General features: G+C 38.4%; 11 protein-coding genes and 1 long non-coding RNA gene across 26 annotated transcripts; 9 read left to right on the forward strand and 3 right to left on the reverse strand.

The window, feature by feature from the left end:
• Positions 1 to 11,003: 11,003 nt before the first annotated feature.
• On the forward strand, positions 11,004 to 94,187 carry nexmifb (neurite extension and migration factor b). Of its 3 annotated transcripts, XM_044127713.1 has the most exons (4): positions 22,131 to 22,198; positions 65,039 to 65,193; positions 71,171 to 71,301; positions 85,277 to 94,187. In XM_044127713.1, exons 3-4 carry the CDS (start codon positions 71,220 to 71,222, stop codon positions 89,461 to 89,463), a joined length of 4,269 nt encoding a protein of 1,422 aa, XP_043983648.1. In that variant the 5' UTR covers positions 22,131 to 22,198; positions 65,039 to 65,193; positions 71,171 to 71,219; the 3' UTR covers positions 89,464 to 94,187. The 3 variants fall into 3 exon arrangements, with proteins under 3 accessions (XP_043983647.1, XP_043983648.1, XP_043983649.1); XM_044127712.1 differs by lacking the exons at positions 22,131 to 22,198; positions 65,039 to 65,193 and adding an exon at positions 11,004 to 11,575; XM_044127714.1 differs by lacking the exons at positions 22,131 to 22,198; positions 65,039 to 65,193 and adding an exon at positions 25,401 to 26,501.
• Positions 94,188 to 100,414: 6,227 nt separating this feature from the next.
• rlim (ring finger protein, LIM domain interacting) lies at positions 100,415 to 108,993 on the forward strand. The gene is made up of 4 exons (XM_044127715.1): positions 100,415 to 100,609; positions 102,645 to 102,873; positions 104,489 to 104,596; positions 104,685 to 108,993. Exons 2-4 carry the CDS (start codon positions 102,705 to 102,707, stop codon positions 106,388 to 106,390), a joined length of 1,983 nt encoding a protein of 660 aa, XP_043983650.1. The 5' UTR covers positions 100,415 to 100,609; positions 102,645 to 102,704; the 3' UTR covers positions 106,391 to 108,993.
• A 584-nt stretch (positions 108,994 to 109,577) lies between these two features.
• Positions 109,578 to 111,762, forward strand: glod5 (glyoxalase domain containing 5). The gene is made up of 4 exons (XM_044127716.1): positions 109,578 to 109,731; positions 110,139 to 110,294; positions 111,189 to 111,344; positions 111,444 to 111,762. The coding sequence occupies exons 1-4, from the start codon at positions 109,675 to 109,677 to the stop codon at positions 111,585 to 111,587; spliced, it is 513 nt and encodes a 170-aa protein (XP_043983651.1). The 5' UTR covers positions 109,578 to 109,674; the 3' UTR covers positions 111,588 to 111,762.
• An 844-nt stretch (positions 111,763 to 112,606) lies between these two features.
• On the forward strand, positions 112,607 to 117,945 carry slu7 (SLU7 homolog, splicing factor). The gene is made up of 15 exons (XM_044127717.1): positions 112,607 to 112,815; positions 113,015 to 113,177; positions 113,834 to 113,987; positions 114,080 to 114,160; positions 114,284 to 114,448; positions 115,018 to 115,083; positions 115,191 to 115,322; positions 115,454 to 115,551; positions 115,629 to 115,696; positions 116,004 to 116,143; positions 116,478 to 116,639; positions 116,728 to 116,829; positions 116,946 to 117,026; positions 117,161 to 117,274; positions 117,361 to 117,945. Exons 1-15 carry the CDS (start codon positions 112,611 to 112,613, stop codon positions 117,538 to 117,540), a joined length of 1,911 nt encoding a protein of 636 aa, XP_043983652.1. The 5' UTR covers positions 112,607 to 112,610; the 3' UTR covers positions 117,541 to 117,945.
• A 148-nt stretch (positions 117,946 to 118,093) lies between these two features.
• c1qtnf2 (C1q and TNF related 2) lies at positions 118,094 to 122,870 on the forward strand. 3 transcript variants are annotated; one of them, XM_044127720.1, is made up of 3 exons: positions 118,094 to 118,470; positions 120,640 to 120,784; positions 121,924 to 122,870. In XM_044127720.1, the coding sequence occupies exons 1-3, from the start codon at positions 118,402 to 118,404 to the stop codon at positions 122,562 to 122,564; spliced, it is 855 nt and encodes a 284-aa protein (XP_043983655.1). In that variant the 5' UTR covers positions 118,094 to 118,401; the 3' UTR covers positions 122,565 to 122,870. The 3 variants fall into 3 exon arrangements, with proteins under 3 accessions (XP_043983655.1, XP_043983653.1, XP_043983654.1); XM_044127718.1 differs by having other exon boundaries at positions 118,443 to 118,520; positions 120,527 to 120,784; XM_044127719.1 differs by lacking the exon at positions 118,094 to 118,470 and adding an exon at positions 120,053 to 120,205 and having other exon boundaries at positions 120,527 to 120,784.
• Positions 122,871 to 123,508: 638 nt separating this feature from the next.
• ccnjl (cyclin J-like) lies at positions 123,509 to 144,180 on the forward strand. Of its 2 annotated transcripts, none has more exons than XM_044127723.1 (6): positions 123,509 to 123,863; positions 124,485 to 124,595; positions 129,195 to 129,405; positions 137,832 to 138,131; positions 138,233 to 138,392; positions 140,108 to 144,180. In XM_044127723.1, the coding sequence occupies exons 2-6, from the start codon at positions 124,518 to 124,520 to the stop codon at positions 140,625 to 140,627; spliced, it is 1,269 nt and encodes a 422-aa protein (XP_043983658.1). In that variant the 5' UTR covers positions 123,509 to 123,863; positions 124,485 to 124,517; the 3' UTR covers positions 140,628 to 144,180. The 2 variants fall into 2 exon arrangements, with proteins under 2 accessions (XP_043983658.1, XP_043983656.1); XM_044127721.1 differs by having other exon boundaries at positions 123,510 to 123,863; positions 124,488 to 124,595.
• A 4,086-nt stretch (positions 144,181 to 148,266) lies between these two features.
• Positions 148,267 to 149,409, reverse strand: LOC122837397 (gastrotropin-like). Its single transcript, XM_044127734.1, has 4 exons — positions 149,268 to 149,409; positions 149,010 to 149,170; positions 148,845 to 148,934; positions 148,267 to 148,710 (listed from the first exon to the last, which is right to left on the reverse strand). The coding sequence occupies exons 1-4, from the start codon at positions 149,332 to 149,334 to the stop codon at positions 148,651 to 148,653; spliced, it is 378 nt and encodes a 125-aa protein (XP_043983669.1). The 5' UTR covers positions 149,335 to 149,409; the 3' UTR covers positions 148,267 to 148,650.
• Positions 149,410 to 149,537: 128 nt separating this feature from the next.
• LOC122837395 (hepatitis A virus cellular receptor 1 homolog) lies at positions 149,538 to 221,674 on the forward strand. 10 transcript variants are annotated; one of them, XM_044127726.1, is made up of 9 exons: positions 149,538 to 149,624; positions 150,143 to 150,260; positions 194,635 to 194,706; positions 215,428 to 215,536; positions 218,245 to 218,583; positions 219,149 to 219,211; positions 220,164 to 220,201; positions 220,480 to 220,591; positions 220,710 to 221,674. In XM_044127726.1, the coding sequence occupies exons 3-9, from the start codon at positions 194,644 to 194,646 to the stop codon at positions 220,799 to 220,801; spliced, it is 816 nt and encodes a 271-aa protein (XP_043983661.1). In that variant the 5' UTR covers positions 149,538 to 149,624; positions 150,143 to 150,260; positions 194,635 to 194,643; the 3' UTR covers positions 220,802 to 221,674. The 10 variants fall into 10 exon arrangements, 9 of the variants coding, with proteins under 9 accessions (XP_043983661.1, XP_043983665.1, XP_043983668.1 ...); XM_044127730.1 differs by lacking the exon at positions 149,538 to 149,624 and having other exon boundaries at positions 149,716 to 150,260; positions 218,245 to 218,431; positions 218,522 to 218,583; XM_044127725.1 differs by lacking the exon at positions 149,538 to 149,624 and adding an exon at positions 149,727 to 150,026.
• LOC122837394 (alpha-1A adrenergic receptor-like) lies at positions 152,126 to 169,095 on the reverse strand. The gene is made up of 2 exons (XM_044127724.1): positions 167,420 to 169,095; positions 152,126 to 152,905 (listed from the first exon to the last, which is right to left on the reverse strand). The coding sequence occupies exons 1-2, from the start codon at positions 168,381 to 168,383 to the stop codon at positions 152,340 to 152,342; spliced, it is 1,530 nt and encodes a 509-aa protein (XP_043983659.1). The 5' UTR covers positions 168,384 to 169,095; the 3' UTR covers positions 152,126 to 152,339.
• A 3,150-nt stretch (positions 221,675 to 224,824) lies between the features above and the next one.
• On the forward strand, positions 224,825 to 233,119 carry LOC122837398 (protein sidekick-1-like). The gene is made up of 14 exons (XM_044127736.1): positions 224,825 to 225,006; positions 225,084 to 225,422; positions 225,584 to 225,712; positions 225,952 to 226,119; positions 226,221 to 226,291; positions 227,980 to 228,226; positions 228,307 to 228,390; positions 228,497 to 228,577; positions 228,803 to 228,931; positions 229,020 to 229,184; positions 229,506 to 229,558; positions 231,019 to 231,118; positions 231,205 to 231,235; positions 232,600 to 233,119. Exons 1-14 carry the CDS (start codon positions 224,904 to 224,906, stop codon positions 232,655 to 232,657), a joined length of 1,758 nt encoding a protein of 585 aa, XP_043983671.1. The 5' UTR covers positions 224,825 to 224,903; the 3' UTR covers positions 232,658 to 233,119.
• Positions 233,120 to 237,272: 4,153 nt separating this feature from the next.
• LOC122837399 lies at positions 237,273 to 243,580 on the forward strand. The gene is made up of 3 exons (XR_006371771.1): positions 237,273 to 237,385; positions 238,722 to 238,938; positions 243,281 to 243,580. It is a non-coding gene; the product is annotated as an uncharacterized LOC122837399 (long non-coding RNA).
• A 33,934-nt stretch (positions 243,581 to 277,514) lies between these two features.
• Positions 277,515 to 280,957, reverse strand: egr1 (early growth response 1). Its single transcript, XM_044127737.1, has 2 exons — positions 280,276 to 280,957; positions 277,515 to 279,608 (listed from the first exon to the last, which is right to left on the reverse strand). The coding sequence occupies exons 1-2, from the start codon at positions 280,481 to 280,483 to the stop codon at positions 278,284 to 278,286; spliced, it is 1,533 nt and encodes a 510-aa protein (XP_043983672.1). The 5' UTR covers positions 280,484 to 280,957; the 3' UTR covers positions 277,515 to 278,283.
• Positions 280,958 to 288,358: the final 7,401 nt, after the last annotated feature.

Raw genomic sequence — 288,358 nt, forward strand, 5'->3', positions numbered from 1 at the left:
GAAGTGTCCACAATTAATTAAATCACATTTTATTTGCAACTTTTTTTATATACACTTTAGAAGTTTGTGTCTGATAATATGCCCAATGCAGTGACAGTCAGTAACATTTTGATATATTTAATAAATCTTAAACGTACCACACACACTGGTATCAACACTAAACTTAAATATTATGACCAGATACTTTTTATGCATCCTGAAGCTTGGTTTTTTGGGGTTTTCTTTACACAGAAATATACAATGGTGACATCTGTATATAAGAATCTTGAAATTTTTCATTATTGTAATCAATTTTATTGCATCATGTATTTATAGACAAAATCTATTCCGGCTTATTACCTTCTGAAGTCTCCTAATTAGTAAATGTAATCCACCTGTATTTAATCTCTGCATGTTACATCAAATGCCTTCATGAAATCATATGACGGGTCAGAGATGCAATTATTGAGGCAGGATTAACTCATATGACAATATGGTTTGAGAATTTACTAAAACACTGCTCAACATATCTGAAAATGAGAGAATAAGGCAAATATCTGCAAATCTACCAAGGCGTTCTGCCTAACATGTGACAAGGTGGACAGGGAGCTTCCTGCTGTGAGGATGCTTTTCTTCAGCAGAGACAGAAAATCTGACCAAAGGTAAGACAGAGCGATATTGCAGGACAATACAGATAAAATGGTTTCCATCAAAACATAATGGTTTTAGAGTGACCTAGTCAAACTCCAGACTCGAAAGTGGATATTTCCCTCCGATCTGACTGTTCAACCATTTTGTTTTTTCTTTTAGAAGAATGAACTATTGAAATGGGAAGCAAGCAGCTAAATCTGTTCGGTGGCAAACGCTACTTAACAACACACTGCACTCTTAATGGGAATGGCCCACTAAACTGGACAAGTACTGCTCTATTTTACAAAACCCTGCCGAAATGGCGTCGCGTGAAAATGATATCTTTTGATTACTAATCAAAGGAAGTAGAAAATGAATCTGTGTCATCAATGAAAGTTGCTACGGAAACATTTTTCCCCACTTTCTGTCTAACAACCCATTGATCTTTCTCCTACTGAGAATCCGTGGACAAGATCTGTCACGGAAGCCGAAATGATCAAGTGACACTAACACGCTCTGGTCGCGTTTGTTTTCTGACGGACTGAGCGACATTAGATGCTCCTCTAGGAGCCCCCCTGCGACTCTTTGGCCCCTCCTCCGGGTCCAGAGACGCCACACTTTCTGCGGTGCCTTTCGACCGGATTATAATTGAAGCCGACAAATAACAAAAACATCTACCCAATGTGACAGACCGAGGCCCGCTGCGCCGCATTGTGCAGCCTCCGCCACCTCCTGAGAAAGTCGCGCATTATAGATGAAAGTAGACTTTGATAAAGGCCCGCTTAAAAAGAAACTAACTGGATGATTACGGCTGGATGGGCCTCCTTTCATGCGTCAGATGTCCAGGCAGATGAGTTGATGTTAATGGCGTCCTTCTAATCTAACCTAGGAAGCGATTATGAGACTATTCATTAGTGACTCCCAGCAACGCTCAGCTGCTGCCACTAACAGGTTATCCACTAATTATTCGGAGAACATAGCTCACTATGATGTGCCATGGTTGTGTGAAAGAGCCTCAGATATTATTACTCAGGGCGATTTATTTATTTATTTTTCATGTTGCCTTTTTTCTCTTTCTGTGTTGTGTCAAGGACAAAACACGCAAGCACTGAAGTTACTAAGCAATCTGAGGTGGACCTACACAGGCAGGGTGTCTGCTTTCTCGCTATTTATGTTGGAAAAAAACTGAGTCACAAAATCTGTTGTTCGACGGTTTGTATCTGCTCTGCGATTGGTGCTGTTTGTCTGCATGTTTCCAGGAGGTAATGAGGAAGCCATTCTGCTGTTTACCATTCAGCAGTCGGCAAGCGCCAAGTAAGACAGACACACAAAGGCCTTCAATAATGTCCTTAATATGGATTGCAGCAAGCACTGCAACCTTCTGCTGAAGGAGAAAGTTTCAAAGAACATGCTTCAGATTCGCTGATGGGGTAATATCAGCCTGTTGCACCTACTCTCTCTTTCTCTCTTTCTCTCTTTCTCTGTGTGTCTGCATCATAATATCCAGCCTGGTGATTCAGAGCTGGTTTTAATACGTAGGTCCTCCAAACACGCCCAGAGAGCTGCATCTCCGCTCCCAAGACGCCTGTTAAGAGTGCACAGGTGATGGGAAGGATTCAGCCACACACGACAAATCCCAGCTGGCCCCTCCTCGGCCTGTTGCTGAAGTCCTCGCGCTTTTCTTCATCGCGATAGCAGAGGGAGGGCAGGTTGAGATTCAGGGCGATCCCTCTGCACCAGACAGCCGGCTCACTCCCCATCCCACCACAATCCAGCGAGCATGTGGCCAAGGGCGTCTACGCCTTGATAAATATGCATCGCAGCCTCGGAGAAGATGTAGTTATTTCCACCGTTTTGTGTGGGAGTGTAAATTTATGTGCGTAATCCCTGTGTACTATATCAGTGCTCCTGGTCAAATCCAGAATGAATATTCACACAGGCGTGCACTCGCACACGGATACAGCCAGTCCTCCCCCTTTGTTAAAAGTCAATAAACACAGAGAGGGTGGTATTAACATCTCTGCACTCACTTTGCTGCTGCAGATGATGCAACCCTCGAGCAGAGTCTGCATGATCCGGGTCAAGCATTGGCAAACAGCAAACTCGCTGCAGATTTCGTGAATTTGTTTTATCCTCACAAGCAGAAAGTGTGTTGTTGTTTTTTTTTATTATTATTTTTTCTAGAGCAATTAAATTAACCATGCAGTCGTCTCTTTGTTAGAAAACAAAATAGTTGCATAGCTCACAGTTCAGGTCAGAGGCTTACCCAAATTTAGTGATAATAGCAGCAGTTTTGTTGTTCTTTTTTTGTACAGTGATAAACTAGTCCACTGTTTTCTATGCATTTCCCATAAGACTGGGCTGTGCCATTTCTTAAAGTAACTACGATGTTAAATAAAACTGTGACAAATGTATTAATTAGGATTAACCCTCTTTTCCAGGACACTTTATTTAGTCCATCTCTCTCCATGAGCTTTAGCATCTCGCTAAGGAAATAGACTTGTTGTGAGTCTTAAAGGAAGTTTGTTCACTCAGCTGGACAATTATGTTTATAAATGTGGAGAGCCTTATTCCTACCAATTTTACTTAATCTTATATATTACTAAATATTGCATCCAAGCATGTCTTTCGCACTTGTTAAATTGAACACACTGATAAGTTTTATATTCTCCAACTCTAGACAATACAAAGTTTTCACTAATGCCTCCAAATCACTGAATTAAGGAGCTTCGAAGTCACTCGACTACATTTGCAAGTGCACATTTTGTTGCAGTGATCATCACACGGTAGTGTGTGGATCTGCAATGGCTCAGCATGCAAAGATATTTTGGATGAATTTATGCTTCAAAAATGCCTGGATGAGCATGTTTAGTGTATGAGAACTTGATTTGTCTTGATTTGGGACGGCAGCAGGGCCTCAAGTATCAGAGATTTGTCCGGTAACCGGCAGGTTGCCAGTTTGAACCCCCACTGTGTCTGTCTCAGTCACTTTGACGTTGCAACCTCAGCCAAAACTCTTTGACTGCTGGTGGTGGTCTGTGGGCTCGATGTTGCTGCATTTTCTGCATGTTCTGTAAAATCTTCAGTGGTTTGGCTGCTTTATTGTCTCCTTCATAGTGGCCAGGATGACAGAGAAACTGGGTCTGGTTAAATCAATATGAAAATCCAATTTAGCTCTTTAACTAAAAGACATTTTTTACTTATTTTTGGTGCTTTTTGCTGACAATATGTTTGTCAGGAACAATCCCATCACCTTAGAGCTGGACAACGTTTAAGCTAATGGAAATCTAAACAAACTAGTTTCATTTACACAGTTAAACAACCCCTATGACAGGGGTGGGCACTCCTGGTCCTCGAGGGCCGGTGTCCTGCAACTCCCAGATGTCTCCTTTGTCCAACACACCTGAATCCAACAGCTGAATCACCTCCTAAGTGCAGTCAGGTTCTCCAGAGTCCTGCTAATGACCTCATTATTTGACTCAGGTGTGTTGAAGTAGAGACACATCTAAAAGTTGCAGGAGACCGGCCCTCAAGGCCTGGAGTTGCCCACCCCCTGCCCTATGACTACAGATTATGTGATGGAAGATGTAGGAAGGTATTTCAACAGGAAATTAGTCTGTCAGAACCAGACTCAAGGAACTCCCTTAGCTGATTGTCATTGAATTAGAGGCTGGATTTGTGGAAACCTTCTAATGTGATTCTCCTGGGTGTAAATCAGAGAAAATCATCTCTGTGAAAAAGTCTGCAGCTGCTGTCAGAGATTCCTCCAGGAGTTGTTTCAATATTCACCGTATCTGAAGCATCTCTGGGGTCTGTGCTTAGATGAGATCATCATCACTTTCTTCACAAGGACAATAACACCTTCATATATATAAATATATATATATATATTTGTTAAATGTTTTTCATAAATAAATGATCTTTACTGGTCAGAAAGTTGATCTCTAATTCAGGAAAACAATGTAATCTATACCAGAAAAACAACCAAATTAATATGAAAATAAATAGAATCTAACTAATTTATAGAAATCCAACTCCTTCCAGTTAGATTGAACCATGTTATGAGATACAGGATTCAATCCTAATGATACAGACATATTCAGCGGATTATATGTTAATTTTGTGAAAGAATGCCAGTCATCACCTTGTCCTGAAAAGAACACGGTGACAGTAGGAAGGAACAACTCTCTTTCAACAGGAGGAATTCTCCAGCTGATCCTGACTCTGCATGAGCAGCGTCTACACCAGCTATTGAGGCATTTCTCCAGGGCAGCTTGAGAAAATGGTGCAAAGGACCAGGTAAAAACCAAAAATGTTTAAATTGTGCCCCAAACACAGGAAACACAAAATTAGTGGAAACGGTAACAGAAAATAATTTTTGTGCTTATAAGAGTTTTCACACTTACACTAAAGTTTTCTGGATGGCAGCATCTTTCACCAATATCTACTATGTAGTTTAACATCAACAGTGTCTGCCCATGTAACTCATATTGTGTGGAATAATGAAGTTTTGTACAATTGCAGATGCTGAAAGATAATCTGGAAGATTCAGCATATTACATTTCTGGAATACTTTTGGTCTGTACTGTACATACAGGATGTGAAATTAAAATTTAAAATTCAGTCCTCATCCAAGTAGACAACTGATGGGTAGTTTTTTCATAAGATTTCTTGAGCGTGGCAGAGGTTTGCCTCTTATTTATTGATGCAGCGACAAACTGTTGTCTTTTTTTTTTTTTTTTTTTTTGCAGATGTCCCTGAGCACATGCATGCATTACCACTCAATAAGACTGCAGCCATTCAGAAATATGTTTACAGAGTGATTCATTGTGTGCAGAGTTTGTTCGATTATCTATGCCGGGGCTGAGAGAAAACTTCTCCTGTTTGTTCTGTGAGTTTAATATCAAGCAGAAACCTCATGAGGTGAGACATTCACCACCAGACTCCAGCGATAGAAAACGTCTCAAAGAGCTTCACATGAACTCAACATGTGCAGGTGTCTCATATTAACATTCCTTGTTTTATGAGCATTTCAATTGCGTGGAATGATGATGCATGCAACAAGACGTACAACTAAAGTTTTTTGGAGGGACAAAAGTGTGAATGCTCGTATTTTTGTGTTTTGATGCGTTTTTTGGAGGGTTGGCTCCATCTTTATTTGATCAACTTGGTAAAATGAACCAGCACTGCTGGCACCAAAACAAACCCCAGCATGATGCTACCACCACTTTCCTTTTACACAGCGTGCTTAGGTTTTGGACCCTAAACCGACAGACTGTCTATAAACATGTAAATAACTGTGCAATATTAAAAATGTATTCATATCCCTGACAGATTTAGATTCAAGAAGTTTGTTTCTGTAAAAGGAGAGTTTATTCTTGGGGGTGGGGCTTGAGGGATACATTTTCATTTACACCAAACAAAAACTGCTGGCTGAAAATGAGACATTTTCAATAATCAATTAACCTTTATTGAATATATTTAATCAATCTTGACTGGCATTACAGCAGCTTTCAGCATGTTTATCTCTGCTAACTTTATCTCTTATCTTCATCTATGATGAGGAATCATTCTAATAAGGTTATTTTCACCCCTCTATGCTAGAGCAGAGCAACTGTTTTAATTATTCCTGAATATTCACAAACCATTTTTTTTCTCACTGTCTGAAATTAAATCAGACCAAACTTCTATTATTTTAGATCATTTAAAATTATTTCTGTTTGCTAAATGCCACAGTAACCTAAGAATAATTGCAGATATATATATATATATTTTTTTATTAATGTCTTGTTTTTAAAAGACTGAATTAAAATTCATTTTCGGAGTGAATCAGTAAGGCTACATGTGCTCCCTTTTGTTATGCCCAGTCATTCAAGTCCTTCAAGACTTTTCAGTCGATTCTCATGAATCATTATGATTCATGGGACTCCAGACTCGGCCACTCTGGGAACATGTAGGCTTCAGGTGGACTATTTGAAATAAGCTCAGACTATTCCATTCACTGCTGGCAAATTTGACCAAATAGCCCCTTTTAGGCTTCTTTGCTCAGGCAGAGAGCTGTTAATAAAAGGATGGATTCGTGCAGGTTAAAAGTGTCATAATCTTATTGGAGATTTCACACCACCTGTCAGACCTGGTGAGCGTCAAAGGCTGAAATTTCAGCGTTTAACATTCTGCTCTCACCGTGTTACAGCGGCGGGTGTCTCTGTTGGAGTTACTTTCTTTGGATGCACTAAGACTAAGAATGTACTGCTTCTCCAGATCTGATATAGAGAAATTAAAAAGAAACTTTTACTAAATTATGCATGGCGAGATTGTTAAAATACCAACGTTGTCTGGCTTTATTTTCTACAAAAACAAGAAACAAAGTGAGACGGCTTGAAGATGTTTTTTTTTTTTGTTGGTTTTTTTACATTTTTTATGTTGCTTCGAAATCCAAAAACATACATGAATAGCACATGGATTTTGTTGAAAACTAACTTTTTATTTATAGAAACTTACTTTACTCTGGCTCATCACCAAAACAGAAAAAAAAAAAAGATTGAGATATTTGAGAAGAAAGACAAAGATACATGAACAGTGTGGTGAAATATCTCCATGTGTGAGAGAAAGAGTTTAAACCTGAAGAGTTTCCAGCTGTTTCACACAGCTGTGCTTTGCAAATGAAGCCCCATCCCCCCCGTACCCCCATTTCACGGTTTTCCTATCAAACATTATTATTGTATCAATTAATTTTAGATTTCTTAATAGCTAAACTACAAACTGTACTTTACATTAAAAATAATAATAATAAAAAAACAGTCTTGTCAATCCTAGTTTCAGATATTGACCCTTAAGGGTTAATAGAAGACATTTTGGATTAAAGAGAGAAGGACAATTGTTTTTCTGAAAAGCATTTATTTATTTGCCTTTAGTCTATTTTTATAATGTGCAAAAATAAACAATACAGCAAAGGCAAGTAATAACTTGATTAGTAAATGAGATCAAAATTAGCTGATTATCAGTAAACCAACTAGTCATCAGATTCAGTTCTTGCTTATGAACAGCTGATTGCTAAGGTTTATGTTTTATAAATACAACAGGAGAAAATGTTCTCAAACAGCAACGCTTTTCATATATGTAGAAGAAACACTAAAGACTTCTCTCCAATATCTAAGTTTAACAAAAATAATTCAAGTACTTAAAGTGAAGTAAGTAAAGTATCGTAAAGTACTTAAATCAGTAAACTCACTAAGTTAGTAACACTCAACTATACTACTAAAACAATGAAAGAAAAATAAAAACTAAACTAGCATACAAATAGTAAAAATAAAATACAATAGCCAATAAAAATTAAACAACAATTAAATTTTTAAACCTAGCTTCTATTTCAAGAAGCTTGGTTTATTTTGAGGAATTTGCAAATTAGGCCAAGTTGGCTTTAAAACAATTAAGATTAATTTGCACCAAAAATGTTTAAGACTTCACTCTGACTAGTACAGCACTTGCCTCTTTTTCAGTTTATTTTACTATTTTGTTTGTGGCTGTCAAGTATTTTAGATCATAAAACGGATTAAAAGAGACTTTAAAAAGATATTATTAAATAAACGCATAGTTGGCCTTAAATAAACTAATCATTTAGCTCAGGAAGCCTCTGTTATTCTTTTTTCCATTGTTGAATTTAAGGTTTTAAATTGGCTTTTCTTTTAACCATTACAGCTGAATTAATACATTATTACAATCAATTTGCACATAAGTAAAAAAAAAAGAAAAAAAAGTGACTTGTATCCATAAACCACTTCAGATTTTTAGCATTTTAAGTGAGCTGCAGATAACACTTGATGCAAAGATAAAAAAAAAAAAAAGTTTGAAAATGACATCAACCATTTAAAGAAATTTTATGATTCAAAATCCTTCAGATGTGTAATTAGGGCTTTTACTTTTTACACACTGATTATTTGGAGATTCTATCAAATTTATGACAGACTTAAAGGAACTACCTGTTCCATCATTACACTAAGTAAAAAAGCTCCAATCTAATTTGATTTTTTCTTGAAACATCTGTATTGATGACAGAGACTGAAGTGGTATTTTAAGAAATATGGATTTGATCTCAGTTTCCATGGTGTCTCTATGGAAATCAGTAGCATATGTCCTGTAGCTAACAAAGAACGCGTAAGACTTGTATAATGTTTGTTCTTTTTCCAGTGAGCAACTTAATTGTTTGTAGGTAATACAGGGAGTTATAGATAGACATGGCAGGTAAATATATGGCTATAAATATGTTTATATCTAGTTTGATATTAAAATCAAATATTGCCCATGCCATCGGGCCTATTGTGTGACCGAGCTGCAGCAAAATGACTTATTTTGTCTTGGTTTCATTGGAAGCCATTACATCTCAATCATACAGTGAGATCACAGGAAATGGTTTCCATTCTGCATCAATTCTTTAACGTCTTTTTTTATAAGGAAGCATCATTATGCAACATATTATTGTTAATGAATGGAGACAGAGTGCCAGGTTGGCCCAGCATTATATGATGGTGCAAGCTACAAAATTAGCATGCAGAACATTAAGAATTGTTCATAAACTACCAGAAAGTCTGGCTTTGTTTCAGTTTACCTTCAGCATGTTCAGCAGTCCGCACCGCTACACCTCAACGTCTCAGTGGATCGCTGTACCTGCTCTCTTTTTAGCTGTCCAAAAAGCTTTAAATATACAAGTAAATATAGTGTGGTTGCCATGTCTATTTTATTTTTATATGGTTGGTATTCTTCTTTTACTTTTCACTCTGAGTGAAAAGTAACTCTTTTCTCCAATAAGAGAGTCAACTCAACAGTCCATATATGTTTTTGATGAGAAAACAACATATCAGTCAATCAATAAAGCTTATCTTTATAGCACATTTCAGACACAAGGCAGTTCAAAGTGCTTTATGTCACAAAAACGCAAAAATACAGTCATAAAAAAACAACATACAGTCAACAGTTGAGAAAACCAGTTGCAAACATTACATTTTGATGTGTGCCATCATCAAAATAGTCAATACACATCAAATATGTTGGTCAATGTTTCATTTATTATTAATCAAAGGCAACTCTAAACAGCTGGGTTTTTAGCCATGTCTTAAAGGAGCTCAGTGTTTCAGCTGTTTTGCCATATTCCGGATCTTTGTTCCAGATTTGAGGGGCATAGAAGCTGAATGGTGCTTCTCCAGGTTTGATTCTGGTTCTGGGGATGCAGAGCAGAACCAGAAGACATGAGAGGTCTGGAAGGTTGATACAGCAATAGCAGATCTTTAATGTCCAGTGCGAAGTCATTCAGTGAGTTGTAAACTAAGAGCAGCATTTTAAACTCTCTGAGCTACCGGGAGTTAGTGTAAGGGTTTTAGTTTTAGTAAGAATGCCAGCAGCAGCATTCTGATGATGTAAAACTTGGGGGGGAAAAAAACAAAAACAAAAAAACCTGTAAATAAATTAGAGACTAAGTTATTTTTTTCAGTTGTTTGGCTTTATGTCTGATGTAAAACAGAGTGATTAAAGTTGTTGCCAACTTTCATCTTATTCATTTAATAGCTTGAAGTTAAATTACCACAAGCAGCAAACATGAGTAAATTTTTGACATTAAATTGCAGCTGTTCATAGCAACAAATTATAATTTATCTTAATTTTTAGTTGTAAATAAATTATGTTTTAGGTGACAACCTATGAAGAATATGTCAGAGTCTTGTTGGTCTGTAGGTCATAAACAGTAGATTAGCTTTATGCCTTTAAGACTCTGATTATGCCTGTGGCATGTGCACCTTTTTCTACCACACGTTTTCCTTCCACTCAATCTTCCATAAATGTGGATTGATGCAGCACAGCCAGCTTCTTTAGCAATGACCTTTTGAGATTTACGACTGTCTGTTGGACAAATGTCAAGCCAGCAGGCTTTCCCATAATTGTTTAGGCCATACCAAAACATTGCTTTGTCAAAAATATATATTTTTTATTTGTTATTGGTCCTAAATTCTGGGTTTTTATTACCTTTCACAGTTGAGATTACCAGAAATAAAAGGGTAAAATGTCATCCTGTGTGTAATAAATCTACGCAGCAAGTGACGTTCACCTTTACAATAAAATTACCAAGATAAACCAACTTTTCGATTATTTCCTAATTCATCGACATGCTCCTATACTGCGTCCAATTCGGTTCGCAATGTAAGTGAGCGGCTCCATCACCCAGCACTGGCAAACACGAGTATCCAATTCATTATTCATGTCATTGCAGTTGCCCTGTTATGATACAGTCCTGTTTGGAGTGGGCTACCTGATTTGTTCAGCTCGTCCGTCAAAGCAGTGCGTGGCCCTGCGTCGGCTGGCTGTGCGCGCTCATAGGTCGGGCAAAGAAGAATCACAGGAGGAGGGGGGGGAGTCAGCACAGTGCGCGCCTACGAGACTGCGCGTCGCAAAGGAGGGGGAGAGGTCCAGCTGCAAAAGAAAAAAAAACATAAAAAAGAAAAAGCAGGGAAAAAATGAAAAAGGAAGGTTAAACACGGCGTGACAATGGTAACAGCAAGCTTTCAGTGAAAAGAAGAACAGACGCGAGGGGAGGGGGCGCCGCGAAGCAGGAGTTTCAGAGCCGACGGCCGCTTTGCTTGTCCCGAGAAAAGAGGCGACGTCGGGACATGCTTGCGGCTCTGTAGCGCGTTTCCTGGAATACGAATCCTTCAGTGGCTGAGTATAATGGAGCGGCGGCGGAGAGGAGAGTCGCACTGTCTCCATCACTGAGGCGCGTCCACCTGCTATTACTGGAGGCCCGGGCTGCTGCTGCTGCTGCTGCTGGTGGAGGTGGTGGAGGGTGGGATATGCAGGGGAAGTGTTTGCATTTCGGGGAAAGACGCATCTTCTGATACTGTCCAGAGCGCCCGAAAAGGATCCCATTGCGACAGGGGAGAAAAGCCGCGGAAACGGGGAGGAAAAACGCACAGCCACTCCGGAGGTAAGCACGCAAACGGGTTTTATGCTGCTATTCAACATGCAGTGTGTGGCTGAGCAGAGAGCGAGCTCTATTAGGTATGCACATGACAAACTCGGTTCACACAAAACCGATTTATATCCCCGAGATTTTGCTTTGATGGGGCATATTTGCTGGTGTGAAGGGAGAGAACGCCATGCATGGGGTGTAGAGTAGCAGCCCTACCTCTTTGGGACAGCTGCCGTGAGCCTACATTCATCCCTCTCTGCTCCATCGATTACCCATTCCCTGCGAAAAATACCCCCGCTTACCTAAAGCTCAAGCCCCCACCTATTCTCGGTGGTTTCGGAAATACAGCATAAATACGGATGCCACGTGTGGCTGATTAAATGTGAGGCAGGTATGATGCTCCGTGTGCATGTTTTGGAGACAAACAGTGGCCTGTGGACGTCATTTTGAATCAGCGTTATGCATCCCGAGCATTGCTGCCCCAGTATGAATACGGAATGGATAATTCCGGATTCCACACTAATAAATGATTTATAAATGGGGTACTGGGACTTAATCGGATGACACATCTTACAGACAGGCTCCTCCAATTGATCAATTAATAAACGGTGTATGCCTTTAAAAAAAAAAAAAAAAAAAAAAAAAAAAAAAGGAGTGCTGGCCTTAATGTAAGCATGGCAGAGCGCACACAGGTGCAGCAGGGCACGTGTGAATGCCTGCACTGTGGGGTCACTGGATCAGTAGCTTAGTGTGTCTCTGCTCCCCTTTAAGGAGGCTTCATGACAGATGTTTACTGGAAGTCCCAGTCAGGCACACAGCCAGCAGCATTCTAAAAAATAATGAGCCGCAGACCTCAGTAACAGCCTGTCTGCATGGCTCTGTGGAGGTGTAACTTTGCACTAAAGACGATTTTAGTTGCATCACATCTCGCAAGTACAGAAATAAATGTCTGGGTGATTTTATTCGGCAAATACAAATTTTAAATCAGAACTTTAACTGTGGGTTACTGGCTAGGATTGATGTAACTTTGTTATTTATATATATATATCCTTTTCATAACTTTCAAGTTATGGTGTAGCTTTTTGTTCCACTAGGACTACATGATTAAAAGGATAGCTCAGGATTTTTTTGTAAGCTTTTGTTGAAAGGTAACAAGCAATTAAAAACTGTATCTGCAGTAGAGTAGATGATGCTCAAGGCACCTTTTAGTCAGAATACATCCAGATTAATTTGTCCTCGAGGGTTAAGCTAATGGCTAATGAGAAGCAGACTTCTATCACCTTAAAACAATTTAGTTTCTGCAGCAAATCTGTATTGGCTATTATTAGTAGCTTACAAAGGAACTGATGACAGGATTTTGAGATTGGAGGAAGTGCACCACCAATGATCTTCCTGTGTGAAACGCATACACAGAACAAAGAGTAGAAGGGTTTCTGTCAGAGTCAAATAAAAAAAAAATTATGCAATGTAAAAGTTTCTAGAATTTTGTCAAAAAGTGCTATATTTTTGTTTTCTACAATGATTTACTTTTATAACAGTGTTACTCTGACTATAACGATGTACATGTATCTTTTTGGTGCATGTTTTCACACAGGAAGATAACTGGGGGTGCAGCTCCTCCTACCTTAATTTTTTCTTTTTGTAATTAGTAAGAGCTTTCTTTGCAAAAATAATTTAAAAAAACTGCATATTCCAAAGGTGCTGACTGTTCAGTGGTGCATAAATAGTGTTTTTTTTATGAACTGCAATGAGGTGTTTGAGATATTTTGGCATGCTTTAGGATGGTAGAAGTTGGCTGGGTGTTGATTGCTTTCCAATTAGCCATTAGCGTTCAGCTTTAGCTTGCAGTCTGATCTACTGCAAGTAAGATGTTGACTTTTTATAATGGGAGCTGCTTTCATTAGAATTTTGAGTCAATATAAAATTTTTGGTCTTTGAGAACTTTGTGATGATAACAATTTTGGTGGATTCTGGTTTCACTTCAAAAACTGTAACATAATATATAACACAACAATTTAAGAATTGCATAATTATTTTTTTCTTTTTGATATGAATGGGCAGTATTTTAAGACTGTGTAGATGTAACGATTTGAAGGCTTTATTTTTACCAGTCTTTAGCATCTTCTATTAGCAGTTAGCACAGCTAGGAGAGTTTGTACTGCAAGTGTTAATAAAATTATAATTTATATATGTATTCCCCAGAAAATGTAGATCCTTACTTTAACTCTCAGTCCAGCTTGTCATGACTGCCAGATGTTGAAAACTCAAAAAGTACGTCAGGTACTCCGGTCAGCCTTCCTGTTATTTGCTGAAAGCCATGAACCACATACATGTCTTTACATGTCTTAGAAAATACATTTTAAATAACTTGCTACATCTCTGTTCTTCCTCTGACTTCATTTCAAACACCTCACCGATGCTGGAAAAGCCAAACTTTGAGTCTTCCTCACTCAATAAAACCATCTGAACTGTGTTGTTATCAGAGCAGCCCAGCAGGGCTTATGGCGCGTTCACTGACTGAAATGAGATCAGATATTTGAGCTTCTGACCTGCCAGTCACCGGTCAGGGCAGATCAAGCTGAAAATTGTCCAATTCCACTGCATCTCTACATAATAATTTTAAACTGCAGGGGGTTCAGGAGGGGATACTGCCACTGCCCTTTCCTTCCCTAATGTGAAGACAGCAGTGGAAACCAGACGGAAGGCCATGCATTGATTGAGTCAAAGAAAGCCTATAAGGGGGACAAATTGAGTTGACACGTTCATGTGTGGTGTTGTTATCATGTGTGACGGCACAGTGGACCACAGTGCCTGAGGCGGTGTGATGAGTGGAGGGAAGAGCAGCTCCTTGCTCCAGCTTTGTTTGGAGATCATGGATTTAGAAACGATGATCTACATCGAAACATATGCATCTCAGTACGTTATGTACCTCTGAGATACCCAAGAAGATAATTCACTCTTCATGCCTTATTCCTTTCACTAAAGTACTATTTTCTGTTTTGCGCTATTGGGTGAGAAATTAAGCCCAATGACACATTAAGCCATTCTGGTTTTGTTCCCCTGTAGCAAGGACAGCAACCATAGACTTTTTTTTCTCTCTTTTTTTTTTTTTTTTTTGGTGTGGGGAATGTGCTTAAAATGCTGTTGGAGTTGTTGTGTTGCAGCAATAAAAACCAGCAGCCTGTGTGCACAGACCCTTATCTCCCCCCTACCCTTGTGTGCTCTGTGGCTACCTCTAACAGCACATCTCTGATCTCGAAGAGAGCTTCAATCATTCTGAGCTGATCCTCATCAGCCGTGCTTTCACTCACAAGCGAGCTTAATATTCATAAGGCAGGATCTTGCTTTTGATTAATATTTTACACACTGTACTTCCGCTTCCCTCTGTGGGAAAAGATCCCCTGCAGTATCTTATGGAAGCTCCAGGTTCAGACTTTTTTACCAGGTGACAACATCTCATTAAGCATACAGAAAGGGCTTCCCTCAGCCACGTGGAGCCCTGCTGTGCTTTATGACTGGTCTGCCACACTTTGCTCTGCTCGCTATATCACTTCAAGCACCTTAGCTCCGTCTCGGTCTTGGCAGAGGCATGCTGGGCCCATCAGGACCGGCTGAATCGTATCGGTGCACAGTTTATGTCAGTTTATGCTGCATGCAGAAGACTGCTGTGTGGATGCTGGCCTCTTGTTTAGGCTGCGAGATGCTAGCTGCAGCCTAGCGGCGGTTGCCTTTCCCTGTGCTGCTGCTGAGTTCTGTAATTAAAGGCAGAGGTAAGTCCAGGGGAGAAGGCTGGGCTCTGATTGCTTTTTGTGACGGGGAGGAGGGAGCTGCATGTCCTGAGGTACGGAGGTGCTGCTGAGCTCTCTGCTGTCTGCTCAGCTGGGGAAGGGTTCCAGGAAGACGCTTGCACATACAATGCCAAGCATCAACATTCATACCCGTTGAACTTTGTTGCGTTTTATCTCAGAGCACCCGCAAACGTCAATGTATTTCATTGGATTTTATGCGACAGACCAACCCAAATTAGTGCATAATTATGGCAGGAAAAGGATTGCATTTCTAAAAAAATAGTTTCTACAAGTACAAAGCTGAAAATGTGTGGCATGCGTATATATTCACCCCCCCTTTACTTTGATACCGCAAAATAAAGCATAGAGCAACCAACTCCCTTTAGGAGAAACTAATTAGTAAATCTAGTCCACCTGTGCGTAATTTAATCCCAGTATAAATAAATACAATTACGACATTGCAACATTATTGAATACTCTGATGGCAGCATAGATTACAATCAACCTCAATTTTCTTCAGCTCTGTGGTTTTAATATGACAAACTGTGCAGAGGTTCAAGGAGCATGGAGGTGATGTAAACAAAAGCATCCGATGGTTGGAGAGAGGCAGAGACATGCATCTGTAGCTGAAAGGCAAACTATGTTAATCTATTTTAAAAAAATGCCCCCTTTTAGTAAATATGTGTCAGTGCGGACATGAAACCCTTAAGAGTGATGTAGTAAATTAGAGATCCATCAGTGCAATAATAGTTGTACTGATTGATCAGGACAGACAGAGCAGCTCAGAAAGGGTTTTTTTTCCACTTCTGTAGTTGGATTTGAACCCATCATCTCTGAAGCCAAAGCAAACATGGATATACTCGCATTAGGATCTACCTTCTATAAAAATAAAGAGGTGACTTTCTTTCTTGTTTTAGCTATTTTATTTACCGTAGCAGCTAGATGAGAGGGTTTCCGCCGTAACACGCCTCGCAAGTCGAATCAGAGAGATTCCCGTGGAAGGCAGAAGCAAAAGCGCTTTGAGGATCGGAGGTTCTCCAAAAAGAGACGGGGAGGATTTGGATGCTATTTCAACCCAAAGTCCAGCCTCGTTCCTGCTCCGTGTTCATAAATTAGTTCTGCTGGGATAATTAAAGCAATGCATCAGGATCCCAGCCATTAACAAATAAAAGTCCAATTAAAGTGGGGTCTTTTTAACCACTTTCCGCAGTGTCTACTCCATCTCAATATGCAGGCTGGTGGCCGCTGGGAGCATGAGGAGGCAGCCTCAACATTCATAGCTCATTTCCTGGTTCCACATTAGGCCCCTTATATTGCAGATGGACAGATGATGTGAGATTTCCCCACTCCTGCTCGCTCTCTCTTGGGCCCTCCTTTAAATGCGGGATTACTGAAACATATAGGCTGGGAAAGGCGGAAGAGCCCAAAGAGGTACAGACCTAATGCGATGGTCGCAGATGCTCTGATGCGAATGGTGCGAGAGCGGCATAGTCGCAACATGACTCAGAAAGCGAGGACGCTATATGACAGGGCTGTATTTTAATTGGTTTCACACAGTGCATTCATACGTATTGTTCCCTCTTTAATGGCACACATAGTGGCAATAACAGCTCGGGTTTTCATTATATAATAGCACTAATAGATTCCCCTTGTCTGCAATGCCCCACGTTTAATTCGAACATGTTTTGTTTTTTTTTCTTTACGTCGGAGCTGCTTCGTAGTCATCTTTCGCCGGACACGGATGTAAACGCTGGAAAATAAGCTGGCTTGTTTTTGATTTTGAGGTCGGAAAGTCGGGGGTGGGCTGAAATGAAGGTGAAGAGGGAGCAAAACAGAGGACGGGGAGGAGACACAGGGCAGTGGGAAGATCAGAGGAAGGGATGGGTGGACAGAGAGACACACTGTAGTTACTGATGGTGGTGTGTCCTTCCAGCTGGAAGAAATAAACAGACAGAGTTGCATCTAACAGAGAGAGAATCTCACTGCGCTCTGGATGTTTCCCTGCACCTTTCATTTTCTAAATGCTGTTTTGTCTTTTTACCACTTAACAAGCCACCAGTGCCTCAGAAAAAACCCCGGCTTTATTCATGTTGTACATAATTACCAGCTATTCGAGACAGGCTTGTTTTCTGCTCCAAACAATGCAGGAAATTTATGTACAAATAACAGACAGGCTATAGTTTTGTTATAAATCCTCACAGTTGTGTTTGTAAAAAAATCCATCTCTTTGTTGGCGGCAGGCTAAGATCTGTTGTTGTGGTTCTGCTTATTTTTTAAACAGTGCTGATCAGTTGACAGAGGGTTTTGATCGACATAGATAGCAGAATGAGGTAGAGATCCTTTCTGAAATATTCGTCAAGCTTGACATTTTACTCAACTTGAATGGGATTTTATGTGATGGATAAAAATATTAATTCTGAAGTGGAAAGAAAATGATGCATTGTTTTATTATAAATGAATATCAAAACATTATTTCCATGCTTTTAGTAAACACCTCTGGGTAACTCATTAGTGAAACCACCTTTTGTTGAAAATGGAGCAGGCGGCCTATTCAGGTATCTGTGACATCTTTGCACATTTAGAGAATGAAACCCTTGCTTATCATTGTCTACAAAATAACTCGAGCTCAATGAGATGTGGTTGAAACATCAGGTTTCTGGCTGTCACAATACATGAATAATGCTTTGATTTGAACACTTCTACTGCAGCTACGACTTTGTTTACAGTCGTTGTGTTGTAAGGTGAACCACCACCCAGTGTCAAGAATTTTAAAGCCTCTTGTGAGTTTTGTTTTCTGTCCGTGTTGAAGAAAAGCAGTCCCACAGCATGTTGCTGCCACCATCATGTTTTACCGTGAGGATGGTGTGTTCATGTTAGTTCGCCACCACATAGTGTTTTAAATGCTTTTTCTTTTTCAGCCACAGCTTTTTTCCTGTCAGATTTCTTGAGTTGTGGGTCTTTGCAGCTACTATGGGAGTCTTAGCTGCTTGACTGATTAATGCCTAGCTAGATGCACTTATATTCAACGGCCTTTCAAAACAGCCATGTACATACTTCTCTCGCTGACATTAGATTCAGTTGGGCGCACTGGATTTTATTTTGAGTCGTTAAGGTGCCTAAGTACAAATGCAGCTTTTCAGATTTTTATTTGTAAAATTTCTTGGACACCAGCTATATTTTTGTCCATTATTAGATATTCACAACTTTGTGTATTGGCTAAAATCACAATAAAACACAGTGAAGTGTGTGGCTTTTGTGTGCTGTGTGTACAGGGTCCAGGCTCTGTTAGCGTGTTGAGCAGATGCAGTATTGTTCCTGTCATGCTTCAGTTTCATTTACCACAGCATGCCAGAGGCAAGAGCAGAACCACACACAGCACATCCGAGAAGGAGTTAAACGTTTTTAAATATTGCAGAACAGAGAACGTGAACTGGATTGCATACATGAATCTCTAGTCGGATCTGACCCCGATGTGCTGGATGATTCTGCTGATGATACAACAGCATGACTGCTATTCCACTACGAGTAATAATTATAATCATTCACAGCTAGTGGTCCTTGTCACAGGAGTGGGGCACAATGGAAATAATAATTAGGACTTCTCATTTCAGATGCATCACAGGAGAGTGTATGAAGTGCGCACTGTGGCTGCTTGACTTCTACAACGCACAGCTGTGTGTCTGGTCGTCGGCATCCCGGCGTGTGTCAGCCTCCGCTCCGGCACGCCTCACTGGGAATTTTATGCAAGCTGTTGGTTTTACTCGGGCATTACGTCTGACAACACACACTGCATATCTTACATTATGACACTGACCCAGTCATAGCTGTCATAAACAAGTAGCTAATTGTAGCATAAAGAGCCATAAAGTGCGTGAAAGGGGGCCAGGATCTGGAAGTGACATTTATTCCAGGCTCAAGCCCTGACAGCAGCGTTCAGTGACGTGCAGAGCCTCTTGTCATGCGCAAATAGACATATTTCAACACACTTTCTCTCTTTCTACGCTCCTCTAACCCATTTCCCCCAGTCATCATTCAACAACACTGTCAGAGTACAGCCTGCATATATCAGAGCTGAGCCGGTAAAATGCCCGACACAACGAGTCAAATGCGCACCTCTGGGTAGCCGCTGCTGATAAAAGAGCTAATTTATCATTTAGTCACACAAAGCCCTCCCATTCTGAGTATTGCTGTGTACATTTTTTTTTTAGCTGGGTTTCTGATCTTGCTGAATAATTCCAGTCTTTCTGTTTGTTGTAAAAGTTATAAAGTATATGTCATTTCTAAAAATAGGAAATAAAGAAAAAGAAAAAAAAAATAACAGTAGATGAAACATAACAGGCATCTCACCTTTTTTTTTTTTTTAATTGGGGCTCTTCAGACCTTTACGGCTTTTGGTCTTAACTTAATTTCAGTCACTGTTATTAGTGTTTTATTTTAGCTAGTGAGCTTTAATTAAAGGGAAAATGTGCTGTTTGGTTGCTTCGTGCCAAAAAAGGTTGAGGTCAGTTTATCGTTTACTTGTTAAACTGAGAGATAACCTGTAGCTTTTGTTTTAGAGGCGAACATTAAAAAAGTAGCAAATATAAAAACATTTATGCTAAATTAAGAGCTGTGCCTTAAATTAATTTTTTTAAAGTATTGGATCCTTTGTTGGAGAGAACTTAACAGATAATTGCAAACTCTACAGATTAGAGTCCAATTAATTTTGACAAAAACATGCTGCAAGCAATGCTTCTACATTAGGCGTTTACTGAGGTTATATATTGGTCTCACGTCTTTTGAGACATTAGTGCATGCGAGTAGAATTTTTAAAAGCTGTATGTTGTAGGTTAAATTGGCACTACCCTGCACACTTCTGGTCAGCTGTCTGAAACAAATACAGTTTGACTGTCAAGGAGACTCTTAATTTAAAGTAATACTTTTTCGACAACCTTTAACCTTGTTTCAGAGCTCCAGAGTAACTTCTCACACTGGCTGTGATGCTGTGCCAACATTTTCCGGTAATCTGCACCAGGACTAAATTGAAAGATACCTAAAATTTTATATTTGTTCCAAATTAATTTAATGAAGTATTTTACAACTTCCATTCACATGTTTGAGCCTTGATGCAAATAAAGCATAATGTAGTAAAAGTAGGAATGTAATATTCATGACCTGATGTTATTACTTTTTTATATTACTATGGGATTTATTTGTTTTTACTGTGCAGAGTTAATGTATGCTATTTTTTGCATCAGCATTTTTTGGTACCAAACTTAAGTAACTTGATGTTTGCTTTCTTCTCCTTGTATGGAATGTAATTATTAATAGCTAAGGCCACACCAGATCATTTTGTGTCAATGCAATATGTGACGCTGGTTCTCCCAGGACACAAACTTTGATGTCGCTTGCAAAAATGAAATATGTTTTTTTCGGTTGTTGTTTGTTTTATTAATATTTTAGTTTAGTTGTAATATGTGATGCTGGTTCTTCCAGGACATTTTACAAACTTTGATGTCGTTTGTAAAATGAAATAGGTTTTATTTTTCTCGTCTGGACATATTAAGTGTAGTTGGGTTTCCGAATTGTATAAAGCTTTAATAATTTTGTCTCACAATGTTGCAAATTTACCAAAATAAATGAATGTAATCTGAAGTTGATGGAAGACGGACAATTGTGAAATACTTTAAAGGTAGCTTTCATTAAAACTTTGAAATTTGAATAATTAAATTAAAAAATTTTTAAGACCAGATATTTGCTGATACATTTATTGATATGGATTTATAATTTAAACCAACTAAAACTATTCTAGGCATTAAGGTAGCAAAGTTTGAGAATGTGTATGTGGATCTAGCAAAGATTAAATATCTCATTCTGTGTCTTACATTTTATTTGGCCAAGTCTTAGCTTTGGTAATTCATTAAGTTTATCTTTTTTTGTTTTGTTTTGTTTATTGAGTAAAGTACTTGTGACTTTTATTTCCTTTTAATTGTAGTTCTGCCATGAAAAGCCCATGATTCAGAGTAGCAAACATCCTTATGGAAGGGATTTGTTGCCTGGCTTTCAGACTTCACTGTGAATTATTGAAATAATTATATTCTTAACAGGTTTAATTAAGCTTTTCTAAGGAATTAAAACCAAAGGGTTCTTGGTATTTAGTATGTTTGAATACTAACTACTTTATCATTGAAGAGTAAACATTGAAGCTTGTTTCATAGTTTCTTTGAAGTTGGGTTACACAGGTCAGTAATTAAGCCATGCAAGTTTTTCAGTAATTGATTTGGGTCTTAAATATAAATCATTGATCTAACAGCCTGAAATTGGCAGAAAACTTGTTGAAATGCTGCAAAACGGTGATGTTGTTCTGTATTACTTTTAGAGTCTTGGTATTAATATTGCGGTTGACTGCTGTTAGATTCACTTTCCCTCATCAACATTCAGCTTATCATGGAGAAAACCCACATATGTTGTGATGCCCTGTCCTATGTTACATCTTATGCTGCTTAAATCCCCAATATTGCATCTCATCAAATCAGATCATGAAAGTAATCTGTCTTTTAGATTTTTATGTTTGCGTTTATTGAGCAAAATGAAGTTCAATCAATAAATGTAATTTCTTTCATTCATATATATATATATATATATATATATATATGTGTGTGTGTGTGTGTGTGTGTGTTGATGAGTGTATGACCTCATTCTGGATATTAATGCAGTTATACTGAGCAGCAAAATAAATATGATTTTCTATTTTTTTAAGAACTATTCATCACAACTTCTTACTCTTCTTGACCAAAGTTGCATAGCTGATACTGGGTCAAATGGATCGATCAAACTCGGGTTGTGCTATGGGTTTGACCCAGCAAAGTAGGTGAGGATTTAACCACACACTCACAAAAAATAGATTAAAGTGACTAATGTGTTATCAAGGCTACCACACGGTGGGTTGAAAAAGAAAATCTATCAGTGATGCAGAAGTGTTAACAACTGTTCCACTGTGAAACTGCTGGGAGACCAATTTATAAGAGCTCTACCATTTCACTCTCAAGAAGGCAATCAGATATTCAGCCACAGATTTAATAGAAGATCTTTTATTTTTAGTTTATCCCTTTATCAAATGGCACCTAGTCAAATCCTCCCTTTGGTAATTCATTCCCCCATTTTGTACCGCTGCGTTGCTCTTTCACTCCTTCCACTTTGTATCTTTAAGCAAATTAATTTAACTTTATATACATTACCTACACCATATCAGTTGATTTTAGTTAAGAGAAATTTAGACCAGTATTTTCTTGAATGTGGAATATAAATGATCAAATTTGGTGTGTAATTTAATTAAATTGTGTGGTATTTAAATATCTGACACTCCAACATACCTACCAGTTGTAATATTCTGCTACTAAATTACTTTTATTCCAGGAGTAAAATATGGTTGTGGTCAACACAAACTACCTTGCAGCTGAAGGTGCCATTTTTTTTATCTGATAGTAATGGAAACACCAAAGGAATAAAATGTGAACGGGGTAAAGTAAAAAGCTTATGGAAGATTTAACATTTTATCTTAAAATGTTCATTTTTAATCAAAATGGCTACCAGAATGATGAGCCTCATTTTTTTGTTATGAAACAGACCTTTTAACATGTTTTTGACCAACATTTGGTTCAAACTAAACAACCTATGTGACAACAGTTATGTCCTAGTTATGAAAATGGGTTTACAGAATAACAACAATCAGTTTTGAGAAAATAGTAACAATGCTTAGACGCTAATATAGCTAACCCTCCTTACATTTTTTTTGTAGTTAATTATCACAGCCATAAATTATTTTGGCACCTCCTTCATGAGCAGTTTTTGATATTTTAATTGCTTATTTGTTTTATTCTGTAATGGGCTGGTGTCCTGTCCAGGGTGCAGCCCTGCTCTCAGCCATTGACAGCTGGAGACCGACAGCAACTCCCCCACTCCCCTTCAAGGACAGACGGTATAGATAATGGATAGATAAATGGATTTTTGTTAACTGTCCTTAAATAAATAGTGTCAACATGGTCAAAGAATGCAGCAAACTTATATTTAAAGCTCAGAAAATATAGCCCCAGTGAAAGCAGATCTCCCCTAACCCATATTAAATGTATCTCTGTAGCTGCTCCCTCTCTGTGTCAGGACTCTGGCTGATACTTACTGAGAGCAGTCTGTCTCGCTCATTCAACACCGTTAGTCTTTGACTGACTGCAGCGGCTCACACAATTACAGACCTGCAGTTCACTTAAAACAGGCAGGAGAAAAGAAAATGTACAGTCTATTAGCTGAGAATTGTGGCCCTGTCCATACGAACAAGGGTACTTTACAAAATGAAAATGTTCTGCTCCCCTTACACCGGGGATGCATTGGTGAGACTTTTTCTCATCATTGCTGATTTCCTGTTTTTTCTCTGAGGTCTTGCCTGTTTATTTTTTTGTTTGTTTTTTTTTCTGAATTTGGCCAATTGTGTTTTTTTCTTAAGCACAATAGCACATAAAAGAGGATGAGTCTGAGTCTCTTTGATTAAAAAAAGAAGACGGTGCAAAATGTTTACATTTATGCATCAAAGAATGTGAGTTTGGAATTTTTTTTAATCTTCACCGATCTTATATTCACACAGCTGAAACATAATCTTGTTTTGGAGTATTCTGTGTTTTTAACAGTGAGCTGAAATACGGGGACCTTCATGCAGTCCTGTGATGCCACAATGTTGCATCTGAAAGAAACTCTGGGAGTCTCTCCCATAGCTGCACCAGCTGAAAATAAACATTTTTAGAAAGGCATTATTATCTCTCATTAATCACTGACAAACTATGGAAATCATTGAATCCAAAGCTGTACCAGAAGTGTTTTATTGATAAAAAAAATAGGAGAATAAATCTGTATTTTTCAATATTTTACTTGTCAGTCACATTTAACAGCAAGTAGAGGTTGTTGCATATTTAATTTGCACGTACTGCACAAATAAAATCAAGTTTTTAATTTAGCTTTTGGAAACACTTTACAAAGGGGAAATATTTTAGAACTCTGTTTGTGATTCACACTTTTGGATTGTATATTTTAAGATTATTGGAATTAATTTTATAGAGTAATTTTGCATGTAGGCTACCCCCTCTGAGTTTCTGTGATGAAAACAAGAAAAAGTAAGTATTCTGGATAATTTCACGTCTCTCACTTTTTCACGACTATTTCCATTAATCTTGGAATGTAGCTGAAAAACATCACCGTAAGGAGAGGAGTAAAAATTGTCAAAGAAAAGCTACATTTGATTTGATAGAATTTTATTTTAAACCCACCCTTCCTTTAGTCATTCTTAGTGTCTTCTTCTGTTAAATTTTGACTGTCTATTTTCAAATTATCGCCCCCTGCTGGCAGATCAAAGAAAGTACTTTTGTATAGAATCAAATGTGTAGATGCTGAAACATCATGTTGGGGCTTAAAAGAACTATATTTTAATGGTAAAATTTATATCTTTCTAATGTTCCTTGTTATAGATCATTCATATTTACCTTAAAGCAATTTGTTTATGTTTGTCTATTTAGGATGAAGTTTGTATTTCACAACTTGTATTTTTAAAAATACATAAAAAAAAGCCTGAATTTGCTTAACAAGGACTCTTTTTATAAAGAATAGTTTCTGTAATCGTCTTCTCCGGTGTGAGCATTTTTTCCCTCTTTTTGTTGCTCGTGTCACTGCTCTGTTTCCGTCTACTGGGCTAAATACTTTGGGAGCCTCACAACAACAGGTATTTTCCTTTTGTATTCAAATAGTGTTATGTAGAACTTACAGTCCTTTGATATCTGTCTCAGAGGTGTGCGAGCAAAGATGCTGGTGCATGAGCACAATGCGCATTTCTGTCTTTTGTGTGCACTATTTTGGATTTGCTGATGGTTTATTTATGCTGGCGATTCCGTTGAGACAAACTCTTTGTAAGGGTAGAAGCAGCCATAGGAGGATCTAATAGGTTTAAAAACTGCTATCAAAGATGTATGCCGCTGCAGTGTTTTGGCTCAAGTGATGAGGCCTCTGGAGAGAGTGGGGAATCTGTGTCTTTTTTGTAGGACGTGTTTGTGTGCGTACACGCAAGTGCAAGCTCAGTTTTAGGGAGGAGAAAAAGAACCTCTCGGTTCTGAATGTTAATCTTTTGCTCCCTTCTTCCTGGACCTAGTGACCTGACGGAAAATTAGCAGTAACAGTCCCTGTGTCTTTGTTATGCTCTTACAAATCTACCCACAACCACTGAGGCTCCACAATGAATGCAGTGACAGCGTGCCAAGCATTCACAAACCCCAGTGTGTAGTCTACGTACACGTTTTCGCCCCCTGAGCTACTTACGTGGGCTCAGAAGTTTGTTTTTCTGTACTAGAGCAAGTCAATCCGGGTTTATCTTATAATAAAACTTCTTTATGTGGTTTTCAATATGCACTGTACAAAATGCTAACGAGCAAACGCAGTTATTTGGATAACACGGTGCCCACAAGGAACACATGTTGAGAGGACAAAAGGCTTCATTGTTCGGAGGGAAGCAAAGGAAGCTAAAGAGAAACACACACACACAAAAAATTGTAATAATTTACACTTTGACTTCATCTCTGGGGGCTTTACGAAATGTTAATTTAGGCCTCCCATTATAAAATGTATTTAAGTGAGACTAAGAATTAATTCCATTAATCTTCCAGGCAGCTGGGGCTTCTGTATCCGTCGAGACAGTTTTCTTCTCCCTCCTGAGACCTGTGGGTTTTCCCTTCACTTTTAAAATCAATTACCTCTCTGCCTCCCTCGCCACTCCAACTCTCTAAGCGCTCTTGTCATATTCTTCATTAGAAAACCTGAGCACTTCACCTATAGCTTACAATGAACACCTCATCCAGAACTCGATGTGTTTTTAAGTGTTCTTCGAGTGCCTCGCTCTGATTTATTAACATGTCTTACACAGGTGCCGGTCCCGGCCTGTGCAGCCTCTGATATAAATAAGAGGACGGTCTGCTCCCGGTTTACCTGTTAGTCCATGACGAAGGCTTCGAGAAGTGGCCGCCGCCCCTGGGAGGGGATCATGTTATTCTCCCTCGCGCGCCATCTCACAAACATCTCAGGGCGCTAACTGAGGGGAATAAGCACGGACGGGCTTGACGGCTGCTTCCTATTTTAGTCGTCGGCAGGTAGGCGGATGAGTTGAACTGTGGAGGATCTCTGTGCAGCGAAGTCTTCGTCTAATTAGTTTGTCTAATTATGTCTTTGTGCTGGAAATTTCTCAAATTAGTGGTATCGTGCAGAATGTGAGTGTGCTCATTATGGTTGTCATGAGAATTGTTGCGGCACTTTGAGTAGAGAAGAAAGAGCGGAGGGGGGGAAAGGGAGCTGGAGCGAAGGGGTGTCACTGGACCCGAATGATCCCCACCGTTGTAGAGATGCCTTTATCAAAAACAAATATCTTGATTCCGGGAGACGCAGCGCCCAGATTCTTCCCAAAAATCCACCGAGAAGATGTTACTTTAGACAGCAAAACACCCTGTTCCCGTCCCTGCGCATGGGCTGCAGCTATTTCTGGCAGACCATGAAAAAGGTCTCCTTTGATTTGCCGTTGTGTGTCAGCTGTGAGATCGTCACAGCATCTGGGATTTAGGTGTCTCACAAGCAGGCACTTTTTGGCTCCTTGCAAGGTGCTGCAGCGTCACTCTCATTTCTTGAGCCTCGAATATCGCTTCTGCATAGAGATGAGAGAATTCTGTGACTTGCACAGAACGTATACGGTGCTGGTTCTGCAAAATCTGGCGATTACCTGAGGAGACGAAGAGCTATAGATTCTTTATGAACAAGAAAAACAAAGTCAACGAGATGAAAAATGTCTTTGGAAAACCAAAACCTCATTTTTGTCTTGTTACAAACACCAGTTTTACACCTGGACAAAGATGCTCTGCTCCGATTACACTAAAATATAACTTTTTATCAGACACATCGCTATTTGTAACAGAAAACTAACTCCAAATTAACCTAAAACAACATTGATTTTCTTCATTTGGGACTTCCTGGAAGAGGGCTGGAGCTAAATACGGGATTGAAACCCGTATAATACAGCTAGCCAGCTACTATGGAGTGGTGATGATCATAGCATTTGTGTCTTAGAATGGGCTAGTCAAAGTTCAGACCTAAATCCAATTGAGAGTTTGTAGTGAGACTTGTGCCTGTCTACCTCATAAAATCCCAATAAAATACATGGAAATCTGTGATTTTTGTGAAAAAAGTTGGGAAATCAAAGCTGTTATTTTACAGCAGAGAGATCATGAGGTATTGTGAGCTCAGCTAAAGCAACATTTTACTGCTAACTATTCTGATATGGAAGCTTATCAGTTCACCGTTGAAAAAGGCGACATAAAAAGCCTTTTTATTACATGTGAATAACCCTTAAAAATGTCAAGCAATAATTTAAAAGTCATGTTTTTTCTTGTTTGCAGAAATAGAATCTCAGGCTAATGGAGTTGTCCTGGATTGTGAAAAATGTTTCTGAGAAATAAACAAGCAAAGACAATGTGTATATTTCCTCTGTTTTGTTTTTTTCAATTTTATTTATAGACTTTCTTAAGAGAACATGAAATACACACTTAGTGTTTTTCTTGAGCACAGTGGGATGGAGGATAAAACTTTCCCCTGAGCTTCTTCAGGTTGAAGTCTGATGTCGTCAAACACACATCCAGGTTGAGGTGAACAAATTGGCTCCATCATCACCTTTAGCTCTATTTTTTTTGTAACTAAAGTACGAACAAACATCCAGGATCACCTGTTTGGCTTCACCCCTCTTCCTCCTTTCTTCTTTCCAACATCCCTCGTTCCCTTCCCCGTTCTCTCCCTTTACCCCCCTCCTCTCCTTCTCCTCACCCCTCTGCTGGTCCTACAGTAATTGGTATTCCGAGTGGCAGCTGGGATCCATACAAACATAGCAGACAGAGAGAGGCAGTGAGAGAGAGGCAGTGTATGCATGCATGCGTGTGTGTGTTTGAGTGAGTGAGAGAAAGACATGGAGGCAGAGAGAAAGAGAAAGCCAGCAAGTCAATACGCTGGTTCATTAGAGCACTGAGTCACAGTGGCCGCTGCCTCGTTTGTTTGTGTTTGTCCAATACTGTTTCTTAAGGAGAGCCCACCGACGCTGTCCGCTCACACTGGCACCTGACAGCAACACACCCCAGGCTGCCTGCTTCTCTCTGATACGCCCTGTTTGGACATCCCTGCCTATTAAATAATTACAAAATCAATAGGTGCAAATTAGGCACAGGCTTTTTCTCAGGATTCTTGCCAGGTCCTTGTGGTCTTAGAGGTTTTGTCACCATGGAAATTTGAATAATGTTTGATGACTGAGCCTTTATGTAAAATTGGCTGTTTGTAAACAGGGATCAGCTGAGAGTTTTATGAAACATACTGGAAAACAATTTCATCACTGTGTCATATTAGATTATATTCATAGTCATAAATCAGTCAGTATCGTAACCTATCAAAATCAGTCTGAAGTGTGAAGACTTTACAGAGAACCCTGGTTTTTTTTCCTGGTTAAATCTGTGGGAACAAAGGGTAAAAATCTGGTTCCTGAAATGTTCCTGCTGTGAAAATGCACCTTTGGTGTGATAAATATGGTTTTCACTTATACCACTTAGTCTTTTCTTTGAAGTTTTAGTTAGAGATTTGTAGAATTGCTAAACATTCTCCATTTTAATTAATTGAAATTAGCCTAAACCAGAATATAGCTAATATTGTTTGTTAATGTCATTAATAGTATTTACAGTCTTTTACAGTGACAGAGGGAGTAAATCCTTTAGTCCTAGTAATATTTCATTAAGAAGTGAAGAGCTGCAGTATGTGTGGTTAATGCTCACACATCCTTGTGGAACTTGTGTCCCAGACTTCAAATATTAAGTAGCTTTGAATGTTAGAAACACCCTCTGATTTGAAGTGATTATAAAACAGTTTCCCAGTTTAAATGCAGTGAAAAGACTTCATGTTTTGTCTAAGTTTGAATCCTGAAGGAAACCGTCTCTCCCCAGTTCTCCTCTCCTTTGGTTCAAAAAGGATAACATGAAAATCTGCGTCAGATTGAACATTTGTTAATTGTGCATTTGAGTATTTTCAAGTCTCAGCTTTTCTTTAGTTGAAAATGCTGTCAGGGATGAAAGAACAAGAACTGATTAACAAAAGAATGAACTCCATGTACTTGGAAATACATGGACCTAAGAAGTGGTTAAGTTTGAGACTTCCTCATAGTTGTTTACTGTGTTTATATGTCAGATACCACAGAGATGTAGCATAGTTATTTATCCTAAAAGGACATAACTGCATTATATCCTAAGTCACCAAACTCTGTGACTTGGATCTGTAACTAGGGATATCAATCAAATTTTTAGTGACGAACTCTCAGACCTTTGATTTTGGAAAACTTCTTGCCATCACCCTAATTCTTAACTCTTCCAACATATTCTTGATGAGACTCCAGTATTCATCTGAGCCTCTCCAAAACAATGTTAAATGTTAATGTTGGGAAAAATGGACAGATTATTTTAAATCTATATTCACCAGGAGTATATGTAGTTTTGGGCTTCTTGATAATTAAGTTAGATGGAAACTGAACTATAAAGCACAGGGTTACTCCTGTTTCACTTTGGGTGCATGTTGAACACCCATCTTGCAAAGTTACATTTTGTCTGATTATTAGTGTGAGGAACGCAACAAATACTGGAGCTGTGCAGAGACTTGAACAGGATCAAAAGCAGGAAATGGAGCTAACTAAACCTCTCACTTCAAAAATACCACTCACTACATATAGTTAGCCACCAAAACAAACCTCTTTACTGAAATTGCACAGACAGTCAATCATATAGCAACACTGTCAATAATAAGGTGGATAAAGAGAATCAGGCCAATTCAATGAGACGAAGTCTAAAGAAAATGGGAGGTTCTCCTTTAGGAGACAAAAATGAATCTGACCTTGTTGAAAATTTGAAAGTGGATTTTCTGGGGAAAACAAGAGGGCTGTTCCCTGGTCACGGTGTGATGAAAGCAAACCACTTGTCAGGATATTGAAAGAGAGCCAGAGAGGTAGGTTTAGAGCAAGGGCTGTGATGACCTGCTCCTCTCTGGAAGGCCTGTTTATTTTGGAGGAAAGAGTAATATGTTGGTGGATGTGTGGTGGTCAGCCCACGGCTGCGTGGTTCTGCGGCCCTCTTGGTGGACGGTGACCTCTCATTACCGCTGCTTGAGGGAGCGTGAAATGGTGGAGATCACTGCAAAGGGCAGCTGTATAGATGCGCCTAACCTTTTAAACCATCGGAATACGTCAACCATACAAATAACTCATTAACCTTATCCATTTAAATGGAAAGCTCCTACTTTTCTCCCTGAACCTCCTTCTTCTCTCCAGTATTTGATTTGTTTAATTGGTCAGTGTGCACAATGCAAATGGCAAATCTCTGTGCAGTGCATTGTGGTCAAGGAAGCCAAACAGCCAGGCGAGGTGGATTTGGCCTCCTTTGTCCCCACACTTAATGAAGGTGGGTTAGGTTTTGGGGGAAGGGGCAAGTTAAATGAAGGAGGTGAAACCATGTTGGCGTGTGAGTGTGTGTTGTCGAGGAAGTGGCCTCCTGCTCTGTCCAGTAGCACAGGAGGGCATTGATTGGAGGAGCTCAATAGCTTGGGCCTTTTAATCACCTCACTCAGAGACGGCATTGTCCCACAGGCAAAGAGAATAAATGCTGGTAATACCCCCGTGCATATGCACACAGCCACTGGCTCCCGGCCTCTTACAGACCCACACAGGCTCAAATCAATAGAGCTGATTACCAACTGGGCGGCCTTAGCTATCAATTGTCTGCAGGCCCAGCTTCCTTTTCCCCGACATTTTGCCAACTTTTTGCCTCAATTTGGACACAGGATGGTAGTCAAACACCTGAGGCGACACCACAGGTGTTTGACTCCTGTTTTAATACTGACAATTTAAGCCCTCATTTCATATCTTTCCAACACAAGGACATATTCTTGCAGATCAACACGAGCATATTTCAATCTTTATGAATTAGCTTCATATTTTTCAGTGATTTCATTTCTGAAATTAGGTTGGTATTTTATGTCTTTGTGCATTCCTGACGCATTGAAATTGGTCAGTTTTCACTGATCCAGATCTGACTGGTCAACAAGAGTTTTTCGTCTGCCCTGTTTTGCATCCGAACTGAAAACTAAAGCTACCTAATATTTAGTAAAGAAGAGAGATGTGACAATTAATCAGCCAAATATTAAACTGGGTCAATTTTCCCTGGATTGGTATTTAAATGCAACAACAGACATGTTATTCATTCACTTTGTTTTAAGCTTAAAACAAAGAGTAAGCTTTAAAAGAGTAATCAGACTCTTTTTAAGCTTAAAAAGAGTCTGATTACGTTTAAGATAATATGTTTTGATAAATAAGTAGGAATCATGTCATTTTAAATTTTATGTTAGATTGAAAATTATTACCCATATTGAAGAAGCCGCATTATTTCACCATCAATAACTTTGATAATTAATAATTTAATTATGATAAAAGTTCATTCAAACAACATTTTATGTATTATATGTAGGAATGCATGATGCTAGGAAAAAAAATCTGATATTTAGTGATGTCTGGAAATGTGACGCTGATACAGCCTGCAATGAAAACACACTTGGCTAAACCGTGTTCATGGCTTTCAGCTTTCGGTTCATTGCAGACATACAAGTTAAAGCATTTTCAGCTGCATTAAGCAACAAGCATCACCTAATGTGCCACTTGCATTGAGAGTCTGAATGAATAGTACCAATATAATTAGCTGACATCCATTGCAGCACTTTACAGCAGTGATATTGTTTATGATGATATTGTGGTGAAAATCAATTTGGGGTATATTGTACAGCCCTCATTATAATCCTTACAAAGCAATTGTACCAATCGGAATTGACTACTACTGGACTCTACAGGTGAGACCAGAAAGAAAACAGGAAATTGGCATCTACCATTTAACACCTATAGATTTTATCATTTGGTCTTTCCAGATTCATTTCTCAGGGCATTTCAGAGAAACTTAACCGAATTCTCATGCACCTGCTAATCTAATTTATTGATTATGAGCCAATCCTATGATATGAAAAAAATTATGGTTACAATTCTGGACAAAAAATGCTTTAATAAAATTGTATCCACTAGCAACAAAGAGACACAAAAACTGTTTGGGAAAAAGAGTTTTTGGGATTTTTTTTAAATCTAAGTTGAACTGAACAAATAGGAGCAATTAATCAGGTATTAAATTCAAAAGTCTCACTGTAAGAAAAATGTAAGATTCTGAGTCCAAAGCTTCATTTAATCTCAGGATAATTATTACATCATCAATTGCTATCAGGTGAAGTTTGATTTGTTGCATTAAGCTGATTATTCTGCACTTCTAATATTGTGATGATATTGTGCAGCTCTACTGAATACCATAGTTTGACCTTAAGGTTATCTCATCAGTTTATAAAAAGCGCAAATAAAAAATTGTTGAGTTGGTTACATTTACATAAAAATACTAGCAGTCTTAGTGACTAATTTGCAGGTGAAAATGTTTTGCATGATTGGCTTAAAGATCATCCAAGTTCCCTCTAGCAACTTTTCTGACTTGTGTTGCAGTTTTTTATTGTCAGCATGCTAATGTTCACTTTGGCTTAATCTAGTGTTTTAAGCTTGTCACTATTAAAAAACAATGCATTATACATGTAATGTGTTGTTCTCCTCTAGGTAAATGCTTACACATGATGCTGACTTTGTTCTGGTACTTGAACTTCATATTACCTGATTGGGATGTTTCATATTAATAACGCATCAGTCTGCACCTGCTGCAACGACTGGTGATCTAAAGTGATTTCTGCTCATAGTTTGATGTATTTTAATACAAGTATCTGATTTCAGATTTCAGTATTTTCTTTCTGCAGCAGCTGATGTTCAGTTATTTACTTTTTTTTATTTTTTAAATCACATTCTATCATGGTTCATAGGAAAAGCATTTAACATACAATCTTCTTAACGTAATTAAAACTAAAGTAGAAATGAGATTTGAGCATTTTGAACAGTTTTAGTTCAGGTACGTTTCATGAAAAAAAACACACATTATATGATATCTTGTTTTAAATAGATATGAAAACTATTGTTTTAGTAAAGATCTAAGTATAAAATGGAGTGTCCTAACTTTTTCGCCTGATGCTACCCTACAAGTTCACTCAGAGCCATGTCAACCCAGTATTTTGTTTCATCAATATGGATTCTTTTAAGAGCTCATTTAATGTGATGTCCTATTTTGTGCAGGTGAATATAAAACACCAACTCCCCTGGTTTCAGTTTAAAAGCCAAAAGGTGAGGCAGAGGAGGAGTACGGTTGGGGCAGGGACATACTAGAAAATGGGACTTGACTGTAACCTGCTTCACCAAGAGTTAAATCTGTGGGTGTCAAAGGACAAATGCTTACTCCCTGAGTTGAGAATTAAGTGCTGTTCTGACCCAGTTGTGAAGAAAGCGTTTAGACTTACGTTTTAGACTTTCTAAAAATGGCCTTTCCCTCATTGTCACTCTCTGTTTTGCACTCTATCTCCATCTCTTCTCCCTCTGCCTCCCTCCCTCAATCTGTCTCTCTGCCTTCTTGGCTGTCATATCTCCTTATACTGTTTAGAAATGCTGTACATTGTGTTACAGGGTTGCGACTGATAGCTTGCCAATTTCAGCTGTGGCACATCAGAGAGAGTCTAACCCCCCCCACCCCCACTCCCACCCTCCACCGCGCCACCGCCTCCCTCTGACACTCCACTAAAACGCAGAGAGACACACATTAGAGCCGTGACAGTGTGCTCCTTTTGCTGTTTTCACTGATTCCACACTGCCTGATTAAGTGTTTCATAAGAAAGCTTGGGGTTTTCATTTATTATTGAGCAAGGCTACTGAGCACACAGTGGCCGAAAGAAAACTGCAGCATGGAGCGCTTCAATGCAGGAAAACACAAAAACTCCCTCCTGCTGCGGTTCGTTTTGCAGACATGCTGCAGTTTCGGCAGCAATACGTAAGAATTAGTGTTCCTTCCCATCAGAGAGTCTGAGATCATTTAGTTTTTGCTCTGTGCTCCCTATCAATAAGCCTGTAAGCTGGGTTTCAAAAACTAATAACGTCGGCGACTTTAAAAGGAAAAACAAATATCAAAGAAAGGCGGCGTATTAGCAGGCAGAGATGGGGGGTGAATATCGAGATTTGCTGATGGACTTAAGGGCAGAGTGGCATTGTTGTTCTGTCCTGTGCCTTCCTCATTATTCCCCTCAAACACATTTTGCACACATTCTTTCTCTGGCTAACACCATTCTCTGGATTTTCCTTCCTCGTCTCGTTGTTTTCTCCTACCCTCCCTCTGCCCTCCCTTTCCCATTCCCTCACTCTCCTTTTCTTTCCCTGTGTGTATCTCCTTTCTTCTCCTTCTGTCCTCTGCCATCCTCCTCCTCCCACCCCGCCTGCCCCTGTCCTTTGGTTTTGAAGCCAAGTAAAGGAGTCGCCTTCTGAAGCTACGGGAAATAATTTGTGCCTCCGAGAACAAAGGGAAATCTTTGCTGTGAGAGTAATGGAATGGATTTTGTGATGTGGATGAAAACTGTCTTCATTTTACAGCCTCGTTTTGGAAGACAAAACACTGATAAAACGCTGAAGAGAGAAAAACAAAACCAGTGACACATCTGAAGCATTAACTGTATCCTCTCCTAAGACGTGTGATTATAATATTCTAAAGGATGATAAGGTTATACCAATAAAGTTACACAAATTGTGTAAAATGCCCTCAGATGATTGTGTGAGAAATCCTTAAAGTGAATAAGACAATTTCATGTTCTTTTATTCAGTTGCTATCAGTCTTTTTCATGGATTCATAGATTGTGGACAAATTAGCAGGACATTTATGGAGTTTGAAATGAGAAGTTGGGAAGCAAACTTCTGTGATACTGAATTTCGAATGGTCTGAATATATATATATATATATATATATATATATATATATATATATATATATATACATATATATATATATATATTACAGAAAATCTGAATTAGTCATACCTCACCAGTTCTGCAAACTCTGCATGTTGCTCCTTTCTTGGAATTAATCCATCTAACATTTACAGAAATAACTTTGGTAAGTTAACAAGAAGAGAACATTTGACAATAAAAAAAATAAAACCTCCATAACCCTACTTCAAAAGCAATCAGATGTATGAGATTTTCAAAAAGAAAACAAGAGAAAAATCTGAAAAGCTTTCTGTTGATCAGTAAGAAGCTGTATGAATGAACGAGCTCCTTCTGCAGCTCCCTTCCCCCAGATCCCAGACACACACAGACTCACTTTTATTTTGATCCAGTCATCCACAAAAAAGGTCCCAGTTTGTGAAGATGGAATTTCTCCAGACTTCCCAGTTGAGCTCAGCCTAAAGTTTCTCCCACCCAGTCCATAAAAACTTAAGCCTCACCCCACTTGGGCATCGTCTGACACCAAAACTGGGAAACCAAATACCCTCTGGCCGCACATACATAAATGTTATTTAAAACTTCTTCAAGGCACAGCTGGCAAATAAACATGTACATTTTTTGATATGGCGCTTTTTTGGTCTCCCACTTATATTTTTTTATGCTGTCCTGGGCAACTGCCCTTACGGGGCCCTAATATCAGGCGTATAAATCGAGGGCAATCAAACTCTGTCCAGCTGACCGAATAGACTGTTGGCAAGCAGAGCATAAATAAATGCATTTCGTTTTAAATATAACATCCTATTGCATCCCGGCAGTCCTGCAATGACGATATTGCACAGACTGACATCAAAGTAACGATTGCAACTCCATAAATGTTGCAGGTCAAGACTCGGCTTAAGTAGTTTTTTGTTTGTTTTTTTGTGGGCGTTCAATAGAAAATCTAAATTACTCATACCTTTCTAGGACACACTGTATGGTTCCTGGAAATAATCGATTCAACACTTTCAAATATAACTCCAGTTCTCATTAAGAAGAGGACGTTTTAAAATGAAAACTTTTCCTTACCCCACATGAAAACTTGAGCATGTTTTATTTTGGATTTTCAAACAATGTAATATTAAATCCTGAGAATTATATAAAGGTCAGCGTCTGCAATTATCTCTCATAGAGTTGAACCATTTTAGTAAGAGTGACTGTGATATAGGTGTAGATATACTGCATGGCGTTTGTTATTTACTACTCTGTTTGTGAGGCTGCACATTGGTGTAGTTTATCGCACTGTATCCTTACAGCAAGAAGGTTATGGGTTCAAGTCCCAACTGGGTTCTTCCTCTCAAGGCGCCAGTCACTTCTATCCTCTCCAATGCCCTTGGAACTACAGACATTGAATGGATGGGTGTTTTTATAATCTTTGAACTGTTTTGTTGCTGCCTTGACCGCTGCTTCCTTGCAAAAGAGAGATCATTTGACAAAGCTTGTTAAATAAAGGAAGTGAATAAAAGGATTCACATTCGCCGATCTGTCCTCTTTTATAATCATCCTCATGATGTCCTCAGCACTCTGTGAGCTTTTGCATCAGTGGTAGGTAGAGTCCATCCAGCTGGCAAGCAGAACATGGATGCACTTGAAATTTAACATCCTTCCAAATATTGGGTCCAAGAACGGTCATATTTCACTGACTGATGATGCTTATGATTTTGTATTTCATATACTGTGGAGCTCTAGTTTTAGTTGAAATATCTTCTGATTTTGCTCTTTGTAGAAAATCTAAAATGCTTCTTTCTTTCTCTTATGCTTTGGAGCACCGGTTCATGCCTTGCAAAAAAAAAAAGAAAAAAAAAAAGAAGTAAAAAACCATTAACAAGAAGACATTTTAAAATAAATTTCAATGGTGAAATTAAAAATAAAAATCACAACAATAATGTTAAATCCTGAGGAGTTAATAAACAAAAATGTGCAGTTATTTGCAATTTTGTTTACTTACTCATTATGAAGATAATATACATAAAATATTCATGGCCCATATTTCTTTTCTGTTTTGTTGCATTTAATTGAAATTATTTTTTTTATAAATGTTTGTGTGTGATGAGGTTGTGATGATATACTCCTTTCAGAAGAGGCTGAAATGCTCTATCCCCAATTTTCATATCAATGCACACTGCCTGTCAGCTGGCTAACATATGGGCATGAGAGATACTGTATATTTGTCTGATAGGTAGTATTTATAGGTGTGAAAAAGCGTGTGGCATAGATGTGATTTGAAAATCAAAGGAGCTGTTTTAATGGTACAAGTGGCTTGTTTATGATAGCTGTAATTAATCAACCACATTTACTAAGTGTTACTTGATATTTTTCCTTATGTCTGTGTATCAAAAAAAGATAAATACATAAATCGATGAAAAACATTGCAACTTTCATGTTGTAAGTAAAATCACATGCAAATTTTGTTTATATTTGTTGTAAAGTGGTGAGATTTTGACTCAGTTTTGCCGACTATAGTTGTACATTGAATAGGAAGACGTTCCTGAGTTTAAAGAAAAACCTTTTTTAACTGTAAATTCCCACTAACAATTAAAACAATGTATTCCAGTAGGAATAAAAAAAGAATAATTTTTGTTTATGCTTATATCATGGTTATATTTCTCAGGTCTTTCCCAACGTCTTGTGCTGCTTTAGAGTTTAATGCTTAACATTAAGCTCAAGTGTCTGTGGGAAGAAATATTTTATAGAATATGATCTGAGCATTTTAATCATATGTTCAATTTTCAACCACTTCCTGCTGCTTAAACTTCCAGATGCGTTAGTTTCAAAGTTTCCGTCTCACTAACAGGTGGCTTCCAAAAGGCTGCTGAGAGTAGAAGTGGTTCGTTCCTACCTGACTCCGTTTTCTGTGTGCTGTCAATCAATAACTCCTGTTGTCTGGTGAGGAGCCAACATGTTGCACATTTCCTCTGGCATCAAGTGTTGCACACACCTTGCACTGTAGTTTTATTCTCTGTGGAGTGTTTGCTTGATTGTGGACCTTTTAAATAATAAAATCATGTAAGTTTGCATCTACTTTTAGCGTCTGTCACGTACAATACCTCATGCATCCGGTTTCCATGACAACCTTTTATGGACCCTGAGTACAGAGTGCTGAGCTGAATGCCATGCCTGGTATCTAAAAGTGAAACATGACTCGGTGGCACATTTTACCTTCTGGACTTCTCAGCTGATAGCAAAAAATTAAGTGCTCATATGTTTTAATTTTCTCACTGGGGAACATTAAATAATATTCCTCTCCTCTTTCTACTGCAATTAGCAGAAGCTGCATTGGCTGCTGAAACACACTGATTAAGGACTCAAGGTTAAAAATTTACAAGATCTTTCCTATTTGTAGAGGAGCAACAACTGCAGAAGCAATTTGCTGCTTGAAAATATACTGGAGTGTTTGAGTGGTGACGAGATCAAGTCGATTTTGTCTCTGTGTATTTAATCTGAAGTGCTGCATAAATGTTATTCTTTTAAATACATTGTGGAGTGAGAGAACTTCTGTATTTTTCCGACTTTCTTTCTGCTGAATCCTCTAACAAACATAGCGATAAGGTCAACTTTCACCAGGTTTACTGAGATGAAGAGCAGTCTGAACTACTCAAAAGTAGAAAAACAGTTTTAGTTTTGTTTTCTATTGGTTTGAGATTCTTAAACTCAACTTAAAACTCGACTGTCACACTGTCTTGAAATACTGAACCTTTTGAAAAAGAAATTGCTTTTGCATCCTGAAGATTTTAGTGATAGTGGTCTTCTTTTAGGCTTGATTTCTTTTAGCTGCAATAGGTTGCTTTTTTAACCATCTGGGCTTGCAGCATGGTGAATTTTTCAGCGCTAATCTCTTCTGGTATCTGATGAAGTGCAGGTAAGCGGAGCTACTGTGGTCTGAGAGGAGCTTTATATCTAAGTCAGAAAAGCAGTGACGCTGACATCCATAAGGTGTCAAAAGGATGGAATCAAAGGATGCTAATTGTTGTCATTTAAGTGCAAATTTTCAGAAAAACAATTCAGGTATGTGTTGCTGGGGGTGTTTGAAGGTGTGTGGAAAAAGGCACTGTGTAGAAAAAGACGTTCTGCAATTCATCACATCCCGAACTCACTTAGATTTTTTTTTTGGTAGAGCTAGCACCACGTCATGCTACTTTTTAGTTTTCTTTCGTATATCATAATTATCACCAGCTTTCAGCAGAGGGTATTTCTTTTCTTTGCAACCCGCATGGGATCTCGACTTTAAGAATCCAAGAGTCATTTGCATATTTTACACAAATGTACATAAATATGAATGAGCATTACCTTAAATGCATTTTCTTGGTAGAGTTTTTCTGGGAAGATGATTAATTTTGTCTCAGAATTAGAAGGAAGAACAAACTAAGGATTTTGCACATTTAGCAGCTTTTAAATCTTTGTGAATTCGTCCCAAAATCCCAGCAAATCTAGATGAGATTTCATGAGGTTTATGCTCTCCTTTTACTCTTGTGGTGCAATAAATGCATTGTAATTCCGAAAGCAGAGCATAATTTTACATCCTAAATACGCTTGAAAGTAACTTTATTTAAGTTTGGCTTAGTTTTAGGACAGATACATTCTGTAAGGCACAACTTGCAGTTCCTGAGACGACACAGGCAGAGACACTTTGTGCAGCTCACTTCAGACTAGAGAGAGATGAAGAGACAGCGGTTGTTGTGCAGTCCAGCCTCAGTGCTGAAGCCTCCTATGCTGTCAACACTGCGGTAGATGGGGGGGATGACCTCATCGTTGGTGGCTTTTATAGTCAGTGTTAGTCATCTTTAATTTTCCACCGTCTGCACAATAAAAACATTTTCAAGCTTCGGGGCAAACTTTCACTCACTGTGTTTGCGCTGAAGTCACTTTATAGCTTTATTGTAAATGTGAGGAATACATTTTGAAGAATTGGCACATCACCTTAAGCTTACAATGCAGGTGCACATAAGGAAATTCAAATACCCTTGAAAGTAATTCAATTCAAAAAGTGGAAATTTTAGTTTCTAAGAAAATTTTAGTGTTACCTACTTAATGTTTTGGAGTGAAAAGGTATATCAACCTATTGTGGAGTATGTGCTCAATGCTAGGTCAGGGCTCTCCGAATGAATTACTGCTACTGATTATTGTTAGTGGTGTAGGCAGGTGTTAAACATCTGCTGGAAAATAAAATAAAATAAATAAAACACAACTTTTAACCACTAATCAAGACTCAGGTCCTTTTTCTCTTTAGCAAAATAAAATGTGGATGCAGATCAAATTAATACGCCCTTAAAAAAATTTGGTTCAGATGAGCTTCACTTTGCTCTAAACTGTGAGACGGAGGATTGTAGTTGGTGGATGTTTGTAGTTCTCTCAGCTCGATTTTGTTTCTGTTTCTTTCTCTACGTGCTTCAGTCTTATCTAACAGCCTTCAGTGATTTGGCAGTTAGTCAAAGAGATCCGACAATCAGATTTTCTGAAACACAATAAAAACAGAGTCAGAGTAAGAAAGTTTCAGTAAGTGTCCTGAAATAGCATATGCCTCTACTGACAGTGTCCTCCCTGCGTTGACCATGATTGTTCCCTGACTTGGGCAGCATGGTGTTGTGATGGTTACCACTGTTGACTCACAGCAAGAATCTTGGCTTCCTCTGTGGATTTTGTTTTCTGCTTAAGGCATGCGTGGGCCTCCTGCTTCCTCCCACAGCCAAAAAGCAGGCATATTAGGTTAATTGGGCTTTCTAAATTGACCGAGGTGTGAGTGTGAATCGTTGTTTGTCTCTTGTGTTGGCCCCGCGCTGAACTGGCAGTCTGTCCAGGGAGCAACCCCGCATTTCGCCGTGTGAAATCTGGGATTGGCTCCAACCTCCTCACAACTTTTAACACAATGAAGATGAACGGTCTCTAAATCAACTCCAAGTGCAGACGCTCATGCAGGAAAGTTTAAAGTAATCAAATTAAGATTTTTACCTCAGCAAGTCTGTATGTGGCTTTTTATATGGCAGAAGTCCCATCATAAACAAAATTAGCAGCCAATGCAATGACTAACCCGTTGCACACTGAGACTCTGATGCTCCAACTGCACTCTCGTTATCTCAGGTTCAGGCAGCAAGAGTTTGATTTAATGCAACAAACGAACGGTTTGACTTGCAGAGTTTTCACAACCTAACAGTAAACATGGTTTATTGGCTGTACATTGGATATAATCAAGCAAACATGAGATTATGATAATACGATAAGGCGACTCGGGGTGTAACGGTGTCACAGCAAAAATATACAACAAAGTATAAAAAAGATGCAAATTTAATCATTTTTATTTCAAAAGAAATCACATCACCATAGCCATGACTGTAGTCATTATAGATGATATGTACAATGATTACAGTCATGGCTATGGTGATTCTATTTATGCTATCAATGTTTAAGTATTTTAATTTTGATACAGAGATGCACTAAAGTAGGTAAAAATAACACAGGCGAGTGCATTGGCCGTAATTTTGTGATATTTCAGCTATAGATATTGTTGTGATCAAGACTGAAGTCTAATGTTAAATAGAGGAGAGAGGCAGTATAGAATCAGAGCCAATTTTATAGAAGTACAACACATGTTTAAAACCTAAAAATGCATTGGTAATGGAGGAAAAATAACAAAATAAATTCCAATATATCCATCGTCTGAAAGTTGAATGAGATGACGATCAGCGTGAACGGTGAGAACATCGTTTTGATGAAAAAGGAAGGGATTAATGTGGAAAACCTTAATCAATTGAAATTATTATTAAACATTATCATGTTTTCCTAAAATCATGCAACCTTGCTCATACGCTTCGACATCTGTCTTGCAGTGACCTGTTTTTTTCTACAACTGTTATTAATGTTTTTTTATTTCCCATTTTGCATGTTTCATTCAGCATTTCATACCAGAAATGCTTCATATCTTACCAGCCTTTTTTCATACCTGCTTTGAACTTAAACTAATTTTCTATGTTGCAGTGGCTAAACTGCAAAGAAATATTACACTTGAAATAAAATCTGCCAGCAGGAGGTTTAATTGTAACCTATCATGCAGTTTAAATTATTCAAATCCTGGGCAAATTACTCTTTTTCATCCAAGAAGTTTGTCTCTGATGGGAAATGAGACCAACATCTCACAGAAAATAACCAAACAATGTAAAAAGAGTTAGAAGTGATTTATCTATTATTATTTAAATACAAAGGCAAGATAGCAATCAAGCCTTTCTCTTAATTACTCACCAGCTTTTTACATTTCCACTGATTTGTTGAAGCTTTAACTTTGGTGATGAGCTCCACACATTTGAGATTGAAATGCCTCTCTGCCATCACCTTAATCTGTAGTCCCCTCTGTAGCTTTTCAAGCAGATTCAAGTCAGAATGAATCCGTTCTGAAGTCTTTTCCATCTTGGTGGTCTGCTTACTTATTCCTTGACTGGTCCAAATCAGAATAATAGTGGAAGTTTTTTAATTTTTTTTATTTTTTTTTTTACAAGGTTTTCAAAAAATCTCTAATTCACATTTTATTTAATGTGAGATTTGAGTATTTTTTACAACTGGATATCTCCACAGGTCTTGAAAAATATTTAAGTAGAAAGGAAAATAAACAGATTTGCTAGATGTAAGTACAAGTGTATCAAATGTTTTATTTACTGGCACCAGCAGGAAATGAGGAAACAGCAAGACGTGGATGTAAAATTTACAGCTAAGTCTTATAGTTTGGAGTTAATTTGTTTAGTTTTTCCACATAGTAAGTGAGATGTGACACCACTCATCATTCTACACAGCTGACTGATGCTTCACAGCAACATACTCTGATGAATGGAGAAAAATCCTGCGCCAGATTGTTAGCAAAATGAGTTTAACCCACGTGAAGTGTTTTTTTTTTTAGTGGAACTGTGGCTTCAGTCAGAAGCACTAGTGACTTTAGGAAGAGTAAGGTCTAATTTATTAATCTAAATTTTCAGACTAATAATTGCTTCGAGATCAAGGAAGGACACTGTTATATTTTATAATTAAGAAACAAATACTTTGTCTAACAAGTATGAATGTGATGGGTGATATATGTCAGCAAACCGACAAGCCATTGTATTTTCCTTCTCCCTTTCTCTGTTCTCAGATCATTGGTGAAACATAAAAATCACAGATTAATATCTTTAAAAGACTAATGGTTGAAATTTTAATAATGTTGATTGTGTGCTTTTTTTTGTTCCATTTATTCTGCTGCCTCCTCACTTCAGTATAAGCCTTTGAAAACCCAATGGCATTCACAGAAAAATATAATTTCTGGCCTTCTTATGTCACACAAAGAAAAAATGTTTTCTACAATGTTCAATTGTCTTGAAGCACAATCTGATCCAAACATGTTGGCAGCTATTTATATGATATATTCTCAGAGAAATCAAATCAATTTAGACCATTTTCTCATAATAATGCAAAGCGGGAAAAAAAGCAACAAACTAGCTACAGTACATGTTGGTTTTGCTCATGTTGTTCAAGTTATAGGGCTTTCTCTTTGTCATTCACAAGGCATTTAATTGTTTGATCTTTGACTATGATATTTCATGGGACAGGGCAAGAAATCAAAGCCATTTTTATTTGAAAACACGTTAAGGAAACAAATCTTTCATGCGAACCGTCATTACATTCCTGTGATCATCTCTGAGCCCATAAAGAGCAGACGTGTTATAGGTGGTGGCCCGCACGTATACGGCCATTAATCACAAGCCCATAGGTAGTAAACACTGTTTGATGGTCATTGAAAAACAATTCTATTACAGAGGTTAGCCTGTCTAGCGGTTAACCTTCTCCTCTTTGATGTATAGCGGTGTGGCTCTTTAGCTCAGAAGGAGGAGGAGAGCATCCTCACCTCAGCTGGAATTTCCCCCTTCAGCAGCTTTTGAGTCGTTGTGCAATCATCATGCAACCTTTTGTTTCCCTCCCCCCGCCGGTACCCCTTCTGCCACCTCCCCGTCGTACCCTTCCTCCCATTTTTTTCTGCCTCCCTCCCTCCAGTCATCTGAAATGTGCCCTGCATAAGTGGAGGCAGCTGCTTAAGTGCTGAGAGAGGGAGGAGAAGGGGAGAGCGAGAGTGGAAGGAGGGAGGTGAGGGAGGTGAGGGCCGAAGAGGAGCGACAGAAAGAGTCTGACTCACAGTTAGCTTTGCTTCCCCTCCCTGAATGCTGCAGCATCTACTCCTCCCATCGCACTCAAGGTCTCTCCCTCTTGCTTTGGCACACATACACACTCATGTATGCACACATGCTTTTGCAATAAGAAGGCTTCTTTTTTTTTTTTTTTTTACTCGAGGTTTTCGGGACGTTTGAAATGGATTTGTTTTGCCTTGAAACGGGTATACTGTCAGCATTCCTTTGATTATTATTTTTGTATTTATTTATCTTTTGCTTTTGTTTTTGAAGTCTTAAAGCTAATTAATCTGACTGTGGTTGATGCAGCTCCCAGCTTTAGGTTAGAGGTTGCAGGGGCAACAGATTGAATACAGTAAATAACACACAGGTGGAATGGTGACAATTGTCTCTGTCAATAAAACGTCACATGAACTATCTGTGGAGCTTAAGGGCAATTTGGCGAGGGTTTGTGCCTGTGTCTTTAGTGCTTTTGTGACAGTGGGCTTGATAGCTAAAAGCACACTTCCCTGCAGTGGAATTACATGGAGGCGGTGACGGCAGCAAAAGCCCAGGGCTTTTATCGGCTGTCATTCAAGCAGGAGATGCTGGATGGAGGCAGCAAGGCCACCATGGCATGGAGCAGGACAAAAGCTCAATACTAGGCTGTAATTGTAAAGAAAAAACAGACTCTAACAAGGTCAGAGAGGTGCTGAGTGGAACCTGATGCACGGTTTTAGTGTCATAACTGAGCATTAGCCTTGATTTGGACCAAGAGTTATGCTGAGATGCAAATGGTTTTCTCACATTTCCAACAAGATAGATTTAATATTTTGCCTCTAAAGCAAGGTGGAGTGTGTGTTAGTTTGAAAATGAAACAGAGATTAAATGGGGACATAGAATAAAGTATTTTTATAGTACATTTAACGTCAAGACTGGCAGATATGTGCAGATAAGTCTGCAGGGATGTTTAACTTATTAGTTAAATTGGACTATATTGATTAGTTGCTGTTAGAAATTTGCCAAGAAGACCAAAATTCTTCATACCATCAGGAGATGTAGGTTTAACTTTTACTTCTGATTGAAAGCATCTCTAGTGCTTTCTTTGGAGTGATCCAGTCAGAGCTCTGACTTGACCAGGTGAAGCTGAAGATTAGAGCGATGGCAAGCCGGCCTTGCAATCTCAAGGACTTGTAGCTGAAGAGCTTCAAATTACCAGTGATCTGCTGCCTGGTTGATGCAGAGCTGAAACGCTCATTGATGGGGAAGCGCAGAGTGAGAGTCCTGGTGCGCACTGTACACTGGGAAAAAAGTCCCAGTACACTGAGAGATACTATTTACTGCGTACCAGTGCATATCGGCCCACTTAAAGCACTGGTAGTAGCATCTTTCATCACTCGACTTGAGAATCTCTGAAAAATAAAAATATGATGTTTAGAGATTTTTCTTAGGTGTCCTTAAATATATGTGTTAAAAAATTTGAGTCTGGTTTAAATATCAACAAAGCGTTTAATATTTTTCCCTTATTTTACAGTCAAATGTAATAGTATGTAAAATGGTATTTAATGTAGAATAATCCAGTCCAGGTTCTATAAGTTTAAGCATTAATAATCATGCAATATAGACCGTGTTTGCCCAAATGCTAAAAAAGCTGTAAAAAACATTCCTTTCATTATTTTTGAAGCATGCAGGTGATATAATTCAACCACACACACGTTTTGTGCTCAGATGTCTAGAGATTTATCCAAACTGCTAGAAAAGTCTAAACAAATTGTAAAATCTAGAAAATGATATATATTTATCTCGCAATAATTATATTTACCCTGCACAAGGTTTTGTTTTGAGAAGAAAACTTTATCTTAATAAATGTGTGTCTCTGTAAATGACACACTTACAAATATTTAAAAAAATAATTTCATTTTAGGTTGGCATCAGATTTTGTTGGACTAACTCAATTAAAATGTAGATGAAAGCAGCCCAAGACAACTTTGAGCAAAGTGTACATTTTCAATGCTATAAAGATTTAGAAATCCAGTCACTGTTGTATGTTTACGCAACTGTATTCAATTCTTACTTGTATTATTTCTAGAAATGGAGACTAGCAAAAGCAACACATTTAAAAACGTCCCTTTATTAAATGATGTCACAGACAGATTACAGTCTGCAGCCTGGAGGCGAAAGACGACCTGTGCTGTTTTTATGAGTGGAGAAGATACTGTAAGCCTGAGGTCGGCAATTATTTTTCCCAAAGGGTCACAGAAGCAGCTGTTAGGGCTAAAACACTGGATCAACACAATTTTCCAAGTATGTATTTGATAATAAACTGTCAATACAATTTTTTATCTTCCTCTGGGAACTGTAAGCGTTGTAACCAAACAGTAACATGTGATTCAATATACTGGTAGCTGAATCATTACATTTGTCATAAATTAATGTATTTTACAAAGACAATTCTTTAAACGTAACTGAGCAAAGCTCATGTCTACAAAAAAAAAAAAAAAAAAGGAATAGACATATAAGTAAAATCTGTATATCAGCAGCAGTAATGGATTACTGCAGGCAGTAATCCATTACTGTACTATATTTTGTAATTCTCAGAGTGTTATGTTTTCCTTAAGACTTTACTGTGACATTAGCAAGAAGTTATGAATTCTGAAGACTGCTATCATTACAATAAAAATTAATATGGGTTGCATTTGTTATTAGGTGGCTGGAGGCTGCTGAAGGAGAGGACCAGAAAATATAGCCAAAAAATGATATTGCAATATATTTTTTAAATACCTCAATGACAAAATCACAGACGATGTTCCATATTTTGTGCATTATTTATTTTATATTGGATTTGGCCAAACAAATATGTCACCACACAAAAAAGGGGTTTTGTTTTATTTGACTTTCCATTATTAACAGTCACCAGCGCTAAAAAATATATTTTCCTAATTGAATTCCTTAAACTCCTCTCCGCTTCCCCTCTCCTCTCCCTTTTCATAGCTTTACCAACGATGAGCGAAATTTGTTTCATTTTTTTCCTTATGGAATATCTGATTCCTGACACAGAGCAAAAAGCACCTACAACTCTCGTTTCTTCTAATTTATTTAAATGTTAGTTAGCAGACGTGACTAGCTGCAGCTAGCTAGCCTCTTGTCTGTGTTTCTGAGGTTTTATTTGTGTGTCCTTGGGCCTACAATCAACCAGGTGCTGACAAACCGGACAGAAAATGTTTCTCCTGTTTCTTGTAATTTGGTGGCCCTGAACTTTTAGCTAAACTTCAAGATATTTATTTACTTTTTGGAAAAATGTTGGTGTTTTTTTTTTTTCTTTCCCGCCTTGGCTGTCTGGTCTATTTTGTCTGTGTTGAGAGGAGAGGAAAGTCATAAAGGGAAGCTCATGAATTACATTTCAACTATGCTAGAATATGCGGAAAACAATAGATGGATATAAATTATATCATAATATTCAACAAAACCAGTAATCATTTCAATCCAACCAACTAATGGCGAATAATTAATTTGTCACAGATAAGTTATTTCTCTTCTTAAACTGGTATTACTTTGGCAAGTACTGTTTGTGACAGTATGCATATTTTGTAGCTTAATTTCTATTTATCACCTTGTGAAAAAGGAATAAGAAGACAAGAAGTCTTTTCAGTTGCCGGCTCCAAATAAAAGCTTAAATTCAATGTGGCGGCAGCAGTTTTGGCCTTGAGGTCTAAGAACCAAGCTGCTGGTGAAAGCTGCGACTTCAAATGGGTAACAGAGAGGGAAGGGAATTTGTGCCGGTCACTCCTCAGTTTTCACACACAGACCAGGGTGTGTTGCTCAAGACGGTGAACGCAGGATCCACCTGAGTTTGACCTCTTTAAACCGCCGGTGTCCCTCACCGGCGCTCTTCAATTGCTGCTCTAGTTGCACAGGTTGATATTTGGACGTGGCTGTGAGAAATTTAATTATTACAGTGAGGGCAAAACGGATAACGTACCAAAGAAGTTTGACATGTGAAGGGTTTGTTGGAGGCTGGTGAAATAATCCTCTTTCTACCAACTTTATTACGCTCACATTCTTTAGGTCAGATTTTATTATAAATTGATTTTCTGTTAACGTTTGAATGTTGTATAAAAATAATTATGGGTTAGGGTTTGCAAAGCCTCAGAAGTGGCGTGAGAATCACTAAGTGTGATATTGTTATTAGGACAGGGTTTAATATTCATGATAAGGGGCAGGAAGTGAGGTCAGTCTGGGTCGCGAATCCATTTTGTGAACTTAAATAGAAGCACGTTTCTCATATATCATCGACCCAACATTTTCACTCTTTCACAGCTGCAACTACCTGAGACCTATCCATGTCCACAACCAGATATGTGAACAGAAAACACATTACTGTATCAACTGGCATAAAATGTGAAATGATTTTTTTCAAAACTGATAAACTCCAAAAACAGTAACCCTTTCATCTAAGACAGGCTCACATCATGTCTTTTAATGAAAAGGTGTCGCTTCTTGAGATACCTCCAAAACTGCTTGCTATTTGCCAAACGTGTTGCGCAAGTTCTTCAACCAGGTCTTCAGAAAAGTGGACAGATTTGTTTTTGGTTTTTCACTCCTGATGCCACCTGATCGCCGCAGACTGTGCCTCAGCCTGCCATCAGCTAATTAAAATTTGATATTTCTCTTAGCATAAATCTGATGAGTGATTCCCTAGAAGAGATTAACGTGCCTAAAAATTCAAATGATTCGCACCAAACACCTTCTCAAGCATTTTGCCGTTTGTGTTTAGATGAAAGAGCAGGCGGAAATGTTACGCCAGCGGGGGAAGCAACTTTATGTGTTACTTTATACTTCAACATAAGCAGTCTGACATGTAGTTTTCTACATTGATTTGCAACGCTGCCATTCCAGATGCGACTGCTACATTCTTCTGTTGCTTTTAGGCTAACTGTAATTAGGCTTTTCTTTATATCACATTTTGTGTTGGATGGATTTTTTTTTTTCCTCCACACAGAAAGCATGGACAAGAATCTGTGTTTCCTGGGCTTCTTCTTCTTTAATTGCGCTGACATGCTGTAAAGCTCAGAAGTATCGCGATTCAAATTTACAGCTACAGTCTCTACACTCAAGCAATTATTTGTTATTTTACAGAGAAAAGGCTAAAAGATCACTTTTACTCAACAGTAAAACAAATGGCTCCAAGTGGGAAAATGCTTAATTTAGAAAAAGTCAAACATTTAGATCAGGAAAAAGATAAACTGATGTAATTTTAAACCTTTCTTTCTTCCCTTTCCTCTTCTTTTGTTATTTCTTGTCTTGTTGCTGATTTTTCTCTATATGTAGAACTTTTTCTCAGGATTTTCCTGCTCTGTCCTTCAGTTGATTGCCTTGATTGGGAACACCTGCCCTCCTCTGTTTGATGACTTCGTGATTACTTTAAGCTAAACTAATTGATTACATCAGAGTTTTGTTTTCTGGCTCTGAGCATCAACCTTTCATGAGGAGACGTCTTTAACTCGTCATTTTATGTCAGAATTTTCTACTCAGAAAACTAATCTTAACAGATATTTTCCTCTAATTTTTATCTCCATAAGAAAAGCAATAAAGTTTTTCTTATTTTGCTATTATTCCTGAATATCATGTTGTAAAAATGCACTTTTGACTTTTAATGTCTCTAGATTTTTTTTTTTAAGTCTACAGATGTTTCAGATCATTAAAGAAATGATGATATCTAACAATAAAACCAGAGTAAATATAAAATGCAATTTTCAAAAATGCTTCAAACCAATCTTGGATCTCTTGATAAATCATGAACTAACCACATCGTTTGGTTCAGTTTCACCACATCTATCCTTATTACTCCCACAAGTATTCACTTAAATCAAACCTGACTACTTGAAGTGGGCTAAAGAAAACTCAAAAGGCAAAACATTATAGCCTGATATGGTTTTATTTTTTGTTCTTGTGTCTCCTTTTCTTCTTTTAACTTTGAGTTTTCTTGGAAAACATCCGATTTTTTTTTTGCTTTTTAACTGGCTGGTGGCTGATCAGCGTCTGATTTTGACCACAAGCACACCGTTATCAGAGTCTCCTGCTTTAAAATGAGAGCATCAACTTGTTGGATGGGTGTTCAGTGACTACCTTTCAAAAGTAATATAAATAAGCATGATGTTTATATATATATATATATATATATATAAATATCAAGGGAAAAGGTGAAATTGCTCTTAAAGGGGTTGTCTGGGAGTAAACAGGAGTAATGTCCCAATGATAAAAAAAAAAAGTGTGCCCTCTGGAGGTCCTCTTCTCCGGCTGTTTTTCTAAGGGCTTCATCAACAACAGTGCCTCTCTGTTAGGCGAACTCTGTTGTTTGGGATATAAGAGTCTGCACGGGGTGCGTCTCTGAATGGCTGCCCTGGGCATTGAGCAGAACGAGGCACAGAGTGAGCTGCAGCGGGCAGCTCTGCAGAAGCAGCAGCCCTCTGTTATTCAGCCGCTGGCCTGTGCGCCACAACATTGTGTATACATCTGTAGTCTTACTTACCCCCTGGGCTCACAAAGACCACCACTGCTGCCATCTTCCACTATGTTTCTTTTTTATATACATCCATCTCAGCCTTTCTCTCTCATCATACTCTCTCTTGATCACATCACTTGCTCCCTCCCCCCTTCCTTTTTTTTTTCTTTCTTTTACACAGAGATATAGTCAGGCAAACACACCCACACACTTTCTCACGTTGGCTCCCATACACAAACACATGAAGGGGCCTTGAAGACAAACCATGTGTGAGATCATTCTGCCTTAATGTGTCAGGAACATTACAGCCTGCTCACTTTCTCTGCTTATTTAAATCATTAAAAGAAAATGCGTAAAGGGAATCTTTCCCATTTTAGGGGTCAGTTTGCGATTCTTTCATGGATATTTGCTTGCACGAGGGTTGGAGAAGTTAAAACCTCTCTCCGGCTGAAACTGAACTGGAGCTGTGAGTGTTTAAATATACATGAAGCAGAGGGCTACATGAACGCGATCCTGTCCTGGACGGCGAGCGGTTATGAGCTGTGTCATGTGTCGGCGCTTTCAAGCTGACTCCAGCTTTCATCAGCCTTTGCCTCTGTGACGCCGTGACTAGTCAACAAAGACGCCGCTCCCAGCTCTCCCAGCGCCGCTCCACACATGCTGTAAAGGGGCGTTCATTTGTACATTCTCCCTGCTGCCGCCACGTCTCGGAGCGGCTGCTGTGTCAGGGACTGCGAGAGGTTCTTTCATGTGAATTGATGGTTTTATGTTAAATAAATAGAAAGATGCTTTTAAAGTGCATTTCATTCTTTATTTTTACTTCTCCCAGCTTTTATCTTGTCCCTGACAGGCTGATCTGCTCGAGGCTCCAAGACGATATTGTGCATTGACAGTCCAAGTGATGTATTGTCATCATCTCCTGGTTGATATGTACCGCTGCTCCCTTAAGGATAATATGCGGCTGTCATGCTCCGGCTTGAGGATTTCATAAGATCCCGCTGCTGCCCTGCACTTCAATAAATCCTTATTGCTGTCAATACATTTTCAATCAGTTGCCATTTGCTGCAATCACTGTTGCATGTGTTACTGTAAACTCTGCTTCCAGCTTCAAGGTTTGTGCGTATATTTCTAATGGGAGGCATTACAAAACACATCTTTTAAGCCCCCACTGGGTTCAAAACAACAGGAATGTATTTTTCCCCCTCTTTCTTTCTTCAGACGGCAGCGGCTTTCACAATTGAATCTGAATGCCATGCTTTTAGCGCTAGAGTTGTTTGATTATCCTCAGACAGGGAGCTGTGCTGGATTCCATTCCTTTCATCATGCTTTAACCAGTGTGAGCCGGCTCCCCTGTCGTATTTTATGAGGGGTGATTTTTTTTTTTTTTTTAGGGCCTCTCTTTTATGCAGATGATTTTGGCTGCCTCTCCCCGGTCTGGTCTTCAAGAGCTGGATATTGGTTTTGACAAGAGAGCTCACCCTGCTACATCCGCTCTCACTGAGCTGTCTACCTGACTGGATATTCTTGGCCATATGCTAATGTGAATTACACTTAGCAACGGGGAGGGGAGGGGCGGATGCGTCTACAGGTGTTTTCAGAATGAGGCTCGGTGACAGGAATATTACACCGCACTGGAATCCTCATTGACCCTTCACACTCCCGCAGAGAGTGGCGCTCTGTGCTGTTACCCAGTCGCGTATATTCTTTTAATACTCACTGCTGACGTCCACATCAGTTGACAGGTGTCTTCATGTGCAACGTGTTCATTCAAGGAGAATTTGTTCGCCTATAGTACCAGGAGCTGTCGTCTATGGAAATTGTTTTCTTTTTCCACTAGGAAGTGTTGATGTGCGTACGTGCCTGCAGGCGTTTCTTCTGCTAGATAATGAGAAAAGCATTAAACAAAATGACTGTGCAACTTGCAAAGAGAATTAGTCTTTATTTCACATTTTTTCAAATCGTTCAAACTACTAATTAGCGTAGTTCAATTTCTGGCAAAATTATCTACAAACTGTTTCTGCGGTCTGTAAAATCTGAGTGTTTAATGCAAACTTCTACATGGTTTTATCATGTTCTTCTCAACAAAGACTAATTGAAGCCTAAAATATTCAAGACAGTTGTCCTGTCAAGTTTCTGGTTGAGTATATAATATTAGGAAATTGTTCCTTATGACACTGTAAAGTGTTGATAATGGATCAGTTATCAAACTGTGGAAAAGTATTTGTTCTCTTAATTTTCTCACATTTTTTAAAGTTTTGAGTTTCATCAAATTTTAACATCAAACAAAACCTCAGCCAGTACAAATAGGAGTTTACATGTTATAATTTCATTTATTTTTAAAAGGCAATCCAAATTAAACTTCGTCTTTGATTACAAAATTTTGTGTTTTTGTTTTATGTCACTGTGTAGGAATTTTGGATTGCTGATGCACTTCTGATCCGTGTCCTGCTACGTAACACTTGCAGCTTGAGGGAATGAACTGATGACCAGACATTCTCCTTCAGGATTTTCTGCTCAATTTATAGTTTCATCAGTTACTGCAAGTCACCGAGTTCCTAAAGCAGCAAAGCAGCTCCAGACTAGACTCCAGATAAACTACAACCAACATGTTTGACTGTCTTTTTTTTTCTCCCTGAATTGCTCTCCTGAGCGTCATCCAGATGTTTTTCTGAAAGATTTGCATTCTTTTATGTCAGCAGTGATTTTCCCCTGTGATCTCTCCCCTGGAAGCCGTTGCAGCCCAGTTTCTTATTGCTGAATAATAAATACTGACTTTAGCTGAGGCAGCCGAGGCCCTTGCTGGTGCTGCGGATGCTGTTCTTGGTTGTCTTTTTGACCCTGTGGATGAGTCACAATCTGCTTTTGGAGTAATTTTTGGTAGGCCAGTCACTCTTGGGATGGTTCACTGTTCTGATTTCTCCATTTTTGGATAATGGCTCTCAGTGTGTTTCACTGAAGTACCAAAACCTTAGAAATAGTTTTGTAAGCCATTCCTGACTGGTAGTTGTCAGTGATTTTGTTTCTCATCTATTCTTGAATTTCTTTAGGTCAGGACACAATGTTTTGCTTTTTGAGATGCTCTCATACTGCCAGACTGACTCTATTTTCCAGATGTATTGGTCCTACAGGCTTCCCAGGAACAATGTATGGCTCTGGCAAGGAAAAATATATAGTTAATAACAGTAATTTGTGATTTTAACAAAGGTGGGCCTTTTTTTTTTTTTTTTACATTGGACCAGGTTGGGTTAGGCTCAGTTTTTTCCTATTAAACGAAATAAATCATTTGAAAAGTTCTCATTATATTTTTAAAATATTTAAACTGTTGATTATCTTCTAGTCTAGTTGAAATAATTTTCTTTGTTAAATAAAGCAGCAAAATCATGTCATATGTTTGTTGTTTTACATTTTGTGGTAACACAAGGAAACGATGGTGGTTTTACTCAGGGTTATAGTTAAAGTCTGATCCTCACTGTCCTTGTTAGACGATACCTGCTGGTATTTTCAGATCTCCATCATTTTGTTAAGCATTATTTACCAACTGTAGGTAAATAATGCCTAGACAAGGATGTAGGATGTAGCCCACATCCACATTAACCCAAACAAAAGCACAAGAACTGAGTGTAATTAAATTATATATATATATATATATATATATATATATATATATATATATATATATATATATATAGTGTAAGTCCAGACTAAAACGATTTTTAGAATGCATAAATGTTCTTGATCTCTTCTCGTGAAAGAATTTTCTGTTACTACCTCTTGACAATGGCCATCAGCTCTTACCAACCTCCCTGACCTTAGATGAAAAGCATCCCCACAGCATGATGCTTCCCCCACCATGTTTGCGTGTTCACGGTACTTTTTGTAAGACTGTTTTCTGTTAAACTACATATGAAATAGACATGTTGGCATATTACTCACACGTTTGGACATCTGCTGGGAACATTTTCTAAATGTTTAAATTTCTTGTTTTAAAGTGGATTTTTTTTGTGGAAATTTGACTGAATTTCTTTCTCGACATATTAAAGCTGCCTTACAGTACAAGTGATGTACTGTAAGGCAGGTTCTCCGGTTGATGCGTGTGGAAGGATGAGAAGTGAACAGTGATGTTATTCAGGACATCCCTGGTCCAGGTTGAGTTTTCCTCCAGATGTACAGCTTTAATATGTCGATCTTCCTTCAAGTTGCTTTTCCATTCATGCTCGTCTAATTGAGAGGGCATCAGTGAGCAACAAGCAGCTGAAGCTTAAAACATGAAGTCAGTCATACAGCGTGTGATAATCGTGTCTCCTACCCTCTCTCTGCTCTTCCTGCCTACGTAGAGGGCTTTGCATGAATCCCTGGTGAGTGTTTCTCCTCAATGCCACATTGCTATTGTCCACTTGTCCCTCCTTCTGTGCAATCACATGCATGAAGTTGTGACTGTAAATCCCAGATGTTGGCAGGTCTTCCTCCTCTGCAGCATTCTGGTAAACTGTTGGCTGACAGCTCTTGGTTTTCTCAAGCTGGCAGCCATAATGAAAGATAACACAAAGAGGAGCTAGGTAGGTCGTCTGTTTGTTTTTTTTTCCTCCTCCTATCCCTCTCCAGTTGAATGGATTGTAAAACAGAAAAAAAAGAAAGAAAATGTCCTCTCTCTTTGAGGGTGGAAAGAGATAGAGTAGCTGTGTGGAATAAAGGAGATGCCTCTTTCTCTATCGCACTCCATCAGCATTATTTACCAGACCTGCCAGTTGCTTTGTACAGCACCTCTCCCTGCCAAGTAGGCGACTGGCGTCCGACCAGGGGCTAGTGACAACAGGCTACAGTGGAAAGCAGGGAGAGCTGTGTGGATGAGCCAAGTCTGTTCATTCCAATAGGCTCCGGCGTGAAGCACAGACGTCTATCTGCGCTCAGAAAGCAGAATGTGCCACTATAAGGGTTTCTCGCCGATTAGAAACCTAACCCGCTTTTTGAATTGGATGTAAAACAGCAAGAGTGGTGTGGTTGTGTACACAGGTCATTTGTTAGACCTCAGCTGCTGAGAAGCTGTAATGAATGTACTCCTGTCAGCCATCCTTACAGAACCTATGGAAAACATCAGCATTTGGTCATTGGGTACTGAAAAGTGAGGGGGTTTTTTTCTTATCCACATCGTGTCACAGATGGTGGGAAAGCCTTTGTAATGCTAATATAATATCACACTGTGTCGGCCCAGCTTCGTGGTTCTCTCTGTGTACCAAGCAGCCTGGCTGTGGAGTGATTTACCAGTACGGAGAAAAAAAAGACCTCCCTTGGTTTGCACTGAAAAGGCTACGTGGTTGGCGGGTCCTGCCGTTCGGCCTGCTGCGACTTTGCCCGCCTTGACTTTATTGATTCGCTGGTCTATCCAGTGCTGTGTGCCATTAATTAACTCTGTCTCCGAATGTTTGTCACATTGTGCATGCTTATTAGGAAGGCTATTACCAAGGGGTGCAAGGCGTTAAAAGCAGCTGGAAGGATGAAGCAGAGGAAAAGGACTTGCTTGCTACTGGCCATGCTGCAGATTAAAATAAAACAGAAATGCACGTTTCAGTCTAAAAAAATTATTTTTTTTCCATAAAAAGCAGAAGATTGCACCTCCTGCTACTAATGGCCACCTCCCTGGATGCGATCCAATGGCGGGCCACTTCCTCCTGTTTTAGCCAATGGCTTTGTCCCTTCTTCCACGGCAGCGACTCAGCCATTCGAGAGGAGGAGATAGGAACATTGATGTCTTTCTCTAGACGCGCCACGTCACGGTGTTGTGTATTCCTTTCCCAGCCCTCATCCCTGATATTTGAATCGCAAGGGGGGAGCGTTTCATATCCGTGCTGAGAGAAGAAGGGGGATCTTGTCTGTCTGAAAGAGCATGCTGGATTAGGGGGGTTATTTCCCCAGAGGGGGGGATATGAGAGTGAGTGTCACTCAAGACGGCTCTCACGCTGCCGCTGCATGTTGCCAGGGAGCCCCCCGTCTTTGACTTCTACCACTCTCCTCTCCCTCTGCCACATCCTCATCATGGCTACCATCTCTCCTCCCTTTTTTTCCCCCCTGCTAGTCCTTTGGTGCCCTACAGGGAGAGGAGAATTGTGTGGTTCTGTGGGGTGGTTGTTATTCCAATCACACCTCCGATGCAGCGAGGGTCCAGTAAAGTACAGAATAATTGGCAGGTTCCAGACAGCCATTCTGTTCTCATATGTGTGTGTGTGTGTGTGTGTGGCTGTGATGAGAAGGGGGGCTGCTGTAGGTGCAGCATTCAGGGGTCATTTCATTAATTACTTGCTATTGTGTTTTACGCATGTTCTCACATTCTGTTTGTCAGCTCAGGTTGATTAGATGCACATGCCGACAAAAGATCCTGCTTCTGAATGTGGAGGGAAACATCAAATAGGGAGGAAATCACCCCACATTAAAAACAGAGCTCTTAATAAGCCAAACTGTGAGATGCAGCAATCCGAATTTTGTGAACGACCTCCTATCTTTGTAAAGCTAATACATGAATATCGCTTTTAGCCAACAACCATTATTTTCAGAAGCTAATATGAGGGAAGTGAATTTAAATAAATGTTGTTTTTTTCTTTCCTCCCTTTCACAACCGCTTATCAATTATTTAAATTAAGAAAAGTGTAAATGTTACAATGTGTGTGAGAGAGCAGTACCTGTGAAACTGGGTTTCATAAATATTTTAAAACAATAACAAAAGTATTACAGAGCTGACATTTTAAACTGTGCGTAGCATCTTATATTAGCATAATTGTGGTTAGCATTACCAAAACAGCAATCTCTATTTTGAATGTTGACTTCTGAATTAACTTTGCAATATTCTAAGGTTCATCAGCATTTCTAAATGTAGCATGTTTAAAATAAAAAAAAGAACAACTTTACTAGTTAGCTTAGCCTTCCTGTTATCCACTGAAAGCCCCACTTTCTTACAGTCTTAACGAGCCACAATAATAGCATGCTAATAGCATGCTATTATTGTGGCTCGCATAATAGCATGCTAATAATAGCATGTCAGCTAAACTCAGTGGTACTTAGTTTTTTGCATTCACTATTAGAAAAAAAAACAACTTTTCGATTGAGTTTTTGAGTTTGAGTAGGGTGAGGAGTACAAAGATAGTAGATTGTGTAGAATGTTTTAAAGACAGACAGCAAAACTTGGAGATCTTTGGATTGGCACATGCTTTGTGGTAGAATAGTACAACCTTGCTGAGATATACGAATTTATTTCCATTTTTCATTTCAGAAGCTGGTTTAGTAGAGCTAAAACAGTCACTGCTTAATATTTAATGACAAGTTAGTTTTACAGTTGTAAAATGAACATTTATAAATGTAACATTTATCATACATCATAGCATTGGTTATAAATTGGGCAGAACGCAGTCAAAGTAAAACTTGGTCATTCTTGACACAAATTGACAAAATTGCACAATCTGATTCTTCTGAAAATTTTCTTTCCTCTAACAAATTGTGAGATATTTTAATTGTAAGTGATTTTGTATTTGTCTAGTCTAGTGCCTTATGTTGCTGATTAGCATGGTTAGCACCATTTGCCTTATAAGTAAACACTAGTCTGAGTGAGGTTGCAAATTGGCTATTAAAACATAAAATCGTCCCATGTTTGGCACGTCTGTTTGAATCCATATAGAAAACCCTATATATTTGTATTTTTAACAATCGGGGGGGAAAATCTGGTTTTAGGTGAAGCTGCTTCCTGAAGGAGCTTCTGGTTCTCCCTCAAACTGCATGTTACATTTCTCATTAATCTCCTTGCATTGGATGCTTGTCTTCTAAAAGTCATTAGGATTTTTGCATTTTCTTTTATGATGTTATGATGTTGTTCAGACAGAGGCTGGATGTTTGAAATGATAAAACAGAGCAACTTTACTGTTCTCCATCAAACCTTTCTGCCATCTGCTAAACTCTTTACTTCCTGCAGCATGGATGTCTTTCATCATGTCATAGAAAATTCAGCTTCTTTTTAAATAGCTTCTTGCATGTCTTTAAGATTAAACACCTCTCTAATTCTGAACCTTACGATTATCATGGAAATTTCTACACTCAGCAACAAGTTCCACACTGAAGAGTGTTGTTGTCAGGAGGATCTGGTTGCATTTTAAGTAGAGTTGGAACTTTGCACGCTACTGTTTTACTGTAACAAAAAGGGCCCTCTATCGTAGGCCCTCTGTCGTATTATGTTTAAAGGGGTCATGCAAAATCCGTTTGTTTTTTTTGTTTTTTCATCCTTTAAATACATTTTAAGTTTTTAAGTCATTTTCCAAGTCTTTGTCTCTTTTTTTTCAATGCTTTGCTTCCCTTGATAAGATCATTCTGGAGTGCAGAAAAGTTGAATTTAGTGTCTCATGGTGCAGCGTAGATTTCTTTATGTTCTGTTTGCTTGGGTCATATTTCTCAATACATTCAGTTTTCTCTGTTCCCTACTCCTTTTTTTTTTTAAACTATTATGTCAGTATTTGCTGCAGAACTGCTAAATAAGGTCATTGACCTTTGGCTAACAAGTTTCACAAATCCTTTTCATTTTTATTTTCCTCACAGTGGTTTTCTTTTTGAAGTTCAACGATGCTGAAGTTACAATTGGATAACTTGAATGTTTTGTTGTTGGGTGTTTTAACTCACACAATTCAGTCCAGGCTCTGGGTCAATCCTCTTCTTTCTCAATTAATAGCTCCATGTTACATACACAAAAGGCATGTTTTGCCTTTTTTTTCTCCCTCCCTCCTTACATTTAACATTTGCCAACCATTTCATATCCATGTATCCAAAGTATAGCGTATTATTTTACTTTTCTTTGACACTTAAGTTTTACCATTGATTTTAGAGGTAAAACTATAAACTGCTTAACTATCTTCTACAAGTTGAGGACATATTACTGTCTAAAAAACTTCTTTCTAATCATTTTTGAACAGATTCTCTTTGGGTCATTTGGAAGTCTTATGACATATTACATATTACCGCTCATTAAAATAAAACAACTATGACCTCCTGATGGTAGGAGTTATTAAGGGACATCATTTTCTTACAGTAGATAATGAAGTAAGTTACTTTATATGGTCAGTGCTTGGTTACCAAATTTCAGACACATCTGTCTCACAGAATTTGGTCTGAAATAACCAACGCTGCAAATGTTGAAAATATCAAATGGGAGAGATGTCTTGTATCTGGTCACATCCTCCTTTGTAAGTATTTCTTAGCAGTTTCATAAATGTATATTTTACATAATAATGAAGCATTATTAACCTTTTTCTGTTTATCTCTTTGTTCATTGGCAAAAAAGCACTTCAGATATTAGGTATGAATCGTAATACTTTGTTGTGACCGTGATTTCAGTAAAGTTAAACCAACAGGTTTAAGATAATTGCCCAATAGGAACCCAGCCATTGTATATGAAGAGATTTGACTGCATCCATCTGTGTCTCAGCTATATGGCCCGTAGTTAACCTCACTGCATCATGGCCCACTCAGAGTATGCATCAGTGATCATAAATTCCACTCAGGTGAACAATAGGTCGATTAAAGCAAATACTTGGGAAACTTACACCTTATTTTTTTTTTTTTTTTTTTTTTTTTTTTTCACTATGTATCATTTATTTGCGCATCAGGAGATCATACATATATTGATGTTACATACATTGTACAAAGCTTACATGACTTCTCCTATTTTTTGTTTTCTTTTTTACACAGTTTTTTTCCCCTTCCCTCTTTCTTCTCCCCTTTCCCCCTTCTTTCCCTCTTCCCTTCCCTTTCCCCGTAAACTTACACCTTATTAACTGAGGCTCATCCTGAGTCAGAGGGCAGGGGTCACAGGTTGAATGCGTTCCCTCTTCTGACTGATAGGACTCCGGGGTGATCACTGATGCACATCAATGGAGCCGGGCCGTGCAGCCAATCAAGCTGGGGGCTGGTAATACGGATTGGTACAAACACCAGGGAAAATAACCCAGTTCTATCTGCTGGAAAACACATTGACCCACAGACCTAATGGAACATGCATCCCATAGGTGCTCGGCTGTATTGATTAGCCATTCTCTGCAGTTGTAGCCAACACTGATATTGAGTGTGATTTTGCTATTTTTTTTTTTTTTTTTTTCCATCTGTGCTGTAGGCATGCCTGTTCTTGCAGAGGCTAAATTAAAATGGTTACAGTGTACCTCTGTGCTGCTACATGTGCAGCATGTAGCAGCACAGAGACTTTTTTTCCCCAAGTCTCTCTGCTGTGATTTCCTCTCATTGAGCTCAGCACCATAGCGACCATCATCACTTCTTCTGATGCCCTTTCCTTCTGATCCAGCTTCACCTTAAAGGGCTTCTCATTATGAAGGACACTTGGTTCTTACATGAACACGTCCACGCACACACACACGCCAGACTCAACACAAGCACGCCCCTATCTAAGTTAAAAAAAATACCTAGAATACCTGGAATCAAAGCTTTTTACCTGTTTACTTATAATAAAAAACACACTCATGCTGTCTGTTGTGAAAAGAAGAAACAGTTTGAGCCTTGAAAACTGCGCAAATGTCCATTATTCAAGAGCTTTTATGTGATTGAGGTAGAACAAAGTGGCAGTAATAAAAAATATTGATCACTGCAACCCATAAAGTGTTTGACAGGAATTGCTGAGGCAGAATCAGGCATTGACTGAGTGCCTTTGCAGGCGTGTAAACCTGCAGGACATTATGTCACCGTATTAGCACCGATCACTGCGGTATAATGGTCCCCAGTCCTCCCAGCCTGATTTAGATTCAGCCCAGCAAATGAAGCGTAGCTCTAATAAATGCACCTGTTGGAAATATGATAATTGCCTCTCTGATGGCTGACCTTTTTTGCCGTAGCAGTAAAGATTATTTGAAGCATGCCTGCATGCAAGTGCACGCCTTTGTGTGCCTCAGTCAGGAGTTCAAAAGGCCATTGCTGCTGCTTTTTGACTCTGCGTTTCTGGGGGGGCGGATGCAACTTTTGTATTTATCAGCAGTTAGTCATGCATCGGCTTTTTTTTAACTGTATCGAGTGGGAGCAGCGCGGACTCAGCGTGAGCGTGCACGGCCATGGGCACGTGCGTGCATGCACAGCCTCATTAAACACTCGTTTCATAAGACTGACCCTTCAGGAGCAGTGGGCGGACCGAACACGATCCGCTCAAATGAGCAAATTCATGTGCAACGTGAAAGTTTTGGGTGTGCTGGAAGCATGTTCAGATTCAGACTCCATTTGCGATATCTGTGATCAAATAATTCCACAGTGCAGGGCCCCACGCAGCTCCCTCTGTACTGTCTGCCGCACTTGTTTCAACCTCCTTTGTACCGCATGCCGAGCTCGTTATAACAACCTTGGGCGAGTCGAGCTGCTTTTTGTTAATGTCATCACATTAACCGTGTGTGCTAGTGTGTGTTCTTGTGTGCCATAAAGAGATGGCTTTATATGGACGCAGGATATATCCATATGTGTGTGAGGATGCCATTGCTTCTGTCTCATTAGCGCCTGAGCTGAGGCCCTGAGCCGCCTCTTGCGCTCCATTGGGACAGCTGATGAGGCCTGACTATGTGACCTTTAACAACCTAATCAACTTTTAACACCTCGCCTACCGCCTGCCTTATTGCCATTCTTCCCTCTGCCATTCACTGTCATACCCCCCTTTTTTCTGTTCTGTTCTGTTTTAAGCTGCAGACTTGTTTTGCCCATCATATGTGCATGTATGGACAGAGCAGCATTGTACACACTTACAGCAGCTGTCTCTGGAGGAAGGTGGGGATGTATTGTAATAGTCTGTCTATCTGCTCACTCTTGACCTTCTCTTTGCTTATTTTTCTCCTTTCCTTATCTATTGCTGTCCTTTTCTCCCATATTGAAGAGCTCAGACTATGGTAAAGATAAACAGAGGAAGGAGAGCAAGTTTTAAACACAGACATCATGCAGTATTTGTTGTTCTGTCCCAGTTAACTGTTTTTATTTAAAAGTCAAAATGTCACAGAAAATGTTAATAAAACAGAATGTTTACATGTATGAAATATATTTTAATATACAATCAGACTGACTGAAATTACCAGGGTTTTTTTGTATCTCACATGTGATTCAAATTTCTTATTTGTACTCATTTTTCTGTCCAAAGACAATTCAAGGGCTTCTTTTTTAACTAAATCATTATATCATTTTGTTTAGCAAACAATCTTCATGGATTTAACACAAAAACCTAAAAACAAAATATATTCCTTGATCTAATTTAGGAGCCCTGTCTGTCCTGCAACTTCAAGGTTAATTTATCATGTATATCAAATGTTTCAATTACTTTTTCTGTTCATCAACAATTTCTACAGAGGTGTGCTAATTAGTAAATTCTTTGATTCAGGTGTGCTGGAACAGGGACACATTTAAAAAGACAAGAGATTTGCAACTGGAAACTCAAAATCTAATTGCTTTTTTTTAAAAAACATAACGAAAACAATCCACCATATTGCTGCTTAGAAAATAGACTTACTTTTAGTCACTTTAAAGACATTCCACATCCAGCGTGGTCGATGGCAGCCGACTCTTACATTTTCACAACTTGAATGAAAATAGAAGTAAAAAATAGTTTCCTTTTGAGCTTGGTCTTACTGTTACAGCTAACTTTGAGTTTTTTTCCTCTCAGTAATTAACTTTCACACCAAATAGTATTAATGTCTGTGCTTCTTAGGTAATGTGCTGTATAGTCACTGTTATTTTGGCTTTGATACATAGATTGCTGTTACTGAATGTGATTTTTATGGCGCACCCTAGATAGGCTGAATCATTGGGTAGTAGTTAAGAACTGAGAATGTGTCAGCAAATTACATTAATCAATACAAAATAAAAACAAATATCTGAAGAACAAATAAATCACTTTTATGCTGCAACAGTGCTGAAAGGCAAATACCTACAAGAAATGCTGTCGCCTTTAGGCAGAAAGACTGAAATAAAGACGCAAACATAGACTGGAAATCCCTGCAGGGACACATCCAGAAATCATTTTCTGTGAGAAGTGTACAATAAATAAAAACACATAAAACAAGAAGCAAGAATAACCTGCTAAAAATTCTGTGTCCAAGATGCTCTGACGATCCATCAATACTGTGCAGCGGTATGAAGAATGACAATTTTAAATTGATTTGGACTTGACTCCCCTCACCCAAAGAGGAAAGAGACAATCTGGCTTGTCGCCAGAATACAGATGATAAGCCAGCATTTGTGGTGGCTTGAGGGTTGCATGAGTGCATACAGCATGGGTACCTAAATGCACTATGAATGCAAATCATTTTTTATTTATTTATTGTGCTTTGTTTTGTTTTCGGGCAACAAATGTCTGGCATATGTCAGAAAATCACTGCCAAACTACATTCTGCATGCAGTAAAGCAGCGTGGCTCCACAGTAAGATGATACAGGTGCTAAACTGAGCTGCCTGCAGTTCATACCTCACACCCACTGCTGTTAACACATTAGAAGATTAAAAATATAACAGAAAGGGTCCTAGGCTACTTAGCAGCTCAATGTCTACAGTGAGAAGTAATAGAAAGTCTGTCAGTCAACTTTCGAAACTGCAATTTTTCTTTGTTTGATACGGCACAGTGATAAATATTCCCCACTTATCAAAGTCAAATTTTAGATATATTTAGGCTTTTTTATTATCACACGTATTGATACCCCAAGGTAAACATGTGTAGGAAGCTTTAAGATGGCTTTTTCTTTATTGCAGCATCGCAATCTCGTACTGAACTATTCGTTCCAGTTTTCTAACAGTGAGCTTCCTAAAATGCTTAATTTGTGCTATATATATATATATAGAGAGAGAGAGAGACATCCACAATGAATGCAGTCAGTGGTTTATCAAAATATTTGCCTGACTTCCAAAATTTAATTAAGATTAAAGTAATAACGATCTCCTCAGAAAAAGTCATGACTTCCATTGGGAGTCCTGCTCTTTCTTTCCTCCTGCAGGCTGTAATCTGCGAGGTTGCAGTTGCTACAATTGTCCAGATCTGTTTCTGCAGATTCTGTGGTGCCGATAAACGTCCTAATCCCGATTCCAAGTCAATCTTTACTCATCGGATGCCTCCCTGGCTCTTCAGCAGGCTGTGATTGACGATGATTATCTCAAGCGGATGCCGTATCTGTTCCATCGCTGTGGCTGCGTGAGGGATCGGAGGTGAGGAAACCGGATCAAATAGAGCCTCCAAGCTCCTGACAGAGACGGTGCACAGGAGCAAGGGCCCGTGTAGGAGACACCAATGAATTAAGATGTATAGATAAGAGAGATTCTTTTTCCTCTCATGTTTCAGAGACATATCTATGAGTTTTGTCATCAGCTGCTGCACCGAATTTACCTGACATGCAATCTTTGTGGGTTAGTAAGTTTGAGCTTTCTATTAAGAGGCAGCAGAAGCACAAGCTGTTGCTGTTTTAGTTATTTTCTTATTGGCTGTTTAGTTATACTTTGTTGCATATATCATTTTTTTTTTTTACTTTTGCATCCACTCAGAATGAAACACCTCCCAGGAGCAGTAGAGAGTTACTCCTCATCCTTCAGCTTGATGAAGACAGACATGACATATTCACAGAGGATCATTTAGCACCTAAACAGCCAGATGTTTCCCCCAGGAGCAGCTTGACAGAAAATCTGAACAAAGGAAAACTGAATATTAATGTTGATCTTGTTCCATCAAATTCATAAAACATCATTTGTACTCAGCGCTGCCTTTTGTGAGGCACACAGATCTGTAGCTTGTTATACAGCAGCAAAGAGGACAAATGCTAGTAGTAATAAAATTAATGTTTTCTTTCCTCCACTTTAGAGAATAAATTGCATAGAAAATGACTAGGTGCTATTAGAAGTACACAATCTTAACACAAAGAGAGAAAAAAAAGAATCTTATTTAATGGATAATTAACAACCAGCAAAACAAAAGAGCTGAGAAAGAATAATACAAATGTTATTTTAATGAATTTATAGTCACTTTCAACTTTTAAATGCGTCCATTAGAACCTGCTATATTTATCGATGCACTTTCATAGGAAACCCTGACAACCTCCTACATCACAGAATTATTAGTTTACCTCTCTGTTTTGAATATATGTGGTTTTTGACCGAGCTCCAGCTGAGGCAGTCTTCATTTATGAACACTCACATCTGCTCAGGACTCGGCTGACTTGATTGGTGATCAATCAATCAATCAATCAATCAAACTTTATTTGTATAGCACATTTCAGCAGCAAGGCATTTCAAAGTGCTTTACATCAAATCAAACACAAAAATACAATGCAACATAGAATCAACAATAAAAACACAACATAGTCAGATTCCGTCAATAAATTTGCAATTGATTACGTTTTGAATACAACTCTAAACAAGTGGGTTTTTAGTTTAGATTTAAAGGAAGTCAGTGTTTCAGCTGTTTTACAGTTTTCTGGAAGTTTGTTCCAGATTTTTGGTGCATAGATGCTAAATGCCGCTTCTCCTCGTTTGGTTCTGGTTCTGGGGATGCAGAGCAGGGGGATCAGTTTCTTTATGCAAAGTCAGTGTTTATGATTAAACAATAAGACAAATAGTGGGCATAAATGACACCTATGGCAGAGTTCCAAGGTGAAAACCACAAAGACTTGTCTCATTTTCTAAAGAACAACATGACACAGATATAAACGTATTGGTGGTAAAGTGATGATCTCCAGATGCTTTTCTGCTCCAGATATCTTGCCATCATTGATTGTGATGTCTGACCATCAGTTTGCACTGGATGACAAAGCAGGATAAGGGCTGAAAGCAGACCAGAGAGTGTTCTTAATAGCTCAATGAAGCAAAAATGAATGGTATTGAGTGGCCTAATCAAAGTCCAGACTTACAACTGATTCAGATGATGTTGCTTTTCCCGTACCTTATCCTTCTTCTTATATCCTTCTTCCCTTAACAAATAAAATCATCATTTGAAAACTGCAATTTGTATTTAGCCACATTATATGTGTCCCAAAATAAATTGTGGTTGATTATCTGAAACATTTAGGTATGACGGAAAGCAAAACAGAAGAAATCTGTAGGAGGCAAAATCATTTTTATGGCACTGTGCCGTGGAAATGGCACAGCTTGTCTTCTGGGACCATTGAAAGAAAAATTTAGTAATTTCTCTTTTGGAAATAAAAAATTAAGTCTGTTTTTTGAACTTCTTAAAGGTTCCTATTCCCGAATTTGAACTTTCCAAGTCAGTCATCTTATTTTTGTCCGGCTCAAACGTCCATCTGGAAACGTGTAAATTCCTGTTTTGCAGTTCAAACAGAATGCACAAATGTTCACTGACTGGATTCAAAATTCTTTCTGCTCCTGTTAGATTCAGTCCATGATCAGCAGAAATGAGCAACGTGAAGTTTCTGTTTGTCCATGTTCAGCCAAATAACCCAGGCAGAGTCTCAGTGAGACGAAGAACATGGAAGACGTTCCGTTTTTCTGGCTCAGTGGTTATATCTTCAGTTAATGCCTAAAATGAGCAAAACTTTAACAAAAAGTCAATTTAATAATGTGATCATTCCAGATTTACTTCCAGATTGAAACTGTAGATGCAAGGTGTGTATGTCCTGTATCTAAACTGTATGCTTGCATTGCATTGGGGCTTTCCTGCAACCTAAACACTTATGTTCATCTCTGGATCATTGCTGTCTTGCATGTGAAATGGGTAACTCGGCAGTGAACCTGCTCTGAAACTATACACCTGCGCTGAAAAGAGGAGTCGCCATTTCAGCGCTGTCTGTTTGGATCAGCGTTCCCCCATGGCGCTGTGCCCTCTTTCAGAGCTCCTCTCTCGGTCACCTGTTCCTTGGCCCCTGACTCTCCCCCTGTTTTGACACAATGGGCCCTTTGTACCTGTATGTACCACTGCTGTGAGACATTCCTTGCTTCTTCTTTTTTTTTTGGACAGCAATACACAACCCAACTCTGACTATCCCTGTCGATGCGGCCTCATTCAGGAGAAATTCAATCGTAAGGAGGAGAAGTGCAGCAAATTGTGGGACTGGGAAGAGGCTTGCAGGAATTAGATTGTGGCGCTGATAAGTTCTATATAGAGCGGGTAAACACGTTCTTATCTTGTTATCCAGCTTGCACATTAACACATGATCTGTGGAGGAGGGTTTAAAAGGATAAATCAAATTCTAATCATTGTGTTTGGCTTGCACCCACTCTCTGCTCTTTGTCTCTATTTCTGTTCCTCCCGATGCAAAAGGACCCCCGGGCCCACGAGTGAAGAACAATGGAGGGGTCAGAAGTACCAGCAATTTTCCCTGCACCTGCTGAACGCTTCAGAAATGAGTGCTCCGGTGATTACGTGGCCTAATGTGCGATGTTTAAAGAGCAGTTTCCTGCAGCAGAGTTAAATGCTAGTGCCCTCTGTGAAGTATTAATGATGTGGATGGATGAATCAGGTCGGAGCAAACCTGTTGACGGCGGCCACGGCGCTCTCCAAAGCTGTGCCCAGACATCAGGCTTAACCGCTTGGCAAATTGGACATGCTTGTTGGCTGTATCTCCAATTTATGTGCACTCTCTATTGCAGTTAGTCCATCTTCATTATTGAAATAGCCTCTGTCAGGTCTTGACAGAGTGCTGGATATGTTAAAGGAGGGAGGGAGAGAGGAGAGAGCTTGCAGGGGTGAAGAAAAATCATGAATAATGTGGAAAATAAACATTTGAGGCAGTGGAGCTGGAGCCGGCTGGCAAGAGGGGTGTTGGGAGTGTTGGCAAATGCCCAGCTTTGATTTTTCCATCTACCTCCCTCCTTGTGATTGTATGCGCAGGCTTGTGCCGGGGGATGTTGACACTGTGGATCCTCAGCCATGGGGCTTTATCTCTCACACATGCAGTCAAACATACAAACCTTTGAGCAGCTCTCAGCACTGAACTCCTAACAGCACCTCTGTGGCTTGAACAGCATCCCAGCTGCGAGCTGTGTCACACTTCTCACTGGATCCAGCCTTTTCTTTCTTTTTTTTTTTTTTGCAAACTGCTGCCGTGCTTGCTTCATTTTTTATTTTGATCAGACTGATAAGGCCAAACTCAGCTCATCTCAGCCAGCCAGTTCCAGTTCATGTCATTTTGAAGGAGATGTGTTTATCGCCAGAGGTAGAAGTTAAATACTTCAATGATTAATACAACTTGACCTCAAAACCATTTTGTAGCTCTGTAGCTGAGCGCTTAATCTCAGGCTGGAGGTGCAGTAATGTGTCTCTTTGAAGAGAAGACCAACTACTGGACGGATCTACACGGCTTTGGACTATAAATACATTATACATCTTTACCACTTATGTTGATTGGAAATTTATTCTGAAACTTATGCCTTGGTTTATAATGATGTGTTGAATTATTTCCTCTTCAGAAACTCAACTGATTGCATGTGGATTTCATTTAGGATCAGAGCTTTAAAAGGTTTAGCGTTTATAAACACATGTTTAAATTCGAAAGCACGCACAGACATGATTGTGTTAGCAAAAAGAGGAGAATGTCATCACATTTAGCATGGGTGCCTTCATAAATATGAAAAAAAAAACATGCCGATCATCGGAGAAATACTGGGAGGAGGATATGCAAAGATAATGACTTAAAACAATGATTGTGTTTTTTTTTTAAAACAGAAACAATTTATGGTGCTGTTTCTGCATTTATATTTAGAACACCTGAAAAACAGGAGCAAATTACCAAAAGAAAATGTCTTTATCAAACTGCTTAACTAATCTGGAAAATTACTTACAAGAAATTATAATAAATTAACTGCTTACAACCAATCCAGTGAGCTTGCAACAGACAACTGAAAAATCCTGAACTAGCAAATTAATTTGATCGTAATGTGTGCCATATGAATGCTGTGGTTTAACACTATTGCAATTTTTTAATCTGTTAATCTGCAATTGCTATTTGTTGTCCAGTTTATCTAAGTAAAGTTCTATAAAATAATTCTGAAAAACTACTTACGGTGTACGTTTGTGTGTGTGTGTAGCACTGTTTGGCTTTATTTACTGCAGTTTATATTAAAGTGCCCCACCTTTAGGATTCTGTACTTGCTACAAAAGCAGATGTAATGCCTCATAAGGTAATTACCCCCCTGAGCTGGTGTGTTTGCAGCTGCAGGCTGCAGCAGGGCTTCCCTTCAGGTAGCTCTCCCACTCAGGTCAGTAAACACCTAATGACATTTAGAGGAAAGAGAATGAAAGAGGTGGCACTTGGTTGTAGTCAGCTGTGCACTACCTTTGTCTTATTGTGTACCGTCTGTCTTAATCTCCCAGCCACCCCTTTCACACCACAAGGAGATCATGTTATTAGATCCCCTCCCTCTGCTCATTTGTCATCCGGCAGCACCGCTCCTCCAGAAAGTTGACGGCAAGGAAAAGGAAAAAAAAAAAAAAGAAAACGGTACAAAAAGGGGAAGAAAGCACAACATCAAATGTTCATCATTTGCTGGCTTGCTATCTTCTTCTTTTTCTTCCACATTCACAAATTTAAGCTTCTCTACTGATTTTTTTCTTTTCGTTTTGTGTCACGCCAACTATATCCTGCATGCACGCCCAACACACATGTACCTGCACACAAGGGCTCCCACCTACTCTTTCACTATCAGGATCTGCTACAAATAAAAAGTATTGCCGTTGCTGAGAGTGTACCGTCACCTTCTCAGCCACATTGCTTTAATCTTTCCGTGAGCCAACTCGTTCCCTTGCTGCTCAGGGAGGCAGTCAGCTAATTATAATAAACAAATATGCTCAGAGATGCCTATGTGAGATTCACATAGGTTAACAACTCAGCTATAAATGTTAAATGAAGCCTAAAATAGGATAGTATGGCTTACAGTTACCATAGCGATCCCAGCAGTGACTCTTTGTGTACTTTGTAGGTTGGAAAAGTTTGAATTAATCTTAGATCCTGTCATACACAGAAGAAATGAGTGACTGCTTTGTGTCTCAGAGGTCTTTTTGACGACTCGGTCTGGGAATTTTTTTTCCTACTTCCAAGAGATCTGTGTTTGTCTGTGTTTACGGTCACCCTGCATGTTGAACTCTGCACTTCTGCATTAGTCACATGGGAGTTTTTTTCTGCCAAAAACACTCATCACACCCATGTTTCTTGCCGTCTTTGTGTCTCTGTTTTTCCAACAGGTGGGACCGTCAGAATGATGTGTAGGTGGAGCCGCGTTGAGCCGTATTGATGGATGTGCTAGCAGACAGCGGTCTCACATTGATTGTGAAGACTTCAGAACCGGAAAATGCAAATATTGTGGAAAATACAGGTACCGGCATCTCTGTCTAAAGTTTAATGTTTTACTCAATGTAAAATATGAATTTATGTGACGGTGAATGTTTTCTTTTCTTAAGTGGAATTAAATATTTTTTTTTAATTTTCAATCTGAAAAAAACTTTCCCAAAAAAATCTGAAAAACGTAGGATCCAGTTTTTTATTCAGCATAAAGTACAAACCAATACCTACTGTAGTCATGTGTCCATGTGAGATTTAATAAATCCAGCTGTTACATGAAGGTTTCAGACATGAGAAAATCATTGGACAAATGGCATCACAAGGACCAAGAAACATGGCAGACAGGTAGAGGGAGAAAGCAAAGTTAGTTTATAAATGATCCCATGTTTTAAATATCTCACAGAGCTCTGTTCATCCATCATCTGAAAATGGAAGGAGTTTAAGACTGCAAACCTTGCAAGAAAGACATGGCTGTCCAGGCAAACTGACAGGCCGGGCGAGGAGAGTATTGTTAGAGAAGTAGCCAGAAACCCTATGGGAACTCAGCAGGATCTGCAGACATCCACAGTTCAGGTGGAAGAATCTGTTCACAGGAGAATGACTATTCATCTATTTCACATGTCTGGTTTTTATTTTTTTTTAAGTAATTGTGGCAAGAAAGCCATAAGAAGTCACATTTGCAGTTTGCTACATAGAAGAAAGTGCTCTGGCTTGATGAGACCAAAATGTTACGTTTTAATTTATGTGGAAAACGATATGAGCAGCACTCAACACAGCACCGCACACACTGTCTTCACCAATAAGAATGGTTTTTTGTTGTTTATGGCAGAACCTAGGAAGATGATTAGATTTGATTGTATTAAAAACTGAGGTCAGGAGAACTTTGAATCCCAAAGGAAAATCAAATAGTAAAAGGATCAAGTTAATGGTAGAACAATGTTGGAAGATAACTTGTTGGAAGCTGTGAAAGACTTGGGGAAACTGACAATCATTTCCCCATCATTTTTTCATCACTTATTGTTACAATCTCAACAATAAGTGATTTTGTGGTGGTAATTTTGCAAAATATTAAAAGTGAATGATGCATTAATTTTTCTGCCAGAACACACTCGCATGCATGTTTTGGGAATATGTTTTAGGTGAACGTGGATTTGAACCCGATGCCATCTTCCTTTGAGGCAACTGTGCTAACAACCAATCCAGTAAATGTCTTATTTGTTTCCTTTGTTTCAGTTGTTGATCTTAAAATGGGAAATTGTCCTTTTCCTAAGAATAAGTGAGCTTGAATTAATGAAAGCTTTAAAGGGGCAGTTAGTCTTTCCATATCCAAGAAGAAGCTTTTTCTTAAATTAGTTTTTCTTACCCTCAGTTTTAAGCTCTTTGACAAGAAATGGGGACGGTGCAACACCTGCTTTTTTCAGAGAAAAGGAGAAGAAACATTAAATGAATGTTTTTAAGCTATTGTTAATCCTCTCTCCTCATGCACCTTTGACTCAAAAATATCATATTGGCATATGTTTAATAAATTGTGCAAATGTGAAAGAAGGGATGACAACTTAAGCTCAAATAAGTGGTTAATTTTGTTGTCATGGAAAAAATATAGAACATCTAGATTATATCGATTATTTTGTTAATTATTCCAAAACCTCTTAGGTTAAGACTTTTTTATTCTGTCATTCTCATTGTGTTTCATGATTTCACAATAGTGGTTTCTAGTAAAAAAAAAAAAAAACACCCAAAAAACTAAATATTTGATTCTTTTTAATCAGTTCTTAAGGGTGCTCTGAGAAATATTCTGTAATGTTTTTTTATATCCAAGATCATATATGTTCCAGGTAATCCAACAGATTTTACTACAAAGAGGACCTGGTTAAATGCAAAAAGCTGTTTTGAAATTAGGACTTAATTTAAAAGCTTTCCAAACCAACCATGAGAAAATTTAATAACTGGTTGTGTCACCCTTAGTGACGACGACTGCCATCAAGAGTTTGGCAAGAAATCACATACATCAGTGTGGAGAAGTTTTAACCAATTATTTGCAAAATTGTTTTAACTCAAACACACTCTGGATCATTTTAGCACGGTCTGTTTAAGGTTATAAAACTAGATAGGATATCCGTTAAATCTATCTCTAAACTTTCAATAGGCTACTTAATGGCCTTGATTTAGCTTTTTTTAGCCATTCAGAGTTAGTCTTGAACTAGATTATTGTCCTGCTTCATAACCCAAGTACACCTGAGTTTAAGCTCAGACTGATGGCTTAATTCTTCTTCAGGTTTTGAGCAAAAGCCTCATAATTACATAATTACAAGTTTTTCAGGGTCAGAAACAGTGCAACAGTTAGTAAAGACGCTGCAATGAAGTCCTGGGAAGGTTCACTCCTCATTTCTATTTATTGATAATGGAAAACAACATAAACCTTTTCAGGCTGCAACATATAACTTTTGAATTGTTTAAATAAGGACATCATGTGTGGCTTTTTAAGATGTTTTAGCCTACTTCATCTTGTCAGGTAGGTTGTATTTAAGTGATTTCTTGATTCTACAGGTGAAGCAGTAATTAGACTTTGTGGTTGATTGTGATAAATTAGTATTAATTAATGATTTTAATAAAAAGGTCAGTAATTGTCATGACATGGCCAGGTTGGTGTGGATAGCTTCTCCCCCTTAATGTAAGAAAATTATTAGAAAATTGCATTATGTATTTACACAACTTATCTTAATTAGATTTAAAAATTAATTTGATAATATAATAAAATCTGCAAGTGAACAAATATTTTTTCACAGCACCTTCCAATATAAATATTAAATATCAGCATTAATTTCTAGCAATTGATCCTATTAAACTTCCAGAAAGAACCAACAGATAGATGCTTTGGAAACTTGCTTATTAAATTAAAATTTAAAGGCAGCAAGAACTTTGTCCATACAGAGATGAATTCCCCTTATGTAATAATGCTATATTGGATTGTTTTTCTTCAGTCTTGGTAATGTATATAATAAAAACTAAACAAAACAAGCAGAAACTGTATAATGGAATCTGTCCTACAGTGTTTATTCACCTCACTTATGATGAAGGACATTACAGAGAGAGTCATTTATTTATAGCTTAAATACTTTGAAGTAATATCTGTGTTCGTGGTACATGCAGAAAAGATTCAGACAAGCTGAATATGTAAATGCAGCTTGAAAAAATTAGTTCTGCCTCTCCATCCAGAGTAACTTGGTCACAGATGTCTGCATTTAGCACTTCCATAAGGGACACACTTTGGAGATCTTTTGCAGGATTAGAGGCTTGTCAGAGAATAATTGTGCATTCACTAATAGAAAATCTTTGTCCGTGCAATAAAGGACATAATCTGTTTGTGTATTCAGATTTATTTTATTGTATTTAAAGGCACTGGACTTTCACGGCATTTTAATGGTAAAAAATAGAATAAAAACAATAGCGGGGAAATGAATATCTTAATGCTTCAACAAACTTTATTAAAATAAATTTTTATCCTGATTGCTATTTTTGCTGTAATGTAAGCTCTTAATTTTAAAACTGTTTTGAAAATGAATTCATGTTTGCCTGCAGCTCAGACGGTTCATCTTACTGAACATTTGACCCACTAGAGTGGATAATTATTCTAAAATTTATTTATCAACTTTTCTGAGACAGTTTAAGAAAACCAGGTCAAACTTCATTGCACTTTGTCAGCAGTGGGTTAATTCTTCATTATATCAAACAGCATTTTTATTCCTATCGTCCGTGTTTCTGTAGAACTGTTAAAATCATCTTAATTGGCTCAGACTAGATTGAACCTGAAGGTTTTGGTCATACAAGGTGAGAGGTATCCTAAAGGTCTATCTCCAAATTCCTCAGTCACTTTAAATGGATGATCCAGTAAGACAGAGACCACAAACACACATCTAAACTGGGTTTGGACTGAACAAGGATGGTCCTGATCTCAACAAAATATATATGCTTGGAAGAATGTATAGCAAAAAAATAAGATGTTCAAATATGATATAAAGAGACCATTTTTTTCTCACTTTGTTGGCTGTATATTAGAATAAGATAGATTTTCCACATGCATTTTGAGTAATAATTTCTTTAATTCAGAGTTTGATTTAAACTAAAATCACTATACCCATGAACAGTTTAAGTAAATCAAGATGATGGCTTCGTAAGCTTCTGACAGACTGTTTGACAACAATGTCGTTAATTGGAACCTTTTAATTCATTTTAAGGCAATTTGCCTAAAAAATATTAAGCCTTCTTGTGTGACATCATGGAACTTCACAGGAAATAAGCCAAAACTTCAGGAGGAGGATTGAGGGCCTCCACAAGTCTGGTTCATTCTTAGTACAATTTACTTATTCTTGGAGATTCCATAAAAAATTATAAGCAAGTAAAAACAAAACGAGAATGTTCAGCTATTATACCGGTGAGCAATGAGAAGAATTTTCCCTCACATAGAGAAACATTTTCTGGTACAAATAACGCAGCTTAAACCCAGAAAAGAGCAAAAGGCTTCAGAGAAAGAGAGAGTGTGTGTCTTTAACCAAAGTGGAACAAGTCCTTTACTGACATGGACTGAAAGGCTTCTTATAGGGGAAGAAGCCATTACTCTGAAAGCAACATACAAAGTGAGACTTTAGTAGTGGGAGATGTTTTATGTGATTTGGATAAAGTTAAATTGAAGTGTTTGGGAATAATAACTCTAGTTAGATTTGGAGGGAAAAGGAGAAAACTTGAAAGCTGAAGAGTACCATTCAAACTGTGACGTGGGTAAAGGGATGGCAACGTTACGTGTTTATCAAGAGGCTTTAGAAAATAATTACTATTTAGCAATACTGAAACAACATCTCAAGACATCAGGCCTGGGAATTAAAGCTTGGGCTCAAATATGTTTTCCAAATGGTCGTCTATTCTTTGGGTGACCATCCAAAATATTGATCTCAGTCCTGTAGAAAATGTATGTGTGAACAAGAATGCCAGGTTTTTGTGTGTGTTCAAGCTTTGGCAATTCACCGGCTTGGTCAGGAGGAATATGAAAAAAATCCCACAAACTATAATGTAAGGCTTGTGAAGGAATACCCAAACTGTTTGAAATAAGTCATACAATTTAAAATTCTACCAAATATCAAGGATGTGTCTGTAAAATGCTGAATTTGAAGAAGATAATACAGAAATTCTTTCTAACTTATTCTGGAAAATAGAGATCATTTTGAAAATCTTCGCTAACGTAAATCATGAAAACATTAGTCTCTTATCAAAGGAACATTACTTTCTTTAATATATAAAAATGATGCCTTTTTGTGCAGTTCTGTGTACAGTTTATACAATGACCTCTAAGACCTTTAGAAAGTATACATTAAACGTAAATTTGTGCACCCTGTTCTAGTTAGGTTGCAAAATCATCCAACTCTGAAAGAATAACAGCTGAAATTCATTTCAGTGGCCCCCAATTAATATTTTATTATTCATATTGAGATTATCTAAGCTTCTTATCAGCAGAGCATTTAAGACTGGTGAACTCCCCAAATGTTAAAGTATTTTTTGTATTTTTTTATACCCAACGCCTCTCAATGCTCCACTCTCCCAAACCTACCAACTCAAAAAGAACCAAGCAGTTCTTCATTAAAACCTGCAACTTTTAGTTTGCAGCAGTCTATCCTAGATAGATTGATTGTTGTTTCCTGTGTAATTTAGAAGCTGTAACTTTTTTCTGCTTAAACAGCCAAGCACCTCTAGTTCTTAAATGAGATTTATCTTAGTGTTTCACCTCTGGTCAGGCTCAGTGGGTAAAGTCCTATAAATGATCCTGAGCAACTCGCCTGCTCCTCGAAAAGCACCCAGAGGAAGAGAAAAGCAGTGACGAAAGAGGGAGAAAAATTTGTAGTATGAGCCCAACAAAGGAGGAGAGAAAAAGGTTGAAAACAGGAATTGAGCAGGAATAGGCTACCTCTTTGGAAAAGGACAGCTATGAATCATGCTGCAGTTACTCACCACTTATTATGGACATTGTGTACTATCTGGGTTCATTCTCTCCACCACCATTCACAAAATGTCATATGTAGTGGAAACAGCAAAAAAAAAGAAGGTTTTTCTCAGCTGACCAACAAAGCTGCACAAGTGATCCCCCTCTCATAGGCTGCAGAGCTGGAGAGCAACTAACTGGGCATTTTGTTATTGTAAAGCTTCAGTATGCGAGTGATAAGGAGACGGAGGCTTGATAGGAAACAGATAGAGATCTGGAAACAGTGAAATTATTGATACGCATAGAACTGCAGTAATGGAAAAAGCATTTTCCACTTGTTATTACTTTAAATGTTAGATTTAACTCACCTGCCAACATTTAAACATGTAACTTTGTTTTAATGGCTTTTACAAAAAGACTTAATTAAAAGGCATAGTTTTTTTTTTTTTTTTTACTTTTTCATTTCATCAGATATATTTATCTCCATGATCCAAAAGGAGAAACGTGTAAAAGGAAGATGAACATTTTTTAATTGTGATTCTGTTTGACTTGCTGAACTTAGGCATAATGTCCCATCAGTCTCCATCTCAAATTTGAGTCCATCTGGTGATTAAGTCAATGAGGAGGAGGAAATTGGAAAAAATCTTGTTTCCCATAAACCTAAAACACCAGCACCCAACCCATAGATTTAAAAGTGCTCTGTGTGGAGTCTGAAGACATTTCTTGTCACAACTCTGAAAGGATGTCTTAAGTTTTTCATGCACCTTTTTTTATTCTTTGACTCTACAAAGTCACTTCCAAGTTGATCGAAGTGGAAGTTAAATTACTGATATAAAAACACAGCCACAGTTAAATGATTTCTTATCCATTTGGTTCAGAATTAGATAGTAAAACATTTGCACCTGAAGCTATGTAATTATTTTTGGCTGAAGATGCAGAACGATTATTTAATGGGACTGGTTTTTGATTTACCCTGATTTGTGGTCATTAGCAGATGCTTTGTATTGACAGAGGACACCTAAGTACTAAAGACCACTGAATATAATACAATATAATACTAAAAACTATAAACTTTAGGCTCACAAACATTTGTGGTCATTTCAGTGCTCTGGCTCCTGACTTGCTGCGTTTTGTATTTGTCCCTTTCCTTAGTTTTAAGACTGTAATTATTTCATAATCCCAGGGTAGGTGGGAGGGTTACAAAGGGTTCCAAGTTTCTTGCACATATGATCTTTGATGAAAAAGTGCTCACTTCATCTGCTTTTTCTGTCACAACAATGTAGCAATGTAGAAATTCAGCTCTAACATATTCCCAGTAGAAAGGTAAAGAAAATTTATTCTTTAATTGTTTTAAAATATTTCTAGAAGCGTTATCATCATCCACACATGCCAGTTCCTTCTAATTGATGAGGATGTGGCAAAAATGATCTGTTTGTTCTTGGAAAGTATGTTTTAAAATTAGTCATTCACCTTGAAAATGACAGGAATAGGGATCCTGTTTATGTTTCATACTTTCATAATGTTTAACGTACGCGTGGCTCTAAGATAATAATAAACGAATTAAATATAAAAGCGAAAAACAACCATGGAAACGTCTGTAAATGTGTGGCTTCTGCTGCAGTAATAGATGAGGCAGGAGTTGCCAACCAGTACCTTCTCTTGTGTCCATCACCGTGTCCCGCAGCATGGCCTTGTTTGCTCATAGAGCTGGTTGGCACTGGGCAGCTCGGGCTTTACCTCAGGTGGGAGAAGTCCCGAGTGTTATATGCAGAGTGAGATAGATGTGATCCTAGGAGCCGAGGCTATGCTAACTGGTCTGGTCTGGTCTAGCCCGAGTTTGGCTGCAGTCAAACTGTCTAGCATGGCTGGGCTTGGCAGCAATAGGGATCAGAAGATCAGCACCACCTGCCAGCAGTCAGGGTCCTTCCATATGCTCAGTGGTGTATGCCTTTCCCAGATTGCATGAACTGTGTCAAATCCAGCGTTGCTTTCTATTCAAGGAGCTTCCCTCCTGATAAAACCATTACAAAACTGCAACTGTGTCAGGATGATCTCAGAGTCTGTTAAAGCATGTTTTATTGTCAGTGTATGCGTAGTTCACCCTGGTAGCTGGGTATTGAGTCCTGGCAGTGTTGAGCATTTTGGATGCTTATCTAGTATGCATTTGCCAGCTCAGATTTAGTAGTAACATTATGCTGTATCGTATCAGCAAATACGAAGCTGCTGATCCCCTTTTGACCTCTAATGTCAAACTTGAATTTTCAGCCGCAATCATCACTGAAAGACCGTCTGTGTGTGAATATATATGTGTGTGAATGTGTGTGTGTGTTTGTGTACCTGTCTGACTGACTGATCTGTGGCACATTCTGAACAGCTGAAGAGCTAATGGTCCAGCTGGAGACAGATGGCCTCTCGATAACACTATACCCCCAAGCCAATACTCACACTCTATCACTCTCCCGCTCCGACACACGCACACACACACACGCCAACACACACTCGCTCTTGCATGAATCTATGCATGCACACACACATTGGATAGGGTACATTGTTAATCCATTACAAGCCCAGAGGAAACACATTTCTCAATATGAGTTTAATGTTTCCAAGCAATTTTCAACAATTTTTTGCAACATTAGATGGCAGCTTAGGTTTTGTGTACACAAGGTGACAAAGGAGGCTAATAATCTCTTTCCCTTTTTTATTTTAATGTAATTTCCTCTATTTTTGTGGCTGATTGAAGAGATTGTTAATAAACTTTCTGTTACTGTTTTTGTAAAATTTCTTCCTATGTAATTTATTGTGAGAATATTTTATAGCATTTTCTTTAATTCTGTAGCTATTAAATTACTGCTACACAAAATACAAAGTGGTTACCGGATAACATTAAGTAGTCTCATGCTGTGCTGTGGAGGTTGATTGTCTGTTTATCTTTTTTTCTAACCTGTGAATGAAGAAAAGAAGAACCAATTCTCAGTGTTTTGTCCCAAAATTTGAAACAAAGAAAACAAAAATCTCAAAGTAGCAACATCTTGAAAGTTGGACCTGATGAGATATTCAAAAACAATGAAACAGCAAACCCTATACAGGGCCATACCAAGCCTCTGCTAAACGGACTACAAAAAAGAAACTACTGAAAAGGAAAATTCAAAACAGGACAATCGGCAAGTGTCAAAATCACAACCAAAGCCCAAAGGGCTTAAATCTTATTTAACTACCGTGAGGCAGGCTAAGCATGTTGAAAACCGCATGCATCCTAGGTGGTGGTTGAAGAAAAGGACCTCCACGGTGTTTCCACAAACCCAGCCTATTTATAGGCGGTCCAACAGCTCACAAATTAACAAACCAAATTAGAATAAATGATTATCTAAACTCCAAAGTACATTAAACAACAAAACGCCATACAACTAAGTAAATACTTATCACTTCCAAGAAAATATTTATACAATGTGCTACGCTGCCCTTGATATGAAATATTTTGATAGATTTCTTTAATTCTGTAAAGCAAAATTACTGCTACACAAAATACAAAGTACTCTGTCTAGTTTGTCAACTTGATAACATTAAGTAGTCTCATGCTGTGCTGTGGAGGTTGATTGTCTGCACTGTTTAAAATCTTCTAACCTTAAATGTTAAGAAAAGAAGAAATCACTTTTAAAAATTTGATAACATGAAGTAGGTTAAAAGATCTCAAAAAGCAGCACATCTTGTCCTGATCTGGAGATATTCAAAAAAATGATGAAAAACAAAGTTATTAACACATACCAAACCAGAACTGGCAACAGACAATAATACATAGCACTCTAGCAGGTCGAAAAACAAAAACAAACGGCAAGTGTTTGAAGGGCCTAGTCAAAGCCCAGACTTAAATCTTATTTAAATGCTGTGACATGATCTTAAGCATGTTGAAAACCATGTACTGCAAAAATGTCAGTGAAGAAAAGGACCTCCACGGTGTTTCCACAAACACCTGGTGTCTGTTGATGCCGCCAACCTGCTTCTACGTTAAAGGGGCTGGTGGGCTTGGATAGCTTTTTCTCTTAGTAGAATAAGTAATCTTATCACTTCAATTTGTATTTATTTACTTGTGCTACGCTGCCCTTGATATAAAATTTGTTTGATGATTTAAACATTTAACTAAAGCAAAAAAGCAAAAAGAGAAGACATAAACTTAAAGTACTCTGTCTAGTTTGTCAACTTGAATGTTTAAGTTGTTCATGTGTTTTCTTTTGGTTTTGTTTGGTGTTTTGTGCGTTTGTGAGTTACTTGTCTGTGTGTCTCTCCTGAAATATAAAAGACAATAAACAGATTTAAAAAAAAAAGAGAGAAAGAAGACAAACGGGCTGATATGAAGGTTCTTGGTCTGTTGACTTTATTACCAATTGTTTGGTCAAAGTATGAATGTTGAATACATGTAGCACCAGCTGGTTAATAGCTGTACCTGCTCTCTGTTTTTAGTAGTCTGAGCTAAAGTGATCACAATCTACTGTTTCATCTCTTCCTTAAGTCACATTATATGTCAAAATGGTAGCCAGAGTATCATGTTAATCCAGCATTTGGGTTAGAGAAACAGCCTCTGCTGCTGTCATCTAATTATGCAGAGCAAACAAAGCTATCTGCCTTCTGCTGCAAGCCTGCTTCTCTGAGTTTTGATTGTTACATGCCGATGGACGTCACCAAATGATTTGCTTTTGTCATGAAATGCTTGTTGCAAATTCCCAAAACCAGTTTTTTAGATGTAGTTCTAACTTGCATTTGTGTTATTTTTAGCTGTCAATTTGTTTGTTTTGTTTGTTTTTTTATTCACTACGCTGCTGCAAAAAAGCTAAGTTGCCTTTGTGCCTGAATTGGAGCTAGATACTTGCATGTAGTGAATGTGGAACATGACATGAAACTGCATAATTTGTTGTTGAACTGAACTTGAATAAATTTGGTTTCAGTGTTTTCAGTTTGTGCCTCGTGGTAAAGAGACAACATGGAGTGTTGTTGATGTTTGGTTGTTTCTTAAGAACTACCACTCATTTTCTGTTGCTCTGCATTAAAACATGAACTATGGCACAGTATTAGTTCATCGTTTGGATTTCCGCTGCTATGCATTGATTTAAATAGGTCAATATTCACTTCAGTGTCTTCCCAAGTAAACATACAATAAATTGATATTTAAATAAATAACAAAAGTATTGACAGACAGAAAGAATTGACTGCAGCTATAATTGAAACAGAGTTTAAATTTGTCTGTTTCATGACAGATTTAATTAGCAAAATGACTGATACCTTGAATGTGAAATAAAAAGCAATAGCAGTGTAACAATACATTAAGCTAACAATATTTTTGAAATATAAAATCCATTTTACTCATTGTTTTACACTAAAATAAAAATGTTTCAACTAATTCATTGACTATCATTTAATTAAACAACTAATCAAAAATGCCAATTTTCTTCCAAAAAGCAATTTCAAAAGCAATTATTTTAGTTATTATTATTATTATTTTTTTTTATTGTTGTTGTTATTATTATTTTTTTTAATATACAATAAACTTTGACTTTTTATTGTCCAACTAATTACCACAGAATAATGTGAAGAAAATTTTACAGAATAAAGCACAAAATTTAAATGTCCACCACCAGCAGGACAAAATAAATCAAATAAGACGGAGCGTTTTTATTTACTTCTTTATTTAAAAATAATAAAAACCTAAATATGCAGCATGTATTAAATATTGAATAAGCTCCAACAGAAATGAAGTGAAAAGGAAAATGCCTCGGGTCAGTCATGACTGCAACTCCTAATGAAAAACATGTTTCCATTATTTCTTTTATCTATATTTGAGTCAATATTACCATGTAAAGTGAATTTAAATTATAGTTATGAGATGTGTGTTTTATTTATGTGTGTTTTGTTTGATTTGTTCATTAACATTATTTACAAAATATATTTCCTCAACAAGTGGAAAATGTACACTCTATGTAAGACTGCGATTAAGTTAAAAAAAAATCAAAAAGTTTTCTCAAATAGTTGACTACAAAATGTTTTTGTCAGACATCTTAGATTTCACATTTAACATCCTAAAAAGTCAGTAATTATTGTCTTTTGCTAGCACACAACATGTATTTTTTTTCCCTTTTGAAATGCTAAATGCTAATCTATGTCAATGCCTACGCACTAGCAGTAGTTTGGAGAAATTAGTTTTTACTTCTGTTGAATAGTTTAAGAAATATGAAATGACAAATCATGAAAAAGTACGAGTCAACTAAAACTACTGATGCAGCTGAATCATAGTAGATCACTTATGGTATCACTATTTTGAGAACTCAAACTGTGTTTTAAAGAATCTATGGTAAGTGTAGAATTATTCAGTCATGGTTTTGCAAGTCGGTTTGCTGCAGTTATTCCTCTCAGTCTAAAGCAGTTCCAATCCCAAAAACTATTGAAATCTTCTCTTAATATGTGTTTTCACATAAAGAAAGTAACACTTCTTCTTATTCAGAAGAAGTGTTAATAATAATTACGTCTTTTTAGCTTGGAACAACATTTTCATTCAATTCAGTTCAGATCAATACAAGATTAAATGCTGTGCAGATATTAACTTTTGTAGCATTATAAGTCCGTGGTGTATGAATCTTTTTTTAAATCATTAATGTTTACAAAATGCATACAGTGGTGCGAAAAAACAGGTTGTTACAACCCCTGACAGGTTTCTTTTATTCTTTTTAGTCGCAGTTAAATACATCAGATCATTAAACAATTGTAATGATAGATATACAAAGAACAACTACTTGACGTTATGTGGGAAAGTACATGTCCTCATATAAAGAGTTACATACAAAGATATACAAATTTATTTAAAAAATTTAGTTAAAATTTTAATTCACACACAAACACACACACAGGTCGGATTACCTTCAAAATTGTAGAAATCTTATAAAAAACTCTATCCCAACATTAAGTAGAGAGATCTTAAAAAGCAAGACATCATATCCTTCTTTAAAGAAATTTAAGGGTGAATAATAAATTACATTAGCCTGTAGCTCTGAGCTATGTAGAACCTTCCATGAACTAGCTGTCCTTCCAAAATTAATATAAGTGCTTTGATATTTCATCCAGGAGGTCATTAAAAAACCCAGAACAACATACAAAAGACTGCAGGCCTCAAAAGGATCAATAATTAAGGTTTTGAGTAGGTGTAGTAAAAGTCTGGACTAGATTCTTATTGATTTTTTTTTTTCATTTTCTAAGGTTATCTTTTTCTCATTTTTAACATTTATTTATTCATGTGAAAATTTTGAGTTTGACACTGCATGTCTTGTCCGCCACTGTTTATTAGTTTTGCCACCAGGTACTCAAAATTCTGCTGAGTGGCTTTCTTTCTTATTTCACCAAAGTCATGCAGACTGCAGCTGAATAACATTTCTCAAGAAAATGTCAATTTTATAACTTTTAATATTCCAGTGTTACGCTGCTAGAAATAAGGTGACTTAAGTCTTCTGTACAGTTTCATCAGTTTATCATAGTGAAAAAAGTCACAATGACATACGTGTTTCTGTGATTCAGTTCTATAAGAAAAGTTTTACAAAATCCAAACAGTTGATGATTACTGCAAATGAAAACATCTTGTTTAAATCAGGTAGAGATAAATTGTACTGCCTCTTGTTATCACATGTTGGTGCTTAATTTATTATTTCACTTCTACTTAAACCACTTGCTTTTCTTTGCCAGTTTCAGTTTTGCATTGTTGCTAATGTTTTCTGTAACAGGTAACTCTTTTTCATTTCTTTCCTATAGTTTTTTTTTCCATTTTTTTACATCAACATGCAAAGATGTCCAACTTGACATTGTTAATACCCCTTATTGAATGTGGTGCAAAAAAGTTAATTAGGAATGTTTAAGAATGGCATCAAAAACTGACATTTAGAGCTCCAGGGGGTTAATTGACACTAATTACATTTGAGCAGCTGAGAAGAATTTGACTACCACACAAAGACACTGTTCAGAATAACAGTTCAAGGCGCTGATATCCTATTTTACTTTCTCCCTACAGGGGTATGTGAGCAGAGTGGTGAACTGAGTCTGTGCAGACTCGTCGATGCTGCGCTCCCTCCTGCCTCTTCACCTCCTGCTGCAGAGACACCACAGCAGGTCTTCTCAACCCACCAGAGGACTGCTCCTGCATCACCACCACTCCCTCTGACCCTTGGTGGTGACCTCTCTCTGACTCAAGCAGTGGCACATTGCCCTTCATCCAGTGATGCTCAGACTATAGGCCGCCACCTTCAACGTGCTCCCACATCACTTCCTCACCAAACTGCAGGCTCCTGGGCCCTAACGGGAGAACCACAGAAAACATCCTCTCCACTGAACATCACCCTCCCACTGCCTAATGCAATGATGGAGCCCAGCGCTGTGTCTGCACTGACAGAGGAATGTCTTCTCCAGCCAGCCCGAACTTGTCTTGGCTGCCTAATTGAAACCCGTGACGCTACAGATCGCAGTTCCATCCAGAACCCCCCTACAAACCTCAACACCAACCCTGATGTGGATCCGGGGCTCAGCGTACGGATAGGGGATGTGAGCCGAGAGGACTTCTCTGACATTAACAACATCAGCATTCAGTGTTTGAGCCACGCAGGAGAGCCAGCGAGTCACTTTGGGGAGCAGCTCCTCTCTGACCAGCTGCTAAACTTTCCTCTTCCCAAGGCCCCTAGTGAAGTCAAGAGAGCGGAGGAAAATAAATCCACTGTGGACTGCGACGACCCTGAAGACGATACTACAGCTAAGAACTTGTATGAGGGCCTGCTACTAGATAAAGTTAGTGGAGAAGAAGTTCTTCTGGCTAATGCTGGTCAGGACTGGGGCTACTTTGAGTCCTTCATCAGCGAGAGCAAGATGGAACTGCTAGATCTTTGCTCTAAGAACGAACTGTCTGTCAACCTGTTCTCTGAGGAGGATGTCGACAATTTATTTGACGATGAAGACGACGATTCAACACTAAGCAGTGACGTCTGCTCACTTAAGATTCGCTATGAGTCTTTCCAGGACAACATGAGAGAAAAAACAAATGTGCTCCAGGAGGAGACTCAGTTCAACTTCTTCCCCAGTGTGCTGGCCAACTGTGCCAAGAAAGAGGAAGGTGCGCCAATATTGAAGAGGAGCGCTGAGGAGATCCAGTCCAAAACTGATGAGCTCATACTGGAGGCGGCACAGGAAGGGAGAGGTGGGGACAGCAGTGGTCGGAGCCCACTCGATGGCTCTCAAGGCTCCCCCATGTCCACCTCCAAAGTGAGCTACCTAATAGACTTCAATTCCACAGAGGAGTCCGGAGAGTTCAGCGATGACAGCTCCTGTACTGGCTCCTCCTCAGACACCTTGCAGGAGGGCAAGTTTAAAAAGGGTCACTCAAAGAGATTTCTCAGTCCCTCCAACCCTCTCAACTACGGCCTGCGCTCCAAAAGAAAGGTGCGATACAGTGAAGATTACTTGTACGACGTTGACTCGCTTGAGAGTGAAAAGAACGCAGAGAAAAAGGAGAAAGGGCCCACAGGTCAGAAAGAAGAGGAGGATGTGGATTGGTGCCCTAAGAAACGCCGAAAATCCTGTCGGAAAGAGCCGCCTGTGGTCATCAAGTACATCATCATCAACAGGTTCAAAGGAGAGAGACTCATGTCGGTGAAACTGGGCAAGCTGGACCCTGTGGATGGAACAGTAAGTCTAAATGCCGACACAGTAAGCAAATATGAAATACTGGCTCCTCTCAAAGATTTCTGGCAGGAGAAGCAAAGACAGAGACAGGAACAGCTTAAGCTGGCTGCCAGAGATAAACAGCAACGTGGTTTTCATCTAAACGGACGCCACCATCGGCCTTTCAGTTCCAGTCACCCCAAAAGGAAATACAAGATTGCCAACAGACTTAAGGTTCACAGAATTCAAACTGTGGAGCAATCAGCAACAACACAGGGTTCTCCTCTCTCTGATCAGAGCCATGCAGGTGTCACTAAAGAGGACCCCACCCCCACTGCAGGAGGAATAATAACAGCCACAGGCCTCCCTGTCACATTAGACTCAAGCTCCATAACACACACAATCACAACCAAGAGCCGCTCTCAGGAGAGGGAGGAGAGGGAAGCGAGGAGACTGGGAGGAAAAGTCAGGATAAGGAAATTCAAAAGTGAAGCCAGGCTAAGGAGCACGAAAATGAAAAAGGCAGAGGGGGAGGAGGGAAGGAGTGTGACAAATGAAACGGATGCCTGTGTCAGTGCTGCACAGATTGAGGAGCCTGCTGCTGGGTTAGAACAGGCAGCCGTTAGTTCAACTACAATCAAACCCCATTTCTCTGACAATGCCACCAATGCTCATGCATCCGAGGAGAAGTTTCCCTTTGTCTCCTCCACCTGCTCTCCCGACAAAGCACCTTCCTCAGAAGAGGTGGAGACAAGTGTCCCTGTCATCCCTGGGGGCTACCTGCAGACCCTGTTAGATGCTACAGATTCTTCTGGTGGAGCAGCTATCTCTTATTTCCCCCAGCAGACCTCCAGGCAGCAGTATCCTCTGGGGCTGTCCCTGGAGGAGAAGCAGTTTTCCTCTCTGCAACTTGCCCAGAGCTGTGTGCTCTCGCCCCCCTCTGAGTCGGAGCTCCAGCAGTCTCCTCAGAACTGCCCCAGCTTTCCCCAGATGTGGCACCCACAGCTCTGTACAAATCACAGCCAGAGCTTTGGGCCTGAGACCCCCGAGACTCCGATCTTACCCAACAACTTCCCAGCTGCTGCTGTGCCCCTGAATGACAGCTTGCGAGTGTCTGACTACAGCCAGCTGAGCCCCGAGGCTGACAGGCTGCTTTATGAGAAGAGCTACCTGACTGAGGCGGGGCTTCAGCCTGGGGCAAATCTGCAAGCATGTCAGTCTGCCTGTGTGGAGGGCCAGGTGCAATACCAAAGAGGGTCCCTGTGCACAGACAATGGTAGGCTCATCAGCTATGACTCAGTGGGCTCCCTGTCAGCCTCCTCCAGCAATTACAGCTCTCTCAGCCTCAAGTCTTGTGAACGAGAGGGTGAGGAGGAGGGCCGAGACAGTTTCTTAGCTCATTGCAGCCCTAAAGTGGTGATTCAGCAAAGTGTGGATGCCCTTACCCCTCTCAGGGAGTCCTCAGACCTGCTGGATATCTCCAACTTCACTCCTGACAAGTTCAGACACTCATCACTGTCAGAGCTTTCTCCTCCCGAGACCCCCAACTTGTCCCCCCAGGTGGTGGGGCGTGAAATGAAAATGGCAGGAAATGTTGGAGAGTATCAGGATGTTACCGATATGACTATAGACTGCAATAGGGAGGTGAAGTGGAACTGTGAACCTTTACAGCAACAGGAGCACACAACAAATGCATACACAGTGGAGGATGGCCAGTTTCCCCTGCACAACTTCAACAGTCAGGATGTCGGAAGCTTGGATAAAAAGGAGCCGGGAGAGTTTGAGCAACAGACAGGTGCAAAAAGCATAAAGTCCAAGAGGAAAGGCAGCTGCAAGCAGACAGCCACAGGGCAAAGCCCAAAGAAAAGCCGGGCTCCTAGAGCTCCCAAGTCCGAAAAGGTCAAGACTCCCAAACAGAATTCTCGGTCGACCAAAAAGATAAAGGCCATGCTAGAGGGCAAGGCAGCAAAGAATCAGGCAGGTGGCACAGGCCTAAGCGACAGTAACAGCACTGGGGACTGGCCTGGCACTGGCTGGTCAGAGAGTAACAGCCTACTAGGGGATGACCAGAGAGAATTTGAGGAACCCTCCAATATTCTGTCCAACATTGTTTCTGGCATGGCCGAAGTCCAACGGTTCATGATGGCTTCCATCGAGCCTTTGTGGAATCCCATGTCTGAGGCCTGCATGCCCTCTGAGGCCAACAGCCTCAACCTAAAGACTCTCAAAATTTTGGCAGGAACGGAGGCTGACCTGAAAAAGAAAGGAGCCGTACTAACAGGGGCCGGCAGAGGTAGGAAGGCGGGTGGGAAGGGAGGAAAGAATCAGGCCAAATTCAACCCAGCCCACCCTCTGTTCCCTCAGCTCGCGCTGGGCTGCAACATGTTTGACAAACCCAGCTTTATTAACCCCGGGCCAGCACATAAAAAGCTCTACCGCCACAAGACCAGTGCAAAGTTCCCTCGGATTGAGACACTGAAAGGAAAGCGAGCTGAGAGAGACCCAAATAAGGACATAACACTGATGACTTCTTTTGAAAAACTGAGGTAATATTTTGTTATCAGCTGCTGTTGTTTCCCTCCTTCTCACTCCTCCCCCCACTACCTGCTCAACCCTCCCTCCCAAACATACCTACACTGATGCTATGCCAGAGCTGCATGAGTACTTCGTTTCCCCTGACTACTCCCACTTCCTTTAACACCCCTGAAGAGGAAATGATTATCTGCATGAAAAAACTTCTTGTACTTTGCAAACTACCTATTGAGTGATTGTGTCAAGCTTGATTGAGATTTGAAACGACCATGGCTGCATTTTTTTCTTGCTTTTGTTGTTTCTTGCTTTGTTTGTTCTTCTTATAGTTGTTTTTGTTTTACTTTTGTCTGAAAAAAAAGAAAATAAGCCTTGAAAACAGTTCTGTCGCCTTTTTGAGGAACTTCGTTTTTGTATTTTCTAAGCAGAACTATCTCCCTTGAATTATAGATTTATTTTGCTTTTCCCCTAAAGATGTAGCTATATACACAAATGCATTGAGTGACATCTACGCACCCCAACCCCCTCCTCATCTGTTTTTGTATGCAGAATATGGATGTCCTGTTGTTGCTGTCCTTCATACACTGCCTGGCTCATTTCAAGAGGGGAACCTACTGTGTATGAGCCCTAATTAAGAGCGAGACATCTTGAACACAAAAGATGGGACCATTTTGTATTGATGACATATCAGACGTCTTTTTTTTCTTTCTCTCCTCAAATGGAATGACTCCCCATTTCCTGTTATCGAGTGTTTCGTTTACTTCTGGAGTTGAGAAGAACTGGTTATCTAAATTTACATTTTTACGCCTTGCAAATTCATTAAAGCTCCACCCTCAGAGTATTTTTGTCAATGTTGTTGTACAGGAACATGCAATATTTGCAAAAAAAAGATGATTATAATCTTAAAATCGATGTGCCAAAAGTAACAATGCTGTGTAAATGACCTCTTATATATGTGTGAATATTGGCTGTTCCTCTTTTCTATCCATTGGAATATTGGCTGCTTAGGTTGGAGACTCCTTACAGAGACTTGCAACTACAGGAATTCTTTATTTGAGACTTTTTCTCTCTTCTCTGATGAAAGGCACCAACAGCTGGCAGTGGTACACCGCCACTCACGAAACCAAATCAGAAAGACTGAATTCTCCTTGTTCCCCCCCCCAACTTTGTTTGCCAAATTCAATTTACCTCAACATCGCCTGGCATGGAGAAGCAACAAAAGAGAGGCAAAGGGGAGATCCGCTCTGAAGGCTACAGTAGAGGACAGACTGGGTGAAAAGAGGTTCAAATGACCTCTCTCTGGACCAAGAGGCATGTAGTGGAAATGTTTGAGGGTAAGCAGGTAAATGACTTGTCGTTTGGGGTTGCGCCTTGCTGAGTAGCTGTTTGTACTGGAAATTCAAGTCAGATTATCATTCGTACAGATTCTGATTCATCAGCCGTAAATGGACATTTTTGCAGTTCGGTTTATTGTGAATGTGAAAGCAGTTTTCAGTACAAATGGTATCAGTAGTCTTGTAAATGAAGGAAAGCATGTCTTTGCATTCACTCCTCATAGAAACTTTTGTTTCTTTCTTGCTTGGGAAGGTAATTTAAACAGAAACTTTTCTTAACATTCCCATATAGTTTATTTCTTAACATTGCATTTTTTTATAAGTTGCACTTCTGGTGTTGCATATCATCTGGTTTATTTTATCTTGTCAAAACTTTTACTTCTTTCTTTGATTACAATGACAGATTTTGTTTTTCATAAAGCTTACCTGTAACTGCAGTCCATGAAAAAATATTGTGACCAGTAGACATGGGCCGGTATGAGATTCTCAGAGAATGATAATCCTATTTAAAAATACAACAGTTATACTGTATCACGGGGTATACACAAAAACGGAAAAAGAAATCATATAACATAATTTAATTTCATTTATTCAAAACAAAAGAAAAACAGTCATCATTGCTGCTAAATTCCAGTAATGTAATATAATATAAAAAGTTATTTTAATTTCGGTTTTGATACTCAGAGGAAATATAAATACCCAATAAATGTATTTGTAGTTTCTACGTGGTTATTAGAACAATATTAAACTCTTTTGTCGTTTTACTCCTTTTAGAGTAACACAATTATAACAAGCTGGCAATAGTTGGTAAAATAAACATACTATCCACTCATGTAACTAGCTACAGAGACACTGATTGGAGCTTGCCAAATCAAGTTTTTAAGCAGGGTTACCATATATGTATAATTAGATTTTTATAAGCTTATAATTCTGTGAAGTTGTTATTAGCAATAATTATCTGTATCAGACAGATGCCACATCACAGAGTTTGTAACAAATTGAAGAAATCTACAGAGTGATGAAGGGCTAACAGCTGTAGGAAGAACTCCCAGTTTTAGTCGACTTTAGATTAAGAATTTTAATATCTTTGGGATAAACCACTGTATTATTAAATATTGCATATTAAGTTTGTCTTTGTTTCCCGCTTGAGCATCTTCTTTTCAAAAATAACAATCATTTAGTCTAATTACTTTGTTGATTAGCATTGATCGGCTGCAACTATGCTTTAAGTTCCCAGAGAGTGGACTAAACTTCTGGATTTTGTCAACAGGGTCGTAGATGATACCATATTGTGCTTTTACAGGTGTTCAGAAAATACTGCTATGATATCAGAAGATCAGGCATACCCAGCAGACTCCACAAAATAACTTGGTTGTGTTGTTGCCTCATATGCCATTGTGTCCCAGAAATTTCAAACATTTTCAGATTCAGTTGTTTGAAATTGCTAATGACATGGTCAGGGTCTCCCCTGAGTAGCTCTTATCCAACCTCTGGTCCGAGAATTTCTTCACATTTTCCTTCTAACTCTAATACAAACACTATCTAACACTGGTAAGGGCACTATTACTGATAATAACTTTGCAGACCCTCACTTTAAAAAATAATGAATTATTCAGTTCATAACAGTGACAGGTGGCACTCTTTTAGTTTCACACTGTGTTTTGCACAAGACTATTTACTAAACTGCCAAATCTGTCTTTCTTGTAAGCTGAGAAAAGATGTTGTAGCCTTTCAGCTAGCTAACGCCAATGTGCAGCAATGGATGGGGAAGGGGCAGCAGCTCTATATTACTATATTTGAATAAGACTCCTGTTTCTCTGGCACTTTCTGTATCACCTCATTAATAAGACTTTTTGTTGTAGTATTAGTATGACAGAAAATGTTTCCGCAGTTTCTAATATCGAAACATTTAAATACCTTACTATACCATACCATATCAGCAACCGGCCCATGACTACTTTACTAACCAGTAACGCATGACCATCCAAGGCAAGAAATAATTTAATTAACTTACTTCACAGCAGAGATTTTGAACTAAATGTGCCGAAAAAATAAAAGTCTGTTAAGAAAGCTGCATTCTATTTAGATGAAGCTCTGGTTTTGCACACATTCTGCCTAAACATCACGCACAGATGCAGAAGAGGAATGCTGCTCTCCGTAACACATCTCTGTGTTCACTACATACTTAAGTCATCATTTCTGCTGTGTACACACACCTCATTGCTGTCATCTACTTTGGGCTCATACACTACCTCGGAGCACCAAAAAAAGTATAGAAATCAACCTTAAAATAGACCTAACAATCATATTTAATAAGTAATAAAATTTTGGGATTTTATTCAATAAATCAGCTTCAGGATGAGTTCAGAGCCAATCAAACTGTAGTAGACTATCTTTTACACAGATCTACTGAAGCCTATACATTTTCTCTGTTTTGAATAATATTATTTTGAACACAGAAGTAATTACATGAGACTGCATGGAAATGTACGGGCAAGCTGATTGATTGACTTAAAAACAGGCTTTGTCACATTGAATATGGTAATTCTGACACAGGTTATAGAAATTGATTGCTTGCATATGGCAAGGATCATAATCAATCTTTTTGTGTCTCTTTTTCTCTGTCATGATCCTTTGTTTATTTTCTATAGTGTATCAGGGTTAGGACCAAGACAAGCTGCTGATGGGAAGCTCCACATGGGTCAAAGGCCCATTTAGTCTGCCTTCTCTAATTTCTGCCTATTGTCAAATTGAATGTATTTCTCTGAGTTCATCTAAATTTTTATTTTGAAAAAAATTACTTCTTTTTTTATTATTATTATTTCTAAAATGTGCCACTGTTGAGCTGCCTCATGTTAATGGTGCTAAGAAAGCAGAAAATTAATTTCTTTAATGTTTGGGTTTGACTTTTTTTTTTCCCAGTTATCAAAAAAAGAAAAAAAAAAAGAAATGCAAAACAGATTAGGTACCTAACCCTGTTTATGAATGTATATTACAATGTTATGTTATGTTTGATGTATTCACTTCATGATTCTTTGACACTGATTGGAATTACTTTTGCTCTTTTCATTAAAAGATTACCGAGCTTTATATATACTGTCTAGAGTTGTTACCAGAAGGAATCTTAATGAACTCTTGACATTACAAAATCTTGTATATTTTTTGTGTGCCAATTTGTAACATATTTTGTAAGTTTTCTGGTTTTGAAAACCAAAATATGAAAGTATCAACAGAAAAACTAGAAATATCTACATTTTGTTGGGAGTTTTGTAATAAGACCATGATCTTGTTGTGAGAGTGTTGTGTTACTGTGCAAAACACAAATAAGCAAAGAAAAAAAAAACATGAAAACTTGGGGAAAAAAATATAATTTGTGAACAATTTGCTGTTTTATAGATTTTCATGTAAATTATTTGACACTTTGACTGCATCTTATGGTTCTACAATTGAGGCAAATACTTAATGTTTGATAAGTATCAAAAGGTTTATGAAAAGCCTTTCATAAACTGTGATATATATGTATATTTTTAAAATTCTAACTAGATATATTGACTAAAAATGGAAGAAATAAAGCATTTCCTTCTGCTATGTCCCATGTAATCAAAATGCAAGAAGTCATCTGAGATTCTGGGGCATGATTAAAATGCAGTGCCATTCTGCACAAAGCAAGTAACCTAGCATTATACAATGGGCTCCAACTCATTGACAGGACTTACATAAAACAATAGAACATTGGAAGAAATCTTCTATGTCCCATGTAATCAAAATGCAAGAAGTCATCTGAGATTCTGGGGCATGATTAAAATGCAGTGCCATTCTGCACAAAGCAAGTAACCTAGCATTATACAATGGGCTCCAACTCATTGACAGGACTTACATAAAACAATAGAACATCTGTTCAGGACACAACTAATATTATATATTTATATATGTGATTTTTTTTTTTTATCTGATTCTTATGTTCTCTCTTCTCCTTCCTAATGGCACTGAGGCAATTGCCTGTTTGACCCATATCAAAAACAGATCACTAAGTGATTTTCAATATGCATTTATTCCGGTATTAGCATTGTTTCTGTTACTCACCGTAGCAGATGCGGCAGGGTAAATTGTAATCTCTGCTGAATGTCTAATGTAATGCAAAGGTGCACCTGTAGTTATTAAATGAGATCCTGTTTGTTGTCAGTGCTTTGATGCTTTACAAACTGTTTGTCACAACTGTTTGTCCCTTGTTTTTTTTTATTATTATTACCTTTTCTCAGACAAAAGCCATTTTAATTTCTTTACAAGTCTTTCGTTCGCTCCCGCTATTTTATGTCGCATCTAATTAGCACTCCGGGTCAGGCATTGCTTGAGTGACTGCTCATCCATAACTTTGCTGTGGTCCGTGCTGCAACTCATTTTGGCATGCTTAATTGGAGCCTGAGATACAGCCTCACACCATAAACAGATCCTGTGATATATGCCTCCAAAATTGTCAGCCGGTATTAGCATTGTTTTTGTTCTTTACTCACCCGTAGCAGATAAGGGGCGAGCAAATTGTAAGATGGAATGTCTAATGCAATACATCAGGTGCACCTGTAGTTATTAAATGAGATCCTGCTTGTTTTGTCAGTGCGTGCTTACACTGCTTGGACAGAAATAGGCAGTGCTGTCACTAAGACAACTGTTTGTCCCTTGTTTTGTTTTTTATTATTATTACCTTGAGGACATCAGTGTGTCATTTTCAACAAATTAGCCTGTTTAATTCTGTGTATTGGAAGGAGTGAGGTGAAATCAAGAAGCTAAAAACAACACAGTTTTGAAAATCTGGTCTTGCATAAGAGATTTACATTAAAGAAATTATTTTATGATTACAAACCTTTAATTAAATATTTTTTATGCCATTTTATCACAAATGTCTGCATATTTGTTAGCATAGGGAACAAAGAGAGAGAAATAAATGAAATAAACCTGTAAGGAGTTGATTTCCCATAATTTATCCTCTTGAAAGGTGAACAAAATTCTATTCCCAGTTTTTCATCTTTTAAGATATAATAGATGTAGCTTTTACCATTTCCCAGATCATCATTACTGAGTTTATTTTCTGTCCTACTCAGACATCTTTGATAAATAAAATACATTTTTTAACCATGTCTAGGAAAACCACAGAGCAGTTCACAACTTGTTCACGAAGCATTCTTAGAGTAATCCTTACTAAAACTGTTATTAAGAAATACATAAACACTGTTTAGACATTACAAGTCATGTTAAATTATAGAAAATAAAAACTAACTAAGCAATAACTAACAAATGAAGTGAATTACAACTGGAAACAAAGGTAAGTTTGGAAAGTACTGGACTGGGAAAAACAATCAACTTGGATTTCCTGATTGACAGTGCTGTCAGCATAGCTCCACTAACAAACCTCTTCAGCCCATAAATATGTTTTTCTTCTGCCTGTTGAAATTGAAAAGTCATTCCTTTTGTGACAGCTTCAAGATATGCCATGGGAATGATTCCCTATGCAGTTATTATTTACAGATAGATAGATAGATAGATAGATAGATAGATAGATAGATAGATAGATAGATAGATAGATAGATAGATAGATAGATAGATAGATAGATAGATAGATAGATAGATAGATAGATAGATAGATAGATAGATAGATAGATAGATAGATAGATGAATATATAGATAGATAGATAGATAGATAGATAGATAGATAGATAGATAGATAGATAGATAGATAGATAGATAGATAGATAGATAGATAGATAGATAGATAGATAGATAGATAGATAGATAGATAGATAGATAGTGTTGAGACGCTTATCCAGGGTTGCACGTGTACTCATGCACATACAGCTGTATTTCACACATAGTATGTTTCATTTATGCACAGAGAGTTTTTGGAGGAATGGAACTTGACCTTGCATGTTTCACTTTCAAACAAAAGGCTTTCAGTAGAAGTGAAACTTAAGCTGACACCATGATATCATAACATTCCTTAGCTGACGTAGTTCATCAGACGACCAGTGAGGCGTGTCTTAGATATAAAGAATGGATCGTCCGTTTTTGATCAGATGCTGTTTAATCCCGGTGTATTCACGTCACAACAAATTAGCCTGTGAGGGTAAGCGTCTCTTTCTTTTTAGCGCTAAAAAGAATAAAATAAGTAAAGTCTGATTATTTGTGTTTGACTGATTTTCTGCACGTGTGATCACATGCTTCCGATTCATCGATAGTATATTTGGTTCAACAATAGATAGATAGATAGATAGATAGATAGATAGATAGATAGATAGATAGATAGATAGATAGATAGATAGATAGATAGATAGATAGATAGATAGATAGATAGATAGATAGATAGATAGATAGATAGATAGATAGATAGATAGATAGATAGATAGATAGATAGATAGATAGATAGATAGATAGATAGATAGATAGATAGATAGATAGATAGATAGATAGATAGATAGATAGATAGATAGATAGATAGATAGATAGATAGATAGATAGATAGATAGATAGATAGATAGATAGATAGCAGCACTTAGGCACATGTAGACTGCAAACACGTGAAAGAATGGGTTGCTCTAAGGAGTTCCATGAATAACAGATACTGTAATTCTTATGTGCAATAAATCCAGTTATGGCATTTTCTTACCGCTAAGTATTCCATAGTGAACTGTTAGGCTGTTATGACAAAGTTGATAGTGACTGGTAATGACTAGGTTTTGCATACATCAGGAAAATGGAACCAGTTCACTTCACTGGGTCAAGAATAAAGATTGATGCAGTGGGCATTATGATGTGGGACTGCATTTTATGTGCTGGACTCTGCACCGTAGTTTTTAGTCAAAGGAACTCTCAATACTTCATCACACAAAGACATTTTGGGGCAAACCGTTCCAGTTCCAGAACAACTGTACTTGTGGACAAAACAAGGTTCAAAAATACATGAACGAAGGAGTTTGATGTGGAAAATTATGACTAGCCTGTACAGAGTTATGATGTCAAATTGATAGGACACATTTAGGAAAGTAGAGACTGGGACATTGGGCCTTCTCGTCCAACATCAGTGCTTGACCTCACAAATGAGCATCTGTGAGGATGGTCAAACATTCCCATGAACACACTCATAGACTATTATGAATGAAGAATGGGATGTAATTTATAACATTGCAAAACTATGTAGTAGCCCATGTAGTGTAGGTAAAACAATATTTTGTTGGGAAAATGTTCTAATAGGAAATATAGATCTTGTGTAATCAGACTAAGAGGGTTACTGTCTAAAATGTGTCTTTTGAGTGTGTTTAAGACCCTTAAAAGGATGCTGATAACTCTAAATGTGGTAAAGTTTCTCTTTTTCTGAATGGAGCAGGTTGAAAAGGGAGTCATGAGAGGCTATCTTGAAGGTACTCTCTGACTCATCCTGAAGGGGAACCCCGAGTCCTTCCCAGGCTAGGAGGAATATGCAATTCCTACAGCAAGTTCTTGGTCTGGCACTCTGTTCCAAAAATCTCCAAAGGGTGGTGCCCATAAGGCATCCTCATCAGATGCCTGTGCTCCCTCAACTGGCTGTAAAAGTCCTAATAAAGGATACATATTTCTTTTATTCATCATAAAGTTTGAAGCTCCTCCAAAGCAGGCTACCTAATAAAACCCAAAAATTTCTGTTCTGGGTTTTGATTTGGCTGTGGAACGCCAATATTATTAGAGTATCCCATTAGAACAGCGACCTCCTCACGAACTAATAAAAAATTGCTTTTGATGTTTTAAATCAAAACTTTGTGTTTTATTATTATTATTATTATTATTATTATTATTATTATTATTATTATTATTATTATTATTATTATTATTTCTATTTTTTTATTTTAAAAGTTCGTTTTGCTCGCCAGACGCATATATGCATTGTAGGAGGTAAATGTTTTTTAAATTTTTTCATTTGTACGTAACAAAGGCCACATTTTACGGAGCCCTCTAGGTGAGATGGGGATTTTTTTTCCCTTTTGCTTTCCCTGTACTGACCAGTTCATGCGGCATAATTGAATACTGTAAGCCTTTCTTATGGTGGCCACCGTACTTTCTCCTTTAATATAAGGTTAGGTAAGGTTTTTCCATGAATATTAATATATCTTTGTAAAATATCTGAGGTTGTATCTTTTTGTTTAGGATAGAAAGGCACCACAAACGTGATATAAACAGAAGCGTTCCGTAAGTAGAAAAGAAACAAAAACACATCCTAATTTGGACTATTTCTGAGTTATTATCGCGGGTAATAAGTCATATGACAGTTTTGATTGTGTCTCTTTTGTGCTGGTTGTCTGAATGGTTTAAAGGACTGCTTTCAGTGCCGTTCCATCTTAGCCTTAACAGACATAAACATGCAGTGAATAAATCGACTTTCAATCAGTTTTTTGCACCAAAGATTTAATAATAATAATAAACACGTTTTATTATTATTATAAAACACAGCAAACTAATGGTGGTAGAGTGCCGCAGTGGGTTAACTCTGGGAATCTCATCTGTCCGTGTATCAATCAACTCCAAGCCACTTCTTTGTTCTATCACAATTATCGATTTATTCCACTTTGATTATCATGCTCCAAACTTTGCAAAGACTGACCACCCCGCTCACCCGCTTCCTCATACACACAAAGCCAGCACGCCAGTAACCTTCCCATTCATTCTTGAGGACAGTCACGCCCACATCGACACACCCACCACCGAAGTGTCAAAGAGAGTGCTCCTGCCATATCAATAATTACTTATTTCATTCATATGGCTCTTACAGAGCCTCATTGAAAACGTGTTTATTATTATTAACTTTTATAAACTCTTTGGTGCAAAACACTGCTTGAAAATCGATTTATTTACTGCACGATTAAGTAGCCCTTTAAATCATTCAGACTACGAACACAACAGAGAAAATCAAAACTGTCAGATGACTTATTACCCGCGATAATAATTCAGAACTAGTTCAAATAGTTTGGATGTATTTTTATTTCTTTCCTACTTACGGAAAGTTTCTGTTTATATCATATGTTTGTGGTGCCTTTCTATACAAAAGAAAAATCTATAAAATGTCAGATATTTCACAAGGAGATATTAACATATATTGAAAAACCGTACGCAACCTTGTATTAAGGAAGAAAGTGCGGCGGCCACCGTAAGAAGGGCTTACAATATTCAATTATGTCAGTAGATTATTGCGAGGGAACGCAAAACCTTTTGCGAGGGGACACAAAAGTTTTGCGAGGGAACGCAAAAGGGGGGAAAAAATCCCATGTCCCCTGGAGGGCTCCGTAATATTTTGACTGAGGTATGTGAAACCTCTAAGATCTTTTGTATGTTGTTCTTTCAATCTCGCGTTGTCTTCCACTCTTACCACACAGTGACATTACAGCTTCTAGAGCAGCACCCATGTTCTAAATAAACATGTTTTCACTCTTTCTAACCTATAGGCGGGTATGGGAAAAATTTACCCCTATTTTAATCTGACAGGTAGCGTTTGTCGAAATATTACCATTAACAAAGCAGTATAAAGAGGTTTAACTGACTATATATGTAATATAAATAATACAACACACCTATGTTCTTGGGTATAACAGCAAATGTGAGACCTTTCGGGAACAATTTACTCTTGTACTGTTTGCCTTCAGGCCGAACTCCGGGAAAATCTTCCTTTAAATCTATTTCCGGAAAATCATTATAGCCTTCCTACAAGAAAGAAAATGGAATCCTGAGCTCGTACTCTGCTAAACCAGTCTTTTTCTCAATATATTCTTTAAATAGGAATCTTGTCGTCCATCTATATTGATAACAACATCACTAATAAGGTAGTGTGGCATTAATTTGTTACTAAAGCAACGCTTTCTGCCTGGTTAACTTGGTTCTTTCTTACTTAGCATTTTTTTAGCTTGTTTGCTTGATGTATGAACGTCACTGGTTGACGTCTTTTGCTAAGTTAGCTCGCGTTGATGCTACAACGGGCTTAATATATTTTTAATGACAACGTAAGGAGTCTCCAGCAAAAGAAAATAGAAATTATATATGTAAATATTCCTCCGTCTTCTATAATGTAACTATTACTAAATAAGTTGCCAAAATGGAAAAGTTAACTACCGTTAACTATACCGTTTGTAGCATTTGGAGTTAGCCACTCGGCTACCCCGAGCGCTAACTAGCTTAAATGCTATATAACCGGGTCGTTTGATCGTTTTATTATCATATTATAAACCTATATTACTTATAGTATATGGTTCAGACTTTGAATATTTTATTATTTGGACAGCTTTGAAAACCGTCGTCTCTGCATTTTGTTACGAAAGTACTGCATTAGCTATCTCACACAAAGCTAATCGGTAGCTAGGAAACGCAAGTCATAAGATGCCATTTTGTTTTCATCTCGACTTTGACCAACATACTGGATGTCGACTATGATTTTAAGAGGCATAGTCTAAAAATGATTTAATGTATTTGTAACTACTAAGTAGATTTACGTTGCCGTAATTTCTAGATTAAAGAGTACATTGTTTGCGATTAAAAACCAAAAGGCTTCTTAGCCTTATGACTGGTGTGTTGTTAGACTGGCTTGTCAGTATGCTTTGTGAACTATGCTAACACAAGTTGTGACTACGTATTCAGAAGATATGTTTTGTAATTTCACAATTTGAGTTTTGCAGAGGTTTGTCCGTTCTCCTGTGAGACTGAATGTATAAAATAAGGTGTTTTCGTTTAGGTCTGGCTTGCAGAGGTAAAATCTCCCGAAGCCTCTCATGTCAAAAACATTTTTCGAAAAGTATCAAAAGACTTTTCAAATATTTGCAAGACAATATTGTAAGACTTTCAGGACAGTGGAAAAAAAGTAAAACGCATTCTTTTTCAAGGTGTACCTTGTAGTTAGATTCTGGCATTCCAAGTGTTTCATTTTGTTAAACCGAATCATTTGTTTTGAGAACAACTCAACTCACACTACCATTCATAGCTGGACACTGCTCATATTTTATTTAGTTATTTTTGTATAGAAAAGCATGTGTTCATGTAATAATTTATTTCATTTATTTTTCTTGTTTTGTATTTTCTGTTAAGGCCAGAATTATCCTTTGCTGATTTGGATTTTAAGTAATCTTTTAATTTCACTAGCATGTTTCTTCTGACTAGACATAATATTGATATGCTGGAAGGCTTTTTAGTCACTCTAACAACACACCAGAGTCTTGACTTGACTCTGTGGAGGGAGCTAAAGATTTGCGTTATGGCAAAGAGCTCGTCAGCAACCATTAGAGAGGATTTGGTTGCAATTCTGTTAATAAATAATGGTAATAAAAATATTTTTGTAAATGAATCAGTAGTATGTAAATCATTTTCACCATGCTGCTTTTATTCAAGCTTAAACAAATTATGTTCTTTTTGTTTTGTTTTTGTTCAGCCCGTCTCATGCATTGCCTTAACGTTTTGGAGATGCCTGTGTAGTTACTAAGGAGAAACAAACTTTGTGGTTGAATAAAAATTACTTTAAATCTCAAATCTGCCAAGGGTATGATTAATTGTGGCCTTTGTTGTGGCTACTCAGAAACATTAACAAATCTTTTTTTTTATTCCGGTCATCTTTATCATAGAGTTTTGTTATACCTACTGTTGGACATGGTGTCCAGGCTATTTGATCAATAAAGGTAAATAATTGAGATGGCAAATTGAATTCTAGATTTGTTTACTCTGCTAGCGGTTACCTAAAACTTTATCATAAAATAATAACGTTTTTTGAGGAGACAAGACAGACAATTCTTTGAATGAAATACAAATGCCTGCTTCATACTAACTGACATTAATTACTTCAAATTTCTAAGAATATATTGTTTTCATTTCTTGCAGTTACTGGATCTTGCTCAAAGTTGTAGAGTATCCCGTTCATTTTTCTACCCTTCAGAGTCAATGGAAGGGTCTGACAGCGTAGAGCAAGGTGGCGGTGACCAGCCAGAGTCGCAGCGCCGGAGACAGTTGGATCGTCTTGACCGGGAAGAGGCCTTTTATCAATTTGTCAACAATCTCAGTGATGAGGACTATCGTCTTATGAGAGACAACAACCTCTTGGGCAATCCAGGTGATGAAATATAAATTAGAATAATTTTCTCCTGCATAAGGATGGTAAAAGAAATTTCAGCTGGATCCACTTAAAAAGAGAAAGCCGAAACCACAAACAACTAATTCAAAAAATCCTGTTCCGCCAAGGATTATGTCTTTGCCTCTTAATCAGCTTATGTCTGAACGTTAAACTTGTGGTTATCAAACCATCTAAACTGGTATTTTTTTTAACACAATCAAAACAGTGACACTCTCATCTTTGTGATTTTTAGAAAACTTTAGAATGAAGACCACAGAACTCAAACTGTACTACAGTTTGAGTACAGGAAAATCCAGTCCAGGTTTGAGAAGTCTTAAGAATGCTAGATTTTTTTAAATGGAGCTGAAATAATCTGATCCAGAAGCCAAAAATGGGTGAAATAGACTTTTACTGCACTGCTGAATAAGAATCCAACTTCAACAATGTGCTCATTTATGATTTGTGGACATAAATGTGGTAAAATCACAATCTGCATTCAAAAATCCAGAATGTTATAAAAACAGCTAAAAAAGAAATTGGCTTCTGGAAAAGTTTGAAATTAGAGACACTTGATGTCATGTGTCTTTCTCCAATTTTTTATGTAGATATTGAAATATTTAGAAGAGATATTTATCCATGTTGACAATCTACACATAAGGGATTTGTTTGTATATTCAGGATCTTTTGCAATAATATTAACATAAATCAGTATTTACTTAGGATAGCAGCAAATAGTAGGATCAGTATCTGCCTGCAAACCACTATACTTTTTAACTATACTTAAACCACCTGGTTTAAGTATAGTTATATTGAGCCTTTTCTTTATTTTTTTACTTTTTTTATTTTTTTACTTAACTGTAATACATATTGTTAAAAGCTGGCGTTCAGTTTGAACTCACTATACCAACTGTGTCCCTGTGGATTGTTGTCACATCAACATTTTTAAACAAACTTTGGTATCTGGAACTCGAGCATCACCAAATCCTAAATATCATGAAGACACAGTTTACAAAACCAAAGCATTGTTATTGAGACATTCTTAAGGGCAAATAGTGGACAATGTAGTATCACGTCAATATAATTTATTTTTTTTTTGTATAGTTTGTCAACCTGTTTTTCATATCATGTTTTAAATTTTTTCCAACTTTGGCTAGTTTCCGCTTTTTTCACTATACTTGTGTTTGCTCAAAATGCGACGGCCTGTGGACAGTCGAGGATGTGCAGTCCATTTCTGTCCCTGGACAGTGGGTGGGGAAATATAAGTTTGCAGCGTCCTTTAGTGGAGGATCAAGGAGGGGGAATTAAATGGACAGTGGCATACCTGGTAAGTCTGGAGGTTTTGTAGTATTGTCCTGTTGCTGCGTCCAACCAAATTGCATTCAACTTGAGTTTGAAGTAACAGGTTTTTAGATTGTTTATGCTTTGACTTACTAAGAACATTTTCACTATGTAGCTCTATTTTAGCGTATCTCAGTCTTAGTCTTTCTTTGTTGAAATTCCACGTTTTGTTTTTAAGTTTTTTTTCCCCCAGCAGTTTTCTAGAGAAGAGAAAGTGGATAATGCCTTCAAAGTAGTACTTACCCGGTAATAAAATACTTGCTGATATTTTTTCCAGGGGAGGTAACTGAGGATGAGTTGTTCAATAGACTTCAACAAATCAAAGATGGTCCAGAGCAGCCGCAGAATAACAACACAAGCACAGAAAATACAGAGGAACCCGTTGGTATGTTTACAAGATCTTTCAAATTTTGAGTGCATGATTTACATCTGAATTTAGATGTAATTTGTCTTTGTCTTTTGTCCACAAATAGAAACTCCAGAGAGCTCTGAGGACTCCCAAGGTGGGGATAGCTTGCTAGACTGGCTCAACACAGTGAGACGAACCGGCAACACAACTAGAACTGGACACCGCGGAAACCAGTCTTGGCGAGCTGTGAGCCAGACCAACCCTAACAGTGGTGACTTTCGCTTTAGCTTGGAGATCAGTGTGAACCGCAACCTGGCCGAACAGCAGGCTGCTGCTGAAGGAGAACAGGGGTCTTCAGAGCAGCCCCCAGCGGGCCAAGAGGAGGAAGAGGTTGCAGATCCTGAACCACAGGTTCCTATGGAAACAGAGGTTGTAGAAGAACCAGTCGTTGAAGAGTTAGCTGTCATTGTTGAGCCAGAACCTGAAGAAACACCTGAAGAAGAGGTTGCCTCACAAGAAGCTATCGAGGAACCTCCCAGTCCACCCCCAGCTCCACCTCCAGCTCCAGTTGTAGCAGAAGTTTCACCAGAGCAGCCCCCACCTTGTTCTTCTCCACGAAGGGGACAAAGGAGACCCCGCAGCCGCAGCCCAGAACCACGCAGGACCAGAGCCCGCTTAGCCAGAAGCCGCTCACCTCTCCGTTTGGATCAGCTGGATGGCCTACCCGGTCCGCGACACACCTATGGCTCTCAGAGCCCCAGTTCTTCCACTGACACACCTCCAGTGCCTCAAGTGGAGGGCAGTTCTCGGACTCGACAACATATTCTCTCCAGGCAAAGCCCAGCAGACGACAATGTTCATCCACCCAGTGTCGAAGCAGAATCAATCCCGGAGGCCCAGAATGTCAGACCTCAGGAAGGAGAACCCAACGGGAATGAAGGAGGCTCGGCGGAGCGCCGTCCTCCGACTATAATGCTCGACCTTCAGGTGCGACGTGTACGTCCAGGCGAATATCGGCAAAGAGACAGCATCGCCAGCCGTACGCGGTCACGCTCGCAGAACTCCAACAACACTTTTCTCTATGAGAGTGAGCGAGGGGGTTTTCGCAGGACCTTCTCGCGCTCCGAGCGTGCTGGAGTGAGGACCTACGTCAGCACCATTCGAATTCCCATTCGCAGGATCTCCGATGCAGGGTTAGGAGAGGCGACGTCGATGGCTCTCCAATCTATGATTAGGCAGATTATGACGGGCTTCGGCGAGTTAGGCTACCTCATGGACTCCGACTCAGATTCTTCAGATTCAAACCGCGGTACCGGGACACCCGCAGATACGGAATCCCTCACCAATCCAGATGCTAGTAATGCTGACGCATCTGCTGCTGATGAGCAACCATCGGTTGCTGCTGCTGCTGCTGGAGTCAGAGAGAGGACAGTTGAGACAGATGTGGATGAGGGTCTTACTACTGGCCCACAGGCTTCTGGTGGAAGGGCTCGACCTAGACCCCCCATCAGCCTAGAGGAGCCCAGCTCGCTGCCCTTCCTACGACTTGCTCACTTCTTCCTCCTGAATGACGACGACGATGACCAGCCCCAGGGGCTGACCAAAGAACAGATTGATAACCTCTCCATGCGCAACTTTGGTGAGAGCGACGCCTTGAAAACCTGTAGCGTCTGTATAACGGAGTACGCCGAGGGGAACAAGTTACGCAAGCTTCCCTGCTCTCATGAGTACCACGTGCACTGCATAGACCGCTGGCTGTCTGAGAACTCCACCTGCCCCATCTGTCGCAGGGCTGTCCTGGTTTCAGCCAACCGAGAGAGCGTGATCTAACTCTTAACAGACTCCAACCTTTTCAATATTTCAAACTAATTACACATCCAAGTCATGTAAGATGCTTTGAAGAAATGTCTCCACTATTGAAAATTATTTTTTTCTCATAATTTGTGAGTTTGATCATTATGTTACAGGCTTCATTTGAGGTGCTCAGTCTTTTGACATGCATTCAGACTCTTAAGTTGACATTTGCTATTGTTGTCCAGAGCTGAGCGAAAGCAGTGCATGCTGTTGATCAACCTGTTGTGTCCATGCAGTGATGCACCAAGTTATGTACACAAGCAGACCTATAATCTTATATTAAACCCTTTGATTATAAATGCTGCTGCACACCTCCAGGTAGTTCAGACACTTCAGATATCTTCTTTTGGTATGAATCTTAATTAGCACCTCAAGCACAATTCTTAGTTGCAGCAGTTTGAAAGTATTAGCTGTAAATAGGCTTGTAAAAAAATAATTTTGACTCTTTGTATCAGTGAAATGGTTTAGGACTGTAAATTATAGGATACGAGTCATTTCAGTTACACTTAAAGCAGTTTCAGGATGGGGAGAGAATGAGCTTGCATAGCAGACGTATGTTCACATGAGTTGGTCTGCAGGTAACGGTGTAACTTGTGCTCCTTTTTGTTCACATGACCAAATCAAGACCCTTCTCTGGAGTTCCATTTGCCAATACTCTGCTAGGTTGTTTAAAACAAAAATTAAAAAAGAATTGTTGCTCTGGCATAAAGAAAAACATTTGGCATCCTGCAGTGTTTTGTTTTTTTTAAACAGAGAAGATATCAGAAATAGGGATCTGCCTGCATTGGCTTCAGGTAAATTTTGCCCCTTTTGAAAATTTGTACCCACATTTTTCACCTACATGTTGCCATTTTGTCCTTTACCATTTACATTTCATACCTGTAAACAATTCATTTCCCACACTTGTCCTTACATTGCATATCATTTTTTGTTAGATCAAATAAATTGTGCAAATTATGGAAATTTCATATTTTTCCATATTTTATGAAAACTTTATTATACCCAGTTTACAATGTTATAGGTTATCAGCCCAGTTTTAGCCAGTTAAACCTCAGGAAATATGATGAATTATGAAACTTGATCAGAGTAAAGCAACTCTTAACCAACAACCTGCTGGTAGATATCATTTATTGGAGTCATAAAACTTTATTTCCTTCCAGCAGAGGAAGTAGATTATGAAAAATTACTTTTAATTGGAAGCTGGGGACAGAATTCTTAAAAAAGAATTGTCGACAAGGCTGTTGAAACATCTGGATGCAAATGGGCAAAATGATCAGGAAATGTCATTATGGTCAGGAAACTTTATTTTGTAGGTGAGTTTTTATTTCATAATAGGCTTAAAATTGAAGTTTAAAGTTGTCCCTCTTTTGCTACTTATTTCTCATGTACAGTGATTCATTCCCCTTCTTTCACCAGCAGCTAAAGTCTGATAACGAGCTCATCATATTTCTCTCGTACCGGGCCAGTCATATAATCAGAATCTGGCTGTAAACGGAAATGATTTTAACCTTATCTCAAGCCAGAGTTTGTCTCTAAAAGGTAGGTCCATCGTATTCTACAAGTTGCTCAATATTTATTAAACAATGGCTTAGACTTTCAAACACTGACAGAAAAATTCTAATTTCAATAGAAAATCAAGAAGTTACCCAACTGCTTTATGAGCAAACCTTCCCAAGTGGTGTGCAATATTTGCAAAAATGTACAAGTATAGTAAAACAAACCATGATTTAAATGTGTACTTTTGTTAAAAACTGTTTAAATCCTAAATGAAGACTTATAACCCTTTACAGTATGTGTTGAAGTTGATTTTATTTAGAAGCTATGTAGGTTTTAATAATTAATAAACAGGAACATTGACCAGTAAAGGAGCTGAAGGGCATCACTTATTGCCATCTTGTTTCTTGTTTCACTGTTTGATGTCTTAGCCACAATTATTACCTCCCCTCTGTGGGACACAAATATTTGAATGCAAGATGTTGAATAGCATTAACGTGTAAAAAAAAAAAAAAGAAAATTAACTGTGTGTTTCCTTTAAAGGGGCCGAGCTTCGGTTTGGCCTTGTTCTGTGACCTACCCAGTGCAGGATGTTAACTGGGTGTTTTAATGAAACTAACCGCTGAATTAAATGAGTTGATATGCTATAAAACAATACATCAGAGGTATGAGTTCTGTGCTCTGCTTGTGGTGACGTTTTTTTTTTATGATGGTGCATGTATGTGCTTAAGTTATTCATTTGTAATGCTTTAGTAAGACATTGCTGCAATGTTTCCATTTTATCTTTAGGATGTTTTCTTTGGTGCAAAAGATGTACCAGTAATACACCAAAGGGATGCAGCTGTGTTTTATAAAACATATCATTTCTGTCCCACTTTTTAAGGCCTTTACAATTTAGATTTCTCACCCAAGTTAAAGTACATTTAATTTACTTGACAGAGTTCTTACTTCTCTGACGTATTGCGTTGTCTTTTAGCATCTTTCAGGCATGGGTAAGTATAAAAAATTGTTTCTACTTACTTATTCTGTTATATAAACAATGAATCTAAATTTCGAAGCAATAAAATGAACACTACAATGATTTACATTTAATTTATAGCCTTAATCTTTGACTTGCCACACCTCAAATATATTTTTTTGGAGAAACCTACTAAATTTACAAAGGATAAGTGCTGACTACTCACTTTTTAAAATTCCATTTCTCTTTGGCATCTAGACCAGATCACTCTGTGGTTTAAAACTTTCTCTGGTTTACGTGTCAAAAGACTGAAAGTCTTAGTTTTTTGGTTTTAGAAACCAAATACAGAATTAAAATATAAAACACGTACTAACAGTATTGTAATTAACCTGTTCAGTGTATAATAAATCAAGATTTTACTTGCCTATTGTTTGCCCCACATATTCCCCTTTAGCAGATTTAGATTTAAAATCTTGATTCAAACAAAATGTGTTTCTCATAGGAAATAAGAGAGCTATGTCGCAAAAGATTAGTTTAAGGTTTAATTTAGTTGTAAGCATTCAAATGAATATTGAACACTGAAATCGATACTGCTTTGAAGTGAGATATACTAATAACGCGAAAAAATAATGTGGACTACAATTTAATGGTTACACAGTTTACAGAATACTTCATTGTTCTTGTGAAGCGGTCTGGTGTGGCCAGTTCAGTGGGATTGGTCCACATGACTGTTGGAAAAGGAAGTGTTTCGGTCGTCAAGTGAACGTTTCTCGGCACACCAGTCGGACTTGTGAACACGCCAGTAAGCATGGCACTCCGGGCAGCTAGTAACCGCTTACTGTATTTCCAGAGGACATGTTTTAAGGTAAACTATTATTATTGCTTTGTTTACAAGCATTCGGTGTTACTCATACCTAGCTTTGCTGTAAAATGGACCAAGCATTTGATCTCTTTACACTTCCGTGTAGAGCTGTCCTTTCCACGAAGTTCTTTCGGGAAATGTACTCATGATAGAAATAAAGGACTTGTGTTAATAATCTTGGAGCAGGAATAGCCGCAAAATCGCTGCTAAAGTACACCAAGATGGTTTCTCATTTACCCCCCCAAAATACACTCACTTGAAGTCAAATGTGTGTAAGCAAAGAGTCACCACTGGGTGGTGCTGTTGAGTCAAATGTAAGCCGTAAGGCCTTTTGTTTGACATTCAAGATCCAACCCACCAGCATGTGCTGCTGTTAATTCCAGAAAAATTATTTCTCTCACCCCTTGTAGGTCAATGCCCTTGAAACTCTCCAGGCTGTCAGATTCAAGGCAACCTGTCCTGTTGAAGTGAGCCATCTAGATCATTTGGTGTTGACGGTAAAAAGTGTGCCAGATACAATCAACTTTTATACATCAGTTCTTGGTATGGAGGTTGTCACTTTTAAGGTATGCGCTAAAACATATTACATAATTATCAAAAATAATAATTCTTGCAAAACTATTAATGTCTCTTGAAGCGTTTGGTATTTTTTCTGCAACCACAAACTTTGATTTTATTCAGAAAAAATCTGAAAAGTTAGGAAAGTAGTATTGATCTATATGTATTATCGATGAATCGGAACCATGTGATCACACGTGCAGAAAATCAGCCGACACAAATAATCAGACTTTACTTATTTTATTCTTTTTAGCGCTAAAAAGAAAGAGACGCTTACCCTCACAGGCTAATTTGTTGTGACGTGAATTCACCGGGATTAAACAGCATCTGATCAAAAACGGACGATCCATTCTTTGTATCTAAGACACGCCTTATTGGTCGTCTGATGAACTATGTCAGCTAAGGAATGTCATGATATCATGGTGTCAGCTTAAGTTTCACTTCTACTGAAAGCCTTTTGTTTGAAAGTGAAACATGCAAGGTCAAGTTCCATTCCTCCAAAAGCTCTCTGTGCATAAATGAAACATACTATGTGTGAAATACAGCTGTATGTGCATGAGTACACGTGCGACCCTGGATAAGCGTCTCAACAGTAGGAAAGCGGCAGCCTTGTGGGAGACACTCTGGAATATTAATATATTTGGCATATGTAAAAAAATAAATAAATAAACATTGCAAAACATTGACACTGTACTTGTGCCATTCTCATCAAAAAGAAGTTTACCTCAAGTACATGCCATTGTCTATGTAACAAAAATTTTCACTGTAGGATAAATAGTTAAAAAGTTTTTTATATATATATATAAAAGCCACTATTTGAAAGTATTTGCTTCTGGATCAGCTGATACCGTCTTTTTCTCCCTAGTTGTGTTTTTTTGTACCTCCTATTTACATTTTTCCAGGGGAATCGTAAAGCTCTGGGTTTTGGGAAACAAAAGTTTAACCTTCACCAGTTGGGCAAAGAGTTTGAACCAAAAGCTAAACATCCAACTTCAGGCTCTGCAGACCTGTGTCTCATCACCAAAACCCCTCTGACTGCAGTAGCTGCTCATCTGAAGGTACTCTCAACACAGAGATAACTTTTAATATTGGCTTTTGCTACTGATGAGAGAATAAATCAGGTTTTAATGCTCAGTGCCATTTTCTGTCTTTGGCAGGTTTGTGGTGTTGAAATTGAAGAGGGACCAGTGCAGAGGAGTGGAGCTGTGGGGCCCATCACCTCCCTTTACTTCAGAGATCCAGACCACAATCTCATTGAAGTGTCAAACTACAGCCAGTCAGCACCAGACGGCTCCTCTTGAACCTTCTATTGACCCACCTCTTTAGAGTTGCTTTTGATACATTATAAATGAAGCAATTAACATGTTGATGTGTAACAACGGCACTTGACAAAATGTAATGCTTCAATTGTTGACTGTGTGTTCTATGACTTTGTATTTTTGTGTTTCTATGATGTAAAGCACTTTGAACTGCCTTGTTGCTGAAATGTGCTATACAAATAAACTTTATTGATTCATTATAGTTCTTCTTACATTTCTAATTTTATTGTTAGTTTCAGTGAACAGTGTTTACAGGAAAATTATATATATAAAAAAAAATCACATTTACCAATTTGTGTTCCTTTTAATAAAATGTTTAATAAAATTTATAAGTAGGAATATAAAATTAAAGATAAGGTGGGTGGAAAAATATAGAGTGTAATTTAAATATTTCAAGCTCTTTAGATTTAGATTTTCTAGCAAGTTGTTGAATAGGTTTTAGATTTATTTTTCAGCTGGAGAATAATCTAAAACAGGCAACAAAAAAGTCAATCAAAGCGTTCCTCAGAGAGGTAAGGATAAAAAGTGTTTTGAATCAAGAGACGATGCAACTCTTTAATGTTTTAGTTCTATGTATCCAATGCAGCAAGAGACTCCAGAAGCCTCAGTGCTTACAACTTAAAAATATTACCTTTTTTATAAGGGAAGTCATGCTGTTTGACCTGAATGAACCTTATGTTCATCCAAATTATAACTGGAAATATGAACCAGAAATGTTTGATTACAAAAGGGGCTGAGTTTCGATTAGATGAGAAGAACAACATATTAGATAACTTGGAGGAAAAGTTAACATAGGAGAAACGGTATAGAAAATATGCGAAAAATAACCCAAGAAAAATAAAAAATGAGATGATGCTTTTAATTAGAATAATATAATTAATACAAGACACAAATATCAATTTATGCTACATTGCATCCTGTCATATTTTGCCGACACTCTCCTCAGTCACATCAGTTAATATCAGAGCAACAATTACTCATCAAATTCAGAAGAAACTTTTCGACATGCATGTTTTCCATTTTCTGGAAGCAAGTTTCCGAAGTAGCGAGTCCACACCAGATGGTGGCGATAATGAGCCAGTTATTGCCACAAGAAGAAAAGAACAACATGGCGGCGATGGCGTTTTGACCAAAACATACCAACGAGCTTTAAAAAGAGGTGAAATACGAGATAAACATCACCTGTTACAATATTTTTATTCTGACCAAGGTAAGTAACCACTTCGTCTCATCATAAGGCTTTCAGTGAATATTTATCTCACATTAAGTCGTAAGCATGTTCTCGAGCTACGTGCTCTGCTTTTGGCTACTCCACTTTAAACAAGTGAAATTTAACAGTCTGCGCCAGCAAGAGTTGTGGATCAAACGGGACACATTCTGGAGGACTAGTTTGTCTGTTTGGTGTGTAGGAAGAGATCCAATCATGACCGAGCAAACCAGTGCCAGTTCGGAAGGGATCGTGGGTCTGGATGAGCCCAAGAAGATGACAAGAGAGGACTGGAGGAAAAAGAAGGAGTTGGAGGAGCAGAGGAAGCTGGGAAATGCACCAGCTGAGGTGGACGAAGAGGGAAAGTAAGTACACCTGGATGTACACTGATGGTACAAAACCTAATGACCACTGATGGCTGACGTGATTAATATGGATTGTTTTCTTATTATGGCAGTTATTACTGACTGGGACATGTTAAGTAGCAAGTAAACTCAAGTGTTAAGAGAAGGAAAATGAGCAAGTTTAAGCATTTGAGTGATTTTAAAGAACCAAATTGAGAAGGCAGAACAAATGGGGCAGAACTAGTCCTTTGTTTAACAATAATTACTAAGTATTTCAGTCTTGTTTCCAATTACAGCAATAGTTAAACTTTAAACGGATTTCCTTACAGCTACTGATTCTGGACCTGTTAGTCCTCCTAGAATTAACAGTTATAAAACTGAGATTTTTCTCAATGATACAACATCTGTTTGCTTCAAAGTACTGAGCTTTCTTGTATCAGTAACTCATCTATTCCCCCCCACAAATTAAAAGCTTCTATCTTATACAGCTCACACAAATGATGTCACAAATCTGCTTCAAAACCCTATTCCTAACCTTTCAGGGCGCCATAAACCTTCATAGTAGATAAAATTTAGGTCAATGTATTGCATTGTGGTCTTAACTCTCTCATGGAGTCTTAACAGGCTTTGGATGAGCTCTGTTGTTATTAACTGTGGGTACTTTTTCTCTCCACCAGGGACATAAACCCTCACATCCCTCAGTACATTTCATCAGTGCCATGGTACATCGACCCTTCCAAGAGACCCACACTAAAGCATCAGCGACCACAGGATGAAAACCAGAAGCAGTTCTCAGCCATTGGAGAGTGGTATAAAAGAGGAGTGCAGGAGGTGAGCATAATCAGATACTGTTGTTAACTTGATTTGAACAAATCTAAACAAGTTAGATTTAATGTATTCATACATCTTTTGACTTCACACAGAATGCTATAACCACTAAATACCGCAAAGGCGCTTGCGAAAACTGTGGGGCTATGACACACAAGAAGAAAGACTGTATGGAGGTAAAAAAAAAAAAAAAATCAATAAATAAGGGCTTCTTTTGAATTGTTTCTCCCTAAGGTAAAAAACAATATGTCCCCCTCTTTTTTTAAACCAAGGTCTAAATTTCATTTGTGTTTCCTCAGCGGCCCAGAAAGGTTGGAGCCAAGTACACAGGAACCGAGATAGCTCCAGATGAACACTCTCAGGTCCAGCTCGACATGGACTACGATGGAAAGCGGGATCGCTGGAATGGGTATGACCCAGAGGAGCATCAGCGCATTGTGGAGGAGTATGCTAAAGTAGATTTGGTAAGAAGTGCATGAGTAAAATAAGTGGGTGTTTTTTTTATGTGAGCTTACTTCTGCTTTTGAGAGAAAGGAAATACTTCGTTTGCCTTTTAAAGATTGCCTTGGAGGCAATATTATTTTAAAATATTTATATACCTTCATACACCTTAGTAATAATCAACAATGTGATTCACGTTTTTTTGTTACCATCACATTTCACTGCAGAGATTTTGTGCTGAGTATGATGTGCTGTGTTAGTTTATATATAGACCAAAATGTAAGATTTTGGTCCCGTTTGACCACAGGTCCTTCTTTCACATGTCTGTTGTGGTAAACTTTGTTTCCTCCAACAGCAACAAGGCACCAGATTCTGTCAAATATGACAGATGTGGTCAGATTGGACCACATCTGTCAGTTCTAGTTTATGCTAGTTTGTTTGAAGACATCTGTTTTCTTTTAACAGAAAATATATTGTCATTTGTGACATTATAAGTTTGCTGTTTTATCCAACAGCAAATCAGTGTTTTTCCCCCTCTGTGGTATTCACAATTGTTTTTGGTTTTTCCTGTTTGTCTTTTTTGGTTTGTTAGGCAAAGCGGACGTTGAAAGCTCAGAAACTTCAGGATGAGTTGGCTTCTGGAAAATTAGACCAAACCGTAAGTGATCTGTGGGTTCACAGACAATTTTTTTTTTCTTTTCTTTTCTTCCTTTTGTTTTTGTTAATCATGAAGCTTTTCAAATGGGCATCATGTTCCCTGCATAGGAGCGGGAATATGACAGCGAAGACGAGGATGAGGACAAATATGCAGACGACATCGACATGCCGGGTCAGAACTTTGACTCGAAGAGACGCATCACAGTGAGGAACCTGCGTATCCGAGAGGACACGGCTAAAGTAAGAGCCAGAGGAGCTAATAGTGATAGCCAATTTACTGATGAGATGAAATGGGTTAATAAAGCTACAGGTTCAGGTCTGTGACAAACTCAGAGTTTTGATCAGCTGAATTTTGCTTTTCTGTCTCGCAGTACTTGAGAAATCTGGATCCAAATTCATCATATTACGATCCGAAGACTCGAGCTATGAGAGAGAATCCGTACTCCAACACTGGCATGAATCCTGATGAGTAAGTGTTAGTTTCTATTTTCTGAATACCTGTCACAAGCTTATGCTAAAACAATTTCAAACTGCTCTGTCCTTCAGGGTGGGCTATGCTGGAGACAACTTTGCTCGCTACTCTGGAGACACAATCTCCATGGCTCAAACACAGCGTAAGTTTTCACTCTGAACCACTTTTTAACTGGATGGCTGTAAAACGGCGCCTGGTACTTTAAATATTACTAATCACCTCAGTGGAAATCGGGTGAAGTAGTTAAGTTAATCACTTAGAAAGAAGAGAGCCAGCTCACATTTAGTACTCCTTTAACAGCTAGTGATGACCAAACTATTCCTCAATTTACGAGGCCGGCTTCAGATGAAGGCTGCGTGTGATTCACAGCTGGAGAGTTTCCAGTCACTTTGAGGAAACACGCTTCAGGTTTTCTGATTCCTGTAAGGATTGCTGCTCTGTTGTGACAGTGTTTGCTTGGGAGGCGTACGAGAGAGGCTCCGAGGTCCATCTTCAGGCTGACCCCACCAAGCTCGAGCTGCTCCATCGCTCCTTCAAGGTCAAAAAGGAGGACTTTAAAGAGAAACAGAGAGAAGGCATCCTGGAGAAGGTACGCTTAGTTGTCAGAATGTTTTTAAATTTCAGTTTTTATGTACAAATAGAACAGCAGCTGAATTTCACTTTAAAGGCCAGTGTGGTTTAGAAGGCACACCATATACGAATGAGGCTACAGTCCTCGCCGTCCCATGTAGTGCATGTCTTCTGTTCTTCTTCTTCTTGCGAAGCTGCTCACTAAAAAAATACCACCGGTGCCACAGATTTTCAAAGCAAATAAAATAAAAATAATATCTTGAAATGGTATTTCAGTTATTCATGGATTCATTTTAAAATGTATAAACTGAAATAAAATTTTTGTCACTCCTGCTTTTTCGTTGCCTCATCAGTATGGAGGTCAGGAGCACTTGGACGCACCGCCGCGGGAGCTTCTCTTGGCGCAGACCGAGGACTACGTGGAGTACTCTCGCCACGGGGCCGTGCTGAAGGGACAGGAGAAGGCCGTCGCCCGCTCCAAATACGAGGAAGACGTCCTCATCAACAACCACACCGTGAGGACGATGGAGAAATTACAGCTTTTTTTTGTTTGTTTTTATTACATTGTTTTTCAACATTTGTTTGCATTATTTTTTTGTATAGTGTATATGGGGCTCCTACTGGAAGGATGGCTGCTGGGGATACAAGTGTTGCCACTCACTGGTCAAACAGAGTTACTGCACGGGACAAGCAGGAATTCAAACGGTAACTAATGGTGCAAAAAACTTGTTTCATTTCAGTAATTGTCCTTTGTGTAAATCTATATTGTGTGTAAAGCCTGTTAAGTCTTATACAATGTTTTTTTTCCTGTTTTTAAACAGCAAGGTACTTCTGACTGCGTTCCATTTGAAGATGGACTGCAGGAGCCCCAAGAAGAAGAAGAGCCAAAGTCTTTACTGGAAGTAAGGGCCTAAACAGATTTAAGATTTAGCATTGGTGATGGCATACATATAGTCACTTATCTGATCTCGAGTAGATCATTCTGTGTTGTGCTGGACTTTTCCTTCTAACGCCAAAGCTATTTATTTATTGCCAGATTCATCAGGAGAAGTTGAAGAAGAAGAAAAAGAAGAATAAAAAGAACAAGAAGCACAGCTCAGACAGCAGCGACTCAGAGGATGAAGAAAAGAAGAAGGAGAAGCTGAAGAAGGTAAATGTTGTTGGTGAAAGGTTTTTGGTGTTTGTGGTTTGGCCTTTTTATCTGTGACTAAGCTCAGCTCCTCAAATGTCCCCCAGGCCCTGGAAGCAGAGGACAAGCGAGTGAAGCACGTTGACGCGTTGATGCAGTTGGATGAGAGGAAGAGGCCCTACTACAGCCTGCAGGAAGTAAAGGCGCCGACTGAGGAGGAGATGGAGGCATTCCGCATGAAACGCAGCCGGCCAGATGACCCCATGGCTTCCTTCCTTGGACAGTGACGTTATCCTAATCCCTGTTGATTATTCCAACCGTCCTGGAAGGACTTCAGCACAGTTGAATCCTAATTGCTTAAGAAGCCCTGTACAGTATTTGACAGCTTTTATCCCTATGCTTTTCTTACAAACATCAATGTTATTTTTTGCCCAATAGTTGATATTTGTTTTCAAGCCCTCTTGTTTATTTTCTCTCACTTCCCAATTGATTCACTTTTCTGGACTTTACAACAAATTGGCTAATTTCTTTCACAACAGTAACCTCCGCATTTCACTATAAAGAGGTTGTTTTTTTTCTGAATCTGTGTTGTCTGGAAACATTGCATTCTGCTTATGTTCAACTTCTAAAACAAATAATCTAAAAGGTCAAATCTTGATTGTAAAAAGAAATTAAACAAAGTGGATTATGTGGATTTGTCTATTGCACTTGAAGTGCTTTCATTTTGATTTTGATGGTTTTAGAAAAAGCAGTTTGTCTAAGTTATCTAGAGGTTCATCGCAACATGCACAGTATAACAATATCAGTGTACCGAAATGTCCAATCTTCTCTTATGTGTAAGTAAAATAACTAACGTTTAACAGTTCAAGATGTAATAAAATATTACCTTTTTAAGCTTCTGAAATAATCATAATCTATCTTCAAATGTTTAAAAATGTTTAACAGCTTCCACGTTGTCTTTGTTAAACTAAAATTAAGCCCAAATAAAAATAAAGTGCACTCCATGGTTCAGCAGGCTCTAAAGCAGGTGTGGACGGTTCCAGCCCATCTGCGCTGGTGTCAGATGTTTCCCTGCTTGGAATCACCTGAATCCAATAAATTGTTCATTAACAGAAAAAGGTGATGGGTGAAGGAGATCACTGATGTAGATGGGATTATTCTCCTGTTTCATAATCCAGTTTTATCAAATCTCTTTTCTGCTGGCAGATGAGTTCAAGGTAATCTTGATTAATGAAGTTACCCTGGGGAGGGTACTTCAAGTTTCACTGTAAGCTCTCCTGGTTTTGTTCATTTGTTGAATGAATGACATTTGTTGACTGTTTATTCTTAAGGTTTTAGTATCTCCAGAAGCTTAACGTCAGAACATTTTTTAATTATAACCCAATCTATAAAACACAGAAATAAAAACAGTGTATCATTTGCTTCTGAACGTTAAACACAAAGAAAAAACTAGAGTTGAATAATTTTCTAAAATTATTCGGCTCCCACTGTAAATGTGATTTGGTAAAATATTCAATTTCAGCTATTTGCAATAAACAAATAGCAACCTGTGTTGCAACTGCTTTTCACAATTAGTCAAAATAATCTGATATGCGTCTTTACTAATTATCTCACAACTCTTTGGATTTATAAAGTCCTGCAGACATGATATTTAGCCAGGCACTGGCTGGCAGTTGATTGATGAACTTTATTGATGAATAAAGTTCATCAATCAACTGATTTCCACTTTACTAGATTGTGTTTAAAATCAGTTCTTGGTAGACTTTCGGGTAGACCCAGGATTCGATGATGTCGGATTGATTTCCCTACAGACTGTGTTCCCGTTTTTCCCAGGATTTCCATGAATTCATCTTTCCAACTACACACAACAAACTTTGTCGTCCCTAAGACCAGGTGTTCTTTTCAGTGTATTATTCTTCTTGCCGACTTGCTGCTTATTTAAAAGTCTGACACATTTCAGTTTTGACTGTGTCAAAATCCACAAGCTTCTTTGTGTTATTTATACTGTTTTAAGCGTAGAGGGCCTGATGGCTCCTGGACTTTGGGGGTCAGTAGTGATGTACGTCTTTGAGTTCAGTCTTACAGCCCTTCAGCATTTAGTACATACCTTGCTGTACAAACTGAAGGTCTTTTCCAGTCAATTGAGGGTTTCTGGTAACTTCAGGAATCAAGCAGCATGCATCTTTATCTTGTTTGTTTTCATCTGTTAAAGCCATTGGTTGATTGGATCAGCAGTGCCTGCAGCCACACCTGATTTGCAAATGTTTGTTTTTATAATGGCTGAATAATTTTGAGGCTGCAGTTGTCATTGAAAATGGTAACTGCACATAATTTCCATGTGACATTAGTTTTAGTCAATGAAACAGTTTTGTGTGTTTATAAAGCAAACAAGTTTTACTTTTGCAAGTAAACTTTATCTTCAGTGGAGGTTGAACCATTTTAGGATCACCACGATGAAGGACCACTGTCTTCAAGACAAAACTCAATGGAAGACATCTAAATGTAAATGTAATATTATTAAATTATGAAGCTCACAGCCCTGCAGAACTCCAGACTCATTCTTCCCCAAACTCATAAAAGTTTGATTTATTTCATGTTCCTTCATGAGAGAAACCCCTGTTCTGCTGACCCTTTTGTTCAGTTACCATTGCATAGATAATTTTCTCATTGTGAGTGTTCGTGAGCCAGAGTTGTCCTTGTTGTTGCTGTCTAATCCTTGTGAACTGTCTTGAATTGAATGACATCATGCCGGAAGTATTTTCTGGGCCCAGCTGTTGCATAAACAGGGTGGATGTTTTGGACTCTGGTTTTCTGGGTTGAGCTGCTTTCTTCAGAGCTTCTCTTGAAGAATATTAGATCTCGAGTTCACTGAACATTTATGAAGGATCGCTCGTGAACCTTAAAAGGAGAGGCAGAGCTGAATAATGACCCGAGGACATAATTTCTCAAGCAGTAAGTTGCTTCTTTGTCTTTGTAGAACTTCTTTCATGCTCCATTTGTTAAACAAGTTGGAAACAAATGCTGACTTCTTCTTAGCCTTTAAATAATAGACTCATAGTTTCCACAAAAGGACTGAGTAAAACCTTAAAAGCAACCACACCTTTTAAGTGAATGCTTTAATTGTTTTGAATAAGTGTGCATGCATAGGTTCTGTTATTACTTTCCTCTCCAGGAACATCTTGTGATTTCCACGTTTTTTCCTCGCCCTCAAAACCCAAATCAAATTTAATGGCTTTAATAGTTTGTGTCCCTCATCTTGTTGTGCCTCTGCAGTGCCCATTACGCTCCAGATGTGTGTGATCATCTTTTTGCTCTCAGCCGTCATCTCTCAGTCAACAAATTCCTCATCAAAGAGAGGTCGTAATTTCCCCATCCATTCCTCTCAGCTGGTTTGCAGTCTGCCTGGCCCAGCAGGACCCCCAGGATTCCCGGGAGCTCCTGGACCCTCAGGGTCCATGGGCCCTATGGGTTCGCCAGGGTTGGATGGTCCAGATGGAAAAGATGGAGAAAAGGGAGAAAAAGGAAACGGGGGTACGTTTTGTATAACTGTGCTAATCTTTTACAATTAATCAGCTGATAAATATAAAGATAATTCAGTGAAGTATTTACTAAATCTTTATTCAGCAAGTCTCAGAGATTTGAAATGTATATGCATTCTAACTAATATTTGGTTTAATATCTCCTAGCGAGTCTCACTTCAACTACACTTTTTGTGGTCGTCAACAAGCTTGTCTGGTTTTTAGGCAAAGAAAACACATTTTCAACAAAGTCTTGGTCACAGTAATTTCAAAAGGTTAATGTCATATTGCTTTATCCATTCCAGAACTAGTTCTGAGGTTTATTTAGGGCAAAGGCATTCAAATTCAGTCCTGAAGGACTGGCATTCTGCATTTCTTAGTTCCTTCCTAGGTTTAACACATCTGAAACAAATGATGCTTTGTTAGCAAGCTTCTGAACTTTAACATTCTGAGGAGTTATTTGGACCAATTGAATCATCTGTATTAGAGTAGAAACTTATCTAATACTGGCAGGACACTGGGCCTTGAGGACTGGAACTGGACACTTAAGATTTAAGGTCACAACCTAAAGACCATTTTCAGAAAGATAGAAACAACCCAAAATATGTTGTTACTCCAGTGGTAGGGTTAAGTTTACAACATGTTCATAAATGGCTCAGTTCAAGTTCAGAGCTAAATGAGCGAGTTTGGGCTAAGGTGAGGAAAAGTGGGCAACATATCAGCTTCCAAACGTGCATAGCTGACATAGACATACTCAAAGACCCAAGGCTCCTCAAAGGTTTGACTTTGGCACTGAATACAAATAGAAAAATGCCCATGTATTGTTTTTCTTCCTCTTCTACAGTAGGTACTAATTAGTGATGGTGTATCTCAAAAAATCCCAAGAAATCATGTTGAAGTGTTTGGAGTGTGTGGTTGTACTGTGACAGTGTGAAAAGGTCATAGGGGATTGGAGCATTTCTATAAGGTCCTATAATTAAGAATAAATGTTAGTTGAGAATTGAAAGGGAAAACCCAAACTTTGAGCATTTTGGAAATCCAACCAGATTAGAAACAAAACTCAGATGGCCTTTTGCATAAATGTATCCCTTTGTATCCTTTCCAGTGGATGTTGCATATTTATGTCACTGTTTTTTCTGTGTTTGTCGTCAGGTGATCCAGGTAGACCTGGGAACCCTGGGAAGCCAGGGGTGAAAGGCCGTGAAGGTCTTATTGGTAAAGCTGGACCTCGGGGACCAAAGGGGCTGCGTGGATCACCAGGTGTGGCCGGAAAACAAGGGAAGAAAGGGGAGCTGGGTGACAGGGGCCAGCAAGGACCTCCTGGTGGTTGTAACTGTGGCACTGCGGCTCGATCAGCCTTTTCTGTGGCCGTAACAAAGAGTTATCCAAAAGAACGACTGCCAATCAATTTCAGCCGGATCTTGCTTAATGAAGGGAATCACTACAATGCCAGCAGCGGGAAGTTTGTCTGTCAGATCCCTGGAGTCTATTATTTCACCTATGATATAACACTGGCCAATAAGCACTTGGCTATAGGACTGGTGCATAATGGTCAGTACAAGATCAAGACCTTTGATGCCAACACGGGGAACCATGATGTGGCATCTGGCTCTACTGTTCTCCACCTGAAGCAGTCAGATCAGGTGTGGCTGCAGATCTTCTACTCAGAGCAGAATGGACTCTTCTTTGACCCCTTCTGGACAGACAGCACCTTCACTGGGTTTCTCATTTATGCTGATCAGGAGTTTCTCAATGAGGCAGATAAAAAGGCAAATAGTGAGGATGACAGTTGACATTGTAATCCTGAATGTATCTGTTTTATTGCAGGTCAAATCCAAACAATGCAATCTGGACTTGTTGAAAACGTCTTGACACAAGGGGGCGCAAAAGTAAAGAAAATAAATAAGGAAAAAGATTCGAACTAAAGAGGTTTTGTGACTGCAGTAATAATGGGTCCAACTTGCTTTAAATATTTACCACTTTTGTTTTGCTCTTATGGAAGAATCTGCTGTAAAGAGTAATTTTCCATTTTTACAGAACTGTGCATTCTTGATGGTTAGTGTAAGTAATTTTTATTTCAATAAAAAAATTTAAAATGATCAACGCTCAATATATAAGGAAGCTGAAGTTTAGTTTATGAATAAAATCCTAAATATTTAGGATAAAGTTTCATGTAGTATAGTAAGTTTAACACTCAATACTTTCTGAAATATGTAATTAATTAAGTTTCCACTGACACTTTTAGTATGTACTGAAAAATATACAATTATTTAATCATCTTTTTTGTGGGATCTGTAGATCAAAAGCATAAAATAAATATATAAGAAGGGATTATAATTTTCTATAATGTATAGATAGTCATTTAATTATTAATTTAATGTTATACACATTTTATACTTATTACATATTAATATTTTTATTTATTTGCTATTTATTTCTTGAGCTGGTGCACTTTAGGACCTCTTTCTTGTAGCGCAGTGAGCATGAGATTATTAAATAATCTACGATTTTACCTTACAATTAATTTAAACTAAATTGATTATTTCGAGATTTCATTATGTATTTAATATGTTTACATATTTGCATAATTGTGGATAATTTTGTGTTTTTGGATACTTGTTACAGTTGTACTGAAATCGTCACCCTTATTTTATATTTGTATACAAGTAGCCATCATTTTCATTGGATTGTAGCAAATTTTGCTAATTGTAGTTTTTATAGTGACCTGGTAACAACTACAACTCCCATGCTTATGCGTAGGAGGGACCAAGCGTGCGGCGCACGAGCCCAGCAGCAGCAGCTGGCGCAGCCGAAGAGGCTACTTTGTTAGAGCCGAGGCACCGGAGAGAAAACGGCTGAGCTGATTGTGGCTGGAAAAAGTGTGAACTGTTGGGGGGAAAGTGGTTAAACCGAAGGGCCTTCGGTGGGATTTTTCTCGGTGGGGGCTGTTTGATGAGCTCTCCAGCGGATTTGAAGTTTTTGTTTTCGGCGTCAGAGAGAGGTCTTTTTAAAAGTTGAGCCGCGGAGGAGTTCTCTCATTCAGGATGTCGGACTGAGACAAAGAGGGTCTGGGGGGCATTCCCAACGGAGCGGTGAGTGGCACATGTAATAACCACTGCTACGAAAAGTTAGCTATCTTATTGTTTTATAGGAAAAGCGACGTTAGTTTGAGATGAAGCGTCAGTTTTTAGTGTTCATGTTCCGTTTTTGTTTCAAACGAGTGAAGAATATCAGAGCTCGCTGGGCATCTTAGTCCCCCGTCGTGGTAATGTTTTAGTGACTAATTTGTTGAATTTCTTGCTTATTTTCTGACTTGTATAAGAACTTGCCAAAAGGCAGATATCCGAAAGATTTTATGAAAAATGTGACCTGCAGCGTGGCCGAGCGGGCATTTAAATGAGCCATTTAAATTCCCGAGCAGAGAAGATGGCCTGTGTTAGCACACGGATTACTGCTTTAATTAGCTACAACGTTGTCCAAGCTGAGGTGTTTTTCCAAACACATACAATTAACATATTTAATCACAAGTCTGGGCAAATTAACCATTAATTGTTCTGTAATTAAAACATTTACAAAGGAACTTCAACTTGTCCTTCTGTCAAGTATAATTAATATAAATCTCAATTAAAGCTGTAAATGTTGAAGACACAATCACATTTATGTGCTCTTTGAGGTATCTTAACTATGTCCCGTTTGGGAAACACCCGTCTCAGCAGGTAAAACTTGATTGTGGACGCCTCCTCTGAATGGGAAGGATGGAGAGGGAGCTGCAGTGGTGGAAAGGACAGCTAGCTTCAGACATCCATCAGTCCTTACGCATTAAGGTGAGTTAGCCTCTAAAATCAATTTGTGGGTCAAATTTTCAAAAAGCTTTATCAGGAAGAGCATGCAGCGACATTTCAAATGATTTAAAATCATGTATGTAGGTTAAAATTCAAGAAGGTTAAGCATTTTACCATCTAAAATTCTATTGTAATTCAAGTCTCTCAAATAAAATTGATATCTATGAAAAGTTGTGAATGGAATGAACATATTTATCAAGAAAATAGCTTAATCTTTACGGTATTTAAGGTATTGCCATGAAACATTCAGAGAATATTTGAGTCATTGGCTGTTGTATATCTTTAATATTAAAAACAGCAGTGGAGAACATTGTGGATTGAGAGACCTTGTGGTTAAACTTTGTAATAAAGTTAAAAGCTCTGTAAAAAATTAGTAAATTAAGGATCTTTACATTTTTTTATGTGTTTGGAAAAAGTGTAAAAAAACTCACTTGTAGTCCTCTCTTGTATACCGGCCTGTTGATTTTTGGAGTAAAAGTAGCTGAAAAGATTTATTTCTAGATTATTCAGACTAACCATATCCTGTAAGTAAAGGGAAGGAACTGAAAAATCTGTTTTTATAGAATATTTTTGAAAAGTTCTTGTGCAAATATTTTAAAATAGCCTTCTCTCATCTGCACAAAGATGAAGGGAAGCTGTGCTGTGTTATGAATGTTAGAAACATTTTCAAAAAAGAGTTGTATGGAGAAAAATTTGTCTGAAAAACCAAAGAAAATTGCTTTTTAACTAACACCAGTCAGTGTTTAGTTTTTTTTTTTTTTTTTTATGTCCAAAGACATTTCCAAAATTACTACATGTGATATTGGAAATGTCATATAAATGATTTCCCGCTTTCTAGGTATTAGAATAAATGAAGTAATAACCTCATAAAAATTAATATTTTCTCACTTAAATAATAACACAGAAAGCTTTATGGACTCTGGACCTTATACAGTCTAATTAAACATGTGTCCACATGTCAAATCTGACTGTTTTTATCCTACAACTGCTTCAACAGATCTTTTTATTTATCTTTGACTAATAAAAACAGTCTCCTGGTCTTCAGGTAAATAAGCCTTCTGTTTGTCAGAGCAGAAGTCCTTGCTGTGTTGCTAACTGAAATCCCACAGAAATAAATAATGAGATATTCTAAGTATATTTACATTACCATCACCAATTCTTGAAATGTTGCTAACAATGACAAATAAGAAGGTGGTTTTGATAGAATGGTGCAGTTGTTAGTGGAATCACCAAACAGAGCAAAAAACTGTTAGCAACATATCTGATGTTGGTAAAGCTTTTAGTTTGGTGTTGCCACTTGAGCAACTCTAAACTGTCTGAAAAATAATTGTTGCTGTTGCTTGACATATTATTATATTAGCAGCTTTTTAAAACTAAATATTACATGTTTTATCAGAGAGTCTCATAAGGACTGAAGGAGTTGTTGATATTCTTCAAAGTATACATAGAGTACAAAAACTATTTATATCTCTTACTGCTTTTTTAATCTTGAATTAAATTTAACACACAAATTAAGGTTCACTAATTAAGGATGTGTTAATTATCCTCGAGGCCTGATCATGCCTCTCCTTGTGTGTGTCACTTTAATTGAGACCTTTGTGACTTGACTGGCATTTTTCAGCTCAGGACCCCTGTGGTGGTGAAGATACAATGGGATCAGGTGTCTTCATCTGCCTTTAACCGTATTCTTGAGTCGTGAACTCTGTGGCATTTTGGATTTCGAACCAGATATTTTTGAGTCACTTTTAGGTAATGTTTGACTTACCGTTCGCAAGCTGGACATTATCTGACTCAGAAAAACCCTGCATGAGAGCGAGAATCTGCACCGATGTGGAAACAGGTTGAACACCCACATTTTTTCCATTTACTATAAAGAGGGAGCCTTACTGTCAGTCTTGAGCTCGGTTTTGGTTGCCCTATGTCTACATTTCCGATTGCGTCTTATACAATCATCTCAGAACGTTATGGTGTACCTTGTAGTACTATACTTTTGTTGTAAATTGAGGATTACGCGAAGCATGACGCATAACTTGTGATCACTTCATTACAGAGCAGTTTGGTGCCTTGCTGCTTGTAAATCTGCATGTGTTTTACTCAGCAGTGAGGATTCTCCGTACAGGGAATTTCCCAAGGTACAAATACCTTTTGATTTTGCAGCGTATGATGCCTTGAAGCACTGAACAAGTTGGAGTATTTTCTAAAAGGTTTATCTGTTGATCTCTTTTAGTTTTGGCTATTGACTCAACATGTTTTGCTGGTCCACCACATGAGAAAGATCTGATAAAGTAGCATTCATAACCTGTTGGACGTTCTTAAGCAGTGACAAAGCACAAATAGGGTGACATTGAAGAATTTTCAGCCAAATATAGCATGTGTAAAATGTCTTAAGATTTTAGAGAATTTACTGCAAAACAAGTTTGCTTAAATTACTGAAATGATACTCAAGCTACAGTCAATAGAAAACGTTAATGTTATTAATTTTAAACATTTCCACATATCAGTTGTGTTAAAGGATTTCTTTTGCATTTTATTTAAGCAACAAATGCATTTTTTTAGAATGAATTGTATTTTTAACCTTAATAAATGTTAAGGCTTTTTTTTTTTTTTTTTTTAAAAACACCTTGCGATGAGTAGAGATTATTGCATATTTTCCTTTCAGAAAATATCTAATGTGTAGTGGGAGAGAATGGTGGGATCATTATCAGAGCTTCATACGGCGCTCAGATCTCCTGCACAGTGCTCGCACCCCCACCGTCTCATCCAGCCTTAACGACGTTTGCTGCAGTGATAATGCCCTGATGTGGGAGATAGCAGTGCTGTGTAGCATGTGGCAAATTATCAGACATGCAAATCAGCAGGCAGCTGTGGAATCCTTAATTACGGTGCGATTCCCCCACAAAGGCACTTCTCTGCTCCATGCAGACCCCACCACCACCTCCCCAGCCCTCCAGACTGCAGCAGCCTCCTCCCTCCAACCACTCCATCCCCCTCTGCCCCCCTCCCTCCCTTCCTCCTGCTGCCCTTGCACCCCTAGACAGACAGATGGACCAGAGGCAGTGGGAGGAGAATTTTGGGAGGATCGGTTGATATGGGAGTTTGAGGCTCTGGTGGGGTGGTGGGGGGGGGGGATTGGTTGCTGCTGCTATACATTGATGTGGGGAGGGAGGGGGGCACTGTTTATTTTTGGATTCCATTGAAGTGTCAGTCTGAGCATCACAGGTTTTTTTTTAGTTGTGCCCAAAATAAGTATTTGACAGTTTGTGTAACTCTGACCGTGTTGGCAGTTTTGCCCTTGCAGCAAATTCTATTGACTGTAAACATGTTTTTCTGAGAGCTTATCCGAAAACTTGGATCGGCTCCAACAAGCAGATATTTTCTATATAGACAAATCTACCAGCTGTTTCCTGAGCTTTTGTATTTCTAACCCGCAGCATTCATTGGAGCAATTATAGGAAGAAAAGCCACCTTTTGGAATCTAATGGCCCCGTATTTTACAGGCCTCTGCCTTCAATGACCCAGACACAGATGAACCGACCAGGTTGGTCCATGCGGATTTTGCTTGAGGTCTGATAATTACTGTTTTAAAACTGAACAAAAGGTTGATGGATTCGTACACCAAAATCTTGTGTTTGTAGTTTTGACGTATTTAATAATAAAAAAACATCGATATGCAAATTGCTAGTTAAGGGAAAAACTGTCTGGATGTTAGATGAATCATTAAGATTAGTCATTGCTGATGATCTGCAGACAGATTTTGAATGTTTTACATCACTGACTTGCTGAGAGATTGCAAATCAAAAGCGATAAAAGGAATATCTTTGTCTTTCACTTTTAGCTTTGGTGCTTTTTACAGACTGTGTAGACTGTAATCTACCTGTTGGTAATTTCTAATCCAACCCATTATATCTTGTGCTGGCTTCTATTTCTAGAGCGCGCAACACTTGTAGAAATATTCCAATATGTTAGTTTTAAAACCAGAAAATCGCTGCTGTGTAAATGCGTACATGCTGTTCTAAATGTTTTTGACTTCTGAAGCAAAAACCAGAGCCTTTTTTTTGTTCCAGTTTTTTTTTTTAAGATGATTCAGAAAGATACCCTCGGCCGATTCCATGCTAATGCCCCAGAGTGTCTTCTTTCCACTTTGAAACACATGCAGCTAATTGAACATGAATAGGAGATGTGTTAGGGGTGAAACCTAATCCTATCTGCTGCTGAACTCTGCTGGAGGAAGACCCTCCCCTCCCCAAACTGCACACTTACAAACCCTCGGCTCATTGTTCATAGCCCCCTGCAATGATCCAAATTGGCTTCAGTTTTCTGCAACAACGGTGAATCCAGTAAAACTGAGCTAGGGCTGAATCATGGTGAAGAATTTGCTTTCTTAAGTGGAAACTCTCTATATATGAGTTTCTTCAGATCGCTTGTGAGCAGTTAAACCCATCCACTGGAGATGTGAAGGATCACTATTATCATGCATACTATCATCATCCCCCACATTTCTCCAACGCTGCGTCCTGCCCACTCTGCTCCTATCTCCCCCTGTCGTGTTCAACTCTGCTCATCTTTCATTTCCCTCCCCAGGAGCTGAAGCTGCCCGTCTACCGGGCCCACTCTCCGCAGATCGGCATGCGACGCTACTTTGCAGACTTATTGGCCATCCTGAGCAATCGGTACCAGCTGTGTCCTACGGCACGGCACCTGGCCGTCTACCTGCTCGACTTGTTCATGGACCACTACGATGTCGCTGTGAAACAGCTCTACATCATCGCCCTCTCTTGTCTGCTGCTAGCTAGTAAGTTCAAAAAGGAGAATTAGTCTTTAACGTTTAAAAAAATGTTTGGTTTATTTTATTTTGCATTTTTCTTTTCTTTCCGAAATAATCTTGTTTGTTAGTGGCTTTTGAAAAGCATTTTATCTTGAAAAAAATGCTTTCTTTAAATAAACAACAGCTTCAGGTAGATCTCTTTGCCCTAAAGCTTCTGTGGTTTCTGCAGCATGGCACAAGATAAAGCACTTCCTGAAAGATGGCTAATTTAAGCAACACACTACATATTGTATTCTTTCACCCCAGCTTCACTTTGTAGTCTGAAGAGTGAGTTAAAGAGAAGAGTATCCATTTTGATTGAAGTTTGCGTGACAACTTTTTCTTTTTTTATCATTTAACTGTTTATTAGTATTTTTCACATTTGTTTACATACACAATGTACATGAACACTTCACATTCAACATAACATAGCATAAAACTTTTGCTTCGGAGCTATTCCTCTATTTAACCTTTGTCCCATCTAGCTTGTCTAGTTCTTTATTTTTATGTCTTTTGTCTTGAATGTTATCCATTTCATCCACTTTTCCAATTGTGTTTGCTGAAGTCTCAAGCGATGTGTGCGTGACAACCTTTAAATCTAAATGTTCATTTGGGTTGGTAGCTGTTTCCAGGGTGGTTCTAGAGGTGAACCTATGAGAAGTTTTTGTGGCCCATTATGATTTATTACTGTATAAAAAAAACTACCGAATGAGCTAAAAATCAAACTCTTCTTAAAGGAGCATTGTTTCAGATGAATATAAATTTTTTTTAGCTGAAAGTTTGAGTTATCTCTCGTTGCTGAATATTTACACGCAGTATTTACTCCATACTACTACTTACACTAAGGACCTCCTGTCTTCTGTTAACACCTCTGTTGTGATGATCTGCTAATATTAATGTATATTTAATAGCAAATACAGGGAATGTTTAGCTCGTAATGGTTTTGCTTGTAAACAACTGGCCTGTTGTGTATTTGTATAGAAAATAGAGGTGACCTTATTTACTATGTGGGTCAGATGAGTCTGTTACAGAGCTCTGCAGCAAAACAGGGTTTCACTATTGAAACAGATATAATTACAGAGTTGATAGTACTTTAGTTTTTTTGTTTTAGTTTACTTCTCACAGAGTTAGTCAACTCCAACATTCATTGAGGGATTTCCATTATTTTCTAATCCAATATGTTCTACACCATATTTCATTCTACTAGTCAAAATAGTAAAACAGAGAAGATGAAGGTTTTTCTGTAACACCTTTATCATCCTGTTATGTGTTAATATCCCCCTTGTGACACCTTATAGAAAAGGTATCACCTGTCTACTGAAAGGATGAAAGAATAAAATGCTTTTAAATGAAACTTTTGTCTCAAAACTCGATATAAAAACAGAAAAATCCTTAGTTTGAGAGATCAAACTTGTAACATCAGTTTTCACCAAGTTAGATCTTTTTTTACAATTGTTTTTTGGGCCAAATTTCTTTTCAAGCTAAAATTATTTCTGAACACAAATAGTTGCCAGTTTGCCTCTTCTGCTGTGAAATCTTGGTGTTTCTTTTTGTTTTGTGCTCAAGCAGGTGTGTTAATCATTCTTCCTCCACTGCTGCGCGGTGCAGGTTGCTTGGTGGTTATTACTGTCTCAATGTCTGTCTGGTGATTAGCAGACTGTGAGCTTTTTCATGCATTAATGCAGCCCTTGGCATCATGGATAATTAGACTAATGATGCTGTCAGAATGGGAGTCTGGAAAGGAGCTCGTTCACTTGGGAGGGCTTGGTGTGTGTGGGTGTTTATATGTGTGTCTATGAGAGTGTGTGTGAGTGGATTTGAAACAGACCATCTTCAATCAGGCTCAAGTCTCTGTGGTGAGATGTGAGACTTACAGAAACTTATGAGTGTTTTTTTATCTTAAAACAATCATGTGAGAGGCTAATAATAGATTTTAGAGTTTGTCTACTTAGTTAGGTGAAGGAAGTGACATCCAGACCTGAGTGGAGTTTTGTTTTATGAATCTCTAATAGATTAATCTGATTTTGTATTGAGTCTTCTGATCATATCTTTAATTTGCTGCAGCTCTCTGTTCTCCTGTGCTCCACCAACACTCGGGGGAGTCTCTGTCATGATTGATTTTGGCTTGAAAGGCTGTTTGATTCACAGTTGACTTAGGTTTTTATCTGTCTTGAGGTGCTTTGGAATCTGGCCTAGTTATTGAACAACCTGCCAGGGTCTCACTGCTTCCCTTTGCATGCACAATTGTCTTTCTTTTAACTTTCCTGCCTTCCGCACTTGGTTAATTAATCTATACCTCTTTTGTGCCTCTCAGCAGTCACTACCTAATCCCGTTACTCTATTGTATGAGTGTTTTATTTGTAGGCCCTTGTGTGTGTGTGTTTGCCCAAAGATGAGCTTCTCTTCCTTTTGCAGGAGGTAGATTATGGTCCATTTTTAAAAACCCTTTTAGGACTGAGTGTTATTGACTGTCAGCCACTTATTTAGAGATGCCGCTTAGCTTTGAGAGCCCAATTAATCAGCAAAACCGCAGTCCTGGGCTGATCCTGTCATCCCAGAACCACAAAGTTTCCTTTGTGCTACATTCCGTGAAGTCCTGCAGGGATCACATCAGTCTTGCTGGCAGGTTTGACTCCACAGAGTAAGAGCTTTGCATACTGCAGCTGTTTGTTTCACATAGATGACATCATTAATGTGTGTTTGTCAGCCAGAACAAGAATGTTGCATTTTCTGTTTTGAGCTTACATGTCATTTTTTGTCTGGATTTATTGTATTTTTAATGCGTTTCATTGAATAAACCCGATTAAGTCACTTGTTTCGGGGGGGTTAAAACAACAAGAACAATAAAGAACATTCTGCTGAAATGACTGAGCACATGCGGCTCACTCATGTTGACCACAGAGAGCACAAGCACGGGCCTCGGAGCCCGGGGGTGGGGACGAGCTGTGTGCTGAGGGGCACCTGCCATATGCTCTCCGAGTCAGGCCTCAAACAAAAGCCAGTCAATGCGAGCCGGCCGGCCCGCCAGAGCCTTCCCACAGAGGGGGGAAGGGGAGCACACTCTGAGGCGTGGAGGCTGTTGTGTATATGTGCATGGAGCAGGGTTCACCATGAAGGAGCTATAAGAGGATGTGGGTCGTCATGACGACTACATGATAAACCTATAGAGAATATTTGAGTTTCCCCAACACAAAGAGACAAATGGCTATTTGAAAGCGGTGTTGTTTTACCTTTCTGCTCCTGGCTCCTCTTCCTCCTTGATCTTCTCACCTTGTCAGGGTCCGGCATTGAGAGTCAGTCCCGGGACAGGGTGCCGTGTAAAAGTAACCCCACACCTCCCGGGGTGTGGGAGGTTAACGGAGTAGCACTTCAAAGGTAGGATGACTGCTGATGTGAAGCAGGATATATGGAGGCAGAGCGGGTGGGAGAGGAGGTGGAACATGTTGGAACTGAACCACCCAACAGAGCGCCCTGAAATGTAGAATAACAGAGAGATCACTTCTCAGAGCTAAGCTGTTCACATGCTGGGTTCTTGCATAAAAAAATTATATTGATACGCAGACTGATTAGAAGAATCTCTTGATTTAGAGTACATTCACACCAGTCCTATTTAGTTTGTTTGCCTAGAAAGTCCGGTCCTTTTGGAAAAGTGTGAATGCGCAATTGAACTCTGATGCAAACCAAAAGCAAATTCTGGTCCGCCTACAAACCTAGGTCTCGGTTCAGTTGAGTTCGAATTCACATGTGAATTCGAACTCTAGAGTGGTTTGAATTCACATGTGAATGCCTCGCAGACCGGAGACTGAAAGCGGGAAGCGGTCTGTAGTGCAGTGCACTCTGGGTAAATACAACAAAAACAAACGTGTCTAATAGCAGCAGGGCAAATGGCTCACACTTTTGCCAAAGACAAAAGAGAAATTCTGTCACTACTAGACTATAGAACAACTAAATTTTGTTTATATTTTGTGAAGAAGGAAGTTGTCTCTGGAAATGTTTGTCATTCCTTTCAGTAGTTCTTGGTTCAAGTGATGAGGTATGCAGGATTTTCAAAGGGTTTGGATCATTTCACACACAGCAGTGTGAAAGCAAATCTCACCAACTAAAAATGTAACAAATGTTACAAGTTTAGTCCCAAATCGAACCGAGTCTACTGGTCTATCGGGGGTGAAAACAGCCTAAGATCGGTCTTACAATCTTGATTTATAAAGTAGAATAGTAAATGCTGCTGCCAAATTAGATTCAGGGCGTTCCCGGCTCATTGAATCCCACTCAGCACTGTGACACATATATGCATAGAACAGAGGTTTCTGCAATTCTCTATGGTCAACCAAGCATTCAGCTTTTTCGGTCAGAGGTCAGCTTGGGTCTACATTGTCAGAACCCCCAGGACCAGGGGTGGCAACAAGGAGATTATGTGACGGAGCTGTGACAGACTCACAGTGAAAGATAAAGCAACCAATGAAAATGGTTAAGGAGAAGAAGAAGAAGTGATCCAAGCCCGGTAAAATTGAAGAAAATCTAAAGAAACAATTTGTCGGATATTTTAGTATGTCAGAGATATTTATCTGTACCTTCTTCTGCATTAACAAGAAAATATAAAACAACAAATTTCTACATCTAGTTCTATTTAGTTTTGGGACATTTCTAGATGTTTGTTCATTTTGGGGGGTAAATTATCATTGACGCTGTGTCTAAGGTATTGACCATTAGTTTTTAATCTTTGAAAAATGAGAAAGCAAATTCAGATTTCTACAAGTCTTCTTTTATAGATGCTAGTTCAAATACAACAACATTTACTGATCCTTTTATCCTCAGAAAAGTTGTTTGTTTGTATTTGTCTTTTTAAAGCCTAGACACTTTCACACAGGATCTGTTTGGTTTCCTTTAAACGGACCAGAGTTTGTTTCCTTGGCTAGACTGCTTTGTTTGGTCAGAGCTTGCTTTAAAATCAATGCTGCTGCAATTCACAAACTGCTGGAATGCAAACGGACTAACCAGCAAACCAAAGAGAGGAAGTGAACCAGCTGCAAATATCACACGCACAGGATAACAAGTTGGCTGACCTCGCTTATATGAGGCAGCAGCTTGTGGAAAAAGCAAGTAGATTAGATAATGAAGGTAAAGACAGAATCCTCTGGTCTGCTTTAATCTGCTGTTGCTCTATTGTTTGTTTTTGTTGTAAACAAGCTGACTGAACAGAGTGGTTGTCATCATCTTCTTCATGCCCCTACCTCAAATGTCTGCTTTCTGTTGGTGATGCCACCCCAAAAAACGAGCTGCTGCAGCTGGACAATCTTTCTTCTTGGGGCTTTGGTTTGCTATATGAAAGTAAATGAAGGTGTGATATTTTTTTTGTAATTTTCTGGTCTGTTGATCAGAGTTCAACAGACTATCTTGGTATTAAAGCACTTTAATTAGCTATTTTGGGATCATTTGGCTGTATAAAGTCTATCTTGTCTGAGAACGCATCTCTCAGGTTTCCCATTAAACCATTATCGGTTTCAGCCCATTTCCACCTTGACCTTCCCTCCAAGCAGCCCTCCTGGGACAAGCCTCTGCATCCCGGTCTCACCTTTTCCTAACCCTTAACCTCTGAGCTCTGTCTGTTGACTCACCGTCCCCATCACCTGTAGGTGATGTGAGAAGTGATAGATTATGGCAAAGTAGTTTCTAGAGATGAAAAGGTTTTTTGCTGATCGCCTGTCTTATTCTGCTTACTGGAATGAGATAGGATCAGTTTGTTGCCTGCATTCCAGGTGAGTTGAACTCACAAGAGAAGAATGCATCGTCTCTTCCAGCCAGGATTGAGACTGACGACAGAGAACTAATGGGGAAATAAAACACACATCTCAAAGTCGTGATTGATATATTGTTAAATGGCCTAATACTGGTACTGTTTACAGTTCACACAAAAAATGGTCTGTGCTGTATTTCGCATATATGTATATTTAGAAGTACATTTCTCTCTGATGGTTAAGCTTAATTTAAACTTTGGATCAAGGTTATATGTTAACTAGGGTGTCATCTGGTCGATAAATCGACCAGACGATTTCTTTAATTTTGGAAATCAGTGGTTAGCCAATACTTAAATGTGAAGCTGATATTATTCACTGATCCTATCTACCTCAGTAAAGGTCTAAAAGTCAGCCACAGTCCTCTATTGCTCTTTTAGAGAGGCTTGACCCACCAGGTTATGTCAGCATGTTCACAAACAAAATAATCACCCCAGTAATACCAACTTGCAACATTTCAGATAAAAAAAATTGGTATCAGCCAAAAGCAGAATCAGCAGGTCATAATTGGCGACTGGTCAGAAAACTGATCTGTGCATCCCTAATGCTAATAGTTTTTTTTAAAAAAGGACCGACTGTTAAATATTTTCAAATAAAATAAGACTTTTAAGATGATGGGATGGTGTAGTGTTTCACACTGGCTCCTCACAGCAGGAGCGTCTCCGGTTCAAATTTTAGACATGCAGTATATCAAATTAGTCTTTGAATTTGAATCGCATATTGTTCTATAAACCACTCATAACTGTGGAGCACAATGAAGGAGACTGGTTGCATTATGTCCCTCGACTTCAAAGAGGCTTGATGGATGGGGGTGCTGACGGCTTTTTACGGCTGGTTTTTGTGGACATGGCCGTCCAGCGGCAGACGGAGCCCTGATTTGAAGGATATGAGGGTGAGAGAATGTGGCAAGTGTGCACTGAGACATGGAACCAGTCCTGGTGGCTGTAAACAGCTCTGTTTCTGGTGCTTCCTGTTCTGCTGGAGAAACGCCATTACTGCCTCTCTGCTAATTACACATTACTCCCACCTCCCTGCATGTTGGGCTGCGGATCCCCGCCTTCACGCGTCCTCCCTCCTGCCCTGTTTAATGATAGGTCGCAACTTTGGTGATAAAACTTACACTGTGTAGGAAGATGCTCCTCTAGACATGGGGATAAAGGGATCATTGAGGTCTACAGCATGTCAGACAACTGTGGCTCAGTAATGTCAGTAAACACCCCTATTTTCAGTGTTTGGTTGCCATGGTTTTAGATCTGTAGATTAACTCCACAGAGGGTTTTGTTGTTCCCAGCATGAAACGCAACTTTTTAATCCTTGCAGGCTCATATAAAACCTACTGCCTCTTAATGCTTCCGTGGAGTGGCGCTTGAGCAGCTTGCTTCCACATAAGTGTGTTTATTTATGTCGGTATAAGTAGCGAGGGTATAGTTTCGCCATTTCTGTGTACTCTTAAGAACGGTACTTGGCTTTTGCAAATCTTTACACCTCTAAGCATTTGACTGTGTTATAGTACTCGGCAGCAACCAGAACGTTTACAGCGTTTGTCAGATATTGTGAATCTCTTTATAAGAAACTCTCTGGAGTAGTTATTGTCGGTAGTAATGTGTTTATAAAAGTGTTTTTGTGTCTTCATCACATTTTTAATAAAAATGAGAAAATCTTTACATTTTCCACGTTCATTTGAGGGAAAGTTTTACCTTGATTTTTGAGGATTTACTCAGTTTCATGTAAAGTCTTGACTGGAAGCTGTGTGCAGTTTCAATACTGAGCTGTATCACAGTAACCTGACACCCTCCTCGCCCTCATTCCTAATTTTTGGAGTGGAGGCCTCCTAGAGCCTTGGATTAAAGGCAGGAACAACCCTCTTCATTGGTCACATGGACCCCTGAGGCCTCGGGGCTGTTGCTATGGAAAAGACTGTCTTCAAATTGGGAGGAAGCCGACTAAAGTGACATTACTTTATGTCACTTTAAAGCAATGTAACTGCAGAGGATCTGCAGAAAATGTTAGATCTTCTCACTGGATAGAAACTAATTCTTTGTCATTCATTTTTTTACCTAAAGGCTGAGGGTTTCCATGATTATTTTAGCAAATATTTTGTCCATGCTTTTGGTATGGAGTCGACCTGCTGTTTATACCCAGACTAGACGTAGTTGCTGATTCTCAGAAAGCTAAAGGTCAAAGACAGAGTTATTAGGGTGGTAATAATATTTTCATCACAATAAGTAGCCATAATATTGTCACCTGATTATTTTCTAATGTCGTACTTATCTAATAGTAATACTAAATTACTAAGAGTATTTTCTTGATTTCTTGAAATATTTAAAAAATAAGACAAAATGTGCGCTCATCTGAAATTTTAATAATTTTCTTTTGAGACCTGCATTTACTATTGTTTTATTCTGCTTCATCATTTTGTGTTTATTCATTTCAATGTTATAATTTTTAATGATTTTCTTTCCACTGATGCTCAAGAGATTAAAAACCACCATCTACAAAGCTGGAGACTTTTTGCTCTATTCTTGAAGCCTAAAAGAAATGTAGCTAATATCCTTAAATGCCTTTTATGGATTTGAAAAGTGTGTGGTTGAATGGACAGTTTTTATGTTCTTCCTTTACCAGGTAAATTTGAAGAGAAGGAGGACCGGGTCCCTAAACTGGAGCAGCTGAACTCTCTGGGGTTTATGTGCAGCTTAAACCTTGTTCTTAACAAGAGGGATCTGATCAAAATGGAGCTGCTGCTGCTGGAGACCTTCGGCTGGAACCTGTGCATGCCCACGCCCGCCCACTTTATCGACTACTACCTCCATGCCGCTGTGCAGGAGGGCGACCTCTACAACGGCTGGCCGCTGTCCTCCATGTCCAAGACTAAAGCTTTTATGGACAAATACACTCACTACTTCCTGGAGGTTTCACTGCAGGGTGAGTTCAAGAGGAGAAGGGATTAAATCTCTTAGAGTTACATTTCTGATTCTTGAAGCTTGATTTAAAAGTTTGATGATTTTTTTTTTTTTTTCTTGTAGATCACGCCTTCCTGAATTTTCGACCGTCTCAGGTCGCTGCTGCCTGCGTTGCAGCGTCTCGCGTTTGCCTTCAGATTTCCCCGAGCTGGACAACTTCTCTCCATCTGCTAACAGGGTATTCCTGGGACCACCTCACCCCGTGCATTGAGCTTATGCTGCTGTAAGAGACACACAAACGCACACATCAGTAAAATAAAATCAAATACAAGGTAGGGCTTACAGAAAGTCTGCTCAAGGTGTGACAGCATGTTGAGAGAGATTGTTTTTTTTCTTTGTCATAGGCGTTGATTTAAAATTTGTCTTTGTGTAGCCAGGAGAACATGTCCAGTTGTAGCACAGTGTCAGATTTGTTTTTAAGTTGGACAGAATAAGTTGCACAACTACTTCTCAGCAAATTGAATAGATTTCTATAAATGCATTGTTCTGCAGAAATGCTCCTGCCCTTTGAACTTTGTCACATTTTGTCACTGATATTTGAAGGAGATGGAAAATTCTGTCTGTTTCTCTTTGTAAAATAGGTCAGGCTCAGTCAGATTGGATGGAGAATGTTCTTGAACAGCATCAGAACACAATAGAGCTTAGATCTGGACTTTGACTGGACCATTTCAATGCATTAAAATGCTTAATTCCTAAACTATCCCATGTAGCTCAGACTACATGTTTAGGATTTTTGTCCTGCTGGAAGGTGAACTCTGCCCTGTATAAAGGATCCAATAACTCTTTGCTGTCAGTGCTGAAGAAAAGCCTCCACATAGCATAATGCTAACTGTATGTTTTACTATGGGAATGGTGTGTTCAGGGTGGCATGCTTGTTAGAAAAAAGTTCAGTTTGGTCTCATCATACCAGAGGTCCTTCGTCCACATCCTGGTTATGCCCGCCACCTGACTTATGGAAAACTTCCAACAAAACTTCTAGTTTTCTTTCAATGATATTCTTCCTCTTACTGCTCCTTGATAAAGGTTAGATTTCTGAAATGCATAGATATTAGTTCTCCTGATTACAGATTGTCCCACCTTAGCTGTGGATCTCTGCAGCTTCTCCAGGGTCACCATGGGCCTCTTGGCTTCTCCTCTGAATAATGCTGCTGTTCCTGCTCTGCCAGTCAGTTTAGGTGGATGATCAAGTATTTGTACTTTTACACTACTGCCACTCTTTCCATATTTAAATAGAGAACTAAAACGTGCTTAGTAAAATGTTGTGTTGTAACCAAGCTAAACTTCTCCACAACATCCATAACCTGTGTGCTGGTATTTATGACGTTCTTTGTTCACTAAAGTTTTCTATAAACTGAAGTCTTCAGAGAACAGCTGGATTTATACTGAGATTTAATCACATACTGTTTGCACTAATTGGATGTCATTTGGTGCATTAGATTTTATTTATTGAGTAAAAGGGGTTGAAATAAAATACATACCACAGTTGAACTCATTCATTCAACCAAGCTATTATACCAAGTCACTGGTTAACAGAGGATTTTAAAATCTATTTTGACATTGAATGTGTGCAGGTTATGTGTTAATGTCCTTATTGGCTACTTAGCATAAATTATTCAAACATCGAATGGATGCATATATGTGGGTTTTTTGTGTCGATGTTTTATGGGCCACTGGATATATAAAATGTCTTGTATATTTCTAGTTTTCAGATTTTTATTTGGGGGGGAAATGTATATCCTACATATCATTTTGCATCCAATTAACTATCATGCACCACTTTGTGTTGCTCTATAAAATGTAAAAAGAAAAAAAAAAGGTTTAAGGAATATGAATAATTGTTGAGATTAATTTAAACAGACTTTTATTAATTTTCTTGCATTTAAGCCTTGGCAGACTCTAAGCGGAAACGTATTTTTCTGTTTGTTGTGCTAATGACAGGGCTCATGACAACGATGTGAAGGAGGCCAATAAAACCAAATCCACCCCTCCCCACCGGCCCTCCTCTCTGCAGTCACAGCCTCAGACTTCCCATCTCTCACCGGTGTCTGCCATCCAGAGACCGGCCTCCTCCTCCTCTTCTTCCACCTCCTCCACACCACAGTTGCTTTTCCAGCCCGACAGCTTCACCCACCTCTCTCAGCATTCCCCCTCTCTGTCCCAGCTCCAAGTACTAGCTGACTCTCAGGCTTTGGGCCCCGTGGTGAACATGTCTCAGGATTTCCTTCAGAGCCACAGGATGGGCTTGCTAACGGGGGCGCCCTCCATAACTGCAGGAGGAGCTTTCCCCTCCTACCCAGGCCTGACCTCGGGTCTCCAGCCCGGGGCACTGCCTCTTCAGAGCCCCATCTCTGTGCAGATGGCCCTCACTGGAGAACCACGACACTGTCTGAGCATGGCTTACAGCGGGGGCTACCTGGGCGCGCATCACACCTTCACAGCCGGTTGCTTCGACAGGTGACGCCAGGAGACGGGGAGGGAGTCCACCGCAATGCTTCCATCCCACCTCCCCACCCCAAAACATCCATTCACAGACCTCCTCTCCCTCTCCGTCGGCACGCCAATATCTGTAGCCACCCCTCCTTCCCCTCCACTCTCGCATAGACGGCTCAAGCGTAAGCAGAGGGCCAAAGGCAAGGCAGACCGGGTGGAAGTCATCACGCTGACGTGACGAAAGCTCCTCTGCCTCGAGTTAAACCCAGAGGCGCTGCAAAAATCTCTCTGCCATAATCTGAACCGGCTTTATAAATGTATGTTATTATGAGACTGTCATCACTGTGAATGAGATGAAAGCAGCAGTGTGATCAAACACCCACCTCATTCAGTGCCTGTTCTCGGTTGTGTGTGTGTGATAGCTGAGCCAATTTTAGAAGTGCACAGAACACAACGTATCTGTGGTAAATGCGTCTTGCTGCTCAACATTTTTTTTTTTTCTTCTAATTCCAAAAATGTAACACATTTCATAGGAAATCTGGCTGATTATATATTTATGTAAGCCAATTCTAAAGATAGAATGAAGTAAATAGAGGCCTATTGCTTTACTGGAAGAACATAAAAAGGTTATGAATGCCTTTCAAGTTGTTTTTTCCCTTCTAAATCAGCTAGCATTTGGTGTAAAGAGCTGAAAGGCTTCTGAAAATTCCTCAGAGGAGACCAAGAACTCATTGTTTTGTGCACAGCAGGCGATGTCGATTGGCTCAAACAGGCCGGCAGTATTCAGTTTTCTTTTTCCCCTCTTCCTCCTCCCAAAGTTTAGCCCTCACCCATGCAGGTGTGAATGTGGCTCTCCTACAAGCTTTTTCATACTGACGTTTTCAATTCTGAAACACAAACTGATGTGACTGGACCAGCCTGGTGAAGATGACGTGCAGGTTTGTTGTGTTGTACATATGAAATGCTGCTGCCTTCTCAAGAACTGCTGGTTCTGTCTGTGTTAATGACTCCCATGTTTACATGAACCACTATCAGGGACTTTATCAAGATTACTTGAATATGATGCCATTGAAACATGTTATAGCTTTTATTTATAACTTTTATTTTTAATTCTCTTATTTTGTTTGATGTAGTGTAGCTTTTTATACCAACTTAGAAATCCACCATGTAGTGAGTGAGTGTAGTTATCTTTTTGTCTGTATGTTCAGGCTCAGGTTTTAAGGCTGAAGCTGCCTTCTTTTCTGTCTCTGCTTTTTGTGCTTTAAAGTGGATGCTAATGTAGCATCTGTGCCTCCCCCTTATCACTGGATCATTCTCTGTGTATCTCACTAACTGAATGCGTTTTGCCGCATGAAGGACCCTGTTTCATAGTTGCTAGTTTCACTTTTGAACATCTGCAGCCAGTCATCTGTAATTACTTCCCAAATTTGTAAAGCTGCAATCCTCCATCTTCCACTTCCTGTTAAAGTGTAAACACATTCCCAGTTTCCCAGAGCTGATCACAAGGGTTGACCACAGGTCACCATGCGGGTATTTCACATGCTGTTTGATCTAAATTAGGGTCCCGATAGTGGATTGATTGAAGTGTCCAGAAACACTATAATATACTGAAAATTCAACCCAAAATTTTATTCTGTGCATAAATCATCAGTAATTACCTACCTGTAGTAGAAAGACGTCATGTCGCTGAGGTTATTGAAAAGTGAGTTGGAACGCTGACAGCTTTATAGCAAAAATTTAACAATTTTTGCTTTTGCTTTGCAAAGTTGCATTGTGCATCAATCTATCTAATTAGTAGTAAGTTCACTTTAAGTCTCCCGGGATAAAATCCAAACAACAAGATTTACAAAAGGGCAGAACGATTCAGTTTTTCATTCTGTTGCACTGACAGCAGCCTTTTCAGACTTGTAAAAACTTATCAGTGGTCTCTTTTCATATGTTGCTGCTTAATATTTAATAGTAAATTGTTGCAATCCATAGATATCTCTAGTTGTTTGTGTTTTAAATAGCATAAATCACTCAAAACTAGGGTCAGCAGCTGTTGGCTTTCCACTGCTGTCTTGTTTTAGAAGCTCACTGTAATATAACATAATCTTCAACAGAAAAAGTAATTAATACTGATAAACACTAAACCTCAGTGGAGAGAACCTGAATTATTCCTTTAAGTTGAACTGTCAATGTTTTTGGTGCTTTGAAAATCCATTAATCAGCAACCAATAACCTAATTTAGATTAATCACAGCTTAAGAAATGTATTCCCACAGCATGATCCTGCCTCTGCCATATTTCACAGGAGGGATGGCGTATTCAGGGTAATGTGTTGTGTGGATGATCTACACAAGCATGAATAAAACAGGATGAAGTGACATTGATTTAGTCGGCTGCACATTAACACACTGGCACTAAGTGAACCAGTGAGTCGTGTGTTTCTTTCCATCAGCACATATTTTGGGGGAAATGAAGCAGATACACCACATAGGGTTTTGATTTTAGACCAGACCAAAAAATAAAAATAAATGAAAGTGGATTCTTTCTTCAAGAGAAAAGGGAATGGTTACTGATGACTTTGTAGAATTTCACTTCAAATAAAAAAAATCCAGTATCTCTTAAACAAAGTTAATTTTCTATGTTGTCTGCTATTCTAGACAAACACCACAGTTGCTGGCACCAAACCTAGATTTTTAGTTACACTGTGTGTTTATTAAGGACTCTTGCTGTTCGCTTGCTTTGCAGGCACTAAAAAGTGAAAATACTAAAATGTTCAAAATGGGGGTTTGATGTTTTGGCTTTAAAGTTATCCATAATGTTGTTTGTTGTGGACACTGGGCATCATGGCCGTGCTTTACATCAAGTCCCTGAACGTGTGCAAACGGTTCTCCCGATGTGAGGCGTTCAGTAGCTGCAGCTCTCACTGGTCAGCCTGGTGAACTTCTTCCATTCACTGAAAACTACTTCTAATGTCTATGTCTGAAATGAATTATACTCTGTCCTCTATTTTTCTTCCTCTATGTACAATTTTGTTATATTTTAAACATTCCATATATTTGAATTCTGTTTTAATTTTATCGTTTCTGCTGTTGGTGTGAATTAGGTTTGTTTTTTGTTAGTTTTCTGTTTGCAACTTCTTGTTAAGGTGTCAAAAGGTGCAATAAGTTGTCTTTGGGATTTTGCTGACCACAGCCATCACTGACTCATGTAAACCACTGGTTCAACGTTAACTTATTTTATTTTTTTTCCTAATTAAATGTGTAATTTGACTTGATCTCTATTAGAGGGCATTAGGCTCTGAACACAGTGAATTTGTTGCATATTGCAGCTACATGCTACAAGTGAAAAGTATTCCAGAGTACTTGGAGCTTTGAGTTTTAAATGTTTTTGTTTTCCATGTCCTAACCATGAACGGTGCTGATGCCACTCACCTCACCAGACAACATGTGTTCTTTGCAATAGTGATGAAATGACACCACAAACATTTATTTTTTTATTTCCTATAACAACTTGTAGTCTTGGTTTATTTGACACTGAATGATAAAAATGTTTTTATCATTGTGCCATGACAAAATAAACCCACATTTGAGTTGATTTCTGGGACATGTTTTCTATCCCGTGAAGAGGTTGACAAGAACTTTCACTTTAAATTAATTTAGTCAAATCTAGCTTTGGTATTTATAGAGTGTCAAAACATTTGTTGGCGTGGATGCTATAGATGTTTATAAATCTTTACAATAGAATTTTTTAACCAGAATTTCCAGAGGTATATTCTCACACAATAACATAAAAAACAGTCTCTAATAATAATACATGTGATTAAAAGTACTTAAACAACTTATTTGGTACTTTAGGTGCTACTATTATTATATTATACTGTTTCCTTTTGTGAACAGGTGAGTACTTATTCTTTGATAGTTTGACGTACTGCTTTAACAGTTCAGTGTTTTTTCTTGTGTTCTATCCGGTTGTCCAACTAAGTGAACCCTGAGAGCAGACTGCAAGATGCTGAAAGAAGTCTTCAAATATAATATCAGCCTGGCACTTAGAACTGCATCTGGTTATGTAAAAGTTCACATTAGTACATTCAGAAAGATGCCAGAAAAAAAAAACATGACAAAAGAAGATCATTTCTGTAGCCTATTATTAAATGCACAGCAGAACAGGCGACATGTTTGGTGCAAACCGAATATGAAAGAATCTCACACCAACTTTGATGTACTCTGAGATCTGAACGTATACTTCCTTTATCAGCCATGCTCATGTTGCATGGGGTGCAAACATATGTGGTGTAATTCTGTATCATTTTTGTAAGTTCTTATTTTTAAAGGCTAAATCTCTGATCAAATATCAGGATAAAAACTACTCACTGAGCTGAATGGTTTTGTGTAAGACTGGAAATCAACTTCTGACATTTGACGCATTTATAATAATGGTGTGATACCCATTTATGTACTTTTTCCCCTCAAAATCCGAACCAAACCTTTTGAACCTATTCTTTTTACACTGAAGGGTGAAATGTTAAGATTATGAGCTGTGCTACTCACCAGATGTCTAACAGAGCTGTCATTTAGCCTCTGATCTGCTTGGTCTGGACCTCGCCTCCACAGTCCAGTCAGAGCTTTCTGTGTTGCAAAGTGTTTGGCCCACTCAGTGATGGGAGACTCTGTTACACATGAGACATTATGCTTTGATACAATGCTGGCCTCACTGCCTTCATCTGGACACAGAATGAAATCATGGAAAACACAGTCCAGTGTGAGTATGTGGGGGTGGGGTTGTCATGATAAGTATTTGTTTCTAACCAAGTATAAATGACTCAATTTACCACAATTTACTGAAAATGATTACAGATATATTTATTTTTCAGATCAGGGATAAAAGACAGGTTTAGTTAGGCTGCAGGATCAGTGGTTGCATCCCTTTCTGCAGATATCACAAAACTGTCGACAGTTTTGCTGCAGCTCGTTCGTTCGTTCACTTGTCATGGATTTTCCCCAATTTATTTCTGCCAAAGACTTATTGTCCACTGTAGGTAGGCCTTTGTCTTTTCAAGTCACACTCCTTGAAGTCTCTTGAACAGTGATGTCAGTGACGCGTTACTTTGCCCACCTGTCTGAGCTCGGGGAAGTGGGAAAGGCTCATGGCAGCGTGGGAATTCTGGCTCTTTTTAGAGAACCGACTCTTTTTTCCTCGGATCACTAAAAAGAGTCGGCTCTTTCTTCTCCAAAGCGGCTTTTCCGATTTATTAATTTTTTGTTCCTTAATTTATTATTCAACAAAAAAATGTTGCGAAATGAGTGAGAGCTCATAGTCGGAAATGACTATATTTAACAGCTCTAATTCTGGGTAAGCGTCAAGTGAAATGTGAATTTTGAGTTTTAAAATACCATATGAGTTTGTTACTTGTTACATTTACAGATTTACCTGCGGAAAATTGATGGAACGGAGCTTTTAATTCATAAATCTTTCCATTTTGTCTAAAACTTGTGTTTCAGACAAAATGGGAAGATTGTGTTTAACTAAAATTGTGTTTCAGCAATCAGAATGCTTCTGTTACATGACAGTTTACTGCTCTAAAGTAATGGGTTGTAAATGTTTTTCTTCTCTGAAAAACACACTAGCAATAAATCTCAGGGTCTGAAAGGAGTGAAGGAATTATTTAAATCCACAAGGGGGCGTCCTGAACTTTCTTACGCTAAAGACTCAGCATGAAAGAGAATAAAACCCAATCATAGTTATTGTTTTAGTAATGTAGAAAAGTTACATTAGTTAGACACAAAAAAATAAAATTTTAACACTATTTTTGGCTTACGATGGCATAAAAATATAATAAATAAGATCTTTGCTTGCTTATATTCGGTATTGTTCGACGGACTGAGAGACTGCTATGATTTTTTCCCCCTCCATGTATGGGAAGCACTGTGTTGCCATGACGCTGTGACATAATCCAGGATAACAACCGACAGATGACAGAAAGTTCTTAGTGTAGCGACACTGTGCTGTTGTCTTGCATGTTAAGACACAATCACCATGTTCTTTAATCCAACCACTGCACATTATCAGTTCAGCTTTATTGCTATTTTAAGTTGATTTTTCTTTTAAACAAATTAGAGAAAAATGAAAAGTGGAATAAAATTCTGTTTTTATTTTGTAATTTTTTTCAATTTTGTTTTTTGAGTAAATGGTTCATAGTTAAGTAAGGGACTTAACCATGAATCATAAGGGAAGATAATAAATATGGTTGAAACTAGATGATTTTTCGACAGAAAAGTGAATCTGCCTGGTAGTTTCACTGAAGGCCAAGTGTCTCTGTCAGTAGATCACAGTTGAAGTTGGTAATGATCTGCACATGATCTGCACAAATCTGGATTCTGATCAGTAAATAAAGTTTATTTAGTTCAGAAATATCAAAACAACAAGAAGTTTATGATTTACATTTAAATTAAATCCAAGCTAAACATTTAATTAACTTCTGTTGACTTATATTTGTAAAAAAAAAATTATATATATATATATATATATATATCAAAGATAAAGAAAAATGTATTTTACAATTCTTTCTTGTAGATTTTTAAATAAGTAATTTATGAATAAACTTATTATTTAAAGACGGATCAAAAGACACAGATCTATGAACAGTGAAGAGTTTTACCTTTTATCTGAAAATAGTGTCTGTTTGTTCTTGCCATACAGTCCCCTGTATTAATTATTGCTCGAAAGGTCTTGCTATATCAGTTTATTCCTCTGTATTTAATATATTTTCTTAATTAATTCTTGCATTTTGCTCTTCGTGCAATTTCATTTAGTTTCCTTTGATTAGTACTGCCGTTTCTTGGTTTATTGTCACGTCCTCTTTAGTGTTATTAGTTTGCTTCTCCTTTGTATTGACGTTCATCAATTTCACTCATCATGCCATCTGCTGCGCCGCCTCATCATGTGTTTCACCTCATCTGCCCTCATATGAGCTTATAAGAACATCTAGTTCGTTGCTCTACGGTATGTTTTATTTGAAAAGCAAGCGTTCTTGTAAGAGGGAGAAGGGCGCCTCTCAGTGGCAATCAAGATGAAGTACATCTATTGTGCTTTATTTAAGTTTGACTTGACTTTTTCTAAAACAGAAAATGAGTTACATTAAGGTCATTAGACCTTTATCTACCCCCACAGCAGATTAAAAGGAAACACTTTTAATTATCATTATTATTATTTAGACCCAAAGATCCAGTCTTCAGCATCGAGTCAGAATGTTTTCTCTTCACTTCCGACATAATGTAACCATCACCCCCCCTCCAACCCTGTCAATGTCAGCTGTGCTTCTTCTATACGCTTCTTCAAATTTTACCTCCCTAAACTGGCATTTTCTATTTATTAATTTTCCCAAAATATATTTTAAGTCCTACTTTATAAGTTGCTTTATATTTAAATTATTTCAAGGTTGTTGTTTTTTAGAAAGATATTTTAACACTTTCGAATGTTAAGAGTAGCACTTAAAGAAATCACAAGCCACGGATCGGACACCGTCTTGTCTGAGTTGGAACCCACATTGTGCAGCAATATTTTCTTTCAGTGCTTACAGAATGCACACAACAGGAGGTGTTATTTCCATTGCTGAACATAAACAAAGCAAGTCAATTTGCTTGGGTGTTTTTGAATGAATAAATTAGGTTTTTTGTTCTTTGATAATTCTTTAATTTCCTTTATTTTCAATGAAGTGACACATCATCAATAAAAACTTTGCACAATTGTATTTCAAATCTGAGTGTCAAACTGTTCAGTTATTGGATATATAACTGGTTCTGTGATCCGATTCTTGAAGTTGATAATTAACATGTTGAGGATTTTCCTTAGTTCCAATGCATGTCCTGTTAAAGTTGAGAAATTCACACAATACACTGTAATTTAATCAGTTCTGCAAAATCAAACCTCGAAACTCATGACTGACTCATTTGAGTCACGCTGTCAGTCTGCTTGTGGCTTGGTTTAATGTCGTAATTTTCTTTCTTTTGCTTTGAGAGCCTGGAGCAACCGTTGTCTTCCCAAGGAGACATGTTGGGTCCCGCATAGCTAGATCCTCCCACTCACTCTCTTAAAACTCACACTGTTTTCTCCAGGAGTTACACAGGTCTGAACCGTGCACATGGTGGAATTCAGAAAAAAAAAAAGAGAGAGTCTGGGGTTATTTTATGACAAGCTATAACTCATATATTCAACTGACTGTGGGTTTAAATCACTTTTAGAGTTTCAAAGACTCTTCTCACCATTTCTAGTTTATCATTAACAATCTCTGCGGTGAAGAAATATTCTGGAAACTTCAGAGACAGCTTTCCATCATCAAGTTTTGCAGTGCCCTGTAGGTCACAAAGATCAGAATGTCTCAAATAAAACCATTTTTTAAACTTTTCAGTCTAGCGAAAGAGACTTACCGTAAATTTTACACCTTTCATCGACTCCATCTCACACTCCTGACCCAATGTGAAACTGGTTGTCCAGCTCCAGCCAGGGATACTTTGTGTCCAGGTGAAGTTGTCGCCATCCTGAACCACCTCGGTCACCACTTTGTGTTCCGTCTTAGCCGTCTGAAGCCCTGTGGTGGAAAAATCCATTGTCCAATGAAAAATAATTCAATGTTTGAATAAATCATTGTTGACTGAATCAATGTCCAAATGAAGACGTCTTTATACCAATTGCTTCCAAAAACTCTTCATAGTTCGCCTGAGTCTCAAGCTGGTATTTCCCTGCAAATGCCATACTGCTGACTGAGAACAGAGGAGCCGTGAAAAGAGTTTATGAGTCAACAAAGGAGGGGCAGACCTTTTTCAGCTTGCCTCTTCCTCTCCTGTGACACTTTGGGAGTTGCATGAAAAATGCTAGTTATGTGCGCAAGACATAAGCATCTTGTTGTGTTAAGTGAAGGCGCCTTGTTGCTTCAGTAAGAATCTGGTTGTTCAACCATTTTATGATGGCGATCTGGGGAGCAAGTTATAGCCTGCTTGGAGTTGTGAAAGTGGCAGAGAGGAACTGCTATGGTCATTTGGCATGTGAGGAAGAATGGGAGGAACCCTGTTAACTGAGACTTTAAGGCCACTTTAAGTCTCACTTTTAGTCAAACATACTCTCATACTCTGATAACATTGGTTATGTTTGTTTGATAAATATTTGCTTATTAGATCCCAGATAGCAAGTAATGGTAGTTCAACACTGAATTCTGAGTTTTGTGGTTGAATTCTAATAATTGAAATGTCAACGTTTAATCCAGTGTTGTTCAACACTGGTCCTCACTGTCCTGCAAGTTTCAGGCATTCCCCTAATTCAGCACACATGATTTCAATTGATGGCTGATAAACAGGGTTTTGCTGATTTGCAGTCACCTGAAAACATGCAGGTCAATTTGACTTGAGGACCAGGGTTGTGAAAAAACTGGTTATCAAATTCGAATCCAAGTACGCTGTTTCCCATCCCCTACCAGGGATTTATCACGTTTTAAATTAAGCACAGTACATTTTCTTGTATGTAAATATTATTACTGACTGTTTGCACGTTTGTGTTGACACAAAAGCGTCTGCAAGTCAATACAAGGACTGGAACTAGTGGTTTGTCCCAACCGTACAGCCACTTAGCTGCTGGCTTGTTTGCAACCGGCTTCAAGTTTGAATTCTACTCCGAGTATTTTTGTGGTAAGTTTGGCAATATTACTTTTCTCTTAACTGTGTTTATTGAAAAATAACTGTATTGTTTTGTGCCTATTATAACCCAGGTTATTTTGAGGCAGCCAAGACATTTTAATAATTTAGGTCACGGTCCCTTTGTATTATTTTTTTTGTTCTGTCCACCACTCTTGGCCCAAATATGAAATCCTGCAAGATTTAATGGGATTTGAGTGTTTGGTCTGGGAGAGCATGTGGTGGATAAGTATGTTTAGGGCTAGCTGCTGCAAGGGGGCTTTAAATCATTTTAAGTCACTTGTTTTTTAATTTTTTATTATGATACGCTTCTATTCCAGAACAGCTAATTAACAACCTTCTGCAGCAGTCAAGTACTGCAGAAGGTTGTTAATCACCCACAGATTGAATCTAGGTGTGGGGCAGAGGGGAAACACATCCTAGAACATGCAAAGTATGGGGGTGTGAGGTCTGGAATTTAAAAAAAACTGATCTAAACCTGATCCAGTCTTTTGATTCTTGGATTGGTAACTGGTTAAACAGAACTGGACTATTACTACTTGTGTGGAATCCTTATCAGCATGCGGAAATTTTTTGAATGAATTTAATCATCAAGTTATTTGGAGATATTTGTGGTTAATGGAAAATCGAACCAGTTATTTAATGGAAGTTTATCCTGTGTATATTGTAAATAATTTTTCTAGCTCCATTACAAATCACCTTTTGCACATTTTTTCTGTCTCTGGTGTGTTAAATACAACCATGTTCCTCCCTGAGTTGCATCTTTAGCTGTTGATTCGCTCTGTTGGTTCAGAGTTCTGCATCCCGACCTTTGACAGGAACTTCAGAAACAGAAACGGCATTGTTAACAACTCTCCAGTGACTTCCTGTTTACAATACAGAATGCATTTAAAATAATGTTTGTGACACTGATAAGGTCTAAGTGGAAAGAAAGGGATCTATATTTTATAAAGGATTATTAAAGAATTATTTAAAGAGCCATTTTCCTTTGCAGTACACCTTCAAGTCTGTTAGTGTATCGTTTGACCAGTTTGGCAAAAATGTCTCTTTCAAAGAGAATTTGTATTTTCTCCCTCTTCTAGCTTTTTGTATTTGACTACAGATTTATATTCTAAGTTTAATTTAAACTTGGAATATAAGTAATTCTTATGTTCTTCTGAACTAAGTTTCTTCTTTGTTCAGAAGAAACTCTGATATTTTAGTTTCAGAATGTATTTGTGATGACATAAATTTACGCTCACACTTTAAAAAATATTTACCAGGCTGCCAAAAATTGTGAAGGTTGATGTTACCTTTAAGTAGGAGTGTCTGCTACATCATCTTCAGTCTTTAAATGACAAAATAACTTCTCCAAACTTGATAAAAGTAAAAATTGCATTAGTCACCCCACAAGTCTGATGGTTTAGGAATTTTGTCCAAGCCAATTTTTTCCCCCCCCTCTAATACTTGAGGTTCAGTTTAACATCCATTACAGCAAACATTGTAGCGTTTTCTCCAACAGAGAAATTAAGTTGTTGCACATCAAATTGGAATTTTATATTTTATTTTTTTCCATCACATTTCTACAAACACACACAGTATATTTGAAGATTGTGCGCACAGCAGAGAAATACACACAATATTTTATTTTCACAAAATACCACAATATCAGACAACTGCAACAGAAAGGTCGTCTAATGCCTGGCCGCTCTTTGTTTTACAAGAAGTTGCTTTGATTTTACAAATCAGGTTCAGTCTTTTTTTCTTTTCTTTTTTTTACAGGAAATATGAGTCAAAGCTAAAAATGTTTGAAATGATTTAGCTTATGTTTCTCCAAAGTACATCTAAAACAACATGCAGTTCTCTTTTTGATCCAAACAGGGCAGAAAAAAAAACAGGTATATTTGAACATCTTACTGGTCACTGCTCACTGAGAGAAACCTTTCACCAATTGCAAACACGGAAATGAAGGGATCAGCTCCACAAACTGATCACTGAAGACATGCCACTGACGGAAGAAGCAACACAGGCCATGTACAGTGAAACCTGCAAAGCGTGTACTCCACTAATCTGTAAATCAGAAGCTGCCTGCAGTCACACCTTGTCATCAGGCATGACGATGTCCCTGTTGAGCCCTCGCTTGTCTTTAATGTTCCCAAAGGAGAAGGAAAACGCACCTCCAGCGGTCCCCTCTGCCCGTTTCCCCTCTCTGCTGTCGCCTCTCACGCCTCCCTGCTCACAGTCTGCGGGGCTGCCAGGCAGCAGGTTGGGTGTGGAGGGCGCTGAGGTGGTGGCTCCCCAAATGTACAACGTTTCTCCCTCTGGACACGGTGGGAGGCCCTGGTTCAGGTAGCTGGGGCTGGGGCTGGCAGACGACGGCAGGGTGCGCTGACTCCCGTTCAGCCAGCTGGAGGTGTGATCCATTGAGCTCTTCCGTGAGTTTCCAGAGCAGCGGAAGGTGGAGGAGCGGTAGTTGTACGTTCTCCAGCCGGGGCGTTTCTGCTGGTGGCAGTGGCACCTCAGGATCCGGATGAAGGCCAGCTTGAACTCGCGGCTGTAACAGGGGTAGATGATGGGATTCAGGCAGCTGTTGAAGTAGCCCAGCCAGAAGATGACTTTGAAGAGGGTATCAGGTGGCCGCAGATGCACATTAAAGGACCCTGAGGACAACGGATAAAAGGAGATGGATAAGTGGAAAACAGCAGACTATTTTGTACAGTAAATCTTATTCTCTACAGGCCAATCTTTTCATCTAAAAGAACCCCAAAATAAATAATAACTCAGTGTTTTGGTTATTCAACATAAACATTCTGTTTTTATTGGTCTTAAATGCATCCGGCCAGTCCCTTGCTTCTGGACACTTGGTGATAAAATCAGAGCTGCAACACGGTTTTGTGCTCAGTGAATTATGGTCAAATTGTCCTCTTCCAGTTCAGATAAATCACTCTAACAAGGCTTTAGGTTGTTAAACTAAACATAAACTTTACAGCATGATTATATTTATAAAAAAAAAAAAAAAAAATCCCTAAGAATGTTGTTGCTTTCAGAAAAATAAATAAACCAAAAACTTCAAACGTTTTTTGATAAAGTGCTTAAGAAAGAAGAGTCCAGGGATTAACTTTAGAAATTGTTTGTGCTAAAAATTACGCAATTAAATGGGGGAAGAACTTTTATTCTAAGCCTCTTTGACTGAATATGCTGAGCCTAGATTATTGCAAATGACAAAATGTAATTATAGAAATATGTGGTTCTGCTTTTTATGATACCAGGCATCCAGCAGGCAGTCTCAGTTCCTCTTTCTTTTGATCATATTTGTCCAGCTAAACTAAACCGGTCACGTCTCAGATTCTTTTAGTTAAGACAGGCTGAGCAGGTTGCTCAGTTTTCTCTGCACTTGTCTCACTTTAGCAGACAAATCAAAATGAGGTAGAGGATATGGCTCATTTATTTTAAAATTCAAAATTTCAAATAACCTTGATTTTTATTACACACTAACAGAGCTCCATGCTAATCTGCAGTTTGCCGCCCCATTGATAAATTATCAATTATTAGTGGAAGAACTGTACAGCAGATCTCTGTACATTTCTGTATGGTAATTTTTCTGCATTAAATTATTTTTGTTGGTTTCATGTATAAGTATTTTTTCTAAAAAAATTAAATAAATAATTTTGGGTTTTTATCAACTGTAAACCATTTTTCTCAAAATAAGATTTAAAATATATCAATCCATATTACATACATATCTATGTGTGTAATATAGATGTATGTAATATCTGAGTATGCAATATAGATTTCATAAATAAGTATTACATGCTTATCTATGTAATATGTGTTTCACATTTTTTAGTAGTCAGTTTTGTGTGATTCGGTTTATTACTACAATTCTAACGCGAGTCTGTGGTGATGTAAGTAAAGCTATAGGTGAAGACGCAGCGCAATTTATCTATCAGAAAGTGAAAAGGAAGAATTGTTAAAAAAGATAAGTTGAGTGAATAATTAATTTGACTGGGGAATAACAGAAACTGTTAATATGAGAAAACATAACTTAGTAAGTAGGACAAAAACATAACTGGACTGCGTGTAACTCTTGGTTTCATGTTTAGGAATGTTCCATATTTATCCAGCAGGTGGCAGCATTGATTAAAACGTTTTGCACAGAGTGAATCAAAACATCACCGCTACCAATCATTAACCATCAAAAGACAGATTTTATGATTAGAAGTACCTTTTAGAAACGGGTTATGTGCTCATCTAAATAAAACATTGTAAAATATTTTTAAAAAGTACAAAGATTGATGGAATCTTGGATTCGTCTTTAATTCTGTGGGAGAGTTTAATTTCTTTGAGATGGAATCGTTAAATGAAATGGTAGGTTTTACGGAGAGGTTATGAAGCATAAAGGGCAGCAACACACTTCTGCCTTCCATACACAAACTAACAGATTAATGTTGCGTGTAACGCTCAGGAAGACCTGAGCGTAACGTATTGAAACTTATAATGTTTAAAAATTAATGACTTCTGCACTTGTATCAATCTACACTTGATGATACTCGCTGCCCAGATGTGGTTGAGATTTAATAGGCGAGAATAACAGACAAGAGTGCGGAGGAGATGAGAGGAAGTAGATGGAAAAAAAGTCCATTAATACGCACAGCAAGAGCAGGATTAGCGTGAAACAAAAGAAAGACATTGTGTTCGCATGCAGGCAGATGTGAAGAGTTCTTAAATTAAAGCGACCCACGTTCTTACATTAATATCAGGTTCCCGGAGAGGCTGAAGATGCATCGTAATTTCAGGATTTCAAGTGTGAAATTAGTTCTGGTAATGTATGACAGACGGGTGGAGGCATCTCGGTTTGACTTTTATAGGAACATCAGAAAGAGGGCTTGAATGATTCCTTAGAGCACTGCATGTTTTATATTTCACTGCCACATGTTGAATGATGTAGGTGAGGGGTCTGCATACACATACTTACTATTCTTCTGAATGATAATCCCATAAACAAAATAAAATCTCTACCTTGAGTGTTTCTGAGGCTTAGATGAACCAGATAGAGTTGTCTTGCCCTCCTGAGCTGCCAGTGGCTTTTCTAAGCAGCTGGTATTTTCACATGATTTATTTTTTTTCCCTTTCTGGAAACCCACTTAAATGTGACTGCATGACTGTGTGAGTGACGAGGATGACTGGGAAACAGGGTATGCCTCTGCAGAGAGAGCCTGTCTTTATCCATCTCAATTTAGGCATCAGATCCTGAAGAATTCTGGTGGTGATGAGTGCTTTCGTCACAATCCCTAAAGGATCAAGTGTTAAAGGAAACTTTTCTCTTTGGTACTTAAGAGCATTTAATGTCTGATTTCAGAGATCAGTTTTTCCAGACTGCTGCGTCGGCTACAACCATTTAGCTTCTCGTTTACCCAACTAGGCAGGAAATTAACAAAAATTCGCCTTTAGTGGTTCTAATGAGGCGTGAAAGGGAGCCAAATGACCCAAACAACTACAGAGCAAATTATTTTTTTTATCACTTAAACATGGAACTCCTACCAGCCCAAAGGAGCTTAAGTCAGATTGCTAAACTCCCAGTTTATGACAGCACAAATAAAATATTTAAGATATTCTGCAGAGTGCGCTGCAGTGGAGTTGGACTAAAACTTGTGACCCATATACTGAGGCCTTGGTCCTAGACGTGGCTGTCACAGGATCGAGTTCCAGCCTGTTGGCCAGTCTTCACTCTGATTCACAACCCGCTGTCCGGTCTGACCGCTGTTAAATAAGTCATTAGAGCTGAAAATAAGACAAAACAACAACAAAAAATAATACACACATATAAAATAAAGCTAGTAGTTTATTCTATTTTATTTTGCTGAAGTTAATGTATCAAAAATAAAAACCACAACAAAGTTATTTACTAGGATAACTACCTTGGGACGACACCGGCCAGAATAGAGTTGGATGTTAAATCACGCCCCTGTGAAAGCAAAACCGCGCCCCTGACAAGTATTCAAAAGATTCCGACTAAGAGGTCGGAGCCAAAAGACACTGAGAGCCTCGGCCAAGCGTGGGGATGAGAAGAGGAGTGGGCCTGGCTGTGGTCGGAACGAAAGAAGCTCTGTTGCCAACTTGGCACTTTGTCGCAATAATTAGCAACTTTTCAGACCACTTTAGCAACTTAGACACCTTTATGAATCATAAAGTAAATAATTTAACAGTGATTAACAAAATAAGCTCCCCATTAAAAAAAAGAAAATAAAAAATCACATTTATTTGATCCACACTATCTGGCTTTGTCCTCAGCTTTCTAACTATTAGTCCAAAGTTTTTGCTATTCTGTCGGACATTTTTGACAAGAAATTGGAGCTTGACTATGGAAGTTCCATACTAAACAAACTGCGAAACAAATGTTCTCAAAATTCAGACCAAGCAATCTGATAGTCATAACTATTTCTACTATGACACACACAAAAAATAGACGTTTGGCGCATTGTGTATCTGTGCCTGATCAAATTTTCTAGACGTTATTTGAAGGCAGACACTTGTTTACATCAGTTTTCATGGTTTGTGATGCATTTCAAACTAAACACCAGCACTGCATCAGCAAGGCAATGAGATCAAGGGGGATTTGTTCTGCCAGATAGGATTGCGTGAAGGTGCAGATTTTTTGGGGAGGGATGAAAGATTTCTGGAACACGGCAGCTTTTGTCTTCCTAAATCTGGCCTTCAAGCCAAAAGTGCAATCAGGGAAGCAAATGGTTTGACTGTCAGGATGGTAACTCACAACATAATGGTGATAAAAACCAACATTCAGAAACAATCAGGGTTTGTAGAGATATGGGAACACTCAGGAAGGGAATGTGTGCAGCTACAACTGTAGTGTACTGAACAGGCCTGGATTGCATTTTGGTACGACTTCGGTACTATGAGAAACGTATTCATTTAACATTGTGAAATTCAAATTAGTCTAACTTTTGTCCTAAGCTATGTAACTGAGCATCATCACATCAGTGTTCTTTCTACAGCTAAACAAGGAGATAGCCTTGTGTTGAGGGGTTGTTTTTTTTCCACAATAGTCGGCAAAAGACCAGTCAGAACTACGAGAAGTGTAGCGATAAACTCCTCCATTTAATGCTGTTCAGAGTGGACAGCCATCAAACACACGTACTCCTAAGAGCAATTTACTGCTACCTTCCAGAAAAAAACACTGACATTACGGGAACAACTAAGCCAAAGTTAAGATCTCGATTTATTACAGATGGAGTAAAACATCCATCAGACATCTGGCATTTTTTATGAGAGACTAATGAGTTTTTAAAAGAAAAGTTGTACCCGAAGTGATAATTAAAGAAGACCTGTTTCTTAACAAAATGTTTAAACTTTTATTCTTCTGTTAAGTAAATGCATTAAACGTCCAAAGCATCAACTAACAGCATGTCCTTTGATGCACATTGTCTTGAGTTTAGCAAAACAAAAATCCAATGGTCGTTAAGAGCTTATGATTTGATCCAAAAACATAAGCTCTTAATCCAGTTTTAACAGGATGCAAAACTCTGTATCCTGTTAATTCCTTCATTTGCTGTTTGATTATAAACTACAAATTGACTAAAAATAAATCCCACCCTATTTTTCAAGTAAGAATTCATGTTTGAAGCCTTAAATGTACTCAAAAGCATTAAGTTTACTTAAAACACTTTAACAAATGTGTCTACTTCATAACCTTATTAAGGACCATCAGTTTTGACGGATCAGACTGAAAAAAAACTGGAAATATTACTGGAAACATTATTGAAACATTTTATAACATATCCAGGCTTCTATAGCTAAAAGAAAATCCAAAGGATGAATGGATGGATAGTAGAACAGATATAAAATTGGTATTAATGCCAAATGTGTTTTTCTTTGCTCATCCAGACCCGGAAAAAGCATAATATCAGATTCTATACTTCTGTACTTCTTGCAGTTTTCTGGGCCTCTAGATAAGACTACGTGTTAATCTGCTGCTTAAGGCAACAAATAATGAAACATTTTTCTGTTACAGCTTGCATTATAGAGCAGAAGTATTGAGACTCAAATCCAGGGAACCGACCTATTAGATGGAAGCAAAGCGAGGCACTCTGAATCCTCACTTCATTTAAAAGCCTTTCTGATGGCCTGTGACAAACACAGACATGCTACCTTCCTCCTGGGAGGAGCTAATAAAAATCTTGGCCTCTATAAAGAATAAAGAGGTGGGCCAAGGCCGTCACGTTCATGGATCTCCATTACACAAGCATGGGGAATGAAGGGTAGGAAACACAGGATAACGGCGGAGTGGCCTGTAGCCACATTGGGAACATATTTGTTTGTTTAAGTTCCATGTGAACTCGCTCCATTTTTGTTCTTTCAGGACTGTTTATGTTCAGAGCCTATAGTATAGGAGGATGCGATGGGCTTGAGCTGTGAGACAATGGTATAAATATACAGCAGATAACTGCGGGAGGTTTGATGTGGGTGGTGGTCTTGGGTTCTTCTGTTAAGAAGACCGCTCGCACCTCCTTCCTGAGGACAGGCACACACACACATCTCACTCCGAAACACAGGAACATCTTAACAAAACTCTGCATCCTGTTATTCTCACTAATTGGAAGGAGCGATGCCTATTCTCTGCCATGTGAAGCACACACACACACACACACACACGCAACCACACACAGAGTATGTCTTTCTATCCTCACAAAAGCTCTGCAATGACTTCCTTTCATTTTCATTAATTTCTATACCCTAAACGTAACCTAAATTCAATTCACCCCTCAACCTTAAAGCTAAACTATAATCTAAAAACAGAACTTCTTCTTATTGGGCCCCTGGCTTTGAGCCCATAAGGACCTGTGGGTCCTCACACGTAGTACTTGTTGGAAAAATGGGCCTTGCAAAGTGAGAAATGCAAAAACACACGCACACAAACTTCTCCCTCTGAAACTCACAAATCCTGTTTCATAACACCTATAAACATGATTAATGTGACTCAGATTGAAAGCACTACGGCCCTAACACAGAGCTTTCAGTCAAACCGCAGTGTTGGGATATTTTTAGGAAATCACACTGACAACCCAGAGACCCCTTGCCTTCACCTTCCTCCTGCCCCACAGACCCTACTGCTCTTCTCTGCCACCTTTTTCATACATCGCTTTGACATGCTACCCTCTCATTATTTTTCCTCTTCTAAAAAAAAATCCCATCGGTTACCCTGGTGCACAGCTGATCATCAGCTCAATGAAAAATGCACAGAAAAAGAAACATAAATTTCACATTCTCATAAAGGAGGATACGCGAGTGCTGGTTTCTGCCACATTTCGCATTTGGACGGCACAGTTTACGGCGCCTTCGCAGGATATTTGTGCTCGCTCTGGCTGTTAAACCATGAAAATATGTGTTAGGATGTAACACATGCAGCCCACTGATCATTCCTCTTTGTCTGAGAAAGACAGGGGGGCGGGAACATTGAGATGCATGACAAATGTCTCCACTGATGGGTCTCTGTTCTGCAAATTGAGTATAATCTATAAAACTCTTAGGGTAGTGAGGGCAGAGTTTAACGGGGTGTATTAATTAATTAATGGACATCATGAAGCTTTAGAGTTTCAAGTCATAGTAAATTGTTCCATGTCTGTAAACTGAGCTGTTCTTCTTTTTTTTTGTTTTTCTCCCCACCAGGGGATCTTTTTTGTGGGCTCTAGTGTCCCTTATATGACAGTAGGCTGACAGGAAAGGGGGAGGGAGAGGCGGGACGACATGCGGCAAATGTCGCCGGGTCCAGGAATCGACGTCGAGGATTCAAGGCCTCCAAATGTGGGTCGCGCTGTCCCCTACGCCACCACAGCACGCCAAAACTGAGCTGTTCTTGATGGAGATACATTTTTCTTTCATGCTTTCCACTTTTAGTCTACTGACAACCTTCCATGCATGTTGTTGACTGTTATAGACAACAGACCAACATAAAGTAGTGCAGGACTGCTGTCCAAATATTGTTTTTTCTCCCGCTTTTTCTAAACACCTTAAGTTGTTTAGATGTTGTTGGAAGATTGACAAAAATCTTTTTTACGAAATAGTTAAAGCTCAGATGGAGTTTGGCTGGAGAGCATCACCCAGGTTTAGGTCTGGGATTGACTTCATCGAAATCATCCCATTGTAGATCTGGTTGGATGCATTTGGTTCTTATCCTGTTGGATAAGAAGTTTCCAGTTTGCTTCAGCCACTAGCAGGTTTTTTTTCCAGCTTGTCCTTTAGCCCCATCCATCTTCCCATCAGTCCCATCTGGAGGAAATCCATCCTGCTGTATGATGCATGAGGTCAAGATGCTCTGGAGCAAGTTTTCATTCATCTTGCATTCATCTTTTCCTATATCCTCACTAGTCTGCCAGTTCAAATGCCCCTCCCTAACCTGTTTCTGTGGTCTCTGACATTCCTCCGTATGGCTTTGGTTGCATGGGAGAAAGGTGGCTGTTAGGAAAGTTAAAGCATGGATACTAAAGGAGTGTCGCCTGTTATGATTTTTTAAAAGTACGATATAGTACAGAATATGTACACAGCACAAGCAGGCAGTTGAGTGAAAACTAGACCCAGTCGTCATGACCTTAATGATTAATTAAAATGTTTGTACTAGTATTCACGCATGTATCCTCACTTGATCCTAACCGATTGCTTAAATTGTGTAAATCTTGTATTTTAATATAACTTTCTTTAAATTTTATTTAAAGCATTAAAGTAATTTATGCAATTCAAGAAATTTGTAGAATTTGTGAAGAGTTTTTTAAAATCTGGTAATGTACTTTAAGAATGCTCATTATATCCTTACTGAAATAAACGTAAAAAAAATAAATAATGTTTACCATGATGATATGAATGTGTGTTTTTCAGAAAAAATCCCCAACTGTTTAACATGAGGCTAGTCCTGAACTGATCTGGGCAAAAATAAGGGTTTAAAACAAAGTAAGACCAGTAAATAGTATACATCTACAGTATAAAAAATCTTGGTTCCATTTTTATCTTAACTAGAACTGAATAGAGCTGTATTTAGAAATAATGGCATAATAAACAATGGGAACTCAGATGGAAATCTGTGTTTTTATGCTTACAAGGCCACCTAACTCAGCTTCTGATAGCTCGATTAAAAAAAACTATTTTTTGCTCCTTTGAGAAACACTTGTTGGCTGAATGTCAGAAGTGATATGGCCTCGTACCAAAAATTTTAAAATGAATAGAGGAAAGTTAGAAAAATAGGAAATCGCTGGTAAAAAATTGGCAGACTGAACTTGTGCTTTTTTAAAAAAAGATGAGAAACTGCTCAGATGTTGGTTGGAAAATAAAGATGAAAGAGGATGAAATTTCTTGGCCAGCAGGAGGTGGAAAATGAGTGCTGCTGGTAAGTTTTTAAAAATCCAAAATGCATGTTGCATTCGGACACCTTTACAATTTTCTCTCTAAATATTATGATCAATTGCCTTCAGAAATCCCAAAATTAGAGTCCATTGTGTGTAATATCATCTCTGTATAAATCAAGTTAAACTACAAAGGCCTCTGATGGACATTAGAAAACGTTAGTGCAGAAACGGCTTCATGAGCACTAAAGAACTCAGTGGAAAGGTCAGGGGAGAGAGGTTCAAAACAGAGTTAGATTATAAAACATTATCCAAAGCTTTGAGCAACTCACTGAGCACAGTTCAAAGCACTATCAAAAAATGGAAAGAGATTGTGACAACACGAGCCTAAAAAGACACAGCAGTTCATCTAAACTGACAGATCACACAAAAGGAGAGCATTAATCAGGGAATCAGCCAAGAGGTCTCTGGCAGAGAGTCACATATCAGGCTGGCAAATCTGATGACAGGACAACTGTAAGTCATGCACTTCACAAATCTATCGTTTATCGAAGAGAGGACAAAATCTGTCTTTACACCTCAAAAAAAGTGGTGGCAACATCATGCTGTCAGAAGCATTTTCTTCAACAAATACCTGATGAAGATGAATTGAACTAAATCGAGGGCAGTGCTTCAAAAAAAGCCTGTTAGAGACGGCAGAAGACCTGAGACTGGCTTCTGCTTCAGCAGGTCAGCGACCCCAAACACACAGCCAGAGACACAATGGAAATGTTAGATAAAAAGCCCTTTAATGGCTTAGAATAACTTAGTCAAAGTCCAGACCTGAATCCAACAGAAAAATGTTCCAAATACTTGAAACTTATTGTTCACAGAATCTCTCCAGACAACTTGATCTGTTTTGCACCGAAGAATTGGGGAAAAATCTTCTGTCTCTATATGAGCAACGCTGGTATGAGCATTTAGCTGTAACTGCAACATGAGGTGGTTCTCAAAATTATTGACTCAGGGAAACTGAATAAAAATATATGCAACAAATATGTAATATTTACATTTTTGCTGTAATACAAAATGTGGGAAAGTTTGAATATAAAGGATCTAAACATTCATAGAAATGGATGGAGATGCTGAAGATTGGTAGCTGTAGCAAAGTAGACACAACATTTATTGCTAAGAAATGTAAAGCACTTTTCTTTTAAAGCTATTAATAGTGTTGCCTGAACCAAAAGAATGAAATGGAAATAAAAATATAAAACAATTACACTTTAACATAAAGTTTAATAAGGATTTTTCTTAATTTCAGCCTCGTCCTCAATAGTTTTGAAGGTTAATCTAAAAGAAAATATTTCTTGCCAATACTTTAAAGAACATAAATCTAAAAGTAGATCACAGCAGTCTGCTAGGTAATTAACACATTTTGTGTGTAAAACTGCTTCTGACCTTCAGAGCAAAGCATTTACCTTGAACCACTGACTCTAAAGCTTTATTATTTTCAATTATTTCTATTATTTTGAAATAATTCAAAAACGAAATTATTGTGAGAAATTTTCTTATTCAATTTGCAATGTTTATTTTATGTTTTGAAATAATTTCTTAATGCCGGTGATCTAATATCAAGGAGTATATAAACATGTTTAAAGGCTCTTGAGGATAATCTGACATGGCATGCCAAACAGCAGAGTAAAACCTTGTGGACTATACAGCAAAAAAGAAAAATGTTAAGTGACCGGAGTTTTAAACAAGCAAATTTAGTTTTACTCTCATATAATTCCTCTCCATTGCTGTAATTAGATTTTTGATATACAGTATTTTCTTTTGCGTACTAAGATACAGGAATGTGATGTGACCCAATGTTAAATCCACTGATTGAGTTTTTTTGTGGCTGCTTTTGATCAGTAGTTGAAGGCTTGGAATACCGCTAACATTATAAGAAAACTTTGATCTATTTTCTTACAATCTTGACATAATTTGATTCAAGTTGAAAGCGTAAAAGGCAGCGCAGAAATTTAAAACTCAGAACAAATTAGTCAACCCTGGTTGTCTGCTTGCCATTTATGTTCAATAACCCATGGTATTTACAAAATCTGAGCCAGACGGGGTAGATCAGTAATGACGGGGGAGGAAGGGGAGAGGGGGACCGCATAGTTTGTCAAGCGGCACTCAGGGGTTGTGACCTTTCAGACCTAAGGTCACGGTAGCTCTGTCTGGAAGCACGCAGCCTTACTTTCATCTGTGCAGTCTAGAAATCTACAGAGATGGACAAGAGGCAACCATGTCCAGCCTCACAGATAAAATCCTGAGAGAAAAACACAAACACACATTCAACCCATGCATTTCATGTATGGCAATCACCCTCCCTGTCCCTCACACACACACACACACACACACACACGCACTCTGCAAGCTGGAACCCCCATCGGCACACATCGCCTATCGGTGACAGCATGCAGCTGAAGAAAGCTGGGTTAATAACGTGTGAAAACGGAAATCCCACTCTGTGGGTGGAAGCTAACAAACGCTCAGGGAGCAACAGGAGAAGAGTGCTGCCTGAGATCCTATCGGACTTGGAGAATTTTAATTCAGACCAAAGTCTCACCAGAGACCCGAGGTGCACAGTCAGAGAGAAAAACAGTAACTAAAATGGAAAAAAAAAAAAAGGAAAGTGTGCACCTTCTAAAAGATTCAGCTATGGCAGAGAGCGTCCAATGAAGATGAATTGTAACGACTTTCCTGCCAGGAAAGACTTGAACTTGTCTACTTTAAATCTGCATTAAGTAAAGAGGCATAGTGCTTTGTCTCAGTGTATCAGTATGCCTCACATGGAGAAGACCGCAGCATTGGGAGGGGAGAGGGGCTCCTTGGCAGTTAATGCCATGGTGTTACATAAATGGGGCCTTCCGGCTGACCCTTCTCTACACTTTCAAGGCTCCTAAATCTGCAGCATCTCACCAAGAATACCTTTGAGCTACAATCTCTCCATCTTTGAGGCTATGAGGCTCAAAGCCTGAGGCATACACACGCTCTCATCTGACCACACCAGACAAACACACACAGAGGCAAATCTCCACAGAAGCAGTAATGCAGTGCCTTGAAAATGAAACAAGTGCGTAACACATTTTGTGACAGTACAACCACTAATTTTTATATATTTCTTTGGAATTTTATGTGGTAGGTCAACACAAGGTAGTGCCAAGTTATAAAGTGGAAGGAAAATGAAACATGGTGTCTGGAATCTAACTGAGCCACATGGAGAATAATTACTAAACAAACGGGAATATAACAATAATGAATCCCAGAATATACAGTATTAAGCTATTTTTGCGACAACTTCCAGGAAGGTGCAATCACAGCAGGAATCCCAATGATCTTATGGAGCTGCAAAACTTAGCCTGCAGCGATGTCGGCTCTCTTTTGCTTTTGCTCCCAAAAGCTGATAGTGGTAGACACACATGGACGTCTTGCTGGCCGAGTAAAAAACTGGATCTTCGAAGACACTTTTGATCCAGAGTGTGGCCTGCTGTGTGTGTAGCCAGAGACTGTATCTCAAGATGCTCCAAGAAGAACCCTTAGGATGGAAACAATTTGTTTTATTCTATTGTGATTTGCTTTTTTATGTTTGGCTGCCAGTCTTTTATGGCACATGTGGGACTAATAGGGGTTGCTAAGTAGCGCAGTAGCTAATTTTATTAACACACCTGCCATCCAGATGCCAAATTGTGAGTCGATATCTATGGTTTGTCATCAGAGTCAGTAATGCCATTCGATCACTGTGAACGTGTAGTTCTTTGTTAGGTTTGAAAGCTAATTTGCTAATATTCCACGTATTATTTAATACCAAACCTCACCAGGCAAGTCAGAAAGCAACAACTGACAGAAACTGTGAGATTTTGGATATAAATTGATAATATCTGACTCATTCACTGTGATTGCAATTAACAATTTTCCTTGGCACTTATTGATAATTATTTATAACCAAATGTTGCACAGTGGCATTTATTCATTTATTTCTTACATATTAAAAGTATACACTTTTATTCAGCTCACCAAATAAACTCCCATAAGGTTCTGTCTCTGGATTTTCCTCTATTTATCTCTATCCATCTTCCCTTAACTCTGATGGCTTCCCTGCCCCTGCTCAATGAAAAAAAAAATCCAACAGTATAATGCTGCCACCACCATGTTTCATCATGGCGGTGGTGTGTTCTGGGTGTTGTATATTACCATTTTTCCTCCACATAGTTATTTGCAAGCCAAAAGTTTTACAGAATCTTCTTCAACATGTTTGCTGTGTCCCCTACATGGCTTGTGACAAGCTTAAAATGGGACTTCTTGTGGCTTTCTTTTAACTTTCTTGCATTTCTCTTTCCAGTATTCCATAAAATCCAGATGTGTGGAGGGCATGAATAATCTCTGCAGGTCCTCCAGAGTTGGCTTTTTATCCGCAGTTTCATACACACAGACAGAGAATTAGGTTAGTATTTTTGTCATTAGGTGACTTGTTAGGAGTTAGTGCTGTTGGATGTGTGCAGCTGTTTTAGATTAAAATGGAATAAATACAAACTCATGCCACGTCCTATATTCAAAAAATAAAGTAAAGGTTGGTCCTTTTCTATCCAATTCATAAATATGTAGAAAGACTTGGAGGTTTTGTGACCTGCTCACCGCATTTTTCCTTTCTTACATTGCTCAACTCCATCTGCAGTTTCTGAAACAGACCCGTTAGTGTCTGTCACATCATGGATTCTCGGCAAGATTGACGAAAACTGAGCGGATCGGAGGACACAACCGGATTAACTAACAGAGAGGAAATACAGCAAAAGATAACAGGAATTGTTTGGATAAGTTCAGCAGGAATTCCTCCTCAAATTCCTAAGTGTTTCATTACTTATTACAGTCCCTAAAATAAACGAGTAAAATCTCATAAAGACTCAGAGTTTGTGGATCGTGTCCCACAGTCGGTAGAAATATTAAGTCTCAACAAAGCTGCTGTCTGTCGTCTTCGCCTGCAACTCCTCCTATAGACAACTAGAGATGCACGAGTAAGGCTGTTTCTCTGGCTTAAAATGATTAGTTATTGTTATAATATTAAACATATTTATGCACTACAGCATCAAATGACTCCCAATTTGATTTTATGGTGCTGAGCAAAAAAAATACATGTAAGTACATGCTGCTGGTTTATGCGTATATATGGACTGCAAATAGTGAGAAATCTAAGTCCTGATGCTTGCAATATGGAGGGGGGAAATCTGATTTTTTCAGACCTGCTGATCAGAAAGCAGTGGGATTATGGGAAAACATTTGTAATAAATTAGAATATTGCTGAAGAACATTTAAAAAAATAATAATACAGAGATATTGGTTTAAGTACAGTTTGTGCTTTTAATACTTGTTTGGGCTCTTTTAACATAAATCACTGCCTCAGTGCGGAGTTCCCTGCCTCTAAAGACTTTTTTCTTCCACTTAATTTTCCAATAATATATTTGGACATCTCATTGTGTAAACAGTAAGCTTCCACTTGAATTCATAATTATGTAATGTATGAATGTATATGTAACCTCTGAGTTTTACTATTTGAATCTAGTTACTGAAATGCACTTTTGATGATATTCTGGTTTCTTGGGATACACTTGCATGTGCTTAATTTGGACATTTCTACGTTTGTTACTCTGAGCACTAAGATTGTCCCTGTTTTCATATTTTTGTAACGTTTCTAAATTAGAGGATGTTCGGGATTGTGGCAATATTTTTTGCAAATGACTATAACATACCTGTCATCATAACAGAGTATAATAGAGCGCTTTGTCAGATGTGATCTGCTGAACCTACCTATAGGCAGGGCCAGAAAGAAAGGCAACCAACATAGGACGAACATTCCGACAACAACTCCCAAAGTTTTAGCTGCCTTCTTCTCCCGGGAAAATTTCAGGAGCTTCACAGTGAGGGAACTCTTGGCCTGGTGCCCACGGCCTTTTCCGGTGCCCGGTGCGCAGGGGTCCTCGTGCACCTGAGAGCCCTTGTGGATCCTGAGGGTCAGCTCGCTGGTGTTCATCCTCTCCCGCATCACGCCCGCCTCCAGGTTCTTCGTGGTCCTCTTGGCCACGATGTAAACGCGGCAGTACATGGCCAGGATGACGGCGAGCGGGATGTAGAAGGAGCCGAGAGAGGAGAAGAGCGCGTAAAACGGCTCTTCTGTGATGAGGCACACCGTGTCGTCCGGCGCCGGCGGCTGCTTCCAGCCGAACAGAGGTCCGATGGAGATGACCACCGAGAGCACCCAGACCCCGAGCATGGCCAGCAGAGCCCGCTTCTCCGTCACAATACCCGGGTACTGCAGCGGGTGGCTCACTCCGATGTAGCGGTCGATGGATATTACGCACAGGCTCATGATGGACGCCGTACAGCACAGCACGTCCAGCGCAGCCCAGATGTCACAGAAGATCCGGCCGAACACCCAATAGTCCAGGATCTCCAGGGTGGCAGAAACCGGCAGCACCGTTGTCCCCAGCAGCAGGTCGGCCATGGCCAGGTTAAGGATGAAGTAGTTGGTGGGGGTCCGCAGGTGCCTGTTGCACACCACGGACAGAATGACGAGGATGTTGCCCACGATGGCAAAAACGATGAAAGCCCCCAGGACCAAGCCGAGCAGGGCGGCGCGGGTGAGGTCCAGCTCGCCGAACGCGGTGTGGTTCGTCCTGGAGATGTTGGTGGAGTTGACCTGCATAGAGTTCCACTCGAGGTCCGAGGAACCATTTTTCCACAAGTTTGTTACATCGTCAGTGCTCAAACTCATTTTGAGTCACGACGTGCTCCATAGCAGGCTTTCTATCACTTTAACTAAAGAGTCTGTAGCTACTCTTGAGCAAGTGCTCAAACTTCCCTACGTCCGCATAATTTTTTTAAAAAAGTGCCGAACCATGAGTCCACGTTAGTCCATTGCGCAGCCGATCTGTTCGCAGGCAATCCCTCTACCTCCACATTCACGGGGGTTCTGTGGAGAAGTGAGGGCTGTGGCAGTCATCTCCTGCCTCCTCTCCTCCTCTCCCACTCACAGCGCTGCCACAAAGTGACCAAACGTACCCAAAGCGAGCCGACAGAGTGCGCATGACGCACAGCACAAAGACTCTTCATTATTTTAACCATGCAATTCAGTTAAACAAATTTGTATGTTGCGATGCAAATTATTTTTTTGCGTTTTCAGGACAAAATTATTATTTGTTGCAATACCTTCGCGATTTTATAGCTAGACCTGAACAACTTAGCTGCCTTTATGCTGGTAGTGACATACGGGAACACCCCTTTTCCCACCAGAAGAGGTTGCCTAATTGAACAAATAAAGTGTTGCGCAAAAGGCGCATTAACTCCCCCTTGTCCTCCCCATGGTAAATAGTTGCCTTGATTTAGAGGGCCTTTGTTGCATTTTTTAACACAGCAAATTAACAAAAAACAAAGGCAAGCTGAAATAACCTGTTAGGAATTGAGCTGTGAATCGAACTATTTTGTTTATTTACCCTCCAAAAAGGAAAAACTGTCTCGAAAAATTTATAAAAAGACTCAGTGTGGTACAACAGAAGGTCATATGAATAATGAAGCATAGCACCTTGCTTAAGTATTCACGCTGGTTTCACATTTTAGATTAAAAACAATCAGCTGCAAACTTTTTTGGGATAAGTCTCTACCAACTTTTTTCTTCTGGAGACTAACATTTTTGACCGTTTTGTTCCAAAATAACAAAAACTTAGTCAAAATGGCTAATCTGTAAATATGTATTTACTACATTTGAAACAGTTTTAAAATTTCCTTAAAGCTATTTGTACTGAATTTTAGATAAACACTCTCATTATTACTGTAATTGTTTACTTATTCTAGCGCCAACTTGTGGTTACAGCCCAAACCTGCAGAGGTTTAAAAGATACTGTGTTACAGTATTTTTGTTCAGACAGAGTTACGATACTTTTGATTAATAGAAAGAGAGTAAATCTCAAAAATCCTAATTCAGGACCTTTATGGTGGTCAGCTTGTGTGTGAAACTGCTTCCTGAACCCAGTTTTATCCCAATGAATCCCAGCATTGTCCTCCAGAGTGAGAAGGTGCAATAAACAACCCTCTCACATTGTTGCAAGAGGAATTTGTAGCCTCTGACTGCATCATTTGGGGTGAAATAACGTATTGTCAACTAAAACATTTTATTCTCTGCAGTGTTTTTCCAATAACAGACCCTTAACAGTATTCTCAGCTAAAGCCAAATGATAGCTTATGACATGCAGGCACTATAACCAACAGCTTGTGAATTTGTGATTGTTTTATTGACAGCAAACGCAACATGAACGGTTTAAAATGTGAAATTGATTTTTGCATGCTTATTTGTGTAGTCCTACGCAGCTGTTTGTTCCAGTTTGACTTCTCATTAGTCAGCAGGAATGATCAGCGTCTCTGCTATTGATTAGCTGTGGGATGTGTAAGCAATGAAGGGTCACCGGGAGGATGTGTGTGTGTGTGTGTGTGTAAAAGGGAAAGAGAGAGAGAGAAAAAAGGAGAAAACAGGATTGTAAAAGCGGGCTTGGCAACTTTTAGTGTGATGATGATCAGAAGGTCCAACAGTAAAACTGAAGTGAAATTGTCCTCTACGTTTATACCCCTTACTCTTTTCAGTCATTTCCTTCTCTCTCCTTGTTTTGTTCCGTTGCGTTACCCTTTATTTTGTAAGTTAGTCTTCTTCTGCTAATTAAACTCCACTAAGATAAAATCTTTCTATTTCCCCTCTCCTGCTTTCGGGTGCAGCACACCCTCCATGCAGTCAGCTCACTGGGGGATTGAGAGGCCAATGTATAGTGCAGAAAGTGCAAAGAAATAGACAGAAAAGTAAGGACCACACACTCCATAATAAATTCTTAGAAAGATATCAATAAAAATGTGTATTATAACAAAGAGAAAAGTAATAATATTCTATTCCAAAATCACTGAATCTTAGTCTTACACCATTCTTCTGACATGTCTCTAGTGAAAAGCTTCTTCTACTCCTTATCCAGTATCTGCAATGACATCGAGATCTGGGCTAGTCCAGAATTTTCTGTTTCTTACTCCTTGGCCAGTTCTTGGTGGGTTTACTGGTGTGTTTTGGGTAATTGTCATGCTGTTGGGTCCATCCCAAACAACGACTCTTCCATCCCCATGCTTCAGAGTTGATTTGAGGATCTATTTATGGAATGCCATATTTGGTTTTATGCCAAACATTTCCTCCCTCCTGGTTATGGACTCTATGTGCTGTGAAGACATGTTAGGTTCTTTGGACAATTATTTTTTTAGTATATTGTAATCTGTATTTAAAGAGAATTTGCTCCAGTGCCCAGACCTGGACATTTTAGCTGCTGCTTCAAAGTTTCATCATTTCTTTTTTTTTTTTTTTTAACTGTCTTCCACTCAGTGAATTGAAAAATATTTTTGAGACATATTTAAATCCCTTACCAGCCTCAAAAACCATTACAATATTCCTGAACACCAAACCAACCATATCAAGTTTAAATACAATAAGCCTCCTTCAAAAAATAATATTAAATATCTGATGTATGTCTGATGTAATATACATTTATGGGGTGTTAGCAGCCTTGTGATTTTACAAATCTCCTGTGTTTCCTACTTTATACTTTATATATTTATATATTTTACAGAACATTTTTAAAGGTCTTCTCTTCAGTTTGTATTAGTTTATGATATTGCTTGTGTTTTTTAGTATTGGTAATACTAAGCGTCTCCTGTATATCCAAAAATACTAGAACATACAAGCAGTTGTCGGGTGTCCTATTGATTTCACAGGATAGTTGATGGTAAAAACGATGAGCACTGACTACACTGTGTATGCTGATTGCCTTTGCACTAAAATTTACCCCCAATTTGGATAATTGAAGAAGAAACATGTTGTCTTTATTCAAAATCCCGTCCTGAACCAAGTGCTTCCTCATTGCTCTGTATCATAGGAGACTAAGTTTTATAACTTCTGTGTTTTTTTTTTTCTTTCCTTATAAACACAGACATTATTCTGCTATGTTCTGTCGGCATTGTTTCAGATAAGTTAATTAATTGCTTATGGCTATTTACTTTAAACAGGATGAATAGCCAATAATAATTTTTGTTCTAACCAAATTTCCTCTTCGACAGATTTGATATGGATCTTGCACATACCCAAAAAGTAATTAGTGGACTTCTTGACAATATTCAATAATATAATACAAATTAGAAAGAATAAAATTAATTTCCTTTTGATTGCATCTGAAAGCTGGGTGGTTTTCCTGTTATTGTAGTTCAGAAGTGTAAAGTTCATCTTGAGTTTTGTGTGACGTTGTCTTAATCAGTTGGCACACATTGACAGATGACTCTGCACCACTAACAACTCCCTGCCAACTTTCCTCTTTTCTTAATTGCAGTGACGTTTTTCCTATTTTTGTATTCATTACCACAGTCCATTTGGTTCTTGATATACTTTAGAAAGGTATCTGGCTGGATGTATGACGGATTATGATGTCAGGATTCTGGGTTGTTTAGAGTTACTTTGGTGTTTCGATTATTTCATTTTTAGTTTCATTATTATTCTGTTCCTTGATTATGTCAACTTTGTTTCTGTTTTACTTTAGTTCAGTCCTTCCGCAGTGATTCTAGATTATTATGTTCCTTATCTTTTGTTAATGTTAGATGCATTATCTTAGTGTTCTCACCCTGGGGTGCAGAGCACTGGAATAGATTGTTGGTAAAAACAATTTGATTTATTAAATTAGCAAAATAATCGTTTTGTTATTACACTACAAAAACAGCCACTCAAAATGCTTTTAGAGGTAAACATATTTAATGAATCTTGTTACACTTCAGGGAATTCATTGATCAGTATCAGACCTCAACATCTATCTGTGTTTCATTGCTGGAAGTCGGTATTTGATTATTTGAGCCGTGTTTATGGATGTATGATTTTGTGTCCTTGCTGCATGCATAAGCAGGAACTTCCTAAAGATATCAAAAGTTATGATCTATTAATTCAAAGTTTGGTCTCTTTGGCTAACAACTTTTCAATTTAGTGTGTAGAACTGTTAAAAATACATTTTGCAGGGAGAAAAAATATATACTGTTCTATAACTTGCACTTTGCAGACTGATAATGTACCAGATAAAAGTTGAATTAGCATAAAACCAGACTAATTAATGGCTCTTCACTGCTTTTAAATGACATCTTCAACATTCTGAATATTTAAAAGACTCAACAAGGTCTGTGCTGTGAAAAAGACAAAATAAAGTACAAAGTGTTGCTTTTAGGAAGAAGAGATACGATTTTTATTATGTCACTTTACATAAGGTCAAAGTTCTGGTAGACACAGATAGCTGCTTGTTGTCGGACGGTAAAGGATTATTTCTGAATATCAGTCGTTCTTACGGAAGATGGGATTAACTCTCCTGAAGATCAAGTTCAGAACTCTGCAGTACGAGTCCTGCACTGTTTCTGCCAATCAATTACTCTAATCGTTGTTTAAAGGTCAGCAAAGGATTAATTTAAAACCCTGACAGAGCTAATTAACCGTCAGCCTAAATGAGAGAGACACTTTTTGATGTCAGGAATCCTGACTGCATGTAATCTCTTATCCCTAATTTGAACTCATTGGAGGGGAATCAGATCTCCACTCTACCTCTTAGATCCACTTAGATATGATCATACTTCTTCATACATAAATCACTAGGAATTATCCTTTCCTATGACTATGACAAGATTTTAGGACAAGGATAAAATGCATTTTTCTGCCCATTGCACCTGTCTTAATGCACTGATTTTCTTTTTTCAATAAACACAAATGCCTCTGCTGCTATGGGTCCAGCAAAATGCTACAATAGGGAGAAAACTATATCAGGGTGTCGGGATTGGGTTTCTTCTGTGTCGATTTGAGTTTTCTGTGTGTTTATTCTGAGTTTCTGTGTCTCTGAGTCTCAGTGTTGTCCTGTCTCCTCTGGATTGTTCCCAGGTGTGTCTCGTTTCCATTATTACTCTTTGTGTATTTAACCCCACCTCTGTTCTTCATTCCTTGTCGGGTCCTAGTGTCGTTATGGGTCAAACGGTTGTTCTGTTGTCCACTCTTTTTCACCAGTTGCTACCGGCGTTGAGCCCTGACTCCCGCTCAGCTGTTCTGCCTGGTTGCTGGACTGTTTTTGGATTATCCTCCTCATTAAATATTCGTCTTTCACTTCTACCTGGGTCTGCTGCGTTTACCTCACCACCATTCACCACCACTTTATGACACAGGGCTCCTCGAGCGTAATATGGAAAGGTTAAAATTTTATTTTCTAGATAAGGTGAAAGGTCTTAAACATCTACTCAGAAAACTTCTTTTATTTGTTTCTTTCTAAAACTAAACTAATTCTGAGTTGGAAATCAATGTCGGAGCGTATTGTATGATGTGCAGCAGCCATGATTTGGACAAGGAGAAGCAAAACAACAATGAATTATTCTCATGAAAGGCATATTAGGTTTACAGGAATCTTTGTTATTAGTATTAGTGTTGGTATTCTGTTACTGGTCTCCAGTGGCACTGAAAAGTTTTCACATAAAAAAAATAAAATAAAAATGCAGCGTAAAATGAATATTGTAGGATCTTCACTGTTTCTTTATTCAATGACAATATTTTTTGTTTCATCTTACAATTCTATTTTCCAATGCCAAATCTCTTTTTCAATGCCAGTGTGAACTGTCACCACTTTAGCTCCATACACTTTGCTTGGCTCTTGTCTGTTCTGGCTCTGAACCTAGTCCTTGATTCATTTACCTGAACCCTGATTATTCTCCCCATAGATTTTGGATTTGCTCTGCCTGTCCTGTTGCCGACCTGGACTGTTTACCTGACAACTGAACTTTGGATTGCGGACATCGTCCCCTTACCCGATGGTGAGATCTGACCATCAGGTCAGATCTCACCATCGTATCGATTTAAAATGTTATCTGCTGTTGCCAAACGACAAAATTCAGTTTTTTGTAATTAGAAATGTTTAACCTTCTTTGGGTTGTGGTTCCCGTCCTGGGTCCAAATTGTACTCATTACTGTGATAAGAGTTGTTGATAATTTTGTTCTGTAATATGCTTTTGTAGTTCATCTTATTCATGCGTGAACAGAATTTGATCAGTTCTTCTCAAACACAATGGACTAAGAACTAGCAGTGTTGCATCAGCAGAGCAGGTCCCCCAAAAAGAGGTCAACTTTATAAATGTGGCATGTTTTAAACTAACTTGGAAGAAAGAGATTTTCAACCCAGATGCAAACCTGTAATATGACAATGAAGAGGTCCAATACCAGGTCCAGTAATAAAGAACGTCAACAGAGAAGGGGAAAGAAGGTTCAAAATATCAGACTGCTTCAAATTCAACTTGTAATGGCCAGAGAAAAACAGAACACTTCAAAACTCTGATTGCTGCTCTTTGGTAGGTACCACTAAAGAGCAGCAGGAGGTTTTTTTTATCCTCCTTTAGGGAACATTAAGTAGATCTTTAACAAAACTTTTGGGCAAATCGTTTGCACAAAATTAATACATAAAAATCAACTTGCAATTTGATCTAGATTTGGATTGGAATCCAGATTTTTAGAATCACTTTCTTTATTCCTTGCTGAATATTTAACTTCAGACATTTCTGCTTGCTTCTGTTTTTGTTCCTGATTTGCCTCAAACTGAGGAGGATTCATTATTTTTTCTTGGCAGGAGGAAATTATAGGATTATAGGAGGCAGTGGACTATTTGAGTTCTTTTCCCAAACATGATTCAGTCTGCAGGGCGGTTAATTGACATTCATTTAATCAAAATCTAAAAAAATCTGATTTTTAAAATTTGATCCATGGAAAGATTCTGTAAGTTATATTTTAAGGATCAGTTCTGTATAAGGAAGTTTCATCTTAGTCTGACATGTTCTAGTTTACTTTTAATATAATTGTCAGATTTTCAAAAATGCTCTGCTAAAATAACAGTAGGATTTTATCGCTGAAAAATCAGGATTTGACAGGTTTTCTTAATCTGGCATTGCCTCTGTGCAGGACATGACCGCAGACTGGTGTTATCAGTTCTACTCACTGAAAACACATGTTTGGTATTATGCTTTTCAGAAAGTAAACAAATACTGACTTGGTCGCATTGAACAGACTGGACTGATTTAGGAGCAGAGCAGCGTGACGTGAGAAAGTAACACACACACGCCCACACGTAAAAACACCAAAACGCAACCACGCACGCATACACACAGTCTCCGGTTTATGTTGCAGCTCAGGAGGCCTGTACAATTTGTCTAGTGCTTATGTAACATAGAGCAACATGTCTCTCGCACTCACTGTGGATGTTTTTAGCCTTGAATTTGGCAGATAAATGAAAGTGAAACCCACATGTAATCTATATAGATACCAGCCCACTTGTTGAGTGGGCTGGTATTGGGTAGTGTAGTCAACCCCTACGCTGACTATGGATTTTCAGGGACCCACTTTACGTTGCGTTACGGACAGAAACTCAGAAATGTGTTTAATAGATTTGGCTTAAAAGAAATACCTGCAACAGCAACATGTCTGAATCACATGTGCAATGATGAGTTGTGTTTGGTGTGGGAAGAGAACCCCTGCATGTTGGCAAGACATGAAAAAAAAAAAAACTAACTTGGAAAAAACAAAGGCACGGAGTGTTATAACGTAATCCGTAAATACCACAAACAAAGTTTAGTGAAAGTTTGAATTGGCAAAGAAAAAACACAACACAAACTAAGATGAGCTCTGATGAAAACCTCTCACAATGTATACAATCAGAAGTGATGACAAACAAAAGACGGGTGTTGTAATTGGTAAATTGAAACATGGTGAGCGTACAGCTGCAAGCAACACTAATGAAGAACAACTGCTGCCGAGACTTAAAAACAGCAAGAGCCTGTAAAAACATGAAGGACAAAAAAATAAAACGCGCCTCTTTATGTGGGAGAGCAGCTTTCACCTATGAGCTTAACGTTGCGTATCGATTTAAAATGTTATCTGCCCAGTGGATCGGGTAATTACCACTGTTCTCTTGCACAGCGATGTTTCTTGCATGAATGGTGCTCTGGGCAAGCTCCTCCTTCGGCTCCCCACACACAGCCAAACACAAATCAACTCCCCTGCTTCACCAAAACCTTGTTTAACGTTCATCTATGACCTGTCTGTATAAAGAGTTTTTCAAACTTGTCTGAAACTCAGGTGGTCCTAAAGCATGGAAAACATAGCAAAATATTTATTTTTTATGTGCTTTGACTAACAGAACAAAACTTTTTAAAACTGTATATACTCCTTAAGCACAAAAAATACCCATTTAACTGTGCACCAAAACAAATGTGCATTTTTACCCAATCCTTTTTAAGCCAAAGGAAACACTTTGCACATCTTACAGCTTATATTTATTTATTTATGTTTGGCTGATGGCACCCATATGACCTGCTGACTTGGACTGGAAGCCCAGTTACCCAAATCAAAAGCTGCCTAAGAGTTACTGATTAAACTCTTGATTGGGGATTTCTGTGTTTACTTTTTATCTGGTTCGTTCCCCAGTAGTCCAAAAACATTCAACATATGTAAACTGACAACTTCTCACATTGGTGTGTACTGGACGCACAACTACAATTATTCATTTTGCTTTGTACATTTACCGTACTGTTCTGTGATTGTTAAATTGCTTTAAATGGCTTATTCATTACTAAAATTTGAAATAATGAAGTCAATGTTTCTTTTGTCTGAGAGGTGGTGCAAGTTTAGCTATTTCATTGTTTTTTTTTTATTTTTTTAGAAATTAATTAGTTGTATTGTCTGGTTGTTTTTGTGTTAGTGGAGCTGTATCTTTTTAAGTGATGGGACATTAAACAATATTACAATATAGTTCTAATATCTCTTTTTGGGAGTAGCTTTAAGTAGGCACAAGAATGATTTACCTTCCAAAACTTTTGTAGGACTTCAAATTAAAATATAATTCATGTTCTTAATGTATACTATTATTTTAGTAAGGACTAGATTGTAGCAGTAAATCTAGGTCGCACATTTTGATTGTTTTAGTTGTGAAACTCAAACTTATGTTCCTGTCAGTTTAGTATTTCTGTTTGAACAGAGATACCTGTAAGAAATTGTACAACAAAAAGAGGTATTCATTAATCTTCCTTTTCCGGATGCCATTCATCAGTTTGAAATTACATATTTTACAGAGAGCAGAGTGGCAACAAAATGGGAAAAGCAGAGAGAACCAAAGCCAAAGTGCATCATTAGCACTTTCCCTCCAGTCAGCGTTACTGTTGTGTCTGAATACTTAACAGATGGATGGTTGAGGTCGAGCTTAGGTGTCCTTAGCCAAGTAGAGACGTTTTTGAAAGGTGACTTTGAATAATCACAATGGGGAACTCGGTTCACAACTAAAATACAATTATTTGCTGTAGTTTACAGCTAATTCAAAGGACAGTGCTAAATCTTGTGAGAAAAGAAGAACTGACGTTGATGGATTAAAAAAAACAGCAAATAGTATAAAGTTTAGAGTTTTGCTGCCTCAGTCTGTCAGATCATTATTTGAGTCCAACAGCTGGTACTTTCCATCTCCTGCATAAAGCTTTCCACATGTATCATACTTCCAGTATGATACTCTTTCTCCAAATTTCCCTCCCAAGGAAAAACAAGGAAGTTCCCATCTGGTTATCTTCAAAAAGGCAAAAGATTCACACCTAAGCTCAGAGAAGTGACGGGCGAAACCACCTGTAGTACATTTCAAAGGACCAACAACACAGCAGCTGCACTGAGGCCAGCAGGATCTCTAATTCCTCAGTTTCTCTGGAAACAGACGTCTGGGCTTGCTGCCGAATGTTTCTTTTTCAGATAACGTGAAATATTTTGGCCAAAATGTTCTCTCATCTGTCTCTATCAATTGCCTCTTCATATGGGAAACGGGGTTAAACTGTTCCTCTGGACTTTACTGAATATAAATATGAAGGAGGGGAAGGAAAATAGGGGGAAAAATAACAAGTCTGTCATTTTAAAAACTCTGATTTATTTCTTGTATTTTTCTAAAAACAAAAATGACGAACCTGTTCACGGGGACAAGCTCCAGTATATCCAGACTAAATAATGGAGGAGACTTGAGGCTTAAGGGAGCTGAAAAACGGCAGAGATGTCCATTTCCTTCCTCTCACTACAAATCAAACTGCTGATTTGACTTTTACAAATGAAGCGCCACAAATCCTTTCAGCTGGAAATGGATACCTGCAGACATAGTGGAAATTTTGTAGGCATCCATGACCAGCTGCAAAATAATTTAATAAGCTTTACTAAGAATGCACGACACATCTACATCCCAGACTCTTTAGCCGTGTAATTTTAGAATTTATGTGCAAGCAGAATCCATTTTATTACCTAATAGTGTCCTAGTCCAGTTTCCAAGGAAAGGAGTGCTTTCACATCCTTCAAATCTTCCTGAATTAGGATTTTGTCTTCCTGTCAGACAGTGCACTGTCATCACATAACTGAAGATCTGCATGCCAATTTTTTTAAAAATTATTTTTATGATAATGCCTATCATCTACAGGGATCCAAATGAATAAAATCAAGTTCTGCAGTTCATTAGACACGAATCACAAATTGAGCTATGTATTCAGATATCACATAAATTTGTTCTGGAACTATCCGTCCATTCATCCATTGTCTTCTGCTTTTCTGGTTACAGCAGTACCAGAGTATAATCCCAGGCCTTCCGGGGTCACAATATGATACATTTCAAATCCTTTTTGGGGCAGTTTCATTATTGTTTATCTCCACAATTCACCACTACACTTGATAATCAATAGCAAAAAACTCATAATGGTTAAGAATGTGAGTAGAAATGCTTTTCTTCTGGCTAGACAAACAGAATAGGTTGGGACCGAATGGCAACAACTAGCTAAAAAACAAGTTGGTGACGGAGTGAATTGACCTGGAGCCCACAGTACAAGGCAGGATTCTCACCCTGCCTTGATCTCACTCTGCTTCTTAATAACTTTGCAAAGACGACCAAAGTCTTTTGAACACAGATTGATAATTGCTGTGTTATAAGAAGAAGTATCTAGCAACATGTGTATCTGGTTGCCATCTATACCATCAATCTTTCACTTTAGCTCAATGTCTCTGAGGCATTCACTTCCACCGTTCTTTGCTCTTCTGTTGATACGTTATCACATCTGCCCACATTGTCACAAGGACTGTGGTTAAATTTTTTTCCCCCCTTGATAAAAATAAATATTAGTTGAAAATAGAATTAAATTATTAAACACGTGAATTAGATTATTAAATGTGTTTGATAATCCGAAACATTTATATAGGACAAAAATACAACAAAAAAAAAAATATCTGTAAAGGGTAAAAACTTTTTCGCAGCACCTTAATTATCAATTACGTAATTTCGATTAAGACCTGACTGAAATGCCACTGGATGATTTAATCAGGAATGCTTACAGTTGCAAAATCTGGGTGTGAGCGAACATTGTTTGACAAAGACATAAAACAGGATGAGGGCAGAGGGGAGCGTGTTGAAGACTAATGCACGGTGCTGCTGTTGCAGAAGGTACGTTCATCAGAGGGGATTCTTGGCTGATGATGCCTAAAGCTGGATATGCTTTGGCAGGAGCCAAGGCTGCACACACAGAGGGCTGCTGAGTGGACACTTTGGCAGTGAGCTGAGCCCCGCGCTATTAGATGATTGCCTCTGAGATTTTATGAGCAATGGTGAGACTTGTTATGTCTTCAAAAGGTTCTCCTACAGTTCATAAGGATGATGAGCTCTTTGATCCTCGACAGTCAACCACGGTGGAAATTTGGGAAACTGAATTTTGCATGCTTTATTACTTGGGTGGATTACATATAGTGGTCTCAAGTGATTGCTGGGCTTAAGGCTGTTTTATGAACAGGCTGTTCCATTTCTCTGTACAGTTTCCAGTAAAGAACCGTGCCATTTCACCTTTACTACATAGACGTTTACCGACTGGATAAGGTTCATCAGGAATTAAACCATTGCATTGCACTGAGCTGCGCATCAACGCTGCTTCCAAATACCTGCCATTTACTCGAATGCCTCCTGTTCCACCCGAGTGTAAAAAAGCAAAATGTCCTTTCTGAAAAATCCCTCTGTTTTAAAAGTCAATGTGTGCACGTGTTGCATTATGTCTTAAGAAAGATTACCACTTTGAGATAAGTTGTGATTAAAGAGTATTCAGGCTGTCACTGAAAGATTGCCTGAGTGTAGCACAGATGTCTGTCAGAAGAGGTTTGTGGAACAAAGTCAGCTGACAAACTAGTATTGACATGAGAAGAAGAACAGATCAGATCAATTATAGTGTTTAGTTCTGCTTTGTTCGTCCTCTTTTGATTGCAAAGCTTTAGCTGATGTGATGGGAGTCAATGTTACGACAAATCAAAGCCTTTGCTGTGAGAAACGTATTCTGTTCTCAGGTTTATCTGAGCTTTCAAACGGTCTGATTGTTTAGAAAAAGACAATCAATGAGCAAAACTGGGAATGTTACATTTATTAGAAACTATTTGTTGTCTTTGTATGGAAATCCCAGAATTGTTTCTCAGATTTTCTGAACCTGAGATCAGAAAAATCAGATCTTATTTGGGATGCTGAAGTTAGCCTGAGTTTTACGTAAACATTTATAACTTTGTTTGGTATAATTAAATTTTGATCCATTTTAATTTGATCTTAAAGCCTTTAATTTAATACATTTTCTTTAGTTAGTTTTTAACCACTAGTGTAGATTTCATCCCAAGTGCAAATGAATTTTGTTTTATATAATTTATTTGTCTTTCTCTTCCTTTCATTTTTACATATATTGTTCATATCTTTCTCTGGTGTCTCATAAATTATGATTGTTCCTTTTCAATTTAGAAAAAAATATACTGGTGAATGTTAATAAATTTGAATATTATTTAAAAGTAAATTTACTGCAGTAATTCAGTTCACCGAGTTAAACGCATTGTATAGATTGAATACACAGACAGACGTTCTGAAGCCTTTATTTCTTTCAATTAACATGATTTCCTCCTTACAACTAATAAAAAACAATATGTGAAATTAAAATATTATGTTAACATGATGAAAACACAACATTTTTCAGGTGGAAATTTGGTAGTGATGGAAAACATATTTCAATACAAACCTAAAAGTTTATTTCCAAAAGGTCTTTTTTTAATCTGACAAATGAATTTGACCTCATGTTCCAATTTACTGAGATGTGCCTCTATGTTTTATAAAAATTTCTTTTTTTTACTTTACTTACTTAGAATATTGTTTATTTTCCTGCTTCTTTTAACTTCTGTATATCAAATTACACTGGACTGGATGTCACGTTTTCTTTGGATGAAATACTTTTTGTTAGCTGGTTAAAAAGTATTCATTGACCTTCAAACAACGTCTAAAATCAGTGTGGCATTCTGTCGATATTTTATACATCACTATTGTCATTTGGGACTTTGAGTTCAATTTATTTCGTCACCACTGAAAATGCCTGTCTTGCTGTGAGAAGTCGGAGGTCGTCCCCAACATGAAGCGTGATCCAATCCCACCTGGACAGCTTCAGATCTGCCAAACACCAAACGCATGCAATGTTACCACCACAGGAATCTTACAGACAGATAAATCAGACTCGGATTTTATCCTCTTTGTATGCAAATATACATGTTGCTTTGAGAAACAAAGAAATGTTTCCCTAAACTCACCACCACATTCAGTCACCTCTAGCAATGTGAACCAGATTCACAGTTTCAGGTGTAAATTCATTGATCAAGAAATTCAAAGTTCAGGCACCCTATGCAATATAATATGCAAATATGCATATCTTGTATGCATAATATGCATACAAGATTTTTTTACTTATCAGAAAACTCTCCAAAGACGAAGCTAATTGATGCTTTACAAACAAATGAAACCTGACGGACTATTTTGAAAAAAAAAAAAAAAAAAATGGGGATAACAAGTCGTGCTTTCTTTCACAGATTTCAATGTTTTGACTTTTAATTTTTCTTGGCGGTCCGTAGTCGTTCAATTTTAGAAAAGTTATTCACTGATTGAGATATATTAGATGTACAGCCAACTGCTTGAAATTCTCATTTTTCTGTCTTCTCTAAAACTATTAATTTTGCTGGTATTTGGCCTAAGCTTATCGGGTTTCATTGAAAAAAAGAAAAACAAAACTCACAAGTCTCATTATTTTCTTAGCAGTTCAATCTTAAGGGATGATAGTGAAACTTTGGCAATTGACGTTATTTGTAATTTAGTTAGTAATTCCTAATTACAAATTTACTTTCTCTTTGTATATGTTGTATATTTTCTGCTCTTTACAGCTGCTAATTAAAGTGGAGCTCAAAATAAAAACCATTTTTTTGTTTGCAAAGCAGATGGTTTGAAACTGGTATCTGGCTAGATCTTTACCTGAATCCATTGGTGAGATCTTGTGGAATAAAATCTCTGGTTGGAAAATCAACAGCATAAACATGAGTAAGAGTGATGAGCTGTCCTGGGAGTATATGTTGCATTGGAGCGCCTCTTTTAAAGAACTCAGTGTTTTTCAGTAAGTGACTTTCCAATAAGACGTCAGTTCATACCGACAGGAGAAAGCTTAAACTCACTGAAATTGTAGCTTGATATGAGCCTTCGGGTTTCTGCTGTAGGCAGGCAGTCGTGTTTGCAGCAAATATTTTAACCATAATGACACATAACAGTGAAATATTGGAAGAAATGTCACGCCATCACAAAAATGTTTTGCTCTACAAGAGAATGGAACCTGCTGAGGGCCAGGAGGTGAAGGAAAAGTAGAGATCTTTAAAATCTCTTTGTTCAAAACATTTTGTGCACATTTCTTTTCCTCTGTTAAGTAACTCTTATGCACAAATTGGTGAAGTCTAAATAGGCGAAGAGGGCTGAACCCAGTACCAGATGTGAAACAGGGTTTTGGGAGCAACTACACTGCAGATTAAAACTTGTTTCCATGAAATTTAATAAGAGTATATACTACATATTCACCAAAATCACATTAGTCATATAACAACTATCCATGTCTCCTATTCCTGTTGTTTAGATGCTTAAACTACAAACAAAAGTTTGAGCACATACTTTATGATCATTTTTGTCCATGTGGCATTTGTTTACTTTTCGTCAACATTCATCCAGTTTGGAGTATCACTGATTTTGATTACAACACGAATGAAGTATTTTGTCTGCTGTTAAGGCTGTTGAGCTCCACAAGTGAACCAACCAATAAGAATTTATCAAATTTTCCGACTATAGTGGAACTAAACGGTGAGCTCAGTGGTCACATGGTCTTGATTTTCCTGTAGCCTTTACCACAGTTATTGGAATCCCAAGGTACTTTTAGCATTCATTATAATCCTGATAATGTAACCAATTTGTGTGCACACAGGCACATGTTTGTGCCTGCTGGTTTTGGTCTTGCGACAGACAGCTGGCAAGAGAAATGGCGGTGTGGAGTCTGCACAAACGTTTTTACAAGTTGCAGTGATGAATGTAACCAAGGAAATAATATTCTTTGCAAAATTCCCGCTACATCTTCAAAAACACCTAAAACTAAGGTCAGAATGTGAGTAACATGAGGAATACAGTTGTTCAGAGCTGATATGAGAAGTGTCTTAGATCCGAGGTGGGACTGCAACAGGCAATGCCATTCATGTTGAAGCCAGAACTGACTCACTATTGGACCCATATAAAGTTGATCCTGAGCCTGGTAGATTGGTGCTTCGCTCCTCTGGTGTTACAATAAAGTCTCAACTTCTACTCACAAATTGAGCCATGTGCCTCATCATCTGGGCTGTTATGATCCCTAACTGGATCTGGCTTTTGGTGCAGTGACATGTTACCGTTAGTTCTTTCTTGGGGCAGTCCAATTTTCCATGCTTCACATCAATTTGATTCTTACTGGTTCCCATAGTTGGAGATTGCTGTGGTCAGGTACTACATCCTCTAGGGATAAGGCATGGATGTGATGTCACATCCTTCTTTTCCTATGTTATTCTCCTGCAGTTTTTAGTGTGCCGTCAATATATCGACAAACTAATGAAGCAAATGATTTTTGACCTTCTCATGTCGTACCGGTCTTCCTTTTAGTGGCAACACAACAAAGAGCCATTGAGGCCTGGGCTTCACTAGCGCCAGACTCCTGAAGTTGTGCTGTGGTATCTGGCACCATTATTGACAGCAGATCCTTTAAGTTCTGTAAGCTGCAAGGTTTGGATGAGAACTGATCCAAGTCCCAGATGTTTGATTAGCTTGAGATCTGGGAAATTTAAAGGCCAAAGAAAGACCTTAAACTTGATGTTGTTCTCCTCAAAAGTTTCTTCAAAAACAGCTTAGTTCATGACAGGATACAATATCATGGTCAGACAGATCACAACTATGTCAGCATGACGGAGATTGATCTTTCAGGGAAAGATTGAACATAGTCTGAAAAAAATCCTTAGTTTGTAATGCTTCAGTAAATTTCCTAGAATTCACATAACGGAAAGGTTTAAAAAGTTTACTTAACTTGGATGGTAAATACACTGAGACGAAACCAGTAAATTTTGGCAGACTTTTCCATTGAGTAAATACAGACGGATTAGGACCAGCGTAAAAATGGTGAATCTCCAATGTCTCAGAAAATGTAACTGGAACACTGTGACAGAAAGGTAAGAGACAATCTGGCAAGACTTTGAGAAGAACAGCAAAAATAAAGAGAGGGAGGTACAAGTGACGGTAGTTAGCAGAATAAGGTGGGAGGATGCATTCAAGGCACAGCAGGCATAAAGTTTGACAAAGCTCCTTGTCAAGTAATACCAAAATAGATGGCAGGACTCGGTGTTCTTATATCATGCTTCCTGGTACCATTTTCTTCCACTGCTTTTTGTCCAGTTCAGACATGACTTATGTGGATTACAACACAAGGGCCAGCCTTTGCTCCCCGTGTAAAGTGTGCTTTTCTGAACCTGTTGTCACTTTACCATCATTTCATCCTTGTTTTCTTCCTTGAATCTTTTTGTAAACCCAAGGCAAAGCAGAAATAACATAAAAAGGCTTCAATTTAGTAGATGTTCCAACCTAGCCATCTATAGTTTGATCCTTGACAAATTATCACAGTTCCCTGTTTTTCCAGCTCCTAACACATCAACTTTGAGAATAAAGGGTCCACTTTGTCACCCAATGACAAGTGTAATGATAACATAATCAATCATCAGTAATCATTTTTGTATTTTGTTGTATTTTGTTTCTTTTACAAAGCAAAGAGGCAACCTAATTTTTGTGACCAAACCATCCCAGACACACAGAGTATCCACTCATTTGTAGACAAAAGGCTATTGAGTTTCTGTGTCGTTTGATGGCTATTCAATGAGCAGAATGATCCCATTTTCTCAGAAGATCTTATTAAAGTTGTTCTAAATACATCCCTTTGCCTGAGGATTGGTATAAAACCCACTTGAACAAATAAATGTGAAAAGAAGTTATTTTGCTCGAGGCAAAAAGGTTAAAACAAATGAGAAATTGCCCAATAGTTGTCTGATAAAATCGATTTCCTTTGCAAAAGATAAACATGTTGCTTTCCTTCAGGTCAAGTTGCACTGTGCTCATCATACACTTTTCTGATCTCATCAAAATGTACTTGGATCTGCTGAAACTCAAACAATCCCCAATCTAAGTGATAAGCACATCATGATAAAAATCATAATTAAAATCTAAAAGAAGACCCTCTGAAATGCAAAAACGAAAGTCAAGATAAGGAGTGTGGACAGTGAATTTCTGTATGGGAAGAAACTTTGTCTTTACATTTGTTTTGCTAAACTCAGCATGTGAAACTAAAATGGTACTTTGAAATCAGCAGGACATCGTTGATGACCTGACCTCAGCCTTCGACTCTGTGGAGTCGCAGCAGCCGTCCAGTAAAGACACACAAGCTGTCAGTGTAGAAAACTCATGTTCTTTCTTAAAAATGTGATCCCCTGCTGGGTTTGCAAGACTTAAATATACCCCGGACTAGCACAGCTGTGGTTTGCATGGTATGTGCTTGAATCAAAGGTCATTACCTTTGTACAATTTTCCATCACATCCTCAAAAACATGAACTAACATCTTGGAGCTCTACAGTGTCGGCTAGAGCTGCGTCAAATTTTATTACATTAGTCATTTAATCTGAGGTGCGTACATGAACCAGTCAATCAACATCGTCATGTCTGGCATTAGAAGGCCTTCATTACTTGTTTGCCTTTTTTATTTTATTTTTTTTTCTTATAAAGGGCAGACAATTTGTTTCTGACTTTAGTTTTTATGTAAAGATTTGTGTAAATTTCCAAGCTGCTCTCAAAAAATTAAATGCTTTATGTGGGCTAATCATTGCAGGTATTTATATATAACAATGTGGTGCATATATAATCTTGATACTTTTTCCAAAAAAAAGTGTTTTGCAAAACAAAGTGTTACTTAGGGCCTTGAATATAAATTCCACACAGAAACATCCTTTATTTTTCCACTTCAAAAATATCTGCCACTTTGTATTGTTTAATCACAAAAAATCCCAAATACTACACTGAAGTGTATGATTGATCGTAGGTTTGAAGGTTTGAAATGCTTTACTGTGATATTTTTTACTTTATTTTTTGCACACTTTCAATCTTAGCCTGCTTTAGAATGATTGTTTCTGAAAAATTCAAAAACTGATAACAACAGGGATGTGTGAGAGACTGATCAGTAGTTGGCCTTCTTGAGATTTTCTTTTCCTTTTTTTTTTTTTTTGTCTAGGAATAAATCTGAAGAGGCTGTGTGCCTGCATAATGGTCTCATCCCATGAAGTCTCAGAAGAGAAATGCTTTTATTGCTGGACAGTTTTGTCATTTAGAAGGTATATTAATAAGATTGCATGTTTTTGCAGACATAAATCCATGCTCCCAAAGCCCTTTCCAAAACCTAAGAATGAAGTGCATCTTGAAAGCTCAGTGTGGAAAAGGTTAACATGAATTTACAACCAAAGGACATCACAAACTTCTCTAAGAGATGGAAAATATCAATCTCTTGGTTTTGGTTTGATTATATAATATGTACAGGAACATGCGAACACTTCACATAAACTTAAGCACCACAAAAGTTTGTTTGAGGCATTGTAATCATCTGAGTCTTCCAGGAGGACTTGCCAAAAGGGGAAAAAGAACATGAGTCTAAATAAACTTCACATGGAAGTTTGTAAATAAGTCCCAAAATAAGGCCTAACAGATAGCTCTCTTGACGCTGGCCATGGCCAAAGTTCTGCGAAGAGGGAGATATTTTCATCCTGAGAATTGTTCTACACCATGAGGAAGCAAGGAGAAGCAAGGGCTTTCTACTAATGATTGAAAAATTGGTCTGGAGACGTTTAGACACGGAGAGGAAGATGGATGATCGGATAGCTGTTTGCTAAATTCTAAATGATATGCGCAGAGAAGTATCCAAGTTTGAGGGAAAACTACTTTCAGGTGCTCTACATCACCAGTAATCAAACAGTGATATCAAAACCACTTTTGTTTACTATCATTCATCACTCACAGCGCTGTTTCTGGTACTAGCCTCACGCTACGGGTTAGGTTATCCTGAACTGTCTCTATTGTTATGCTGCTATACACTTGCACAGCAGGAGGACAAACTGACCCACTTCCTCCCTTTGTTACTTTCTGGTTCTACTACTCTCCAACTTGCATTGTTTCTGTTATTTTAACTGTCAACTTTATCTGTTCTTTTTTTTTTTTTTGCTCCTTACACCTGGTCTGGACATGCTTCCACCAACTAAACATTTTTTCTCTCCTGCTGTTAAATTTTTACTTTTCTTTAATATAGAAAGCACTGGTTCATCAGTTTCTGTTTCTTTTCTGTGTATTTGCTTTGTCTCCTCAAACCCTCAGTCGATTGTAGCTGATGTCTGCCAGGCTTTCCTGTTAAAGAAAAAAAATTTCTCTCCACTGTCGCGACATGCATGCTCAGTATGAGGGATAGAGGTAAATTAATAACACAATGCAAGCGATTGTCCACTGTTGCTATGTGCTCGTCCAGGAGGATTGAAAGTTGCAAGTCAATGACTTAACCTTTTTTCTAAGGTTAGCTTAGAAAAATTATAAAAGTAATCTGAATAATGAACTGAACTTGATGTAGAAAACATATGTACTTGTTGATAACTAAGATTAGTTGGAATGTATGATTGAACTGAATTAGTGATTTTTGTGAAGTGCCTGGAGATAAAGTGTAGTTCATGAACTTTATCGGAAACTTCTCAGTTTTCGAACTCTAAAATACAAATGGAGACTTATGACCGCTCTACTTTTGGACAATCTTTTTGAACAAATTACAAAATGTTCTTTTGACAACACAAACTGCATCATTTGTTGGTGTTATGTGTTTTTGCTATCTTTTCAGAAATGTTAAGCATAAATAGATTTTCTAACTCAAATCTAAAGACCACAATGCTGCTGACTGACCACTGTGAACAACTAACTGGCCCTGAAAAGTATTTACACCCTTTGACGTTTTCACATCTTGTCATTTGACAACCTCAAAGTTGTATTTTATAGGGATTTTAGGTAATGGACCAACACAAAGTAGTTCATTGTTGTGGAGCAGAGGTAAAATGGTGAATAATTTTCTGTATCTTGCAAAAAAAAAAAAAAAAAGATCTGAAAGATATGTAATGTGTTTGTGTGTAACCCCTCTGAGTTGATGTTTTGTAGAGCCACCTTTGGAGGTATATCACTACCAGATTTTCTCATTTGCACACTGATACTTTTGAACATCTTCTTTGTAAAGACTTTCACACTCAGACCGACTGCATGAAGAGTGTTTGTGAACATCAGCGTAATCAGGCTGGATTTTTGTGAGCCAATAGCTGTGTATAACTGTTTACAACAAAAAGCAGATTTTCCGTGTTGCAAACACATGGTTGCAGTTATGTTGGGACAGACACTAAACATACATAATGACATGGGTTTGTGTATGTATGCTTTATTTATTTGAGTTTGAGTGCATCCACTGCATGTGCGTGCAGGATGAGTGAGGAGGCGTCAAGGAAAGATGTTGAATTGGGCCACAGCATGTACACGCAGTACCTGTTGGCAAATAAATACCAACGGATACAAGTGGTAATTAACAGCTTCAGTCAAGCCAGCTGCTGGACAATTATTTCCTCAATTTCTTTCCTAAGACTAAAATAAGCTGATCAATTTGCTGCCTGAGTTGGTTCCCCAAATTGCTCCATTCTGCTGATAAATTAAGATGTAAACATAATTTTTTATTGCTGAATATGGTTTTAGTTTTTTTTTTTTTTTTAAATACCTGAAATTGTGTTAAGTTAGTGAACAATAGAGATTAATGTTTTCAAAAGTCTTCTGCCCTTTGAAAACTCCCATATTAAAATGAGTGAAAGCATATTAATTCCTTTAGGCTTTTTCCACTGCCATGTTTTCTGGCTTTAAAGCTGGACCAAAATGCAGACAAGAGCTCGAGATGACCGTGGTCACGATTTAATAATAAAAACAAAAAACTAACAGCACAAGCAGAGCAGGACTTGAAGCACGGACAGAAAGGAAGAATCCAGTAATAAACAATGAAAAACTAGGAGGTTAAAAAATATGCAGGAGTGGAAAATGACAAGAGAACCAGATAATCTAGTCAGAGATGTTAAACAGCTGAGACAGGAGGAAAGCAATGACACTGAGGGAGGGAGACTAAAAAACACAAAGGGAGGTAAACTAGGACACAAAAAGAACTAAAACTAAAAGGTAAAGACTAACACATATCAAGGAATAGAAACCAATATTCACATAGAACAGAACACAAGAATAAGAAAATAAACACAAAGGACTAAACTAACATGGGACCATACTTTTAATAACAATGAACACTTAAATGAACTGAAAATGGCAAGACCTAAACAAAATAAATCAAGAAGAAAATAACCAAAACACAAACAAAAGGAAATGAAAATAGAAACTCCCCAGAATTGTGTCGAAGGCAGAAAAAGCAAATGCAATGTGCTTGATTTGTACCTAAAGAAATATATAACCTTTCAGACGCTTCCATATTGTTTTCACACAATTTATTCTTCTGTAAAATATTTGCCTGCTCTCTATTTTTGCATGTGTTGCTTTCAAAGCTTTATTTGCTAATTGGAGTCAAAAGGTGGCGTTCAATTACTGTTCAAGTAACGGATCAGTGCTCTGCGTGATACTGAATGAGTAACATCTAATGTCAAGGAACACTAAAGTTTGGCAGAATGAACTGGTATAACTAGAAACTAAATTTATTATAAAGATTTGAGAAATGAATAGATCGAATGCATATATGAGTGCAGGTGTGCAATTATATAATAATGTCATCTCCAAGACGAACACATCTAATTTGATCCACAAATACATAATCAGACCCATCCAGTTATTTAGAAACATTCAGATTTAATTACATGCATCCCAATTTGATCTTTGTTATATAAACTGCAGTCAAGCTCAGCTTTGGGAAAACTAACACAACAAATCCTATCCCGAAACACAGTTGGACTTATAAACAATAGACTTATTAACCTGGATTTTCTTTGTGACTATGTTTATCTTATTCTTGGTATCTGTTCTCCTGTACATATTTGCTTTCATTAATTACACCAAAAGGGAAAAGATAAAAGAGATACAGATTTGCTACAAATATAGGAATTATTGACAAAAATAAATGTATATTAGGAAAAGCAAATCCCCAATACCAGCTAAATTAAAACTAACAATTTCTCAGGTATAAAACGAACAAACAAAAACAAAACAGCAAGACTCCTGACTTGTAGATGAGTCAAGTTTTAAACCCAGTTCTCTCACATTCAGATCACAGGTCACAAACAAAAAAGTAATTGTTCTTGTCTGGACAGACAGAAAATTGATTACAAATTCAGGTTTCTATCAGTATTTTAATAAAAAATCAGGTTTTTGCATCTTTGTAACATGTTGTTGGTCTCTTCTGTTTGCTATTCCTATTCTAATGCTTGTATTGCCCCATACACCTGTTTCATTTTTATTACCCCTCTGTGTTAGGACTTTTTCGCAGTCTGCTATGCCCTTTATTATTAATTTCAGTTTCTAAAATCTGCCACTCTGAATTACAGCCAGACAAATGTGGCCGTTTTATTCCACAACCTCTTTTACTCGCATTCCAAAAGTGGTTCATGGCCCAAAAGACAAAATTAGGAATGAAACAAACTTTGACAAGTCGTAGCAGAAATGTAAATAAGTGCTTCACTTTCAGGGGTCTTATACTGTCAGACTGTCAGTGCTCTGATAGTTGCATTACATTTAATTGGTATCACCTGTTCTTTCCCTTTATCTAAGCAGTCAGTGAAAAAGCAGAACCCACTAACAGCAACTTAGCCCTGGAATTACATGAATGTTGTACCAAAGAATAAGAGCCACTAGTTCTGATCCAAAAGAACAATTCACTCTTGGATATTTCCATTTATAGAGAAATGCTTTCCTCTAAAGGGGGAAAAAAATATATATATACCACGTTGTGCTTTTGAGAGGAAATATAATATGTGGAAATTTATCAACCGCCTTCACACTTAAAATCAAAAGCATCTGTTATAGATGTCCAACAGTTTATTTTTCTGATATTTTAAAAATGTGGATATGCTGTAAATGATCAGTTTTACTGAAAAATTCAAGCGATGCAATAAAAATGGCATAAAGTATCAAAAATAAAATTCTGAAGGAGGTCTCAGGTAGTTTGGTATGGAAACAACAGCCAACGTGCCCATTTGTCCAAGCAGTCTGCAAAATGCTCTTTAAAACTCAAAAGTGTCATCGTGGGACCGGCAGCAGGTTTTTGCTGTTGTTGGTATAAAAGTGCATGTCTCTAGAATAAAAAAGACTCCGCAAGTTTAACTTCAATGGTAGGTGGACAAAGAGGAAACACTTGCCATTAAAGAAAAACTGCAGACTAAAGTTTGCCAAAGAGAATACAAAGACCAGGATTTCAGGGATGATTTTCTATAGACACAAACAAATGATTTACTTGGAAAACAAAGAGAGGATGTGTTTGACGTGGACCAAACCCAGCCTTCCAGGAGACGAACCTCATGCTATCTGCTAAACTTAGAGGGGAATTTGTGGTGCTCACGAGGACATAAAGGAAGGCAGCACAGCATGACCATCTCATCATCATAGGATCCACAATGAATTTTGCTCTTTATCAGAGGGTGCTGGAAGAAAATGGGACATTATCTGTAAAGGACCTGGTGATGAAGCAGAACTGGATGCATCACCATGTCAATGATCCAGAGAAGACCAAATAAAGGATCGTATAGTATACAGAGGACTGATGTTAAAATGGTGGCAATGGCCCCAGATTTATTTTGCCAGTTAAAAAAAGCAATTTGTACCACCTGTAGACACTTAATGGATGAATAACTAATCCCAAAATAAAGTGTGTTACAATGACCCATCTTGGTTCAGAAAGCTGTCTCAAATCTTAAAAGCAGGATTTAACATCAGCTCTAATCTGGCTTCAAAGTTTAAGATCTACATCCATTTTAACTCTCAGATCAGTGATGATGGCTCAAACATGGAACAAACACCTGGTGGAGGTCTCAGACGTGCCACCAAGACCTAAAGCCTTTTGTTTTTGTTTTTTTCTTCTTACAGTTTAATAGGTTTAAAGTAATCAAAGGCTATATGCGGTCAATGCATTTAAACAGTGACTTTACTGAGATACCTCTGGGAGTTGTCTGAATAATTCTGGAAAGAAACGCCACGTTTCTTGAAATTAGAGCCATGGAGTAGCAGACATAGAGAGGAAAGAAGGGAGTCTAAAACTAATTCCTGTGGGGCAACACATTAAAAAGAAGCAGTGGGATGTAAAGGAAGAGTGGGATGTTAAAGAGAGAAAGCGATGGAGTTAGCCTCCATAGACATTTTATGGAGTGTCCTCATTTTTTATTACAATCGCAATGAGACCAACTTTTATAGGGACAGACAGCATTGCTTAAGTGTATATATATACTTTCAAATATATAGATTATACCTTTGCACACACATGCTCATTCACTTTTCTCTTTCCAAGCCAAAAACAGTGATAGTAGCTGTAAATTGCTGTGTCCCTGTGAGGGAGTTGTAATTATTCCCAGCCCCCAGCAGCTTGCAGCAACTGAAATTAGCAGAACAATTGCATCTGCTGTGCTGCACCATGTTGTTTACAATGTTTACCTCCATAGCTCGTCTCTGTGAAGTTTGATAAATATTTGCCTGGTTGATTGCAATCATTGAAATCTTTGGCCTTGATCCTTCAGAAGAGGCTCTTATCGCTCAGCGAGTTTTAAAATGCATTTTACAATCATAATTGTCATCTTTCATGGATTTGGAATGGCTTATTGTACTGTTCTTTAGTCAAATAAATATATTTTACTAATTATTTATAGTACATTTTAAATTTATGCGGTTGCTGGTGAAAAAATAAAACCTCGAGGGAAGTGAGCTTTGGTTCCCCCAGGAGCAAACGATCCTGAAATAGCATCCGGCCCTAAAGTACGGAAATTCTTACGCTTGTTAAGCATCTGTTCAGGACATGAAACTGGACAAGAGCATATCATGACTGATGCTGAAGATTAATTAGAATCTGTATCTGCCCAAACCATGAAGGAAAGCACAAACTAAAGCAGTTTAAAATAACAGAAGATGACTATAATAAAGTTAAGCTATTCTTAAATCAAGAATATGTTAAATTCTGAATTTTTTAGTTTTTATCTGGAAAGAATCCACAGTTTTTGATGAAGGAGGGAATAAATTTACTCCTGCTCAAGCCTGTATTGACCCCTTGCCAACAAACATGTTTACTTTAACAACAAAGTCACTCAGTAGCATTTCACAAAAACACATGCAGAATGAAACCAAATATCTGCAGAACTAATTTAAAAAAATCACCTGCAGAAAGATTCACACAAGCTTAGTTGCAATCGTTTCTTTTTTGTTTTTTTTCTTATTTATTTTTATATCTCCAGCTGTGTTCCATGACCCAAGGCCATCTGACGACTTGTCCGGAGGGTAATCCAAACAAGTACACGGTCAGTCTGGTATGTACTGAGCTTCTGTTCTTATTTGTCTCTTCCTGTCTTCTTTGTGAGACACAACCAAACTGCAGCGGCCAGCTTCCCATGTGAAAGTAGACCGGGTCTGCCAAGAAGGTTGTGGCTCCGTCTCACCATCTAGTTGGTCTGCGGTTATCTGGATCAACATTTATAACTCCCAACATTTGTTTGTGCAGATACCCTAACTGGACTACAGAATTTGGTTCCAGTTGTTGTGCTTGAAGCATGCCACCTGTTCACACAGATGTAGAAATCAGAACAGCCTTTTGATTCGGGTTTCTGACATGATGCACTGAAGAAGGCAGATGAGGAAATGTGGGGGTAATATCGAGCCTCAACCTCCATTCCTCTCCAAATTAGAGGGCAACATCTTGGAAAAGCATTAGTAGTGTCTAACATCCAGCTGCAATCACAGACGCATATTTGCTTTAAGCACGATCCCATCCAGTCACTAGCTCGGAACCAAAGAAAACGCAGTAAATATTGTAGCACCAAAAAGCTAACGTTAGCTTAAATGTATCAAATTTGCTTCAGTGATCACTTTAAAACCAGACTTGGACACAAACAACAGATCTAAAATTGGAGTCACACAATTATAAATGCCACTAACAACCAAACAAATAAAGAGACCATATGAATACATCTTGTCAATTACAGCTGGCTGTCTCTGAGATTTACAGGTTTTATCCATTAAGCAACAACAACAACACATGTATGAAATCAAGACAAAGTGCAGCCTGAAACCTGCTTTTCTCTGTGCTCTCCACATTTACTCCAATATTGTAAGGTCAGTGAAGACACAGAATGGACATAAGGAGTGATTATTGAGAGCATTAAAGTCCTGCTGCCTGTGTAAACAATCTGTGCTTAGAAACGGCACCATTGACCCATTAGACCAACGCTGCAGCAGCCAGGAAGGAAAACTTTGTTGGGGGAACATGCAGCGTGCCATTTATCACACATTTCTTCCACTTTTGTGTACAACATTATAATCTTGTTTAAAAAGCGAGCAAGAGAAATGCTTTATGATTCATAGCAGAGCTTCCCAGGGAAACTTCATGGTACACAGGAAGCATAATGATAATTACATTGACTCATATTGTTATGGTGAATCTGAACTCCTTAAGGAGATTAGTGTGATTTGAAGAAACAAAAACATAATAAACTTTCATAAAAATGAAAAATATTTGCTCGTAGTTTATGACCCAAAAGATGCAATGAGAGCCCACCATAAAGCAGTAATGGCATTCCCATCAAATGCTAATCACCCATAGAGAGTCGAGGGTTAGGATTCAGGTTATAACTTCTCAACTGACAGCTTTATGTTTGAAGCTGCCATTCAAATTCAAAGTTTCTAATTTCATTTTCTTTACACTGGTGCTTAATTGAATGAACCGGATATAAAGTACAGCTAGGTGTGCAGTTGGAAAAGTTTTTACCTTATTGGAAAAAAATTTGTCCCCCATGTCTCAGTTTTTCTTTATCAGACATTGAAAATCAGACATTGTTTTTGAATTGTGGTTCATAATCACAATCACCACAAGCAAATAGTTTCTGTACCTTTCAGTGAAACTGTTCCTTCCACAGGTGTCTGGTTTTATCTCATCTGTCCAAAGGACTTTCTCACATTCTCCCCATGTAACCATTACCTGTTGCTGGTTGTAAATATCCCCGTATGGATGAGTTTATTGATGTATCCATCTGCCTCATGACTGAGTAAACAAAACCCTCAGAGTTCCCTGCAGGGTCAACCCATAGTCTCACAGCAAAATTATGTCAGATTCATACTAAAACCACAATGTTTCCCTGACTTTAACAGTGCACAATGGAAATATCCAACTCTGAGCAAATAATTAACGATCTGCCAAACGAATTAACTTTAGAATTTTAACGGATGAATGAAATTAGCTCAGATCAAATCTCTGCAACAGTAAAGCGCAGAGTAAAATGAGATAAATAACTTCTAAAAATCCATAAATACTGCATTCATGTATGCAGGTAATTTCGAACTGTGCAACACAGCGAACAAATATGATAAATATATAAATAAAAAACTAGTAGATTTAGATTTCAAGTTTCCAAATTTTGCTGGAACACAGGCTCATAATATAATACAGATGAAAGTAGAGAGTAAATTGCTCCCTGCATAATGTGGCACGGCTGGCATCAAAGCCTTCACAATTATCTAAACACGTTAGTTCACAAAACAGAACAGGAAATTTTAACAATGCCCACAGCTGTGATAAACAGCTCACCTGGCACTGTTCCCTGAACCAATCTTCATCACCTCTCTCTACGAGGACACGAACAGGTCTGCTGCAGATCCTATAGAGGCTTGTTTAATGTCTGTGCTATGGTAGCAATATGACAGGACATTGATCATATTTTTAGTATTTCCCACGTGAAAAAAATAAAAACAACAAATCTCACATGTAGAATATGGATGTGGCCACATGATCAATTAGGCAGGCATTAGATGATTGAAATGATTTATGTGCCTCAATTTATGTGATCATGTGTGCATAATTGTGAAGTAGAAGGAACATCATGCAGGGTTTTCAACATTTTCTGCTAATTCAAATGAAAAACGTGGAGTGTACAGGTTCAGCTCCCACAGTATTTGCAAATGGAGCTGTTCATTCTGAGGCATGCCTGCACCAACTTTATTTATCTACCCAAATTTGTGTGTCAAATGGTATTTTTTTTAAAAAAATATCAAAATTATTGCATCAGGAATTAATTTTTTTTGTGTGGAAAAAACAAGAAAATAAATATATTTTACTATTTTCAACTCGGTTTGCAGATTAGCCTCTTGAAACCTCAAAAGGAAAAATTTAAAGTGCCAGTAAAAATAAGGTGCAGTGCTTCTCCTGCAGCAGCATGATCTGGTTGTCAGCATGCATACAAATGAGAGAGATGGCTACTCTACGTGCAAATGCAACATGTGCTTCTCTCCCAGGAGAAGTTTATATTTGGAGTTTATCTCCCAAAATATATTGAAAAAGAATGCGCCTCTAGATTTTGGCAATCTACTAAAAGAATTTTTCCATAGCTGTCTCCATTCATTTGTCTCGACTGTCCTGTTCGGCTGCCACAATCCATAGCTGCCATTTATGTGAACATGCTGCACTGGTACAGCAGAGGCATTTGGTTTGATGAAGAAAGCCTTTTTCACCCAGAAATATAAACATTACACTCCAAATGACCCACTAATAAGATTTTTTTTTCAAGCTTTTGGCCATGCCTTGTCAATGTCAATGCTTCTGTCTGTGGCCTTTCTGTTGACTTAAAGATATGGTTGCCATTAGTGCTGAGCAGTTTCATCAACAACAAGCTCAGAAATCACAGTTCACTGAGCAACATCCCCAGATAACAACACTGTCTTGGATTTCAAACAAAGGGCAGCCTCGTCTTCCAGAAATTAATTTCCTATATAGTGAAATTGCTTCTCAGTGCGAGCTGCAATGCAATCATTTGCTCCATTATGTTCACCAGCCTTCTCAACAATACAATAACAACATGATGGTTCAGGTTAAGAAGAGAATGCTTGAATGTGAATTAATATTTCATCATTCAGATCAAGTACCTTGTGTGCTGAACTTGGTGGTGAACTTCTTTCATAGTGTTTAAACTCTGTAAATCTCAAAGTTATGCCACAGATTCTCAACAAGATCTTTGTCTGACCTTAATCCATTGTAGCTCCTGCTGTAAAATCTCTGTGCTGCTGGAAGGTGAACCTCCATCACGCTGTGCATCATAGTAGCTGCTTTTACATGTACTCTGATTAACTTGCACACACATCGGCTCTATTTCAAAGGTAAAAGTAAAGGTAATTTTATTTATATAGCACATTTTTAGCAACTAGGCAACACAAGGCCACCTATTAGGATTACACTGGATTTTATTTGAAGGTTTTTGGGTAAAGGGGTCAAATTCAAATATATGTAACACTTTTCAAATAATTAATAAAACATGTTGAAAACCATGTAGCATTTACCTTCCACTTACATTCTGTAGTACTTTGTGTTGGTCTATTACATTAAATCATAGTAAAATAGAATAAAGCAGGACAAAACGGGACTGTACAGTCAACTTGGGCTTATACGGCATATTATAGCAAATACAGTGTTTAATTAATGCTCTGCTGAATAAAGCTCCCTTTCCATTGAAATCTGCCTTAGGTTTTATTTAGAACAGATACCCGTTTGGCTTGTCTATGGGCTCTCACTGGCACTGTGTGTTTTTGGGGGGCTCGGCCTTTTCTTGCTTTTGATAGAAAACAATGAATGCCTCTGTTTTGCTCGGCCTGTAAGTGGGGTCTATGTTTGTGGCCAAATTTCTGAAAAACAACAGTATGAGTGAGGCAGTGACTCAATCTTTCTGCTTCTGCAATACCACAGTGACGAAGGCCCCTAGAGCTGCATTGTATAGAGTCTAGCATAAATGTACAGCAAATTAACAAAAGGTTTATTTAGTTATTTTTCAGCCATTCAGCGGTGGACTTGCTGGTGTGCTTTTAATCATTGTCCTACTACAAAGAACAACTATATTTAGGGTGACGGTCGCAAACTGATGATCAGACATTGTTGTTAAGGATTTTCTGGTAGAAAACTGAGTTAATGGTTACATCATTTGCTGATTCAGAATCTCTGATGGCGCTGAATCAGCAAAGCAATCCCAGACCATCACACTACTACTGTCATGTGTGACTGTCAGTATTATGTTGTTTTTTTCTAAAATGCTGCTACTTTGAAACCAGGTTCCAAAATCTTCAATTACTGTCCCGTCAGTCCACAAAACCTTAGGGATCATCAATATTTGTTTTGCTAAATGTGAAACCTCTTGGATGGATTTTGGTAGGTCAATGTCAATCACTCCTGGGATCAGAAATTACAATTACTACAAAGTTCACAGCTGTTTCATGTTTTCTGCGTTTGTATAATGATTCAGGGAATGTGCTTATGGCTTGTTTCCCACGCATTTCTTTTCTAGTATTAGTGATTATTGTTATTATGCCTGTTTTGTTTTAACTTCTACCACAGTAGCATGCATACACCTAGAAAAGCGTTTTTTGTTATTAAATATGAATCTAATGGTTTTTTCCAGTGGAAGTGTCATGAGCTGCAAAGTGTAACAGTTTTCATGTGTCGCTGTCAAACACAGACTCAATTGTAAATATTAAAAATAAATTCTGGTCATAAAAAGTGAAGTAAAAAGTAAATCAAGAACACAGCAGATCAGAGAGAGACTTGTGAAGGGTTAGGTTGTAAAACAATATCTCCAGCTTCAGTACCTCTTGTTTTTAAGGACCATCCACTGTTTTTAAGGACTCAAGGATATTTACTGTCATACCATTTCACAATTACTGACTTGTGATACGAAATTCGGACTCAGGTCCTTGTTGTTATAGATGTTAGCTCTGGGAAGCCTATGCATGCCCTCTGTAATCTGAGGTATGTAACCATGTGTGAAAAACAACTTGTGTATCTCTGAGTCAGTGTGATCCCAATCTTTAAAGGAGCAATCAACCACTTGTTTGCTCTCTTTGGGGGAGCAGGGCTTGTTGACGTATTTCCTCAACAGCTGATAGGGCAATCATGCTGTAAGACGAAGCTGGGTTGGTGTCTCTGGCACACTGATGAGTATCTCTCACCTTTTATCTTTACTTGTACTTTCTTCTTACACCCAGCGGCCTGTGAGAAACACCTAATTGATTAGTTGCTAAATTTGGAAACCAGCTTCTGCTTAACTTTGTCTGAGCAGGCAGGGTTTGGTTAGTTTTATTTTAAAATGCCTGCTTTATCTTGAGAATGACAAGAAAAGTAGGGGCAGCAAGTTGTACCTCTTTCTAACTTTGCAAAATGAATGATGAAGTCATTCACATAATGAAAGTTATTGGAAGCAACAAACAGTTGAAAAACTTTTCAGATGCAGAATGGCTGATCAGATTCATATGTTAAGATTCACTTTGAAACTTTAGAAGAACATTTATGATGCAATGGAGCTAAAAATGTGAGCATAAAAAAACAACAGGGGAGTGAACTGAATAGCAGGCATCATTTTCCATAATTTTGTCTTTCTTTATTTACTGAACTAACATTAAGCTTATTACATGATGCAGTTGAAGTCCCGGTGCGTAATTTTGAAGTTTGATGTTAAGGTGCAAAAGCACGATCAAAATGTAATCATAATGAAAAAAGATGACCAGATTTTCACAAGGAAAAAAAAAATACATAAATATCATTTACTAATATTTAAAGTATGTCTACTCTTCCATATTTGTATTATGGTCCAACTTCAAACAACTAAAATATAAATGGTCAGTTCCCTGAAAAATAAGACATTCAATAAGTATCACTGAGTTTTCTTCCAGCTGATAGTCTTATGCTGCTACTGACATAAAACGTTAACTATGATAGGAATGCTTCATCAAAGGCTCCATAACATTTTGGTTCAATGGTCTGTGTGTTATACGTTTAAAGACTTATACAGATTTGCCCTTTTTTTCCTCACCAGTAATTATGTGTTATGCACAGTTGATGTAACCTGGCAGTTCACAGTTTAACAATTGACTCTTGACGCCGTTTACTGAAGCAGGGACCACAGATTACACGCCCATCAGTGGTCCACACGCTTCCACAGGGACATAATTCAAACATAATTAAGACATACAGCCCACCGCTACTCTCCATAAAATAGCATAAAACAGTTTCCAATTGTTACTTGGCTTATTCAGAGGTTTCCAGAACAGCGTGGAGCTCTTAAACCCCGTCCACCAAAGTTTGTAATAACTACATTTTAACAAAAATGGTGTTCTTAATTAGAAAGGCAGGCTTAAGTAGTTTTCACATTTGTTTTTGTGCAAAATCTGTGCATGGAGATGAAACTACACACAGTTTATAAAAAAAACTCACCTCACTGTCTGACATTAATTCAATTTAAACATCTCCTGTTTCAGTTCAAAGAAAACCAAAATTATTTATATTTCCAAAATGCCAGCATTATAAGATATATATTCTTAGAGATTTATTTTTTTAATCAAAGTACAGGTGGTAGGAATCATGCTTTTGCGTGCGTTAAGAAATGCTTTTGTTGCATTAATTTTTTTTAAGTAGCTCTTGGCTGCACCAAAGAGTTTGGCTTTGCAGATTTTGTAAAGAACTTATTTGTCATATCCTTTTTTAAATCACTGAACAAATATTATCAAATTAAAGGTTTATTATTTCTACTTTTTTCAGTGCTGCATAATTGTTTTGAACTCGGAATATTTAGAAACAGAATTAAATATTTGTTGAAACTCAGTAAGCTAATAACAAAGTTGTGACCTTCATTAGCAGGTCCCTAAAAGAAATACTTCTTTAAATAGTAGTAGAAGTTAACATAAGGCATTTGTGATGTGCTAATGTTTACTTTAAAAATATTATGTACTATGTCATGCAAGTTCAGCCAATGGACTAGAAGCTGTGGCTCAATTACATCTCAGATTCTGCTTTGAAAACTTGCTTTGCTTCGCTTTTTGCCTTTTAATTTGTCTTTAATTCTTGCCTGAAGTGGACTGACTTCTTAACATTTATGTCTCTTATACTTTACTCACAATTTATTCAGAAAAATAGCAAAATTCAACGCTTGCAGTGTATGAGACATTTTTTAAAAAACTTGAAACACAGATATTGTCTAATAATTATAATGCAATGCTGGTTATAAGGCAATGGCCAGAAGAGTTGGATGTAAATGATAAAGTGGTGAGAAGCAGAGGGCTGGGAAGAGATTTACCAAACACTTTGCTAGTTCAACTGGAAGACAAACAGAGAGTGACAATGTTTGTCTGCTCTACTTCCTGTAATGAGTTTTTAAAACAGGAGAAGGAAGACAGTCCTGCTCAGAAATGATTAGACAATATATTTTATCATTAGAGTGAGTTAAGCCGGTGAAGATCGTGAAAAAAGGGATTGTGAATAGATATAGTTGAGTAAGCATAAAAGTACCTTGAATGTAAGATAGTCTGTTGACAACCTGCATGACATCAACAAAAACTGACTAGAAATTGGCTTGTAAATTTAAAATATGTAATTAAAAACACCAATTATATATAAAAGCTTGCTTTGTATGTGCTAATGTTGTTAAACAAAACCAAAATTGGATCGTTAGCTGTGACATGTCCAACTGCTTTGCTAAGTCGACCCTAAAGTGTTAAATCACAGCTCATTAAATTTCGCTTGTTCCCTGGGGAAATCAAAATTTTCTGCCTTCTTCTTTACTGTATGTTTACACAAGTTTGCTTTTGCTGGAAATAAATATTTTGTTTTCATTACAAAAAGCAGTTATCAGACATGCTCACACGACGGTTTTAAGAATTTTTTTTTTAATCACTTCAGAAACTGAAGTCCCAGAAGATTAGAGCTTATAGGATTTTCAGAAAGCCAGTGACAAGTGAACACTTACCTGACAGGATGGTTTAGAAGCGACTCGCCATCCTGCGAAGGTGCTTTATTTGCTGATGCAGCTGGTTTTTTCCACCTTGCTGCCGTTATGTACAAGGTGAAACAAACTACAGTTGTTATCCAGTTCAGTCACACTTCAGTGATGCCGGAACGCTTTTAACGGAACGGGGCGAGAAAATACCCATTTTCTCACTGTCCCAAAGGCTGGGACTTACTGTGGAAACCTTTAAGAACAGAGAGGCTCTGGATATTTCTTACAGAAAACAGGGGTAACTCAATTCGTCACTGTAATTGACTAATCAAACCTGCGCCCAGCCAGAAGGGATTAAATCGAAGCGAGATTAATGTGTTTGCCAGGTATGTGGTGCCAAACGCCAGAGCTTTTAATTTCGCACTGGCTGCACTAATTTAGCCAGGCTGTTTACCTTAGCACTTAAATAAAACGACAAATGAGCTTTTTCTTTTTTTTTTTCTTTTTTTTTGTAACTGTCTGACATTAAATTAAACTAAACTGTTTAACACTGTTAGGATTACCACATTTATTTCTACATGCTTAATGCTAGGAAGATTAGACAAAAATATTGGAGGTTGTACAAAGCAATGGGTGCCAAAAACTGTGGCTCTGGGAATCTTGTTCAGAACAATTATTTAGTCTTTATTGAGTAAATTTCTCATCGGATCTGCTTGTAGAAAAATATAATCCGAATAAAAAAAGGATAATTTTTACTGCCTTTAAACATGTAAACCAGAGGTGACAATAACCATGAACTGTTTCAGGATTTTTTTGTGCTAGATATTAGAACATAGTTCATTAATATGATAATATGAAATACTACAGTAGTGACTCTGACAAGATGAATGTAACTAGTGATAAAAATGATTGGCATTAAATCAGTGAGTGCTTTTTATTAAGTTCCTCCCATGTTTGTTTCTGGTGGTTCAGACGTTACTCAGCCATGAGGTAGATGTTCATATTTTCCTTCTGTTGAATCTAAAACACAACATCCAGTAGAAGCAAGTAAGAACAGGATCTTTGAACTACTTAGACCTCATCCAGAATAAACAGCAACACAGTAGAAGCTCATATGACAATACTCCTTACTGGAAAGACTACTGGTGACTTTGGCTGAAGAGATGATTTAGAGGAGAAATTATGAGCACAAGATGTTCGTGTTGAATCTCCATACTATTCTTGTACAATAAATGAAACTCTTGAGGAGGGAACAGGCCATATTTTTTTCAGATCTTTTTACTATGATGATTTTCTAATTTCCTCTGCTAAGAAGAGGGAGAAGTAGACCTGAAGGGACATAAAATCATTTGGGTTTAGAACTGATATTTAGTTTCATGTATATGGAAAATGTTTTGTCAGCTCAAAAGTCTTCACATTCCTTCCTCAAACAGCCAACGTAGTCTAAGTTACTTACCCTAATTGAAATGCCAAATGCATCTGTGAGAAACTCTGACACTCCCATCAGACTCCAAGCCGAGTGAGCTGCACTGCTGCAGCGACAGTGTCTCCAAGGAGACGGCAGAGTGACAATAAACAAGGGCCTCCATGTTTCTGAGGCGTCTGCAGGGTGCAGCACAATGCAGCACAGCTGAGAGGTCAAACGTGTAGCCTGGGAGGAATTTTACTGAAAGTTCATTCATGTTTTAGCCTTTGTAGACTTTACAGTAAATCACTAAAGGCAGAAAACAAAGACATAGGGAGGACTCAACACATAGATGGTCTTTAAGAAAATACCGCAACTCTTGGCTGGACAGGAAGCTTTAAATCATTTTCAGTCACCAAATATTCAGCTCTATTTTAGGTCCTGAACAGAGACAGAGAGATATAGAGATATTTGTAAAGGCTTTCAAATTCCAGTTTCAGACTATTATAACTGGAAACAAACAAAAAAAATCTGAACTTGTATCTCGGATACTAATGTGTTCTTAAAAAAATGTTTAAATGTGAAAGAGAGTATTTGACTTGATTCTTTGTACGGAAACATGATCAAACTGCAACAGGGTGAGGGAGTATTATGAAACTCCTGCAAATGACCTCACAGGCTTCCATAGATCTGACAAGGAGGCAGATTTCATCTAATCAAACTTTTCTTTCTAATTATGCTGCTGCAGTCAATCTGAAAAGATTCACTACATTTAAGGTTTTTTACATACTTTCATCAGCCATGCCAGCAACTTCTGAAGTTTTTGTATGCTGTCTTTTGTATGCTGACAAATTTAATAATTACTAGTGTTTTGAAGAGCTGAACTTCTTTCTTAACTGATAAGGAACAAAAAAAAAAACAAACATTTTCTTTAAATTACCTTTCAGTAAGAAATTTGTTGCGCTATATTTATATTTACCCAATGATGCAGTTGCCATTAAAATCCCTTCACCTCAAAGTACCTTGAAGTAAGCCCACATTATTGTGACTGCATGTTATGTAAAATCTGTTGGAATGTCATATTTTCCCTCTCAGGTGGGCTTTTAGGTTATTTTGTTATTACTCCCTGGCTCATTGTCTTTTTTCCACTTCCTAATTATGTTCGGTAGTGCAGATGGTGTGTTTCCTTCCTATCTTTGTTTAGCTTTTCCATATGAATCCAATAATCGGGGATCTCTGACTGCAGATGGATGATGTACTCTTTGGATGGGAGAGCTGGAAGTGCAAAAAATGTGCAGATTGGAAATTCCTGAAATTTCTGAAAGTAGGTAAATTAATCAAGAGTAGATTCCTCCTGCGGCCTTGACTCCATAATGACAATAACACTACCTACAATGTGAGAGTTCACAAAACACTTAAGACTAACAATGCTTGAGTGATGTGAAATCGCTGCGAGACATGCAATTTCCTAAGAGTCGCAAGAAAAATGTCAGCGAAACCCTTTCCTGCATAAGTGCCCTCGAAATGAGCCACTCTACTGATTGGATTGTTTTTCTTAAAAATGCTTTTGACTATTCCAGGGAAAGTGCATGATGAGGATTATCCAACTAAATAATTTAGAATAACAAAATGACATGTTTTATAACATGTAGATGTTACAGCATTACACATTCATAATAAGGAATTGTGTATTGGTCTCTTTAAATATTAAAATGTTTTGCCCACAGTCATGAAATTTTTTTTGCCTCTTACATGATTCTGCTGACTACTTGTAGAAAGAATTATTATTATTATTATTATTATTATTATTATTATTATTATTATTATTATTATTATTATTATTATTATTATTTAGCTAAGCCAGAATGCCACAGATTCTTAAACTGTGTCAAAAAATATTCTGTAGCATTATATCCAGCACCCAGTAAATATAATTAGATTTTAGATTTGATTTAGATTTAACTTTTCCATTGCATGTTAACAACATTATCAACATTATGACTTGACGATACACTGATATACTGGGATTTTCTAACCCCACTTTCTCTCAGGTTTCCAGAGGTCTAAAAAAGTGAACATATAACTGGTAAGGAAATAGTTCAAATAGCCACTTGCTACCACAGCAGACAAAATACAATCTATGATTGCACAAGCATTGAAGCTGATGAAGTAGAGCAGCAAGCTGTTTCCCAGGTACCACTCCTGTCAGCTATAAACAGAGAAGACTACAGCGTTTATCAGCTCGCAAAAATAGGAAAATAAAAAAAATATGTTGAATGACTTTCCATTTCAGCTAAACATTCAAAACGTAGCCAGATTTTGGTGTTAACAATGTGAATGCATAAATCCTTCCTGCCTTTATCAATGTTTTTATTCAAGTTACTGCAGGTGGCATACACATCCTTACACATATTGGCCCCATTAGTCCCAAGTGAGAATTGCATAAATACTATAACCTGCCTGATGAGTTTTGTAAGAGCTCAGATCTATGCTTTAGTGTATGTTAGGATCATAAGTTGTTTTGTATTTTGGGGGGTTTTATGGGTTTGCATTTTGATCATTTGTTGTTTATGTTGTTCTTATTTATGTCATGTTAGTTGCTTATTCCTTGTGTTCAGTTAGTCTTTATTCCTTTTATATGTATGTTGTAGCTTTTCCCCAGTTTGTTTACTCCTCCTTGCTCTTCTGTGCCGCCTCTCTACCTCCCTCAGCCTTCTGCCTCCTGCTCTCTCTTACAGCTGCACCCGGTTTCTGATTGGTATCTGTCCATTGTAAATCACTTCTCCTTCACTCATTCCTTGCTTGTTTCTTTAAGTTGTCATAACTGTCTCAGTGTTTCTGTTTTGTTGCTTTCACATTTGATTTCTGTAAGTTGCTTCAACTGGTCTGGTCCAAACGTCACTAAAACCATGACAGCGTATTCAGTAGTAGCACACCCTTCATGACATTACATCCACAACATTCAACAGAGACATGCCTTAAATGAAACGTTTACTTTATAAATGAGTGTTGATAGTAATAACAGAAAATATTTTTGAGTTGTTTCCCCTGTAACAAAGGGTCTTGGAATAAATAAAGATGGTTAAAGCTCTCCTTTGTGCTAAAAATGGTCTTCCCTCTTATTAAATATCTCATCTAATTCAAGCTACAACCACTGGAGCTAACATTTCTAGTGTACATTACGGTGATTAATTGTAAACAATGACACTTTTAGCTACAACCACCACTACTAAATTATTAAAATACAATTATTAACTGAAAGTGCTCAACAAGTGTGTCACATCATCAGGCTGATTAAATACAAACACAATGGATATCCGGAGAAAACTCTGTTTATTCTTCAAACAGTCAGAGACACTGCGTGTGCTTAAGTCGAACAGAGCAGAACAAATGGACTGTAAATCAAATCCTGTTATTTACATGGAAAATAATCTTTCAGCACAGCTGAAGATTATTTCAGCTGTGTATGTAATGTATGTCTTTTGATACATTAAATCAGGGGTCTCAAACTCCAGTCCTCAAGGGCCGCTGTCCTGCAACTTTTAGATGTGCCTCTGCTGCACCACACCTGAATAGAATAATTAGGTCATTAAGGCTCTGGAGAACTGATCTACACAAGGAGAAGCTGATTAAGTCATTTCATTCCAGCAGTTTGTACCTGTGGCACATCTAAAAACTGCAGGAGGCCGGCCCTCAATACTGGAGTTTGACACCTGTGCATTAAATAATAAAATGACAACTGATTAAATTTACAACAATACTGAAAATATCTCTGTTTTTTCAAGCACTTTAACCTGCGTGTGCTGTTTGATGAATATACATTTTCATGTTTTCTGGTTGTTGCATTTTGTCATTTTTTTTCTTTTGCTTTACATTTGCCATCATATCATGAAATATCATTATTTGTTGCATGTAAAATGTGACTGCTTAACATATAGTTCACTAAACTATTGTCTTTGATATTTTTTTTTCTTTCATTTCATCCAAGCTCATTGCATCTGCACTTCACTCACTGCTATGTTTGCTGAAAAGAAAAATCTCACAAGGTTACTTCTCAAATGTGGGCGCGCTCCACTTGACATACAATACTGTAAATTTGCACATTGTTAATGAACAATGGATCAAAAGCAGAAGCACCACGACCGCAACCTTAACCCTGCAGACCCCCAGCAGAAAAGCGTCTGAATGTCTTGTTTTGTAATGTTCAAATATAGTGAATTATGTAGAAGAGCTTTTTTGTGAGAACTAAGAGGAAAGCCAATCAAATTAAATGTTGTGTTAAATAACATAATTAAAGAAACGCGCTCCCACAGCATGACACAACCACCACCATTTATCACAATGCGTGTGTTTTCCACCATGTATAACATGTTGCATGTTGGTCAAGAAGTTCAATTTAGTCTCTTCTGACCAGGAAGCGTTCTTTCACATATCTACAGTGCGCCTTTTATGGCTTGTACAAAATGCAAATTAGATTTCTTCTTTTTTTAAAAAAAAAACATAAATAAATAAATAATCTCCCACTTTTCCATGAAAGCCCATTTTGAAAGATGTAAATTTAAGTTTTCCTGTCAACATATTCTCCGGGTTGAGATGTGAATCTGAATTTTGGCTGCCATGTCTTTGTAGGCAAATGGATTGAACATCATAATGTGACCTGACCAAAGCTAGAAATCCTAATTTATGAACTTCTTACTTATTTATGCTATAAATTTCCCAAAGTAAAACTGTGTGAAAACATGTACATGCTGGACTATTCAAATATTTCTTTGCAGAAACTGTTGAAAATATGCATCATTTTCTCTCAACCCAATCAAATATATATAAAAAAAAAATGTTGGAAAATGATAAAATGTTCAAGGGGTTTTCACTGTTTTTGTCAAATGCTATATTTTCTTACAGGGCATTCTTTAACAAATAAAGCTCTCTGTGAGAAGTTGGTCTCCACTTTAAGATTCTGGGAATGAATATTACTGCTTTCATCTCTTCGCTTCTGGCCTGAAAGTTTACAGTTATATGTGTTTGTTCTTCTTTGAATGACCTTTAACACACGTGTTATAAGCATCACAACGGCTAAAAAGCCTGTGTGAACATACGCCGCAGAAATGTTCTCATGATCTTTGACACTGGCAGTGTTTAGCACGGAGGACTTGCAGCTTGGCGTTGATTCATAAAGTCGATTATGAGCGGGGGGCTTTGTCTCGCAGCTATGCTGAGGTGGTCTGACAGGAAAAAACACTGATAGAAGCTGCAGGCAATAAGTCAGCAGTGGGACATCTGATTTTTTTTTTTTTTTGTGAGATTCACTTTGAGTTTTTTGGGTGGTTTTTATATATTAATCTAGTCCATAACGACTTTCACTGAACATTTGAAGTGTAATATTTATCCAATATGGACAAGTTGACCTATGGCTTCCTCAACGTCTTCTGGTCCTGTGTTAGGATCAGGGGTGGCCAGGCCATGTGAGAAATAAAGAGAGAACTTTCTTTTCCCAGAGGACAGGAAAAGTTGGATCTGAATGAGGCCTGGGTCAGGAGAGATTCTTCCCTTCTGTACATCCTGATGTACTTCCTTTAATCATATGTTTATGCTTGCACATTTTTTCCTCCGTCGATTCTGCAGGATAAGATTAAACTCCTGTGAATGTTCCTGGTGGAAATGAAGTAGGCTCTGTCTCAGCATCATGTGGCTTTGTTGTGATTTCTTTTTCTTTTTACATTTGTTATAATGTGCCACTGGACAGATGTCCAGTGATGAATATTATCAAGCAATAAGTCACTGACCCACAAAAGATTGTGTGTGTGGGAACAAACTCCGGCGACTGGTTCTCCCATAATGATGCTGTGGTGAGTGACAGCAACGGGAGTCATGGTGGCTTCCCAACTCACTGAATGTGGGAGGGAGAATAGCAGCAAATAAAGACTGGGAATGTTCAGAGTAACTTCACAAGATGCATTTCTGTCTGGGTCAGATATTATGACCCAAATTTTGGGCCATCTTTTCCACCCGTAGCTGTAGTTTGTGTTTCACTTCTGTTCTCTTATACACTTACCAAATGTTTCACACAGGTCGGAATGAAACCGTCTCTCCATCTGCTTTAATCTTCTTCGTGGCTCTTCTTCCTCTCGGGGTGTTTGGAGGCGTTTCCGCTCCCAAAGTCACCATGCGCTCTGCTCTCCCCAGCGGGATATTAATAGGAGAGTGGAGTGGGACACGGAGATGCACTCCCAGGAGGGATGATGGGTGGGAAGTAAAAAGTGGGAAAAGGGCCAATCTGCACATTCACCAGTAGTTGTAAATCCATCATGCGTGAGTTGTGGACACACACACAAAGATTAGAGCTGGTTCTTGTGGAGGAAATTAGAAATAAATCAGTTGAGAAAATACAAAGTGCAGTTTATACAAAGTACAAATTTATGTTCACTTTTCCCATAAAGGCTCTTAAAATAAGTTTCTGTCTTGGGGTAAAATTTCTTTCAGTCTAATTAATTGGTTTTAAAAAAACGGAAAACAGGAAACTATAAAACTTTCACTTCACTGTTATTCGCTGAATTAATTGAATTTCTAAGTTTTCTAATTTCATGGCTTTAAAGTCATAATGTCAAACGTTTATCAGAGTAATGAACTGACGCCTGATGCACCAGATTTGGAAACAGGTGTGATACGCAACATAAGTCATCCATCCATTTATTTTCTATACCTGCTTATCCTTGCAGGGTTACGGGGAAACTGACAGTTGCTCATGTTTGCGAAGAGTAAGGAAAAGAACATTAAGTTTTTTTAATTTGTTAACTGAATTCAGCTTGCTGATATACCACAAATTCTCAAACAATTCAACATCTCATGGCACTTTTAAAGAATATCACAGCACACACACACAAATCACAGAATTCAAGATTAATTTCTATGTTAAAGAAAGACGGTTATTCACAGCAGAAACTCCTTTAGTGACCTGATGGAGGACAGAAACGCAACTAAAAAGCTACTCTGAAGCCTACATGAGCTTCCTTCTGTTCTGATCATGAGTTCCAGATTCATAAGTGAAACATTGTTCTTAAGACAATCATAGCAAAAGGTCTGGTAAGGACACATGGACCACTGAGCCACTCCACAGACCTGTGTGGTGTTGGAGTTGTTGTCACTTGTGGAATGCTTCCTGACGAAGGCAACATGTGAAGAGTTTTAATCTCCTCTATGAACTTGTGAATGGTTGTGTGACCACCTTGGGAGACAAGTCGCAGTTGAGCCACAGGTGTTTGATACATGAGGCCACTTCCTTTGTTTGCCGGTGCTTACATGTTTAAGGTAGGTGACTTATTTCACTCTTCCCAAAACGCTTCAAGTCTCTGTTCAAAAAAGTTTTTATTTCTATCCATGGAACCCTGCTGAGTCCTTTACTTGGAGTGAGTCTTGGGGTGAACCAATTTCTTTTGTTAGGCTTAAAATTCAAACTAATATTGCACTTGGAAAATATCCTCCTCTCTTACTCCAGCTGCAATTGAGTACTATCCAGTATGAGGCATAAAGAGTTTCATCGATGTTTTGTTGTTTCAAGTAATTGTCTTCTGTCTTTATGGGAACCTCTTTGGCTCCATGCTGCAACATCTGATGGCCGCTGTTGTTTCCTGTGAGGCCAGAACTAGAAACCATTATTCAGAACTGAAGAAGGTTAATGAGAGAATAAACATCTTCAAGAATCAAATAAACAAGCAAGCAAAAAATAAATAAATAAAAAATAAAAAATCAGTTTCCTTTTTATTCATTTTAGATTTGGCGTATTAAACTAAGATGGAGGTTCCGAGTATAAAGCTGAATTTATTCTTATGAACATGCTTCCAGAAACGATTCAGCTTTTGTTCCACTTATTTACATGCAGTGTGGTAGTAAAGTAGTAGTAATAGTAAAGCTAATTGCAGGAAACACACATTAAAATTTTCTATCAAAAAAATAAATAATAAAATAGAAAAGCATTACTTTTTAATCTGATGTTTTAACTCTGTCTTAATGAAGACAGACCTATCTAAGTGGGTCTGAAGCTGCTCAGACAAAGAGAATGTGTCTTCTGAAGTAAATTGTTCCAGCATCATGTTTTTGTTTTCGGTTGTAAGGTGTTACATTTTTTCAGGCCTGCTGATGTCTCGTTTTGGGAATGTTCAAATACTCTAATACTCTTTCTACATGCTGTGAAGAGCTATGCACTCTCAGCATTTTGCTGGGGGAGGATGTTTAGAAATCTAGAGGAAGCCCTACACTTTCAAGCAAGATGCTTGTATTTGCATCCTGTAACTTGACCATGATTGTCACACTTTTGTTTACAATGTTTTGCACTCATTTTTGTTGTCTCTCAGTATAGTTATCTTGACTTAACCAAACTTCCTAAGGTTAAGACAACATCATGGCAGGAAGCACTGTGGTCTTTGAGAAAAGCCTTTCTGCTTCAGACGCTGAAAACGTCTTGAGCAGTCTGCAAGGCTGATTTGCACATTTTGCTAAACTGCTGTCTTTTCAATGTGAAGAAGTCATCAACAATGACAACAGATCATACCAGTAATTCATTGGAAAATATTTTTTTCTCTGTATTTCAATTTTTTTCATATTGAGACAACAATTTACAAGTTCCAAAAACTATAACAACACCAGTGCACATTAGCAACAAAGAAACAAAATAAGAACAGCAACAGGGAGTTGAAGGGTAATTGATTTAGCACAAACTGCAGACAGATTGAGTGGAAGCAGCAAGTGGAGGTGTGAGACTTTTGACTCACTTAGGATCCCTTTTTTCTCTCTTTCAAAAAAAACATTCATGTAGTTGCATTGGGATTTTTTAAATCCTAATCTCTTTTATTTGCACTTTTATTTAAAAAAAATAATGGTAGTCAAATTTTAAAGCGACTTACTGATCTACAATTGATCCAAGTGTCAGCAAATATTTTAATATTTTATAGCAATAGAAGCTGCTTTATAAATAAATATATATTTATTGCTTTAGGAGCAACAGACACTAAAGTGAAATGATACTTTTCACCTTTTTTGTTATCTTAACCCCTTAACTGTCACCTTCAAAATGTTAAAATGTTAGTCAATGGCTCCATGACAGTTATAAAGTGAAAGGTGCCAGCAAATATAAATCAAATATTTTCTCAACAATGTTTGGTAAATTTCCCTTACATGAGAAGTTACGTCAATTAAGAAATACTCCTTAATTGTACAAGAGCGCATAAATGTTGTTGTGATGTGACCTTTCACATCACTTTGTTTGAGTTGAAGTTATTTAACTTTGCTAACCTTCGTATAAATATTTCTTTTCCATTTCCAACTGTCATATATCAGGGATCTACTTGCATTGGATAAATACACAAGGACATCAGGTCGATATGCAGTCAGTCAGTTCAGAAAACCTCATACTGACATGCACGTGGTTTGTTGTGTTGTTGTTTAACTTTAAATCAAAAGTCCCTGTTTGCTTAATACAAAGGCAGCTGATACAGCAATTACCAACCTCTACTGGGTGATTTTGACAAAAGACACTGAGTGACCTCAGTGGTATCATTTCCCCTTTTCTGTTTGTTTCCAATCTAATCAGACATCAGCAAAAGTCTACAAGTCATTTGTTAATGCCTCCATCTTGGCTTCAGACCAGCTATTCTGCTCTAAGGTTCATTTTTAAACTTTTATCTTCGAAGCATAGTGACAGTGACTCCAGTTTAAACCCTGATAAAAATCAACTATCTTGGTATCTTTTTATAGTAGAGAATATTATAAACAAGTAGTATATGTATGTGAGTAGTGAAAATAAATTGGAGAGTTATTTATAATGCTAATGCATTAGATTTTCTGAGTACATGAGTCTCTGGGAAACTGACTGTCCAAAAATAGTGTTTTTTAGGTAATAAAAATTTTGCCATTAAAGTTAAAAATAAATTATCCTTTACATAGTTACATAGTTAAATATATTTCCAAATTTTAATAAAAGCATGAAACAACTGGAACAGGGCTGACATTTTTAAACTTTAATGAAACCAAGTGCAGCTGGTAATGCAAAATCCCAAAAGGTCTAAAAATAAAAGATCTTCCCAAATTGATTCTAATCCTTCAACTTATTTCATATTTTGTCACACAAAAAACAAAAATGAGAATATATTTCATTTGGATTCCATGTAATGAATCAACACAAACCTTTATAGAAGCAAAATATGACAAGGATTTGTTTATGTATTTATTTATTTTTAATTATCTGGAAACTGTGTGAAGCAATTGTATCAAGCTCCTCTTCGCAACCTGTGGGACTTCTCAAAACCTTTATTTTGCTTTGATTGCGTAAATAAATTATGACTTGCTGGTATGCTTTGGATCATTGTCTTGCTGCGTTACTGAAGTGGCCTTCAGCTGTAGGTCATAAACCGATTACTAAATTGAACACAGGCCCAGTACATGGGTGAACTTGTGTCCCTGTTTTCTACTAGTTTTCTACGACTGGCAGGCCAGGTTACCCACAGCTGCAGCACATCAGGCTCAGGAAGGAGAGTGTTGCTAAAGGTCGAGTTACTATTTTTGTTTGTTTCCATTTTCTGGTCCTCACTCCTTACCAGTTGGTGGCAGTAGTGCTTCCTATAATTGTTATTCAGCCATCGAAAGAAAGAAGAAGAAAACTATCTCTACCAATTACGTTCAGCAAACAGAAATAAAATCTATACTGAAAGCAGAAATGTGTTTAATCTGAAACATTTGAGTCTGACAAAGTAGCAAAGGCAAAAGAAACTTGTAAGGTGGCAAATGGTTTTTGTCAGCACTTGATGTGGCTTTTGGACATGCCTAATGATGAACCATAACAAAGCAAAAGAAATGTGGATGTTTTTTTTTCTTTTTTTTTTTCTGTACATATAAACCAGACTTGGAAACAGAACTGGCTTCTGCAGCATCAGAACTGTGATCTCAGGACCAGAACTCAGTGGTGGGTGACAAAGATGAAGGCAGGATGTGGAGAAAGACTTGACAGAGGTGAGAAGAGGGTAGGAAATGACTGACAAAGACAAAATATTTTTCTCACGCTTCTCTGCTCATGTATACACACACGCCCACACACATACTGACACTTTCTTTACATTAATAATGCACATAACAATGAGCTTTCAACATTTCCCACATACTGTAATGTGAATTTAAACACCACTGAGAGATACTGACTGAAAAATGTGAAAAAGCTTGAAGCTCTTAAAACAAATTCTCTTAGGGGAAAAAGAAAAATGAGGCCAGAAATTATAACTATTGGTGAGTTTTGGCAAAATAAATGAACAAATTCCAAGAGTGGACTATTCTAATCTTTGTCATACGTAATTTACTTCCTATGAACTTTTGAGACATTATACCCCTTCATGTCAGATGACAACACTGTAAAGATTGGTTATTTGCAAAGTTATTGTACAGATCAAGATTATGACAATGTAGAGGGGAACAGCATTCTTTAATTTCCAATAGTCATGGTGCTCAGGAAGGAAGTTAGTTCTGTGTCGCAGAGGTGAACATAAGATTGACCCCAGAAAAAAAGCCAGAAATGAGCATTATTATCCCCATCAAAACCGAGAAGAGCTAAAAGTCCTTTCAGAGAGGAAAGTTATTTCTTGCTGTTCATGTTTGTTTTTTTCTCAACAGAAACATAAAAAGCCGTAATGCAGTTTGCAAATGCAAATTTTTAGAGACATGTCCTGTAATCTGATTAAACTAAGGTGGAAATGTTTGGCCATCATGACCATCGTTACATTTAGAGGAAAAATAGAGGCGCTTGTACCATCTTAACCATGAAGTATGGTAGTGGCAGCATCATGTTTTGGGGCTTAGCATAGATCCAATCACGAGGAACGAACATTATGTAGAAATAGTGAAGCAACATCTAAAGACATAACCGTATACCATACAGCCAAAATGGTGATGAAGTGGCTTAAGGACAACAAAGTCAATGTTTTGGTGTGGCCATCACAACTCACTGGTCCCAAACCTGCAGCAAACTTTGTGTTAAATCAATGAATACTTTTGAAAAGCAATGTATAAAAATATTTATGTTACTACTTCCATATTTGCAAAATGAAGAGAAGATAAACATGACATGTAGACATCTTGCAAAAGCACAGTGAGAGTGAAAAATCGCATTGTATTTATGAGGCCACTTTTTATTGATTGAAGAGTGTGTTTAGGAAGCAGAATAAGATGGAACCATAATGAAAGTGACAGTGAAGAGCTCCTTCAAAATACCAGTTGTCTCCATCTGTTCAAAACAAAAAGAAACAGCAAGGCGGTGAATTCTGCAATCAGTCCTGACAGAATGAAAGCTGTTTGGCTTGTTTGTCATTCTAAGGGGTGTGCTGAACCTGCTAAGCATTTTTATTATTAGCAATAAAGCAGACCTAAACAGAAAAAGCAATATTTGGAAGGATGAGGGAATGACTAAAAGCTTGACAATCAAGAGATAAAATGTGTGTGTTAATGTGAACATCAACAGGGCGGGCAGGACTTCAAAAAATCTCTTATTTTACTAGCAATGAACACGTCAAACTAAATTAAACTAAATAGCTGTATAAAAACAATGCAAGTAATTTCCATCACAAAAACAGCAGTATTTCTGATAATTTTTCAAATCTTAAAGCGGTTTAATTTGAAACTTTATTGTGTAAAATAAGTTGCTCATACGTCACGTCTCCTCTTAGAGCTTGTGTCATCACATATTGGTTTTTGAAGTTTCCGTTTCTGAATATAGTGACGGCTGCGTCAGCATTTTCGATCACTGCTAATATTCTTTTATTTATTTGCAACAGATTTAGGCTGATCTTTAAGTGGAGTCATTCTAAATGTATTACAGCAGATGTGATAGATTATGATCCTAGAACTCCTTGCTCATATGAAGAATTTAAGATCTAAATGCATAGATGAGCTGTATTGATTTCCTTCCTTATTTCCTTGAAGAAAAAACGTAACTTCCTGATTTGGCTACAAAGGGCACATTCTGATCTAGAGTGTATGTGGTGGCAGAAATACATGGTAGCCTCTCTTAAGGATATGCCTGTACAATACCCAACACCGATGTGTGGTCTTTTGATTCCTTTCCTTCTTATCCTGATCCGAGGTAAGTGAATATTTTAGGGGTTATTTTTTACTGATGTTATTTGTTCGTTGGCTGAAGGGTACTGTTGGGTCTATTTTAGTTCCTAACCTGCAAGGAATCAACCAAAAACACGAGTTACTTTTCTGCAGAAGGGGGGAGCAGAGCCAGACGCGGAGAACCGCCGTCAAACACTGTCTGGGGTCAACTCCGCCGGCTGTCAGCCCCCAACTGCCTTTTATTATGACTACAAGATAAGATATTGGGCTTTTTCACTCAATCACACAAAGAATGGATCAAAGACCTTTACTACAGGATGATCTGGAACCTTCTGTGGACATGCCCTTCCAAGGACACGAGGCTGACCGTTACCAATCAGTTTCATCAGGAAGCTGTTAATACAGGAATGTGTAAATGTCTCTAGCCTCCAGGCAAACATCCTAAAAACAGTTAATGATGTACCACAAAAGAAAGAAGTCAAGCAAACAACACACAAAATAATAATATGAAAACATTACCTTTCAAATAAACTCATAAGTAAATGAACTTAGATAAATTTTTCTAACAGGTATGGGTGGGTTTCTATGTTTGATCTATCATTGCTGTCTCTTTTCAGTGTCATCCTGCACCGTTACAGTCACTGGCTACATTGGACAGGATGTCACTCTGCCCTGCAGTTATGATGTCCAAGCTAATGGAGTCCTCGGTTTCTGCTGGGGACACGGGCAGGTGCCCCGATCCAAATGTAGCAACACAATCCTCTCATCGGATCATGGAGATGTGACTTTCAGAGAGTCCCCCAGGTACCAGCTGCTGAGCCAGGTCATGCAGGGTGACGTTTCCTTGACCATCGTTAAAGCTCAGAAAACAGATTCTGGGGTTTACGGCTGCAGGGTGGAGATTCCTGGCTTGTTCAACGACCAAAAGATCAACGTACACCTGACTATGGAAGAAGGTAATGCTCACTAAATGGGACATCACAAAGTAATTTATCTGATGTATGAAATCTTATGTGATGGCACTGAAGGAATATCAGTCTGTCAAGGCAACTTATGAGCATGACCATGAGAATGTGGACAAAACTATTCAGCAGGCTGTGACAGCTTCCTCTTGTACAAATGTGTGGTTATTTCACACATTTGTGTTAGATTAAAACAACTTCCTTCCTTCAAATGTAACCAGTTTAAGAGCTCACTACTTCCACTGTCCATATTTGAGCTACTCTGTTGAAGGCCATATAAATGTGTAAAACCTCAGTGTATTTAAGTAGCAGATGTGAAAAATACATGCTATATGCAGCATTAACAGGTAAATATAACCCGTTGCTAAGAAGATGCATGTCGCTTCTAACAGTTTTAACTGTGTTTCGTAAAATATAATTTAATGAGGGTTCAAATGCTAACACCTGTCCTAAGGGACCAACAAACACTATTCTACTGAATTCTTAAACAATATAGCATATAATTTTTGACTGTCACCGTTACAACTTGAGCTAAATAGGACATTTTGTTTGTTTTCAGCTCCTGTGGAAGAACTTGGTATCCAAAGCTCAACAGAGGCTGTCACTGTGACAGTAAGCGAAGGTAAGTAGTCCTTCTCTGTACTAAAAGAAAACACAAGTGCATGTTGTTACTTAAAACTTTTCTACCAGTTCATTGTACATAAAGTGATCATTTTTGACAGTTTAATTTGATAAATTTTGATGACTACGGCTAATAGATAAAATAAATCTTACAATCCAGATTTCTTTGTGAAGATTGTCAATTAAAGCTTCCATAAAAAGGTTATAGCTGTGTACAAACATAATGGAAAGTTGAGTGGACAGAAGAAATGTGGCAGAAATAGGTGCACAACCAACATGGGTAACCACAGCCTTCAGAGGACTGGGAACCACCAGGAAATGGGCTACAAATGTTGCATCACTGTGTGGTTTGAATCATCCAGAAAACATGAAAAGACCACACTTCAGTGAACATTCAGGTCTCCACTGAGGATCACCAGGAACGATCTTCCCTCCATGCAGGACTTGTATGGGGTTAAAAGGGGGGAAGCGATAATCTCTGCAGACCCCACACATCCTGGATACAGACTGTTTAGACTTTTACCTTCAGGTCAGCGCTATAGAGAGCTATTTGAAGAAAATAGCTACCAGAGACCGGTTCTTCCACTGAACTGTCTCTCTGATGAACACTTGACAGCCAGATTAATACCATGCTTCTTTTCAATAATTGTTGCAAATAATAAGTATTATTTTATTACAATAAAATAATAGTTTTATTATTATTTTACTAAATATATAAAATAATATTTAGTAATATATATATATATATATATATATATATATATAAAGATATATATATATATTATTATTATTATTTTATAATAATTTTATTATTACAAGAAAACAATGTTAAAAAAAACACAGATTACATTTTAGGTCTGGCAGATTATTTGGTTTCATTAGATGAATTAATCTTTTTTTTAACTTTTATATTGGATAGATCTAATTAATAAATATATTTTATTTCTCTACAGGCTCAAAAATAGCAAAAATTCAGAGTGCAACAAGTCAGGTGGGTAAATGATCTCAAAACAGATACTTCAATAGCTAATTTTGAAGAAGCACAACAAGAATCTGATGCAACAAAAAGGAATTCCAGAATTGTTTTTTTAAAGTTTTGTTTCCATTTTTGCATCAGTTTATAACATCAGAAAGGAAAGTGAAAAATGAAATGGCAAAAACAAAGAATTTTTTTGTTTCAGAAATATATTCTTATTTTATAAACTAAAACTAGATGGGAGAAATCCAAACTATAATTAATTTATATTTGTTCCTGTCTCCTATGATAAGGTAAATTTTTCACTGCATGAAATTTTCAAACGCCTCTTAGAAGCAGAGAACATTGGGAGGATTGCAGTTATCTTCTTCCTCACCATAATCCTAATCCTCATCCTCATCATCAGTAAGTGTGCAGCGGTTTATAGATTGTGACTCATCCATCTGCTGTCCGGATTCATTTTAAGCTAATCCTTCTGCTTCAGAACGAAAACATGTCTAATCATGGCATTTCTCCTAACCAGGGAGGAAGGTCCTGATGAAGAGGACGACACCTCAGCAGCTCAACATCATCGCAGCTGAAAATATTTACGAGATCATCCCTATGACTAAGTGATGCTCTGCATCAGGGAAACAGATACAACAGGTTTCTACTGACCTTAAGGCATGTTTTAAATCTCCCCATTTTAATTTTTAACAATTTACCAGCTACTATAAATTAAATGAAAAATGTTTCTCAATAGTAAACAATATTATCACTAAAATAGTACACGATGTCCAACCAATTATTCCCAGATAAATGTTAATCTGCTTGAATTTATTTGTGACCGACATGAAACAACTGTGATGGTTTACAGTTGTGGGCACAGTGCCACCTACTGGACAAACTACATAATGTTATAAACAATGAAACGACAGGAAAAGTGATGTGCTTCTGTACTTCATGTCGTCTCTTTTTTCTTCTTTGTTTACATTTTAAAACTATGATTTCTTGAATTGTATCAACTAACTGCATGGGATTTTTTTTTTATATAAACAATGGTGAAACTCGAATTAACTGTAGCCTACATAGAAAAATGTAAGAATTGAAATATGTATTTAGTATACGTGGTTCAAAGACTGCAAATTATCCGTAAACTTATTTCGTCTGTGGACTTTTGATTAGTGGTTTGGTTTTTAATCTTTGCTGTATTTTTGCTTTAGAGGAATTTAAATGATGTTTCATTACATGTCTCTCCATGAGTGAACAGGATTCAGAAACAGTGTTGGAATAACCACACATTTGTACAAGAGGAAGCTGTCACAGCCTGCTGAATAGTTTTGTCCACATTCTAAGAAGTCCTTGGCTCATTAAGTGGCCACTCTGTGTTTTTAACACTGTTTGTAATTAACAGTAACAACTTGAGTAAAGTTTTGTCTATGTAAACTTGAATCCAACTTGTCTTTCTAATTGATTTATGCACAAAGAAAATTAAAGTTTTGCAAGTTTTTTCCATCTTCTGATTGGATCATTAACCAGTAAAGATTTAATCATCTATCCTGGAAGGGCAGCTAATCTCCACCAATCATGATAACGGAACCACTTCATCATTACCTAAAGTGAACAATAGATGTAGATAGGCAACAGTGTGCTGCTTAAAAAAAAGATTGTGAAGCTTAAACTGCATTGTCTTGAGTTACCAAGCAGATTTCCTTCAATGTATTCAGAAACCAGTCATTAAATGGTTGTTTGTACTGGAGGCATTTAATCTAAATTGGTATCTGGCTGTGGAAAGGTTATCAGGGTTCAGATAGTAACCAGAACTGCGGGAGAAAATACAAGCCTCAACCCTGAGCTTGAGGCTTGTATGCCTAACAAATTTGTAGGCATAAATTTACGCTGTAATAAAAGTAATTAAAATGAGGAATGTCATTATTGTAGTTTTAAGTAAGGAGTATGCTTGATCTTTATGTTATTTCTACAACCTATCAAGCTTTATGTGAATTATGTGCACAATTTCCAAATCCACAGTGTTACATGTTCATAAGAGGCATCTTGCAGAGCATTTACAGATTATGACATCTGTGCTCTTTCATGTTTTAAAGAAAAAGGGAATGAGCTTAAAAAGACATTTGATCATGTGAGCAAGCATTGGTAGCTAATTTGTAAACTCCATTGCTGTGGATGGAGAATCCGTGAACAACCTGAGAGGGTCTGAAACGTATAAGTACTTCCATAGTAATAAAGTTAAATCTGTTCGATGCCAGGATGTTAGTAATGTTGCCTTGTAGCAAAAAAGTCCAGGCTTCAAATCCCGACTAAGGGTCTTCCTGCAGAAAGCTTGTTTACGTGAGCTCTCCTTGAGTAAAGTTCAAATAAAATAATTAAGATTAATAACAAAATTATCGTCCTAGCAGATATTTTCCATGTGGACAAAGATGACAAATTCCTTAACTTGTTTCCAAGTAATTACTGGTGTAAGTAAATTTTTTTATCTTTCATTTCTATAAAGTGTCAGTTTCTCTGTTTCTTTTTCACTTCCTGTTTTTATGTATTTTTAATATCATCATGTTACACATTCCCCTGCGATGTTCTGACCAGGATTCCTCTCACCCATTGACCTTTGGAGATACTCCCAACATGATTCATACCCTTCTTAGAAAAAGATTTAAAATAATATTTTCATTTCACCAACATTTATTCTGAAGGCAAGTTATGTTAAAGTTTTGGAGTGGAACCATGAGTCTCGGCTGAAATATGGTTGAGAATCTGTCATGGAAGCAATTAGGGTCACATCAACGAGGCTTTCCAACCTTAAAGAACTGACCCTCATCGTCACAGATACATCATCTTAATACCAGTGTAAACAAATTGGTCTGGATTTGTAAGAGTTGGTGACTGTGAAGATTGTTTTCCTTTAATTTTGAGAGTAATTTTCTGAATTTGTTAAAAATGTAAATGAAAAGGGAAAATACATTTCAGAATTGATCCACCGTCTACATTATTATATTATTATCTTTGTTGAATAAAAGCATATTTTAAATCCAAATCTGCCATGAATGACCTGATCTAGCAAAGATTGCCTGAATATTGCGAACAGATGGATGGAAGTTTTAATTTGTATGACAAAGCCTCCTTGATTCTGTTTTGGTTTTATATTCACATCAGGAAGTAAAAATGTGTTGCGTGATCTTCTGAACCCTTTCAGGATGAAATTCATCTCTTATCCAATCACAACTCCTCTGCAACCATGAACAGAAATAACAGTGAAACTGATTGAATTATTCAGTGAATAAATTATTTTGTTAATGAAATTGTGTAAATTGTCACAAGATTTATATATTTTTTTCAATGTAAAACTTAAAATACAGTGTATTAGTTCTAGGATACTTATTAAATGTGCTTGTACAGTCGTAATAATTGAACCAAAGGTTAACAATATACTTTTTTCTGCCATAAATTTTGAGATTATATTGAACCAGTCCATTCTCATGCTTCAGAGGAAGTTTTTTTTTTTTTTTTTTTTTTTCCGAGGTTACAAAACACCCGAAGAGACCCAAATGTTAACTCAGCAGTTCAAAACTATGCAAGAGTCCATGGCTTTGGGTAAACCAGACTTTCTATCTTCACTCGTGTCACAGAGGACACATTTGGTTCATCTTAAACGCTTTCCTCTTACATGATGATGATTAAATCTCAGTTCCAAACACAAATTCACTCCTGCAACATGATTTTTGCAGTTTTGATTGTAGAATTTTGTTCTCACTTGTTGAATAGTTATTGCTCAGGTTTATAATAAATAAACAAACAAACAAATAAATAAAACTGACACGGATATAGTGAAACAGAACTAAAGGTTGCAGAAAGATTATTTCTTGCATTATTAAGATTGCGAGCCTTAAAGCTTATGTCACTGAGGGGGAACGAGGGATGTTAAGATCCTCTCTTTTTAAAAATATTCCCATTTGTTGCTTTTCACCCATAATTATCTCAGATGTTACATGAACTATTCATATTTATTACTGAGTGAATAAAATAAAAATGAACTAAAATAATCAAATGACAAGATGAAATTTGATCAAATGTTAAAATAAAAAGTAAAATAGTCACAGAACATTTTTACTCCTTCAAATGAAAATAAAAAAAAACATAATAGATTTATTTCATTTTTGGAAGAATTGCCTTTTGCTGTATTTTTCTCCTTTTTCTCCTTACAGAACTAGATTTTTTTTTTCAAAAACGTTGATTTTATGATTTTTAATCCCAATTGTCTATTTGAAATATACATTTGTGACCAACTTCGTCTTTCTCAATAATGTCACAAGGTGCAGGATAAATATGTAATCTCTGTCTTGCAGTTAAAACATGATTAGTCCTAAGTATAGCTAATTTTAAAAAGTTTAGAAGTAGATTTTTAAACAACATCCTCTGAGTTTCAAGCATTTTCCCAGGATAAAGCTATAATCCAGATTCAGAATCAGACACTAGGTAGCACAACAGTTACAATGAGAACCTTGAGAACCTTGAGGCTCTTGTGTCTATTCATCAAAAAGAAACTTTTTCTTCTTCTTCTTCTTCTTGCAGAAGGGAACCAAAACCACAGGAAAGGAAACAGCTCTTTTCTGCATTCCTCTTCTGCCACCAAAAGTTGTTGGTGTGAGCATATCAACAGAGGCGTCATGTGATTTGGAAACACTTCAGGGCTGAAGCCACTCTGTGGTCACTACAAAGGTGTCTGATGGATGAACTAATCACTAACTCAGGAGAGCTCTGCAGCGTAATTTATGTGAGAATGAGGTTCATCACTTTCTGCTGCTGTCTTCTCTTTTGGGTGAACACAGGTAAGACAATCATTAAGGACTGTTTTATTTGACAGCAGTGGACTTTTCCTTACACTTTTTTTTTGTTTGTTTTTTAGGTGATGTCTCTGCAAACCCCATAATAACCACAGTGGGAACAGATGTGACTCTAAGATGCAAGTATGATGCAGGGTATTACGGCAAGCTGCCATTCTGCTGGGGCAGAGGAAATATACCTAAAAGTGGCTGTGCCAATGAGGTGCTCAGTTCAGACGGGACCAACGTGCTCAGCCGGCAGTCGGAGCGCTACACTCTGATGGGTGATCTTGGCACGGGTGAGGCTTCTCTCACCATCAGGCAGGTTCAGGAGAGCGACTCGGGCATATACGGCTGTCGGATAGACATACCGGGCTGGTTCAACGATCAGAAACTTGAGATTACTCTCACAGTAAATCCAGGTACTCTTTTGATTATAGAAAGCATATTGTTGAAATAATGCATGTTGCATATATCATGTAAAAAATTCTTTAAATTGACAATTCATAGTGAATAGTATTTATTAAATGAGTTGGTTTTTTGGTACCTTAGTAACTGGTAAAATACTGCATTTCTATTTTAGGACGGCCTTTTCCTCTAAAGGTGGAAACAAGAGAGGTGAGGGAACGAACTATCACTGTACGCTGGACCCCTCCATTTAATGGTGGTAGACCCATTACAGCCTACAAGGTGGATTTAAAAAACAAATATGGTAAGGACAAGAAAGCATGTTGCTATGTGCTGACAGTACAATGTACTGCTAATGTCTTGAGTTAGTCTATAATGTCTTTTTATTTCTGCGGAGATTTGTTTTTAACAACCGTAAAAACCAGTATCACAATCTTCAGATCGTTCTTCAATGGGTTTTCTTTGGGCGTTTGCACAACACTCTGAATTAAGAACATTATATAAAAGATGCAGATTTAATCTAATTTTATTTCTGTCCAACAGCGTCTTGGGATACAGCCAAAAGAACTGAGGTACCACAGGCTCACCTGACTCAGGTGACTTTGGTTGATTTACGTCCTGCCAAGACTTACAACCTCCGCATGTTTGCAGTCAACAATGTGGGACTGAGTGAACCCAGCAATGTCCTGATATTTACAACAAAAGAAGCAGGTAAATCTCTGTCCAACAAGCCTTTAATATACCGTAATCATGTCAAACTCAAAGCCCATAATTTGGAAGACAATCCTCCTTAAATTTTGACCTCTCTACAGCACCTGAGGGTCCCCCAGTCGATGTGCAGATTTTGGCCCTCAGTTTTGACAGCATTCAAGTTACTTGGAAGGTAAAGTTACAAACTATATATGTATATATATATACACATGGGTGTGTGCGTGTGTGTGTGTATAGTACGTAATAGAGTGAGTGAGTGAGTGAGTGAGTGAGTGAGTGAGTGATTGAGTGATAGAATAAGGGAAATGTGTTTCAGAAAAAAGATTTTCTGCATTTTCTGCAACTTTTGTACCTGTACTCCCCTTCACCAGAACTTGTTCAAAGTGAAATTGATCATTTTCCTAATTATCACCTGAACTTTCAGAGTTGAATTCAAAATCCCACAATGAACTTATCATACGTCAATATTTTGGTGACAAAAGTCTTTTTAAAACAGATTTATAAAAAAGATGATCCACCTTATTTACATCTTTTTATTTATCTCCTGTTCTCTGTGTTTGCATAAAATGTCCCTCAGTGGCTGCTACTTTTTTACAGACATAATGGGGGACCACAGCCTCAAAGAGTTCTTGCTTCAACGGTGTTTGAACAGAACTTCATTTTTCCCTACCCAAGCAGACTGCAGAGCTATCTCAACCCTGCTGCTACTTTAACACTACTAAAGTAGTCAACGTAAAGCTTTATTTTTCTCAGCTTTTGACTCAGGTGACTGGGTTTTAAGGAAGGCTACTTGCTTCTTTAAAACATTTGTTTTTATATCTGCTTTTTGTCACACTGAATATTTTCAGACCATCAGAAAGAATATCCGGATTTAAAAACAAAAAGCTAATTTTCTTCATGTTTTTTCAAACAATGTTTCCGTTATAAAGGAAACAACACCCAAACCAATGGGCTCCATGGGGAAATATACACACCCTCCATAAAATCATGAACTACTGCAAGTTGTGACTAGCCACAAAAACTCAAGAAGTGGGCTAAATGGTCACACAAAACAACAAATCATGCACCACACATGAAAAACAAAGTTGGTTCAGGATTCAACAATGGGAAAGAGACTGGAAAAAAAGGCTCCATGGGAGAGTTTAACTGTTGATCAAAATAAACCCAAGCGCTAATAAAACATTTGATTGATTTCATCTCAATGAAATCAATCAGATGATTATGTAACTCAAAACTAACATTAGAATTTAGAAAAAGAAACACACCATTAAAGACCTTTAAAAACCCTCAGTTGTATGAAGGATTTAAAACATTTCTGCACAGACATTTAATTGAAAATGTAACTTTGTGCTATTGTAAATGCTAGTTGTGCTGCCAGAGGTGAAATAATGAGGTCTAGACAGAATTTCCTGTTTCACAAAGCGTGAGGTCAATATTTGGCTCTTTATTCACTAAGGTTATCTTTGTCCATCATTAATGTTTCCTACTTAGTTTTTTCTGAAACATTTATGTGTTATAAAAATTGAAACGGAAAACATTTTTTTATAGCAATTCATGAGCAATGCACTGCACCACTGGTGCATATTTTCTTATAAGGGTCATCATGCTCTCAGCAAGAAGGAGAAATTTAATGACTCATAAAGAAGCTGCACTTTGTCCAACAAGGCTCTCAGCTTAAAAATAACAAAAGCTTAAAAATAGATTGCAAGACAATGGTCTTAGGGCTGAGCTACGTTCAGTCCATCATTTGAAAAAACTGTATTGCTAAATTCAATGTTCTCATTTTGTTTCTGCACAACACACACTGAGATATTCACCTCATCACCTTCACTGGTAAATGTGTTTTTTTCTTCTGATTAGGCTCCGATGGTTGAACTCAGAAATGGCATCTTGCGCAGCTACATCGTCAACTACAGAGAATACGACCCAGCGGCCCAACAACTTCCAAAGTGGCTGCAACTTACTGTGACAGCCAGGAGTGAAGGACAGAGCATCATCCTGACCCACCTGAAGCCTTCAACCCAGTACAGTGTTCAGGTCCAGGCCAAAACCAACGCAGGAAAAGGACCTTTTTCAGCTCCAGCCTTCTGCACCACTCTTGATAACAGTATGCTGCAAAACATAAGACATTCAAATTAAAGATCCACTTGATGTCAGATTAATTTTAAGTTTTATTTCTATTTCAAGTTAAAGAGACAACAGTGGCAACTACTTTGTTATCTTCTACTGCTGCTTCCACAAAGCTGAGGGAATATACAGGCTCTACCAATGGTCGGTATTATCAGATGGAACAAATAGACATTTTTAACAAAATGTTTTTAAAACTGTGAAATAAACAAAGAATCTTAACTTGAATTATTTTCTGCTTTGATTCAAGCTCACACAACTTCATCTGGGACTATTTCTACATTCACAGTTTGGGATGAAATCTCTTTGAAAAGCACAACCCTTCCAACAGGTTTCAGCCATTTATTATAATTTATTTATTTATTTATTTTTTACATAAATAAAAGTTTTTATTTTGTGTCATGTTAAAGAAGAATTAATATTTACTAGTTCAGACTTATATTATCATTTTACAAGGTTACTTATTTTATGGAAGGGGCATATATAAATACATAAATACTCTAGGTGAGTGTGTAACAAAGTCTGCTAACGAATGTCCTGACTGTGCTGCTCCTAGTGCCACCAGAACCACCTGTAGTTGTGTTAATGGAGGTGATAGACAACACAATTTCACTTTCCTGGACTCCTGGCTTTGAAGGTGACAGTCCTATTACTGCTTTCTACTTGGAGTACAAAGCAGCAAATGGTGAGAAAAATATAAGCACTTTCTCTTATACACTGTTGATCATGTCGGCTTTTAAATACATTCTTTAGAAAATATGTTTTCCTTACAGCTTCATGGGATTACACAAAGGCTATTATAGATTTCAGCTCCAATGAGACAGAAGCCACGATAATAGAGATCAATCCTTCAACATACAACATTCGCATGTTTGCTAAAAACAGTCTGGGCACCAGTAAAGCCAGCAACATTCTCACTGTGACCATCAAAGAAAGAGGTATTGTTTTCTTACTGTTCTCACTTGAAAGTGTTTTAATGCTGAAGGAGATGTGATATAGATATTTTCCACGTAGATGTTTATGGCAAAGCTGAAATAGATCCAAGTGAAGACTTGCTCTATTTTCAAGAAAGCAGAAGGAAACCTGTTTGAATTTCACCCCTCAAAAACATGCAGCTTTATCAAAACATGGTTGCAGTTCCTCAAGTAGCAATTTCCTTATCTTTGTTTTTCTAGTAAATGTTTTACTTCTGCTTGTTTGTAAAAAGAAAGTTTTATAACTTCCCTTTGTTTAATTTCTCATTTGGGTGTGCCTGACAGATCAGCAAACGACTAGCATAACACCCACCACATCGGCTGCTACTGAAGTCTCTGTGAGTATTAAACTAAAACTAGTAACTACAAAGTGTGCCTGTTAGTGCACAAAGCAAACAATGACATCTATCCCTGCTGCTGCATCTGAGTAATATCTTTGTACACATGCTTTGTTTTATCTGTACATCATCACATTTTAAAATATATTTTTTTAAGTGGGAATAAAAAACTTTAAAAAATAAGGGAAATTATTGTGCGCGGTAATGTACTGAACAATTACAGAGTATATCAGACACTTGTTGTTGGTCTAAGACATAGGCAGAAATGTAGCCATTTCACGGTTTTCACCATCTATCAATGGAGAAATCTATAGATGTAATCTGATCTCTGGCCTTAAAACATAAAAAAGGAAGGAGGTTTGGAAAGAGTTTTGGAATTAGGGTTGGAAGGAGGATTGGAAGAAGTGGTGGAAAGAAGGTTGGGATTAGGGTTGGGATGAGAGTTGGAGTTAAGATTGAGGTTTGAAGAGGTGCTGGAAAGAGGGGAGGAATTAAGGTTAGAATGAGGGTTTAAATTAGAGTTTGAAGGAGAGTTGTAATTAGGTCAATTGTAGAAGATGTCAATACCTCAAAACATGTTCATATTGTCCTGAATGAGCAGAAAATGGTAAAAGGTTGAAATAGCACAAAGTATGCAGATTTAAGATGTAAAAAAGTGCACAGAAAAAGTGGAGAAACTCACTTCTTATTATAATGATATTTATAGTAATGATGGCGATGACTAATTAATGAGTTATTGTTGACTGCATTCTGCTGCTTTACAGAGATTTCACTGGTGGCTTGCTAACATAAGTTTTCAAACAAGGGGTAAAAATAGTAGTAGTCTTCTTTCAGCAGGCAGTTGAGCAGAACTGTGATGTTATACTTTGTTTTTCATTTACCTGAATGAAATAGTTACTTAAACTCTTTCTTGAATCCTATTAAGTTTATTTCCACTGTATGAACTGCATTATGGGAAAGTTTTGATATTTTTAACGCATGCCTTCTGAGAACCTCGGTCCACCAGAAACAGGCCCCAACCTTGTCTACATTGCATAAGAGCCTGCTAGTTCTGTCATTTGGAAAACCTGCTATGCTTGTAAGTAATAATTTTATGAAAGCAATGCCTGAAATTACTGCAGTGACAGATGGGGAAGCCAACTGTCTGAATCACTGTGCATGTACTTAAGTGAGAAGTTATCAATATTTATGTAAACTACGACCGGAATAAGCACCATCTTAAACTGCAACACTTGAAACATTTAGTTAGTTTGAACCATTAACAACGATGATTTTTGTCTCTCAGTTGCGTTTCCTCCTGTTCAATTGTACTTTATTACCATCTGAGGACATGAGATGAGCTTAACAGATGACAACAGTGATATCAGACTCCTGATTTTATTTCAGGTCTCGTTGCTGGGGGTATTTTGTTAATAAACTGGAGTCGTGCATTTATCTTAATTATATATCTTACCTAACAGGAGATTGAAGCAAGAAGTGGTGTTCACACATCTGCTATTGTTGTGCCGGTTGTGCTGGTCCTATTGATTGTTGCTTCTGTTGCTATTTGGCAACTTCGACGTGAGTTTTTTTTTCTCTTCTTACTGCATTTTATAACAACCAGACACATTTCTTGCTCTTCTTTGATCCTTATTCTCTATTCACAGGTATAAAACAGAGAAACGGCAGCCTGAACATGTAAGTGTTTGTGGTTGTTTATTCATCTGGATAATTAAGAGCTTCTGTTGAATAGTCACAAAGTTAACCTTAGCCATCGTAGCCAGCTGGGTGAATGACCTCAGTTTGGGAAAACATAAACAAGGGTCAAGAGGAAAGTGGGGCTAAAGGCTAGTTTACATCAGGCTTTGTCCCAAAGGCTATTTCTGTCATCTTTATGTTTTTTAAATGCCGCTCTGTGAAGTTATTATCAGTACAGATTATTTTCCCTGTAGTGGATAAGTATCATTTTCATAATTTATAATTACTCAGATTGAAAATTCTACATCTGTGTGATTAGCAGATACTATTTTTTTATTCTTTAAGAAGTTAACTTTACTGCTGTTTTATCAATGAAATAACTTGCATTTTGACACTAAAGTTGAGGCTCCCTGATGATCAATCTGCCTCACAATGTCCAAAGGCTTGGACTTTGGGATTTAGCAAAAGGCTCTTACTTCTGCTTTTTCTTCATAATGCTACCATCTTTGCTGGAGGTTTTTCACTGGTTATCTACATGTGCAACGGGGTTTGCTTCACAAAAAGATCTCGAGGTGCTGCTTTGTTTGTGTGACAGGCTTTTTAAATACAAAATTGTGTTTGTAATCAAAGTAGACAGGCCGCATAGCTGTGACAGGAAGTTGTGTTTTTATGACCTTCAATCATTGATTGGGTGCTCTAGTAGAGGAAGTGTATTTTGAGCTGTATAGCTGCACAAGTTCTGCTTTGCAAGAGCTCATTATTTTCAGTATATATTTTGTCTTCTGCAACCAGCTGCGAATGGCTAATGCCAGGTCAGGTAAATAAGCGCAATCTCAAGAATGGTCTGATTTATATGTTTAATTAGTTTCTAACCTCTTTGGTTTCTTCAACTAGCAGCATTGTTGCTAAGAGTCTGCTTCAACTACATATAAGCAGTTAGTGCAGACATTATTCATTATTTTATCTTATTTTTTTTCACAGTATTAGTTTTCCTTCAGATAGTTGCACTGTTTCATTTTGTAGTACACCTGCTTCATGAAACAGCCTTGTGGGAGGATCATATTTCTCAGCAAAAACAACTATAAACATTTCAGCAAAAATATCTATTCTAAAAATAAAAACAATAAAAACAATAGAAGTGATCAGTTTTATAAAATCTGAAATAATATTTTTGAGATTGTGGTTGTTTTTAAAATGGTAAAAACATTCTAACTCTGTTAACTCAACTTCCTCTCTGAAAAGACTCAGTGCCATCTACTTTTAGCTGATAACAACTCCACTGAGTTCATTGATTCAAAACCCAAACAATCCCTTTCAGATATATTCGGTAGCTCTTCTAAGCAATTCTTCTCTATTGCTTACAGGTGGCTGGCAAATGGAGCAATTCATTACAAAGGATCTGAGCCACTGCAAGAGCTGTGAAACTTACTCTGCAATCAACATTTGGAAACTCATTGTGTCAACTATATTAAATATACCAAAGTGTATTTTTTTTATTGGACATAATTTGCTAATATTACCTTTGCGTGTATTTGAGTCTAATGCTAAAGAAAAGTTAAAAATACAAAGATCCTTTAGGATTTTTATAGCTGTTGGTATTCTGTAAGTGGCAGTACAATTTCTCCACTATAGCTTTATTTTTTATTTTTCAACATTATGCATTTATGTTGTTTGTCCATAAAAATGTGCATTAATGTAGCATATTTGTTCAACAGTGTTTTAAATATTAACTGAAGGCTCATAACATCCAACTTAAATTCAGTTTTTGTTAAGTACTGCCACCTGCTGGAAGTACTTTATATAGTACACGATGACACAGTTTATCCCTGTTTTATAGTACAAAGTAAGCTAAAAATGCATTTATTAAATATAAGTTTAAGCATATTTTTGCTGTGGCCATTGTTTTTTTGGGGTTGTTTTTTTTTTTGCAAAACTAACAGTTCAAATATCTGTATGGTTTAAAAAGTCAGTTTAGTTAACTGTAACTCATTTAATTTGATACCTACTACTGCAGAGATGCATTGATAGTTATTTTTTTCCACAATCCTTAGAAAATAAAAAACAATCCTTCACTCTTGAACTGTATTAATGAGTCTAAAGCACTTGGTTGTTCTTTGATACTTTGTTTATTCTCAAGTCATCTGGAGAGTCGAGCTAACGACTCTTCAGTCAGACAGAATAAAATATCTCCAAAGTTATAAATGTTGTAGTAAATCATGCTATTGTGTTTCACAAATCTTTCCATTACGATACTGAATTAGTTACACAAAAGCCCATGTTTGTTTGTAATGGTGCATTTTATAGGGAATTATTTTTCTGGTAGACAAAACAAATTTGTACATAGCTTTTAAGTGAAATGACAAGAGTAGCTGGATAGACGTCTGTCTAAAGTTTTTCTAATAAAATAATTAATCTTCCACTACATAATTATGCACTACTTTGTGTTGGGCTATATAATATCAATAAAATGAAAAGGAATTTATGGTTTTAATTTGGCAAAACGTAAAAATGAAATTCAAGGTGAATTGATACTTTTTCCAAGATCCCATGACATATATCACTTTAAAACAAAATAGAGAAATAAATGCACAACAGTGTAGTCCTTACTGTATATTTTAGAATAACGCAGTTTGTTATTTTTGTGAAATGCAGAGTAAAAATCCTAATCAGGTCTATATAATAATCTCTATGCACAGTCCTGGGCTCTCCACTGTGGTACACAAATAATTTTGAAAGAGGCAGAATAGAAAACACTGAGTTTTTGTTAAAAGCTGACAAACTTTTATTCAAACATATATGTCAAATGAAAGAGATTAAATATTTCCTGTTAGGGATTTTTAATTCACTGATTATTTAAAAGGATTTTTTTTTTTCCAATTTTACTTCAGATAATAGATTAGATGGTCCTTAGTTTCAATGAATTTAATGATTCTACTATGAATCCAGCCAGCTTGAATCAGCACACCACGTGAGAGCAATTATTATGCAAGCTGTTTGCAATTATTCATAAACTTTACACATTAGTCAAAATCATACACAGCATTCTGTCAGACGGTCTGTTGAGGTATTTACACAGTTAAGCCAAACAAATATGATCAAATGACGTATTATCAATTAAAAATATATATATCTTCAAACTTTCTGTCCTGTGAACTCACACCTCCACGTCTCCCAATTACCGGTGCAATAAGCCAAAAAGTACAACCCATCGTCCTTGTGTGTCCACCAGAGGGCACCAGAGTCCCACCATTTAATTGATGCAATTCTGTCCAATATTCACAAACATCTCATCATCATCGGAGTCCTCCGGGGCACACGCTGCAGCCAGCTGGATTTCAGTCCATCTGTCCTGTAAATCTCTTAATTGTCCTAATTAGGGAGATGAGGAAAAGGGTGAGATCTGATACCTCTGTGGGGCTTTGAGGCAGCTGCCTTTGAGTGTCTCACACCAACAGAGAATCACAGCAGGACAGCAATGATTTTAAGTCACTTGCCTCAGAAATAAAATGCATTTATAAATATATACATGTGATTGAAGTCTTAATGACTTCTTTACTCCCTTTTTTGCGCATTTGCGTCCTCTAAATATATATACTTTGTATTTTATCTTTATCTGAAGTGCCACACTTCCTGACAAAAAGGGCTAATGCTCTACACTGATGTAAATATTGCTTGATTGTTGGTTAGCTGTGGTAGCCCATCAGCAAACTCAGGGCTGGCAAAATCCAAAGTTACAGTAAATTGTGTGACCAACGTCTGTAAACATAGTTCTACCACATCCCTCCCAATAGTCCTGTCATTTCTGCAGTCCACTTCCGTTTTCAAAGTTTTTGCCTACTCAGTCTGGCTTTGTTTACTCAAATACCAGTCCCTCTTCCTGTCCTGGTTCTTCCCTGGATGGTCAAGGACTTCTCTGTCCTCTCCTTCATTCGTCTCTCACTTCCTGCTTCCGTCATGCTGATTACATTGTGTGGCACTTATATAAACGGAAGAAAAAAGGAAAGGAAGGTTGTGGGATGCATTCGCTGCATGTCTTTGATGAGGTCCCTTTGATTGGCCACACAGCCAAAAACCAATTAACCCCCCTTCCACCTCCACCAGTGCAGCCATTGGTCTCTTCTTGCCATAAATGTAGACAGCGAAACAAATCAGGAGTCAATACACAAAGCGAGGAGAGCTGACACAGTAGAAACGGAAACAGCTGATTTTGCTGACCTGCACTCACTTAGCAATCTATGTCATTGCCCTAACAGCTTTGTCACCTCATTCACAACTTGAACATCCACCTCCTTCTAACGTCTATGACTAAACATCCATTAGGGTAACAGCACAGCACAACTTATGTAAGTTTTTCAGAACTGCGTCAGCAGTTTCTGCTCAAGGCTTCATGCTGCAGGTGAGAGACTGAGGGCCGAGGAGGGAAAGCATGGTTACAATAACGGCAGTACCGGCAGCAGGGACGGAGAGCTGTAATTAATCATGCAATGTGGTTCTGGCCACATCAAGGCACCAAGAGTCAGGAAATGGAGGCTCAGATCAGCCCCACATACACCAAAGGCTGAGCTCCACAGCAGGGGTTGATCTGCAGGCCCTGTTACCCCAGAAACGGATGCACGGGCCTGGACTTAAGAAGCAGCCAGATGTTGGCCTTTCCAACGCGGCGTATGAAGTCAAGAGAAAGAGAGCAGATGATAGAATTGAACAGGACCGAAATGAAAAGCACCAGAGGTTGAGGTGGAAGAAAAAAAAGGGGGGGGGAAGGAACTGAAGTATGGCCTATTTGTTGATGAAAGGGCCACTAATTGATTCAAGTCTCTATCTGAACCCCCTGCAAACTGCAGCAGCTCAAAGGAAACTTTTCATCTTGTTCTGGAACATTAATGTCGGCCAGAAATGAAAAGACGGCAGTGTTGAAATCCTGGAAGTGAGACCAAAAGGTAAATTAAATTTTAAAAAATGACTAGCTGAAAATAAAATAATAGTTAATTACACTAGAGGTACCAACCTTAAGATAGGCGGGAAGCAACAGGTCTATAATCAGTTACCATGGACCTTACTACAGGGGCCGCTTTTCATTGGCTGATGCCCATTCTACGTAGTAGCGTGGCTGCCACGTGCGTGGCCGTCTCACGTGCTTCCCGTTAGCTAAGTACAGCATAATGGCAGTACCGATACAACTTCTACACCTTGAAGCCTGTCTGCTACACCGTCTTACGTTAGCTAAACAGATCAATATGCAACGTGTACTGTATCTGACATACACTAAAGATTTTATTTGGCTTTGGACTAAACTGTTACTCATGTTAGCCACTCTAGCACCAAGTACCTACAGCTAGTCAATCAACCATCGCTGTTTTCAGGGAAGCGCTGATTAATAATCGAGAAATAAATATCAAGTCTGGAAACTTGATATCGTAACGGACTGAATGTTGTTTTTAACGTAATCTTTGCTCGTCTTGCGGGGCGTAGGCGGTTGCCACGGTAACAAGTGTGCTTAAACTACAGAGAGAGAGAGTAAAAAGGTACGAGTGGTTTTGAGTTGATCACCTGTTCGGGTTATTTTACCTTTGTTTACCTTTGCTGTGGCACATTACAGCCGCCGTAGTTTCTAAACGTTGGACTAATTACCTCGTTCATTTGTGAGTATACGTCATTCACAACAAACATCAAATAGAACAAATATGTTTCATAACATTTTAACAAACAAATGGCTTCTACCGCTATAATTATGTGAAATTAAATTAATTATACTATAACAGACTGACACCTGCTGGCCTCAGGTTTGCAACCAGCTTGTGACTGAGAAACCAGTAACCTCCCCCAGTTGATGACATGAACTTGTTAATCCCTCTGTCCGTTGTAGTAGCTCACCGCCATGCACTCTTTAACATTAAATATTCTACCTTTTCAGCATACGGTTCTGACACTTGCTTAGTAGTTACTGTGCAAGTTTTGCTAAAACTTGTATAAATTAATATATATAGTGAATATATATAAATGAATACATATAAATAAACTAGAGTTTTATTACAGCTGATGCAACCAGGAAGACAGATGCCTCTCCCTTATGGCATCCCACAATCAACAAGGTGGTGAAAGAACTATGCTATCAACATTTCATAATATACTGGAGATTTCAGCAAATATTTGGTAGGTATTTTTGAGGACATCATAAACTCAGGTTTTAGGAGTCAAGATCAGGGGATTAAGCCACATGTAAGACGTGCACTTAAAGGAAGATGGTCCATTTATGACAAACATTAAATCATGAGAGTGATGCTAACTGGGGCTTTGTACATATTATTTTATTTGACAGCTAATGGGCTGCACAGTTGTCATGAAATTGCCTCAAACCACAACACAACAAAGGTAGCATATGTAACCCACTAAAGACTGATGATGCATTTTCAGCCTAAACCAAGAATGTTACTTGAAGCACTTTTCAGCTAATAGGTTAAGCTCAGATTTGCATAGTTTTGCAGATTTGCATATGTGTGTGTTAATTTTAAATTAAGAATCCTTTCTTAGTTTTCAATAGTGTCTTGTTAGTTGTTATGTAAGATTTTTCATGACTATTTAAAAAAAAAGCTTCGACAGGAAAAGAAACCTAAGGTGGTGACCACATTATGGTTGATAGATAATCTTAGTCCAGCCCGTTTTGCTGAGTCAAATCCATGACCCAACCCTGTTCTGCTAAATCAACCCCAGGGCCAGTTCATATTTCACCTAAGGATGTTAGTAAAGTAATTCAGATTGTATTGTTTTTAACCCAGGAGTTTTTAAAGTTTAAGGCATTAGATTTACTGCAATCAAAATAATTGATCAAAATATCTAACAGAATGAGTTTAAAGCAACTGAAGATAAAATTTAAAAAAAACACACAACCCACTAAAAATATAAATAGACAAATAACCATTATATCACATAAATATTTCCTTGGCGTCTTTTAAACCTTTTCGTTCATATCCACATAAACGCGTATCCATGAATAGTTAACAAAGATCTATTTAAACTGTATAATTACATGTGTTATTTCTAACTGACTGCACATGTAAAGCGAATACATAGTACAGTCTTATCATAATATGTTACTGCTGAGCAGATTTTGAGCTAAATGGCAAATCGGAACCTTTTTGGAGGTCTAAGTTTCCATAGAAACACACTAGACTTTAGGTTGATGTAGCGAGTTTATCAAAGGCTGAAAAAAAAATTCCATTTGGCAGCCAGTTATTGAGGACAGAAATAGCTATACTGACAGGCTTGTTGCTTCCCTTTGCACACCCATAATCCTTAATGCTTGCAGATATTTCCATAAACGTTCGAACATCCAAAACCATATCTTGCACGATTCATATCACACGTCACCTCTCATTCAGACTGCATTAAGTGTCAGGGCTTTGAACAGAGGCATGGCTCTTAATCTGCTTAAATTTGCTGCTTTTCTCTGCACTAACACCACTGACTTTTTTTTAAATTTTTTTTAAAGATACCTGCCCAGAGGCTAAGTTCTGGTAAGGAGAGGCGTCAGATTGGAGGCGCTCCATCGTCCTGGCAGCTGAACACAGTGGAAGTCTTGGATGTGTTCAGGGGATTGGGCCAGCTGAGCTCTGCCATGGAAGACAAGTAGCTGGCGCTGCTGAATGGGAGAAAGAGTGGTGGGATGGAGGGAGACAGTGGAGAGAAAGGGGGGCTGAGATGAAGAGGTAATCACATCAGGGGATTAGTGGCTGTTATTAATGGGGGGATTCGTCTCTCTGCTGTCACTCTCACACTAATGCACATAGAAACCTGCAAAATCTACTTTTATGATCTGTCTGTCTGTCTGTCTGTCTGTCTGTCTGTCTGTCTGTCTGTCTGTCTGTCTGTCTGTCTGTCTGTCTGTCTGTCTGTCTGTCTGTCTGTCTGTCTGTCTATCTATCTATCTATCTATCTATCTATCTATCTATCTATCTATCTATCTATCTGAAAGTAATTTGATTACTCTTCTTACTCGTCCAAACTCTGGCCGATGGCAATGCATTCTGATTTTGGTTTGTAATATTCTTGCTACCTACTTCATGAGGGAGAAAAATGAGCCGCTCCAGTGTGTCTGTGTGCGCTCGTGCTGGCATGCCACCCCCTTGAAAGATGGCCACTCAGTGGCGAACAAACAAGACATTTGTCTAAAGTCTTGCATCACCTCGGGGAAGAATCTGTGGAAATGTGCTGTGCCAGGTTATCGCTCGCTGTTATTTTCAGCCTCCCTGTGACGCACAGGAGACCAACTTTGCAGCGAAATTTGTGAAGAAGAAATGAACATAAAAATTGGCACATGTCGTTTGTGTTGCATGCCCTGAGACATAATCCAACGTGTGCCTGAGGAGTTTTCCTAACCTGAGCAACCATTCAACACGTTTGATTCCAACATTTCGCTGCAAGGACTGCGGTGTTGTTCTCTCTCGCTAAATGAGTTTATGCATGCAGATTTATTGGCAAATGCTCACCAGGAATATTTTTATAAAACCTATTTTGCTACAAATTTACCTACACCTCTGGTAAAGAAGTTTGGAATAAAAAAACTGGAAACAAATGAATAGCTTATTATTCTAAGGTCACGTTTCTCTGAATAAAATACCCAAAAATGTGATAAATTTGATTACATTTAATCAGTGGGACAAGAAATTATAATTTTTTATTAAAGTCCCCACATGCATAATTGTTGATCTGTTTTCTCTTAAAGTAATACTTTGTGCAACCTCGTTTTTCTGATATGGCAACACTTATTCTTCACATTTTATAATGTGGGAGCAAAGCAAAGGGGATCTTTTCACAGAATATCACAATGGAACAATCTCTGAATTGGTTTTTAAAAATATTTAGAATTGTTTAACAAAGATCACCAATTTTTTCTTATTTCAAAAATAAAAATTGTCCTACATTTCAACACATCACCAATGTTTTTATAAGAGAAGCAGGCCCACAGCATCACAAATCCACCGCTGCACTGAACACTGTGTATGAGGTGTTTCTGCACTCATTTATACCAGTAGAGTTAAGCTGAATAAATGTATGTTTGTGGCAGAAGAGTGGAAAGCGTTGTTTTTAGCATTCCTCCCAAACAGCTGGTATCCGCTAAGTGTCTGAGATCAAGATGACCATAGACCCTCTTCCAGGCTTGTAGGCCGTGACTGAAATAAACAGGTCTTTCTGTGACATCATACTTATAAGCAATGGAAACAAAAAGTTATGAATGAGTTTGTTCTTTAAAATTCAATACAACTTAAAGCAACAATGTATTTTTTTTTAAAATACTCAAATGATCTTTATTTTAAACAAAAGTGGTAGTACAAACAATTGTGTGACCATTGGTTTAAAAGAACAAAATTTTTTATTTCTTATGGGGTTTTGCTGCCCCTTAATAAATTCTTCAAATCAAAGGTATTTTTCTAAAAACTTCCGCGTGAGATTCTGCTACAGCCATTAAATTTTGTTCTTCTTTCATATTCTTTTACACATCTTCCCAGGGTAGTCAAGGAACACAGAAGGTGCTGGACAACAAATCAAACACTGGGGTTTAGAAAAAAGATAATATTTCCAAACTATGCCTTAAGAGTCAATGTGTAAGAATTTTTTTTTTCTTTCAGCAACATACAAATATAGTTTCTAAGTTGTCACAGTCCAGATTTTTATGTGTAGATCATAAGAGGCAAGGCTCATTTCTTTGAAAACTCAAAAGTAGACGCATGATGCAGCTAACAGAGGCTTTTCTGTGATAAGATGTAGGGGCCAGGGCTAAAGAGGCACATTTGCAGACTCTTTCATCAGGGAGATTTTGCCTCAGTCTCCAAGTGAGCTGCAAAGACACCAGTGTCCCACCGTGAGCCGCCGCACAGTTTCATCATCTGAATCGAGTTTCACAGCAGTAGCAAGAGAACTGAAGTCCCCAAGCTCCATCACATCACCCGAAGACCCAGGAGGGGCAGTAGCATGTCAGAAAAGCTCAGGGGTGAGACAAATAAGTAAACAGACTGAATCCACGTGCAGAGCGAGGAGAACTGGACGGATGGATGGGGAGAGGCAGTCAGCCGTTCCTCATGGCCAAGCAGTTCAAATATACTCTGTCCTTATTGTTTCTTCTTTGCTTCCTTTTTCACAGCCTGACTTTCAGTCAAGCAGTGCAGCTCAACTTGTATATGAACTTTGTTCACAGGTGTTGGACATACTTACCTACGTACAATGCATCAGTATTTCTCTAAATGCTTTCACGATGTAGTATCACAACCACAAGCACCGAGGTATTTCACTGGGAATTTATCTAGTGGAATCACACAGAGAAGCCCATAGCAACAAAACTTGTACAAACATAAAAAGGAAAACAATTGTGGTTTGGATTTGTATTCAGCAGCAATTTCAAATGATAGCTACAGGTATTTTAGTTTTTACTCATGAAGATAATGAATTTTCCCTCCATTCACCATTGCAAAATAGCTAAACTCTTTTAAGTTGAGCTAAACGCAATTAAGAAACTTTATGTTTCTTAATTGGACAGAGTGAACATCAACCTTCAGATCTTACCACAAATTCTCAATTGGCTTTTTTATCTGGACTTGACAAGGCAAAACTAATGCATGGAAATGTTTGATTGTTTTTATTGTACCTCTGGTTGTATTTTTAAACTGATTTTGCTTTCTGGAAGATGAAGCTCTGTCAAAGTCTTTAATCTTTGTCAGCGTCGTGCTGGTTCTACCAGGATTGTCCTGCGTGTCCTGCATTAGTATCATGTTAACTGATTCTTCCACCTGAGCTGTGGATATCTACAGCTCTTCCAGTGCTCTTGGACATTCGTTAGTCAATCAGTCTGTAATTGTGCCAGTTAGTTACACTGGATTTCATTTGGGCTGAATACAAATGCAAAAAAAACATCTTTTTTTTCATATTTCATGGCAAAAGTTAGAATCTGCTTCTGTTTTCCTTCCATTCCAATCTTTCCCTGTTTAATATTAGTTGTTGTAACATGGCGAAGTGTAAAAAAGCTCAGGATATTATACCTCTGCAAATTGGTACTTCATTGCGCTCATCACCAAAAGTGTGAACAATGTAAATAAAAGTGTAGCAGGCTGCTTGTTTTAACACAATTGTGGCTTTTTAGGTTGGTCTCTGTGAACAGAAAGAGTTGAGGGCCCCGTGGGGATAGATCCACACACACCCTCATATGTCAATCTGTCTGTCAGCTTTGTGCTCATAATCACATCCCAACCCCTCCTGTTCCCAGGCACACAGCACCCCTACTTTGCTTCACTGTAAGGGGAAAAATGAGAGATCCCCCTCCCAAACGCTCTCTAAGATTAAGGATTTGTGTTTTACATGTGTTATCGTTGCTTCCCTTCATTATCCCCCTGCTTTTGTCTAAGGTTCCTCGTCTAATTAGAATCTTGTCCCTTTCATTCTCCCATTTGCCTTTCTTCCACCTGTGAGAGCAAGAAGTAGAGGAGGAGAAGGAAGAAAAGAAGGAGGAAAACGAAGGAAGGAACGGGTGGAGGAAAGATGAAAAGCGCGCAACACAGAGCGAGTGGCGGAGCGTTGTGGAAAGCTGCGTCTGAGGAGAAGATGAAGGCGATTGTCACGTCTCATCACACGAAGCTGCACACACATACACAACCTGGCTGTGCCGCAGCAGAGACACACGGTCCCGCTGAGCCGAGCTTTGAAAAGAAGAAAGCGCAAAGAGAATGAAAAAGAAGAACAAGCGAGAAGAAGCCACCGTGTTGGATGTTTCATTTTGACCCATATTTGTCCTGACACATAAATCAAACAGGCGCTGAGGAGCCCAGTGCTGCTGTCACAACGGGGTGTTGGAAAACATATCTGAGCATATCCACACGAATGCACACACTCCTGGTGGCATGAACAGCAATTAGGAAGAGCAAATAATAAGAACAATAGAAAATATACATGTTAAAACAAGTTAACGTAGAAATGTTGGCTTCTCTAACAAGCATGAAATCCTTCCCTTTCCTCTTCCCTGCTCCACCCCTGCCCTTCCTTTCCATTCTCTTCTGCCTCCAGAAAAGTTCAGCGCTCTCTGTGCCTCCTCTGGCCCACAGCGTGGCCTCCTCGGCTGTTTATGAGCAAGGTGAGGACAGGCTGGCTCTTCGCCTCAGAGTGTGGTCAGGCTGTGTTTACGTCTGTCTGGCCCTGGAGCCTGGGACCCGCAGTCGTGCACTGGCACATCCTGGACATCACACAAAGCTCTGCTGATGTAGCATGATGAGGAACCCTCTCAAACGCTGCAGGACGTACTAATAAACAACCCAGAGCTATACTTTTCAGATTTTATAGCACACCGTCTTCAAGGGGTGATCTGAAGACGGTGAAGGTTCAAGGGGTTCGAACCCCTTGAAATTTCTCAAATTTGATCAGAAACACAAACTTCAATGTGCTTCAGATGAACATAAAGCAGTGCATAAACGTGATGTTAAGGAAAAATAATACGTGCTTTTAAAAGTGTTGAGTGCATTTAAATTCATTCCCCTTGAGCCCATACTTAGTTGAGTGACTTTTCGCTGCAATTAGATCTGCAGGTTCTTTGAGGGTGTGTCACCATCAGCACATCTGGAGAATAAAATGCTTTTCCCTATTCTTCTTTCCAAAAATAATTCAAATTCAGTCATTCTGGATAGAGAAAGCTTCAAATTCTCAATTGGATGCCAGTTGGAAATTTGACTGGAATTAAACATTTGGATGGATTTATTCCCTTTAATTGTAGCTCTGGTTGTTTATCTGCAGTTGTCGTTCTGGTAGTTCTACTTTTGCAGTTTCTACCAGCTGTAATTCAACAATGTGTCAACGGATTCCACAGATTTATTCATCTGAGGTTTAGATTTCTGTATCTTCTCTAGAGTTACAGTGAAGAAGTTTATTGTTGTAATAAAATTGTGAAAAAGTTCAAAACATCAATAGATGTTCCTCTACAAATACTCTACATGTTCTCTAGCATGCACTAGTAGTTATATTTGACGTTGAGCTTATCAATTAGAAAATTGTGCCTGTGTTCATTCTCTGGAAGAAGGGAAAGTGCAGGGTGCCATTCTTGGATCAAAGCTCCAACATCAGACGAACGCAGCAAATGGAGCCAACAACTGGCTTATTGTTGACTTTTTTTATATTTGCTTCAATGCAGCTTCTTGTTAGAGAAGAAAATTTTATTTTGTTCAACTTACAGCTAAACCGCTTGTAATTGTTTACCCTGCAAATAATACTTAACATTTTACCACTAAAATCAGCCCAAGTATCATCATTGATGCATGTCTCCCCGTGGCCTGCAGGAGTCTGTCCCTTTGCAAAACCAATTCACTCTCCTACTATGATGGATTTGTTGCTTTATTGCCCTTTAACAATCAGCATGCTCCAAACTCTTTCTAAACTTCCCCGCATCTTCTCAGACAGAAGCATGAGGAACTTGTGTTGTTTCTCTGATTGAACGGCTGTCAGTTAGCTCTTGGCATTTGCTCGTCTGAGATATGTTTAACATGACTAATCTGCTAAAAGCAGCCGAGAAGGGAGAGAACTGAAAAGCCGCGGTTGTGGAACACGACAAACAGTGTGATCTGTCTTTTGTTTTCGGTAGCTGATGAATATGCATGTGGCCCTGGGAGTGACTGAGTCTGGGGTGGGATGGGGGGTGTGCTCAGAAGAGCATGTTCAACAATAGAATTACATCTCTGACATGCATCCACCGCAAGGCTGGGATTAAGCACAACACAGAAAGTGAAAAAAAAATGAAATAAAAAGGAAGAAGAAAAAGGATGGAGATGGAGAGTGAAGTGATAAAGGAAAGATCCGCTGCTTATCTATTGAAGAAGAGGAGGCCTCGGGGAGGAAAGGAATGGAGAGCGAGATGGGGAGGAAGGTTGTGGTGACAATGAGAGGAGCGAGACAGGAAGAGGAGCAGGAGACGGGGAGCGGGTCGTCAATCCAAAGTGTTTAATTTCTTTTGCTGTTAGAGAATCATCCCGGGGATGATCCAACAGTGGATCAAAAGGAGAAGCAGAGGAACGGGGGGGGAAAAAAAAGATTAATGCAGCAGAACAAAGGCGCAAGATGATCACAACTCCTGTTTTTCTGTCCTACTCTACCGCCTTCTCATTTTTCACCCTATTAAATAGTCCCGATTTAATTTATCATAAAGAGACAAACAAGAAAACTCCAACAACTTCAATTAGGAAAAAAAAAACCTTGAATATTTCTGGTCAACCTAAAGTCTCCAAAATCCTCCTGAATGGAAAAATTGGGAAAATTCTACCATCTGTCATGGAATGTCAGCAGCTTCCCATGAGGCTTTCAGCAAACCGCTTGTTTAGTCTGCGCTGCTCTTGCTGCCCAAACTCAAACAGTTTTGATGGAAAGCACACAAATCAGCGCTATGGAAGTCCAGGCGGCGTGTCCGTTTTTATTTTGAATCCCTCGACCCGCTCAAACTGTGTTCATGTTTATAGTAAAGCTGTGATCTGAAACTATGCAATCGTTCCCCCTGAGCGGTGCGGCTTGGTGTTGGTGTCTGAAGGGTTTTCATGAGGTATTGTCATTGGCCCAGGGCTGCTGCTCCTTCTGTGTTTCTGCCACTGAGAGAAAAGTGTTATAGAGGCCATATTTCAGGAGTGTCATCACTGTAGTGCGAGTCTCCAGCTCAGGAGGAGCTTGGATGAACAAACTGTTTGTGTGTGCAGGAAAGTTTGAGCGGTGAAATGGGCAGTTCTTCAACGTACATGGCAATAATGGAAGAAAAATCCTGAGGCTCCAAAAGACTTAAGGTTGGGGCAAAGGTTCACCTTCCAGCAGCAAAAGGACCCTAAACGTATATCCAGAGCTAAATGGATTGGCTCAAAGGATATTCATGTGTTAGAAAGTGATCTCTAGACCTCAGTTAAATAAAAAAAATTTGAGTCCAGATGAGCTATTTGACTTGTCTGGACTCAAGTAGCTGAGTCTATCTGAATGACAAAAGCCATTCACTAAGATTTTTGTTTGTAAATGTGCTTGAAAATCATAAAAATCTACTTTCCTTCCACTTTACAATTAGCCACTACTTTGACTTGCTTTACACTTTGAGATACACCAAAGTTTGTCCATGCAACATCAAAAATTCAAAGGGACTTCACTGTAAATAATGAGGCACCCTGATAGGTTTTTTTTCCCTGGAAAAACAGATAAATGATGTCTCAATAACATTTAATCCCCTTTTCTACATTTCATTGCATCCCTTGCAGTTTTTTTTCCTTCTCTGTTTTCCTCCCCCTCACTGTCACCATGTTTTGTCACACTGCCCAAACTGCCTCAACGCCCACTCAGTTCACCAAAAAGTCTCCTTATTCCTCATACCTGCCTGTCGACTCCAGATTGCAGACTGAGGCTGGTATGAGGGTGTTTCAGTGAGAGTGTCTGAGTTGTAAGTCCCTATCTCATGACTTCTCCCCTTTTCCTCGCCACCAGATAAAACAGGTTGACCCGAAGACTGAAAAGTCAAGCGGTGTCCAGCCAAGCTCACGGTTGGTTGACAGTCAATATTGACCCTAGGCTAAGTGTCTCTAGGTGGAAACGAGGAATGACCCCCTCCCCTTTGGTCACCTTGACTCAGACACACACACGTATAGGAGAGCGAGATGTCGGCAGCGGCTTGACCCGTCCGCTGACCCCAGTCTGGGTATTTTCCCATCCACCTGCTGTTTAAGAACAGGCTACAGGAAGGTGTGAATCTGTTCCCACCTCTGTGAGCCAGCAGTGAGTGATGGATGGGAGTGAGATGTTGTCACTGATGCTTCAATTTGAAGGTGCATTGTTAACTGCTCCTTGCCAAGCGACAAGGAAGCAAATCATCAGACTCGGGTTTTTCAATAAATGTTCGGCTTAAGCAGTGTGTGTTGTTGCAAAAAGAAAAGGAGACGGTAGAAAAGGATTGCAAGGTGCATGCTTCTATGTAGCAGTGTGACGCCGTGCACTTGCTGTGTGTTTGTCAGCACAAACACCTAACATTGAAGGAGACAAGCTGCCTCCTGACAGTTATTTGCTAGTTTTGGTCTCTGGGTACTGTCTAACTTTCTGTCTCTCTTCCTCCCCCCAAATTACCCCTGGAGGACTGAGAGAAGGTAAACACAACCAATGAGAAAAGTATGGTGACACTCAGCTTGTTATTGTGAGAAGTCTCCATCTTTTTCCTCCTCTGTGACTCGGATTTCCTTCTCCCTCTCTAGCTTCAACTTGTACTGTGCCTTGGAAAAGTATTTGCTCCCTTAAATTATTCCTGTTTTTGCTTCACTTCCCAACAAGTATACCTAAGTGGGCCCCATATGGGGTAAATGAGGACAATGGTATGGGTCCCAGAAGGTTTTGTCCATGATTTTCATGGTGGAGCTACATTTCTGATTTCTCATATCCATGCAAGTGATTATGTAGAATTCCCCTTTTCCTACATTTTCAATTGTTTTTGTCACATTGATCAGGATATATCTATGGGTTGAAAAGTCTAAAACTCCACAACATTTAAGCATGTTTGTTGTATAAGCCTTTACATGCAAAGTGCTTGAACAGGTTGTACTGTATGTACAATCTTCCTTAAGAGGATTGTCCTTGTTCTGCAATGCTATCTTCTCATGTCAATGACAGACCATTCACATGGTCTGTCAACAAATTACAATAAAATTGTAAATTATGTCCAATCTCTTGGCATTGATCTCCCACATTTACAATTTTTAACACTTGTCATCAAACATCACCCATAGTTTACAACAGAACATCCTTCCAGAGTACACTGCTATATCGACAACATGACTAAGCCATTTATCCATACTCAAGGACTGATGGCCCCGACATGTTCATTGACACAAAGATTTACTTTTGAGATACTAAGTATTTTAAACAAGAGACTGGCTTTTTTTTTTTTTTAGATGTTCTGCTTTTTGTTACACTCCATATTGATCTTAACTAAATTAACCTTACTGAAGAATTGCTTTAAAAGAATGCACTTAATGTCAAGGATGAGTCGAGGAATGAACCAGAGCGACTGAGGAAAAGTGTAAAAGACAAGAGGCTTATAAACATCTTTGTGTGTGTAATTAATTTATATAGGCTAATATGTTCCTTTGTGAAAGAAATTAAAATAGATAGATAGATAGATAGATAGATAGATAGATAGATAGATAGATAGATAGATAGATAGATAGATAGATAGATAGATAGATAGATAGATAGATAGATAGATAGATAGATAGATAGATAGATAGATAGATAGATAGATAGATAGATAGATAGATAGATAGATAGATAGATAGATAGATAGATAGATAGATAGATAGATAGATAGATAGATAGATAGATAGATAGATAGATAGATAGATAGATAGATAGATAGATAGATAGATAGATAGATAGATAGATAGCTCTAGAAACAACACCTGAGTTTGCTATAGCTACACATGTGTCACGTTTCGGTGAATACAGAAACCATAATCACAGGCATCTTTGCTTTTCATCAAGGCCCCTAATTTTTACTGTTCACTTCTTATAAATCCACCCACATCTGAGTTTCTCTCGGCACACCTGCATTCAATATGAGCTCTCTCAACTCTCCATATTACACACCGACGCACACATTTTGCTCTACCTGCCCATGTGGTGCTAACTGCCCCCCCGGCCTTGTCACCACTCTCTGTCATATGTCCACTGACAGGAATGAGCCCCCCCGCCATCCAGCGACCCACACATCTTTCTTTCATCCAACCTGCCGTTTCACTGCAACAGGAAATCCTGAACATTTTACATTTCCTTCAGTTGTGCAGCAGATGTGTTTGAGCTCAAAGCAAAAAGAGAGGTTGAGCTGGAAGTGCTCTCAGTCAGCCAATGAAAAAGCAGCTTGCGACCAGGCCACATTCCTGTGCTTCTTCTTTTCTCTTCATGTTAACTCACGTCTGTTCACTTCCGCTCTGCTGCATCCCCAAGGTGACGGCTGGCTTCTGCTGCTGCGGCTCATGCCTAAAGGCTACAGGGCGAATGGGCCCGTTGTCCTCGGAGGTTTGTGACCAGAGGCCATCCGTCCCCATTGATTCGGACTAAACCTCTGCGGCATGTTTCTTTGATGAGCTCTGTCTGATTGAGTTAGCATGAGTTACACTCCATCTTGATCAAAACTTATTCCCTGTTCCAGTGAGCGAGCAGAGAAACACTGATGAGGAGGAACTAAATGAACCTTACTGAAGACAGACCTTTCAGTCATACACAACCCACGTAGCTTTCTATTTGCCAAATACAGCATGTTTCAATGTCCCAAAAGACTAAAAAAACAACTTGAAAGCAACACAGTCACACTACACTTAAAATATCATTTGTTTACATCCTCCTCCAAAAAGTCCCAGTGTCCTGGAATGCGAAGGAAAAGCAATCCGAAGCCCCAGTGTGTTTGCAACCCTATAAATAAAGGTGGTGGTGGGGAGTGCGGTTGACCATAATTACACAGGCCCTGTTAAAGTTGGGCTGCGCTCTCTTTCTGTCTGACTCTGCGTCCCGTTAGCATTCATGGCTACTCCCATCCACATACAAACACGTTCACAGGCGGCGCACACATTCACACAAACACATGCAGACAGGATCTGGGTCAAAAGTTTTGTTTTCTACGTCTGTCTGGACTTTTAATGCCTTCTGACGTTCACAGTCTATTACATAATTTAACAGTTTAAACAAGCATAATTGTGTTGGCTTTTTCTTTTCTCTGTAAGACTTGTTTCTACTGCCTTACTATCTATTTTTTATACATCTATGATGGATAAGATGCCTTTTTTATATAAGACCTGTACAGTTATCCACAGTAGGGACAGCACGACCTCTGGATGACCTCGGAGTTTCCAAAGATTTTGTAAAAGGATACAGGGTTACTACACATCATTTCAAACATCCACTCATTTCCACCTTTTTACAGACAACAAAATTTTAAATCACCTAATGCAAAAAAGTTTTCAATAAGATTATTGCTTTGCAAATATACCAAGAGAGATCAGACTTCAAATGCAGAATCAGCAAAATTTGAGATCTTTATAAAGATCGATGAGTCGACGGAAGGATGGACGGACGAGTGGATGGACCTTTCCAGACTACTCATGAATAACAATTTATTTCATCTTTATAAAAGCCGCTCTCTGTCAGTCCTGATTAGAGCGACAAGTCAGTTTTTAGTCCCTTGCACGACGTGTATTTCCATCCCTGCGGTGTGCATGCTCACATGCTAAATCTCCATCTGGCTGCTGCGAAATAAAGTTCACAGCATTGGAGTCGAGATGTAAACACACATTCACACACTGTTCTCTTTCTCGCTAAGCTGCACAGACAGACATTTACCAAACTATGCTGTATGTCGCGTATCTGTACCAGCCAAAAGTGGTCTGATGGTGAGTGTGTGCGCGTGTGTGAGATGGGTGCACCTGCATGTGTGTGAACGTATCTAAGTTCACACAGGCAGAACCACATACATACACCAGCCAAGACTTTCCTTTGGCTGCCAGAATAACGGAGAAAATTCTATACAAATTCTCTGCAGCGCGGTACAGTTTGTTCCAAAGCACTTGTCTCAGCGTACAAATCACAGCCAGGCAGCCAACTATAGCTAGCTCGCTCTATTACTGCCAAGAGGAAACATATCCAAAAGTTTTAATACCTTGTTTTCACACAAGCAGTTTTTTTATTCCAGCTCATAAAAGCCAAACGACAAAAACAATAGTATGTACAAGAAAAACAGCTCCTTTTTGGTGTAAGCTAAAGTCTCCTCAAACTGATTATTAGAACCAGTCAGTGGTCCACATTTCCCCACCCTCGTTGTCCTCCTGTGGTTTGGCACTGGGAGTGTGCAGACTGGGCAAGCTGCACAGAATGGCCGCGGTTTGACGTCTTAATGCTGTTTGTCTGCGTTGTAGGAGATGATTTTAAAAAAAAAAAATGCTTTAAAATTGAGCCAAATGTAAAACACTTTCCTGGTCACACCTTTGGCTTTACTTTGAGATTCTTGCACACTGAATGCTTGCGATAAGAGAGGATGGAAATAGCAGAGGAGTGTTAGGTTAGTGTGATCACTCTTCCCTCCTCGTTCTGGTCCATTTTTCTCAGAGATACCGTAGAGCAGAAAGGCAGTAATGTACTTTAATGCACCTCTACATGATAAAAGTTGGCTGTCTGCTGCTACATTCCCCCTCTGCCTCTCTCTCTTGCACGTACACACACACACACACACATCTCTGACTCTTATGCACCGCTGTGCCTCATAGCATTAAACATTAAGGAGAAACAAATGAAAGGCTCTTTTAAAAGCTTTAACCAATAGGCTTTTACAAGCCGACTGGCTGCATTTGAATAAAAACAAAGACTAAAGTGGTCTAGACAGCAGGAAATCCAACTTTGAAAGAATACTACTACTGAAGTTAAATGGTTTCCCCCTTTGGTGGCGGCGAATGCATTGCATTGTACCACATATATACTCATTTGGTTTATTGCTGGAAGAAATTGAATTGGTGCCACAGAGATGCAATATTCAGATCTTAAGGGGGTTCAAGGAGAGCGGCTGGTTGGCCATAAAGACAAATGAGTAAGGGATGGGGATCTTGTGGAGTTTTTGATGAACAGTTATGTATCATCGCATAACATAAACTGTCTCCAGCACTCAAAATCAACTCTGGCTATCACAAACAAGGACAGGGACAGTATTCACAAAGGAAATGTGGACAGCTATAACATTTTTTTCTGGGTTTCGACTTAGAAATGACATTAGCGTTAGGGGGGGAAGTCATATTTCTGCACACTATCCCCAGTGTGAAACATTTTGCTAAGTTTGGGAAGTTGAAAGCATGTTAAGATTACAAAAGAAAATCCCAAGTTTTCAACAACACACCCTTTTTCATCCACCATTCAAAAGTAAGATGAGTGTAAACCCAGGAAAACGGTTCTGCAGCTTTATGACTGCTGCAGGACAGCAGTCATAAAGGATATGGTATGTCTGTTTGAGCTGCAAACTTCAGATGGTCGAATGCAACAGCATACCTATTAGTAGCCCTAAAATCTGGTTTGTTTGAAAGAGTGAAAATACGAGTGTCATATCACAAGTTTAGACTATGTGGAAAAGGCTATGTGTGACAGAAAACCAAATAAATTGACGTTTGTGGTTATAACGTAACAAACTATGAAACGCTTCAATGGATATAAATGCCTTTGCAGGAGACTGTAGATCTTGACGGATTGTTTTCTATCATTGCATAACATAAACTGTCTCTGACATCAAGCCCAGTTATTAGAAATAGGAGAGGTGACAAATTTAACAAAGGAAATGTGACCAGCTATGAAATTCCTCTGATTTGAGCTTGGAAATAGTATTAGTGTCAGATGCCTTTCTCTCTCTATCCATCTTTCTGTCGCTCTCTGTGGCTGTCCGACTATTTCTTGCAGGTGTCCTCTAGGTGTCACTAGAGATGTTCATGGGGCAGGCCAGAGGAGGCTGATTTATTAGGAGTGTGTAGAGGAGTGTGTCCACGTGCGAGACTTCGGAAGAAAAGGAAGCTGCAGCCTCTCCGGTGCACTGACAGCCTCAATCCAGTTGCCGTGGTGATACCCTCTCCCAGGTGCATCGGTCTCTCACTCCCTCTCTCTCTCTCTAGCTATCGCACCCGCGGGCGCGCGCAGACTCACATACAAGCGTGCACGCACACATACACACCTCCACTTCCTCACATACCTCGACATCAACAGCTGGCTGTTTGCGCCCTTCCCTCCAGCAGCTCAGACAGCCATCATTAGCACGCAGTGTCCCTGCGCTGCGCTGTCCCTCTCTTCTCCATTCCCCGAACCGCACACCATGCACCCTGCTTTTCCGCAGGTGTCCTACCCATTCCACCCCCTACCCACTCACCCACCCACCACGTACTCGCTAATGAGAGTGAAAATGAGAACAATGGGGAGAGGAGCGCGGGGCCCGCCAGCTCATCTGGGCTCCGTTGATCTTGTTAATTGCGTCCGTGGACGCGCTCCGCTCCCTTTGAAGTGTGTCTGAAGAGCCCGCTTCAGAGACTGGCAATTACCGCACATCATGTAATTGCTGCAAGACAGGCAGCCATATGAGAGAATTCATGTTACTGTATGGGTGCGTCAGGGGCGTGTGAGTGTACATCTTGGCAAAGTGTGCGCGTGTGTATGTGTGTCTAAGACGGAGAGGAAAAGAGCTGATGGAGATGCTTTCCAAGGTGTTGAAGCAGCTCAACCAACGTCCTGTCAAACCGCAACACCTTCAGAACAAAAATCCTAACAGCTTTGATGCTACAGACAGCTGCATTTTGCAAAATGACTGCTAACTACTTTGTTAAAATCAATTTGCACAGATCAAAAGATATTCTTCCTGTTTGAAATCAGTTAATAATTTTTTTTCCTCTCTCTCTCTCTCTTAAAGTGTCTTGGCTGTGGTTTCAGGAGGACGTCTATGTCCTGTTTACATCCCCTGATTCTGTTCTTGCAGAGTGTGTTTTGAGGTCAGTAGTGTGCTGTGTTACTTTGAAGCATAAGTCTTGTTGTCTTCAAAGACTATGAAAAGTCCCTTTTTGTGAGTTTCACTCCTTGCATTTGCTGTAACACACTAAGCTGCTGTAGTTTTCTTTTGTTATGTCAGCAGGTTTCCACAAACTATCGAGGCATCTTTTTCAGCATTGATGCGTCAGATTAACGTAGCAGAGAGACGACATTCTCAAACTTCACACTTCTGCATTAATGAACAGAAATGTCCAGTCAACACAGATGTTAGCAAATTCTCTGGCAGAAATATGAGTTCTTAAAAAGAATATATGTGACCATGTGTCCAGTGAGGAGAAAAGCAGCAAAAATCCTGTTTGGAACAGTAACTTGGAGATCTAGCAAACAGAGTTAAGAGTGCGCCATCTCAAGACTGATTTGCCTCTAACACGTTACTGTGCTAAATAATTGCTTATTATTATTCTTATAGATAAGAATAATAACATTCTTATTTATATAAAATAAGAATGCTCTAGTAGCATTTACACCAGGGGTGCCCAAAGTCGGTCCTGGAGGGCCGGCATCCTGCATGTTTTAGTTTTCTCCCTGGTTTAACGCACCTGGATCAAATGATGGCTCATTAGAAGACCTAAGATGAACATTGACATGCTGAAAAGATTGTTGGTGCTACCAGGGAGAGAACTAAAACATGCAGGATGCTGGCCCTCGAGGACCGACTTTGGGCACCCCTGATTTACACAGACATAGCCATGTCTGCTTCACTTCTGACCAACAGAGGCATTCGTCAACAATATCTACTATCCATATTGTGAAATGGGTTGTGTCTTCTTCCATCAGGTTTAGGTTATTCCTTCCCATTTAAACCCACTGGTCACAATAGTAGCTAAGAAATTCGTTTCACTTTCAAGGACTTAAAAAGGACAAAAAGCTTATTGATTAAATTTTCAGTTAATGTTCAGCAAATATTAAAAGTTTACAGTGTTTAGATAATACTGATGCATGTTTAGAGTAAATTATCATATGACCAGAGCTGTTTATATCTTGGTTGCACCTTGGCGAGAGGAAGACTGCCACAAACCTCCCAAAGAAGAGGCTAGCAATGTAGGTTTAAATAAACATACAACAAAGATTTTTGGTGCACATCACCTTTAAAGTGTCTAGTTATGATATTCACCTTTGCATTTACAAAACTTGTTTTGGTGTGTGAGCAGGATGTGCAAACATGTTGACGGTCACAATAGTGACCGGTGGGACAATACATTTGACCAAGGTACGCTTATTTAAATACATGCCATATTCTTCCAATTCCAAACTTCTTCCTTTTTAAGATTAATTTTGAGTGTGGATCTTGATCTGTTGGACTTAGTGATGCCCAGACAAAGAATACAACAATGTAGTTATGAGAAAGATGGAATCCTTACTGATTTTTGTAGTGGTGGCTAGACTGGGATAATCCATGCCTGATTTTGAATGCATGTGATCAGTTCATGGGAAAAGAGGATGATCTATCCTTTCGCCAGTCATGTGACACTCTGTAACCACCTGCAAAGTTTATGATGGAAGGACAACTGTCTCTTTAATGTACCCTTTAAAACTAAAGAGTCAAATGAGGTTCCGACAAAAGATCAGAAACCGCTGGTCCACTAGAAAGACGACAATATTTTCACAGTAGAAACAAAAATGAGAAAGAACTACACAGAGGCTGATTTTAAACCATTCTCAGTTCTAAACCAATTTACCTTGGTTTAGAATATACAGTATAACATATTTATGATTTTATATATCATTTTAGAACATATTGTTCACAATATATTCATTGGTTTGTCACAACTTCGGAGAGTTAAAAGAGCTGAAATCTCATAACCTAAACTGTTAAATACATATTCACATATGTGGACATTCATTACATAATGAATTATAAAATGTTGAAATAAATATATATTATTTCACCAATATTTTCTCAACAATGTCTTAATTTCACTTTGACACATTTGGTTCAATCTAATAAAAATAAATAAATAAAGAATGTATAGCCAAAAATCAATGAATAAATAATTACAATTGAGATCAAATGCACCATAATATTTAATTAATTAATCACAAAATCTGACTCGCTCATTTTAAATCAACTGTAACTGTAAAGCAGCCTGATGGGTATATTGATACTAGACAGACATCTGTATGAGCACAGACAAGAAATTAATTGGCTGTCTTCTTCTTCTTCTCTCTCACAATTAAATTAAGGACAAATAAAATGCTTCCCTCTCACCAAAGACTTTCTGTTTTCTTCACTCATGCTTATCTGGATTTTCCTACACTGGTCCGCTTATTACAATAGATAAGACAGCCATAGGCTGTGGAAGGAAGAAATAGACAGAAATTAAGTATCTGGAGTCAAGACCTAAAGCACATTTTCTTATGGTATCGTTATCAACTGCAATACCGGATAACAATCTACAGTTCACTTCAAAAAAATGTTTTACTTTGCCATGCAATAGACACAAACTGCATAGTTGTAAATGGAAAGAACATCTATGCATGGTTGTGGCATTGTTTTTGCATTTAGCCCACCTGAGTCAATACTCTGTAGAATCATATATGTATCTCTACAATCACAGCTGCACGTCTCTTTTGGAGTCTGTCTCCACCGGCTTTACACTTTGAGAGATGAAATTTTTCTCAAATCTTTGCCAAATAGCTCGACCTCAGTCAGACTGAATGGCAAATGTCTATGCGAGTCCATCGTCCCTTAAGCTCTGAACAGTTACAGAAAAACATCCTCACAGAATGATGCTGCCACCACCATTTGCCTCCATGGGTGTGTGATGTTAACATTTTAATTAGCAAAGAATCTTTAACAACCCATTTCAGCCCATTTCACAATCCATAAATCTATCCATCCCCAAAATCAATAAAATAAACACGGACTCTGTTGTTTGAAAGAAGCGTTTGATGGAAACTGCCAACCTGCTCTGAGCTGCAGAGCCTCTCATATGCCCTCCCTTTTGCCATAATTTCAGATAATGTAACAGTTTTATGCCACTGTGCTTTGAGTCAGATACAGATTTAGCGAGGCAACCCTTTGCTCCCACTCCCACGTCTGAAGCTGAAAGTGGTACAGATTAAATGCACCACTCGGGGCTAACTACAACTGCAGCATAAATACTGACTGAAATGCTGATATGGTAGCAGGCATGGATTTGTCTCCCTGTGATGTGGGATAGGCCCAACTGTGAGCAATTTCAAATGCGTACACACACTAAAAAAGAAAAGAGAGGCATGTTGGATGTGACCCCATGCACATTAAGCCGGTTAATAAAAGTAAGCCTACAATATCCTCATTCTCTTTCCTCTCATTTGTAGGGACAAAAGCAGAACATTATTGTAGGAAAATGCTCCACCTTTTTATGAATAAAATTTGAGAAACACTCCTCCTTGTCTATAGATGCAAACAAATGCATCGTTTTTTAGCAGTGGGGTTGTCTTTTTTTTTTTTTTTTGTTATGCAAGAACTTTTTATTTAAAAACAGACATGCCTGCCCTATAGTGCTGTTGCAAATAAAACCAGGCGATCACCTTAATCTCTTTGCTTTATCCTCCTAACACCAGGAATATACACAGACTCTAATCCAGATACATCAGTATGCTCCAACACGTTTAACAGAACATTTATGGAGACAGACCACTAACAGGGTGGGGAGAAACTGTCTTTCCCTACAAATTTTCACAGCTTATGAGGAAAACCTCCTCATGTCACTGTCAGAGTGACAACAGCCCTGAATAAAGAAGGAAGACAGAAGACAGCAGACTTGGCCAATTACTGATAATATGAACACCTGGGTGTCATAACTGGTTATACAATATCCCATACAACGGCCTTTAGCTGTAGCAAATGCTGGAGAAGACTACATAATAAAAAGGGAAGTGCTCACTATGTCCTTATCAAACGGATTATTTTTAAATGTTTTGGGGTTTTAATTCTGGTGTGAACATTTGTGCATGTTTAAAATAAATTTCATATCTATGGTTAACTGAAATTAATACCACCAGCACAGGCTTCTGACTAACACATGCCACTGTAACATGTATAATAAATAACAGAAAAATCCTTAGCCAGCTTGTTGCTAGGTGTCCCATATTTCATGCCTACAACCCAGGCTCATATGTAGTGCCTTTAAATTAGAACTTAAATCAAGGTTAGATTAACTTCTCTTTATGCCTGTTTTTCCTTTTTTCCTTTAATGAGCATAAAAATAAACCAAATGACAGTCATTTACCCTAAGATGAAATTAAAAATTCCTTAAATTTCTTAACTTAAGAATTTAAATTCTTCTAAGCACAATAATTTATAGTGCAAACGTTTAGTAAGTATGAATCAGCTTCTGGTAGAAAGTTTTAGTCATTCAGTTACATCTAAAAGTCCGTCCATCTGTCCAGAGTTATGACTCCTTTTGCATGAATGTCGGCATCAGAGTGGTGTGGAGACAACTGGCCTGTGGTTCTGCTGAGGTATGATGGCAGCATGTTGCTTTGATCTACATTGTTGGGTCTGGTGTCTCTCCTTCTACTCTCGTCAATACTCTATAGCTTCCCTATGGGGTTGAAGGTCTGGCCAGTTTGCTGACCAGTCAAGAACAGGAACGCCATGGTCATTGAATCAGCTTTTTGTACATTTGGCATTGTGGACAAGCACCAAGTCCTGTTGAAAAATGAAATCAAGAAGACGCTGGACCACTGAGCAAGAGTGCAGTTGCTTTTCTCCTTTTCCCCCAGGTAAGATGCTTCTGACATTGTTGAATGAAATCTGCTTGACAATCCTTCCAAAGCTGTTGTCACTCCTAATGCTAGCTTACCTTTTTGTACAACACTTTTTTCCTTCCACTCAGCTTTCTTTGAACACAGCACTGTGTGAACAGAACTCGGTAAAAAGCTGTCGCGTTGTTGTATTCTTACATATTAAGACCAAAATATGGTATGGAACATTTAGGGTAATGTTTATGTATTTAGTACTTGAACTTTGACTATAAAAATGTTTATATTTTTAAGAACTCTTGTAAAAAAATTTAGCAACTGGGATATGATTAAAACAATATAAAGGAGAGCCTCATTAAGTGACATTCCAAAATATGCTATAAACTAATGGAACTGCATGTAATTAGAGTTCATTCCAATCCAGCACCACCCTTCTTACCTCCTAATGTAGGATATGTAATTGCTGTATTTGCCCCTCATTTAAATTGTTCCTCCAGCTGGCTTACCACACCACTACAAAAAAGTTAATGTGATTCTTTTAAGAAAGTTACTTTTATAAGCAAAACTGTAGTATTCATTGTTTTGCTGATGAAAGCAGCAGTCGAATTAGGCTCCCTGCCTTTCCACTACAAAGTTTTTGTTCTTCCCAGCTAATTTGTTGTTGCTGTCCAGTTGTTAGATGTGTCAAAGAGGGAGTAATGTATTTTACAGACAAGAAGTGCCATTTCATAGCACAATCAAGTAACTATGTTACAGAAAAATGCTGCATTATTAACCATAACTTAAAAGAAATTTGACTTTGCATCGTAGCCATACCTTATGCCTTGAAAATGGATGTCTGTCTCTTTAAAAATTTCATGTTCCTTCCGACACTCCGTCTTAAGCACATCATCACAACGTTTCTCCTTTACGCCGCTCACTGCCGTTAGACTGAAAAGTCATATAATAAACTAAGCAAACTTGCAGTTCCAGCAGGTATTTGCTAATTGCAGCGGCCACTAGTCTGAAGGAGCTGAGTGGGGGAGGACGGATACTCTGTGAGGTGGAAACTCGGCTATAGAGACTGCAGCTCCAAGGAGGAGCTTTGGGCAAATAGGAACTGCTTTGTACGAGCATGGTTGCCATGGGAGATATCACATAGATATTACAATATCTATGTGTTTAATAAGGTAATGAGATTATAACTTTACATAAAACTAAAAAAAGTCAGTTGTGGACACTTCTTTTAAATAACAGGTATCCAAATCCAGTCTACTATCTACATCCAACACACCTGATTGAAACAGCAAAATTCCCTCACCAGCAGTCATTCATTATGCAGAAGTCTGCAACAAGCAGTTTATTTGATTCAAGCAAATAGTGAGTTTTTGTTTTAAGCTTTGAATGTCTCTTAGAGGAACTGGGAACTCAAAGGGAACCATTTCAGTTTCATCTAATATTGCAGAAAATTGTTCATGGTACAGGGAGTTTGCATTTAACCTCAGCTGTGCCTTTGAGCATTTAGTCATTTTAAGGGTTTGTGTTAAATCATAAAAGGCAGAAGGATTTTGTCAGCTGCTCTCTTAACATATACAGGACACTGTCTGAGAAAATAAAACTTTATGACTGCCATGCAACATAATGAAGACTTTAACAGAACTGTAATAAACTATTACGTACTTTGTAAGTGACCAGTTTAAAATATAAACACACACACCCACATTTTAACCCAGCTAGTAAGAAAGCAAAGGAAAAAGGCTCGAATTGAGGCAGCTTGCTGAAGGGCAGCCTGCCAAACGAGTGGGAGAGAGAGACAGCCACACAGACAAAGGGAGAGAGCAGGAAAGTCCTTACATAGCCCACAGGAAGAGCTGTGTCAGGGCAGGAAACACCTTGTTTGGGCATGGAGGTTTCCTGGCTGGCTGGGAGACTGACATTTCCTCTGCTGGTTTGCTTCTGGAGTGAGGATCACATGAAGGCTTGAGGGAGGCTGCAGGGGTGATGGTGGTGGGCCGCCAGCTGGGAAGGGCCAGACTCAGTCTCTGGTTTCACCTCTCCCTCCCTCCTTCTCGCTCTCTCTGTCTGTCTCGCTCTCTCTGCTTTTCTCTGCACACCCTGCAGCTAGCGACTTATTGCTGTAGCAGACACTTTGCAGGTCAGCTTTCAGTCATGGCCACTAATGACAGTAAACCACTGAGCGGTGAGGAATATAGCATGGTGTACAATTATATGTGCGATACCTTTAGTGCAGCACTCACAGAAGAATCTGAACGCAACACAATTACCTTGAACAACTGTGGTTGCCTGTTGTACTCTTTCATCAAAGCTATTTCATGGTTTTACCAATTATGTCATCTTGAGTAAATCAATATTGCATCTTGGATCTGGGCTGAGCCTGTTTTACTCTTTACCCTTAGATTGCCTGACTCTTTCAGGAGGCAGCCTTTAAATGAATGATCATTATTATCTGCTGAAAGCTGTTAAAATGTTTAATGTTTTCTAACTTACTATATCTGGACTCATTTACAATTTCCCTTAAAAGTATCATTAAATGCACAATAAGCCAAATAACCAGTTATACAACATAAGTGATTTTTTTTTGGTGAAACTTAATGGCATATCAGCACATTGAAGGATTTTAATCTCATTTTAGATGCAACACAAAATGTCAGTTTTTCTATTTGCTTTACTATTTCATTATAACTTATTTAAATCTGAATATTTGACTGGATAAAAGAAACCCTTGTTATGGAAATTGTTCATTTATTGCTAAGTGTTTGAAAGTGTGAAAAAACTAAAACTATTTGTATTTTTTCTGTAGCGTTTGTATTCTTCTTCGGAGTTTATCCAGCAAAACCAGTGATTTTTATTCAATAACTAAGCGTAGATTTCTGAATAATTTGGTACAAAAAAAGTGTATGAAAGCCATTCATGAGTTGAACCAGGAAGGCCTAGACAGAACATAACTCTTTAATGTTTCAGCACCAAGTAAAAGTCCTGTTGGGACCTACAAAATAGTGACAACTGCCAGCAATGACATCAACTGAGCCAATGCCAATAAGAAGAAGTAATAAAAAAATATTTCTTCAAGTCTAAACATGATCTTACATTAATTGCAAGATAAACACTTATTTGTGTTGTAGCAACTAAACGACCAAATGTCAAGAACTCGTGTTTAACATATATAGAGTTGAAGTTGTCTGACTGGAATATTACCTAAAAATAGCTACAGCAGTATTATTATGGTAATCTAAAATTGAGGAAAAATTAGCAAATATGTCAAAAACAATATATGAAGCATTAATCTGGGTAGGTTTGAATCAGTTTAAGTTCCAAAGTTGATTATTATCCTCATTTGTTTCAGCTTTAGCATCCAACAAGTTTCAGTCTGACTCAAACTTGCAAGGTTGCACCCCTTGCAGCTGGATGCTCCCTCTGTCTGACTTGTATTACTGAAGGAAAATCTCTGTCTGACTGAATTAAAGGGCCTCCAAATTTATGTCAGAATCTTCAAAAGTTACTCATCCAGCAAATCTTTTACTGATGCCAAAATAGACTCTCTTCTCTGTGGCGATGATCATTGGGCTCAGCCAGCCTAAGCTCAGAGAAGCATCAGGCAACTATCAGCAAGAAGGAAAATCTGTGTGAGTGGGATGTCAGGTGAGGGTGAGGTCTACCAATCCGCTTCATTAAGGTGTTCATTGTTCAACCAAATCCAGAAAGTTGGTCTTGAGCTTTTCTTAGTACGTCCTCACCTTAGAAACATTTGAGCCTCATTCGTAGTGTTGAAACTCAAATTCAAACCCTGATACTTGACTCTCAGTGACCAAAATCCTGTTCTACTCTCATTGCTTCATTGCTTAATGATCCACCATCTGTGCATTTGTCTTAGCAAGGACTATCAACTGTGTCCAGACAAAGAGAAACATACACAGACATATGTTTCCTGGTAAACAGCTAGCGCTCCAGTCAGACATAAATCTGGAAAGTGACAAGATAATTCCTGCACCTGCTCGGCCTCCCTCTTCTTTTCCCTCACACACACACACACAAACAAATTCACATGTGAAGGAAAAGCAACAGACAGAGGAAATAGGATGGACAGTAGACCGGCATAGAGTCAAATAAAGCCAGAGACACACATCAACACTCACAAGCCATGTGTGTCATAACAGGCACTTATATTATTTCTACTTTCATGTTTTTCTTGGAAATAATACAGCAGAGAGGCAATTCTGCTCTGCTGCTTCATAGCAACACTGCTCTGGATGGAGAGGCGATGGTGATGGCTGCCAAGAAAAATGTGTGAGTGTAAGCGGTCAACAAATTTGAACTAAGGCAGATAGGTAGAGTTTAAAATGTGTGAATGTAAAGATAAATGTGTGCAGCACTTAAGGGAGGAACCTAATAGCAACTGAATGACAGTACAATTGGAAAAAAGGAGTGTGTTTGAGAAGAGTGCATGCTTAAAGTAAGCATGTATTCATTTAAATTAAAATTTTGTCTCATTTTACTGTTTTTGAATAATAAAGAGACCCTTTTTTCCATCCTCACAGCAGATTTTAGCCCGCTGGTCTGGATAGAATAACAGAAAAGCACTAGGGTCATTACTCTCAGTGAAGGACTCTATTAAGCAGCAGTAGTGTTCAGCGCTATATTCACACGCGTACGAGCACACGCTCTCACACCCCGAGGTGCAGAGCGACCGCGGCAAAGTGTGTGGATGTGTGTGTGATGACGGGTCAAACGTGTGGCCCTTTTTGTGCAAATTACACTTAACTGCAGGGATATTTCCTAGCTTTAAAAACACACACGCACGAGCCATGCACACTCTTTGTAATCTAGCACCATTACTGCCAGCTTTGCGTACATTAGAGGATAAAAATGATGGAAAGGAAGATGATATAGGGGGTAATTTTACTGAGGGGGCATTGGAGGTATTTATAGCCAAATAGTAGAAGCGCTGAAAGCATGCTGGGTTCATGATCTGATCATTAATGCGTTCTAATGGAGACACAATTGCCAAAGAACAGCAATGCACAGCTCAAGCCGAATGTTTGAGGGCACTATAGGGGGGTAAAAAAAAAAAAAACTGTGCTTTTCTATCACCTTGTCAAAGTATTTGAGAGCTGAGCCAAAAATTTCCCAAGCTGAAGTTGGGTTATAGCTGTGGTCAAGGCTCATGACTTCACTTTGGCAGTAATAACCTGTCAACTGTTTCACATTAGGAAATGTAAAAAGTCTACATACACACTTGACAAAGCTGACAGATGCTGACAAGCCACTGCATGCAGTCACAGGTCCTAAATGAGGACCTAATGGTGTGGATGTGACAGAGATGGGGCTGTGTTCAGCTTGCCACAGCACACTCTGCTTACTGTTAACTAGCTGTTAGGGAGACAGACGGGAGGCGTGCAGACAGGGGAAGGGGAGAAAAAAATAATATTTAAAATTAGATTGATTTTATTAGATGAAAACTCTTCTTAAAGGTATGGGGTTTTTTTTTTCTTTTTTTAAATATTCCAGACTAAAATCTCACAATTGCATTGCTTGTAAAAATAATTCATGATCAGTGCATAAACTACAAGCATGTTTTCTGCAATGTTGCATCAGTTTGTTTTCTTTTTTATATATATAAAATGTAAGTATTCAAGTAATAAAATTACCACTTTCTGCTGATTTTATGTGAAATCTTTGTTTATACACAATATTTCAGCAGTTTCTGTTTTGAAGCCACTTTTATGCCTGCATAATTTCACTACACATATAAGCACATTTACAGCTATCAAATATTTTAATAATGATCCTTCTATACCCAGATGGAAACACATACATTTTGCTACACCAGGATGTTCTTAACATTTTGTTTGTTTAAAGCCTCCTTCTTGAATTTACAGCAATTGTACCTCCCCCTTGTTTCCCATAAAAACTGTGCATTTCCTGGCTAATATCAAGAGTTAGTTCAGCTATCTTCTTTACGAATCAGTGATGATTTAGGGTGATATATCTGTAGGTGAGACTTTAAAGAATCAATAATTGATCTATCTACAAAGTTAGAGTTGACATTGTACTACTGTGCTAAGTGAATTGTACAGCAGAAGTCTCAAATCTCATGTTTAGAAGTCCCTATCTGATTTCCCAAGGTCCAACCAAATATGTGTGGTACCTTGTTGACAACAACACAAAATGAGCATTTGAATTTGACGTGAAATTGTAACCTAAACATGAATAAATTGATTACCAATTTATTACTTCCCAATAAATACGCACAAGAATAAACCAAAATAAATAAACTGAACCTAAAGTGTAATATATATCAACACGGGTTGCATATAAACGCCTGAGGTTTAATGTACAAACACTCAAAGATATGCAGGGTAATATGTTAAGAAGATGCCAAGTTAGCACATTCTTTAACTTAAAAATGTGTCTACCATTCTGGTTATTGTCTAAAATGGTTACTGTTTAAAATGTTCTTCAGAAAAATAACCCAAAGTTTGAAGAATTAATGTTTTTTGTAAATCTCTAAAAAAATCTCTCAGTCTAAGTGTTCCTGTATAAAATAGCTTCACACGTGGCTCATAAAAACCATATCAGAAGCTACAATTCTGTCTATATTTGACAAGTGTTACATGGTCTGTAACCTTTGTGCAGCATTTTGTGATTCTCCCTAACTTTCACTAATATCAATGTTTAGGATGCAGGTATTTTGAAATTGACCGATATTGTGACTTTCCTGAGCCTCTGGGTGTTTTCTGGGCTTTAACAGCTATAACAACACTTTATCAAAGCTTTACTATTCATTCAATTGTCTTTGACTATGAAACATCTTCAGTAAGCAAACATCTGGCACTGCGTTTTGTCAAAGGAGATTTTCTCTGAGTAGTAAGGCTAAAGGTAGCTTAGATGAATTGAGTCGGTGATAATCAGGCTTACAGTAGGTTTTTGTGTATGTCCATTTAATAATTATTTTCTCTGTTTTTCAAACATAATTTAAAAGAATAAAATAAAAGTGCTCTGCTGCATTAGGTCTTTCTCACACAGCTGTCGGTTCAGTCTCAGCTGAAAAAATAAAATAAAATAAAAAGTTGTGGACTGGATCTAGATTGACTTGACGGTCCAGATATAGAAAGACTAGACTTTGAAAATTATTGCTATATGTTTGCTTCTGGTTTGTTTATTACTGTCCCAAACGTAAGCCATTCCAGGACATTGTACAACAAGCTCTCGGTTTTCTTATGGAAGTCATATTAAACTAAATCTGCTGTTGAATATTATTGAATATTAGGAAACAGATTATCAACTTGGTGAATCAACCCAGAGGTTCAGGATATGTGTTGTTGAGAAAAACAGGTGGAGCTGCAAAAAGAGGACCAATAACAATGAAGAGACAGGAAGAGAGCTGAATAGAAAGAAGCTTAAGCTGAACATACATAGGTAGTCATAGTAAATCATCAATCCATCTAAAACATTTTCATCGGCAGTACTGCTATCTTTGTGCAACAATTCCTACTATTTTAAATTCTCCTTTGTCTAAATTACCATTAAAGAGAAATCTTTAGACCTTTTTCAGTCCAGAAGGCAGAGAGGTCATAAATGTTGGAGTTAAAAAGTGTTGTGGTTAATTAGTAATGTTAAACAGTCGTTTAAAAAAAAGACAAAAAAAACCCTCAGTGATCTCAGTATGAACACAGATCTATACGCACAGCAGCAGAATGCAGTATGACGCATTCTGCTCTAATGGTGAATGATAAGGAGATCTTTTTGGAGCTCATTTGTCATTTGTTTCTCTTCTTTAGCTTCAACCAGGAAAATCTTTAGCGCAGTAAGTCTCAGGGGGATCAGTTCTGCTAACATATCTCACAGTTTGTTTGTTTTTTTGTTTTTTTTTTTAAGAATGAAGCTAAAAGCAGTGGAACTCGGTCATGATCAGTAAAAAGGTTCAGAAGTTGATACAAAGTAGTTCTGCTGTATTTTTTTTTTTTTTCATTTTTCAGAGCAGTGATCAGTTAGGAGGTGGAACTTTCTTTAGTCTGATGAGTAATCTGTTAGTCCAACATGAGCAGATTAGGGTCACAGTATAAGTTACCATGGTGACAGAACTAGGTAGGCAATGAGTCAAAGTGAACCTAAAGTTATCTTGATAACTCACCAGCCCTCCTTCAGACGAAAGAGCCCCAGACTGTTTTTGTTAGATTTTTTTTTTATTGTCTCCTGTCTTTCTCCATCAAATTAAATTAATCAAAAATACTTTGTGCAAGCTTAACACAAGCTTTCCCTGTGAAGTACATGCTGCTGCATCAGATAAATCAACTGAGAAGACTTTTCTTTGTGCCTGAGGAATTCAATTTAGATGAAGTATTTGAAAAACAAGATCAGCATTGTCTTGCTGCAGAGATGTAAACAACGTCTGATAGCATATGCTGCTTTAAAACTACTGCTGTCAAAGCAGGATTATATTTCAATCTTACTGCAAATCTGAAATAGATGTAGATTTTAAATAAATCCTTATATACATATATTTTATTAAGCACAGTATAAATACAGTATAAACTACTTCAAAGAACTAGTTTTACAAAACTGATACAGCATCTTAATGTGTGCAAGTGACAAGGGATAAATTACAGATTTACATAATTCAACTGAGTCAGAAGTGGACAAATTTAGACCAAGTTCTGAAGTGGACTTTTTTTTTTTCTTTGTTTCTGTGATCTGCCAACTTTATTGGTTAAGATAGCACTCGTTTCAGGTTACTATGAGGCAGCGGTACGCCATGTGCATTGATGCTGGTGGATGACAGACGTACCCAGCAGGTATCCCACCCCCCAGCTTCCTACAGCACTCTGATGACATCAGCTGGTGTGGAAAGTAGCCATTAGTTCCACCTCATCACTGGGGGACAAATATAGCATTGCAAGGCTCTCATCAGACAGGGAGGCCAGCTGTAGTTAGGGGACAGAAAAGGAAACCTGGCCAGATGATGGTACACATTCAGGGCAGCTCTCCTTTATCACCAGTTCTCCTTTCTCCATGTCACTCGTAACCACGTTGTTGTGGCTGACAACACCTTAAGACCACTTCCAAAGGGACTCATGGATCCGGTGCTTGTTTGAAGCATGGCCTGTTTCACACATCTCCTTTAAGGATGCAGGATGTACAGACCTAATTCCAACCAATTTTATACCCATTGATGATACACATATGGTCATGAAGACTTTTCATTCTTCTCTTCTTGGCAACATCTGTAACATATTAGATTATATGCAGATGCAGTATTCTAAAACCCTAACAACACTTTCCATTTTAATACACATTACCTGCTGTGAATTGAATATATTTGCTAAGCAATTCTTAACACAGTCAGAGATCACCAAGCAGTCTCCAGTCTCTAATACGTACATGATCTTTTGAAAATAACTGGCTCATTTGGAGGCAATTATAACACTTGCTTTCTTGGGCTTCTTTGCACTTGCTTTAAAGTAGTTTCCTGACTGAAGAATTTCTTGTAAGTATGAGTAGTTTTTGCTTCAGCGGTGTGGAGGAGAAACAATCAGTATTTCCATCAGATTATTGGCAGCATGAGATAATGCAGATATACAGAGTTTCTGTACAGAGGAGAAACTATACGGAAACTCATAAATTAAGAAACGAGGAACGCTCTTTGTGCATATCTTATTAACTGAGATCAGACGGAATTATATATTGACCATTTGAAGGTGACAACGCTGGGACTGCGTTTTAAAGGTAGCTGTAACCCAGAAATACATTGCCAAGTTTTCCTCCCTCTATTCCTTACGGCTCAGTGCAATGATTCAGCACCTCTGCATTGTTCAACAAATACGTTGTGCCTTTGAACTGCATTCTGAAAAACTCACCTCTCTTTGATAGACAAACACTTACCCAATATGCACAATTTTGAGGTGTGCGAGCATTTCCCCACTGGAATCATCAACTCAGTCTGGAGAATTGCATGATGAGATACTTTTGGGTGCAGTCAGTGCACTGGCAAGACACAACATGCATAGCAGCCACCGCAACAATGGTGTTACAATAAATTACTTTGAGCGCTGCCTTCCCTGTGGGAACTGCTGCCCGGCGAGTATTGCTTCAAATTCTCTGAATGCCAGTGCCTGCGGTCCACACTAAATGGGTAAGCTACCACTTCAGCTACCGGGCTCTCCCAGGACCCAGATATTTTGCAAACACAATGATGAAACATCACAATATCTCAATGGGAGGTTTGTGCATGCTCTTTAACATTTTGGGAGCTACTGTGCTTCATCCCACATACTGAGACGTCACCCTTGAAGAACTTTCCAAGACACTAAAGAAAAGCTCCATATTGTGGCTGGTTGTAATTTGTTGTTGTTGGACTGAGATCCATCTTAATCCAGTTTTTAACATTTATAAAATCAGTGGGTTTGGTTTTTACAGTTTTCCATTTTAGCTGGGATCTATTTTCATTTCATATGTGATTAGGCCTCAGCATTTAAGAGAGGCTTTGCAACAAGCAGATAATGAGAGCTGCTTTTGTCATCCCTGGTACTGCATTATGAAAGCACGGCAGTCACAACACACACAGCACCACTGTCAAAACACCAAATAATGTCTCTTTCAAGTCATGGCAGTCCTGTTTCTATTATGTTTGGCCCTGAACTAATACCGCTTTATATTTCAGATAGTGTGAGTGGGATTTCTGTGGCACACCACATTATTTATTATCTAACAAATAGGTTAGGGATTATTATTCAGTTGCTCGTAGACCAAATGCGCTAGGTATTATTAAGTTCCATTGAACTGTGGTGTGTGTGTGCGCGTGCGTGTGTGTGTGTGTGTGTGCATGGTGAAACAGGTGGCCACGGAGTTGGTGCAGACACCTGGCCTCCATCTTTTTAATGACAGGTGTTGAAGTCACCGCAGGTCACATCTGGAGGGTGGAGGGAGAGACCCAGATTTTCTCTTGGCTCTCTTTTGATGTATCAGAGCGAGATGCTGGATCGGATCACAGGAGATGGCTTGTTTTTTTGCTTTAAAATACACAAATGTCCCCCAAAAAACAGGAAAATACAAAGAACCCTATTTGTAGTAAATATGGTGTGAGTAATATTGAGTCAAAGAGGCTCAAGACATGCACATACTCACACATGCAGCACTGGGGCGCTCACCTTTAATCTGTGCCGTTGTGACAAGCTGGCGGTTGTTCTGAACTCTTGAACTCCAGCTTTAAGCGAAAGTGGCTGCCCTGAAACTCATTCCTGTTGTTTCATGTGGAGAGCCAGTTACAGAAATGTGAATATTTTGGGATTGTTAAAGAAACGGCCAACAGAAGCATTTAGAGTAAATAGATTTGCTTCAAAATAAGATCCGGGCAGCTGAAGAGAGGAAGTTTTAAGGCGCTGCTGGATATTTGCTACAGTCTCAAATAGGTGCTGTTTTCTTGCCAAAAGACTTGTTCAGGTCATGTATTCTTGCTTTCCATTAAAAAGGTAAATGGTTGAAAAAAGCATCAATCATGATCAAGTACATGGAATGGATTACAGTGTTTTCCAAAAAGTATTAATACCTGTTAAGTCACATTTATAAGGTTTGATGTAATTTAACCAAAATTTCTAATGTAAGATCTTTGATAGATTAACAAAAAATAAAGCATCATTGTTGGGTGAAATAAAGAAAAATTAAATGGATTCTGAAAGGCTTGGTGTGTTTTACTCTGATACCCCCAAATAAATAATGTAACCAATTGCCATCGAACATCAGCTAACTAGTTAAAGGAGCTCACCCACATGTTATCCACATAAATAAAATGAAAGTAGAGCTAATCTGTGAAGGCATCTCTTATTTGCTAGAAAACATTAGACAAACAGCATCATGGAAACCAAGTGACTCACCGAACATGTCAGAAAGAAAGTTGTGGAACAATTTAAAGGGTTCACAGGTCATAAAGCAATATCCTGAGTTTTGAGCACTGTTCATCAAAGAAGAAAATACTAAAGCACAAATGCAAAGGCCTTGGCATACCTCTCTGTATTAGAGCCACTTCAGTCTCACAGGCCTGTCTCATCCCTATTCACTCTACTGTTAGCAACCTGAAGGCCTTTGCATTTAGAGATAATCATTTATGATGCGTTGGTATGTACACTCAGCAGAAAAGAAGAAAAGAACTGAAAAGGAAAGGTAATTTTCTCACTGCATCCTTTTTGTTGATCTGTGTTCACTGTATGTCTGCAAATCACACCAGTTTTCTTTTTCCTTCTCCTTTTGATCTGAGTCAGTGTTTTCTCAACTTCAATGCGTTTGGAGTTACATTCTTACTTGGCTGGTCCTTACCAGACTGCACAGCAACAAAGTCACAGATATGGAGATCCACAAAGATGCTTATTAGATCCTAGTGGAAGGTTGAAAACACACATGTTGGAGAGAGCTGTACAAAATTAGGTCGAAACCAACCAAGACATGGCAATGCAATTAAACTGATACAGGATGAAAAAATATATATTAATCAGAGGAAGAGGGTTAGAAGGAAATTGTAACCCTAGAAGAACTCCAGTTCATCAGCTCAACGGTGCTCATCATCTTATATCATTCATAAAGATATTCCACAAATATCTTTATGGAAGCATGCCAGGATTGTTGGAAGTAATCCTTCAGGCCACTTTGTAGTTTGCCAAAAGTCATATAAGAGAAAAAACTAAAACAAGGAAAAAGTCGCTCTGGTCAGCTTTAACCAAATTTTTCCGCCATAATTAGCAGAAAACTAATGCCTTGAACACATCATCCCCACTGTCAAAAGTGATGTTGAGAAAATTGCTTTTAGTTCAAATAAAATAAATACTGACAATTTTGACCAAATTTGGCCATTAAGGTTAATTATCAGGGCTGCTTTTTGGCAGAACTCAAATCCACATTTTATTTAAATTTATGTTGTTTTTAATGCTATTTTTAATTCATGAATCAATATTTTACGCAGTTCCCTTAGAAGCTTCTTAAAAGCTGTTCATTGCAAATCTACTGCACGACCCACATCCTTCAAATGAGAAGAGAAAATCTGAGAAGAATTTTTACATTTATTTATCCAGGTTCACAAAGTCTGTTCAGCGATTGCAGGCAGAAAAAAAACAACAATAACTCAAACGTACTTGGAAGACTTTTGAGGTTCTGTTTGCATTTCAGAGCCACCCAGGTGTCTTTTGTGGAGCTGTAGTGTACTTGATGCCGAGTTGAAGAGGTGTCATATTTGGAGGTACTTAAGCATGTGCTGTTTTTGTTGTTGGTTCAAAGCCGCTTACTTCAATCAAGCAAATCTTATTAGGTAGAGCTAGAGTTGCCAGGACACCTGTAGATCATTACGGAGCTGATGCGTCAAAAATCTGCTTTGAATCATTTTAAAGATAGCTGCTGCAAGTTGCGCCTCTCTTACATCTCACGAGTTTTGAACAGTTTGAAAAGAACATGATCACACATTTTAAACAAGAAATAGCAAAACTATTGTGTTACAAAAACAATGTGACACGATGTGAACCTATTGGATGCCTTTAGATACACAGAAAGCACCTGTCAATCCACGAGATGTTGGATTACAGATGGACTATAGCACTTTAGTCGTATAATACAATGTTTTCAGAGCCCAAGAGACACATAAATATTTAACCTGTTAAACATAAAAAAAGGTAAATTATATTAAAAGTAATTTCTAACAACAAAAAGATATTTGAATCCACACTTTTAATAAAGTCAGAAAGTGAATGCGACGCGTGGGAAATTATGTCTCAGTGATAGAGTGGATGTCTTGTGATTGGAGGGTTGCAGGTTTGATTCTAGTTTTCTCCTATCACGTGTTGATGTGCTCTTGAACCAAGCAGATAACCCCAAGATCACTACATTACCTAATGAGCCACACATCAGTGTGCAACTGATACATTTCTGGTGGATGTGGTGGAAATCTGACTACTTTGAGTGGTCAGAATGACTAATGGTGCTTTATAAATTCAATCCATTTACTTCATTAAAAATAATATACATTATTTTTATATGTTATAAAAATAATATATATATATATATATATATATATATATATATATTTTCTGAAACAACCATTTCTCACAGTGGTGAATTACAGAGAGTTCAACACAGAGCTCTTTTAAACCCCTCTGTTACCTGCCAGTTTGTTACATCTCCAACCTATTGGGTTTCAGAGAACATTTATGTTGACTCCCCCCCTCATCATGGGAAAAAATCATTCAACATAACATATCAACATCAAACCTTATCAGCTTTGTCCTTGGCATATTTGCACTAACTTTTCCTTTCACCCCATTCTACATATTGATTGATTTCGATCATAGAAATAAATGTACCTATTGTGAGTCACAAGGCTGAACAAAACAGAACAGGTAAAGTCAAACATATTAGATTCTGTTCCAGTTAAGACTCCAGTTTCCTGTTTTAATGTTGCAATTCACCTGAAATGTACCGGTGAGGAGACTGGAAATCAATCAGTTGATCTATCAATGCCAAAAAGTGCAACAGGTGTCACAGAACAGGGAAAAGCACCTGACGACTGTTTTCGCTAGATAAAAAAGCCATCTCAGCAAGGCAGGCAGGAGCTTAGAGCATGAGATCAATGGAGCATATTTAAAAGACATTAGAGAGCAGTCCTACTGTCACAGTTCTGTGATAAAGCACAGGAATCTAGCCTTCAAGCGTACAGTGCCACTTTTCCCTATGAATGTGATCCTCCACTGGCTATCTTCTTTTCCTTAATCTCTCCATGTCTCGATGAAAGATGGAGAAAGGCCAGCAATGTCTAAGCCAGGATTTGGTTTGTCCTACCCAACGCGGGGTCTCTCCCCAGGGACCCGAGGGACATCAACGGGTGAGGACGGAGGAGAATGGATGGCTGCTGGCTCCAGAGTCCCTCATTCACTCTCTAACTTGCTCACATTAAAGAGAGCTCTAATCACTGCAGGGACTTGGCCAATGATGTGCTTATCAAACGGCATATTTCAAAAAGGCATCTTAAAAGGCCTGAGGGCGAAGAGGCAATAAGAGCACATTTGTATGTGGATGAAAGGGAAAAGTGTAGACAGACCTTGCATCAGAATACAGCGGGGGGAGATCATTAGCATCACTAGCAAAATATGCAGAGAGAAGGAGAGAGTGAGGTGGCTCTGGGACGGAGTTGTTGGGCTGTGGGAGAAAGAACAGTTCCCTTTGCTGTTCTTTTTATTCTGTTATACAAAGTTCCCAAAAAGAATATGAGAACAAATACATTTTTGAACAAAGGATGGTCTCTTGAAGTGGAAGCCCACTGGGGTGCGTGAGGTGGTTCCACTGTGGGTTACAACAGAGTGAAGCCACAAACGCATCTCCTCTGACTCTCCGCTGACAGAACACACCCAGCACGTGAGCTTTGAAATGTGAGGAAGAGCCTCGAATCAAACATGAAGCTACACAATCCCATCGTTCATTCAGTGGCAGTGACTGCATATCTCTCTAGCATTCTGGTTGTGGACTCTAACAAATTCAGGCCACAGCCCCCCCTCTGTGTGACAAACTGGTTAAAATATTGTCTCCTAACAGTGAAAAAAGGGCTGAGAGAAGCATTGTTTGTGGTTTCTATGTAGAGACTTTCCAACAGTATGGCAATATGAGAAAGTTTTGATTTAAAATCTGCTGAATGGCTCTTTATTTGCTGCCAGACACCAAAATGATGCTGCACACGATAAGAGGACGTGTCAGATTTCAGCAGTTTAAGCCACACAAGGAGTCTTGAGAATTCCCTTCAAAAAACAAAAAGCAAAAAAAAAAAAAGCGGAATAAGCTTCTGTCATGTTTTAAACATTGACATGATTTATTTGAGCGCTAAGATGATTTGTGTTTGTGTGAGACAAACAGGTTTTTTTTATGTGCTCATTTGCAAACATTTATAAAAGAGCATGAGAAGCACTGAGCTTACAATGAACTGAGGTAATGTGTTTTTATCTTTCGCTGCATTGTTTTGAATATGTTTTTCTTGTGTTTCTTGTTCTGTTACCAGAACCCTTTTACAAATGCATGTGGACTAGATATATTATCCTTACTCAGCTACACTATTCACAATCAAATAATTTTCAACCAAAAGTTGCAACTTTCAAATGAGAAAGTTCTGTAAAAAAAATGACAAAAATGGTGGGAACTTCTGACAAAATTTTTTTTTCTATTATCCTTTACATATTTTGCATGCTTCGGTTTTTACAGGTGTGGATAAATGTGTCTAAAAAAAGCCTAAAATTTAATTAGTAGAATAAGCTCATCTTAAGAAATTAAAAAAATACAACATTTAATTTGAGGGTTAGGAAATAAATGTTTTTAATTGAATCCCCAGTACTATAGTTGCTGTTATCTATCAATCATTTATAAAATTAATAGTTTACTTTTTGAAGGTTGTAAGACTTTCTCGGAACCTTGAATGAATAATGCAGGTCATCCTGTTTCTTTGGGGAATAAATAAAATGTGACACACAGGTTTATTACTTTTAGCCGCAGGTCAGTAGGCTGGATGAGGATTCATATTTATGCAGGATGCTCAGAGAAGAAATAAAGTCTCCTGAGCTCAATGTTACAGAAATGCAGTAAAAAGTGGCATTTTGGGTTCACCAAGTCTCCATAACATCTGTTATGTGCTGTCCACTTGCCTTTAATTTTGTTTTTGTTTTGGTTTGTTTGTTTGTTTTTTTCTCTGGGAGGAATGTCAGAGTCTTTTCAGTTCTATTGAGACATTAAAACGTTTCCCTTTTTATCAGTCAGGCCATAATTTGAGTTTTTCCTGGGTTTGGCATGAAATACAGGATGAGTGTGGAAAAGCACCTCCGTTAAATATGGTGGAGGATCTGTGATGCTGTGGCTCTCTGAACCTTTTTGTTGTGTAAATTATTTAGCTTTTGTCAGTGAGCAAAAATTTGTATTTGTAATTTTTTTTAATTTTTAAACTACCTTTGAGGAGCGTGATGACTAAATAAATATGGCCTAATCATGTATTTAGGTTTGAGCTATGAGGTTTATTTGTCGGCCGTTTCAGTGCCCTAAAAATCCTGTGGGATCAGCGATGAAATCGTAAGAGAAAACCCAGGATTCTGGATAAAGAAAGTTTGTAATCTTTATCCAGAATCCAGATGATGCAGTGATTTTGTTTAAAACAATTATTTCTTAACCTGACCCTTTGCTCATTGAAAAAATGTTCTAGACGGTTTTAGTGTGGAATTATATCACACTATTTTTCGCATAAGATAAGGACAAATGCATCAGAATACCCAAATACGGTAACCAGATTCTTCTATAACCTAGGAACATTCAGGGTTAAGTTCATGACATTTCCAGATTTAAAACAAAGAAGGACGAAAACTGATATTTCTGGAAAATTCACGTAGTTATGCTCTGGTACATCGGCATCAGTGCATCCTAGCTGCAGGTAGGCAGGCAAACACACACAGGCGCATGCATGGATTTGAACACAGCTCATCAGACTCAGTTTGGAAATTCAGGATCAAGAGACCAATTATCTTAATTATTCTCCTTTTCCCTCCATCACTCTCGTCTGCATGTTTTCCCGCTTTCTATTTTAGCTGTGTTTGCATTTGTGGGTGTTTGGGTTTGTGCATTTCACAACACAAAATTACTCCAAATCTCACATAAAAGCAACTTTATGTCTACACCAGCTTTAAAAAAAATAAAAATAAAAAATCAGCAAAAGAAATCCAGCTGTCTTAATTCCAAAGCCAAACATGAAGCTAGAACCTTTTTGCCTTGGGAACATTGTGGTCGTTAAATAACGATGGTGCAATGAAGCTGGAAAACCAAAAGAAGCTACATTTAGAGCTCCAGGGCCGGCTTGCCTCTGCTGCTCCCATGAAGCAGTTAACACCACAACCTGCACAGAAATTAACCAGTCGAGCTCTGCAGCTCGCTTGCTAAGAGCTGACAGCGTCTCGTCTGCCGTTTGCGGAGAAGAGGGGCAATTATTGTGTGATGGATTTCACCTGTTCCCGGTGAAAATAACTTGGTGTGCGTCTCAGGACAGTGAAATGCCCATACCGGAAAATCATTCTTCTGTCACCCCATAGAGCCAAAGACATTGTCATTTTTGCTCAAAGATCAAATCACTGAAGGCATGCTTGCCCAGTAGTGAGGATATGAAATAAATAAAACAGAAATATATATAAATACAGTCCCTCTAACAAGTTAAATCTAGTTAAAAGTTATTGATCTTGACAGTTTGGAGGCATCAAAGCAATGTACTAGAGTTATTATAGGACTTGGTTTGTATTTATAGAGATGAAGCAGATGATTTTTTTTATGGATTAAATCCCCTGATTATAATCAAACAGAGTTTGATGAGAAAATATGATCTTACTCGCATGATGTTTTCTATGATTTAGTGTGATGTGCAAAACAGCCTGAAGTCTCTTAAGAAACAGAGCAGTCAAACGATAAAGTAAGAAAGCAACTCTTCATATATATTCATATTTTTATTTATTTATATTTCATTTCTGGAAGGATATCTTGTACACCAAATATCCCACTGGCAGTTAAGCGCATTCAATGTGTTTAGAAGCCAGAAACAGTCACTTGTTTTAACGAACACAAATACAAAATAAAGATAACCACAAAATAATGAACTGCATGTATATAACATACAAAAGAATCCCATGCCTACTCAGTAGGTAACTTCAACATTCCAGCTCTTGAAGATGTGGATATTTACACTTACAAAAATATACTTTATAATTTTTTATTTTTTTTATTTTTATTTTTTGCTTACATTCTGATAAAATGAAGCGGTGCCCTCATAGCTCGTCCCTTTTTCTTCCTCCCTCTGAGTGCGTACATTCTGTAACAAAAATATTCCCTCAATCCTTAAGGCGAGATGCAGTGCATCCACTCTCGCGCTCAGCCGAGTCGCAACATCTGCAAGGCTTCACGAAAGGCACCGAATAACAGGAGCGTTTGTCTTGTTTAGGTTTTTTTCTTGAAAAAAATTTTTTTTTTTTTCCCATTTCTCTGTTTTTCAATATAACCAAGCGATATGTCACATGTGAGAAAGAGATAGTACCAGTGGATGATATTTACAACAGAAACTAACATCACTCTTACTCATGCTCGAATACTTAAGTGCTTCTTTTTTTTTTTTTATCTCAAACAATGTCAAAACATATCACAGCATCATCACTACATAATAGAGAAAGTATGTAGAAAATATGGCCCTGCTCACTTCAAATAATACAATGCAAATATGCAAATAATTGTTCACATCAGTGGTACCGAGGAATGATAAAAACGAAACATGGCACATGTACAATATACATATATGATAGCTTATGTATATCATTCAATGTCTTTTGTATAAATGTCTCAAGGACAAACGTGCCTGAGGAATCTGTCTGTCTCTTGGTGTGGGATTTATTTTTTGTTTTGTTTTTTCGGTTTATGATGGAACAGACCCGCCAGAGCCGTTTTCTATCTGTCTCAGGAGTCCTGTATGCATTTGAAGTGCTGAATTTGTTTTACGGAGACGGTATGAAAAAAATCCTTTTACATGTTACGCTGTCCTTGCCCAGTCCTTGACATGTGTCTCTTTTCTTTCTTTCAGGCAAATCTCAAGATTCACCTGCACTGCACCCGGTAGCAAAAAAAAGTGCTTTTAGGAGGAGGGAAACTAAGTCCTTTTGATGCTGATTTCTTTCCCCTCTAAAATGGAAACCTTGCAGAAGGAGAAGTGCGTTGAGAGTACAAAAAAAAAAGTTTTTCTGTCTGCTCCTTTCTTAGCAGATCTCGATTGTCCTCGGGGAAAGAGTGGTCTGCATGTCTGAAAGAGGGGTGGGCACTGGGGAGCTGTAGATGTTGGATGCAACTGAAGAAGGGAAGGAGGTGGCGATTTGAGACTGGAAGGTGGTGGACATCGACGCCGATGGATAGGTGGTGGCGATGGAAGGAGAGGGATAGGAAGTGTGGACGGGAGAGGAGTAGCAGGAGGTGACTGGAGACGGGTAAGAAGACACTGGAGAAGGATAGGAAGTGATGGGAGAGGGGTAACTGGAGGCAGGTGAAGCAGAAGATGCTGGAGCCGACGTTACTACAGCAGCCCCAGCCTTCTCTGCCTTCTTGTCCTTCTGCCTCAGGTGGATCTTTGTGTGCCTCTTTCTCTCGTCGCTGCGGGCAAACTTGCGTCCACAGATCTCGCAGGCAAAGGGCTTCTCCCCTGTGTGGGTGCGGATGTGTGTTGTCAAGTGGTCGCTGCGGCTGAAGTTTCTCATGCAGATGCGGCACTGGAAGGGTTTCTGACCAGTGTGGATGCGGATGTGACGCGTCAACTCATCAGACCGCGAGAAGCGACGATCGCAGGTTTCCACAGGACAAGCGTAGGGCCTTTCATGTGGCGGCGTCTTGCTTGGTCGTGTGGGGTACTTGCGCATGCGGCTGGGCTTTATCAGCTGGGACTGGTAGATGTTTTTTAAGTCCTGCGAACCAGTCTGAGTGGCAAAGGCCTTGATGGTGGACAGAGGAGTAAGTGATGGCTGGTTTGACTGACTCTGGAAGGGCTTTTGGTCTGGGGGCACCAGGCTGATCTCTCCCTGTTGCTGGGGGAAGAGGTAGTCAGGAATCATGGGAACAGGAAAACTTGTGCTGCAAGTCTTGCCGTTGGGATATGCAGGGGGTGGGTACTGCACTGATCCAGCTGAGCTGGCGAACCCCTGACTCTGGTCTGGAAAGATGTCAGAGTTGGGGCTGGAGTATGTCGGGGCAGCTGAGTAGATGGGATTGGGCTCGCTGTGGTGGATTGAGGTGTTGAGGCTGGAACTTTGTGATGAGGAGGTTGAGGAGGAAGAAGTGGAGGCGGAGAGGATGGTTGATGAGGAGGATGAAGAGGTCTGTGATGAAGCTGAGGAAGAGCTGGAGGTGGGAGCAACGTTGCTCATTAAGCCGGTGAACAGGCCCAGGATGGGCTCCGCCCAGAGGCTGTTGCTGCATGTGGTGGCGGGTTCAAGGGTAAAGCGGCCAGTGTAGGATATGGGGGGCAGCCTCTGGGTGGGGTACGTTTGCTCCGCAACTGGCTTCTCACAGGGGAAGGGGATATCAGATAGCGTATCTGCAGAAAGCACAAGAAATAAGAGACATTAGTCAAACTATCAATATGTAAAAAAAACATGAGGGTACTGCTGTCAGAAAAGTGGGCAGCATGTCAGAGAGAAACACTCCGCATGCGAACTCTTCACCCTCAACTCCAAAACTGTCTTTATATCTTAGAAAGCAGCTTTGCAGGCTTCCTGAGGTCACATTTTCCTCTATGAGCAATTTCTCAATCTTTCTTTCATTTTCTGCTTTCCTGTGTTGCACAAGCACACACACAAACACACAGATTCCTAAAGACCATCAGAGCCAAAGGCAATTGATTACCAAAAGCTACAACTCAGCTGGTTTTAGTAATGTCATTTGGATTGAGCAGAAGGAGCATCTAAAGCATGTGGTGACAGAACAACATTTTTGCTATTTAGGGGCAAATCGTGTGAAGATATATTTTAATTGTATTTATGTTTAGCTAAGTTTTGTAAGGTTTTGTACAAGCACCTAAAATTGCCACTTACTTTTAGTTTGCAAAACCACAACTCTTAACATTTAACAGCTGGTTGAATATCGAAATGTAGCCATGAATCTAAGTTTGTATAAAATGCTTTTTTTTTTTTGTAGCTTAGCAAATATAATCCAAACTTTAATACAGCAGTGACAAAAAGAAGCTGAAGAAGATCTTATCTTACCTCCAGGAAGATGTTCGTACTGCTCCCCTGGCTCCCCGGAGCCAAAGCCTGCACCCTCGGGTGCGGAGGCAGTGAGGAAGGGCTGAGCAGAGCTGAGCATCATCACCTCCTCCAGTTTGGGGTAGTTATCCATGGGGGAGTGAGGGAAGCTCAGAGGCTCTGAGATCTGCAGGGCAGGGAGGATCATCTCGGTCTTGGCTGCAGCCATCCTCTGCTGGTGCTGAGGCTGCGCTGGTGGCTGCTGCGGAGTCGCTGTATGTGTGCTGGCAGAGCGGTGCCTCGCAGGTGGAGGGGATCACTTCAGCCCAACACTTCAGTTGATGCAGTGGAAGACCTTGTGTTCTGCCTCCCTCCGCAGTTCTTCTTCTCCCGTTGCTGTTCTTCTTTTCCTCTCAGAAGTGAGAAAAATCCACTCGTCTTTTCAGCAAGAAGAATCTAATCAGTCCTCTCATTCCCTAAGGTTAATCAAAAATGATCAACTGATCACTCTTGATATTTTTTTTTTTTTTTTTGCTTTGAATCAGGTTACCTATCCAATCAGGTTCTGACCGTCTGTTGTTTTGACTTTTTTGTTTTACTTTTGCAGAGATGTTTCTCAGGCAGAGATTTCTATGTATCTCTGTTCTAACAGTTGCTCATGTGTGCTCTCAGAGCTCTCTCTATGAGCTTCGAGGTTTCCCCGCTCTTATATACACTCTTGTCGTGACGTAGATGTCCATATTTGGAAGGAGAGGAAGCCCATATTTAGGCATTGCAGTGGAGAACACACGCCGGCCTGAGGGACAGCAGAGGAGCGACTTTATATTAAGCGCTTGCAGTAAATTTGCGAAGACAACGGCGCTCACCCCTCCTCTCTGGTCCCGAATCAATGCGTCTTCATAACCGAGCGGCTCGGGCTGACAAGCGGCGTAATTCTCGCTTTCCCCCGGTCCTTCGATAGATCTGATTCGGATTTCCCATCTGTGCAGCGGGCTGCTGGCTGCTCCCGGAACCCTTTTCACCGCCGTGCCTTATAAGGTCGTGACTACATAAGGACCTATTCCGGTGGGTTTCCATTTCCCATGTCCTTATTTGGAGCTTCCTGAGGCAGCGCTGATCGCTTTTTGGCAGAGAATGAGACCGAAGTGCAAATCATGTCCAGCGTTCACAATAACTAATACTGGCAACAGAGCTCGACTTGTCTGTGTAAAAGCGTATGCTCGGACTCAACTGAAGAGTTTATATGTGAAAACCTGAAGTGTAACACAGAGTTATTTACATTTAGAAATTTTAATCAATTTTAAAGTAGCCTTCAAAGTCAGCCTGGCATAAATGTTGGAATCAACGCACTTATTTCTAAAAGATTACCGTTTTAAACTAAATATAGATATGATTTATATCTATGTATGTATTATATTATATAAATATACATATATATACGCAATGCTTTCAGATATATAATACTGTGCAAACTCTGCTGCAAACTTCCTCTAAATTAACTTTCCGTCTCCTTCGCCTGTGCCATTGATTTATGGGCGCGCAGATAGCCGGATGCTGACGAGGTGCGGGGCGATCCGTCTAATTGAGGGGTGTCCCCCCTCTGCTCAATATTCACGGGATCTCTCTGCCACTCAGCGGCCTAATGGGCCGCATTAACAACGCAGCGCGCAGCTGCGAGGACGCCTGCGGGATACCGATGTTCCCCCGGCTGCTCCAGCTTCGCCCCGGCGCACCAGCTCCGCTCGGCGCGGTGCTGACGAGAAATCAATGTGTTTCCCTCGGCTGCTGACTGGATCTATACGAGAGCGGCCTCATTGGGAAACATCGTGGGCTGGAGGCTGTGAGGTGGCCCGAGAGAGAGAGAAAGAGAGAGAGTGAGACGCTGAGAGACGCTGCTGTTGCGTTATGAAGCTGCTCAGACCCCATGGTCTTAAAATGTAACGCGATTTGGGCTTAAGTTGTTAACTGTCATGCTTCATTTATTAGTCTTGCAGCAACAAGATAAGAAGGAAAATGAGTAAAGATGCCTGATAATACACTAATTAGACATGTACTGCGATATTCGGGTAACGCAGGGTAGATTTGTGGTCTTTACATCACATTCCCATTTCTTATTCAGCCTCTGGCAAATCTGTATGTTACTCCCATTAGACTGATAGCTAAATATTGTAATATATTATAAATGACCTGGGAAACTTACTCCTTCACAAGACCAAAACATTCTGAATAGTAAGATGTCTAATGTTCTTTCTTCATTAGGATGTTGTAGGCATAAAGGATCATATTAATTGCAGACACATTACCACTAACTTCAATTTTATTGGGATTTTATGTGACAGACCAACACAATGTAGTGTGTAATTGGGAATGTTGTAAACTTCTGCAAAATGTTGTAAACTCTTTTACACTAAAAAAATCCTTGAAAGATTCAGCCCCTAGTGTGAATCCTTGTAGAACCAGTCTTTGTTTCTACAATCTAGCTCCATCTCAGTCAGGCTGGATAAAAAAGGGACTGTAAACAGATTCTCAGTGGTGTTCAGGGCTGGGCTTTGACTGGGCCGTTCACTTTGGTCTGAACCCTTCCAATTTGGCAGCATGTTTATCATCCTGCTCTAAGGGAACCTTTGACCCAGTCTCAACTATTTTGGAGCTTCTTACACCGTCTGTTCTTTTTCTTTTAACTATGTGTGCTGCTGCCAGTCTTGGCCAGGATTCTCTTGCAAAATGTTTTAATCTCCATGGGATGTAAAGGTTATTAATAATAATAATAACCTATCCTCATCCATTTTCTCACCAGCTTTATCAAGTTTCCTTATCTCTGCTAAAGAAAAGCATGCCCACACTCCAGGATGCAGCTGACCAACACTTTTTTTTCTGAGTGGATGAGATGTTAAGGGTGATGTGTAATGTCATTTTATTCCGCACAAGTTTTTTTTTGTGCAAGTCCAAAAGTCAAATTTTGGTCCCATCTGTGGCAAACTGCACAATTTCACTGCTGCTCTATAGCAAATATCAGAAGCTTTTGCTAAACCTTTGGAGATTCAATCACACACTTGTGGACTTTGATGGCTAATTTGGTGACTTCAGAAGGCAATTGGTTGCATGGGAGTCTTATTTTAGGGTGTCATATTAAAAGGGCTTGGATACATATGGATGTCAGGGATAAAACAGATTCAAAACCATGTATTGTTTTTCTTCCAGTTTACAAGGATCCATTTCTTTGTGTTGGTTATATAAAATCCCAACCAAATACACTAATGTTTGTAGTTGCAGCATAGGAAAAGAGAGCATAGATTCCTTCAGGCACTGTATAAACTGTTCAAAGTTTTTGTTCTCAGCAAAGAATGGATGCCACTCATTTATCGAGGAGCTTCCCAACAAAACAAGAGGTCAGATAATGAGTGTAAATTAGATAGCACCGGCTTTGTCTGCGAGGTGAGTTGGTGAATAAAATCTAAACTCCTGTCTGCATCTACCTTCTCTGTCAGCGGCAAAGCAAAGAAGAAAAAGTAGAGCATGAGGAGGAGAGAACTCATCATCTGATAACAATGTAATAAAATCAGGTTAGGGAAAACTCTGAAAAGTAATAAAGTAATAAAGATGATAAACAGTTCACAGTGACTGTTTGGGCCCCCCCTCCTTCCTGATGCACTGGTTGGCGAGAGGGGAGAGGGAAAGATGTAAGGGCAGGAAAGAGGAGGATGTAGGTACTCATAATCTTTGTGCGCTGTTGGATGTTAATATATGTGTTTGGGTCAGATAGTTCAGCCTCCTCGGTGTGTTTCCCACTGCTGCCCACACAAACCTGCCAGAGGAGTCCTTGCCTGATGAAACTCTAGTGCAGTGGGTGAGATAAAAAGGCTCTCCTGTTTCCTACGCAGCCACCACTCCCCTACTCCGACTTACAAACACACCCTGCATGATCTCTGGTTAATATTTGATCACCCCCTGATCTGGAGAGAAAAGACGAAAAAGTAGCCCGGAAGATCACAAGAGAAAAAGAGGTAAGGAGCTGGAACAAAACATGGGAGGAAAGGGGAGAAATATGCGAGGAAATGTAGTTTTTATAGTGTGGTAAGAAAAAAAAAAAAAAAACTGGATGGACGTTAAGAGATAGAAATATGTGAGAAGGAAGGCTGAATGTCATCAACAGAAAATAGAAAGTCTGAAAGAGAATCCTCACACCCACATGTACGTGGGAGCAGATCCCAGGCTTGGGGCTGGCATTTGTCAGCAACCAAATATGCCAAGCAAGTCAGTCTGGGAGACAGGACAGACATGCTCCAGTTCCACCTCCGCACCTGCCCACTCCAAGCAGTGGTGCAATCCCTCTCCATTAGCATACAGGTGTATTCAGCCTGACGGTGTGCTCCCGTGATGGGCGGAGCAAGACAACAGAGTGGGTGATGACAGTTACCGAAAACCTGCATGTTACGTCATGTGACAGAGAAAAAAACGGGAGTGTGGGACGGACAGATCGTGTAATAGTGGAAACAAAAACAGACAGGAGCAGGTTATTTTAAGGAACACGTTGCAGCCTTTATTAAGGAATAAGAGTTTGCTGTTTATCAGAGGTTGGCGTCTTTTGCCCACAGTCACAGCAGCAGTTTTACTGAAGATTGGCATACATATACGTGATAGGACGATGTTTGCTAAATGTCATTTTCTACCTATGTTTTAGCTTATAGGAGTGTGTGTCCTGACCTTTGTTATTATTTTTTTCTTTCTTTTTTTTTTTTAACAGAATACCCAATCCATGTTTTTGATATGCACCATATGGTCACTTATGCGGAAAGAAGTTGGAAAGCAGATAAAATAATAAAACAAACGTATGTTTTTTGGGATTTTTTTAGCTGCACCTTTAAGTTTTTTATTGCTGTCATGCATGTTCAGGCAACAGATGCCCTGGGTTTGCTGCTGAGGATAGAATGGCTATCTTATAGGACTGCATTTTTATCTAGTAATGAGATGCTTTCCTTCATTTTGAATGATTGTGGGATGGCAGAAATAGGATTTCACACAAGACTGCTGCCAAATTTCATCCAGAGGGCCAATCTCATCATATAGCCTGTAAATGGAGCTCTTTCTATGTAAGGTAGTTCTTCCTACTACATGAATTGTTTTTTTTTTTTAAAACAGCACTTTGTTTAATTTAAGAGAAAATTTTTGGTGAAGATAAAAGCTGCAACAAAGTGTCCTTCACCTCACCCTTCTCTCTAAATCCCATAGCAACAACAATGTTGGCAGCTAAAAGCCTGAAAAATGTTTCTGCCTCTTTAGAATCATGGCACCACTGCACAACAAGAACTGCGCTATGCAGAAATGAAAATAGTTCAAACACACACAACCTCTTTTTAGTTCCACTTAATTCAGTAATAATAAAAACACGATTCTGGAGAATATTAAATTTCTGCCAACGGAGCTCAAATCCTGAAGAAAAGTCGAGTCAAAAGTCAAATTATTTCAGTAGTTTTTAGCAGCTTTTGGAAATATTTAAAACATTGTCTTTCCGTCTGAATTAATTAGGGTTTTTTCCTGTATACCCCCTTTAGAATCTCTAAATACAGAGCTTGCTTTTTCCTGCACATTAATTACTGTGTCAGCAATGTGTTTCCACACACACTATGCAAATCCATTAGAGGTCCATCTATTCCTATGGAAACTTCCTTGATCATGTGTACATTTGCAAAGTTTCCTCTTTATTTGTTTATTTTTTTTTCTGCAGCAGGATTTGAATATACTTATATAATATTCAGGGGGAAAAAACTGTTTCTAAAAAAAAAATCTACCATAGTCTTTCAAATGCTAACAATTTAGTGATTGCTAACTTATTGAAATGTTAAGGAGGACAGTTAGAAAACATATCTGGCTAATATTGGTTTTGAATTGATCTGGCGGCATGCACGTGTAATTGTTAGATGCATTTGTTTTCAGCCCCTTTTACTCTGATTTTCACAGCCACTCTCCACTGCTCAGACTTCGCCTTCTCACACATCTATGCTGCCTCACAAGACAGTAAGCCGTACCATGACCTTCCATTTGATTATTTACCCTGTGCAATACCTCCCATCTGATGGTGCCTGCCTTGCCTTACACCAGTTCCAGGCTCCAAACCCTTTAAAATACATCTGTTTTCCTTTTTAGCTTGTGTCCTGTCCGTGATTCTGCATGTGGGTCAGAAAACCACCTGGAAATATGACACCACCTGTATCTAATCTCAGTATAAATGCCTCCGATCTGTGAAGGCCCCAGAGGTTTGTTAGGGAACATTTGAGAACAAACAGAAGCGAGGAATACAGCAGAGAGCTCAGAAGTAAAATCACAAAGAAATGTAAAGCAAGGTTAGATTAGAAAACGATAAACCAAGTTTCGAACATCTTACAGAGCTCCGTTCAATTCACCATCTGGGAATTTAATAAAAGAAGAAGCTAAGAGGTCCATGGTAACTCGGCAGAGACCCAGAGAATCTGTGGACAGGTTAACTAGTGTACTCAACAAAGCTGTCTAGCAGAATGAAACCAAAATTAAACATTTTGGCCCCAATTCAAAATGTTATGAGGGGCAGATGACTAGTTCTGCACACTATCCCAAGGTGGTGGCATCATGCTGAGGGGATACCTTTCTCCATAGGAACAAGTTCATTCTGTAGGGTTCATTCTAACATTGTAATGTTGTAAGTCAAAAGCTTATATGCATGATATCATGGCTTATTCAATGGCTTAATTCCAATTGAGAATCTGTGGCTAGACCTGAATTTTGACGTACACAGATGCTCTCTATCCTCTGACTGGTTTCTTTTCCATGGAAGAGTGTGCACAATATTTCCGTTTGGTAAAAGTTTGTAGAGACACACCTCAAAAGACCAGCGGCTGTTATTATGTAAAAGGTTGCTCTAAGGAGAGCTGAGTCATTGAGCTGGAACAACATATTCAAGATTCTTTTGTGCGGTTTTGAAAGCCTGTATCATTTTCCACCTTTTGACTTAACAACCACACTGTTTCATGTTGTTGCACCACATTAAAATTCCAATAAAATACATTAAAGTTTGCGGTCATCACATAAAACGGAAAAAAAAGCGGAGAGGTGTGAATAGTTTTGCAATGGATTGAATACCAAGCAAATGTTTCTGGAGTAGTTTTATCTTTCCATTCCTGGCCCTGAGTTGTAAACAAATTGTTTAACTTTCTATATTCTATAGATTTGCATATTGATAGACCGCTATAGTATTTTAACCCACATTCTGTGTTAAAATACTATAGCAAAGGCTTCAATCACAACCCATTTTTATTTACTGTGGAATTCCAAAACACATCTATATGCTGCTCAGCGATCCTAAACCTCAGCTCAGCTAAGTCAAACACAGCCTATGACCATAGACTGAAGAAGATTTCAGCTTTGCATAAAGTCAAACATTGTTTCATCTTTTTCAGAGGAGTTAAAGAATGCCACAGAGGAATGCAGGCCTTGTGTCAGTGGCATATGAATATCCTTTAACATCATAAGTTTTATTTTACTGTGAGAGCTGGAAAGCTTCGGGCCCCAGTGACTTTTGAAAAACAATCTGCTTGCACCTCACAGTCAAAACAGGCATTCTTCCTTGTAGAATAACCCCCAGGCTGTGCAGAAGCAATGGTGTTAGAGTTTCACATATTTTTTTTAATTTTTTTTAAAAAGAGCAGCGGCGTTGAATAGCAGTTCTGTCTGTCGTTGCCTTCTGAAGGTGGTAGGTAACACAGGGAAATTTACTAAACATAAAGCTCACCCTGCAACAGGAGGCCCCATCTTGTCCCTGAGGACATGAACTCACTGAGTCACCAGCCTGTTTGTTTGATGCTAGTGACAAAAAGGCCTGACCCCTGACCTTTCAGGTCCCAATGAGTCACTGGTGCTGCGCTGCACCCCCTCACCATGCAGGATTCTCTGCACATCATCATTGGCTAACATTTAAAGGTTGTCACAAAGTGTTTGAACTGTGTACGCCACAATCTGTTGCTTATTCCATCATGTTGCCAGAACCAACACGAACAAAAACAGCCAAGGTCTGAATTTATCATCTTATGCCCTCAAGCCGTTTTTGATTAATTGTTCGGGAGCTCAGAGGCTA

Source organism: Gambusia affinis, linkage group LG09, assembly GCF_019740435.1.
Source record: "Gambusia affinis linkage group LG09, SWU_Gaff_1.0, whole genome shotgun sequence".
NCBI lineage: Eukaryota > Metazoa > Chordata > Actinopteri > Cyprinodontiformes > Poeciliidae > Gambusia > Gambusia affinis.

Excerpts from the sequence above, each read along its gene's own strand:
- LOC122837395 (XM_044127726.1), top strand. The coding sequence starts at position 194,644 with ATGACCCAAGGCCATCTGACGACTTGTCCGGAGGGTAATCCAAACAAG. Across the intron at positions 215,537-218,244 it reads TGGAGAAAGACTTGACAGAG|TGTCATCCTGCACCGTTACA; the intron begins GTGAGAAGAGGG and ends GTCTCTTTTCAG. Across the intron at positions 220,202-220,479 it reads TTCAGAGTGCAACAAGTCAG|GTAAATTTTTCACTGCATGA; the intron begins GTGGGTAAATGA and ends TCCTATGATAAG.
- ccnjl (XM_044127723.1), top strand. The coding sequence starts at position 124,518 with ATGGGAAGGATGGAGAGGGAGCTGCAGTGGTGGAAAGGACAGCTAGCT. Across the intron at positions 124,596-129,194 it reads ATCAGTCCTTACGCATTAAG|GAGCTGAAGCTGCCCGTCTA; the intron begins GTGAGTTAGCCT and ends TTCCCTCCCCAG. Across the intron at positions 138,132-138,232 it reads CCTGGAGGTTTCACTGCAGG|ATCACGCCTTCCTGAATTTT; the intron begins GTGAGTTCAAGA and ends TTTTTCTTGTAG.
- LOC122837398 (XM_044127736.1), top strand. The coding sequence starts at position 224,904 with ATGGATGAACTAATCACTAACTCAGGAGAGCTCTGCAGCGTAATTTAT. Across the intron at positions 225,713-225,951 it reads GGATTTAAAAAACAAATATG|CGTCTTGGGATACAGCCAAA; the intron begins GTAAGGACAAGA and ends TCTGTCCAACAG. Across the intron at positions 228,578-228,802 it reads AAGCACAACCCTTCCAACAG|TGCCACCAGAACCACCTGTA; the intron begins GTTTCAGCCATT and ends TGCTGCTCCTAG.
- nexmifb (XM_044127712.1), top strand. The coding sequence starts at position 71,220 with ATGGATGTGCTAGCAGACAGCGGTCTCACATTGATTGTGAAGACTTCA. Across the intron at positions 71,302-85,276 it reads AAATATTGTGGAAAATACAG|GGGTATGTGAGCAGAGTGGT; the intron begins GTACCGGCATCT and ends TTCTCCCTACAG.
- LOC122837397 (XM_044127734.1), bottom strand. The coding sequence starts at position 149,334 with ATGGCATTTGCAGGGAAATACCAGCTTGAGACTCAGGCGAACTATGAA. Across the intron at positions 149,171-149,267 it reads AGAGTTTTTGGAAGCAATTG|GGCTTCAGACGGCTAAGACG; the intron begins GTATAAAGACGT and ends TTTCCACCACAG. Across the intron at positions 148,935-149,009 it reads TGAAAGGTGTAAAATTTACG|GGCACTGCAAAACTTGATGA; the intron begins GTAAGTCTCTTT and ends TGTGACCTACAG.
- c1qtnf2 (XM_044127718.1), top strand. The coding sequence starts at position 118,484 with ATGAAGTTACCCTGGGGAGGGTACTTCAAGTTTCACT. Across the intron at positions 118,521-120,526 it reads AGGGTACTTCAAGTTTCACT|TGCCCATTACGCTCCAGATG; the intron begins GTAAGCTCTCCT and ends GTGCCTCTGCAG. Across the intron at positions 120,785-121,923 it reads GGGAGAAAAAGGAAACGGGG|GTGATCCAGGTAGACCTGGG; the intron begins GTACGTTTTGTA and ends GTTTGTCGTCAG.
- LOC122837394 (XM_044127724.1), bottom strand. The coding sequence starts at position 168,383 with ATGAGTTTGAGCACTGACGATGTAACAAACTTGTGGAAAAATGGTTCC. Across the intron at positions 152,906-167,419 it reads CTTTCTGGCCCTGCCTATAG|GGTCCTTTAATGTGCATCTG; the intron begins GTAGGTTCAGCA and ends CGTTGTCCTCAG.
- rlim (XM_044127715.1), top strand. The coding sequence starts at position 102,705 with ATGGAAGGGTCTGACAGCGTAGAGCAAGGTGGCGGTGACCAGCCAGAG. Across the intron at positions 102,874-104,488 it reads CAACCTCTTGGGCAATCCAG|GGGAGGTAACTGAGGATGAG; the intron begins GTGATGAAATAT and ends TATTTTTTCCAG. Across the intron at positions 104,597-104,684 it reads AAATACAGAGGAACCCGTTG|AAACTCCAGAGAGCTCTGAG; the intron begins GTATGTTTACAA and ends GTCCACAAATAG.
- slu7 (XM_044127717.1), top strand. The coding sequence starts at position 112,611 with ATGCATGTTTTCCATTTTCTGGAAGCAAGTTTCCGAAGTAGCGAGTCC. Across the intron at positions 113,988-114,079 it reads ATAAAAGAGGAGTGCAGGAG|AATGCTATAACCACTAAATA; the intron begins GTGAGCATAATC and ends GACTTCACACAG. Across the intron at positions 116,830-116,945 it reads GACAAGCAGGAATTCAAACG|CAAGGTACTTCTGACTGCGT; the intron begins GTAACTAATGGT and ends GTTTTTAAACAG.
- egr1 (XM_044127737.1), bottom strand. The coding sequence starts at position 280,483 with ATGGCTGCAGCCAAGACCGAGATGATCCTCCCTGCCCTGCAGATCTCA. Across the intron at positions 279,609-280,275 it reads GTACGAACATCTTCCTGGAG|ATACGCTATCTGATATCCCC; the intron begins GTAAGATAAGAT and ends TGCTTTCTGCAG.
- glod5 (XM_044127716.1), top strand. The coding sequence starts at position 109,675 with ATGGCACTCCGGGCAGCTAGTAACCGCTTACTGTATTTCCAGAGGACA. Across the intron at positions 109,732-110,138 it reads TCCAGAGGACATGTTTTAAG|GTCAATGCCCTTGAAACTCT; the intron begins GTAAACTATTAT and ends CACCCCTTGTAG. Across the intron at positions 111,345-111,443 it reads CAGTAGCTGCTCATCTGAAG|GTTTGTGGTGTTGAAATTGA; the intron begins GTACTCTCAACA and ends TGTCTTTGGCAG.